General features: G+C 42.7%; 1 protein-coding gene across 1 annotated transcript; it reads right to left on the bottom strand.

Annotated features, from left to right (window-relative positions):
• Positions 1-44,016: 44,016 nt before the first annotated feature.
• Positions 44,017-211,568, bottom strand: LOC124796120 (piggyBac transposable element-derived protein 3-like). The gene is made up of 3 exons (XM_047260210.1): positions 211,054-211,568; positions 209,158-210,732; positions 44,017-44,165 (listed from the first exon to the last, which is right to left on the bottom strand). The coding sequence occupies exons 1-3, from the start codon at positions 211,181-211,183 to the stop codon at positions 44,017-44,019; spliced, it is 1,854 nt and encodes a 617-aa protein (XP_047116166.1). The 5' UTR covers positions 211,184-211,568.
• Between the last annotated feature and the right edge of the window lie 76,790 nt (positions 211,569-288,358).

Below are 288,358 nucleotides of genomic sequence, written 5' to 3' on the forward strand. Positions count from 1 at the left end.
TAATAAGTACAAGCTCAAATAGGAATAATGCAGGAGTGGGTTTACTAATGAATAAGAAGACTGGAATTCGGGTAAGCTACTATGAACAGCACAGCGAACGCATTATAGTAGACAAGAGAGACATAAAGCCCATGCCTACCACAGTAGTACAGGTTTACGTGTCAACTAGCTTCGCAGATGATGACGAGATTATTAAAGGAGACGAAAATTTAACTGCGTTGGGAGAATGGAATTCAATAGTTGGGAGAGAAAGAGAAAGAAAAATATTAGATGAATGTGGGCTGGGGGAAAAGGAATGAATGAGGAAGCTGCCTGGTAGAATATTGCTAGAGCATATTTTAATCATCAGTAACGATTTAAGAATCATAAAAGGAGGTTGCATAAGTGGAAGAGACCTGGAGGCACCAAAAGGTTTAAGATTGATTACATAATAGGTAGAAAGAAGTTAAAGAACCAGATTTTGAGCTTTAAGACATTTCCAGGGACAGGTGTGGACTGTGACCAAAATTTACTGTTCATGGATAGTAGATTAAAACTGAAAAAAGTGTAAAAATTAGGAAATTAAGGGAATGGGATCCAGATACGTTGGAAGAACCAGGGGTAGTTGTTAGCTTCAGAGGGTGGATTAGGCAATGGTTGACGAGAACAGGGGAAAGGAATACAGTAGAAGACGAATGGACAACTTAAACAGATGAAATAGTGAAGGCAGAAGAAGATCAAATAGGTAAACAGACAACGTCTGCCCGCATCTCGTGGTCGTGCGGTAGCGTTCTCGCATCCCATGCCCGGGTTCCCGGGTTCGATTCCCGGCGGGGTCAGGGATTTTCTCTGCCTCGTGATGGCTGGGTGTTGTGTGCTGTCCTTAGGTTAGTTAGGTTTAAGTAGTTCTAAGTTCTACGGGACTGATGACCATGGATGTTACGTCCCATAGTGCTCAGAGCCATTTGAACCATTTGAAAACGTCTAATAAAAATCCTAGGATAACACAAGACATTATGAGCGTGGGATTGCTATTCTATCAATCTGCGCAACGGATTAATCTGAGATGTACCCTTTACCCTGTGGCTCCTGCAAGATGCAATTTCCACCCCCACACTACTACAGAAGTGAGACAGACGCCCCTAACGTTCTAAAGAGAAATGCTGAAAAACTTTCAGCAATAAATATCTTCTGGAGTCGTCCGCTGTAAGGAAATGACACAAAAATTCACAAAATTTCTCACGTAACTAGAGGGATACTTTGGTACTGGAGTAGTGCTAGTTAGTGTAAGAAAAACATGAAACTAACGAAAATTATTATTTTATTTTGCTAAAATTCTGGGAAATCAGAATGGCACTTTTAGTTGTGAACATAACACATTATTTCCTGGTTCTTTTCGGAATGTGAAGTTCCCTCTCAAGTATAGAATTCGCTAAAGAAATTTCTATACAAAGTTTAGGATTGTTATTGACTTGGCAGAATGGCTGAGAGCCACGCCTACTCAATTTGAATAATTATCCGTTAGAATGTTGCTAGGTACGGTCGAGGCTGTCGCGTGTGAAATGCTGTGAAGTGTACTGTTGTGGAGGAAATATGGGGCTCGCAATAGCTGTAGCGCACAATACCATAAGCTGTGATGACTGCTGTCTGCGCCGCTCGTTGCCGACAAATAAGATAACTCTCGTTCTATCTAGATTGACCTTCGCCAATCAAACTCTCCCTATGCCTTGATGAAGTCAAGGACTCCTATTCGCCACTAGTCTAACTATTGGCATGGTACAACGGTCACATAACCAGTCCACCACGATGCCACTCAAAATTCGCTCCCAGGCGTTTAATTGTAACTCTGCCTGTTCACACCACACAATGGGTTGGCCAACACAGTGAGCAATGCTTAATCGCAATGACTCAATAGAGAGGTGCTCTCCCAGTGAAGTACTGAGGAGAGACTTGTTCTTCGCTCTTTGAGTACACGTACGAGTGCACACGCTCTCGTTACGTGTTCTCGCTCCCAGAGCGACAACGGAACAGCCCCTCTCCACGCCAGATGTGAAGGGGTAAATCTTTCGGTTTCTTCCATGACTCCTTCAGCTCAAGGCGTCAGAGATATCGTCTGCCAATCAGCATTGCTCTTCTAAAACAGGAGAATGACGTCTCGTTTAAGGCGACCAATCCGAAAATCTGTAGTATTGGCGTCTGGTGTTTGCTGTCTCCCCTGGCCGCTCCCACAAAATGTAGCGGAATTTGCTTTCAAGCCGAACACGGGGTCGTCCTTTCACTTGGGCAAACGCTATCTGCTCTACAGGCGGTCACCAGCTGACGTAGATGGGTTTGGACTGGCCTCCTGGCATGCGGTTGCCTCTCTCGAACTAAAAGCTCCTGTGACCGTCGTGTCTGGAATGTATGTGTGTATGCCAGCCTCGAGTATTTCAACCACGGTGCGCACTTGTGATTTATTAGTTATTTGCATATCGTTTACATGAATTCATACAACATTGACTTTATCTTACCGAGTTTGGGTTCGAATGAAGCGTCATGATGTGCGAAATATGATTGTGAGGGCGGAATATGTAAGCAATGAAGGTCAGGAGACCATGGCGTCTTACAACATATTAAATTTAATTGTTGAAAGGTGGAAATTGAAGAATGGAGCAATGAAGAAGGCGACAGTGAATACAATCGTTTAAGAAAGTGACTGACAGGAACTGCAAAATTGTTAATCAGGAATGGCTAAAGAAAACAAATAGAAGGATTTAGATGCATATCTCATTAGGGGAAAGATACATAACACCTACAGGAAAACTAAACAGACATTTGGTGAAAAGAGAAGCAGCTGTATTAACAAGAGCTCAGGTGCTACACCAGTCCTAAGCAAAGAAGGGGCAACTGCAAGGTGGAAGGAGTATCTAGAGTGTCTATGTAAGGGAGACGAAAGTGTAATCAATATTATAGAAAGAGAAGTGGACGACGATGAAGATGAGATGGGGGATGTAATACTGCAAGAAGAATTTGACAAAGATCTGAAAACCCTAAGTCGATACAAGGCCCTAGAGTATACTATATTGCACCAGAACTACTGATGGCCTTGGGAGAGCCAGCTATGACAAAACACTTTCTTCTGGTATGTAAGATGTATGAGACTGACAAATATTCTCATACTTAAAGAAGAACATAGTAGTTCCAACTCTAGAGAAAGCAGCTGCTGACAGGTGTGACAATCACCGAACCATCTGTTTAATACGTCATGGTTGCAAAATACTAACACGAATTCTTTACAAAACAATGGAAACACTCGTTGAAGCTGGGATCGGGGAAGGTCGGTTTGGATTAGAAATGAAAGAACACGCGAAGGAATCCTGACCCTACGACTTATCTTAGAAGATATGATAAAGAAAGACAAATCTGTATTTGTAGCATTTGTAAACTTATAGAAAGGTTTTGAAGATGCTGTTTGGAATACTCTCTTTGAAATTATGATGGTAGCAAGGGTAAAAAAGAGCAAGCAAAAGGATATTTACAACATATAGAGAAATCACATGGCAGTTATGAGAATCGAGGGGCATGAAAGGGAAGCAGGGTTTGTAGACAATCATCGATGTTATTCGATATGTACACTGAACAAGCAGTAAAGAAGACGAAAAAAATTTAGAGTAGTGAATAAATTTCAGGGAGAAGAAATATAAACTCTGAGGTTTGCTGACAACTTTGCAATTTTGACACAGACAACAAAGGATGTAGAAGAGCAATAGAACGGGTTGAACAGTGTCTTGAAAGGATGATGTGAGATGAACATCAACAAAAGCAAAACAATGATAATGGAATATAGTTAAATTATGCAGGTGACGCTAGTGTAATCAGATTAGGAAACTAGATACTTAAAGTAGTGGATCAGTTTTGCTATTTGAGCAGCAAATTAAGAGATGATGGCCGAAGCAGAGAGGATATAAAATGTAGACTGGCAATGGCAAGAAAAACTTTTCTGAAGACGAGATATTTTTTAACATCGAATATAGATTTTTAAGTGTTAGGAAGACTTTTCTAAAGGTATTTCTTGAGTGTAGTCATGTATGGAAGCGAAACATTGACGATAAACAGTTTAGATGAAAAGAGAATGGAAGCTTTTGAAATGAGATGCCACAGTAGAATGCTGAAGATTGGGGTGGTAGATCACATAACTAATGAGGAAGAACTGAAATCATTAGTGGAGCCAAGATATTTTTGGCACAACTTGACCAAAAGGAAGGCTCAGTTGACAGGTCACATTCTGAGACCTCATGAGGTCAAAAATTTTGCACTGGAGGGAAATATGAGATATAAGCATCGTATCGGGAGACCAAGAGATGAATGCAGTAAACAGATCCAGAAAGGTGTCGCTGCAGCAGTTTTTCAAAAATATAGAAGCCGGCATAGGACAGCGTAGCATGGGAAGCTGCATAAAACCAATATTCAGAATGAAGACCACGACATCAAGACGTATGTTTGCTATGAACTATCTATGACTAACTACTTCAAATAGAAACAGGGACGTAACGTAATCTGTGATAAGCTCTAGTTTTTTTCTGTTTACTTTATTTTTGGGTACGCCTTGTTACATCATCAGGCTGCAGTTCTGCTGCTCGTCTAAGTTGCACTATTTCTGGGAACCCAACGAGGTTGAGTTACCTAGAACGTTTTTTTATTTCCTCGTCAAGTTCCATAGGACCAAATTGAGGAGCAAATCTCCAAGGTCACTGAACGCGTCAGTACATGCAATACAACATAAAAGTAATAACAGATAAAAATAAATGTTCATGAACCTTAAATAAGGCAGTCAATAAGTTTAAGTAAACGCTATCAGTAAAACAATAAAAATAAATTTTTCAAGGAACTCCTCGACAGAATAGAAGGAGAGACCCGTGAGGAAACTCTTCAGTTTCGATTTGTATGCGCGTGGATTACTGCAACGATTTTTGAATACGAGTGGCGGCTTATTGAAAATGGATGCAACAGTATACTGCACCCCTTTTCGCACAAGAGTTGAGGAAGTCCAATCCAAATAGAGGTTTGATTTCTACCGGGTATTAACAGAGTGAAAGTTGCTTATTCTTGGGAATAAACTAATATTGATAACAAGAAACGGCAATAAGGAATATACGTATTGGGAGGCCAATGTCAAAATACCCAGTCTCGTGGACAGACGTCGACAAGAGGTTCGTGAACTAACACCACTTATTGCCCGAACCGCCCGTTTCTGGGCCAAAAACATCCGTTTACAATTGAAAGAGTTACCCAAAATATAATTCCATACTACAATAGCGAATGAAAATAAGCAAAGTAGACTAATTTTCGTGTCGAACGATCACTCACTTCTCATACCGTTCGAATAGCAAAAATGGCAGTATTAAGTCTTACAAAAAGATCCTGAACATGGGTTTTCCACGACAGATTACCGTCTAGCTGAACACTTAGAAATTTGAACTGTTCAATTTTACTAATCATATGCCCATTCTGTGAAATTAAAATGTCAGGTTTTGTTGAATTGTGTGTTAGAAGCTAAAAACTGAGTCTTACTGTTAGTTAATTTTCTACAAGCCATGAACTGAGGTCATGTACTGCATTATTTGAAACCGAGCCAATATTGCACACAACATCCTTTACTACCAAGCTAGTGTCATCAGCAACCAGAAATATTTTAGAGTTATCCGTAATCCCAGAGGGCATATCATTTATATAAATAAGGACCAGGAGTGTCCCCAACACTGATCCCTGGGGAACCCCCCCCCCCCTTTCACTTGACAGTACCCCATTCAGACCCCACATCACAGTCGTTATCAACATTGTGAATAATGACCATTTGCTGTCTGTTGCTAAAGTAAGAGGTGAACCAATTGTGAGCTACTCCCCTTATTCCATAATAGTCCAACTTCTGGAGCAATATTTTCTGATCAACACAATCAAATGCCTTAGTTAAATAAAAAAAATGTCAAGTGTTCGAAAACTTTTGTTTAACCCATCCAGTACTTCAGAAAGAAAAGAGAATAGAGCATTTTCAGTTGTTAAACGACTTCTAAAGCCGAACTGTACATTTGATAGTAAATCGTGTGATATAAATTAATCTATTATCCTTACATACATATCCTTTTCAATAACTTTTGATAACACTGATGGCATAGAAATAGGTCTAAAATTATTTACATTATCCCTCTCTCCGTTTTTATAGAGCGGCTTTACTACTGAGTACTTTAATCGCTCGGGAAACAGACCATTCCTAAAGGAAAAATTACAAATATGGCTAAATACAGGATTAACATGTGCAGCACAGTACTTTAATATCCTGCTAGACACTCCACAATAACTATGAGAGTCCTTAGGCTTCGTTGATTTAATTATTGACTCGATCTCCCTCTTGTCTGTATGACAAAGGAGTATTTCAGACATCAATCTCGGAAAGGCATTTGCCAAGAAAGTTATATTATTTCATGCAGAAACTAAGTTTTCATTTAATTCACCAGAAATGCTTAGAAAATGATTGTTAAGTACTGTATATACATCTGATTTATCAGTAACAGAAATATTTTTACTTCGGACTGACCTTATAGCGTCGACCTTGTGATGCTGACCAGGCACTTCCTTCACAACAGACCATATGGTTTTAATTTTATCCTGTGAATTAGCTATTCTATTTGCATACCACATACTCTTTCCCTTCCTGATAACATTTTTAAGCACCTTACAATACTGTTTGTAACAGGCTACTGTAACTTGATTGTGACTACTTTTTCTTTCAACAATCATTGAAAATAATGTTATAAATATAAAACAATATTCTCAATATCTTCCCACCATTGGTTTCTCAGGAGCTCTGTGTCTGACAACAAAACTGGATGTCACGTAAAGATCGAGCAAAACCTCCGACATGTCTCATAAATAAAAACCATAAATTTTGAGACCAGTTACATCTCGTTTTATACATATTTCAAAATATTTGGTTAAGGTTGAGCAACAAGAAATAACATTTTGCTCGAATTACATTACTAACATTAATGTTTCAAGAAGGTTTCAAAAGTCAACTTGCACATTCTCTGAAAATGTACTGGGGGGAGCTCGCAGATAAGAAATAACGCAGAAGCTCTACATAAAACACCCGGAGGGAGGAAAAAACTTATTTCAATGGAAGCCCTTGATGATAGTACAGATTTGGCACAAAATGGTCATTGGGGTTCAAAGGATCAGCCACAACTCAAATTCACACGATCCAATTAACCAGTCACACACCCACCCACCCACACACACACCCACCCACCCACCCACACACACACACACACACACACACACACACACACACACACTCACTCACTCACACACCGTAACGTCATTACCAACAATAGTAGTCATCCTCGCACACCACAAGCTTGTACTGCAATATGAATATCTTTTAGCACTTTCTTTCTTTTTCTTGCATTTCTTAATCTCACGAATTCCGTTCTGCAATAGAAATGTCTATAGTTCTCAAGAATTTTGTTGTTATACGTTCTTTGTAGGCCATGGTGTTTTGTGGTCATTAATACATTTTGTAGAGTGATTCATATATCTTGTTAACGTAGTTACACCTCTTGTTCTCTTTTCTCAGTACTTCAGTTGTAACTACGTTAGTACATCCTGCATACTTATTTTGTTGGTTCACTCTACACTGTTTTGTTTCCATCCATTCTATAAGCTCTAATAAAACACTTATGTCCACTGACACTAGGTTAGCCTACCATCATCCTACCTCAAATATAACAAACTGCCTTTCTGATGTGAAAGCAGCAACAATCAAATGGGATCAAATACTAGCACACTGGCCTACAAAGTAAACTAATGTTGTCGAATAATTAATACAGAACATCCACATTTTCGGACTTCTCACTTAGAAATATTAACTATTGATCGAATGTATGTAATAATGAATACGGCCTATCCTTAAACTAGAAGTTAAATCATAAAGTGTAAGACACTAATAAACAGATAAGACTCTGTTGTGAAAATACAGTTATCTCCACATTCATCGTTGTAATCGTAAGAGGTTTCGAAATATTGTACACAACGCCAATGATAATCGTAGTGCTTCTATTTGGAAATCTCTGGTTATAATATTTAAGTAGTATTGTCATTTGAACATCGCTCGTCAGAATACTTTGTGTTCTTCACTGAACTGCATATATTTCCACTTTTACTACAAATGTTTTGAATTTATTTCAAAACCAAACGTTACAGTAACTGCTTGAAGCCACGCAACCTCGTGGATGTGGCAAATATGGGAGATCTGAAAATTCACGACGTCAGGAATTATCTCTCGTTGACAGCGAGAGAGCAGCGTTGCAGTATACTAAATTTACTTATATTTTAAGAACCATTTATCTGTTCTCAAATGATGAGACTCAGTTGCAACTTTTATTTCCATTACGTTTATTGTTAGCTCAGACGACTCCGTTGAAATATAGAGTACAGCGTGTAACGGCGACATCAAAGATATTAAATTCTGAAGAGATTCTGATATATTAGGGAAATGAGACCGCAGGTGAGTGTCCTACAGGAGACATGGGGACAGCTATTCAGATCCTCATTACATTAAAAGGTTCCATCGGATTTAGCTCTCTTGCGGGTGAGTCTATATTTCGTTAGTATTCACGGCTGCGTGCTTATTTTCTGAGAAACGTCTCTCAGGTCTGGTCGTGTATAAATCCAATTATCTTAATAGTAAAGTACTGTAAGCGACATAAGTTTCCACCGCAGAGGTCCCCGTCGGGATATCAATACAACAAACTAACCAACTCTTGATTTTAGCAAGCGAAACGCGTTTAAGGCTGATATGGTGTAATTTGACAGTTTTCTGCGGTTCAGCGTCACATCAAAGCAGCAACGCATCTTTACTGAACAACGTTTTCCTTTCACAGTATATATTTGCAGCTGCAGGTCTTTGTTTGGAGAGAAAAGGAGATGTTACTTTAATCAGAGTGCTATAGCTGATAACGTAAACGATATCTTTTCATCATTATACAGCAAATATATCTGTGTGTCATCCTCCTCCCCCTCCTTTCTCATCTTGATACATCCTGTGCTATAGTGTACACCTTGAGTTTAGTTTGCTGATGTGATAACATTCCCGAGTAATATACACTACTGGTCATTAAAATTGCTACACCACGAAGATGACATACTACAGACGCGAAATTTAACTGACAGGAAGAAGATGCTGTGATATGCAAATGATTAGCGTTTCAGAGCATTCACACAAGGTTGGCGCCGGTGGCGACACTTATAAAGTGCTGACATGAGGAAAGTTTCCTACCGATTTCTCATACACAAACAGCAGTGACCGGTGTTGCCTGGGGAAACGTTGTTGTGATGCCTCGTGTAAGGAGGTGAAATGCGTACCATCACGTTTCCGACTTTGTGAAGGCAGGATTGTAGCCTATCGTGATTTCGGTTTATGGTATCGCGACATTCCTGCTCGTGTTGGTCGAGATTCAATGACTGTTAGTAGAATATGGAATCGGTGGGTTCAGGAGGGTAACTGGTTACACGTCTCGGTCACCTCTTAATCGCATTGACGGCACTTTGAACAGTGGACGTTACATTTCAGATGTGTTACGATCCGTGGCACTACCCTTCATTCGTTCCCTGCGAAACTCTACACTTCAGCAGGATAATGCACGACCTCATGTTGTAGATCCTGACGGGCCTTTCTGGATACAGAAAATGTCCGACTGCTGCCCTGGCCAGCACATTCTCCAGATCTCTCGCCAACTGAAAACGTCTGGTCAATGGTGGCCGAGGAGCTGGCTCGTCACAATACACCAGTCACTACTCTTGACCAACTGTGGTATCGTGTTGAAGCTGCATGGGCAGCTTTACCTGAAACGCCATCCAGCTCTGTTTGACTAAATGCCCAGGCGTATCAAGGCCGTTATTACGGCCAGAGGTGGTTGTTCTGGGTACTGATTTCTCAGGATCTATGCACCAAAATTGCGTGAAAATGTAATCACATGTCAGTTCTAGTATAATACATTTGTCCAATGAATACCCGTTTGTCATCTGCATTTCTTGTTGGTGTAGCGATTTTAATGGCCAGTAGTGTAGCAATGGATAAGTGCAAATAACTGTAGGTAAACTTCACAGTACGTAGCAAATGCAATTCACAACTGTCTGTTCACTTTTATGAGTTCACTAAATGACGTTCCTTGTCTAAGTGAATCGTAGGCGACGATCTATATCCAAGTGGGCGAGAGCTGCTCTTGTATCTTGCGATTAGGCCACTGTCCGTTGTCGTCCGGTCATTGGCGGATTGTACTCGTCCGGCAATTAGCCGAGGCGAAGTCGATATCTTCATCCTCAGCGCCGGCAGTGCCAATGGTGGAACTCGCGCGAGTGGCGAGACTCTATGGGACTGGCACCAGCTCGCATCTTTACGCCTTGGTGCGTTTGCTCTGGCTGTGCTTTGTTCGGACAACACAGCAACTTTCTTCTCCCCTCTCTCTGTCCATTAACTGCTCACCCCCCCTCTCAGTCCATCTCCTTCTCCCGCCCTATCTGTCTATCTATTCCTCCCCTCTCTCTCTGTCCATTCCTCTTCTTGCCTCTCTCTCTGTCAGTCTCATCCTTGCCTATCTATACCTGTACATCTCTCCCTTCCCAGTTCTCTCTCCATGTTACCGCCCCACCCTAACAGGAGGTTGCTGGTTCTTATCCCTACACTAGTTCACATAGTTATTACTGAGCAAGTAAGTGTGGTTACAGGAGCTTAAAAAAAGTTCCTTATACACGGCTTTGTTCATATACTCCTATGGTACATATATTTAACATATTTCATACATATTTGTGCACGTATTTCACCTCTACCTCTACTGATATTCGCATAGAGTACTCGTTCTCACGCAGCTCAGTGTTCATGACATTTCATCTCATGAACTACATGTCGTACAATGACGTACTTTTGTAGGTGCATTCAGTGGTGTATGTGTGTAGTCTGCGGAATACGTTTCAAGCAAGAAGTGGTGAAAGACGTTCGAAATTCTGAGAAAAATAGGCGTGTACCTGGTATGACGGGTATTATACAGTATGTACAAGAGCCAAGAGCAAACAATACGAGTGGAGAGCCAAGAGCGAAGTGCTCGGGTTAAAAAGGGTGTAAGATGCTGTAGTCTTTCGCCCCTACCGTTCAATCTTAAAATCGAAGTAGCAAGGATGGAAATAGAAGGAAGGTTCAAGATTGGGATTAAAATTCAAGATTAAGGAATATCAATGATAATACTGACGGATAACATTGCTATCCTCAGTGAATGCGAATAATATTTACACGATCTGCTGAATGGAATGGTCTAATGAGTACTCATTAATGACTGAGAGTAGTAAATCAGAGAAAGACGAAAGTGATGAGAAGTAGCAGAAATGAGAAGAGCGAGAAACTTAACATTAGCAGTGGTGACCACGAAGTAGAAAAATTCTCGGAATTTTGCTACATAGGCACCAAAATAACGCATGATGGACAGAACAAGGAGGACATAAAAAGGAGACTAGAAGTGGCATAAAGGGCATTCCTGGACAACAGAGGTCTACTTGTAACAAGCATAGGCCTCAATTTGATGAAGAAATTTCTCAGAATGTACGTTTCCAGCACAGCACTGAATGGTAAAGGAAAATGAAGTGTGGGAAAACCGGAAAAGAAGAGAATAGAAGCATTTGAGATATGTTGGTAGGGAAGAATGTTGTAAATTAGGTGGCCTGATAAGATAACGAATGAGGATGTTCTCAGCAGAATCTGTGAGGAGAGGAATATATGGAATACAGTGACAAGGAGAAGGGACAGGGTGATAGAACATCTGTTAAGGCACCAGAGAATAACTTCCATGGCACTAGAGGGAACGGTAGAGGGCAAAATCTGTAGGGGAAGAAAGAGACTGGGATACTTCCAGCAAGTAATTGAGGACATAGGCTGTAAGAGCTATTCTCAGACGAAAAAGTTGGCACAGGAGAGGAATGCGTGGTAGGCCACATGAACAGTCAGAAGACTGATGACTCCAAAAAGCAAGCAAAGAAGTTATAAATTTAAACGGCGTGCACGATGAGGCAGCTTTTTCACGAATCTCAATGTTTATGACGTCATGCCCCCAGAACCATGTTTCTTACGATGATATAACTGAGTACAAATATTCAAAGATATGTGTGAATGTTGTTTCCAAAGTGTATCGAGAATACGGTTAGTGGTAGTGAAGAAATAATTTAAAACGTCCTGACAAATGCGGCAGTTGTACTGCATGAATAGCAAAAATGCAGTAGGCGATGATCTGTCTTCCTTTCATCATTATGTTGGGATTGTCAGCAAAAGTTTCGTGAAAGTTTTAAATGATGCGTAACGCCTGTTGTCAGTCAGTAATTGCTTCCATTGTTAAAAATTGTATTGAGTAATGTCTGGTTATTCGAGTGTCATGAGCTACAGTGTTTCACAGAGATTCCTTCCAGACAGAAAGTAACTTGTGTACTAAATTTGGTTGAACTGGGTGCATTGATTTAGGAGGAGATGTGGATCGTACATACATACGTACATGCATACATACACATCTACATCCATTTTGGTGATATGTATGAACATGGATAAATATTTTCGTCTACTGACTATAAATTCTTCATCATTTAAGGTAGTTTATATCAGAAATGTAAATGAAGCTAAACTTTCCTCTGTGTAAAACGTGACTGTTTTAATTTCCCTGCATACTCGCGCTAAAGAGACTCGGACATCGAATCTTATCAAACGATAATATCACACATTACTATTTAATATTGCACTTTATCAAGTGTTAATTGCTGGTGTTAAAGCAGTTGTATTAGAAGAGCTTCACCGTTCTAAAACGTAAGCAGGGTGCTTCTGAGCAAATGCAGCAAACATACTCCACAAAAAATTAGTTACCGTCATAGTCAGCAGCTGTAGATTCGTTCCCCTAAGCTACAACATTATTGCACGTCCTAAACCCAATATTATATACAGAAAACAGAAGTTACATATCCCAACAATGCGTGTAAGTATACTACAGTATCGCTGCCAATGCTTTATGTGGATATCGATAGTGAGCGACTGTAAGGACTCGTGTCTTCATTTCCGTTATGCACGTATGATATAGTCTCAATGCCGAGCCTGCAGAGTGTATTTTATGGTAATTAGGTTGAAGTAATTACAATTCTTCCCACGGAAGATGTGTACCTCGTATGAGTGTTAACCATTCGTTATGGTAGTTATTGGAGAATGATAATTCCGCAAACGAGTGTGCGCCAAAAACAGTCAGTTGCGTCGGTGAGGTTACGGGGCAGGTGAAGTGTACTAGTAACACCCACGTAGTGATCGCTTTCGGAACAGTGCCACTCGTTCGTCAGAACTTATAACAGCCTGTCAGTAAAGTGGATTTCACGTGTTCGTGCTCTAGATATATGAACGGAGTGCTGAGTGATTGAGGTCTTTACTGTTGATTTCGCTACATTTCAACTAACTACGTGGCTGAAGTTTTTTTTTTTTTTCCTTTATTGTAAGTTTAATCACCTATACAGGCGGGCTGGCAGCAGCACATTACGCTGCTCTGCAGCCTTAAGTGGAAACAATAACATGACATAGAGGTGATACAGACAATACAAAAAACGGCGGGCAAAAAATGGAGATACAAAAAAACAATAAACATGAAGCCGTTCACGTTGGACGATAAAAACACTAACACTTGTGGACACGGCACACAAAACACGGAGAACGGCGATGGCACACGTGAACAGTGGAGTCGTAACTGCAAAAAACACAAAACGAAGCACACACACGAGATACTGATGTCGACGATCTCCGGCGCGCGAATGTTCACTATGCGTGTGCGAGTCCGGGGACCTGCCAAGAGAGGAGGAGGAGGAAGGGGAGTGGGAGAGCGAGAGGGGAGAGCAGAGATGCCACGGGCAGGGGAGAAAGGGGGGAGGGAGGAAGGGGGAGGGGAAGACCGGGGGAAGAGGGGTGGAGGGATGGGACGTGGGAAAAGGAAAGAGAAGGGAAGGGAAGAGAAGGGAGGGAGGGTGCCTAAAGGAAAGGACACCGGAAGTGGGGGGTGGGGCAGGGTCAAAGTTGATAGGAGGGGTAGATGGAGGGGAGGAGGACATCATCAGGGAGGGGGAGCTGGCGGAAGCCACCTAGGGAGAGGGTAGGGAGGGTGGAGAGATGGAGACCGGGTGGGACGCGCGAATACAGGCGCGGCAGCGGGCAGGGTGGGAGAGGATCGGGGAGACGAGCGGGTGAGGAGGATCGAGTTTGCGGGAGGTGTACAGGATCTGTATCCTTTCGAGGAAAAGGAGGAGATGGGGGAAGGGGATGAGATTGTACAGGATCTGCGTGGGGGAGGGGAGACGGATGCGATAGGCGAGGCGGAGAGCATGACGTTCAAGGATTTGGAGGGATTTATAAAAGGTAGGGGGGGGCGGAGATCCAAGCCAGATGGGCATAACAAAGGATAGGGCGGATGAGGGACTTATAGGTGTGGAGGATGGTGGTGGGGTCCAGACCCCACGTACGGCCAGAGAGGAGCTTGAGGAGACTGAGTCGGGAGCGTGCCTTGGCTTGGATTGTCCGGAGGTGGGGAGTCCAGGAGAGGCGACGGTCGAGGGTGACGCCAAGGTACTTAAGGGTGGGAGTGAGGGCGATAGGACGGCCATAGATGGTGAGATAGAAATCAAGGAGGCGGAAGGAAGGGGTGGTTTTGCCTACAATGATCGCCTGGGTTTTGGAGGGATTGACCTTGAGCAACCACTGGTTGCACCAAGCGGTGAACCAGTCAAGATGGGATTGGAGAAGGTGTTGGGAGCGCTGTAGGGTGGGAGCAAGGGCAAGGAAGGCGTAGTCATCGGCAAACTGGAGAAGGTGGACGAGGCTGACGGCGGCGGCATGTCCGCCGTGTACAAAAGGTACAGAAGGGGGGGGAGAGGACGGAGCCTTGGGGCACACCGGCAGAGGGGAAAAAGGTGTAGGAATCTGTGTTATGGATGGTGACATAGGAAGGACGGCGGGAGAGAAAGGAGCCGATCAGACGGACGTAGTTAATGGGAAGGGCGAAGGTTTGGAGCTTGAAGAGGAGACCGGAACGCCATACGCGGTCATATGCACGTTCGAGGTCCAGGGAGAGGAAGATTGCGGAGCGACGGGAATTAAGCCGCTCGGAAAGGAGATGAGTGAGGTGAAGGAGAAGGTCGTCGGAAGAGAAGGACGGCCGAAAGCCACACTGTGTAACGGGAAGGAGGCGGTGCTGGCGGAGATGCTGGTGGATGTGTCGGGTGAGAATAGAATCCAGGACCTTGCTGAAGACCGAGGTAAGGCTGATGGGATGGTAGGAGGAGACGGCGGACGGCGGTTTGCCAGGTTTAAGGAACATGAGGATACGGGAGGTTTTCCACAGGTCGGGGTAGTAACCGGTGGACAGGACTACATTGTAGAGCCTGGCCAGGGTGGAGAGGAAAGAGACAGGAGCTTCACGAAGGTGACGGTAGGTGACACGATCGTGACCAGGAGCGGTGTTGCGTTTTGTGCGGAGTGTAGCAATGAGATCCTGTGTAGTGATAGGGGCATTGAGTTCCGTGTGTGCAATGTTGTCCAAGTACTGGAAACCAGGAGCGAGGGAAGGGACAGAGGTGTCAGTTCGGTCGCGGACATCCGGGAAGTGGGAGTAATCGAACTGGGGATCATCGGGGATGGAAAATACATCGGAGAGGTAGGAGGCAAAGTGATTGGCCTTACTAAGGGTGTCAGGGAAAGGGTGATCATCATGGAGAAGAGGATAATAGGGGAAGGTTTAGTTCCAGTAAGGCGACGGAAGGCTGACCAGAACTTGGACGAGTTGATTGGTAGGGTAGCATTTAAACGGGTGCATGTCTGTCGCCAGTCCCGGCGTTTCTTAGCCGCGAGCAAATTACGAATGTGTCGCTGGAGTTGCCGGTGGCATCGTAGCGTGTCCGGGTCACGTGTGCGGAGGAAAATGACCGGTATATTTGAAACGGCAATAAAAACTAAACGAGCAGCGATAGAAACACACCGTTTGTTGCAATATGCTTGGGACAACAGTACATTTCCAGGCGGACAAACTTTCGAAATTACAGTAGTTACAATTTTCAACAACAGATGGCGCACAGTCTGTGGGTGCGCCATTCTGTACGTCGTCTTTCTGCTGTAAGCGTGTGCTGTTCACAACGTGCAAGTGTGCTGTGGACAACATGGTTTATTCCTTAGAACAGAGGATTTCTCTGGTGTTGGAATTCCACCGCCTAGAACACAGTGTTGTTGCAACAAGACGAAGTTTTCAACGGAGGTTTAATGTAACCAAAGGACCGAAAAGCGATACAATAAAGGATCTGTTTGAAAAATTTCAACGGCGTGGGAACGTGACGGATGAACGTGCTGGAAAGGTAGGGCGACCGCGTACAGCAACCACAGAGGGCAACGCGCAGCTAGTGCAGCAGGTGATCCAACAGCGGCCTCAGGTTTCCGTTCGCTGTGTTGCAGCTGTGGTCCAAATGATGCCAACGTCCACGTATCGTCTCATGCGCCGGAGTTTACACCTCTATCCATACAAAATTCAAACACGGCAACCCCTCAGCGCCGCTACCATTGCTGCACGAGAGACATTCGCTAACGATATAGTGCACAGGATTGATGACGGCGATATGCATGTGGGCAGCATTTGGTTTACTGACGAAGCTTATTTTTACCTGGACGGCTTCGTCAATAAACAGAACTGGCGCATATGGGGAACCGAAAAGCCCCATGTTGCAGTCCTAACGTCCCGGCATCCTCAAAAAGTACTGGTCTGGGCCGCCATTTCTTCCAAAGGAATCATTGGCCCATTTTTCAGATCCGAAACGATTACTGCATCACGCTATCTGGACATTCTTCGTGAATTTGTGGCGGTACAAACTGCCTTAGACGACACTGCGAACACCTCGTGGTTTATGCAAGATGGTGCCCGGCCACATCGCACGGCCGACGTCTTTAATTTCCTGAATGAATATTTCGATGATCGTGTGATTGCTTTGGGCTATCCGAAACATACAGGAGGCGGCGTGGATTGGCCTCCCTATTCGCCAGACATGAACCCCTGTGACTTCTTTCTGTGGGGACACTTGAAATACCAGGTGTACCGCCAGAATCCAGAAACAATTGAACAGCTGAAGCAGTACATCTCATCTGCATGTGAAGCCATTCCGCCAGACACGTTGTCAAACGTTTCGGGTAATTACATTCAGAGACTACGCCATATTATTGCTACGCATGGTGGATATGTGGAAAATATCGTACTATAGAGTTTCCCAGACCGCAGCGCCATCTGTTGTTGACAATTGTAACTACTGTAATTTCGAAAGTTTGTCTGCCTGAAAATGTACTGTTGTCCCAAGCATATTGCAACAAACGGTGTATTTCTATCGCTGCTCGTTTAGTTTTTATGGTCGTTTCAAATATACCGGTCATTTTTGAAACATCCTGTATGTAAACAGGCAGAATACGGCGCTGCGCTCAGTAACGCTTATATAAGACGCCAAGTTGTCAGATCGGTTACTGGTGCTACAATGGCAGGTTATCAAGATTTAAGTGAGTCTGAACGTGGTGTTATAGTCGGCGAACGAGCGACGGGATACAGCGTCTCCGAGGTAGCGATGAAGTGGGGAATTTACCGCACGACCATCTTACGAGTTTACCGTGATTATCATGAATCCGGTAAAACATCAGATCTGCGGGCAGAAAAAGATGCTGCAATAACGGTACCAACGACGACTGAAGAGAATCGTTCAACGTGACAGAAGTACAACCCTTCCGCAAATTGCAGCACATTTCAATGCTGGGCTATTAACAAGTGTCAGCGTGCAAACCATTCAGGGAAACATAACCGATATTGGCTTTCGGAGCCGAATACCCACTCGTGTACCCTCGATGACTGCACAACACAAATTCTGGTCCCGTCAACACCGACGCTGGACTGTTGATGACTGGAAGCATGTTCCTTGGTCGGACGAGTTTCGTTTCAAATTGTATCGAGCGGATGGATGTGTACGGGTGTGGGGACAAACACAGGACTCCATGGACCCTACATGTCAGCAGGAGACTGTTCAAGCAGGTGGAGGCTCTATAAGTGTGTGTGGCGTGTGCAATAGAAGTGATACGGGAGTCCTGATACGTCTAGACATGACTCTGACAGGTATCATGTCCATTAGCATTCTGTCTAATCATCTGTATCCATTCCTGTCCGTTGTGCATTTCGACGGCCTTGGGCAATTCCAGCAAGACAATGTGACACCCCACACGTCCAGAAATGCTACAGAGTGGCTCCAGGAACACTCCTTCAGATAGGCACAAAACTTCCCGATACGAACATCATTGAGCATATCTGGGATGCCTTGCAATGTGCTGTTCAGAAGAGATCTGGACCCAATCGTACTCTTTCGGATGTATGGACATTTCTGCAAGATTCGTGATGTGAGTCCCCTCCAGTCCTACTTCAGACATTAGTCGAGGCCATGCCACGTTGTGTTGCGGCACTTCTGCGTGGTCGTGGGGGCGCTACACGATATTAGGCAGGTGTACGAGTTTCTTCGGCTCTTCAGTGTATTAGGGTGAAGAGTGCAGCCCAAAATTTAATGTAAATGGTTAAAGGAATATATTTCGATCTTGTTCTCAATGTGTGTGTCTCCCCAACCTGTTAAATTACTAACATAACAGCGTTCCGCTTGTAGATGACAATGGGAGAAAACAGAAAGCCTCTGCAGGGAAACCAGGTACGTAGTGTATAGGCACGATGCCGTAAAACATCTAACACTAGTTCCGGCATTTACACTGAGGTGACAAATGTCATCGGATACACCCAAATACCGAGTGGGACAGCCTTTCAACCGGCTTAATGCTGCAACTCGTCGTGGTATGAACCCAACACGTCGCTGAAAGTCCCCTGAAGATATAGTCACCCATGCTCCCTCTATATCCGCCCAAAATCGCGGTGCAGGATTTTGTGCGCGAACTGACCTCTAGATTATGTCACGTGAATTGTTCGATAGGATTAATGTCCGGCGATCTGAGTGTCCGAACCATTCGCTCGGACTGTCCAGCATGTTCTTCACACCAATAGCGAACAATTATGGACCGGTTGCATGTCACATTGTCATTCACAAAAATTCCATTCTTGTTTGGGGACATGAAGTCCATGAACGGCTAAAAATGGTTTCCATGTAGCCGAACATAACCATTTCTAGCAATGATCGGTTTTGTGTTACCAGAGGACCCTGTCCATCCCGTGTAAAGATAGACCACACAATTATGGAGCCACCACTAGCTTGCCTGGAGCCTTGCTCACAACTTGCGTCCTTGGCTATATTTGGCCGCACTGTCCTAACAGATACGTTCGCCGTACCTCCCACACTAATTTCTGTGGCCATTTCACGCAGTACTGCTTGCCTATTAGAACTGACAACTCTACGCAAACGCCATCGGCCACCGTGTTGTCCGTTGTGAGAGAGATAATGCCTCAAATTTGGTATTATTGGCACACTTTTGACACTGCTGATCGCGGAATATTGAATTCCTTAACGGTTAACGAAACATGATGTCCGATGAGTCTGGTTTCAACTACCATTCCACGTTCAACGTGTGTTAATTCCAGTGGCGTGGCTATAATCACGTCGGAAAGCTTTTCTCATGACTCACCTCAGTAGAAATAGGTGGGGAGACGGGTGGTTACAGGAAGGGAATCAGTTCAGCTTATACGATCAATATTGCCAATTATAATAATAGTCAAAACCACATACAGAATAGAGCCAGGAAAAAAAAAAGAAGTACAAGGTGATTTTCATTTGGAAATATCCTCCTCTAATCCTATTTCGAAACTGATATCCATCATATTCCAGATGTTTGACAGAAACTATTAATAATGTTTTCATTACTTTGATTACTATCACGAGTTTCTTTCTTTCTTTCTGAAGCACTACAGATTGTTTAGAAATCGAGGCGAATGTGTTTTCCAGTACCCGTGAGATACGAACCAGGCTGTAATTCATAATCTTTACCCTGTTCTATAATACCATTTACGTTTTGCAAACAGTTCTTTGTAAAATATCCTATTTACTGGCAAGTTTTTCTTCTAATTTTTGAAACCCAGCGTCTATTAAATAGAGTGCTTGGTAATCAATTTGAACATCTTGTAAATTAGAAAGAAGAGGGTGGTACAAGTGTAGATTTTACTGTCGTGTATGTGTCGTTTCTTATAAGTCAGAACAATAATTCTTGTGGTTAAAACGTGAATAATTTTCTTCCTCTGTAGATTTTTCTACAAATAGTTTTTCACGTTCTTCTTTTATACGCTTGGGCCCAGATGTAACAGTTTTTACTGAATTACTCCCGAATCCTACGTAGTGCATTTGCTTCATTCATATACGGAAATACCTTTTAGGGGCCCATACTTCAGTGTCTAAAAACGGAATCATAACATAGCTTCGTTGTTCCTCCGTCTGTCTGTATGTCCGACTTTTGAAAACCATGTTTGTCAGTAACTACTAGATGTATCAAGTTGAAACTGATACTCGACAACTTAAGCATCGAAACCTATACGGTACATCTTGTTGACCTAGGTCATTTAAATATGGCAAAGATCGAGGTTTCACAGTACAACGAAAGGAAAAAGTCCTACAGTTGTTAAATTATATCTCATAAGAAGTTTCTTTTTTCATTAGAACTTACACTGCATTCATTGTCCCTGCCAACATAAGATGTAAGTTGTTATGTTTCAGTGAGTTTATAAAAAATATTATATTAAATCTTCTCTCACTGCAGATGAGAAATCAAGTCCCCTGCTCGCTTCTTCTTGTATATCCAGGCTAGCGTCAGTAGCTACTGTAGAAATTATGGTAAGGTCTTGGAATTCCCGCGACTGATATCGTGCCAGTATTTAAAACATTGTCGAGATTCTCGATTCCTGGGATGGATGAACTACGCGTGTGCGTTATTAAGTTTGTAAGGGCCCCCAGTTATTATTACTTCCTGAAAGCATTTTTATCTTCTTTAATATATATCTTTCCTCTACATTAATCCGTAATTATGGAAACATTTACACAAGTAATCGAGGTCTTGTACAAACTTAACTCTGTTCTTAGATTCTGTGTCTTGTGCCAACCTTCCTGATACAGTTTCTACATTAATTACGTTTGTGTTGTGTTCTTATTTACAGTTATTGCCACTCTCTAATTTTCATTTCACATTATAATATCCTTTACAAGAGTTTCTCGTTTACTTTTGTTTACTACCACGTACCTTATCTGTCTGTATTGCCATTTACTTGAAAGTTTTTATTTAACCAGGAACGTTAGAGGAACAAAGCACATACGTCTAACCAAGCATTCTACGTCTTTTACGTTACATACATTACGATAAACAAGTTATTAAGTACATCTTATACAGAATAATGCATAATGTATTTGGTTTATTAGAGTGTAGCTGGTAAAAAGACGTAGTTTACACTCTTTCAAGGGAAATACTGTAATATGCACAAATTAACTGAAGGTACATAACGCTATCACTGCTGTGAGTATGTATACTCGTCCTGCTATGCCGCGCCTTACTTCGGGTGTTGCGGATGTAAAGTATATATGCCCGCAGCTTGTGTTTCTTGCAGTGCTATGGACGTCTCAATGCGTCAACCTCTCACTACTACGGACGGATTACTTCAGTATTGCGGCGAATATAAAGCTTTTAAGTACCTCATTGAGTGCTATCATTTGCAAAAGACCTCGTGCCCATACCTTGAAGTGTTTACAGATTTGATGACTGTTATTACCACATAATTCGCTGTGCACAAGGTTGTGAATAGGCGCACTGCGCGTGACCCGACAAGCTTTCGGTTTCCAACAACTAGGGAATGAAATGAGATATCGTTCTGTTTTAAGTAAAATTATGATGTGTTATTTGCGTGTCAGTCACTGCAACGTATGAACCGAAATCAATCGTACTCAGAATTTACGCAAAGTATTCTACCTCTGCAAAATCTTTAAAATTTCGTGCAATGTTGTACTTGATCTGATGAAGCGCAGTGACTATGGCAAGTATTTATGACGGGTAACGAAAATAAATTCAGTTCATTATCGCGGAAGATATTTGACAATAAGATGTGCGAATACCAAATTATTTCACCAAGGAGTTTTCAAAAAATTGAATGACAAGCGTTTAATATCGGCCGGAACGCCGTGTCCCAGCACAGGAGCCAGTATTTGGCGAGGAGTAAGGCCGTAACAAAAGGAGAGTTAGTACGGAATGCAGGGAGCACATCTGTAGCAGCGATGGGCATGAGAGAGTGGGGCTGGAAGACAGAGAAAAGGATGAATGTGATTTCACACAATATATGAAGGTACGTGAAGAGAAAGTGGAGTGACTAGTGAAGGAAAGAAAAGAGTAAGGTGAATGGGAGATGATACGATGACTAGCTTTAACGAATGAAAGACTGAAAATTGGGGCTGCTTTATAATGGTGACAGACAGAAGAGTTTCAGTGTTCTGTAAAATTTAACAGGGCATTTAATTGAGCACAAAGTGCAGGGCAACTTGTTCCACAGGCTGACAGAAGTAACAGAAGTTTGAAAAGTTTTCATTTTACGAATGGGCACAGCTAGGGTACTAAATATGTGAGTCCTTGTGTTCCGATTGTTGTGATAGGATTGATATTTAATCTCTTATGGGAGGTAATGGGGTACTTCCCGACTGAGGAGCCGATAAAGCTGCCGTAGCGTACAGTAATCACGCAACTTGTCTGGCTAGAACAAACCTAACGGCATGTATGAAGCTGTAACACGGTCATATACAGCAGATGAATGTTGCATATGTAACGCACACGGCAGCAAGCGGAAGAGAGGAGTGCCCTTTCGTCTACCGGTCACGAAACAATGCTGCAGCCAAGTTTCCCTATTAGCTGATTCCTGTCAAAGATCGCACGACTCGTCGAGAAGCAACAGTTTCCACCAATATATTTACTATCGGAGTACGCAGGTAGGCGATTACTAATCTTTGAGGTAAAAAATCTCTTTTCATCGCGTTCTCGAATACACAGCTTGAGCGCTGTCTACAAATAAAACTTTTTCTTAAAAATTTTATCTTGTGATTCCAAAGGAACTATTAACTGTATAGTAGCTTATTACTATTACAGCTTGTACAATTTCTTTAAAAAAATATAGTCAGTTTCACTTTCAGTTGCAATTTCATTCAGCCAAGTGAATTTTCGGGTTGTTTTCGCCTAAAGGAATGTGCTATGCACAAACAGGTAGTTCCTTTAGACGAATTTCTCTTATTCCTGCAGTCGGGCGGAAAGTTCTTCCTCGAACAATCGTTCTTTAGTATAGGACTGATGTCGAATTAAATTCCATCAATTATCAGTTTTTACCACTCTTCTTTGTTTTCTTCTACCTTCCCATTGTCTTCTTTTACCTTCCCATCAGGATAGGAGTGTCTTAGTGTACTACGGAATGTCATTTGTATACGTTTAAACAGGGCCTTGTTAATCTTTGTGAGAAATCTTTGGCAACTAGAGGGTTATTTTTAATTTTGCCTCATTTATTGAAGTCCACAAGTGAATTTCCTCCCTTGTCTGTTCTTTTGCTGAAAAACATACTCTAATACTAAGGGCATTTCCATTAGCTCTTCAATTCTTAACTGTATTTTTAATAATCCTATTTTTGATATTATTTTACTCGAATAGCATAATCTTCAAGAATTTCAACAAATCATTGCCAGTAAATAGAAATGTGTGGGAACATTTTAGTTTCTAACGTAGAACCCTGCACTAAAACCTAGTCGCGGTTCAACCGATAGTACATCATAAATTTGTTTTAAGATATCGTTTCCAAAGGGGAGAATGAGTAAAGCGTTGTGTGTTTGTCCATATGTCAAACTTCATTTCCTTACACATTCTTCGAAGAAGAAATAAAATACGCCAAAGCTTAAGTGGTAACATACGTACTGCTGTGTACCCATTGATCAACTATATATGAAACAACGCAAACATGTCAATGCTCCATCGTAAGGCTGCGATTAAATGCCGAAGTACGAATTGCTCATTTAAACTTCTACCTATGACAGACCGTGAAGCATTTTTCAGGAAATAACTTGCCCAATATTATCAGAACAAACAAACCGTTAAAATGAAAATGAAACGTAATTGCGAAGTATGTTTGAAATAACAAAATGGTATTTATATTAAATAAATTCTTTGGAATAATAAAGAGAAATTACACGTATTTGTTTTCGAGTGAACTTCAAAGTAACACACTCAGAGATGGGGAATCTAAATAAATACGCTTGAAAGACCAACCGTAATGACGTTATTTCCACCCACACATTACAGCAGCTAGCCATACGCAGGTGTATAAAATCTATAATCGAGAGATGAGGGAATGGAGTCAATTTTAGCGAAGTGTCTGCACAGGAATCTATGAAAAGCGTGTTCTATCTCGCAAATACGAGTCGTGCGCGTTAACACATGATTTTGAACGACACGATATAAATTGATCTGAATTGGAGTCACCACAAACCACTTACACCGTTAACTTCAAAGCGAAGCCATAAGGTATGCGTCAGGTTAAACAAATTAAATCAGAACGGTGGGCACTGCATTCAATAAGATAGTGTCCATAGCACAAACAAGCCACAGGACAAAACAGATCGATGACTTTCTCCACGTATCTTAACTTGTAAATTGAGTGACTGCAGTCTATCTATGACGACGTCCACTGACGGCGCGAACGAAACGTTGTTAAGTAGTACTGTGCCAAGTCCACAGTCTTTTTAACCGGAGAAATTGTTTGTTTATGGCTAATCCATACTATCACACATGATGTGCTACCAGCGGAATGTTGCAGTCGCTAATAACGATGACTAATTTTCCTATGGTTAAAACACCGTACTGTGTTTTTTGCAATGGTAAGAGAGGCCAAAAACACGCCGCACCAACATTTTGTAGCAATAATAGTTGTGACGCAGGAACTAATGGATGTGGTATGTTGCTTGGGGTTTTATTGGCGTAGCTTCGTAAGCCAATGTAATTTCATTTATTAATAACTGCATAAAACAGAGCGCATGCAATATAAACAAAGACCAAAGAACTCAATGTTCCGAACAAAAAAATCAGTTTATTAATCAGAATAAATTCTCCAACAGCGACCAAGGAAATAAGCACTCAGAAAAACAAAGTAACACGTACAAAGCGTTACCGATAATGCCCTTACGACATGTCTTAATAGACTCAATCAACGGTACAATAAAAGAGTACAAGCCAATAAAATTTAACAACGGACTAGTACCTAGTGCAATGAACAGAATACTAACAAACCAGACGCTCTGACTTCATTCCGGCTACTTACAAGGGCAGGAATTAAGATACACAGATAACAACACACAGTTTTCATACTGAAATCGCAAAAATCGCAATTCTTTAGTGCTGCATACTGCTTTCCAAGGAAATTTAAAGGCTTGACTTATTACATATTATATCTCGATACAGAATGTTGATATGGAATACGTCTAACAAAGTAGGATTTGGGACAGTGTATCTCTAATACGATGCGAACTTCGTGGAATATATATATATATATATATATATATATATATATATATATATATATATATATAGGGTGTTTCAAAAATGACCGGTATATTTGAAACGGCAATAAAAACTAAACGAGCAGCGATAGAAATACACCGTTTGTTGCTATATGCGTGGCACAACAGTACATTTTCAGGCAGACAAACTTTCGAAATTACAGTAGTTACAATTTTCAACAACAGATGGCGCTGCGGTCTGGGAAACTCTATAGTACGGTATTTCCCACATATCCACCATGCGTAGCAATAATATGGCGTAGTCTCTGAATGAAATTACCCGAAACCCTAGACAACATGTCTGGCGGAATGGCTTCACATGCAGATGAGATGTACTGCTTCAGCTGTTCAATTGTTTCTGGATTCTGGCGGTACGCCTGGTCTTTCAAGGGTCCCCACAGAAAGAAGTGACAGGGGTTCATGTCGGGCGAATAGGGAGGCCAATCCACGCCGCCTCCTGTATGTTTCGGATAGCCCAAAGCAATCACACGATCATCGAAATATTCATTCAGGAAATTAAAGACGCCGGCCGTGCGATGTGGCCGGGCACCATCTTGCATAAACCACGAGGTGTTCGCAGTGTCGCCTAAGGCAGTTTGTGCCGCCACAAATTCACGAAGAATGTCTAGATAGCGTGATGCAGTAATCGTTTCGGATCTGAAAAATGGGCCAATGATCCCTTTCGAAGAAATAGCGGCCCAGACCAGTACTTTTTGAGGATGCAGGGACGATGGGACTGCAACATGGGGCTTTTCGGTTCCCCATATGCGCCAGTTCTGTTTATTGACGAAGCCGTCCAGGTAAAAATAAGCTTCGTCAGTAAACCACATGCTGCCCACATGCATATCGCCGTCATCAATCCTGTGCACTACATCGTTAGCGAATGTCTCTCGTGCAGCAATGGTAGCGGCGCTGAGGGGTTGCCGCATTTGAATTTTGTATGGATAGAGGTGTAAACTCTGGCGCATGAGACGATACGTGGACGTTGGCGTCATTTGGACCGCAGCTGCAACACGGCGAACGGAAACCCGAGGCCGCTGTTGGATCACCTGCTGCACTAGCTGCGCGTTGCCCTCTGTGGTTGCCGTACGCGGTCGACCTACCTTTCCAGCACGTTCATCCGTCACGTTCCCAGTCGTTTGAAATTTTTCAAACAGATCCTTTATTGTATCGCTTTTCGGTCCTTTGGTTACATTAAACCTCCGTTGAAAACTTCGTCTTGTTGCAACAACACTGTGTTCTAGGCGGTGGAATTCCTACACCAGAAAAATCCTCTGTTCTAAGGAATAAACCATGTTGTCTACAGCACACTTGCACGTTGTGAACAGCACACGCTTACAGCAGAAAGACGACGTACAGAATGGCGCACCGACAGACTGCGTTGTCTTCTATATCTTTCACATCACTTGCAGCGCCATCTGTTGTTGAAAATTGTAACTACTGTAATTTCGAAAGTTTGTCCGCCTGAAAATGTACTGTTGTCCCAAGCATATTGCAACAAACGGTGTAATTCTATCGCTGCTCGTTTAGTTTTTATTGCCGTTTCAAATATACCGGTCATTTTTGAAACACCCTGTATATATATATATATATATATATATATATATATATATAATAGGATATGTGGGAGCAGTACCAGTTAATGGGGCTTATTTCTTAAGTTATATGTACCAACAAGATCCACATCACCCAATCCACTACATGCACGACAGAGTGTAACCATCCTTATTAAGCGGATACAAGTGGGGATGGAGTAACAAACGCCATCATTCTCGGAAAATGCCCCAGGCACCCTGACTTTCAATTTATTGGTCAAAATGGTGATTTGACCTGTAGTGCTCCCATTCATGAATAGCATTAGACAGGGTGTTTCCCACCGGGATACGGATAGCCCACATATCGCTGTTGTAACCCAATATGTTCTAGACTGAGTTAACATGACCTGCTAGATCGCCACAGGCATATCCAATCGAGCAAATATGGGTCAACATCGCACGATGTCATCCACAACTAGCATTAACCGTTCCTGTATTTACCGAACAAGTGCAACAGGCGTGAACTCCATTCCACAAACTGACGTCAGGTATCTGTACAATACAATGCATGCACATTTGCAGGACTCCGGTTATTAATGAACCAGAATTTCACATTTGCAATGGCTTATGTCATGCTTAAATTAATCTTATATATGATACCTAAAGGAACATATTCCCGAAATGTCATTACTGTAAATTAAATATTCTTTGTCATTGCAATTTTTTTCGACAGTGTACGTTTCAAACTTCTCACTTAAACTTAACCCAGAAATGTAAGTTTCAGTAGTAGAAGTCACTTTCCCCATTTAATGTCGTATTCAATATTTCCAGATTCAGTGCCTTGCTTACATAACAATATCCCTTCAAAAAGAAGCTGTATTGAGGCTAAAACTCGAGAACAATGTTCAGGTTCTCGATTTACTTAAACATCAGTATCTCTTTAAAAAGTGTATTCTTAACATAAATAACATTTAAATTTATTTGTTGTGTCACGAAGTACCTCCACCCTATTCGGTAATGGGCGTTATGGAAAAGACGGGGTACTGCTAAGGTTAAGTGACGAAATATTTGAGCAGGCGCACACAAACATTTGTTGTCCATCATTCAAGGATGAAAAGCTGCGAAAAAATTTCTGGATTCTAACCCACTGAATTAAGTGAGGATCAAGGCAGATCCCACGAGACAATGTAGCTGTACATCAATAACAAGTGTCATTATCCATTGGCTTCAAGTTTGTGACGTAATGAAACTTCCATCCTTTTTTACGTCCTTGCTCGCACCACAATGAAGCAAACTCTCTGCCGACGTCATGATGTTACGTTCTTTGAAGATCGCTGAACCACAGAAAATTGTGTTCTCTACCTTGGAAATTCAAAAATCGTTACCAAATTTCAAATAAAATGTCTGTGGCTGCTCTGCCACGTACCTCTGCTGTAAAATACACTGTAAGACTCAAAATCGTTGAAAAAATGTTCAATTGTGTGTGAATTCCTAAGGGATCAAACTGCTGAATTCAACGGTCCCTAGACTTACACACTACTTAAACTAACTTATGCTAAGTACAACACACACACACACACACACACACACACACACACACACCTATGCCCGAGGGAGGACTCGATCCTCCGGTGGGAGGAGCCGCGAAATCCGTCAATCTGTCTCTAAGCTTGCGGCCACTTCGCGAGGCTTAATATTGTTTCTGAGCAACATGCGGGAGTAGATTATATTTAGTTGGTAAATACTGCTCTGTGGGCGCAGCCCTGCAATTTCAACAATGACGCATGTGTGACTGCGTATTTAGTTAGCAGATCATCTGTTTTGCTAATTTCACCTCAAAGTGTTCCTACCTTTAATCGTTACACTGTTGATAACCGCTCTCGAAATAATTTTCGGTTTGACACGCGAAACCTTAACAGTTGGTTTACAATTGCATCACAGTCCATAAAATGGGTGAACTTCACCATTTCCTTTCTACCTAAACTAAAACGGAAAATAACTTGGTGCACTGCTCAAAGAATTTATGGTATATTTCCGTTCTCTTACTGATATTGATTCAGACACTTAATTGTTCTCTGTATTGTCTGCATATCTTCCCGGAGTCTTCTGCGCTGATCCTGAAATAATTCCTCCGTCTTGTAATTATTAGTTCTCATGTTTCTTCTCTTCTTAAAAACTCTTCATTACTGTACCGTATCCTCTTCTGCATTGCATCACGATACATTGTCCCAGTGATCCTCCAAGCTTCTCCACTTTCCACCGGTACAGAAACTGGTCTGCCTTCCACTAAGATAATTAATGTTTCCACAAATTAACTTCGCACTCGCGTCTGTCCATCTAATTACACCAACATCCAATTACATCAACCCTTTTGTTCATCAACTGTTACATCTGCGCTGACAATTATTTACAACTTTTTACATTAACACAATACTGTTGTGTTCATTTCCATTATATTAACTATAAAACAGGAAAAGGAAAGGAAGTGAAAAGGAGAAGCATACGTATAAGATTGTAATGTATTCCCGGTATACGGTATATTAAATTAGTGATTACAGGAAAGGCTGCTAATGTGCCAGGTTATACTGTTCACTCAAGGCTAAAAAGCAGCTATCGAAATTTCTAACATTATCTGTTCATCACTGTGTTTCCTTCTAAAGAGTTTGTTACATCAGAAAACTGATTTCAGGGCCACCTGTTTGATTACTACCTAATGCAGGCTTGAAAGGGAATATTTCTCATTCGCATCCCTGATACCATTTCAAAAAGTCTGACATAGTATACGGATTTCTTTTCGTTATTTTCATCACATCTATGTTACGACTTTTCCATTTTGGTTTCTTAAACAAAAACCAACTTTTTTATTTTAATGCTATCAGCTTCGTCCGATGCAACCAATAACTGTAGTAAAAACGACACTATTAGCTGTATTTATTGCCTTTACTCGCATTCAGCAGGTTTCGGAGACGCAGCACAGCACCATCAGGCCCTTCTGTAGTTACGAGGGTCGTGTTGACACTAAGATCCATAATAATACCTTCATAAGAAGATTCTGAAACATCTATGTACGCTGTACTAAAGCTTTCTATCTCCAATGCTGTGCACGGTGGCAGTATATCAAGAAGTCGAGTTGATCTACTGGCACCGTCCACACCGCAGAAATAAGAAATCTTAGTTAAGCAGATGTCGAAGTTTAGGGTATCTACGAGATAGAGGGGCCTGACGATGATCTATTGTGTCTCCCAAACCTGTTGGCATGAATAACATTGGATACATTTTTGGGACCCCTCTGTGTTTAGACATCTGGAAGGTCTTGCTCACAAAGAAAACTACCTCTGTCACTCTCTGCGACAGCCTGCACAATCATTCACGGAGTACAGGTGTATCTCCTCTCTTATTTCCGGTAATGTGGTTCTATACGTACGTTGTATGTCATTTCCATACCCTAGTGTGCTAACCTCACGTAGTTGCATTTGCTCGGTATGCACGGTGGAGGTCAGCTGGCGCCACTGCGCTGGCGCCACTGCGCTGGCACCACTCTGCCGCTCGCACTGTGCACTGCGCCCTGCGGCGCGTCACGTCTGGTCCCTTTCCATTTTTTCCGGAGTCGCCCCTCCGCCGTCGCTGGCCGGCCGGACGCGGCAGTTTGCCGGCAGGTGCGGCGAGATAACGCCGGCCGGCGCGGCCGCCGCCGCAGTTTAGGCCGCGGGTCGGCGCGGCTGACGGTGCCTCAATGGGCGCAGCCACGCGTCCCCTGATGGGCCGAGATGTGCGGCGCGCCCACAATGGCGCAGCGGGCCGCCCGCCGCTCTTTCTCTGCCCGCCTGTCACTGCAGGCCTGCGGTGGGGCCTTGCGTACTGCCGCGCGCCGCCCTGAGCTCAGGCATTCATCATGCGTGCGTGTAGCTGTGGATTCCCAAGAAGGATGAACGATGAAATAACAACTAGCCGAAAACCACTCTGTTGCAACGCATAGATATTTTCCAGGTTTCTTTACAAATTCAGCTTTGACGCGTAGTAAAAGTTTGTTCCGCGTCGTATCTGGAAGCTCTCATTTATTCATCAAAGACTTATTCATAATGAAACCCATGCTACTATTTATTTCAGTAACTTCTTGTGGTATCTCGTATCGGAACCATGTCACTGGAGTTCTGCTGTTAATAATAGAACTACACTCCTGGAAATTGAAATAAGAACACCGTGAATTCATTGCCCCAGGAAGGGGAAACTTTATTGACACATTCCTGGGGTCAGATACATCACATGATCACACTGACAGAACCACAGGCACATAGACACAGGCAACAGAGCATGCACAATGTCGGCGCTAGTACAGTGTATATCCACCTTTCGCAGCAATGCAGGCTGCTATTCTCCCATGGAGACGATCGTAGAGATGCTGGATGTAGTCCTGTGGAACGGCTTTCCATGCCATTTCCACCTGGCGCCTCAGTTGGACCAGCGTTCGTGCTGGACGTGCAGACCGCGTGAGACGACGCTTCATCCAGTCCCAAACATGCTCAATGGGGGACAGATCCGGAGATCTTGCTGGCCAGGGTAGTTGACTTACACCTTCTAGAGCACGTTGGGTGGCACGGGATACATGCGGACGTGCATTGTCCTGTTGGAACAGCAAGTTCCCTTGCCGGTCTAGGAATGGTAGAACGATGGGTTCGATGACGGTTTGGATGTACCGTGCACTATTCAGTGTCCCCTCGACGATCACCAGTGGTGTACGGCCAGTGTAGGAGATCGCTCCCCACACCATGATGCCGGGTGTTGGCCCTGTGTGCCTCGGTCATATGCAGTCCTGATTGTGGCGCTCACCTGCACGGCGCCAAACACGCATACGACCATCATTGGCACCAAGGCAGAAGCGATTCTCATCGCTGAAGACGACACGTCTCCATTCGTCCCTCCATTCACGCCTGTCGCGACACCACTGGAGGCGGGCTGCACGATGTTGGGGCGTGAGCGGAAGACGGCCTAACGGTGTGCGGGACCGTAGCCCAGCTTCATGGAGACGGTTGCGAATGATCCTCGCCGATACCCCAGGAGCAACAGTGTCCCTAATTTGCTGGGAAGTGGCGGTGCGGTCCCCTACGGCACTGCGTAGGATCCTACGGTCTTGGCGTGCATCCGTGCGTCGCTGCGGTCCGGTCCCAGGTCGACGGGCACGTGCACCTTCCGCCGACCACTGGCGACAACATCGATGTACTGTGGAGACCTCACGCCCCACGTGTTGAGCAATTCGGCGGTACGTCCACCCGGCCTCCCGCATGCCCACTATACGCCCTCGCTCAAAGTCCGTCAACTGCACATACGGTTCACGTCCACGCTGTTGCGGCATGCTACCAGTGTTAAAGACTGCGATGGAGCTCCGTATGCCACGGCAAACTGGCTGACACTGACGGCGGCGGTGCACAAATGCTGCGCAGCTAGCGCCATTCGACGGCCAACACCGCGGTTCCTGGTGCGTCCGCTGTGCCGTGCGTGTGATCATTGCTTGTACAGCCCTCTCGCAGTGTCCGGAGCAAGTATGGTGGGTCTGACACACCGGTGTCAATGTGTTCTTTTTTCCATTTCCAGGAGTGTAGAAGTTTTCTTTAGATGCCTATAGCAGTCGCCCGGGATCTGTTGGATCCATGGTGCATGCCCGCTGAGCCTCAACTCTAGCGGCTCCGTTCAAGGAGCGCCCTTCGCCGCCACGGGGCAGAACAGCCAACAGCAGCCACTCAGTTCACTCGCACTTGCCGTCTCATCGCTACGACACTATCGTTTGTGCTTAGTATGGCGAGCCTCAGCCTAGTTTCTATTTTAAGAGCTGGACTCTTGTGCTGCATTATTTGTAATGAGTCTTGGAGAAATATACAAGTATATATATCTTCTGTTTGTTGTGTTAACTTGTTCGTAATCATTTCTGCTGATGTCCAGCTTTCCAACAGTGACGGTTTCCACACCACTCTTTAGGCCACCTCTACTTATTGTATGCACTCATTCACAGTACTTCTTACATCTAAAAGCAGTTTACAGCCTATACGAAATTCAGAAAGACCACCTGACCATTTTTGCTACTGTAGAATCCCCAGAACTACCAGGGCAACGACTTTGCTTCCGCCGTTTTTTTTTATCGAAATTCACGGGTTTGTTGTTAAAAATTCATAAAAACTTTATGATTCAAAGTATTGGCAACCGCTGGCCACTACTTTCTACCATTTTTCAGACAGTGTATGAATGCCAGTGTTGAAGAACTGGGTGTCTTTTGAGGAGATCGATGAATCGATCGAGTTATACATCTGTCCATATGACCAGAAGTGCTGATCAGCCAGCCTGTGTGCCACTGATCGAATGACCGAGTGAGGTGGCGCAGTGCTTGGCACACTGGACTCTCTTTCGGGAGGACGACGGTTCAATACCGTGTCCAACCATCCTGATTTAGGTTTTCCGTGATTTCCCCAGATCGCTCAAAGTAAATGACGGGATGGTTCCTTTGAAATGGCACAGCCGACTTCCTTCCTCATCCTTTCCTAATCCGACAGGATCGATGACCTTGCTGTTCGGTCTATTCCCCCAAACAATCCAACCCAACCCAACTAATCGAATCTCTGCTCCCTTAGTTGAGTGGTCAGGGCATCTGACTGCCATGCAAAATTGGTTCAAATGGCTCTGGCTTCAGTCTGGAACCGCGTGACCGCTACGGTCGCAGGTTCGATTCCTGCCTCGGGCATAGATGTGTGTGATGTCCTTAGGTTGGTTAGGTTTAAGTAGTTCTAACTTCTAGGGGACTGATGGCCACAGATGTTAAGTCCCATAGTGCTCAGAGCCATTTGAACCATTATTTTCTTATTGCGTGATACTTATTACCTACCGCCTGCATTACCACTTGCAGCTACTTCCAACTGTAGCAAAACGGCGGAAGCAAACCTTTACACCTGTATTCTAGAACCGCTAATGCATTCCAGTCACAGATGTGCAAAAAGAAAAGGCTGAAGCAGGCGCGCCTTCAGCAGCAGAAGGTTACAGAGAAATATAATTGATACAAGCCAAGAAAACACAATTCAACGGAAGGGTTTACTGGGATCAACTAATGACGTTGTTTGAATTGATCACAATGTAAGAAAACTGCATTATTGAACGTTAAGGATGGACCGCTGGAAAAAGGAAGAGAAAGTAGAACAAATCGAAAGCTTTGGTAACATGAATCTACACAGAGTCGCACGATGAACGTTTCTTAAACAAGTGAATAATTTCACAGTGTCACTTTGTAGCAGAGTTGATAGCAGACGCCTGTCGGAGTGGCCGAGGGATTCTAGGCGCAACAACCTGGAACCGCAAGACAACTACGGTCGCTCGTTCGAAACCTGCCCCGGGCATGGATGTGTGTGATGTCCTTGGGTTTAAGTAGTTCTAAGTTCTAGGAAACTGATGACCTCATAAGTTAAGTCCTATAGTGCTCAAAGCAATTGGAACAATCTTGTATCGCAGACTATCATATACTACGCTCTTTATGCACTCTGTCAATAATACCGAACTATAGTTTTCGTAGAGCGCATCTCCACTTGTTAGTACAAACAACCTTGTCGGAGGAACAGCCGCAATTGAGAATTATACCAGAGGTTGAAAATAAAGCTGCAATTGTAAGGTTCTTTTATTTTATTTAGGACATCACCGTTTTCGGGCTCCTGTACGTCGATCTTTAGGTGCCGTACGAATGTACGGCATACGCCTGTTTCCTATAGTGGGGTCTGCCAGGTCCATTCAGTTCATTTTACATAGCTGTAAAATGTCCTCTTTTAATATAAGTATGCATGTTTTTCATTCTGTATCCCATGAATATGACGCATTATTGTGCTGCGTCATTATATGTCGTCACTAATTTAAAATTTAGCTGTCAATCATGATGTAAAATTCGTCTGAGGTCTTATCTTACGTAAGCTCCGATTAGTTAGTTCGCCAGGTTAGCTGGGTAGTGACAAGTTTCCCTCTCGTGTAAGCGGGCCTGGGGTCGATTCCCGGCCGAGTTGGAGATTTTCTCCACTCGTGGACTGGGCGTTGTGTTGTCTTTTCGTCACTTTACCCTCATCACTGGCGCGCAAGTCGCCCAATGTGGTGTTGACTGAAATAAGACTTCCACTTGGCAGCCTAACTTCCCCGGAGGGGGCTTCCCTGCCAACGATGTCTTCCACTCATTTCCAATTTTTCTCGATCGGCTATCGACTTTAAGTTAGCATGATTTAAATTGACCCAACTTTTCATGTGTCCTTTTAATACTATCGCTACTAGCTGTTAACTGGCATAATAGCTTCTGACAGTGTGGACTGTTCCTGTTCAATGGTTCAAATGGTTCAAATGGCTCTGAGCACTATGGGACTCAACTTCTGAGGTCATCAGTCCCCTAGAACTTAGAACTAGTTAAATCTAACTAACCTAAGGACATCACACACATCCATGCCAGAGGCAGGATTCGAACCTGCGACCGTAGCGGTCTCGCGGTTACAGACTGTAGCGCCTAGAACCGCACGGCCACTCCGGCCGGCTTGTTCTGGTTCGCTACAACCCTTTTGGTCAGTAGCGAGATGCTTGTAAATAGGAGTGTCACATATGTTTGTTCTTATAACTGATAAATGTGGTGGATTATTCAACTTCTCCCCATATGTATCCCCAATAAATTAACAACTTACATGCCTCTTATGTAAACGGAAAAGTTTAATTGCGTTTTGTGGTTTACACATAAATTTTACCTCGCCAGCTTCCACACAGTTTTACCTGGACGCTTCAAGAAGTTAGTACTTTGCTGAATTTTTAGAAGAATTTTGTTCCGTCTTCCGATTCAAGCATCGTATCAAATTTGGTGAAAGTCCTTTAGAATTCTGTATTAGCAAATCTCAGTTTTTCGCAGTATTTTCAAAGTTGTCTACCAAAACTATCAGACAGTGTAGGAGATAGTCTCAAAGGGGAAAGGCAGATACACGTAATACATTCAGAAACATTGTCAAACATGATCGCTTTCGTGGTCCAGTTGTTATGGCGTGGGGAAGCAACATGTTGCTTGGGAGTACTGACATCAAAATCTTTGAACACTCAATACTTATTGATCGACGTTATAATGACAATATACTCCTTCCACATGCGAGTATATTCATGGGTGAATTCGGTCCTGACATCATTGTTATGGATGATATTTCGTGATCGAATCGAACTGCACAGCAGAAGGGGCTTGATAAAACTGCAATCTGAAGAACTGGCAGGCCCGGTTCGTTTGCCGGATATCGTCGCGTAGCAAGAGCTCCTCCATGTAGGCTGTTCGGTGTGGTGAAGCATGAAAGTGAAGTCAGGGCCAAATTCACCTCTGAAAAGACGGACATGGCGAATGAGTACAGTGTCACAATAACTTTGACCGTTTAGTGTACCGTAGTCAAGGATTTGTTGTAAGTACTCCCGTGCAACATTATGCCAACCAAGCCACTGTCACGTATTCTGTGGTGTGCCTCCCGTAAAGTGCCGACAGCCGTCCACTCGCGAGCCACAGTATCTTTTGCTATTCCACACTGCCAGCAGCTGACATTCGAGCCGGAACAAGAAATTGACCGGCGGGCCGTCAGAGAGCGATACTAGCAGCCACACCAAGCCAGCCACCGAGGCGCGCACCTGCCAGTGGCGCCTAGTCAGCCCCGCGATGGTGTAGTCACAGCCGCGCGATCAGGTGTTAAGAAAGCGCTGTGACCGTCACCGGCAGTTCATCCCACTGCTAATGACCGATGTCGCCACCGCTTCTGTCGCTCTGAATCACCTTCGCTGCCGTCGCCGCACTCCTTCGATGCTGTCCTTTTTGGGAAAGGTCTTGCTCGGCACGACGCTTTCGAGCTTGGAGCAGTGCTCACTGGTGACTACTGGACGTAGAATAACTTTCATACCCAATGGTGGACACGGACCTTAGCTTAGAGCAGAGGTGGAGCATATTACACACCACAGTAGAGACTTCGCCTGTTCCTTTTTCCCTTTCTTTCCCAAATTCTGTTTGAGTTTCCTGCTAGTGACTTACAAAATTTTGTTCTTTGTTCTTTGGAGATGGACACTTCAAGAAGAAGTTACTCTTCCGTTTAATATCTAGAAAATCTTTTTATGGTTTGATTCACGCATCAGAATGGTTCTTTGCAGAACACTTGCACCAGTTCCCAGAAAAAATATCCCAAGGAAATGGTCATATCAGTTCAACAAGGCTTTCTGTTCCTTGAAGCAGGCCCTCTCGAAGCCAAATTGTCTTGTCACCTATGATCATTCCTAGACACAGGTCCTAGCAGCGGACATCTCCGGTTATTGGACGGGGGAGGAGGCATTGCTGTCTAATATCATCAATGGTGAATACCGCTGAGCCGTGTATCGACTCATGCTACACCTTGTATTTAGATTGCATTGGTTTACCTTTTCTTCCCGTGACATGTTTGTTTGATATGTTGTCTGTCATTAAGCTGCTGCTTGGTTCTCTTTCCTCTCTGCTATCGATATCTGCGTTTTTGCTTCCGGGAAGCTGCTATGGAGGAAGTGAGATCTTTGACCGGTGGTAACTTCGTATGGTGGCGCGGAAGTAGAGGCGTGCGCTGGGAAATTTTGGTGGACACGGGAGGGAGTGTGGCTCGCCGGCACGGACCAGGCGTGGTCGGTTGTACCGAGTCGCCACGTGATGTATGTCGGTTGTGTGTAACGAGCGAGTCGAGTTGACGGAAGAGCTCCCCGCGGGTTGATTGTATACAGAATCGGCCCTCGAGTAGTAGCTGTTCATTTAACCTTCGTGGGACGTTAACAAGCTTCTTTAAGTCCTCCGTTTCAACACTGGAGTTTAAAAAGGAGATACCCCATGAAGGAGCGGTCACTACCCGTCACCGTTGCAGAGAAGACGTGAACTCCGGTGACAGAGCGTGTTGTCGCGTGACCTGGGCGTGTCAGGTACGCTGGCGACGCGTGCGCGGTCGGATGTGTGGATCCTTGCCATCGGCGGTCGTGTACTGCCTGTTCGAGCATAATTCCAAGTTAAATTAGTGGAAGGTTTAATCATTAAGTAATAAGTTTGTGTTGCCAGTGTCTCTTCTGCCTTGTGACCTCCAGCGGTCGGGTTTCCTGTCCCCGGCACCGGTGTAATTAAAGTCAGTGATCTTTCCTCCTAAAAATGGTTCAAATGGCTCTGAGCACTATGGGACTTAACATCTGTGGTCTTCAGTCCCCTACAACTTAGAACTACTTAAACCTAACTAACCTAAGTACATCACAAAAATGCATGCCCTAGGCAGGATTCGAACCTGCGACCGTAGCGGTCACGCGGTTCCAGACTGAAGCGCCTAGAACCGCATGGCCACACCGGCCGGCGATCTTTCCTCCTCCTCTCGTTACTGCCCGATAGGAGGTGTAGCTTGGGCAGTTTCATTGTTTCGCTATTCTGTCGTGTGTTATGAGTGAATTAATGCTTCTTGTTGGTTGATCATGTGGTCGCTCATTCAGGACTGTGTGGTGTAATGTTTCCTTGCACGAGGTTAGCTCTAATTCTGTCAGCAAGTTAAGCCATCTTATTACAAGTTTTCGCTGGCTAAAAGTCGGTGCAGTGACCAGCCTGAGAGTGGCAATTGCGTTTACGAGCGTATTTAAATTGGTCAGTGTTCTGCCTAGCCTGAGCATCCCTGAGTGGGTGATTTGTGGCCGCCTTACACGGGTCCGTCATGTCTGTTATGTTCTAATGATATTCCAGGACACTTTCGTTTAAAAACCTTTTTTTAAATTGCTCCATTTCTTTATCGCCATTAATCGTGTGTTTGCTGTGACCTTTGATTTTTTTCTGGCGGTGTTGGTAGCTTCACTACCTCACCGTACTTTATTAACAAAAATTTAGTAGTCTATTTACTAATGTTCTTTAAATTTAATTTAAGTGTTGTATTGTCATAAATTACTTGATTGCCATTAGCGGTGTTTTTTGAAAGGCTGTTATTGCTGTACTGCTAGCTTCTGTGTTTTTTTAAAAGAAATTTTAAACTGCTGTTTTGCTGTAAATGACTGGTTTGCCGTTTATAAAAGAAATTTTTAAATTGTTTCATTGCTGTAAATGACTTGACTGCCGTTAGCGGCGTGTTTTGAAAGGGTGCTTATTGCCGTTTAATTTTAAACCTCTCATCCCTCTTCTTTGGGATTGGCAGCAGTACCTACAGCATTGGCTTCATGCCTACACCCCAATGAGCCCTCTTGTTGTACATCTATTCCTATGACCTACGGTTGACTTCGTACACTCAACACACTACCATGCAATTTTTTCCCATCTACCCCTGGGTGTGGATTCTGCATTTGTCACTTATTCTATGTTTACACTTGGATAAATGGGCAGAAGGGGCTTTCATTGTTTGCCCTTGGAGTCCAACTTCGTGATGTGTCACATGTTTCAGGATGAAGTTCACAGCAAAGTCTTGGAGTGCATCGTTTACAGGTGGCCATAAAATCAGAAGCAGTCAACAAACATTCTGGACCACATGGTACGAGCTCTCCAAGGGGCCCTGCTGCTCCATGCAGCCCCATGCAGTTGGTCATCCTCAGCTCTCCACAAGAGGGCCCCTGACCTCTTACACGAGGGCCATAGGAAGATTCACGAAACAGCTGGCTTGGTATCAGACGTAATTTGGCGGGGGGAGTGGATGCAGCCATTTCTGCTATAGTCTCTGAACTAGAGTACACTCGGCGAATGGACTGATTTGCCACGCGTGTTATCCACTGGAGAGAAGTATTGCAGCACCTACAACCATCCAGCAGTTGTTAACTGCTGTGGTTGAGGAATGGAACGCCCCGTAACAAGAACTACTTAAAAGTCCTGTGCCCAGCATGAGAGCATGCTGTAGACCGTTATAGCACGCGTTGCCGTCCACAGTCATCACACGCCCTATTAAGAATCATGTCTCACCTTTTTTAATGTCTAGGAGAACATGATGAATCGCGGTGAATTCTGTGTAATTATTGTGTTAAACCTCTCCTATCTCCTCGTCTATAGTGTTCCCTGCCCCCTCCCCCTTACCTTCTGTAGTGTACTATACTGCATCAGTACTTTCTCTGAACGGTCAGGTTACTTGCCAGTGACACTTCATGCTACAGTTACTTCCGTCCTGAAATTTTGCACGCACATTCAGCACGTGATCGTTCCGAGTTTAGGCGTATGCTCTCGGTACCAAATCCTCAGGTGAAGAAGTAAATTTCAACCCTCTAGTCGGCGACCCTTATGCTCGGTATTATTATGTACTATCTGACGTAGTATGATGAAGAGATTCTTTATGGTTTCGGTATTTGCATTTGATACATGCATAACGTACTTTTCTTCCTTCATTAGTGAGCTTAGCTCCTCTCTAATAATATGTGAAATAATGTATATCCCACGTTTATTGCATTTTGTCTAATGGCAGACCTGATGACGGCTGGCGGTCAGAACGAACATCCATTTGAAGGAATTTTATTCCTTCAATACAGAAAACTGTTTTACGAGGACGTAATATTCGCAGACCACTATATAGATTTGCTGTCTTAGGCTACGTCGTATGGTTTACGGTGAACCTGAATTATCAGATGATTATTATAATTTCACTCCTCCAGATCTCCTAGTGTTGTTTCGTAATCGCTGTGCGTATTCGTCGTACCCAAACGTACTCATTTGTTCTTTCATAATAATTTGGGGTACATTCACTGCATTTGTGGCGATTACAGATGCCACTAATGGTCCATTAGGCTGCCTCTGAAGCAGTCCCAGCACACTCACCGAGATGCATTGTTGAGACGGCAGTTTCTCACCACTGTTCTACTTAATTTTTCAGCTGATTTCAGATCCTCATTCAACAAACAAATGTTGGTCCCATTCATTGGTGGTTGTCGAAGTCGCTGAACACATAACATAGGTTTACACAACACTGTATAGGAATTTGTGAGTTACTGCGCGACCACATGCACTCATATCACATAAAGCTCCCCTGCAAGACACACAAATCAAATTTCCAAATGAAAAACATATCATCAGTCAAATATGATATAGTAGCGATCTCTTGGCAGTGGGGCGAGGCGTTATTGTTATAGCAATATCGGTTGTTGACATACATCAAGATTTCCATCATCCCTGATTGGAAATTGTTTATCAGTCTGGGATCCTTGCCAGGTAGCACTGATGGAAGTGGTAGACAAGATCCAACGAAGAGCGGCGCGTTTAATCACGAGTTCGACTAGTGGGCGCGAACGTGTTTCAGAGATTGTCCACTCTAGTAACAGACGCTACAAGAGAACCACTGTGCATGACAGAGAGGTTTGCTATTTGATATTGCCGGAGCGTAATTTCCGGGAAGAGTCGAAAACATATCACTCCTCCCACATACATCTCCTGAAATGAGTAAGACGAAAAAATTGGAGATTTTCGAGCTAATACAGATACGTAGCGACAGTCATTCTCCCCCTGCGTCAACCGCAAGTAGAGCAGGTGAAAGTATCCTTTAAAATGAGGTACTACTAGTATAATCATTAAGTCAGATGGTGAAATATGCAGACCTGAGAAATTAGTATAATAATGAAATCAGACGGTAAATTATGCAAATCTTAGTAACTGAAGGATAACCACCGCATCGTATGTTTATTTAAGCATTTGCAAGTATCCTCTTAATTATAAAATGGAGATGAGTAATTAAGAAACACTTACTGTAAATATCTGGGGCCGTGAAAACCATGATAACCGGTCAATGAAACAAAATGACTGCGAGATAAAAATCTGTCTTTACAAAATTTGCGTACGCTACCTGACTCAGCGACAAAATAAGTTAACTGTTGGGCCAAAGAGTTGCGAATATTTTTTAGCTCAGAGAACAATTGCTGTACCAGAACTACTGTCACAATTACAGAACAAATTATCACCGAATAAAACGCATCCGACTTTATCTGTTAAATCTGTTTGAAATATAGCAATTTCATAAACTATTTCACACACACTAAACCTGAACTTACATTATTCTCATAAATGCACTCTCACAATCATTGTGCCTGATTCTGACTACGAACGACAATGATACCTAAAACTCATAGATTACCTGTGCGCAATGAACCACTTTTCTGCTCTGCAACCTTGTTTTTTTTTATTTTGTAAAATAATGATCTTTCTGTCAAAATTAATTTCCGCTCACATTACTCGCGACGTGCAATGCCAGACGGGGACAATACCAGTACTCAAAAATGTGAATCAGCATACAACTTGCAATGTGCAATGCGAGATGTGCAATGTGAGTGAGCACTCAAATAAAACCATGAATGTAAATTAAAAGACCGTACTAACCCCACCGGCAAAGAAATAACTTAATTGGATTGTGTATTAAACCGGGGACCTGGAAACGACGGAGAGGCTTCGTCCCGCCGTAGCCCTCAGTGGTTCACAACCCCACAACAGGCCACAACAGTCAATCCACCCCACCGCTGTCCCACACCGAACCCAGGGTTATTGTGCGGTTCGGTGACCAGTGGACCCACCCGGGAACATCTCATACCAGACGAGTGTAAACCAAGATGTTTGCATGGTAGAGTAATTATGGTGTACGCGTACGTGGAGACAGAGTCTTTATTCAGTTTAACTGAGGCGGAATAAAGGGAATAAGCCCGTATTCGGCAATGTAGATGGAAAAACTCTTAAAAAATCATCCACAGGCTGGCCAGCACACCGGACCTCGAGACTAATCCGCCGGGCGGATTCATGCCGGGTACCGGCACTCCTTCCCGCATGGCAAGCAGCGCCTTAGACCACGCGGCAAGCAGGGTCGGCTAGTAACTAAATTGATACTAAAATATTTAACTGAGCGTCATAAAGTCGTAGCAACAATATAACTTTATACACTTCTCACGCATGAACTGATTCGTAAAATGTCCCTGCAGTGAAAGACAGAACCTTCAGTATGGAAACCTTACAGGAAATGTAAACCGTAAGCACCATCATAACTTTCAGCTTACTAAATAATTACAAATATAACAAACCACGTTACCCTTTAATGTCACCTTTTTTTTCAGTCACACCATATTATAATCCTTCTGCTGTCCGACCCGGAACTAAGTGGCGAGCCCATACAGTTGGTGCAGTGGAAAAAGTTTCAGTCTGCCGCCGGCAGTGTTGCGAGGCGGTCACACGCCAGAGCGCTGCGGGGCAGGAGCGCACCGTGTGTTTGCGATTACTTCGGCCGCTGTACGTGCCGTTTTCCTTCTAGACCACCATGGCGCACAACTGTCGGAAGGAGACATTACGTTTCAACTTTTGTTCCGACTTCTTCCGACCCAAGGCCCTGGATGTAGACGATTTATTCGCGACGAAGTAAATTGGTATCCACTTGTCAATAGTTTTCTGTACCGTCTACGTCAAAATGATCAACGATGCGGCGTGCGACAAGGTGCTTCAAGATGCAAAACGTGGACTGCGCTTCTGCCATTCCGACGGCAACGTCGGACCCGTTACCGTCGATCACGCAGGTCTCGGCACACGAACGATAAGGATCTTCGAACTGCCGTTCGAACTACCTGCAGACGTCGTCATCGCGGCGCTCCGTCCCTATGGCAACGTTCTGGAACATGTTGCCGAACGATGCGTACAATTTCAAACCTAGCCCGTTTTAAACGGTGTCAGAGAGGTACGCATAAAGTTGCAGAAACACGTGCCTTCCTATCTACGCAGCGGAGGCTGCCGTGCCATTATAATGTACGACAGCCAACCTCGGACCTGTTCCGGCAGCGGGAAAGAAGGTCATCTACGGTCTGACTGCATTCAACGACGTGTCGCGCAGCTCCCGTTGTCGGAAACGTCCGTCACACCCATGATGACCGCCCTACCGGTCACTCATGCAGCGGCTCTTGCCACGTCTACAGTTTCGTCCAGACCGTCGCCCGGTCCTTCCGACCGGCACGTCCCACCGCCCCAGTCACCTACGGACGGTGCAGACGTCCCACCTGACAACCTTGCCGCCGAACAGGCTCCCGCACCGGACGCTGAGGAGAACAGTACTTATTCACAACACCTGTTTGACAATTTCATTATACCCACCGACGCCTTCTAACCAGGTCGACGCTCCTCCTTGCCGTCGTCCGACACTGAGGAACACGTGCGCAAACAACGCTCGCCACGTAGGCACAAACGCCGCCTCCATTCACCCACGGGCTCTCAAAGCGTCGCCACCCAAGACGAAGAAGACGACACCCAACCAGCCGACATTTCCACGCAGAGGTCGGCGGACAACATTCACGATGAACAAGACGTTTCGCAGGACGGGACTGCCATGGAGGTCACCATGCACAATGAAACGATCGTTGTGCAGGTTGAGACGGCTGTCTCCCCGCCGACAGCTACAGATTTGTCTCACCACGATGCAATTCGCATGGACATTGGGCAGACTCACTGCACAGGAGCACGGGCCGAAGACGTTGAGGAAGGTACGTTTGGGTAAAATTCATGTCAATACCCCCGGTTTTACCCATTATACAACACATTCTGCGAGCAGACTGGACCGGTTTTGTGTCTTTTGGCAACGAAGTCTCCCAAGCAGATCGATGGCCCCTTGCATTTTCGGACCATTGCGCCGTCATTTGCTCCCTGGCTTTGCCACCTCAGTCAGTATGGAGCAGCAGAGGTTACTGGAAGCTTAATACCTCACTCCTTAATGATCCACACTGCCGACAATGTATTGCCACTACATGGGCGTCTTGTGAAAGACGCCTCCCGCAGTACACATACACACACCATTGGTGGTTCAAATGTGCCAAACTTGCGATCAGAAAGGTCATCACGTAATGTGGCAAGGAAGCAGCAGCATGGCATCGAGACACCACAAATTTTCACCACGCCGTCCTCCGTGAGCTCGATGCGCTCCCTCCATCACCTGAAAACCATACGGCACGACAACGTACTAAAGCTCGTCTCCTCTCTATCTAACGTGCACGACTACATGGTGTCGTGGTGCGTTCCCGACGACAAGACCTCCTCCACGACGAAACCCCATCCACAATCCATGCCGCATCCGACCATAGTCGTCGACGTCGACTTTTCGTCCCCAACATCACGACCTCCGATGGTGTTCACCACACAACACAGGCGGCAGTGGTGTCTGCCTTTGCTGAACATTATCGCCAATTTTATGACGACGAACCGATGGCAACGCCAATTCCTGATGATCTCCGTCCTTCCCCTGATCGGACCCTCACCGTAGTGGAGTCAACGTCCATGATGTCTGCAATCACCGCCGAAGAGGTGGTAGATGCGATCAACAATGGGGCCAAGAACAAATCACCAGGACCAGATGGTCTCTCCGTGGAGTTTTACCAGGCGTTCACCACGTTAATGCTTCATCTCTGGACATAAATGATTCTTTACTCTGTCATTCCCAATTCCACCTGAATTCGGCACTGGCACTCTTCTACCTGTGCCTAAGCCAAAGGGAAAGTCTCAAGTCTCTCCATATCGCACCCTTACATTAATGAATGCAGACTATAAAATCTGTGCACGCCTCTTAGCAACGGGCATACGCACCGTCTTACCTGCGGACCTTTCACCGGAGCAGATTCACATTGTTCTGGGGCCACCTTACAAACAGCCGTAGGAGAATGCCGCGACGTCATCGCGCTGGCGGCAGTTAGTCGCCTTCGTGCACCACTAGTATCCATCGATATCACGAGTGCCTTAGATCGCGTTCGACACCTATTCCTCCTCATGGTGGCGACACGTATGGGGTTCCCATTGCTCTTCATCGATGCCATTAGCCGGTTACTACTTCCCGCAGTCTCGATAGTACAAGGCAATGGAAGGCTTGTAGGAACGATTGCTATGCGCCGCTCTGTGCGTCAATAATGCCCTATGTCTACTTTACTATATGCCATTGCACATGAGCCCCTCATCACTGGTCTTACCTCTAGACTGCAATGTCTCACTTAACGTGATTGCACAATTCACTGCAGGGCTTATGCGGACGACCTCCTCTTTCTCACTCGCTCCTCCACGGAACTCAATGACGCCATCCAATGGATGCACCAGTATGGACGTCTTTCTGCTAGCATTCAAAATGTCCGTAAATCGACTATGATGTACACTGGGTGCGGCCTATGGTGCCGACCCCATTCCCAGTCAGTACCACCCCTCATTACTTGGGCATGAGCTTCACACACCGCACAGTGGGCCGCCCGCGCTTACCGGCGGCTTTTGCAGTCGATCCGGCACCATGTCCGCGGTCAAGTGCACCGTAACTTAAACCAACTCCAACGTGTGTCCTATGTCAACATTTATGTCGCCCCTATACTGGGACACGTCGCCCAGATCCTCCCAATGTCGTTACTCCTTGGCCGCCGCATCCAATCAGCTTTTGGATATTTCGTGTCAGCAGGGGCACTTTTCAGAGTCCAGTACAACACTCTAACACTGCCCCCTGCAAAGTATTTTTATTTATCCGTAACCATTTTCCACGGAAAAATGAGAACATGGACTTTTTTCAATTACAGCACCAACTACCAAAAATCAAAACAAACGTTTAAGACAAAATGTACGTAGTTTTTTTATGTAGAATCTGATTTTGTAACAAAAATGAGCGTTCCCATTTAAAATTTAAAAGTTGCCTCCCACCCCACCCCCACGGGCCTGAGGTGGTGGGCTAATTTTAGCATCAGTAGATGTCCTCCTCGAAAATAATCAACTTTGGAGTCTATACGTTTTTTCGTGTGAAGCTTCTTTTTCGAGTTTTTCTGGTTTGTCAACTTAAAATTTACATCCTGTATAAGGGCCATGAAATTTACTGTTTTTAAATATCTTAACATGTGGTGTATCCCAACTGAAACGATTGGTTTAATTATTATATCACCTTCATACTTGGGATTTATAATTGTTCTGTCACGTAATTTGATTTGTTCCTCCACGTTTTTTAACACTCCCTCATATGATAACTTCGGAAAATTATGCTACAATGGAGGAAAGAAGTAATACTCCACTGGATTAAAGCCATTCAAGAAGTATCTTGGTCTCTTATATGTATTCCTAAAGTCTACTTTTTCTTTTTATTCAGTTTATAAATACGTAAGTTCAACCAACTATCCGATAGTTTGATATTCGTAGGCAAGTGCATTCCTTACTAATGAGATTATAAGCTTTCCTAGATATATTGTGATAAGTTGCGCTTGACACCAACTCAAATATCCTTCCAGTTCATATACCTGTACAGATATCACTTATCTCAAAGCTATAAGTTCACGCTGACTGATTTGAGATCAGAACACTCAGTACTATATCAAACTCCATCCACATTCCTAGTTGCATTACCAATTTCTTCCATATCAGCTTTGTTCCTCATCTTCTTTTATACTTTAAGGGGACCACACTCTGCTTATCTAACCCATGTTAATTTAGGCAAGTATTTGACCCATTTCTGAAAAAAACTATTTCATGCAGGACCTTAATATTTTTACTGTATGTTACATGATGCTAATAGAATCAACTGTACTAAAATCTACTTTATCCATTTTATAGTTTTTAAGAAATACTTTTTTAATTTATTAACAAAAAATATTGAGTTTTCCTGCAGAAAATATTTTATGTGAACTTCCTAATGGGGGAATATTAATGAATGTAGTACCAGAGGTGGCTTTTTAAAGTTATCCAGAGTCTCTGAAATTTCATTCATTTATCTATTATAGTTTCTGATGTAATGGGGCATATGTACTGAAAATTTTAGTTTGTGGGAAATTGACTTTAAAGAGAAAACTTTTGAAATTTGTTACTCACAGTTAATTGAAACTGTTCTGCTGCGTATGATGGCCCTTCTTTGGCCTCTAGCAGGTCTTCCAGCTTCTTGTTCACCTTCCTGGATGTTTGTCTTGCTTTCTTGGCCATATTAGATGCAGACCTGTCTTCATCGTCTATCCTCATTTCATCGTAATGTAGCAGCCCAGTGATCATATTTTCACCATAATTAATTCCCAGCTTTTTCAGTACCCAACACTTTCTAATATTACCACAATTGAATGTAGTAAGAGCATTATGAACTCCTAGTTTCCTTGTATGCCTGCTTACACATACAGTTTTCGAAGGCGGTTCCAAATTATGCTGCTGACACATTCATTTCGGTTCGTTGTCTCCCCAGGCAGACATTTCCTCAGAAGGTCAGGATGAGCCAAGCCTCCGAAAATAGGTTTAATTGCTGTAATAACAGCAGCAGGAAGAGAATGCTGGTGATAATAAGATTCTCCAGTTGCCTGAGCTCTATTGTATTTGCATCACGAATTTTCTCCTCATGGACACAATCCATGACATGGCTTATCATCAGTAGAGGACTTATGGAAGAATATGGCCCAAACATCTCTCTTCATTGCCTCCAGATTTTCTTTATTTCTCCTAATTGCCTGCCCATAGTATACCTGCAAGTTTTCTATTTCAGTTTTAGTTAACCAACCCTGTCTGGTCAAAAATTTTCCATCTTCAAATTTTTTTCCTCTCATATCTACAGTTAGTCTTCTCAGCGTTGTTCCCAAACGTTTGAGCATGGCCTACACATCCTATTTTGATAATAATGGCATCTCCATATGGCTTGGAGTTGGCCGTATTGTTGTATGCGTTACTGTCACCATCGCCCAAATATTTGGTGTACTGTACGTCTCTTGTTTCTATGGAGCGATGAAATATTTGTTGTACTCCATTAACTTCCATACCACCATTTGTTCCTCTAAAATTAGCCACACAGTTGTGCTCTTTATGTTCATTGACTTTATAACATTTGCAATATTTAGACGCTATCTCCACATCTATCACATTACCAGCGTCTACACTGGTGGCAGTCATTACTCCATTCAGAGAAGTATGTCCTCTTTTCTGCCAACTTCCATGAAATGCAATTGCAATATCCAAACATCCATCACTTTTTCCACTGATTTCCTAGCAGCCAGTTTCATGCTTTCCTCACTGACCTCACATACAGCTTTCTCTAATATTGCAGTCAGTTTTTCAAATTTATTTGGTGGGTAATGTAAGTTCATCACCGAACAAAATGTTCTCCCTGCAGCCATGCCCTTGCCAATGGATTGTAAGGCATAAACTAATTTAGTATTGATTTCATAAGGGCCACTTGCATCTGGTTTTGAAGACCTTACAAATGAAATCGCAGCTGAGCATTTAGTGCAAATCAAATCCAAAGCAATTGCTAAGCCTTTTCTCCCACTGGCACTCTCACAAATTTTCACACTCTGTAACTCACCACATTGTTCTACATTGTACAAATTTAGAAATTACATCTGATAATATTCTCAAATTTATGATAATGTTACTGTACCCCTTGTCACTTACAGTAAATTCGTTGTAAGTCTCTTGAAATGGTGAGAGCTTCTTTGATGATGCAATTGTTGAAGAATTACAATTGGAAACATCGTTGCCAGGCGACATAAACTCTTGTACAGAAAGGTTTCTAAACTTGTTTCCTCTAAATTGTCGTTTCTTGAAAATGCCTTTACGTTTCGTCATCTTCAATAAACACAATAAAACACACCTAAACAAGCACTGAAAATGTAAGTATAACAACTACTCGCAATCACACTTGAACAAAAGTAACCCCGTGTTTGAAGCCGTGTTGTTTACAAACAGCAGAAACAAAAGAATACCGACCGTTGCATTCCAAGGATAGCCAACTCACTCCGGAGTAAAAAATAAATCCCTAACGTGCCATGTAGGGGATATAAAGATCTAAAATATACGCAGAAAAGTGGGTGACAGGAAAGTGCGCATGGAAAATAGACACACGTGGCAGGAAAATGCTCTTTAAATGCTCGAAACAAATTTTTTTCCAGCAAAGTCTTTTTCAGAGTACTTAAATAAAACCTTAATCTATTGAAATATGATGAAAACCGAAAATCGATTTTTTTCAACCTGAACGATGGTGCTGGCCGCGGTGGCCGAGCGGTGAGGCGCTTCAGTCCAGAACCGCGCGACTGCTACGGTCGCAGGTTCCAATCCTGTCTCGTGGATGGATGTGTATGATGTCTTTAGGTTAGTTAGGTTTAAGTAGTTCTAAGTTCTAGGGGACTGATGACCTCAGATGTTAAGTCCCATAGTGCTCAGAGCCATTTGAACTATGGTGTGGTCCCCTTAAGACAGTTCGTCTCCGCCGCACAACTCGTCGATTTACTCCAAACATCTCTCTCTTTTCTTAGAATTTAATAATGGTATTGCATCGGCATCTCGTGATTTAATACATTATATTTAATTTTTACTAATACATGTTTTTGTTATTATTAGCCGTGCGGCATTATCCTGTAAAGAAAGCTGACTCACTAACATAACAGGTTTATTTCATCTATTGTACTTTAACGCGATTATACCGACTACGTATTTCGTTCCTTAATAGCCTGTTCTGCTGCTATTTTGTCTCAGTCTAGAGATTCGTACTTCTTCCTTCATAGTGTATACACAGTGAAATGTGATTTTCCTCTGCTTTCTACTAAACTACCACCGATAAATGCCACTTCGTCTCACTCTCCCTTAACTTTTCAGTTTTCTAGCTAATACAATATGAAGACATATAAACTGAGTAGGTGGTGGAAGAACTCTGTGGATGAGCGGTGTGAAAAAATATGTCGGAGCAATGAAACGTTTGCTAAAGCCAATGATTAATTTGTCACTGGAGGAGCAGTAGAGAGGACAACGAATAGTGGGACACAAAAACTGGATTATGCTGAATATATTATAGGGGACACAGGATAAATTGGCACAAGTTAGGTAAAGATGAACGATTGAATTAAACCAACTGCAAAACTAAACTTTTAAAGAAACAAAATTAAACACAGATGAAAACATACAATTAAAAAGTAAGTCAGGTTTCACTGTTGGAATTTCATAACGATGTTTCTTTCACAGGACGTTAAAGAATAATATAAGTTTCGAAAGGTAGCTGCACGTGAAAAACCACCTGCGAAGTAGTAAGTGTTGAAATCCAATTTATTCTGCAAGAAACTGTTGCCTCATAAATTCGGGAGCAATTCATTGTATTACGAACTACGATAGTTAGTAAGTATAGCTTACCTCACAACTTCAGGTAGGCAATATATGATAGTTAACCTTTCCACCCTTTATGAAATATGCCGTGTTTAGCTTCTGTACACCGGGATAATGAAAAGTCGACAAGGAAAAATAAATGGAACTACACCGATCCTTCTAAATTGAATTTCTCTTTTAATGAGATTGGAGCTTGTCGTCGACATTGACGTTTCGAAAAAGATAAAAAAAAGTGTCTGTTGGTAGATGGCCTGTTTCAAAATCATTTTGGCTGCCGCAGATGGTAATGTGCTTCAATGTGTGCACTGAGATGTTATTAGGCTGCGTTTCTCCTGCTTCCATTAGCGAGCTAACAGTCACAATTAAAACAGATGACACAATTTCACGCTTTATGATTCGAACGGTGGTTGAATCGCTGTTTGATTACAAATTAATCTCCCACAGTAGTGAATTATGTCCGGGTCACAGGTCAGAGCAAAGGGTAAAATAATTCTTTGACAGTAACAGCTTCATCTCTCTGATTTGAATGCTGTTTTCTGGCGTCACGGGGCCAAAGTGCTTTGCGAATACAGGTTAGCAACTGCTCTACGAGATTCATTATCAAATTAACACTACCAAAACTTATATTACGTTTCTGTTTCCTAAACTATTATATAAATATACAAATTTACCTACACATTTTTCAGTTGATCTAGTGTCAATACCTAAATGTTGAAGAATTAACCACAATTTATTTGCGAAATACAGAAAACTGATAAGACTGCAAAGATATTCTAAAACTTATTCGACGGAAACTTTAGTCTTCAATGCTTTTCAGAGTTAGATCACCGAAAGTATCAACGTATAACATTGTTTTCTTCGACAAAATGCCATCGTCACACTGTAAAATGCCCTTTAAAATTGAACGCTATAGTTTCTTGTGTTGAGTGAAATGAGTAATGTGTAAATATAGAAGAGAAATGACAGTCAAACACAAAGACAATAACTTGAACTCAGTGTAAGGCACTTGAGCGTAAAACTAGTGGAAACAAGAAATGTCAGTTAATACCTGCCGCTGCATGAAAGATAAAAATAATTATCACTGGATGTGGAATAATGGTAACAGTGTAATCCATCGTGAAAGCAAACCGAAGAAAAATAATTTTTTAAAAATCCTGCTACAGTCTGTACTAAAGTAAATGTAATCAGATTAATGGCTCCGAGACTGGGATTTGAAATGAGATCAGTATGAAACATCTTTTCAGTAAATAGGAAATTAATTCGCATTTGTCATCGTTGATGAGGGTGTATAAATTTCCAAATTGTTAAGATCTGTATACGGAAATTGCTGCTCTCCATCGTAATGAGGTTGCACCATGTGGACAGTGTTCATTTCTCACAGTCATCCAGAAGTCTTTATTAAAAAAAATTTTTAATTCATTCTTAAAGCCATGGCAGATAAATAAGCTAATAATAGGTTGTGAAATTTTGACCCTGAGGTCTGAACTGAGAACTGAAATTCTTTGTACCAATGCCCCATAAAACGCCTTATTTAAAATTAAAATTAACAAGTCGTAAGCAAATAGACAAATAGCCATGACATATAACTTTTCCTTTTCATTAATAGCTTCACATATAAAGATAACGTATGCCATAAAATAAAAATTTTTGTAATTATTTACGTGTAAATAAGGCTTTGTAGGTACCACTCTTGCATACCTTTTAACTTAGGAAATACATCTATAATTGCACTTAAAATACGGCTATGGTGGTTCTTTCTAACATTCACATTATTCAGCTCTGTAGGTACAAAACGATCAACCGATATTTTATCTTCACTTCGCTCGGTACGGATAAAAAAAATAGGATGTTCAGTCATGTATGCGGTTTGATTAATGAGTAAAGAAGTAAATTTTGATAAAATTTTCTCAGAATGCTACACAAAGTAGAAATAAATAAATTAGTTTTTCAGTATGCTGAGGAACAAAGACAATACATAAAAGACTTATGTAAAGTCATTCATATAAGAAATGGAATGCTATTGTGTAGTTCAGTGTCACTGTAAAGTTTCTCAGCTAGCATAGGTCCTCATGTTGATGTTTCATAGATTGCACTACCCCCAAGAAAAAGGAAATACAAAGGCAAATGAAAGGAAAACGATATGATACAATATTTTTCAATTCATAATGCCTAGACAACATGTGTGATTTTCATTGTTGCAGTTCAAAAATCTATAAACTTTTTAAATAACAGGAACAAATTGGTATGTGGGATATTCTTAACCAAACAGAGTCCATATAAAGGAAAGGTGTGCTCTGCTGTGATTTTCTAGAACTCCAACCGAGCTACCAAGCCGTTTGGCTACTACAATTCTTTGCATCGATAGGACGTACTGAGTGAAAGGTAACACAACTCAGAAAATAAAATGATTCTTTAATGCAACGGACTGAATGATATGAATAGAATGATCCTCGTAAATGAGTCCCAGGTGTTTGTTCATACCAGAAGCCTTAAATGTTCAATAATTCGAAAGAGGTTTCACATAACTACTACGTTGAAAGTCTTGGTTGAATTTAACCCCGATTTTGAAGAATCATTGCTTGTAAGCGTTGTTGATGAGTCAGAGGGCTGAATCCTACATTCAGCTTTTCTGCCAGCCGACACTCGTCAGCCATCATGTAATCGGCTGATCGTCAGAAAATAAAAATGTTACCTCACCTCCGCCATGCTCTGCTGTCAAAAAGTACACTTCTCTATGTCTCCAAGCCCTGACTACCGATGTCTGCATCTTCTTGCAGAATGTCCAAAGAAATTCCATGTTTTCTCTCTACTCTACGCAAAACAGTATTCTGCCAATAAGAAGGCTCCATTAACATTGGCCACAGCGATATTTGTTTGAAAACCGAGATCCCGTGCCCCACCTAGCAAATACTTTATAATCTATACAAATGGCTGCTTTCCTGTGTGTACAGTACGAAGAAAATTGAGCTTAAACCATCCACATCTCAGACAGTTTTCTATTAATCCAATGAGCTCTTTTCCCAAGTACAAGTGAAACTTCCCCTTAGAAAAATTACTGAATTACTGTGCTGGTAAACCTCTTACATTATTTGATTTTCAAACAGTTGAGCAGAACTGAACGTACTCAGACATTTCTCTCTTTATTTATTCTGATCGACACTAGACTGTCACAAAATATTTTTAGCGCAACGCAATCTGACTGTGAAAAATCCCTACAAAAGAATGGCCCTGACTAACTATAACCTATACCTTTCATGAATCACTTACCTCACAAAAATCTTCGTTACTCGAACTACTGCAATACAGCGAGCGCCAACACTGCTAGCTAAATAAATGATTATAACTACTGAAGGCACTAACTACCGATAGGCATAGTCAGCAAATGAAAGATTTTGATAGAGAACAAACAATGTATTTACCTTAATAATGTTCTAAAGTCATCATATATATATCAGTTCATGATATCGAGTATTACAAATTTACTCTTTCTGGCCGACACACGTCCAGATCGTCCGGTCTTAAAATTCTGCCACCTCTCTCCCCACATCCATCACTGCTGGCGGCTCACCTACAACTGCGCAAAGCTACGCGCTGTTAACAGCCAACTGCCCAACACTACAATAGCAAATCAGTGATTTTCATACAGAGCGCTACGTGACGTTACCAACACAAAAACCTAAACAGCCTACTTACACAAGCTTCAAGAGTTTTAAGGTACCAGTTACAGATATTCTTTTACATCCAATTGGCCTACTTCTCTCCTTGCAAGGGTAGAGTAGCTCTTAATCCACATGTAGTAAGAGGAGAAGAAAATGTTAACAATAGGCAGCCGTCAATCTTCCCACAAAGAAGGCAGGATTTAAAGTCTCGCTACCAGGCTGGTACATTCGTGTCCCTACGGAAGGCTGTAGTGACGAAACATTCTGCCCAGGTTGTTTGACCAGAGAAACCTACTTTTAAAACTAATTTATTCTGCACCTGCCGGACGCACGACACACTGGCGCTTTTTAGACAGGTAAGGGACCCTACAACACTTGGTCATGGCCGACGCAGTATTGACTGATCTCGTCACCCCCTCGTCGAGGTGGACAGTAGAGGGTCCTGCAACAGCTTACCTGATGGCCGTGTCATAATCCCTACACCCACCAGCCTACTTCTGAAGGCCTCAGGGGCTCCTCACCAGTGTGTTCCATTTGATTGTCCCTTGATCCTTGATCTTTGCTTGTTCCATACATACTAGGCGGCTAAATTTGCAGATAGTAACTATTAGTTCCTCATCAAGATATTTGTTCCCGATACCTGCTTCACTACATTATGCAGTAAGTTATTTGCATTCCTGATATTCTATTATTTTACAATCAGATTCTTTGAATACCGATCATATACCTTTTTGGAAGAAAACAATTTGGAGCTATGAGTAGATTATTCATCCTTTCCTCAAAACTTTGAACCGCACTCTGGGAGAAGAACTTTTGCAGGCAATCCTTTCGATACAAGGGTTCAACTTCTTTAAGTTAAAATTCAGTAGCACTACTGGCTAGATAGTTTAAATTAGTATATATGTAATGCCTACTCTTTCGATCAAAATATCCCATACTCTGAACACCATATGTGTTCTATAATAACTGGTATTTCCCCACTGTCTGACTGTTATCTTAATGGCATTGTTTCTTTCTCTCCCTTTCATTGCAGCCTGGTGGCATCTCAGGCACCGACTCAGGCGTTGACAGTCACAGTGGCTCTCGCTAGACTCTCATTGTCCGGGTTGTCTGCCATAAAGGCTGCTTCATTACATCATCAAAGCAGAGTACAAGTAGCCTCATATTTTCATCAAGTCAGATTTCAGGATTTAGTAGATGACCTTGATGTCCTGTGACTCCCTGTTTCACTATATACGCAGAAATTGATGTTTGATGGAGCAGCTGCTAAAGTGAATGTTAGTTTCTCGTGTAATCAAACTGAGTTCCAAGTTTCTTTCGTGTGGAAACTATGGTGGTAGACCCAAAATTATGACCAAGGCCCTAAATTAGATAGATACATAAAGACTAACTGGATGGAGTTTGCTCTAACATGGTAGGGACATTTAAGAACACTGTAATGTTAGAAATACGTAAGTGAACTATTCGGGTGCCTAGAACTGCTAGGAAGTGTTTCCACTTTCACTCTGCAGGCGTAGGAGATGTGTTTGCTTGTGCGGCTGCCTCCTGGCTGATGGGCTGCGGACGCTGAACAGCTGTTTCAGCAAAGCGACTCTGGTAACCCAAGTACCAAGGCTGACTGTGCTTGGCGAGATACGGTTAATGCACCAAATTGCGGAGATACACCACTCACGAATTCTACAGGGTGGTTTTCTTTTTTCTTTTTTTTTCAGCGTGTAGTACAAACTCTAGGAACTGATTGATTGTAGTATACGGAACAAAAAAGATTGTAAGAGGTCCATGATTAAGGAATTTGTTGCTAGCGCACTCGAGCAGATATAATTTCGATGGACTGCTCGCGCTGCCTGCGATATTTAAGGTATAAGAGAATCTCAGACCAGAGAGAAGTGTTGTATGCGGTAGGAACTATGTAGCAGTAGTTGCTAGTGAGCTGTCTGGTGTATCGTGTTGGCTGGGCCAGTCCTGGGGAGCGATGTCGGAGCCTGAGCGTTGTAGTATAAGGTAAAAGCAACCTCCCGCATATGTAGTATTGTTGTATCAAGTCCCATGCAAATGTTTAAAAAAATCTCTTAATAATGATCTTTCTCATAAAAAGTAACTTTTGACAATCATTCATTTTAATTTAAAGAATTTACTAATTTCTCCAATCCTTGGTCATCCCAATTATTGAAAAAGAAAAATCAGTTGTTTCTTTTATACATGACAAATGTATCTGCCAGCATTGCACTGAGCTGCACCAGAAAAATTTCTTATAGGAGCAGATATATACGCATTATCCGGCGACCTAATTGAGGTAAGATTTTTCAATTTATTCATAATGAACTTTCAGGGCCATGACGCAGCACTGCTGACGTCCAAAATTTACCAGTTTCAATTCACAATCAATTATTGAAAGGTTATAAGTGAGTCACAATTTAATTGAGAGTTTAGTCACATTACATTATTGGTAGGTTACAGAATTCATTTATCTGTTAGTAGGCTATGCAGAATAAATAAATATATTTTTTCTGTAGGGAAGTTATGGAAATTTTTTTTGTTGAGAGGTTACACTTGGCGACCCTGCCAGGATCGAATTTTTGTGAATTTCTGAGAAATATTCAGTTATATATCTGCTCTTATTTACTTAATGTTACGTGGAGTTTGCATCTAGCGCAACACATTTACTAACTTGTCATTCTTTCTTCCACAGATCATCGGCAATTTATTGCTCTTTGTTGTAATTGTATTTGCTCCATTTCTGCTTTGTTTTTGTTTGATTTTGTGCTTAGCTTTGATTTGTGAAAATGCCGCGAGAAACTGCTAACAGTACATCGCAATGTGCAATGAGTGAGAAAGCCAACTCGAATAATTTGACCGATAGTACTAGCGACACTCAGTGTCATAATGATAATCCTCTAACTACAGATAACCAGTGTGTACTGACCACGAGTTATGATTTTATTTCTGATGAAGTAAATACAAATTCAATCATGTCCTCACTAAATTTAACGACAATTGATGACGCGACACGTTCCGTTACAATGAACGCTGCCCAGTTTGACATGCCTGATTTGCAAAATTTACGTAGCGAACAGATAATTGTTTCTAACGAAGGTGAACAATGTACTCAAAATATGTCAGATTTATTTGATTCCAGTGTAGTGACCAACAGTGCAAATCCAATTGGCAAACCTTTTCAAGAATCAGAGAATGACCAAATGGTTACACAAAACGTGACAAATGCAGATACAACATCACACAGCACAGAGAATAGAGTAGCTAATATTGGCATGGATCAAGTTATGGCATTATTGCTACAACTTCATGAATCGAACAAACAACTTAATGAAAAAATCAAACAACAAATTAATGAAATAATGAAAATCTCAAACAACAACTTAATGAAAATCTCAAACAGTCGAATGAAAAACAAGACAACAATTACAAACAACTTAATGAAAATCTCAAACAGTCGAATGAAAAACAAGACAACAATTACAAACAACTTAATGAAAATCTCAAACAGGTTAATGAAAAACTTGACACCTCTACTGAACAGCTTGCTAAACAGATTACAGCCGTTGCCGAGCAATTTAACGAAACTAAAAAACAGTTACGTGAGGAAATTAAGGCTAGTGCTAGGAATAGTAGTGAAGAAATTAGATCCGTTGCACAAGAAATATGTAATACACATAGAGCCACAACAAAATTACTTAGAGATGAAATTAGTGCAGTTGCTAAACAATGTTCAGAAAACGCAACACAGTTACGCGACGAGTTTAAATTAATGTCAGCAGATCTTTCACGCACACTAGATGCGAAAGTAGACAAGAAATTCGAACAACAGAACAGCCAAATTGAAGAACGTTTTAATCACCACCTACAAAACAGTGAAATGCGTTATCGTAAATTTATACACGAACAGAATAAAGTAAAGAAACAAGTCATGGAAAGATTTACTGCACAGAGACAGGAAGATAAGCGTAAAATATTTACAAAGGCAAAAGCATACGTAGACAAAAATATTGCTACAGTATCAGACGAAATCTAACAGCTGAACACCGAATTGCATGATGAAATCTCCGATCTTAAAACAAAAACTGACACACACACAGTAGCCTTTCAGACAGTGACCAACAGACTTGAACAATTAGAAGTAATACAGAATCCTGATGCCATCAAAGCAGACGTTAAGAAATTGAACAAAACCACACGTAAAATACAAAAACAAATTAATGCTTGTGACACTAAAAACGACGACCACGTAAAAGCACTGACTGAAAAATTTGATGAATAGGTCAGTCGTATTGAGATTATCGAAAATAACGACGACACTAAATCAGACGATAAGTCACCAATTTCATTCAATCAAACACCCGAATTCCAAAACTTACAGCAGACAATCAGTGAGATAGGTTCATCCAATAATACATTACGTAGAAAATTGTCATCTTTACAGCAAGAAGTGACAGAGATGAAAAATGTTTCAGCCTCTAACACGGCACTGCATACGCCACATTCCGAACATTTCTCACACTCACACAGCCAGTATAATTTAGGTAATTTACAGAGAGTACGTGACTTAGATTCCGAACAGTCACAGACAAACAGATTATCATTCAATCCTGAACCTGTTCGGACGTACAGAGACGATAATTTTGATTACAAGCACTTTCTATCCATTAGGAAATTTAAGGTATTTTATAATGACAGAACACAGATTCGCCCTTTGGACTGCATACAACAATTTGCTTTTGAATTTTCACCGGCATTGCCTATAATGCAGAAACTAAAATTTATTTGCAGCGTGTAGGTGACCTCAGGGGATTCATTACACTTCAATGAATATGTGCCGTATCGGCACAGGGCCCCGAGCCGTAGTAGTGCTATTTCATCTTTAGTTTTCTGCACTGCTGCCTTCTCTTCTACTATCCTTTATATCTATTAAAACAGCTCTTCAACTATCGATCTATCTAGGATTGAGAAAGAGTAAAGAAAACCTGATATGACAAGTTTTACCGAAAGTGACAGTTTTCATTAGACACTCCAGAAATGAGAAGAACTACCAGCGCAGTTTTAATAAGTGACCAAATTTTAATCATCACTATTGTCAAAATTGTCAGTAACAGCAAACACATTTTGGCAACAATAGAGGCTTTACCGCACTACAGCAATAAAACCAGCCGGTTAGCATACCTAACCAACAATATAATGTGCAAGGTCAACCAAGCTTTAATGTTTCGCCGCCTACACGTATAGCGTCGGCTCTCCTAAATTTTAGTAACGCACAGAAACAAGGAAATCAGTACGTACAGAAAACACATCATTTCAACTCCTATCGGAATACGCCGTATAGTAATGACTATCATGACAGACGTAAAAGTAATGAGCACGGTTTTCAGCCTAACAGTCGGTCTTACCAGCAGCAGAATCATCCACAACAACAGATTATTATGAATGATCCAGACAGTCGGTATCATCCCGAACCTAATACGTCAGGAAGAAATAACAGAACAGTACAAATAGTCGAGATGCCACAGCATCCTCCCGCAAATAACAGGGCGTCAGAAAGAATTTGGCTAGATACAGTACAGACTGAATCTTCCAGCAACGTAAGCAATACTTTTGACACACAGACTCTTGTTCACGAAAATGTTATTACTTTTGACGACATCCGAGACATTCTTTTGCATGAAAAACCAGTTATTCAAAAAACCATTTCCCACCCAGTAATTGAAGTAAAGATTGGATCATCCACATTTTCAGCAGTAATCGATTCTGGATCACCTATGTCAGTTATAAATGAAGAAACCTTCAACGAATGTAACAAAGAGAATACTTATCCTACGTTACCATTAGGCAGAACTAAAGTAAAAGGAGCAGCATCTAGTAAAGGAGTAGATGTAAAGTTACAGACACACTTATCATTTTGTATGGCAAGTCATACCTTTCACTCAAATTTTTGGATTGTTCCCTTATTGACTAAAGACGTTGTTTTAGGTACGAATTTTCTGGTACAACATGACGCAATTATTGGCTTTCAAAATTCCTGTTCAATGTTAAAGGATGAGAATGTACAACTGGCATTAGAATTTCAGCACGCTTTATCTGCAAATGAACTGGCAATTAATAGAACAGAGGGCTTTTCTACATCGCTTAACAGGGACTGTCATTCCACATTGTTCACAGATACGTACGTACACAACCATAATACACCAGACGAAGCCGACTATGACGTTATGGAAATGATTTCTGATAAAGTAAAACAAAGCAGTGCAAATACAGACGACGAAAGTACTCAACTGCGCAATATTCTTTTACAGCAAGCTCCTGTTTTTGACAACATCCCTGGTACTATGTCTGGTTTTATGTATGAATTTCAAGTTAAACAGCATGACACATTTAAAGCCAAACATTATCCTATTCCGTATATCTACAGAGAACAAGAAAGTATTACAAGCTATGCTAGACCAACGAATTATTGAACCGGCAGTTAGTCCGTATATAAACCCGCTCCATATTGTTAAGAAAAAGGATGGCTCACTTCGCCTTGTACTTGATTCGCGTCATGTCAACGACATTATTATTAATGAAACAGATCGCCCACAGACACTAGAAGAACTTGTACAGAAATTTCATGGTACTGCTGTTTATTTCACATTAGATTTGAAATCGGGATTTTGGCAAATTCAGCTCCATCCGAACTGCAGAAAGTAAACAGCATTTCTCTGTTTTGGTGATTGTTATTAATTTTGCAAATTACCGTTCGGTCTAACAATTTCTTCAGCAGCATTTATTCGCGGTTTAAATACTATACTTCCGACAGAACTTAAAGACAGAATCACAACGTATGTAGATGACATTCTTATCGCAGAAGCTAACTAGTCTGAACACAATCTGATTCTTGAACAACTGTTGCAAACTTTTCGTGCACAAGGACTCACAGTTAGTCTTAGCAAATCGCACTTTGGCAAAACTTCCATAAAATTTCTTGGACACGTAATTTCAGCAGAAGGCATTGCGCCTGACCCGGAAAAAATTCAAGCTTTACGTGCCATAACCGTTCCAACGACTAAGAAACAACTACGCAGCTTTTTGGGATGAATTAATTTTTTTCCGCAAATTTATACATTACTCTGCTTTAGACACCCCTAGATTTTGTCAGTTGACGGGTAAAAACGCTATTTGGTCCTGGGATAGCCAAGCACAGTCTGATTTTGTCAATCTAAAACAAGCTTTGTTGAACGCACCACTTTTATCACACCCAGACCTTACCAGAAATTTTTCCATTGCCAACGACAGTTCTAACACAGCTTTAGGCGTACACATTTTTCAGGAAATTGAAGAAGACGGTAATATAGTAATTAAAAACATCGCCTTTGCACGTCGCATTCTGTCACCTGCTGAACGCAGTTATTCTGTCGCAGAACTTGAAACATTATGTGCTGTATGGGCATTTACGAGATTTTGGCATTTTCTTTATGGAAGACGTACAACCGTTTACACAGATCATACAGCTACATAGTTTTTACTTTCCGCAAAATTTACACACGACAGGTTAAGCAGATGGAAACTTTATTTACAGGAATTTAATTTTACAATTATTCACATTCCCGGTACACAAAGTATTGTAGCAGGCGCACTATCCCGTTCTCTCAGCAACAATCAGCAAGACATCGGATCCAACTTCTGCCAAGCAAATTCTAGCGTCATGTATATTCAACAAGTCGCATTTGAAAATTTCACTTCATCGTCATTACGAGACATAGCACAAGAGCAGAGCAAAGACAACGTGTGGAAAGAAATTAAACACATTTGGCAAGATAAGAATAATGTTACCTTTAGAAACCATTATACTGTACGCAATAATATTCTGTTTCGCCGCTCTCACCCTGACGGCAACAACTGGTTATTATGTATTCCTGACGAGCTTGTTAACAAATTAATTTCGTATACTCATTTAGGTTACGCACATTATGGAGCCAGAAAATCTTTTCTTACACTGAGACAAAACTGTTATTTTTCGAACATGGAGAAACGTGTTCGACGAGTTTTAGCGTCATGTAAAATCTGCCAGAAAGCTAAATCAGACACGACTTCACACATTCCTCCGTTACATCCCACTATACCCATTAAATTGAGACACATGGCCGCTGTAGACATTTTTGGTCCGATTCCCAGATCTAATAGAGGTTTTTGTTACATCTTTGTCGCTGTTGAACTCACTTCGAAATTTGTTACCTTTACTCCGTTACGCAAAGCTACTGCTAAATCTGTTTCGAATGCATTTGTAAAACATTTTCTATTTCATGTAGGGCATGTATTGAAAGTAATTTCCGACAATGGACCACAATTTCGATCTGCGATATGGACCCATATGTTACGAGCTAGAAACATTTCTCCGATCTATATATCCAAGTATCACGCTTCTTCGAACCCTTGTGAACGACTAATGAAAGAAATTGGTAAAAATGTAGAATATACTGCCATAAAAAACATATTGATTGGGACGCACACATACTCTCATTCCAGGATCTAATTAACTCCATACCAAATGAATCTACTATGCTATCTCTGACTGTTATACTGAAAAATGTTGAACCACCCAACAAAATTAAAGAATTAGTATCCTTTCCTACATCTCGTCGTCTACGCCACCATGAAATGATTGACATTGCGCTGAACAACATCAAACGTGCCGCAGAGCGCCGGAGGAGACAGCAAAAACAGGTTTGTACACGCCGTGACTTTCACATTGGACAGAAGATATTAGTACGCACGCATTATTTATCCAACAGAGGAAAGAGTAGATGCAGTAAATTTTTAACTTCTATATGCAAGTCCATATAGAATACGAATCATTCTAGACCCTAATGTAGTGCACGTCGAAACTTTAAGAACCAGAAAAAGCAAGGGCAATCACCATGTCCCCAACTTTTATTAAATGAACATACTGTATGATTTATCACACTGTAATGCCATTTGCTGATATTTATATGGGCACTTATGCAATTATATTTATGTGACTATGACTGTGCACATTTTCCATTTTTTTTGGTGTATGTATGATTGTTTTCCTATCGAAAGTAGAATTTTTGCCTGTGTGCACTATGAAATGTTTAAGATGTAACAAACAGCAGTTGACTTCGACATTTTGCCTTATGATATCTCAACATCTTTACTATTCTACATTTTTGCTACTACATTACGATACTGTGTATACATTTTTTGCACTTGAAAACTGTCTATGTTTTTGACGTAATACGTTTTCTGTCATGCTATGCTGTATGCTTAGTCGTATCACTAGAAACAAGTTTTTATTTAATGGGTATATGATTTAAATGCAAGATATTAATCCTTATTCATCATTTTCAGAAAGCAATAACGTGTAAAAGAAATAAATTAAACGAACTACAGTGGTCTACTATGAAATGGAAATTTTACCATCAGAATGAAAGAAAGAAAATGCAATACCGTGTCATGAAGAGTAAATGGATCAGAATTAACAAGCATTAACATGAATATACTGTACATACTGTATAATAGCAGTCTTAACAAATTATTTTTCTTTCAGAATACGAGGCGGTTGATGCAGGCTGTCAGAACTACACATGTTAATTTTAGTGATGAAATATGCTAGAAGTAGAAAACTCTATACTATGAATAGTTGTATGAAGTAAATGGTAATTTGAATAATGAATAATTAAGTGTCAATTTTTTGCAAATGATAATAAATTATGATGAATAGCTGTATGAAGAATATGGTAATATGAATAATGAAGTTTTTCTTTCCAGATGATGATAATGATGAAGTTCAGTATTTTCTGTTACTTAAGAGATGCTATGTAGTTATTTAAGTATTTGTTGCAATTCCTTTTGACAGTATGTCTTATGTCGCATAGTATAATGACTGAATGTTTTGGGAAAGACAGCTAGAGTACATACATATTAAGTACACGTTTCATTACCTGTTAATTTGAAGTTTGCTACATTTCAGCATATATATTTTTTCCTTCAGGTCAATAATCCATTTTGTATCTTTTCGAGGAGAAGCTTTTCATGATATTAATATGCTATAAGCACATAGTTATGAAACCTATTCTAATACTTGCATTTTTTTACCCAGTTACGTGTGTCATTCATGAAGTTATTAATCCTTATTTCCAGCAATTAGTCAAAAGTAAATATTTTCATGCCCCTAGCTATGCATTGCTATCACAAAAAATAAATTATTACTAGTCACAACCATTACCAGTATACAACTACATAATGCTACCAGTTTAAGATATATTTCAAGTCCTAAATATAATCCAAATTTTTCTGATGTATTGATTCCATTATGTCTATGTATCAGTGGACTACAGACATTGAGTAATAGTTACGTTTGAAATATGTCTTATGCCACTTGCACGATATCATATATAAATACTAACAGCCTGATGCTACACACAATAACTCTTGTTTTAAATGATGACTTCTGAGTAATACTGAATGATGTTTTGTAGTAATGCGTAAATGCTATGCCAATGATAACTGTAATGAGATGACGTGATGCAAATAATTACTGTAACGAGATGACGTATGATGACAATGATTACTGTAGTATGATGACTTATGCATAAATGCTATGCCAATAATTAACTCTTGTTTTGAATGATGACTTTTGAATAACGCATAAAAAATGCTTTGTAACTGGCCAGCGAGTGCCAATAATTACTTCAATGACATGAGTTCTAAATAATATTTTGTTATACCCTATAGATGAATGCCAATAATTATTTTAATGAGATGAATTATGAATAGTGTTTTGTAATACTTAATACTTGCTACATGTTTACTAACTGGCCAATGAATGCCACTGATTACTGCAACGAGATGACATATGCATAAATGAATGCCACTGCTTACTGTAATGAGATGACTTATGTGTAAATATTATGCCACTAATTACTGTAATAAGATGACTTATGAATACTGTTCTGTAATACTCCATACATAAATAGAAATGTTTAGTAACTACCCAATGAGTGCCAATAATTACTCAAATCGGTTGATACACTAGTGTAATTCTGAATTATGACTAGCATAAGACTTAATGTGTCCTTCACCTTCAGACCTAATTACCAGCAATTACTGCAATATCTGTTTGTCCTGTCCATCCTCATGATCATGGAGCACTATATTTGATTTGTGCACTAATTCTATGTTGATGTAAGAGTATGGATTCTACCAGAATGTGGTGTTGACATCCAACCGTCCACCACTGTGACCGAAGGAGATGTTATTATGGTCCTACCGCTTGATGTACCTAATGTACTACCAAAATGATAACATACAATATTAATACAACATATCAGTGTCTTGGCTACACTGATAAATACTTCAGGGAAGAGAACTTCAGATCGTCTCACTTGGCGTTGTGCTTCTGTAGAAAGATATGGACTTTCAGTGCAGCTACGTGCAACCCACTGTGCTACAACCATGATGCAATCCTTCCCATTCCTTTCCTAGTTCTTGTAAAAATGGTAAAAACTTATGCAGTGAGTGTGCACTTTATTTCATTTCGCAATATGTTTAATTTATTGTAAAATGGTAAAGAATTTTACAGTGCATGTGCACTTTATTTAATTTCTTAGTGTATTCAGTTCTTGTAAAAAAATGCTTAAGATTTATACAATGCTTGTGCACTTTGTCATTTGTTAATATATTTTGTACTCGTTGCGTAGTCATTTTGTCATTTCTTAATATGTTCCGTACACAATGCGTGTGCACTCAATTTCATTTCTTAATAAGTTCTGTACTAACATTATTTAAGGAATTTTACAGTGCGAGTGCACTTTATTTCACTCTCTGATATATTTAATTCATGTAAAAATACTAAAGACTTTTACAGTGCGTGTGCACTTTATGTCATTTGTTAATATATTTTGTACTCACTGCATATACATTTTGTCATGTTCTGAACTCAGTGCTTGTGCACTCTATTTCATTTTTTATTATGTTCCGCACTTATCAATAATATATATACACTGTGACTGTAGACTTAGTTAACTAAATAGATTATAGAAAAATTAGTTGCTCATGACAAGTCCAATTGACCCACCATCGCTGCCAAATTTTTGCCCCCCCCCCCCCGCCCCCCGCCCCAGTGGAGGGTTATGTAAGAGGTCCATGATTAAGGAATTTGTTGCTAGCGCACTCGAGTAGCAGATGTAATTTCGGTGGATTGCTCGCGCTGCCTGCGATATGTAAGGTATAAGAGAATCTCAGACCAGAGAGCAGTGTTCTATGCGGTAGGAACTGTGTAGTAGTAGTTGCTAGCGAGGTGTCTGGTGTATCGTGTTGGCTGGGCCAGTCCTGGGGAGCGATGGTGGAGCCTGGGCGTTGTAGTATAAGGTTAAAGCAGCCTGGCGCATATGTAGTATTGTTATGTCAAGTCCCACGAAAATGTTTTTAAAAAATCTCTTGATAATAATCTTTCTCATAAAAAGTAACTTTTGACAATCATTCATTTTAATTTAAGGAATTTACTAATTTCTCCAATCCTTGGTCATCCCGATTATTGAAAAAGAAAAATCAGTTGTTTCTTTTATACATGACAAATGTATCTGTCAGCATTGCACTGAGCTGCGCCAGAAAAATTTCTTATAGGAGCAGATATATACGCGTTATCCGGCGACCTAATTGAGGTAAGATTTTTTAATTTATTCATAATGAACTTTCAGGGCCATGACGCAACACTGCTGACGTCCAAAATTTACCAGTTTAAATTCACAGTCAATTATTGAAAGGTTATAAGTGAGTCGCAATTTAATTGAGAGGTTAGTCACATTGTATTGTTCGTAGGTTACGGAATTCATTTATCTGTTAGTAGGCTACGCAGAATGTGAATGATATAAATAACTATATTTTTTCTGTAGGGAGGTTACGGAATTTTTTTTTGTTGAGAGGTTACAAGGTCTAATGAACATATGTCCATAAATGCATGGTTTCCATGCTAGAGACCATTTCTTCAATCACACTTTGATACAGAGACTGGGGTATGATACGTACTATACCATGCAGCCCTCCTAGAGGGTGGTAATGATTCTCATACGTTATGCCCTAGCGCCATCTGCTGCCATATTGGTTGGTAATGTCGTGTCAGATTTAGTTCTCTTGCTGACTCACCTTGTATTGGAAACGATAGAACGTTGTACACAATGGTTCTATATTGGATTCGAGAGCTTACTTACATGATGTTTACTTACGGAAAGACAGACGGCAATGGGCGACGGGCAGCAATGTCGTTTCAAGAAACCTACCCTCCCGACAACAACCACAGCATTCAATGTCTGCAACAGTGTTTCGCCGTTTGTCTGAGACAGGGTCATTTCAAGAAGCAGGAAATCATGAAGGACCTACCTGAAATGTTCGGACACCAGACTTCGAGTGTCAGAATCAGGCAATGGTGCCGCCAATTCAGGGTAAGCCGGACGAGCGTGTGGAACATTCTCCATGACAATTGTTACTACCAATATCACTTACAGGCAGTGGAGGTTTTATTAGCGACAGACTCTCCACATTGGGAACAGTTGTATCACTGGTTTCTTCAGCTGGAAACCTCGATTCGGGAATTTGTGCCATCTTCCTATTCACAAATGTGGCCACGTTTCCTCGGAGTGGCATCTTTAACTTCCATAACAGTCATCTGTGGGATAGTATGTAGAACGCCCATGGTATGGTGACAGCGAATCATCAGCATTGGTGCAGCCGTAATACGTGAAGCGGGATAATTGGCTACCGTAGTTTGGACCATCTTCCTTCCACGTCGCCTAACAGGCCGGAACTATCGCTATTTACTGCGGGTGACTTTCCCTACCCTGCTGGAAGAAATGTCACTGATGAGTCGCAGAACTATGCAGATTCTACACGATGATGCTCCAGCCTACTTCACCATTAAGTCCGAACGCATATCAAACGTGTCCTAGATGGATTGGACGAGGGGGCCAAATGCATGACCTGCTCGGTCACCGGATCTCATCCTGTGCGATTTCTGGTTACTGGGTCACCTCAGGAAGCATCGTGTATGCAGAGCCCATTCCAGATGTGGAGACACTGCAGCAGAGTACTCATGCTGCCGTTGACATGGTGCCGGTGCAGCCTAGCCGATGTGATCGTGTGAGACAGAGCATGCCAAGGCGCGTACACGCATGCGTTGAGGCACATCTAAACCGTTTTCAACGCATACTGTAACTCTGGCTGCATGGTACAGCGCGTATTAGACCGCCATCTCTGTAACAATGTATGAGTCAGTAAAATGTATCTAGCTTAACCATGGAATTCCGGATATTAGTTCATTAGACCTTTTTTTCCGTATCCTCTCATCGATTAGTCACTATAGAAAACAGTAAACCTGTATAATAAATCACAGTTGAATTATAGAGAAAATCTGACTACATCTGCGATATCAAAAAATTGAGGTGTATCCAATGAAATAATAATAATTATTTCAATAACTTAAAAACTATAGAAGTAATGCATTACGATAACTAAATATTTTCTCAATGAAACCTTAGAAAAAGCAGTTTTTAAATGGTTGATTCGATTTCAACAAACGATATCTCAGATGATAGTGTTGCACTACAGCTGTCAGCCCTGAAGGCTACATTACCTTTATCTATTCCAATTACTGATGTACTACATTCTACATCTGTCTCATTATACAGGTGTTTGTCAGTAATTTGTATGTTATGGCTGCATTATTCATATAAAATCCACAGTACTTTAAGAAGAAGACAATCAAATGTGCTGGCTGACACTCCATTGAAAATATGTCAAAAGAGGCTTCTATTAACCAGACGTAATTATTGTTTAAAAATAGTTAACGACATTTGTTGTCATTTAACATGAGCACACTTGTGTAAGAACTCTAGCTTATTTATTGGTGAAAAACCTTCATTTTTACTGACTGTGAATGGTCTGAGGGTGATAAAATGTTTGCGACGCTTCTTTATTTAAATATTGTTATACTATATTAAATTAGCGTGGGAAGCAGTCAGGGTGAGTCAAAATCATGTCTGTTGAAGAGAGAAACAGTTTGAAAGTGGTGTGCTAAAGGTTGCGGTTCTGGACACTTTTAGTTGTAGCTGTAGGAAGGCAGACCTGTCTGTGGTAACCAGTGTTCCTCGGTCATAGATATCATAGATTCTAGGTAGTGATCGGCCGCTACAATACTTTTGCATGGACCCTAATTTTCGTGAGGTCCCAGTGTAATAAAGGGCAGAACGTTAAATTTCCACTTGCTGTAAGGAACTGAGAATCAACAGGATACGAGTTCCAGCTCATTGTCTCTCGTGTGTTACTGTTTTACTGAACTCTGAAGTATCGGAGCTGGTGAATGTTTCGTACATTGTGATTACTAAATGGTGTTCTCGCGCGCCTTGTATGGCCACATAGTTTGGGGATTCTTCTGCCATTCCCGCAAAATTCTCACTGTAACTTTAGCGCAGGTAATGAGGTTATCATTCTGTTTGTAGTATAACTGGCTGACGTAGGACCACTTCCCATTTATTTGAGATATACTTTCTTGAATAAACATTATTCAACAGAAATGTGTTGTATCAACTACATCAGTTTCAGACGTTAGAATAAAACCATTTCTTATTAATTATTCACTTACCGTTATTGAATATTTCTGTTTATTTTATCGATCCAAAATTCTAGCAAATTCATAGAATATTTGACGTCAAGATCACAGCTAAAAGTAATTATTTGCAGTGAATCAGGGACTGGGCATGAAAGCAGAAGTGAGCGGCTCGACCCTACGACATTATCGTGCTATTCTTTTAAAAAGAGCCGCGCACAGGCCAGCTACGTTACGTACGAGCTACATCACGTAAAATCGCAGGTAGTTTACTCGCATAGTATGCTGGTTAGGGAAGCTACTACTCAGTAGATTATCCTTAACGTAACGCTGCTACGTTACATGTAAGAACAAACGATGCTACCTCGTCTACTTAACCCTTCACTCTGTTAAAATATCCCTGGCTTCTTCAATTCCTGGTCTTCCGAAACCGTTCCGCAGTTCATTTGTGTCAAGTATGTTAGGTTTCTGCAGCCGACTATCCAATAACCCTAATTTCAGATGGATTGTAGCTCCTTAATTTTAATACATCAAAATCTCGATCGGGAATTAAACATGTGAATATTCGGACTGTTGTTGATGTGTCAGAATGCGCTATTTTGCGATCTGATATAAGATTCCACTGACTGAGAGTCCCGGTAATGCATTCCTGATATGAAAAGTCAACAGGTACTAAAAATTTGTTCCTCTCTTTCAAACAACGAAAAGGCAATATGTAGCCCAGTATGAAGTCCCCTACTGGAGATATTTACGGTATTCTCAGAAATTTCCTCTGGCTGCAGCGAATGTGTTGTTTGTTTGGATATGATTACTGCCAAACGGCCCACGTGAACCACTTAGTGGGGATGTAAATCAGGAAGAATATCGGAAGAAATAGTACTGCGTGCCTTATATGCAATTTCTGTGGCAGGTGACCGAGAGGATGCCAGCTTACGTCAACTATCTATATCACCCAAACGTTACAATCGCTGCGTCTGAAGGATTCCAGTAAGGGTTTGATCCAGTACCATTATCAGGACAGTTGAACCAAGATCATCGCTACCATTGACACGAAAATGTTCGCCCCTCAATGATTTTAGAAATTCCTTCTGCCTTATCTGATTTTGGGTATTCGAAAGATCTCCAAAATTCCGATTCTAATACTGGATCCCCTATCTCTTTCCTATCGACTCTTTCTGATTTCTTCATATTTCGAATGTACCCATTTCGCCTTAGCTTCCCTTTCATTTCATTCCTAAGTGACATGTGTTTCTGTATTCCTGAATTACCGTGAATATTATTGTAATTCCTTCTTCTGTTGCTTAACTTAAGTATTGCTTCCGTTAGCCACGATTTCTTCGCAGTTACCTTGCTTGTACCTACGTTTCTCTCATGAGCTTTTCCCTTTTTAGAGATGTCTATTCTCTTCAACTGCACTGCCAACCGAGCTATTCATTGTCACAGCATCTTCACCCTCAGGGAACTTCAAGCCTATCTCTTCATTATTTAGAACTTCCATATACCGCTTCTTTGCGCACTGATTCTTCCTGACTAGTCTCTTTAAACTTCAGCCTAGTCTTCATCATTACCAAATTGTGATCTGACTCTATATCTGCCCTTGGGTATGCATTACAATCGATCACATTTGGTTTCTGAATATCTGCCTAAACATGCTGTAATCGAGCCTAAATCTCCCTGTAACTCCTGGTCTCTCCCAAGTATGCCTCCCCCTCTTGTGATTCTCGAACAGCAATATATGGGACTACCAAGGGGGAGATGAATATGAGAAAAAGATTCAATAAACAGCGAATGTGAATCGTTCTACGAGTCAGGTCGAAGATTATCGGAAGTCTATAATGGTTGGGAAGCTACACAATCTGAAAAGGGAATCTCTAAGGCTCAATATAGATATTGGGGGGGGGGGGTATGTGAAGTTAAGTGGAAAGAAGAAAAGGATTGTAAATATTCTTCACGGGTTTGCCGCCGGATCACGTTGTGTAAATGCCACAATGTTTCTTCGGAGCAACTGTGGTTCAACCTTCCTCGTGGCTAGGTACGACTGACGGTATCCACACACCGGCGCCACGTTTTTAGAACACACGCGCGATGAATGCGCAACCGCGGAAATCGCGCATGCGCAGTGGTTTCCCATATTCAAACTCCCGCTGCCGAAAATCGCAGAGCTTCTTTCCCGCACGTGCGCTGTGCGCCGCAATTGTCAACAGTGCGGCCAGACGTTACTCCCCAACGGCCGCACTAGGCCAGTGTTATGACGGGCCTGTTATCGAAGAATCTTGATTTTCGAGTCGTGATGTAATATCAGCCAAAGCAGGGTTCCAGGCTGGGCTCAGTTGAAATCCCGTATCCTTTTTGATGACATTATCGTCTGTATGGATACGTATTGCTTTCTTAATGACGCAGTCCCAGAAAGATGATGCCGGGGATCAAACTTCCGTCTTTTCATAAATCATACGATGTCCTGTATTCAATCAGTATTTCACAATTGCCGACATTTCCGGCTGACAAAGGCGTGTATGATGCTGATGTTCATCGCAGCGTTCTTGTACTGTGCGACATGTCTGGCCTATGTACGCTGCCCCACACTGACAAGGAATCTTGTACACAACACCTTTCCTCAGTCCAGTCAATAGGTTTCTCAGTTTTTCAGATGGTTGAAAAACACTCTTAATTCCGTATCTGACGAGGACTCTTCCGATTCTTGACGACATGGCACCCAAATACGATAAGAAGGCCAAAGTGGTGGGTGTCTTCGTATCTTCATTCTGCTCCATAGATTGAACTCGTCTGGGCCTGAATGCCTTACGTATCTGTCTCTCAGAATATTCTTTTTGTCCGAACACAGTCTTCAAATGTAATTCACTCGACAGGCTCTCAGGATCAGAAACCACACGTGCTCTATGAACTAACGTACGTAATGCATTACCGCATTGTTCAGGATGATGGCAGCTTCTGGCCTGCAGATATATATCTGTATGCGTTCGCTTGCGATAGACGCTGTGTCCCCATGTTCCATCTGCTTTCCTTCGTACCAAGACATCAAGAAAAGGGAAAGTACCTTCTTTTTCCACTTCCGTTGTGAAGTTTATGTTCGGATGGAGCGAATTCAGATGCTGAAGAAACTTAGGTAGAGTATCAAGTCCATATGGCCACACCACAAATGTATCATTCACATACCGCAGAAAACAACAGTGCTTGAGAGTGGCTGACTGTAGTGCATTTTCTTCAAAGTCCTTCATAAAATAATTGGCCGCGACGCCGTCCACTTGTTCAAAATATTGGCCTTGAAATAAGAAGTATGTTGAAGTAAGCACGTGTTTGAATAATACTACTATGTGCTCCTCAAACTTGTTTCTAGTGAGCTATAAAGAGTCTTGCAAGAGCGCCTTTGTAAATAAAGACACAACATCGAAAATCACTAACAGATATGACGATTGCAATGTAAGGGTTTTCAGACGACCTGTGAAATCTTCAGAGTTTCGAATGTGATGGTCACACTTGCCTATGAGAGGTCCCAATAGTGATGTCAGGTATTTGGCAACAAAATAACCAGGTGCCTCTACGTTACTTACAATGGGACGGAGAGGTACACCATCCTTATGGATCTTGGGTAGGCCATACATAGAGTCTAGGAGGAACTGCAGCCTGTTGGCGCAAACCCTTAGCGACTTTCCTTGAAATCGAGCTCTTCCTGATGAGCTCTACAGTTTATCCATGAATCCTACCCGTTGCATCACTTTTTAATTTACTATATGCAGGATCGTCGAGCAGTTTGTATACCTTGCAGTTACATTCCGTGTGTGAGAGAAGCACAGTAGCATTTCCTTTGTCAGCAGGTAAGACGAATTTGAAGACAATATTCCCACAAATTGGTTATTCTGAGAGACAGATACATAATGCATTCAAACCCAGGCGAGTTCAATCTATGGAGCAGCATGAAGATACGAAGACACCCATCACTTTGGCCTTTTTGCCATATTTTGGTGCTGTGTCGTCAAGAATCGGAAGAGTCCTCGTCAGATACGGAATTAAGTGTGATTTTCAACTAACTTCAAGACTGAGAAACCTGTTGGGTTCGATTAAGGATGACCTTGCAATGAGGAAATGTGGTGTGTACAAGATTACTTGTCGGTGTGGGACAGCGTATACAGTGTGATCCATTGATAGTGACCGGGCCAAATATCTAACGAAATAAGCATCAAACGAAAAATCTACAAAGAACGAAACTCGTCTAGCTTGAAGGGGGAAACCAGATGGTGCTGTGGTTGGCCCACTAGTTGGCGCTGCCATAGATCAAATGGCTCTGAGCACTATGGGACTCAACTGCTGAGGTCATTAGTCCCCTAGAACTTAGACCTAGTTAAACCTAACTAACCTAAGGACATCACAAACATCCACGCCCGAGGCAGGATTCGAACCTGCGACAGTAGCGGTCTTGTGGTTCCAGACTGCAGCGCCTTTAACCGCACGGCCACTTCGGCCGGCTGCCATAGACCAAACGGGTATCAACTACGTTTTTTTTTTTTTAATGTGAACCCCCATTTTTATTACACGTTCGTGTAGTACGTAAAGAAATATGAATGTTTTAATTGGACCACTTTTTTCGCTTTGTGATAGATAGCGCTGTAATAGTCACAAACGAATAAGTACGTGGTATCACGTAACATTCCGCCATTGCGGACGGTATTTACTTCGTGATACATTACCCGTGTTAAAACGGACCGTTCGCCCTCCCATCTCCTGTGCCACTGGCACCTACACACTCCCCTCTTCCACCTCTCCCCCTTTTCTGCCCTTTTGGCTGGTACCCGGACTTGCACACGTATAGTGAACTTTCGCGCGCCGGAGATAATCGCCTAGTGTTTTTGTGTGTCGTCGTGTCTGTGTTCAAGTGTTCCAGTATTACTCGTATGTGCTCCAACGTTCGCGTGTACCATCTGTCATCTCGGTGCGTGTCCTCGTGTCTGAACATTTTTATTTTGGACTGTGCGCCCGTGAACGGCTTAGTGTGTTTTAATTTTGTATATCCATCCTGTCTGTTCTACGATTGCCTTCTTTTGTCTCATTCGTTTCATCTGTGGCCGAAGAGCGGCGTAATGTGCCGCTGCTGGCCTACCTGTATGAGGTGTGAAAATAACAACAAAGAAAGAAATGGACCGTTTACCAATTGCGGAAAGGGTCAATATGGTGTTGATGTATGCCTATTGTGATCAAAATGCCCAACGGGCGTGTGCTATGTATGCTGCTCGGTATCCTGGACGACATCATCCAAGTTTCCGGACCGTACGCCGGATAGTTACGTTATTTAAGGAAACAGGAAGTGTTCAGCCACATGTGAAACGTCAGCCACGACCTGCAACAAATGATGACGCCCAAGTAGGTGTTTTATCTGCTGTCGCGGCTAATCCGCACATTGCGCGAGAATCGGTGTTGAGAATGCTACATCAACATCGATTGCACCCGTACCACATTTCTATGCACCAAGAATTGCATGGCGATGACTTTTAGCGTCGTGTACAGTTCTACCACTGGGCACAAGAGAAATTACGGGACGATGACAGATGCTTTTCACGCGTTCTATTTAGCGATGATGCGTCATTCACCAACAGCGGTAACGTAAACCGGCATGATATGCACTATTGGGCAACGGAAAATCCACGATGACTGGGACAAGTGGAACATCAGCGACCTTGGGGGTTAATATATGGTGCGGTATTATGGGAGGAAGGATAATTGGCCCCCATTTTATCGATGGCAATCTAAATGTTGCAGTGTATGCTGATTCCCTACGTAATGATCTACCAATGTTACTACAAGATGTTTCACTGCATGACAGGATGGTGATGTACTTCCAACACGATGGATGTCCGACACATAACTCGCGTGCGGTTGAAGCGGTATTGAATAGCATAATTCATGACAGGTGGATTGGTCGTCGAAGCACCATACCATGTCCCGCACGTTCACCGGATCTGACGTCCCCAGATTTCTTTCTGTTGGGAGAGTTGAAGGATATTTGCTATCGTGATCCACGGACAACGAATGACAACATGCGTCAGCGCATTGTCAGTGCATGTGCGAACATTATGGAAGGGGAACTACTCGTTGCTGAGAGGAATGTCGTTACACGTATTGCGAAATGCATTGAGGTTGACGAACATCGTTTTGAGCATTTATCGCACTAATGTGGTATTTACAGGTAGTCACGCTGTAACAGCAAGCGTTCTCAGAATTGAAATTGATAAGTTCACATAAATACATGTTTCACAGTGGAACAAACGAAGTAAAATTTTCAAACGTACCTAAGTTCTGTATGTTTTTTTTTTAAACGTTCTTGTTACCAACTGTTCGTCTAAAATTGTGAGCCATATGTTTGTGACTATTACTGGGATATCTATCACTAAGTGAAAAAAAGGGGTCCAACTAAAACATTCATATTTCTTTACGTACTAAACGAATATGTAATAAAAATCGGTGTTCCTATTTAAAAAACGCAGTTGATACCCGTTTGACCTATGGCAGCGCCATCTAGCGGGCCAACCATAGCGCCATCTGGTTTCCCCCTTCAAGCCAGACAGGTTTCGTTCTTTGTAGTTTTTACGTTTGACGCTTATTTCGTGAGATATTGAGCCCGGTCACGATCAATGGACCACCCTGTATAGGCCAGACATGTCGCACAGCACGAGAACGCTGCGATGAACATCAGCGTCATACACGCCTGCGTCAACCGGAAATGTCGGCAATTGCGGAACACTACCTGAGCACAGGACATCGTATGAGTTATGAAAAGACGGAAGTTTTATCCCCGACATCATCTTTCTGGAACTGCGTCATTGTTGAAGCAAAACATATCCATACAGACGATAATGTCATCAAAAAGGATACGGGATTTCAAGTGAGCCCAGTCTGGAACCCTGCATTGGCTGCTGTTAAATCACGACTCGAAAATCAAGATCTCCGCTAACAGGCCCGTCATAACACTGGCCTAGAACGGCCGTTGGTGAGTAATGTCAGGCCGCAATGTTGACAAACATAGCATACAGCACACGCGCAGGAGAGCCGCTCTGCGATTTTCGGCCTCGGGAGGTTGAATATGGGAAATCACTGCGCATGCGCGATTTCCGCGGCTGCGCATTCTTCGTGGACGTGTTCTAAAGACGTGGCGTCGTTGTGCAGATACTGTCAGTTGTACCTAGCAACGAGCAAGGTTCAACCACCTGAAGATGTCGGACAGTTGCTCCGTAGAAATATTGAGGAATTTGCACAACGTGATCCAGCGGCAAACCCGTGAAGACTATTTACAACATATGCGCCGGGGAAACGTGAATAGTCACATGAAAAGGATTTCTGGTCACGTGAGTGTAGGGCAATACTAACTGCAGCAGAAAATGGTATATCTCGAGTACTATTCGTTATGAATAGAAAAGTAGGAAAGAGAGTGAGTTGCTGTGAACAGTTCAATGACTGGGCTATTCTCATCACAATTAACAGCAAACTAACTCCGATAACGACAGTTCAGTTATACACGCATCAGAAATTGCGGAGTGTATGACAGTCTGAAATACCGCTACTTACAGCCCTTATAAGTGTATAATCAGTCACAGTTGAATAATTCAGCAAATCCGAATACATCTGCGACCTCTGAAAATAGTTGCACATCCAATGAAACAATAACTTAAAACGAAAGAAGTCAATGTTTTCTAATAACTAAATATTTTCACAACGAACCTTAGAATAAACGCTTCGTGCGATTTTAACAAATTATACCTCGAGTGATAGCATTGTTCTATAGCTATCATCCCTCAGGGCTACATGTTTATAACTATTTCACGTATTGATTTATCACTTTTTACATCTTCTTCGTTACGCACAAGTTCAACCGAATATCGTATCCTCTACAATAACACAGAAACTTATACCTTATGGTTGCAGTCGATATAAAAAATCTCGGTACTCTAGGAAGTGGTCACTCTTATGTATTGTCTGGTACCACTGTTGAAAACAGTTACATTACCCTACACTCATCTGGCCAGAAATCATTCACTTCTTTTCATTTCAATTCACTAAGCCACAGCTATATGCATATTGAGACTTAGCATTTCCCTTTTCAGGTTTTCTAACTTCCCTACCATATTCAGGCTTCTGATGTTCCATGCAGTGACTCGTAGAACCACACAAATTCGTTGGTTACAGAATCTTTCTCTCGTGGTCACCTCCCTCCTGGCAGTTCACTTCCGGATACCCCAACAGGATACTAGTCTGGAATCTCTTTCAACGGAGAGACTATTGTGGCACTATTCAGTTACATGTCACATGACCGATGGATACACATTAAATATGTGTCTTTACTGAAGTGATTTTCATTGCATTCTGCAGTCTCACGGTGTTGATCATTACCGGTTTTTGCGCCTTTAATGACAGTTTCCCACCAAAAGTGCAAGACAGTGCCCTAAATCTCGGTTCGCCGTCTTTGACAAGACCGTTCTTAAACTGAAGGTGACTTTCTATGCCGGGGTCTTCGGCCGCCATTACTGATGATTTTTATTCAAAATTTAAGCTGTGGCTTGGTTCGAGCCCTATAACCCAAGACTCCTCACGTTGTCGAGAGGGCAAGGGTAACTTCCATCGAGGGCTGAAAAATCTATAGCCCCATTAAGATTCGATCCTACATAGTCTCCTTTTTGCAGGCACGCACTTTACAGCTTATTTCCATAAATGTAATTTACTCATTAGACAGTACTGTTAACTTAAACTGAAATAAACATAGTAAACATGAGTATTATAGTTTACATACAGGGAAAAAAAATCAGTTACAATATCCGTGTAAACAGGAATTACATTTTACGAAAAATAGCTTCAGGCTGGTGGAGGCAAGTGTTTAGGGGTTGAATATCGAGCTCTGGACACGATCTCTTCTCATCGTCATCGTCTACTATTTTTTTTTTTTTTTTAGTTATTCAAAAACAAATGCATTAGGGCAAAAGGAAGCAATACAGTGGAGAAACAGAGGGAAGAAAACAAAAGTACATTCACAGCAGCAGCTGTTGTCAAAACTATCCAACGCCTTTGTCTTTGTAAGGTAAGATTTAGCATGCTGGCAAAGATTTAAGCGAGTGACTGCGTGTGACATCGCTCTCTAAGTTTTTATATATTTTTAGATTTCAGATACATATTTTAACGGTTTTTGTGATATTGTTTACTATATAAGTGACTTATTAGTGGTTTCTTCGTTCACCTCTGCCTTTCTTGTGTTGTGACCTGATATTTGTGAGAGTTTCGTATCGAGCAGCTTAACTTCTTACCTGTGTTTACATTCCGCGCTGACCAGTTGTAACTGTAGTGGTGCATCGAAAGCTAAGCACTAATTAATTGTGTGTGTATAGTGGTTTTATTTAGGAACTCTTCAACCGGTGTTCTTGGTGTTTTCTGGTGAAATAATTTCAGAAGAATTTTTGGGAAATGTTTTCAGTTTTGTTACTGTGTCATTAGACGTTTAATTCTCTTTCTGTATTAGTCTTTTGTTATATACTCATTTGTTGTTGATTAATACTGTTAATAATAGTAGTTACTTCCCTTGTAGAGTAAGTCTGTGATTATTGTAGTCAGGTTTTTAACATCTTCTTATTGTAGTAGCGGAACTTAGATAAGTAGTTTTCTTGTTTCAATAAGTGTAAAATTTTACTATGAGTGAGAAGAGTGGGCTTTGCCGTAGGTTCGTGAGTAGTGGATTGCGGTATGAGACTTGTTCGAAGTATTTTCACTGGGAGGAATGCAGTGTGGAGGCCAGTGGGCATTCTGGTGAGATCATTTCCTGGAACTGCAGGTTATGTAGCAAGATTAATTTGATAGAGGAGCAGGAGCGTAAGATCTGTGCCCTTCAGGTGCAGTTGAAAAACGCACAGGAGGAGCTAGATAGGATGAGGAGGGAGAAGGAGATTGGGAAATGGGAGCTGGCTGTTGACAAGAGATCTGCTACAAGAAGAAGATTTTCAGATAGCTTTACTATTGGTGTTTGCAATAGATTGGCCCAACTGTCAGAGGTTAGTGGAGAGGAATCTCTAGTAGCTGTAGATGTAGGAAGTATGCAGCAGATCTCAGTAGTTACGGTGGCTAGGACAGTTGCAAAGTCGAAGAGGAAGAAGAAGGTTCTGCTGTTAGGTAGTTCTCATGGCAGAGGTGTAGGCCAGCAGTTGCAGGAAGTGTTAGGGAGTGAGTACCAGGTCACCAGCATTGTGAAGCCTAATGCAGGATTGGCTCAGGTGACTGTTAACATAGGGGGGTTATGTAGGGATTTTACTAGAGAGGATCAGGTAGTGATTGTGGGTGGGGCTGGTAATAGTATTGATCGGGATGGGGAATATGACATAGATGGTCACCTGGAAAAGATACCCACTCAGACTGGCACCACGAATGTGCATTTCGTGGAACTGTTTCAGCGTCATGATCGGCCTCATCTTAATACAGCCGTCAGGCGTAACAACATGAGACTTGGGGGTGCGCTGATGGCAGAAAGCATGGGTCACATTTCAGTGGTGTCGGTGGAGTCTGTTAGCAGGACGGGTTTCACTAGACATGGCCTGCACCTCAACAAGTATGGAAAGGGGAGGTTGGCAAAGCTTATAGGTGACAGCATAGGTGGGGGTGGTGGGATCACTCATGGGGAAATTCCTGCAGTAGTGGGTGTTAGAGCTGCACATTTTTTAGATTGAAGTCAGCTGACAGGTATTCCTGCTGAAGGGAAGTCTCTCTAACAAAGGAACCGCTTTTGAAAAAGCTTAGGTATCCGAGTAATAAGGAAATTAGTATATTTCATCAAAATATACAAGGTATTAGAGATAAAGTTAGTGAACTGCTTATACATGTTTGAAATTATTGTTATATCTGAACGCTTCTTAAATAAGGAGATAATTCAGAGGCTTCTTTACCAGGAAACAGGTTGGCTGGCAGCTTTTCTAGGAGCTCTTTACGGTGTGGGGGAGTAGCCATGTATGTGAAAAACGGCATCCCATTTGAGTCAATGATGTTTCAAAGCACTGCACTGAAAAGGTGTTTAAATATTGTGCAGGTGTGGTTAAATTTAATGGAGCTAAACTTCTAACTGTTGTTATTTATAGATCCCCATACTCCGACTTCACAGCATTTTTGCTAAAGCTATAGGAGGTTCTTGGTCCACTTTATAGGAAATACAAAAAGTTGGTTATATGTGGTGACTTCAACATTAATTGTATAAGTGATTGTGTAAGGAAAAGGATGCTGGTAGACCTCTTTAATTCATATAATATTATGCAAACCGTATTCTTTCCAACGAGAGTGCAAGGGAACAGTAGAACAACCATAAATATTTTTGTTCATTCCTCGTTACTAGACGGGCATTCTCTTAGCAATAAGGTGAATGGCCTTTCAGATCATGATGCACAAATTTTAACTCTAAAAGATTTTTGGGCTACAACACATGTTAAATATAGTTATCAACGGTTTAGGGAATCTGATCCAGTTGCTGTAGAGACCTTTGTAAACTTTATCAAGGTTGTGCAGAGTTTGGCAATTCCTTTGAGAGTTTATTGTAGTGCCTCTTTCCAGGAAATCCACAAAAATCACACCTTTTCTGTCCCAAAAGAGGTAACCACGTGGTTGGGGGCGCGGGTGGCCGAGTTTTGCGACGAGGGAGTTTCCGGGCTCGTCCATCGCTGCGATGAGTGCCATGGTTTGGATGGCAGCTATGTAGAGGAGTGGTGTTTGGGTGTGGCTTTCATCTGTGTATGGTGGAAAAGATTTCCAATACTTTGTTTATTTTTGGTTCTAAAACTTAGTGCGCTTGTGGATAGCCCTCGTACATAGATGATCTTGTGGATGACATCGGAAGTTCACTGAGGCTTTTTGCGGATGATGCTGCGGTATATCGTGAGGTTGTAACAATGGAAAATTGTACTGAAATACAGAAGGATCTGCTGCAAATTGACGCATGGTGCAGGGAATGGCAATTGAATCTCAATGTAGACAAGTGTAACGTGCTGCGAATACATAGAAAGAAAGATCCCTTATCATTTAGCTACAATATAGCAGGTCAGCAACTGGAAGCAGTTAATTCCATAAATTATCTGGGAGTACGCATTAGGAGTGATTTAAAATGGAATGTTCATATAAAGTTGATCGTCGGTAAACCAGATGCCAGACTGAGATTCATTGGAAGAATTCTAAGGAAATGAAGTCCGAAAACTAGGGAAGTAGGTTACGGTACGCTTGTTCGCGCACTGCTTGAATACTGCTCAGCAGTGTGGGATCCGTACCAGATAGGGTTGATAGAAGAGATAGAGAAGATCCAACGGAGAGCAGCGCGCTTCGTTACAGGATCATTTAGTAATGGCGAAAGCGTTACGGAGATGATGGATAAACTGCAGTGGAAGACACTGCAGGAGAGACGCTCAGTAGCTCGGTACAGGCTATTGTTGTTGAAGTTTCGAGAACATACCTTCACCGAGGAGTCAAGCAGTACATTGCTCCCTCCTACGTATATCTCGCGAAGAGACCATGAGGATAAAATCAGAGAGGTTAGAGCCCACACAGAGGCATACCGACAATCCTTCTTTCCGCGAACAATACGAGACTGGAATAGAAGGGAGAAACGATTGAGGTACTCAAGGTACCCTCCGCCACACACCGTCAGGTGGCTTGCGGAGTATGGATGTAGATTTAGATGTAGATGAAGATGTTTACAGTGCTGATACAGTAGATGATAAATATAACGCTTTTCTGAAGACTTTTCTCGTGCTCTTTGAAAGTTGCTTTCCGCTAGAACGTTAAAAACAGGGTACTAGCACAAACAGGCTGCCTGGGAGGCTGACTAGAGGGGTAAGAATATCTTGTAGAACAAAGAGGCAATTATATCAAAACGTTAGAAACAGGCAAAATCCAAATGCAGCAGCCCATCATAAACAGTATTGTAAGGTGCTTCAAAATATTATTAGGAAGGCAAAAAGTATGTGGTATGCAGATAGAATAGCTAAGTCTCAGGGTAAAATTAAAACCATATGGTCAGTCGTAAAGGAAGTGGCTGGTCTGCAGAGACTGATCGAGGATATAGAATCAGTGCATAGTGGGAATGTCCGTGTTACTGATAAGTCGCGTATATGTACAGTATTTAATAATCGCTTTCTGAATATAGCAGGTGATCTAAATAGAAACCTAGTCCCAACAGGGAATCACATAGCGCTCTTAGAAAAATGTGTTCCGAGACTGTTACCTGAAGTGCTTCTCCATGATACTGACAAGAGGGAGATTGAGTTAATAATTAAATCACTAAAGACCAAGAACTCTCATGGATATGACGGGGTATCTAGCAGAATACCGAAGTATTGCTCTATGTATGTTAGCCCAGTACTTAGCCGTATCTGTAACTTTCCCTTTAGGAGTGGTCGGTTTCCTGATCGATTAAAGTACTCAGTAGTGAAGCCACTTCATAAAAAGGGAGACAGGGATAATGTTGACAATTTTAGGCCTATTTCTATGCCATCGGTGTTTGCTAAAGTTATCGAGAAGGTTGTATATACAAGGTTACTGTAGGATTTAAATTCACAAAATTTGCTGTCAGACGTACAGTTTGGTTTTAGAAATGGTTTAACAACTGAAAATGCTATATTCTCTTTTCTCTGTGAGGTTACGGACGGATTAAATAAAAGGTTGCGAACGCTAGGTGTTTTCTTTGATTTAACGAAGGCTTTTGACTGTGTTGACCACAAAATACTACTGCAGAAGTTGGACTATTATCAAGTAAGGGGAGCGACTTACAATTGGTTCGCCTCTTACTTTAATAACAGAAAGCAGAAGGTAATTCTCCTCAATACTGAGAGTGGTAGTGATGTTAAGTCAGAATGGGGCACTGTTAAGTGGGGCGTTCCCCAAGGGTCGGTGCTGGGGCCACTGCGGTTTCTTATTTATAAAAATGATATGCCTTCTAGTATTACAGGTGATTCAAAAATATTTCTGTTTGCTGATGACACCAGCTTGGTAGTGAAGGATCTTGTGTGTAATATTGAATCAGTATCAAATATTGTAGTTCATGAAATAAGTTCGTGGCTTGTGGGAAATAATATGATGCTAAATCACAGTAAGACTCATTTTTTACAGTTTATAACTCACAATTCAACAAGAACCGATATTTTGATCAGACAGAATGGGCATATTATAAGCGAGACGGAACTGTTCAAGTTCCTAGGCGTTCGGATAGATAGTAAGCTGTTGTGGAAAGCCCACGTCCAGGATCTTGTTCAGAAACTAAATGCTGCTTTATTTACCATTAGAACAGTATCTGAAATAAGTGACAGCTCAATACGAAAAGAAGTCTACTTCGCATATTTTCATACACTTATGACGCATGGTATTATTTTTTGGGGTAATTCTTCTGATTCAAAAAGGGTATTTTTGGCTGAAAAACGGGCTGTTCGAGCTATATGTGGTGTAAGTTCGAGAACCTCTTGTCGACCTCCATTCAATAGTCTGGGAATTCTGACATTGCCCTCACAGTATATATTTTCTTTAATGTCGTTTGTTGTTAGCAATATTAGCCTGTTCCCAAGAGTTAGCAGCTTTCACTCAATTAATACTAGGCAGAAAAATAATCTGCATGTGGAATGCACTTCCTTGACTCTTGTGCAGAAAGGAGTACAGTATTCTGCTGCATCCATTTTCAATAGGCTACCACAAGAACTCAAAAATCTTAGCAGTAGCCCAAACTCTTTTAAGCCTATAGTGAAGAGTTTCCTCGTGGCTCACTCCTTCTATTCTGTCGAGGAGCTCATGGAAGAGCTAAAAATTTAAGCAAATTCCAGTGTTACGTTGTTGATTTTCTTTATTTAAACTTAAGACTTATCGCCGGCATATGTTTCTTTTATATATTTCATTTTGTCTGTTTCTACTATCTGGTTATAGTTCCATGTATTGACTCGTTCCATGACCGTGGGGACTTCTCCATATTTTGGTCCCACGGAACAATAAATAAGTAAATAAATAAATATATAAATTTGTCAAAATCTGGGCAATTATAAGCCGTTCACATAAACTGGCGAGAAGCTAGATAGTTACCACCCTCACAAGCAACGACAAATGTGTACAAGTGACAACCAATAATTTTGATAGTATTAACCTCTGTCCTCGGTAAAAAGGAGTAGCCGGACGCAGAATTTTATCAGTGGTAAATACAGTTTGAAAAGACGGAGTGAGAAAAGCCAGTTGTTCCTGAGCCAGGATCAGTTTGATAGGTGACCACGAAAATCAAGCAGGTGCTGCAGCACATCTAGAACGTAACCTACGGATACGACATAGACGCTCGTTTTCGAAATCTAATTGCTGACCACCCTTTACCATGAGGAGGCCGGTGCCATTGACAGAACAGTGAGGCTGATGTTGGTTCACAAAATTTTCCAGAATATTCGCGCTGATAATTGTTCAACGGGATTGGTGCAGGGGTTCCATTCCCGATGGGGTGACAAAAACTCAGTCGTGAGCGCTGGCCTCTTTAATGTGTCTGCCCCAAATAGCTCACGGCTACGTTGAATTCTATCATGAGTTTCAGCTTAAAATTCAGGCATCATGGTATATAAATCCTGAGTGACATGTCCACAAAATGTATGACAGATGCCTTCCTCTTAAGGCCGGTCGAAGTGGCCGTGCGGTTAAAGGCGCTGCAGTCTGGACCCGCAAGACCACTACGGTCACAGGTTCGAATCCTGCCTCGGGCATGGATGTTTGTGATGTCCTTAGGTTAGTTAGGTTTAACTAGTTCTAAGTTCTAGGGGACTAATGACCTCAGCAGTTGAGTCCCATAGTGCTCAGAGCCATTTGAACCAACCTTCCTCTTAATGTCCGAAAGGTCAGTCCCCCTAGGAAACATGGCTTCGTCACAAAACTATGCAGCAATTTGAAGATACGATACTTCCATCAAAAGCGAACGGACAACTGCTTCAGTTTCTCAACCATCATGGAGGGTAATGGGGAAAGGGGTGCGATGTAAAATGCCGTGCAGAGGTACGTACTCAAAATTCGTACCTTCTGAAGGAGGGTAAGAGAGAGTCGTTCATGTTTCAGTATTGTCCCTGGATTTTATCAGTAACCGATTTCCATTTGAGAGTCGCTATTTGGAGCGGAAACCGATCAATAAGAATTCCCACTAACGTATGTCGATCCGAAGCGGTGGCCCACGTGATTCCTGCTCCATCCAAACCCCATACGTTAAAAAGTTTACTTTTGCTCTCGTTAGGTGACGCTCACGAGACAGAGTAACAATCATAGAAAATTGTTTCAACACGGGTATCTCTGCGCGTCGACGGAGTAAAACTATCACATTATTAGCGTAAGAGCGAACAGTGGGTATCCTTCCAGGAAGCGTCCTACCCTGAAGCTGAGACGAAACCTTCCGAAGAAGGCGGGTCCAGGTACAAGACAAACAAAGACACCGAGAGCGGATTCCCATGTGGCACTCACAGACGGATGGTTATCAGGGTCATGTGCATAATTTCGAAAACACTTTACGAGGCTCAACAGTGAACCCGTTCATTTCCAGGATCCGAAGCAGATTTCACGATTTACACCATCGGGAGCCCTATTAAAATCCAACGATGCAAAAGCACAGCGGTAGCAATAGAAATTGCATCACGCTGTTCACTCACAGCGATAAGAACAGAGTGACCTTGAAGACAATTCTACACCAGCAAGGTATGCATTTTGTGGTTTTACCGCCCTCGTCACTGTCTAGTAAAGAAAATCAGTAGCCTCAGAGGACAAGAATTATCAACAGTTTTACGACCGATTTTTTTAGGTATCAACACAACTTTCTGCCCCTTAAATGGAATGGGCACAAGCTTCCCCCTTATCACAACGTTCAAAAAGGACATAAATGTATCGCTGTCGAGTGGCCAAAAACACAGATAAAACTTTTGGGAGCCCATCCATTCTAGGAGAATTGTGAGAAGGGAAATTAGCCATATTATCATACACGTGACCTGAGTGATTGGCGGCCAAAGGTTCGTTGTTCTGCTCGGGCATGAGAGGCTTACCTAGGGTCTCAATAGCCGAGTCGAAGTGAAAGGTGTTAGGTGTATCCATATCGTAAAGATCTACATAGTAACGATGTAAGGTGCGATCTACGTTAGCTTGCGCTGTCAGCTGACGGTCGTCAGTTACTCCAAGAGAAGTAATGCAACAGTGGCGACGCCGAGTTTGATGTCGAAACAGGCTCTTCCGCCACTAATGATTGTGGTTGGAAACGTACATGTACAATGTGTCGCCGCATAAACTACAACAACTTTTCTTTAGTACTTCGTCCATCTGCAATCCGCAGTGGGCGTACGATTCCAACCGAGACACAAGTCGCACGAAAGACAATAATAAAATTCATGATTTCTTCGAATATCGCTGGTCTCAGCTCCAAAAGAAGTGATCAAAGTTTGATGGAGCATCGATTTAGCCACGACAGTCCACCTTTCCATAGTGACTGAATACGTCCTCGTGTGTCGAAGACTACGCCCTCACGCATCGTGTACCATACCATTGAGAGAAGAATCTGCCGTGTGAGCGACATTTGACATCCATGAGGAACGGAATATTTTCATCAGTGATCAGTAACGCTCGCAGAGATAAAGCTGACTTCGTGAATGCGATCGATTATCCTATCCAGCAAGTCGATTTGGCCAATCTTGCTGCTAGACGTCGCAGTAAAATGCGTAAATTTGACCAACGTCGCATGTCTACACTGTCTAATATTTTTTAAAGTGTATCGACAGTATCGAATCGTTTAAACCCCGACAATAATTAAATGTGGGAGACTGATAAACAGAACGCAGTACACAGTTAAAATCATCACCCAACAGCAGACCCCGAGAACACCTCCACATAGAAAGGGTAACGTTCCATTATTTGACCGGAGCCAGTCGGTGCATGTAATATAACAAAGGTGAGGTCAAAAAGCCTACAGCCTAATAAATAAGGCAGTTCCCGTCGAAAATTGAGGCACCACATTAAGAACAGTTGGAAATTCTGGAAGTGGGGAAACTGGCAAACAAAACTTCTTGCAAGAGCACTATATCCACACCACACAGGACTCATACATAAAGTGATGAAGTGCAGCTTGGTGCTGCTGTAATACCACTCGTTTAACGTTTAGTGTCACGAATGTATATCCTTGAGCCATCAGTCAAAGGGAAAAATACAGAAAGAACAACACAGCTTCATGACCGTTCCACCAGTCGCCTGTCATATTCCGCCGCAATGTCCAATAAGAAATCTGCGAAATGGAGGGGGGGGGGGGGGGGGGGGGAGCGGTAAACAGTACTGGCCCCAATTGGATGTGACCCTTGGTTTCGCTGCACGTTCCGGCTCTACACGGTGTTTAGCCCAGCTGCGAATCGTCCTTGCAGCAAGCGGCGTCGGCGGATCTTACACCACTTCCATAGCAATCCTTGACATCCCAGGGTTGTAGAACTGCCCCAACGTGCAAGACATGCCAACTCCCTAATGGAGGGCAAACAGAGTGACACTGAGAGGAGGCAACTCTGGGATAACAATTTCCGCAAGTCATGATCCGCCGGGTTCGATTCTCGGCGGGGTCAGGGATTTTCTCTGCCTCGTGATGGCTGGGTGTTGTGTGCTGTCCTTAGGTTAGTTAGGTTTAAGTAGTTCTAAGTTCTAGGGGACTTATGACCACAGCAGCCATTTTCATGATCCGCATCGTCGATAGCAGACTGGTTGCGCTTGGTGCAGAGTCTGCGAACGAGACAACTCCGACAAGCACGCGCTCCAGGACGGCTCCGTAGGAACCACTCTTGCAGCAACAGGAATACCAGATGCTGCCTCCCCTATCGCCACCTCACCAGGCCTGTGTCGTACAATACTACAGGTTGGAGTGACAGACAGACACGGCTCAGAGGACGGTGGAACAGAAGTAGGGCCAACCAATTCATCACCATCCTGAGTGCGGCACTGCTTGTTATGAACCGCGAACGGTGCCATAGAAGCTGCAACAATAACGAGTTAGGCTTAGCTTGCGCCCGCATCTCGTGGTCGTGCGGTAGCGTTCTCGCTTCTCACGCCCGGGGTCCCGGGTTCGATTCCCGGCGGGGTCAGGGATTTTCTCTGCCTCGTGATGGCTGGGTGTTGTGTGCTGTCCTTAGGTTAGTTAAGTTTAAGTAGTTCTAAGTTCTAGGGGACTGATGACCATAGATGTTAAGTCCCATAGTGCTCAGAGCCATTTGAACCATTTTTTGCTTAGCTTGCGAAAGTGGAACAGCACCCGCAGTGATAGTGGAAACTGTTGATGATCACCAGAAACATGGAAAACATAGCCCCAAGTTTATTACCAAGGAGAACAAGGAGGGCAACCGGTTACTTACTGCGTTTTTCCAAGGATTGCCGTTTAACAAACACTCTCTCTGGGCAGTTGTTACGAAGATGGCCACTTTTATTGCACAGAAAAGACGTCCCCACCTGTACGATGTACGTAACATTAATACGATAGCCAAAAACTTGCTGATGAGGTGGAATGTTCTTTATGATTTGCATTCACACCGAACTTATGCCACTACGACAATGTAGCTTCCGTGGACATGGTTAATGTTCACGGCGAATACATCTCACGGCACCATACATCCCCTATCTCCGATGATAGGCCGTATATTCGAACATTAGTATAATCAATATCTGCATTCGCAAGCAACACCATACTGACCGAACCGTCTCTTTGCGTCTCGAATTATCAAATGAAAATCTCGTGCTGTCATTACGTGGAACACTCTTCTATGCCATGGGAAACAAGCAGGAGTGGACTACGCTGCTGTCAGACACACACACAATAAAGGGAAACCCGAGTCAACAACAGTGTTATACGCTCCAAGACACAAACACCATTGAAGCAATAAACTTTCAAACACTTGTGACGCTGAGGCGGTGCTGATGGTCATACAACCACCTGCTCTCGCGGCGCCCAAGTCGGAACGCCCTAGACTAGTGAGATACTCGATATTCGAGTACAACGTACAACAGAAAACGCTCATCCGCACACTTGGCAAGTCGATAGAAACAATCTGTAATGTTTAGAGACTGTCTTTGGTCACCATGACCCACCCATCTGTGGACGTATACAGACACCAACTCCATCTCTGTACCAATATCAAGGATATCAGGAATCAGATACAGTAATCGTGGGGCAACGTAGGCCTACCACAGGAGAGGATACAAGAACTGTGAGGGTCGAACAAAAAGCTCTTAAAGGTGTGGGGGGGAAAGGAGCGCAGCTCATGACGAGCAAATAGCCAATCTTCGTCTCGTATTTGAGAATGGGGGCATATAATGACTTGAGACCAACATTACACAAAGTTTTAAATCCTTACGAGTCATTTTCTCCCTGTTACCCCCAAGAAAATTATGAAAGGAGAAAATCTTTATCGCTTACTAAATTTTGTTGTTCACGCAGTTATACTGCCACACACGGCATGACGTTTTCATTTATTACTTCTTTATTATTGCCTCTATTTGCAACAGATTTTTGGACAGTATTCACGTATAACATCGATTATACTTGGAAAAAGTTATCATTGTACGATACATAGTTCGGTAAATATGGCGTCATAAACATTGAGATTTCTGAAAGATTATCACATGATGCATGGCGTTTTAATGTATTACTCATTTGCTACTGATTCTATTCGCAACGCATTTCAGAGACATAATCGACATTTACCCCTCGTTGCATCTGCAAAATTATATTATTTTACGGCACATAGTTCAGAGTATATGACGTCACAAACAATAATCTGCTTGAAAACGAAACTACAGGGAGATATTCGCTGGAGATACAGACGAAATACATGTACACATGTGTGTGAAATATATATGCCATGGGATAAACCACTCTTTCTGAACCCCTGGATCGATTTCAACCGATCTGGTACATACGTTACTTACTATACGGAATGAAATACTTTGATAGTGAGAACTGGCAACCTCCAACGGGAGCGTGGGTCCTAAAGTGGAGAGAGAATAGGGTAGACGGAGGTATACAGAGAGACTGGGGAGGAACAGGTGGACAGACATAGAGCCAGCAGGAGATGAACAAAGGTTGTGAATTGGAGGAGTTGAACAGAGAGAGGGGAAAGTAGGACACAAGATAATGGAAGACTATAGTAAATACATATGCATTCAACGCCAGTTAGTCAGTTAGTTGTTAATACGGAGTCGGATTTATTTATTAGAATCGATTTCTTCATCACTACAATATAGGTTGAAAACTGCTCTGAACGTGATTTACTTACTGTCTCCTCTCCTTCCACGTGTTTTACTCCTTTATGTCTGGTTCCGTAAGTGAAATCTCTACCATCGGTGCCCTCAATTGACAAACATAAACTTTAGTCTATGAGTATCGATAATTCCATGCAGACACTTCAGCTAATTGTTTCACGTAACCAACATCGATGCTGCCTAGCGTTCTTGCTACGAAACTATGTTAATATTCAGCGGCAGAGCAGAGGTTAATAGAGAGCAGGTATTGCATAATCCACGGGAGAGCGGCGGAATTGCGACTGCGGGGTTGCTGCCTGTGGAGTAGGCTACCAGCAGCACAGCTCTAAGGATTTCTGCTGGCCTGCGCCACCCACGTATTCCACATAGCTATTCGATATCCGCAGTGGCCTGACATCCACATAATTAAACGACTGACAACGGCGGGAAACCCACCGGCAGGTCAAGGTTTGTGGCGTTCACTCATCTTAATTAAGGACGCAGAGAGTTTCGCTACATTTGTGCAATATTGGTTACTCTGTGAGACAGATTGAAATGGTGACATGGTCACGGAAATGTAGCTGTCGCAATAATGTGGGACTGTGCTCCTATCACATTTGCAAATCCTGTAAGTAACTAATGACAGACTGAAGTCACTTCAACTCAACGAGTCGGACTTACTAGTAAGCTTCTATGTCGCCTCATTCTCGAGTAGAGCTCCTATCATGAATTCACTGTCACTCATCAGAACTCGAAGCCGATGTATAACAGTGCTATTTCATAAACCTATTGTTAACGCTTTTATTTATCAAACAGTGAATTTTTGTAACAAATTGAAGGTGCTGGCATGGGAAGATTTCTCTCGCCTCTGGTAGCAAATTATTTTGTGTCAGGCTTTGCTGAGAGGAAATTCAACATAATTTATACCGAAGGTCTCCTGGCGATATGTGGATCATACTATCGTAATGTGGCTGCAAGATGAAGAAGAAGTGTTACACTTATTGCAGCATCTGAATTCTATCCACTAGAATATCAGATTTAAGGTAGAAGTAGAGAGGGAAGGCTGTCAGCCATTTCAAGAAGTTTTGGTCAGTCGGAAAGTGGATGGCTCATTGGGACATTCCGTTTACCATAATTCCACACATACACACCTTTATTTTCTGGTGTCTAGGTACCACCATCTATGACCAGCTACGTGCTTCCTTCGAACGTTAGTACACCGGGAAAATGTTGTGTCTGATGAAGACAGCCTTGCAAAGGAGGTGGAACACATACAATTTGTATTAAAAGGTATTGGATATTCTCCACATCAGACCAGCACAGGTAGAAAGGTGACCACACACAAGTGCACAAGGCGGAGTGGTTCAAGAGCAGGGCGTTCCTCCCATATGCCGGCAATATGTCGTAGAAACTAGGCAAAATTTTAAGGAAACTTTATGTCAAAGTAATCATCCGCTCTTTTTTGGGAGGAGAGGGGCGGGGGGGGGGGGGGGGGGGGGCATGATGACATTGGTCGTCTGACTGATGTGGCTTACCGTGATTTTCTCTTCCGTGCCAACCTCTTCGCCTCAGAGTAGGATTTCCATGCATTGTCGTTAGTTATTTGTAAAATATACTCCATTATCTGTCTTCTCTACAGTTTTCGGTCTGTACAGCTTCCCCTAGTCCAAAGAAAGTTACTCCTGGATGTCTTGTCACATGTCTTGTCCTCCTGTCCCTTGCCGTGGTTATTAATTTCCTCAGCGATTCTGCGAAAGATAAAATTATTCTTCAGCTTATCTGTCGACCTACTTTTCAGCATCCTTTTGTAACGATTTAATTCCCAGCAACTCTGTATTCCAGAAGAACATTCGCAGCAGTTTCGTATTATAACGACTGTCACGAATTTAGTCAACTCAAGGTCATTTCAACGACCTAGAGCATTGCCAGTTAGTGGTGATTTCAAATGATGACAAAAAATTCAGAAAAAAAATCTAGAAATCTCTCTTTTAGTCTGGAATACGATACTATCCAAAACAAGCCAGCTGGTACGAAAAAAGAAACTAACGTTACAATAAATTTTTAAGAGAAATATTATTTACTTCAAACAATGGAAAAAGAACAAAACCATCGACATATTTGGACTGAAAATAGTATCTGAACATTCTCAAAGTTTATAGATGCATGTGTGACAGCTTTTAGCGAAAACATAAAAGTAATCTAAAGTAAAAAAAAAAAAATGTGGTGGACTGGCCCGACAGCCTATCCACTATGACTGGTAGCCGAAAGGAACGCGTTTAAGCTCACGCAGACTGGCGTGAGGTCTGGAACAGGACAATGTCTTGAGAATTACAAATAAAGTACGAAGATCTTGGAATACTTAACTTTAATCCATAATTGGAGAACGTCGCTCTTGTTGACACATCAATAATAATCTCAATATAAACTGGTAATGGCGCCTTGCTAGGTCGTAGCAAATGACGTAGCTGAAGGCTATGCTACCTATCGTCTCGGCAAATGAGAGCGTATTTGTCAGTGTAGCATCGCTAGCAAAGTCTGCTGTAGAACTGGGCCGAGTGCTAGTACGTCTCTCTAGACCTGCCGTGTGGTGGCGCTCGGTCTGCATTCACTGACAGTGGCGACACGCGGGTCCGACGTATACTAATGGAATACGGCCGATTTAAAGGCTACCACCTAGCAAGTGTGGTGTCTGGCGGTGACACCACATTCCTCCCCCGCAAATCGGCGTACGGTTGTGTTATAAGGCTTCCGCCCGCCGTGGGGAGGACCCCATGTTGACGTATGCGACGAGTTGGGGAGCCTAACAACAGGCGAGGCTGTGCCCCCCCACCCGGCCATTCGGTCCGAGGGGAGCTAGGAAACGCCTGAAAATCTAGTCCAGGGTGCACGCCAACATGCGGTGTATGCGCCCGCGTAAAGAGACAGGAGGGGCCGAAGATTCGACCTCCATCACGTCGGGGCACCCGACGGGAAAAGACGACATCTGGTCCGGAGCGGTCAAGAGGTCCATGTCGGAGGACAGCTGGTCACGGGAAGCGATCGGCGGCACGTGACCCAGGGAGGCGCTTGGCGGGTGCAGCGAAGCGTCCACTGCGGGCGTCGCCGGCGGGAGAACAGGCGGCGGCGGCGGCGGCGGCGGCGGCAGCGGCGCGTCGCCATGGGGCAAAATGGAAGGCAGCGTCGGTAACACCTGGGGATGAGGCGAGCCAGTAGATGGGTCCCCAGGGCGCTGACCGGACAGCACCGTCGCTGAGAGCAGACGGGGAGCGGCAGAACCCGTGCGACGATAGAGGCGCAGCTGATTGAGATGCCAACGCACCTCACCAGAGGCCCCCAGAACCAGATACATAGCGCGGCCGAGGCAGCGGAGAATGCGCCCTGCGAGCCAACGCCGTGAACCTCGATAGTTGCGATAGTATACAACGTCGCCTGGAGCAAAATCAGGTGGCTGCCGCTGCACAGGAACCTGATGCGGCGGATGGAGCAAAGACATCAAGGTTCGATGAGGAAGACCGTGGAGCAACTCAGCCGGCGAGCGACCATCTCGGGGCTGAGAGCGATACGAAGACAAAAAGAGCAACAACGCGTCCTCCCGAGAATGCGACTCTTTCAACTTCAATATCTGTGACTTGAAAGTCCGGATCAATTGTTCAGCGGCACCGTTTGACTGAGGCGAAAACGGCGCGGATGTCAGATGTTGAATACCATTGGCCTTGCAGAATGACGGAAATTCTGTGGACATGAATTGTGGGCCATTGTCGGAAACAATAGTCTGTGGAAGACCTTCAATGCAAAAGACAGCGGATAACGCTTGGAAGGTGGCATATGACGTCGTGGAAGACATCCTGACAACAAAAGGAAAATTACTGAATGAATCTACCACAACCAACCATCGAGCATTCCTGAATGGACCAGCAAAATTGATGTGTAAGCGTTACCAAGGGGAAGTGGCTTTCGGCCATGCAAAGAATTTCCGCGGCGGTGCGGATTGTTGTTCGGCACACGCCATGCAAGAAGAGCACATATTCGTAATCGCAGCATCGATTCCGAACCAAGAACAGTGCTGACGAGCAAGTTGTTTCGTTCGCACTATACCCCAATGTCCTTGGTGGAGAAGCCGTAAGACAGAGGACTGTAATGAACGTGGGACCACGACCCGGGACTGATCATTATCAGAACGCAACAGCAAAACACCACGTCGTACAAAAAGTTTCTCCTTGTGAGCAAAAAATCGGCGAACCAACGGATCCTCGATCCGTGACTTTGACAAGGGCCATTGAGTAGCAACAAAACGCAAAACGGTAGCAAGGACGGGGTCAGCAGCTATGGCTGTAGCCACACGACGAAAATCGATCGGAAACGATTCGACCACGTCATCGGTTTCCGAATCAATGAACATGCAAGCAAGTTCGGAAGAATCGAACGCTCTGTCCTCAGCAACAGGCAAACGGGACAATGCATCGGCGTTTCCGTGCTTAGCAGTGGACCGATACAAGAAATCGTAGCGGTACTGCGAGAGGAAAATAGACCAGCGAATGAATTTTTGCGCTGTACGTGGAGGTACAGGCTTGTTCGGATGAAAAAGCGATGTCAGAGGTTTGTGGTCTGTGATGATGGTAACGTGACGACCATACAAGAAATCATGAAACTTAGTAACACCAAATACGAGAGCCAAAGCTTCTTTCTCGATCTGTGAATAATTTCTTTGCGCAGACGAGAGCAATTTGGACGCAAAGGCAATAGGGCTATCATGCGAGCCATCTTTGTGCGCAAGCACAGCACCGATCCCGAAATCCGATGTATCCACCATCAACAAAAGGGGTTTCTGGGGATCGAATGGCGTTAGGCAAGTATTGGAAAGCAACGCCGATTTCAACTGGCGAAAGGCGCGTTCGCATTCCGTCGTCCAGACGAACGGAACACCTTTACGGCGTAAGCGATGAAGCGGAGCTGAAATGGAAGAGGCGTGGCGCACATATTTATGATAATAATTAATTTTTCCCAGCACACTCTGTAGCTGCTTCAAATTCTGCGGCGAAGGCAAGTCTTGTATGGCACGGAGGTGCTCGGGACTGATGTACGCCTTGGGCATAGATTACATGTCCCAGATAGGGTAAGTCACGAGCAAAAAACACACATGTGTCCTTCCGCAAGCGAAGACCATTTTGTCGCAAGACCTGAAATAATGTTCGGAGATTGGCTAAATGTTCTTCTTCCGTCATTCCGGAGATCACAATATCGTCCAGATAGTTTGCTGCAGTAGGGACCGACGCACAAACAGTTTGCAGATATTGCTGAAACATTGCAGGGGCGGACGCACACCCGAATGGCAGTCGTTTGAAGTGATACAAACCAAGATGCATGTTAACCACCAAAACGTGCTGGGATTCTGCGTCCACCGGTATTTGCAAGTACGCATCTGCTAGGTCCAATTTCGAAAAATATTTACCCGGGTACAGTTTGTCAAAAAGATTTTCCGGGTGGGGTAAAGGAAAAGTTGCACACACTAGTTGTGGATTTACTGTTGCCTTGAAGTCCACACAAAGTCTCAATTTTCCGGAAGGTTTTGGCAAAATGACTAAGGGTGATGCCCAGAGAGAAGCCTGCACACGTTCAATCACACCTTGTGATTCCAAATCGTCTAATGTTCTTGCGACCTCATCACGCAATGCGTGGGGAACATTGTGCGCTCTGTAAAATTTCGGTTGTGCGTTTACTTTCAGTTCCAAATGAGCTTCATAGTTCTTAGCGCAACCAAGGCCCGGTGGAAAAATGTCTGCAAATTCTTCACATAGACGAGAAACACTGGCTGAAGGCACAGTCTGGTTCACTGATAGGACCTGATTGACTATAGACAAGTTAAACAACTGAAATAAATCTAAACCAAACAAGTTCACTGCAGAAGAAGAACGAAGAACGTAAAATAACACAAGTTTTGTCTGTCCCTTGTATGTTGCAAGAAGGCTGCACTGTCCTAACACAGGGATGTCCTGACCGGAATAGCTAGTTAAATTAACATTTGTGGCACACAACGGAGGTGTGCCCAGTTGTTTGTACGTGTCTTTATTGATCAGTGAAACTGCAGCTCCGGTATCGAGCTGGAATGGGACCGCGTTGCCATGAATGTGTAAGTCTACAAAAAGTTTATTGTCCTGCTGACGACAAGATTGACTGTATCGTGCAACGTGAGCAGACACTGGTACAGAAGCACTTGTGACTTGACGCGATTTCCGGCGATGTCGACGCACACGATTTGTGGGACGAACACAGTCACTGTGAGAGAGAGTGGCACTGGGCGGAGTGGAATGCACTGCATGAATGTCCATAGGCGAAGGTTCATGAGCCTGAGTATTCTCGGTTCGATTCCGGCGCGAAGCAAAGGGCCTGGAATGGTTGTGAGTGTCCGATCTGAGCTTTTTCTGGCAAACACTCTGAACATGTCCTTTTTTATCACAGAAAAAGCAAATAGCTTGGCGTGACGGGCAATTCTCACACGAGTGTCTAGTAGCACACAGCAGGCATGATTTTAGCACTGCATTTGCTTGCTTGCGTGGCACACGTAGCGGAGAGCTCGGCGGCAGCTGCGCGGACGGGTGCGAGGGCTGTTTACTGTTCCGTGCAGCGCGCCCGGCGGGCCGGGTAACGTGACACACGGCTGGCGAAGTCTCAAACGATTCCTGAGCAAAGTCAAGTGTGTCTTGCCTATCCGATATGTCCATCACTTGTTGAAGGGAGGGATTGACTAGTTTCAAAATCTGTTATCTTATACGAACATCAGAAACGTTCTGTGCAATTGCATCACATACCATAGTATCTGAATAAGGGAGTCCACATTCACACTCAAAAGCACAATCCGTAGTAAGGCCTTGCAAAGTTGCAACCCACTCCCGATTAGTTTGACCGGCCGTACGTTTTGTACGAAAGAACGTATACCTTTTTCAACTACATAGACTGATTCCTTGAAATATGCATCTAATGCAGACAAAATTTCGTCGTAGGACAGAGTTCCTATGTCGCGTTGGGGAAATAAGTTCACTATCACTCGGTACGTCTGGACGCCTACACACGAAAGCAAAAACGGCTGCAGCTCAATACCTTGAATTCTGTAGGTGGCGAGATGGAATCCAAATTGACGTGACCACTCCGTCCAGCTTTCCAGTGCCGCATCAAAAGGACGAAAAGGTGGTGCAACAGTATGTTGTGGCTGCGGGAGCGGTAGAGCGGCGGCCGCCGCATCGTGTTGCATTGCACGTTGACCCTGGACGAGCTGTCCTAGGGCATCCAATAAGGTCTGCGCCTGCTGATTCTGCAAGCGATAAAATTCGGACAGTAAACCTGGAGATTGTGGCGAAGCCATGACACAAGTAATTTAAGCAAGTATAAAGAAGAAGACCGTTTTTACACTCGTCGCCAACTGTAGTGGACTGGCCCGACAACCAATCCACTATGACTAATAGCCGAAAGGCACGCGTTTAAGCTCACGCAGACTGGCGTGAGGTCTGGAACAGGACAATATCTTGAGAATTACAAATAAAGTACGAAGATCTTGGAATACTTAACTTTAATCCATAATTGGAGAACGTCGCTCTTGTTGATACATCAATAATAATCTCAATATAAACTGGTAATGGCGCCTTGCTAGGTCGTAGCAAATGACGTAGCTGAAGGCTATGCTAACTATCGTCTCGGCAAATGAGAGCGTATTTGTCAGTGTAGCATCGCTAGCAAAGTTTGCTGTACAACTGGGCCGAGTGCTAGTACGTCTCTCTAGACCTGCTGTGTGGTGGCGCTCGGTCTGCAATCACTGACAGTGACGACACGCGGGTCCGACGTATACTAATGGACCGCAGCCGATTTAAAGGCTACCACCTAGCAAGTGTGGTGTCTGGCGGTGACACCACAAAAAAAAAAAATGCCGTAAGAGGTATGAAAATGCTTCTGTCAAGAAAAATGTCACTGCTCATGAATTTGGGATCTGTTGGACCTCGCAGAAACTGCCAGAAAGGAAGCTGTCAATAAAACTACAAAATTAATTTTGGTAATGTCTGAGACATCATTGTGAATTTTATTTACGATAGACGACGTGAGCAAAAGAACGGGAATACTTGTGTGCCACCGCCAGTATTTTAATTGCTCACTTTGATAGGACCGGCAAAATTCTCTACCTCCAGAAAATGTATTAGCAGCCCGTGCTAACTGTTTGTCATTGTACCGGTCTCCCAGCTCACTAATATCCGCTGTACAAAAGTAGCTGTTGGTACATTCAGGCCTGTGTTTCCACTGAAGTCAAGCAAAATATATCTTTGCCTGTGGTTTTGTACAGCCCAAATTTTGTCGAAGTATACTACAAGACAATAGTCGACAGCACACAGGAATAGCAGTTCACAAAAAACTTCGTTCCTGCTGCTGCATTGTATCTGCATTCTATTAAATAGTTTGGTCCATCATTATACAAACCAATTAAGTGGGGAAGAGAAAGAACGAAGGTCACCGAAACAGAACATTCATTAAATCACGGAGATCACTCTGTGTATTTATTATCGTCAGATACTCTCTCCTGTCGTAGTTTCACAGTACAGTTCTACGCACTAACTTTTTGTCAGAATCGTAAATTCTGTTATTTCAGTTTTCATTTATACCCTTTGCTTGAGAACCAAAACACAGAGCCAGATTTCGCACCAACCCAGTTTAAGAACAGAAAAAAGTGAGAATAGAGCTTAATGATACAAATTACAGACTAAGAGAACTTTCAACTAGCAATGCAACGTCACAGTAGTCATCTGAGTAATCATGTTTCTTATCCGCTGGTTTTACGACCGCCCTCTAAAGACAGATGGATCGATATTTTGACAAGACATTAGGCAATAAGTTTGGCATAATATACACTTGTTATTATCACTCCGAAAAGACTAGTTCTTAAAGAAATGGCAAATAAAAGGAAATACGAAATATACTCTACGCGTTGAAGTGAAGGTCCAAACAGCCCAAAACAAACAATCCAATGAAACGAGTTCAATTTCACGTCGACAAAACTAACAGGACCGAAGGTTCTTGCCCGAGTGAACAAATATTAAAAGCAGAGAATATTAGAGTAACTGGTGCCCTTGATAAAAAAGTTCATGTCACGTGCAGAAAGTGACGAAAACATTACTGTTTTTAGAATTACAATTTGTGAGTATTGGCTCTTTCTCTAAAAATATCATGGAATGCTTTTTTCCGTGCATTAATGTTGTTGTATGTGCAAGTTTTCTTTTAGCTTTACAAGTATGTCTTACAAAGCAGTTCAGATTTATAGGATGATTTATAATGTCTTTCAAATATGATAGATAGTAAATAAATTATTAGAGTAATTTTATACATAATTTTTGTCATGGTATATTTTGGAGATAACAGGTTGGTAGGGAGGCCCGTAACGATTTTTATCAGACAACGATAATTTTTGTCTCTTTATTGGATGTAGTATCGAAGATGTCGAACACAGGACAGCGTTTTAGTGCCGTATGTTGGGGACTCAATGGATTGTACTTTGCTCGGATTCAAGAACGGTTTCGTCGACCTTAACGTACAGAAGTTCCAACGCAAACAACCATCAAGCACTTGCTTAACAAGTTCCAGGATATTTGGAATCTTTCTAACCTGAAACGGTCTTAGTCGTCGACGTCGCAGGAAACGTGGAGATCATATGACAGCCTGTCGATCAGAGTCTCAAGGTGTCAACATGTCGTCTCATCCGGGTACAAGGCTTTGCAAAATGCATTGTGTGGCGAACTTTGTGCTTCGTTACTGAGGATAAATGCTTATCACATCCAGTTTCTCCATAATTGGGAACCTGAGGACTATGCAGCACACATGACCATGTGCCATGACTTAATTGAGGCCATTCCTGGCAAGTCCTCACTGTCTTCGTGTAAACTGACTGGCCGTCCGCATATTTTACAACACACACATTCACCTAACACCCTTTTTAGGATGTGTATATCTATCAGAATATAACCTAACCTACCATTTACATCACTTTCGTTTTGAGAAAACTGTGTATCACAAAGTTTTATTTTATTCTTCGAAGTACTGACGGCTGTTTCTCTAGACACTGACGAGTTTGCATGTATTTCATTTTCTGTAACTTCACACGCTACCAGTTGAACACAATGTTTCTCTTTACTAGAAAATCTATTACCATGAAACCCACGTTTATTAAAAACACTTCGTTTTGGCGTCATACTTTACTTTTTGGGAGATTTACCAATCTATTCGTCACTTTTCCTCGGAACACGTTAGCACTTCTACATAGAACACTAGTTGATGCTACGAAACGTTACGATACTGATTTTGACAGTACTACCACTACAAACACATAATTTAACCTTCATAACCCAACAATCCACAGCATGCTATATAAAAATTACCGATTTTACACTCCTGGAAATTGAAATAAGAACACCGTGAATTCATTGTCCCAGGAAGGGGAAACTTTATTGACACATTCCTGGGGTCAGATACATCACATGATCACGCTGACAGAACCACAGGCACATAGACACAGGCAACAGAGCATGCACAATGTCGGCACTAATACAGTGTATATCCAGCTTTCGCAGCAATGCAGGCTGCTATTCTCCCATGGAGACGATCATAGAGATGCTGGATGTAGTCCTGTGGAACGGCTTGCCATGCCATTTCCACCTGGCGCCTCAGTTGGACCAGCGTTCGTGTTGGACGTGCAGACCGCGTGAGACGACGCTTCATCCAGTCCCTAACATGCTCAATGGGGGACAGATCCGGAGATCTTGCTGGCCAGGGTAGTTGACTTACACCTTCTAGAGCACGTTGGGTGGCACGGGATACATGCGGACGTGCATTGTCCTGTTGGAACAGCAAGTTACCTTGCCGGTCTAGGAATGGTAGAACGATGGGTTCGATGAAGGTTTGGATGTACCGTGCACTATTCAGTGTCCCCTCGACGATCACCAGTGGTGTACGGCCAGCGTAGGAGATCGCTCCCCACACCATGATGCCAGGTGTTGGCCCTGTTTGCCTCGGTCGTATGCAGTCCTGATTGTGGCGCTCACCTGCACGGCGCCAAACACGCATACGACCATCATTGGCACCAAGGCAGAAGCGACTCTCATCGCTGAAGACGACACGTCTCCATTCGTCCCTCCATTCACGCCTGTCGCGACACCACTGGAGGCGGGCTGCACGATGTTGGGTCGTGAGCGGAAGACGGCCTAACGGTGTGCGGGACCGTAGCCCAGCTTCATGGAGACGGTTGCGAATGGTCCTCGCCGATACCCCAGGAGCAACAGTGTCCCTAATTTGCTGGGAAGTGGCGGTGCGGTCCCCTACGGCACTGCGTAGGATCCTACGGTCTTGGCGTGCATCCGTGCGTCGCTGCGGTCCGGTCCCAGGTCGACGGGCACGTGCACCTTCCGCCGACCACTGGCGACAACATCGATGTACTGTGGAGACCTCACGCCCCACGTGTTGAGCAATTCGGCGGTACGTCCACCCAGCCTCCCGCATGCCCACTATACGCCCTCGCTCAAAGTCCGTCAACTGCACATACGGTTCACGTCCACGCTGTCGCGGCATGCTACCAGTGTTAAAGACTGCGATGGAGCCCCGTATGCCACGGCAAACTGGCTGGCACTGACGGCGGCGGTGCACAAATGCTGCGCAGCTAGCGCCATTCGACGGCCAACACCGCGGTTCCTGGTGTGTCCGCTGTGCCGTGCGTGTGATCATTGCTTGAACAGCCCTCTCGCAGTGTCCGGAGCAAGTATGGTGGGTCTGACACACCGGTGTCAATGTGTTCTTTTTTCCATTTCCAGGAGTGTATTAGATCTCGTGGTAATGTAGGTAAAAGTTTTAACATTTTCAACTGGTGTAGATTACATTTAAAAAAATAAAATAAAATACTTCCCATGTGGGTTTACAAATGACATATATATTGTTTTATTCAGAAAATTCGAACTTTTATATGTTGTTGTTGTTGTTGTGGTCTTCAGTCCTGAGACTGGTTTGATGCAGCTCTCCATGCTATTCTATCCTGTGCAAGCTTTTTCATCTCCCAGTACCTAAGGCAACCTACATCCTTCTGAATCTGCTTAGTGTATTCATCTCTTGGTCTCCCTCTACGATTTTTACTCTCCACGCAGCAATCCAATACTAAATTGGTGATCCCTTGATGCCTCATAACATGTCCTACCAACCGATCCCTTCTTCTGGTCAAGTTGTCCCACAAACTTCTCTTCTCCCTAATCCTATTCAATACTTCCTCATTAGTTATGTGATCTACCCATCTAATCTTCAGCATTATTCTGTTGCACCACATTTCGAAAGCTTCTATTCTCTTCTTGTCCAAACTATTTATCGTCCATGTTTCACTTCCATACATGGCTACACTCCATACAAATACTTTCAGAAATGATTTCCTGACACTTAAATCAATACTGGATGTTAACAAATTTCTCTTCTTCAGAAACGCTTTCCTTGCCATTGCCAGCCTACATTTTATATCTTCTCTACTTCGACCATCATCAGTTATTTTGCTCCCCAAATAGCAAAACTCCTTTACTACTTTAAGTGCCTCATTTCCTAATCTAATTCCCTCAGCATCACCCGACTTAATTAAACTACATTCCATTATCTTTGTTTTGCTTTTGTTGATGTTCATCTTATATCCTCCTTTCAAGACACTGTCCATTCCATTCAACTGCTCTTCCAAGTCCTTTGCTGTCTCTGACAGAATTACAATGTCATCGGCGAACCTCAAAGTTTTTATTTTCTTCTCTATGAATTTTAATACCTACTCCGAATTTTTTTTTGTTTCCTTTACTGCTTGCTCAATATACAGATTGAACAACATCGGGGAGAGGCTACAACCCTGTCTTACGCCCTTCCCAACCACTGCTTCCCTTTCATGTCCCTCGACTCTTATAACTGCCATCTGGTTTCTGTACAAATTGTAAATAGCCTTTCGCTCCCTGTATTTTACCCCTGCCACCTTTAGAATTTGAAAGAGAGTATTCCAGTCAACACTGTCAAAAGCTTTCTCTAAGTCTACAAATCCTAGAAACGTAGGTTTGCCTTTCCTTAATCTTTCTTCTAAGATAAGTCGTAAGGTCAGTATTGCCTCAAGTGTTCCAGTGTTTCTACGGAATCCAAACTGATCTTCCCCGAGGTTGGCTTCTACTAGTTTTTCCATTCGTCTGTAAAGAATTCGTGTTAGTGTTTTGCAGCTGTGACTTATTAAACTGATAGTTCGGTAATTTTCACATCTGTCAACACCTGCTTTCTTTGGGATTGGAATTATTATATTCTTCTTGAAGTCTGAGGGTATTTCACCTGTTTCATACATCTTGCTCACCAGATGGTAGAGTTTTGTCAGGACTGGCTCTCCCAAGGCCGTCAGTAGTTTCAATTGAATGTTGTCTACTCCGGGACCTTGTTTCGACTCAGGTCTTTCAGTGCTCTGTCAAACTCTTCTCGCAGTATCATATCTCCCATTTCATCTTCATCTACATCCTCTTCCATTTCCATAATATTGTCCTCAAGTGCATCGCCCTTGTATAGACCCTCTATATACTCCTTCCACCTTTCTGTTTTCCCTTCTTTGCTTAGAACTGGGTTTCCATCTGAGCTCTTGATATTCATACAAGTGGTTATCTTACCCCTAGTGAGATAGGCCTCTACATCCTTACATTTGTCCTCTAGCCATCCCTGCTTAGCCATTTTGCACTTCCTGTCGATCTCATTTTTGAGACGTTTGTATACCTTTTTGCCTGCTTCATTTACTGCGTTTTTGTATTTTCTCCTTTCATCAATTAAATTCAATATTGCTTCTGTTACCCAAGGATTTCTACTAGCCCTCGTCTTTTTACCTACTTGATCCTCTGCTGCCTTCGCTACTTCGTCCCTCAAAGCTACCCATTCTTCTTCTACTGTATTTCTTTCCCCCCATTCCTGTCAATTGTTCCCTTATGCTCTCCCTGAAACTCTGTACAACCTCTGGTTCTTTCAGTTTATCCAGGTCCCATCTCCTTAAATTCCCACCTTTTTGCAGTTTCTTCAGTTTTAATGTACAGTTCATAACCAATAGATTGTGGTCAGAGTCCACATCTGCCCCTGGAAATGTCTTACAATTTAAAACCTGGTTCCTAAATCTCTGTCTTACCATTATATAATCTATCTAATACCTTTTAGTATCTCCAGGGTTCTTCCATGTATACAACCTTCTTTCATGATTCTTAAACCAAGTGTTAGTTATGATTATGTTGTGCTCTGTGCAAAATTCTACAAGGCGGCTTCCTCTTTCATTTCTTAGCCCCAATCCATATTCACCTACTATGTTTCCTTCTCTCCCTTTTCCTACACCCATGACTATTAAATTTTCGTCTCCCTTCACAATCTGAATAATTTCTTTTATTTCATCACATATTTCTTCAATTTCTTCGTCATCTGCAGAGCTAGTTGGCATATAAACTTGTACTGCTGTAGTAGGTGTGGGCTTCGTATCTATCTTGGCCACAATAATGCGTTCACTATGCTGTTTGTAGTAGCTTACCCGCATTCCTATTTTTTTATTCATTATTGAACCTACTCCTGCAATACCCCTATTTGACTTTGTATTTATAACCCTGTATTCGCCTGACCAGAAGTCTTGTTCCTTCTGCCACCGAACTTCACTAATTCCCACTATATCTAACTTTAACCTATCCATTTCCCTTTTTAAATTTTCTAACCTACCTGTCCCATTAAGGGACCTGACACTCCACGCTCCGATCCGTAGAACGCCAGTTTTCATTCTCTTGATAACGACATCCTCTTGAGAAGTCCCTGCCTGGAGATCCGAATGGGGGACTATTTTACCTCCGGAATATTTTACCCAAGAGGACGCCATCATCATTTAATCATACAGTAAAGCTGCTTGCACTCGGGAAAAATTACGGCTGTAGTTTCCCCTTGCTTTCAGCCGTTCGCAGTACCAGCACAGCAAGGCCGATTTGGTTATTGTTACAAGGCCAGATCAGTCAATCATCCAGACTGTTGCCCTTGCAACTACTGAAAAGGCTACTGCCCCTCTTCAGGAACCACACGTTTGTTTGGCCTCTCAACAGATACCTCTCCGTTGTGGTTGCACCTACGGTACGACTATCTGTATAGCTGAGGCACGCAAGCCTCCCCACCAACGGCAAGGTCCATGGTTCATGGGGGTGGGGGGTGGGGGGGGGGAACTTTTATAATGAGATAAAAATCCGAAAATGTGGAAAAAAATTTTGCGTTCTGACTCCCCTTAAGTTCGGCGACATGCTGTGTCAGTAATGATGAAGTCAGCATATACACACACAACACACACACACACACACACACACACACACACACACAGGACAAGAAAATCCCTGACCTGGTTGGATGTCGTTCAAGGGGCCCCATGATCAGATGTCAGCAGCGCTAATCGTGAGACCAAGAGCTGCCGTCCATTGACGGTCACGGACACACGGATGACGAAAGCTGAAATTCGTGCAAAAGTATTTTCAGCACAAAAAAGGAACCATTCCTACAGGCAGAGTGTAGAGAGTTGACAAAGTTACGTGACAATGAAATCAAGGAAACGATGTGATCAGTTGAAACTTCCTCGCAGATTAAAACTGTGTTCCGAACCGAGACTCGAACTCTGACACAACTTTCGGTGTGTGGACGGGGCGTGAGTCGTGCTTGTGTACCTCAGTTGGTAGAACTCTTGCCCGCGAAAGGCAAAGGTCCCGAGTTCGAGTCTCGGTCCCTCATACAGTTTTAATCTGCCAGGAAGTTTCATATCAGCGCACACTCCGCTGTAGAGTGAAAATTTCATTCTAGATGTGGTCAGTTGTCTACTGATAAGTTTAGTGGAATCAAAATACCAGCAAAGTGTGCCTGGCAACTCGTAGACCGAAAGTTGTGTCAGACAGAATCTGTTTTGAACAAGTCAAAAATCATTGCGAAACTTGCCCGCACACCAGAAAGTGTGACTGCAGTTCAACAGAAAATACTTTAGGGTCCTACTAAATAAACCTGACGTCTGTCGCAGAAGCCCCGCTTATGACGTGCTTCGTGCGGATGAGTACTCCACCTGAACCTGCACATGCATCCCTGCTGACTGTCTTGTTCATGCTTTAGAACCATAAGAGGTTCTTCAGTACGTCCAGTCTCATGAATGGCTGGTCATAGGGATATCAATGGATGGTTTGGACATGGATCTGCTCTTTATGACTTCTGAAGCCTGGTTTCTCCTGTGTAGTTGTGCCACCTCACAGATTCGCTGATTCTTGGCTTTGGAGAATTCGCGTAACTTCCACGCAACATGACTGCATGATCACAAGGTTGGGGTTTGGTGTGCAGTGTCTGCACGTGATCCCATCTTCTTTCCTTAGACGCTGACTCCGGCGTGTTACATTGCCAACATTTTGAAACTGTTTGTTGCAGTTTAACGGAAGAGGAAAAGATCTTGAGTTACTTCCAACAGGGTGGAACAACTACCCATATAGCCTGCCGAACCATGCAGCACCATTTACACAGTCTTCACGCCTGACAGAGTTGTTGCCAGGGGTCAGTCTGGCCGTGGCCCCAGCTGCTATTACTTTGTGTGAGAATACATCAAGTCTAAGATACATCGCAACAACTATCATAGTCTTCAAGAACTGCAGCAAAACATTTCGGATGAGACTGCAGTAACTCCAGCAGTTCAACTTGCTCACGTCCGCGGTTCGTGGTCTTGCGGTAGCGTTCTCGCTTCCCGCGCACGGGTTCCCGGGTTCGATTCCTGGCGGGGTGAGGGATTTTCTCTGCCTCGAGATGACTGGTTGTTGTGTGTCTTTCATCATCTTTTCATCCTCATGCACTCGCAAGTCGCCGTAGTGGCGTTAAAGAACTTGTGGAGCGGCGGTCGAACCACCCCGCGAGGAGTCTCCCGGCCACCAATGCCATACGCACATTATTATTATTAACTTGCTGACCAGGGCAAAATAGTGCCAAGAGATGAAACGTGCTCACTTTCAACATCTGCTACAGTCAATTAGTACTGTAATTCCTTTCCTCTACTATGTTTCTTTGCACCCGGGACCACTTTTGTTTTGCCGGCCGCGGTGGTCTCGCGGTTCTAGGCGCGCAGTCCGGAACCGTGCGACTGCTACGGTCGCAGGTTCGAATCCTGCCTCGGGCATGGATGTGTGTGATGTCCTTAGGTTAGTTAGGTTTAAGTAGTCCTAAGTTCTAGGGGACTGATGACCACAGCAGTTGAGTCCCATAGTGCTCAGAGCCATTTGAACCATTTGAACCACTTTTGTTTGCTGCACCCTGTACATCTACAAAATGACATTCTGAGACTATGAGGCTGTGCTGTATACAGTTGGCTTTATATAATATTTGCTGAGTTCCACACTGGCGCAAACATCCACCTTTAACAAATTTTCGTCAGATCAGTTTGCGAGAATTAATGCCATTCAGGTAATTCGGCAGACGATACATGATTGTTGTATATCTCAGAAGTTCAAGATGAATAACATCACTAGGCAAAATTCGACTTTCATGATTCAACACTCTGTTCATAAATGATACATTATTACGACGTAAAATATTTGATGGTCCACTCTCTTCGAATGAGAATTTGTAATAAGGAAGATAAACAGTACAGTTCCCCCTTTATTCCCATCCTTCTTACGTATGCAGGGTGTGTCTTAGCTGCGAGCGAAGGTAACATTCCAAGAACATGGATACGCAAAACGTACCATTTGCGAGACGATTGCGAGTAAGGGGTTAAAGGTTGTCACAAACATCGGTGTGCAATGCAGTTTCTCCTAGTACAGATGTATGAGAAATGTAATATTTTCGATTAAGAACCAAGCAATTTGGGCACAACTGTTACCTATGACTTACATTAACAAGAAATACAATTCTACTTCAACACGTTACATGCTACGATTTACCGTATAGTTCCGCTTCTTTTATGTATACTTGCATCAGTCATAATAGTTTGAATGCACTCGTTTATGCAGCGACGTGCGAATCCCTTCGAACATCCCGAGATCATATCGTAATTGTTAAAAGGCTGTTCCAACCTCTTCTCGAGTTCTTCCACGGAATCAACGGAAGTAGTGTACATATCGTTTTTGTGATCACCCCGCCGGCCGCGGTGGCCGAGCGGTTCTAGGCACTTCAGTCCGAAACCGCGGGACTGCTACGGTTGCAGGTTCGAATCCTGCCTCGGGCTTGGATGTGTGTGATGTCCTTAGGTTAGTTATGTTAAAGTAGTTCTAAGTTTTACTGGACTGATGACCTCAGATGTAAAGTCCCATAGTGCTTAGAGCCATTTGAACCATCTGTGATCATCCCACACAGGAAAATCCAGACAGTTGAGGTCAGGTGCTTTTGGAGGCTACACTACTTGTCATGCTCAATCTATTTACCATGGTTCATTTCAATGGAATGTAGGATACCTTAAACCAACAGCGATACATGACTTTATCCTGTTAGTTTTCTTTCCGATCGTTTCAGTTTCTTACAGTGTGTTCACATTTACTTCCAACCGGCAGCCGACTGGTAGTAGAAGGCTACTCTTTTGCGCTGCAGAAAAGTAAATTTCCGTATACTTGAAGCTTGTGTAAGTTACATTTCCGCACGCTACAACAAAGGGCGTGTTAGACTCTTATACCGATGACCGTCATTAGTACACTCTTCTGAGTCAACGGATTATGCTGATACGCTGTTAAACGCCATAAGCAACGTTTAATGCCCAGTGAGTCAAACTCGTGTTAATAAAACTAGCGCGCCACCCTATTTTCCGACAGGAATCTTTAAGTGCTCACTACACTCACCAATCGCTAGAGTTATAAACCTTTCTTTGCCATCTTTCGCACTCTGGAGCCAATTCCGGGCAATGTAGGGAGCTACAGCTTCTGACAGACGGCCACAATCTGGATCTCAGCGAACTACCCCTACCCCAACAACAGAACTCTGCAGCCCCCAGCACCACGAGTATCCATGCCCGCGCTTCCGACGGTCTGCTATTACGGGGCAGCCGGCCAATCACACCCTAACTGCGCAATGCGGAACGCCAATTAAGCTATTATTGGTTAGTTACAGCCCGCAACATGACAGGCATACGCCGCCAGCGCATTACTCACCCTGTCAGGCGCGGGACTTCCGCGCCACTGTGCGCAGCGCTCCACACGGAACAGTTCTGGGCCCGGTAGCCGATCTGGTGCTGCAGCAGATCACGTCTTCAAGCCGGCCAAACACGGAAAAAAATAAAAATTCTTAGCTACGTTACTCTTATTTATATTAAAGAGCCCCACGCTTTTGCATGGAAGTGAAAGATGGACGATAAACAGTTCAGACAAGAAAAGAAGAGAAGCTTTTGAAATGTGGTGCTACAGATGAATGCTGAAGATCCGATGGGTAGATCACATAACTAACGGGAGATAGTGAATGCAACTGGGGAATTAAACAGACTTGTGGCATAGCCTAACAAGAAGAAGGGATCAGTTGGACGACACATTCTGAGACGTCAAGGGATCACCAGTTTAGTACTGGGCGGGAAGCCTGAGGGGAGGGTGTGGGGTAATAAATGGTTGAGGCAGACTAATATATGAATACAGTAAGTAGATTCAGAAGGAAGTGGTTGCAATAGTTCCTTGGAGATGAAGCGCCTTGCGCAGGATAGAGTAGCATGGAGAGCTGCATCTCCGAAATGAAGATCACAACAACAACTTTTAAGTTCACAGCCCCGTCAACATAATTATTTGCCTCAGGTTGTTAGGAGCCTAGAGTCGTACAAAAGAATAACAAATGCTAGATATGTTATGCAGTGTGCAGTTGTTTAGATAGTCCTGTTTGTCGCCTCAATAATTCTACAAACACCGTATTTGTATTCCTCGCTAGCTGGATTCGAACTGCAAGATGTGATGTGGCTTGCAACGCTGCTGTTGATACATGTTGCCTATTTACATCGGCATTACTTTACAGGTGTTGCTTACCCTAACATTATATTCTAAGTTATCGGTTGATTGGGAATGTCTTAATGGATTGACACACTATTTCCGCTCCTTGCTTGAACTAGTGCACTCGTCCCTGTTTCTGATCGGAATTTGAAAATAACTATAGTACTAATATGGTTCAGATGGCTCTGAGCACTATGGGACTTAACATCTGAGGCCATCAGTCCCCTAGAACTTAGAACTACTTAAACCTAACTAACCTAAGGACATCACACACATCCATGCCCGAGGCAGGATTCGAACCTGCAAGCGTAGCGGTCGCGCGGTTCCAGACTGTAGCGCGTAGAACCGCTCGGCCACCCCGGCCGGCTACAATACTAATAAGACTCCTCACTAATACAGTGTAGTAACTGCGGTAACTAAAAATTAAATACAAATCCGCGATCATTTTCAGTAATGAGGAAGAGAAGTATTATATATTTATAGATATCATGACTCTTTAATGAAACTGAAAGTCTGGCGCACCATCCATGAACAACGAAACTTTTAACAAGACAATGTTTCGTAGACTCGCAAAAGCGTCCAGGGTCTCAGTTGCATGAACCAGCATGGAAATACATTAAACTGAAGAAACTTCAATGAATATTGTTATGTATACTTCCTCTGCTTCCTAAAGTGGAGGAAACATTTACCTGCTGTTTCGGCTAAAGAGTCTTTCAGCCTTAGTTAATGATGAATATACCTGACTGACAAAGGATTCATTCAAAAGGAAATGCGACGCTCATCCGCTCAATAATAGAAAAGTAGCTTACACATGGGTAAAAGTTCTATAGAAATGTACAAGAAGATTTGTACTGAGGTACAGACTTCATTTTCAATAGGCTTCCACAAGCACTAACGAAATTTGAGTGGCAAAACTAAGATTTTAAAACATGATTGAGAAGTTTCTCTGTGGCAGCTTTCGTGACAACGATGTGTTTGGAGACTTAAAGTGGCAGGTCTTATATATTTTACATAATTATGTAAAAGATATCTGTGCTTAATAAATTTTACTGCCTCATTTCCAGTTTCTCAATTTTCTGTGTACAGAATTTGCATATTTCAATACCATTAAGGCGTTCGCAAATATTTTACCATAATGAGTGATTTGATAATAGCCTCAGGGAACATGGCTGAGCTCTATGCAGGAAGAAGACGAATTTATCCAAAAAGATTTGATATTACTTGCACTAACGTTCTGGCTTTGAAAGCCTCAAAATCATACATTTTACACCATATATTACGCCTGTAATTTACCGTGCATTAACAGTGCATACAGTAGGAAGTAAACAAGTGATAATGGAGGAACGGGGTATGACGAATAACCCACAATGATTTATGTTTCTTGAGAAGTGTATTGGTGACACTGAAAGCCACCCATTCCATCCTTTATAGTGATCATGAGCTCTCTACTGACCCTCGGATCAACCCAATATTAATCCCCTCGTGCAGACACCAGCTACTCACTGCTTCAGTACGATGGTCGCCTCACGCAAGCACACTTTGATTTGTCTGTATGCTGCATGGTTACTTTCAAGATGTCCGATCGAAACAGCTCAAAAGTTCATTGATCAAACGTATTGTCGCGCAAGGGATAAACTCCTTAGGATCTTATTAACACACGGTTGGCATACCAAAATATCTCAAATCTGGCGTCGTGAGAAGTGCACTAAATTAAAGATTAGATCTCCAGTTTTTTATCATTATAACTACCTTCCAGATTCATTAAAAATTTAAGGGCACTAGGGATCTGCGGTGAGTTGTGGGGTGCATTAATTATTCCCTACGTTGCTGGTTCATTACAACTTCTCACTGGGTCCTTTCCCTATTCCATTAACATTTAAATCATATTCTGTATCAGTTCGATGTTCAGTTGGCGTTATTTCCATTATTCCTGTTCAGCATTATTCCCATTTTTCCCTCTTCAGCTACAGTCGGATGATTATAATATCACGTTCGAAAGACGAAAGGGACGTCAAATTCAGAGTCCTTCACGATATGCACCATAGCAGAGCATTCAACAAATCATCTTATAATTGTCTGATGGAATAGAAATATCTTAGGCCCAGTAAGTCCCACTTGTCCTGCGATCGGTCCACTGATAATACCTGCGCTGGTGGTCACTCCTCAGCCGTTGTCGAGTTTGAGGTCGTCTCATGCTGTGGGAGGCAGTAAAAGACTGTCGAGGGGTCGATCAGAGAGCCTACCCATTTCGTCTGACAAACAGGTTTCAAGCGCTGTCTGTGGGTACTAAAGATCCTGTGTCAGATGCAGTAGCTTGCCCCGTTTTAGAGGAAGCCTCTACATCTGCAAGACCCGGAAATCACAGAGGGTGGTTTATAGGCAGTTGGGAGCTCCAACTTTAGGCGTGTAATGAGGCTCGTAAGGGGCAGGACAATAAAAGAGGGAAAATAATCCAGTGTGCACACTCTGTGCGCACCGGAGGGAATCATCGCAGTTGCGGAACGTGTCCATCCGGAAGTCATGAAGAGCAAATGGCGCACCCAACTGCAAGTGGGTACTAATAGCGTGTTCTGCTTTGGATCAGATAAACGATCTGCTTGGGAGATGAAAGTAGATGTCATAATCTTCAGCATCGTCGACAGACCTGATTTGCGTTTGGTGCAGCGTCGAGTACAGGATCTGAATCAGATGCTAAGGTGTTTCCTCAATTTGTGCCATAGAGTGGTGGGTTTTCAGGTTTCTTCTTAATAGATCTGGGACCCACTACACACAGGAAGCACCTACATAGGGCTGTGTGGGGTGGACAGGACTCATTTTTAAGGATAGAGGGTCTCGGAAAAGAAGAAAAATGGATTCAGTCTCAAAGGGTACAGGTAAAACACAAGACTATGGTTGACCTAGGAACCGTATATATTACAGTAGCAACTATTCGTATCTATGTTGGGAAGGAACCAGAGGTTCAGGTGCTCATCTCAGAGTAGCACACGCAGCCTACGTCCTCAGTTATTTGCTGGATCTACACCTCTGCAGTTTTTAACGCTTGCAGCTCCCTCCAGTGCCATGGAAGGTATTCGTTGCTGTGTTTGTGCATGTCCTATCATCTTCTCCCTCAGTTTTGATAGTCTTTTCCGTACATTTCCTTACTCGACTATTCTGCAGAGAACCACCACATTCATTACCTTATCAGTTCACCTAGTTTTCGACATTCTTACGTAGTACCGCAACTGAAATACTCCGATTCTCTTCTTTTCCTGTTTTCCCACACCCCATGTTTGCTACTTTACAATGCCGTGTTCCAAACATACGTTCTAGGGAATTTCTTCCTCGCATTAAGGCCTGTATTCGATACATGTAGACTTCTCTCGGCCAGAGATGCCCCTTTTCCATGTTTTTGTGAGCTTTTTGTGTCCTCCTCGCTCCGTCCATTGTGGATTACCTTGCTGCCTAGGTAACAGGATATCTTAATTTGGTGATTACCAGTCTTGATGTTAAGTTTCTCGGTGCTCTCATATCTGCTACATCTCATTATTTTCCTCTTTTATCTTCGATTTACTCTCAGTCCATATTCTGTACTCATTAGGCTATTATTCCCAATGAGCAGTTCCTGTAATTCTTCTTCACTTTCTCTGAGGGTTGCAATGTATTATCGAAACTTATCATTGATATCCTTTTACCCTGAATTTTAATTGCACTATCGAACCTCTTTTTTACTTCCGTCAATGCTTCTTGGATGGCTAGATTGAACAATAGGGACAGAATACTATATCTCTGTCTTACGCCGTGCACTCCGTTTTTGGTCTTCCATTGTTATAGTTCCCTTTTAGTTCTTGCACTTATTGTATAGCAGCCGTCTTTCACGACATATTATCCCAAGTTACCTCAGAATTTCGAACATCTAGAACGATATTACATTGACGAACGCTTTTTCCATGTCGACAAATTCTGCGTATGTGTCTTGATTTTTCTTCAGTCTTGGATAGTCAACTGCAACGTCAGATGTGCCTCTCTGGTGCCTTTACCTTTCCTAAAGCCAAATTCATCTTCAAGAAATAGATCCTCAATTTTCGTTTCCTTCCTTCTGTATGCAATTCTTGCCAGCAGCTTCGATGCAAGAGCTGGTAACGTGATTGTCGGCTCTTGTATTCTTCAGAATAGTTCGGACAATGTTTTTCCGAACGTCTGATGATATATCCCCAGTCTAATACAGTGTACACAGCAATATGGATAGAAGTTTCGTCGCCACTTTCCCGAATGATTTTAGAAATCCCGATCGAATGTTACCTACCCATTCTGGATTATTTGATCTTAAGTCTTCCAAAGCGATTTTAAATTCTGAATGTAATACTGGATCCCCTATCTCTTAGTTTCTGTTTCATCTTGTCTCATGTCATCAGACAAGACCTACCCCTCGTAAAGACCTTCAATGTACTGCTTCCACATATCCTCACTCTCCTCTGTATTTGCCAGTGCAATTCCTGTCGTATTCTTAATGTTTCTACTCTTCATTTCAATATCACCGAAGACTGTTTTGACCTTTCTGTAAGCTGAGTCATACCTTCCAAAAATCGTTCCAGTTTCGACTTCTTCACGCTTTAAATGTAGCCATTTCGCCTTAGCTTTATTGCGCTTGCTGTTTATGTCAATCGTAATTCTGTACTCCTGAAATTGCCTCAAAATTCTGTTGTCTCTGAGTTCTCCTCTGTTACCTTCCTGCTATTGATGTTACCCTACACTCATCTGACCAGACATCGTTGTCTTCTTTCCATTTCACATCACTGACTCTCACTGCATCTAACTTGATCCTTAGTATTTCCTTTTCCAGGTTTTCTGGCTTTACTATCACATTTCAACTTTTGGCATTCTACGCTCTGACTCGTAGAACGTTATCCTTTCCTTTGTTGTTCAGTCTTTTTCTCATAGACACCTCCACCTTAGCACTCCCCTCCGGAGATCCGAATGGCGACTAGTCCGAAATCTTTTGGTAATGGAGAGATCGTCATTACACTTTTTCGATTACAGGCCACATGTCCTGTAGATACACGATATGTGTCTTTAGTGCAATTTTGGCGATGCTACTTGTTTAAAGTTGGAGATAGGCATCAATCATTATGCGAAGTCGTATTAAATGCTTTCTCCAAATGTTATTTTGAGAAGTTATTTCAGGTGTCCACTCTAAGTATAACGGACTGCAAAAATATACCTTATCTCTTCGCAAGAAATAATCATGAGCAAATGGGAATGATCATGGCAGACAATGACATCAGTTACCAGAAGGTCGATGCTGCGAGACTGAGCACTCCAAGATAAAAGTTGACTAAAAATAAATACAAATTACATCTATTTAAAAGATCAGACAAAAATTAGCTTGATGCATTCCTAAGAAACGTACTAAGTTCTTTCCAAATTAAGTGTGAAAGCGTAGATGAGATGTGGCTTGTATAGTACCGAGAGATTTATACCAAATAAACTAATCAAAGACAGAACTGACCTCCCATGTCACACAAAGCAAATCAGAATACTGTTACAAAATTAATGAAAAATCATGCCAAATTTAAAACAACGCAAAATCACCAAGATTGGCAAAGTTTTACAAAAATTCGAAATTTGGCGTGAACTGCAGGGTGAGATACTGTGAACGGTTTCCCAGCGAATGTCTCTCTCAAAATACGGAGGGGAGCTCTATAGGGGCCGTATGTGAAGTACGTCAGCGGCAAGACACAATCAATTCCTTCGCTTCACGATAGCCATGAAAGTGTTACCGATGTGGGTGCTCCCTGCGGAGGTTCGAGTCCTCCCTCGGGCATGGATGTGTGTGTTTGTCCTTAAGATAATTTAGGTTAAGTAGTGTGTACGCTTACGGACTGATGACCTTAGCAGTTAAGTCCTATAAGATTTCACACACATTTGAACATTTTTTTGAAACCGATAGCTGTGCCACTAAAGCGAAGTTGCTAACTAAGGTTTCCGAAATTCTTTTACTAAAGAAGACGAAATAAATATTCCAGGACACGAATCTAGAACTGCTACCAATATGAGTAACTTAAAAGTAGATAACCTCGTAGTAGCAAACCAGCTTAAATCACTTAATAAAGGCCAGTTCTCCGATCCAGATTCTATACCAAATGATTCCTTACAGGGTCGCTGATATAATATCTCTGTTATTAACAACCATAACAACTACGTACAGCTGATGTCTCGAAGAAGTATCTAAAGACTGGAATGCTTTACAGGCTATACCAGTACGCAAGAAAGGAATGGGTGTACTCCGATGAATTACATACAGACCCGAAACACTGACGTCGTTTTGGCGCAGGATTTTTGAACGTAGACTGTATTCGAATATTATGAATCACACAGTCAACACGAATACAGATAATATTGTTATCGCAAAACGACTAGCTATCGACGACAAGCTATCGACAGGGGATCAAAAATTAATTCCACATTTCTAAATTTCCGTGAGATTTTTGACATCTACGTCTACATCTACATGGATACTTGCCGCGCGGAGTGGCCGTGCGGTTTCAGGCACCATGTCACGGATTGCGCGGTTCCTCCCGCCGGAGGTACGAGTCCTCCCTCGGGCGCGGGTGAGTGTCTTGTTCTTGGCATAAGTTAGTTTTAGTACCGTGTAAATCTAGGGAACGTTTACCTCAGCAGCTTGGTTCCTCATGAATTCACGCACACGCTGACACACACATGCACACACACACACACACACACACACACACACACACACACACACACACACATGGATACTCTGCAAATCACACTTAAGAACCTGGCAGCGGGCTCATCGAAACACCTTTACAATAATTCTATATTATTTCACTCTCGAACAGCCCGCGGAAAAAGCAAACACCTATATCTTTCCCTGCGAAGTCTGGTTTGCCCTATTTTACTGAAATTTCGTGAGAGGATTCCGTCGCAACGAAAAACGGCTTTGTTTTAATGATGGCCTCCCAAAGTGCTGTATCATTTCAGTGACACTCCCCCCCCCCCCCCCCTATTTCGTGTTAATACAAAAAGGGATTGCCCTTCTTTCAACTTTCTCGATGTACTCCGTTAATCCTATCTGACAAGAATTTCCACACCGAGCAGCAATACTCCAAAAGGAGAATAGGCAAGGGTAGTGTAGACAGTCTCTTTAGTAGATCTGTTACATTTTATAGCAGTTCTGCCAAGAACACACAGTCTCGGTTTCTTTTCCGATAACACGCAGTCTTTGGTTTTTCTCCCCTCAACATTTCCTACGTGTTCTTTCTTATTTAAGTTGTTCGTAATAGCAATTCCTAGGTATTCAGTTGAATTTGTGGCCCTTAGATTAGACTGATTTATCGTGTGACCGAAGTTTAACATATTCATTTTAGCAGACTATTTCAGTTATTTATGATCAATTTCACGCCATTTCGATATCTTTTCTAAACAGCTCTGCAATTTGTTTTGATCTTCTGATGAGTCGATCATCTGCAAACAATCTAACACGGATGCTCAAATTGTCTGCTCAATCTTTGTACAGATAAGGAGCAACAGAGGGCCTATAACAGTACAGTGATGAACGCCAGAAATCATATCATCATTCGATGACTGTCCGTCAGTTACTACGAACTATGACCTGTCTGACAGGAAATCACGAACCCAGTCACACAGCTGAGGCGATATTCCATAAGCACGCCATTTCGCTACATGTCGCTCTGTTGTAGAGTGTCAACTGCCTTTGGGAAATATAGAAATACGGAATAAATTTGAATCCCTTGCCATTAGCACTCAACGTGTTATGTGTAAAGAGCTAGTTCTGTTTCGCAAGAACGATGTTTTCTAACTCCGTGTTCACTGTGTGTCAATAGACCGTTCTCTTCCTGGTAATTAATAATATTCGAACACAACGTATGTTCCAAAATTTTGCTGCATATCGACGTTAATGATGTGAGCCTGTAAATTAGTAGATTACTCGTACTAACTTTCTTGAATATTGGTGTGAACTGAGCAACTTTCCAGTTGTTGGGTGCGATCGGTTGTACATGGTTGTTAAGTATGGAGCTAATGCATCAGCATATTCTGAAAGAAACATAACTGGTATACAGTCTGGACCAGACGACTTGTTTTTGTTAAGTGATTTAAGTTGCTTCACTACTCCGAGTATATCTCGTAAGTTACTCATGTTGGCAGCTGTTCTTGATTATTCTGGAATATTTACTTCGTCTCCCTTGGTAAGGAATTTCGAAAGGGTGTGTTTAGTAACTGTTTTCGCAGCACAGTCGTCGACAGTATTTCCATTGAAATCGCGCAGAGAAGGCATTGTCTGTCGTTTTCCGCTAGCGTACTCTACTTACGACCAGAATCTCTTCGGATTTCTACCAGGTTTCGAGATAAACCTTCGTTGTGGAAACTATTGTAAGTATCTAACATTGATGTCCGCACTAAATTTCGAGCTCGTATGAAAGATCGCCAGTCTTGAAGATTTTGCGTTCGTTTGAATATGTCATGCTTCCTCCGTTGTTCTTGCAACAGTGTTCTTACCAGTTTTGTGTACCAAGGGGGACAGCTCCGTCATTTCTTAATTTATTTGGTATAGATCTCTCAATTTCTGTCGATACTATTGCTCTACACTTACATTGATAATTTGTAAGGAGTGGAGGTTTTCTCTCAGGAAGGCGTTAAGTAAATTTTTATCTGTTTTTTTGAATAGGTATGTTTTTCGTTTATTCAGTAATCACTGTATCCGTTCTGACGCTCATTATTAGCTCAGGAGTATTTGTTCCTAAGAGGTCAATTTTTTTCGCCACCGTTTACTATTCGCATGGGCTGATGAGCTAACTGCTCGAAATAATTTTCAGAGAATGCGTTTAGCACAATTTCGGGTTACGTTTCATGCTTATCACCGGGGTTAAACATGTATTTTCGCCCATTTATCGAGGGTAAATTAACACTGGGCCAATTATCTTTGTATGGGTTGGTTACGTGTTTAAAATTAAACTCAATTTTTCTCTGAATCTGTCAGCAATTGTATCATCTGAGTTAGGGGTCGGTAAAGGGATCCAATTATTATTTTACTCCCGTTGCCAAGAATGACCTCTGTCCATACTAACTCACAGGAACTACCTGCTTCAATTTCGCTGCGAGATAAAGTTACTTCTAACTTCAATAATCGCCCCACTGCCAGCTGTGTTAAGCTTATCCTTTCGTTCCGTTACGATCTTCGCAAAAATTTCGTCTGAACTTATCTCCATATCTAGCTTTCAGTGAATATAACGACTTAAGCATCAGTGCTTTCAATTATCCCTTGGAGCTCTGGTAGTTTCTCAACACAGCTACGATAATTTACAACTGTTATAACGATGATTCCTGTATCTACTTTCTTCCTGTGTTCGACTTGCACAATTTGAGACTGAAGTCCTTTTTGTATTTCCCCGAGACACTTTAACCCAAAAAACCACATTGTCCACTCCACACAGCCCTTGCCACGCTTGTAGCTGCCACCTGCGTTTGGTGGACTCATGACCTATTCAGTGAACTCGAAATCCGACCACTCCATCGATTAAAACGGGAGATACATTATGCATATGTGCAACATAAGTTTTGTACCGTTACATGGAAGTTTGTAGCCAAATTTCGAACCTATCTTGCGTTGTGCATTAGCTATCAAAATCTGTGCCTAATGCGAGAGCCGTGAATGTAGAATTTGGAACAGAAAACAATATGTTTCACAGCTACTACAACATTAAAATCAAACATATGGAAATACGAAATATGCACCAAACGGAAGGGAACAACGAGGCGGAGGAACAGGTTTAAACGTACACTCTGTAGGTACACGAGTACATTAACATAGAATGATGAAATCAGTGGACCTACCTTCGTTCTTCGAAAATTAGTGGCTGTGAAACACCGTTCGCTATCGAAAGAAACGATGTGTACAATGAAAGCGCTTGTGGGTAAACAACTGCATAGATCTTTGAACTTACAATTTGGAGAAAGGGATGGACTGTTGATTATGATCATTAAAAAACTAATTAAACTATACAAAATCAGAAAACAATAATTGTAACAGCGATATGTGACAACACGTGGTGATTCATCTGCCCTTGCCACTGTCGTTTTATGAAACCAGCAAAGTTATAGCTGAACTTCATATACAACGCCCGAAATTTTCATATTCTCTCGCTCACTACGCGCAAACTTTTAATCCCAGAAAAAAAAATGAGCTGGACGATTTTCTACGAAATTTATTGTATTTAAATTGTTTTCTGGGCTAAGTTCCCGCTGGAGGCCGTAGTTTTCCTACAAAAGTGATCTTACCACGCACCTCCGCTCACACACTCATCCCTCACCAGTTGGGATTCCTACAAGGTTGCTCCTGGCACTCCCTCCTACCACCATAGCAAAAATTCCGACTACACGAACTATTCCCGATATTCAAAATTTTTTGGTCTCTATTGATTGGGCCATAACGTCGCCAACATTGTCGGCTTTTTCATAAACTTTATTTATTTAAACATCCTCGTGAGAATAATGAGCGAAACATGAATTTTGTAAACATTGTGCTATAGCGAATTACGTTGAAAATTCGATCCTATCTTAATCCTTACTAGTACAGTAGCTTCGTGGTCAGAAAGCTCGCGAGTACAACAGTGTCATTATTTATTTTAAAATCCACAAAACAGATAGGTAAAATTGACACAAACGTCCAAAAAGTCGTTGTGATAGTGGGGTGCATATGAAAGCCACTTTTGTACCTTTTTCTCAGATAACTGGAAAACTACGGCCTCTAGCGGAAACATATCCCTCTACAAAATTTAAATGCATTAAATTTTCTAAACAGTTATGTAGGACTTATAGTTTGCATGTAGTGAGAAAGAGAATACGAAAATCTCGCGTTTGTTTTATGAAGTCCAGCTATAAAAGAGTGGGTTGCATAAACGACAGCGGCAGGAGTAGCTGGATCGTGTAATACATCGGCGTAACAATTGGTAGTTGGTTAGTTCTTCCCTTCTTTAAATAATTGAAATCAACACTCATCTTTACTGCTGAATGACAATAATATGCCAATTAATCTGAAACCATGGACCCACACCATTAAGATCAAGGATCGTAAGCAAAGCCAGGTGTGCACTGAAATATAATTATTCTTCTGCCAATGAGTTTGTACAAATGTGTAAAATAATTAATTTCCTTAGTAAACAATAGCCACACTTTCTGGTCATATCTAATATCGAATTCGATAATGTTTTGTTGTATTACAAGACCTGTAACCGGGCGATGCAACGAGTATATTGCCGATCTTCAGGTTTATACATAGCGAACGAAACTGGAACCCTGCTACTACCTGGAACCCTGCTACTCAAGCGTACGCCATCTCCTTACACATCGTTGCACCCGGCACTTCACAGTCTGCATGTGTTCATCGATATGTTACTCTCTCACACTGCCAGCGTTTCTTTCAACCTCAGAGCATACATCTAAATATCAAAAGATTTTTATTTCAGAAGCATATTTTTAAGTTTATGTTTTTAGTAGGCTGTCAGTGTTGACATCCATTTTAGTTCACTCTTTTGCCTTGTTTTTTTGTCCTTTGCATGTCTTTAATACACCTTAACCTTTTAGAAACATCACATTACAATTACCACGTAAAAATTGGGATCTTTTCTAAGAGATACCGCAGCATGGTCCGTACTGTTTTCCTATATCTTTAAGAAGTAGCCATTCATTTACCGGCAAAGTCAATGAATCGCTTGATCTATGCCTATTCATAAAATCAGGTATCATGCTTCTGAGGCTGAACGGAGCGGGATTTATTTGCTTACTACTTGTTAGAGGCAGATTAGATGCACCGCCACAACCCCGTATTGTCGCTTTGTTGGTAACGTGCCCGGACGTAACCTTCTTCTGGAAGGTTTCTACGCCTATCGTTCGTTAACATACCAGTGCGACCTCCCACCATAAAATTGTGCACATGGAAACAGTCAGATGTTAAGCAATGACCATGCCAACAGTAAATTATCTTATCTGGGAGTACTGGCAATGGGTGAAAATTTCGTCCATTGTAATACTATAGCTGTAACTTCTAGACGCAAGGAGCCGGTATTGCGCCAGATGTGATCAGTGTTCTATAGCGAAGATAGTAAAAAGTGTAGAGTAATCTCGTCACTGGCCACATAAATGGATCAGACATTGCTAATGAATGGACAGTCACATTTTCGTCAGCACATTTCGAAGTCTGTAGAAAGACACGCTCTGACTCGTTATACAAATAATTACTAATGGTGTCACTGTGGCAGTAACGGCCAAAAGACAGGAAACTCTGAGAAGGAGGTGCTCTGAAATTGACGATAGGGCACAATTGCTCGAACAGAAACTGATCATAAAATCTGACGAACCTAAACGATACCAAAGACGCAATAATCTCAGACTGCTTAGGATTCCAGAGCAGCAGAGAGAATACAGTCAAATTAATGATCAATCTCGTACCGGAGAGGAGGTAGGTCCTGCAGATGACTCTGAATAACATAGACGGAATTAAAGGGTGGGGCATAAGGTGTCCGGATCTACAACTTAGACGCATAATAGTGAAGTTCATGTGGCACAGATTAAGATCTGAATGCTTGAGAGCGGAGAAGAAACTCGCGTAGCCAAGTCTGAAAATACCCGAGGATCCAGCATGTAAAAACTGATTTATAGAGCTTATCTGAGGGGACGCAGGACGTAGGTTTGAAACAAAATCCGTCTAAAATGCTTGCAGACTTAGTCGCTCACAAAAGACTTGTTAGTACGTAGTTAAGGAAATCACTTACAACCGGAATCCTAAACAGCACAAAAGTAACAATTTCCTTTTCCGCATGAAAATGGGTTTGTTCTTGACCATCACTTAAACCGAACTGAACACATTACTGAAGTCTTTAAGGTGTTAGTCGTTCATACACTACATGAATATAAAAAAATTATGTCTTTTGAGACTTAAAAGAATTAGTGGAGTCACTAATATTGACTATGATGATGCTATTCCCCAAGGACTTTTGCCCGCATCTCGTGGTCGTGCGGTAGCGTTCTCGCTTCCCACGCCCGGGTTCCCGGGTTCGATTCCCGGCGGGGTCAGGGATTTTCTCTGCCTCGTGATGGCTGGGTGTTGCGTGCTGTCCTTAGGTTAGTTAGGTTTAAGTAGTTCTAAGTTCTAGGGGACTTATGACCACAGCAGTTGAGTCCCATAGTGCTCAGAGCCATTTTTTGAACCCAAGGACTTTTGAACGAAAATTCAAGCTGGCTAAAACTGGCGATACATGCCTGTACGCAATACATTTGTGAAGTACGCTATTTAGACCAAATACTGACGACGAGCGATTATCATGGTTACGTGCCGATAAGCGTATAGACTATCGTACTCTATGTTTGCTCTACCGTCTTCTCAATCATTTCACTCCCTCTTATTTGGCTTTCTACTCTTACAGTGCCACCTGGATAGCACAGCAGAAATACTAGCACTTAATATAGTAAAGCCCTTTCTATACTACTGCGCAACAGTGCCATCGTCTTCAAAAATTTGTTGTATCAGGAACCCATTTTTAAGACAATATTTCGAAAAATCCCAGAGAATCTCCTTCCACACCTCGAAAGAAAGTTAATAGCTCACCTACTACAATAGCTAATCCACCGATATACTACAACACAACTCACTCTCGCGTCCGACACACGCATACACAAACTTTCCCTCCACCATGTTGGAAGATTCCTTTTTTTAAATTCTGTTCTTTTCTAACAGTTAGTGTCGCTGTTAACCTTATCCTCTTTCTTGATCCCTTCAATTCATATAATAACGTGTGCTCAACTGTGCTAAGGTAATATGCCATTTACTGTTATTGTTATTATTATTATTGGTGTCCCAATTTTTCATTAGTGTTAGAGTTAGTATCGAGTGTAGCCATGTATGGAAGTGAAACGTGGACGATAAATAGTTTAGACAAGAAGAGAATAGAAGCTTTCGAAATGTGGTGCTACAGAAGAATGCTGATGATTAGATGGGTAGATCACAAAACTAATGAGGAGGTATTGAATAGAACTGGGGAAAAGAGGAGCTTGTGGCACAACTTGACTAGAAGAAAGGATCGGTTGGTAGGACATGTTCTGAGACATCGAGGGATCACCAATTTAGTATTGGAGGGCAGCGTGGAGCGTAAAACTCGTAGAGGGACACCAAGAGATGAGTACACTAAGCAGATTCAGAAGGATGTAGGCTGCAGCAGGTACTGGGAGATGAAGAAGCTTGCACAGGATAGAGTAGCATGGAGAGCTGCATCAAACCAGTCTCAGGACTGAAGACCACAACAACAACAACAGTCAGTTATTATTATTATTATTATTATTATTATTATTATTATTATTAATATCATTTTATTGTTATTCCGGCGGATGTTTTCGTAATATCTTTGATATTTGTCGTTTCAAGTCAGAGGTAAGAGTGTGCACTAACGCCCTATTCTGGTCAGGCTAAACAGGCAGTAAATAATATTACGGTGAAACAGACAAAAGAAGACTTGCACAGCTGCTTTTTGAATACTGTCTAAAATAACAGTAATCCTAAATTCAGCAACTGTATGTTTTCTGTTTATAGCGTCAGATTGTACAACGAGGATCTCTACTCAAGTTCACAATTTTTGACTTGCGGCAAGGAAGATCATTAAACCATTAGAGCGAAAGTATAATTCATGAATCACATTTTTAGGTAACATGGTGCTAAAGTGCAAGATTACTCCGCATGAGGTCTGAGGAAGGCCTTTGTAATGCCATCTAAACATGAGTTTTGAGTTCATAGTTACAGTTTTTAATGCAATGACGCCATAAAACACCAAGAAGAATTTTAATCACCATCTCTGATAAACATCAACTCGTGAAACAGTACCCTCGACATTTTTTCCCAACACTTGCAACATGATATCAAGGAAAGTAGAACTGCTTATTACTAATAACTCTCGTATACACCTTGGTATGTGATAGTCATCAGAATGTTCATGGCTGCCATGAAACGTAATTATGACTTTGTGTCTTAACAACTAAGTATGTTAAGGTATAAATGGAAATAAATCCGAAAGATATAGACCGATAAACGTCAATATTATTGCTGAACACAAGAGTTGACGAGCCCACGTGGATACCTAAACATACAAGTTTCAGATTGATGACAAGCAATCAGAACATGATGTTCTCATCGCACAGTTCGGGACAAAGAAAAACCTATTTTATACCTCAAGAGTGTGTCACAAATTTGATTCTACAGGACGAAGGCAATGTACGGACCTATAATCAGCTTCTATTAATCTAAGCATGAGTAACATTGAGCTTGCGGGAAAGTAAGTGGCCCTATTGCTGCTAGGATAGTAACTGCCAGCAGGCGATACCAAACTGATTCTCCAAAGCTGTAAATCAGCTCCAACCGGGCAAGCATACTGAAATTGTCTCACCCACTTCTTTATTTGCTGTAGAATCTCCTAAACAGCTTAGAAAGACGCAGTGTCCCTTCCAGAGCACAGACCAGCTCCAAACACAGCACCAGAAACTAGCACCCAACCGAACCCAGAACAGAACGGATAGTCGATACGCTTTGAACAACGACGACCTCATTATCTGCAACCCGCGGACGTTTCCCATTGGTAGCACACTTATTCTCCAAAGCTACAAAATTACTTCAGTAACCATTCAAAGACGTTGTTGCAATGCTTATGTTTATTAATCAAAGCTGACTGTAGCGGATTCGCATAAAGTGTCACCATTTAGTATCAACAACATACCGTAACGGGAAGAAATGAAAGAGCCGAATGGATAGGCAACTTTCGACGCATACAATCTTCTTACTCCTCGATGCACAGCTATCCACCATCTTCACTTTTGCCTGTTAAAATATCAACCAGTTCCAAGTGTCATAGACCAAAAACTCTCCTTTGCTGTCACATCTGCATTTCACGTCATCTAAACTGGCTACCTGAGCAACATAGTCCATTGCATTCTCAAAAGCCTCGACACTTTTGTTCAAATCCCCTCTGAAAAATGCCCTTTACATAACCTTATACAATGTCGTGGTAAGAGTGCACCAATTTTTCCACAGTATCCGTTTTCTACCGACACATAAATCTTTACTCGCAGATATACTGTCCCAATACCAAGTTCATAAATTCATCCTCAACGAAACACTTCTTCAACCCTGTCAAACCATCTAAATTTTTATACGTTATAGATAGACCTAGCCTCACTGTTCCGGTTAGAGTCAATATCAGCAACAGAAAAAAACGTGTCTCGTTAGTAATATCTCCTGAGTAGGATTCTCGCAGAACAGTTCTCCTTTATCGATTTCATCCAAATTTTAAACGTAGCCTGCAACACTGATGTCTTCGACGTCATCATTTGATCCATTACTGGTTTCTCTCTTATTTACGAGGGTGTGCTGAGAAATTGTGCTTCCGATTTTTTATGTGAAAACTGCGAAAGCTTTTTAAGTGAAACAAACGCATTTAACATTGTGCATCTTTCTTTTTCAGGTCCACGTACTTGCAGCCTTCTGCCGCTAGAGGGCTGCGGACTATACTGTGTAACACGGCGATGTATATCAGCGTGCTGTAATCGAGTTTCGAATTCAAAGAGTACGACAGGTAAATTTTAATGTATTTCACACATATTAATTTATTCGTGTGAACATTTCTTTAATTTATTGATTTTGTAAAACAGTATACTTTCTTTTATCGCCATACTTCCTGACTCATTTGGATTTAAACAGAGTCAGAATATTTTACTCCTGTCCATTGAACTGGATTATAGACTGCAGATTATAGGCAGGAGGTTCCTGGGTTACTTTCGGGCAGTTAGCACAGAAAATTTTGAGGCTCTTATAAACTGCCGTGGTTTTTAAAAACGCATCAAAGCATACTAAATGCCTCTAAAACAGACAATATGTCATGAAGGAAGAACTAAAGTTTTAACCCACCGCTCCACAACTACACTACGAAGAAACTCCTCTCAATGGCTGAGAGTCACCCACGGTTTTACTGGTAAAGATCCTACACCTTATTAACAATTCCAGCACAGTAACTACCGTTTGCTTGAAAAAAATTCTCTGAAGTTCACAACATTTAAATTTTGCCTTTCAGGTAAATTTTCAACGCCTGAAGACGTTACTGGGATTAACAGATATCTTTACCCCATTCCCTGCTAATGGTCTTCGGTACCTAGACCACAGAACATCAACAGAAGCTAACATACCTATCAGAGCACAAGCCAGAAACTAATACTTCGTAAATAAAATAGACTAAACACTCATGTTTCTTAGAAATCCTTGAGATTCTCAACGATAGTGATAGTATCCTACACCCCCATAAACGCACAACAACCTGTCGATGCCACTTCCAGCACCCGACCCAACAGCCTCATCTCACTATTCATCGACGTCTGTGACTATAATACGGTGATTGATGACTGTGCTTATCTGTCTGTTTCCTCAGGTACTCTCGACCCTGAGAACTTCTAAGAGTATGAAAGGGTTTGACTGAGATGAGGAATTCCTCAGCAGGAACCAAAAATTTTCATCCTGTTAAGAGCCCAATGGTTTACGAGATTGTTCGTCTGGTCCTAAATAATGCTTAGTGCGTGGAAGTTAGAGTTCTTCCCTAAACGATGTCTTGAGTTTTATTTCCCTCATAGATTCCGTAAAATCCATAGAATAAACGTTTTGCTCAGATCTCTTGATTATATTTTCACTCAGGGAAATAAAATTTTCTGTTGATTAAACTTCAGTGCTTTAAGTAAAGTGAAATACCTTCACTAAAATATCTTCTAAACTGCCAATGAGAGACGAGAAAACTGCTGTAATACCCCTTAAATACATTCTCAACACTTCATAGGAAAGAAATTCGGTCAAATATCTCCATTGTCTATCGTCTAATGATCAGATTGTACAACATTAGCATTAACTGCATTAAGAATCGCATTCTGGCGCAGCAGAAAAGCATCGCCTCAATCAGCCACTTATATAAAATCAAGATTGTTCCATGATTTCGCAGCTTCAGTAACGTCCCTACTATCCGCTGTTGGCGCTGTGTACTCGGTCTAGCTGTACACAATAAAATGCAACTATCCGAACAGTAGGGAAACAGCGGGAGCTTAAAGAAAATACTGTTCCACATTTATGTATGCACAGAAGGATCACTGCACCGTGACAATTCTGCGGACGTCAGTCTCCATCAATTAATTAATGCACCGAACTTGTGGGCTAACTTCCTGCAGTGATTTGCACGGCAAAACGCTGCGTTTGGCTCATTAGCCAACTTGCTTCTCCGCATCAGTGCCTTCCTGCGCAGCTGCGGAGCTCAGCACTAATTCCCACATGCTCTCTCAGATCACAGTGGGATAAAGCTCCGGCAGTCACATAACTGCAGTGGTGCGCGTCGGAGACTGAGGAAGCCGACGTTGTCACAGGTGCACAGGAGTTGTGACAGTTCGTTGATTGCCTGCCTGCAGACCCGTACACAGTCAAGGAGTCCACGCATACACGTCATCGCTGGAATAGGCAGGGCTTGGGCGGAAATAGAAGTGAAAGAAGTGGAAGCTCCAGTCAGCCAAGTGTTTAGAAAACACAGCCTTTTTAGCGCATGCCTGTAGAGGCATGACCCATTTATGTTAGCGTAGTTTCCAGTGAGTGGTTAGTACGGAGGAAAGATTACAGAACAATAATCCGAGGAGCATGAGAGCGAGTCAGTACGCGAACACTTATTCATTTTAAAAAAAACATTGTTTACGCTGTAAAAGCATCGAAGTAATGCTCAATATACTGAATTTATTAATGTTTTCATAAAAGGAATGAAAACGAATTTTTCGTTTCGTAAAGGGACATCCTCCTCTAGCATTACTTTTCCACAACAGTAGTTGTCGATACCAGTACTATTTTTCGAATTGTCAATATTATCTCAGCTGCTCTTCTGAAAACTATCATATAATTTTATACACAGTATGTTATTTCAAGCTAAAGGTGATGAAAAGGAATTGCTTTATTTTCTATGTTGGAATCGATAAATAATGGCTCTGAATCTAGCGCAAAATTTATTTTCTTAGAAAAATTTCAAATTCAGAATTATTTGGCACACTTAAAATTTTTATTATTAACTAGGCAATCCAGTAGTCCATACTATGTTTCTTTCTGGATTCATTTATGAAATAATAATAGAAATGAATAGAAATTCATTTGTCAAGAAAAACTGTAAATCCTTTGGAATATCGTTACTACCCCAGATAGAGGTAGTAGTAAGCATGCCTCTGACGTGATCGGACGTATTTTTGTATTTTGTGTGAACAATGTAATCTCAGCTTAGTTAACGTGAAAATTTAAAAGACTGTATGATATACTAGAATGTGACAAAATATATTAACGTAGCAAGGAACATTCTGCTACAACAATCTTCAAATTTGAAACTTCCTGGCAGATTAAAACTGTTTGCCGGACCGAGACTCGAAATCGGAACCTTTACCCTTCGCCGGCAATGTGCTTGTCCATCTTTTTTTTTTTCTTTTGTTTTTTACATTAAACACAACAAAATATAACATATCCTGTTTTCTTCCCTTTTGTTTATTTTTTAAATAATCTATATTGAACAAACTAAAAGTACATAAATATTCACTATGCAAGAGTTCTTCAAGGTGCCATTTAAACATATACAAATGACTTAGTTAAACCAAAAATATTTAAAAAATCATTAAATACAACAAAATGTAACATATTCTGTCTTCTTCCTTTTTTTATTTGTTTTTTTTTTTTTTTTGGTCGATGCATGAGAACGTGGATAAGGATGTTGCATCATGTGACAGGTAGGCATGGCACACCCCAACTTTGAGGGGGGTCAAGGAAGACGCTGCGGAGATAACAGGCAAAAGTTCGTCGGTAAGATGGTTTTCGGGTGAGGGTGCTATGCGCGGTCACAACTTTGTACCAGAAGTCGAGGACTGTATGCGGACCACTCTGAAAGAGGTATTCTAAAGCCTGTCCTCGAAACCACATTAGGGTATGGTGCTTAGCAAGAGGGTAGTGAAATGTCTGGTCCAACAACAGGAAATCCGTGGTTACCGTCGTTGCCGGGGCACGGAGGTTAAAGCCCACGATTCGTTGGATGAGGAACCATACGTTTTGTTTGATGGTGTACGTAAGACGGTGTCTTCGAGCTGACAGTCAGGGCAGAGTGCGGAGGTAGCCAGTCCTATGCGATAAAGTCGACTATTAGTCGGGAATTTGCCATAGACTAAAACGTACCAGAGTGCAGACACAGACGACGGTAAAAAGGGTGAATGCACACAGCCCCAAACCGTTCGCCAGTTAATGTCAGGATGCTGTAGCACCATGGGGTTGCACGGGTTGGACAGCATAAATATACGATAATAATCTTTAGTACGGGGAGGACGGGTGACTGGAAGATCGGCCCGAACGTAGCTGAGGCCTATGAAACAATTGGCGACGTGGTACAATAACGGAGAAATAGGTGCCACATTGATCGGTAGATTGAGAGAAGCTGGTCGGAGGGTATCTAAGAGGCTGCGTTTCAAGGACAGGACCGGCCCCTGCCAGTGCCGCAACAGAGTGTGGACAAAGAGAGCAGAAGATCGTGCCACCTTTTGCAGGAGGCAGTGTTAGAGTGTTGTAGCGGACTTTGAAAAGTGCCCCTGCTGACACGAAATATCCAAAGGCTGATTGGATGCGCCGGCCAAGGAGTAACGGCATTGGGAAGATCTGAGCGACGTGTACCAGTTTAGAGGCGACATACATGTTGACATAGGACACACGTTGGAGTTGGTTTAAGTTACGGTGCACTTGACCGCGGACATGGTGCCGAATCGACTGCAAAAGCTGCCAGTAAGCCAGGGTTACTGTGCGGTGTTTGGAGCTTGTAAATTCGATACCCAAGTAACGAAGGGTGGTACTGAATGGGAGTGGGGTCGGCACCATAGCCGGGAGGCCGCGCCCAATGTGCATCATAGTCGATTTACGAACATTAAGAATGCTACCAGAAAGACGTCCATACTGGTGGATCCATTGGATGGCGTCATTGAGTTTCCTGGAGGAGCAGGTAAGAAAGAGGAGGTCGTCCGCATAAGCCCTACAGTGAAAGGTGTAGTCACGCAGAGTGAGACCCTGCAGTCTAGAGGTAAGACCAGTGATGAGGGGCTCAAGTGCAGTGGCATATAATAAAGTAGACATAGGGCATCCTTGACGCACAGAGCGGCGTATAGGAATCGGTCCTACAAGCCTCCCATGAACCTGTACCATCCAGACCGCGGGGAGTAGTAACCGGCGAATGGCATCGACAAAAAGTAATGGGAACCCCATATGTGTCGCCACCATGAGGAGGAATGGGTGTCGAACGCGATCAAAGGCACTCGTGAAATCGACGGATACCAGCGCTGCACGAAGGCGACAAACGGACGCCAGTGCGATGAGGTCACCGCATTCTACTAGGGCTGTTTGTAAGGTGGCCCCACAACCACGTGCAGTCTGCTCCGTGAAAGGACCGTCGGTAAGACGGTGCGTAAGCGCGCTGCTAAGAGGCGTGCATAGATTTTATAGTCTGCATTCAGTAGTGTAAGGGGGCGATATGCAGAGACATGAGACCCTCCCTTCGGCTTTGGCACAGGTAGAAGAATGCCAGTGACGAATTCAGGTGGAATTGGGAAGGACGGAGTAAAGAGTTCCTGAAGCATTTCCGTCCAACGAGGAAGCATTAACGTGGTGAACGCCCGGTAAAACTCCACTGGGAGACCATCTGGTCCTGGTGATTTGTTCATGGCCCCTTTGTTGATCGCATCTACCACCTCTTCTGCGGTGATTGCAGACATCATGGACGTTGACTCCACTACGGTGAGGGTCCGATCAGGGGAAGGACGGAGATCATCAGGAATTGGCGTTCCCATCGGTTCATCATCATAAAATTGGCGATAATGTTCAGCAAAGGCAGACACCACTGCCACCTGTGTTGTGTGGTGAACACCATCGGAGGTCGTGATGTTGGGGACGAAAAGTCGACGTCGACGACTATGGTCGGATGCGGCATGGATTGTGGATAGGGTTTCGTCGTGGAGGAGGTCTTGTCGTCGGGAACGCACCACAACACCATGCAGTCGTGCACGTTGGAGAGAGAGGAGACGAGCTTTAGCACGCTGTCGTTCCCTATGGGTGTCAGGTGATGGAGGGAGCGCATCGAACTCACGGAGGACAGCGTAGTGAAAATTTGTGGTGTCTCGATGTCATGCTGCTGCTTCCTTGCCGCATGAAGACCTTTCTGATCGCAGGTTTGGCACATTTGAGCCACCAGTGGAACGTGGAAGTGTACTGCGGGAGGCGTCTTTCACAAGACGCCCATGTAGTGGCAAAACATTCTCGGCAGTGTGGATCATTAAGGAGGGAGGTATTAAGCTTCCAGTAACCTCTGCTGCGCCACACTGAGGTGGCAGAGAAAGGGAGCAAATGACGGCGCAGTGGTCCGAAAATGCAAGGGGCTATTGTTCAGCTTGGGCGACTTCATTGCCAAGGTGGGCAGAGACATAAAACCCGTCCAGTCTGCTCGCAGAATGTGCTGTATAATGGGTGAAACCGGGGGTATTGCCATGAATTTTCTCCCAAACGTCCACTAGATGAAAATCTTCGATTAGGGTAAGCAGCGCCGGGCAAGGAGAATAACCAGGCATTTGGTCCTGCGGATGGAGGACGCAGTTGAAATCGCCTCCCATGATAAGGCGATCATAGCGTCCTGAAAACAGGGGCGCCACGTCATGTCCGAAGAAAGTGGACCGCTGCCGACAGTTCGTGGAGCCAGACGAAGCGTAGATATTGATGACGCGCGTGTCGAAGATGGTGACAGCCATGCCCCTTCCACAGGGAAAGATTGTGGTGTCCTTGAGTGGGATTCCTTCGCCTGATTGATCACATGTGGACGTGTATGAATCGTAGCCGTAGACTGGTGGTAGTGTGGCAACGCTTACTTCCTGAAGAAGGGCGACGTCGACGTCAGAGGCCCGAAGCATGTCACATAGGAGTTGCAGCTTGGGTGCAGTGCCGATCATGTTGATGTTCAGTGTGGCGAAACGTCTTGTTGATCGTGAAAGCTGTCCGCCGACCTCTGCGTGGAAATGTCGGCTGGTTGGGTGTCGTCTTTGTCGTCGCGGGTCGCGACGCTTTGAGAGCCCGTGGGTGAACGGCGACGGCGTTTGCGCCTACGTGGCGAGCGTTGTTTGCGCACGTGTTCCTCAGTGTCGGACGACGGCAAGGAGGAGCGTAGAACTGGTTCGAAGGCGTCGGTGGGTACAATGAAATTGTCAAACAGGTGTTGTAAAGAAGAACTGTTCTCCTCAGCGTCCGGTGTGGGAGCCTGTTCGGCGGCAAGGTTGTCAGGTGGGACGTCCGCACCGTCCATAGGTGACTGGGACGGTGGGACATGCCGATCGGAAGGACCGGGCGACGGACTGGACGAAACTGTATACGTGGCAAGAGCCGCTGCGTAAGTGACCGGTAGGGCGGTCATCGTGGGTGTGACGGACGCTTCCGACAACGGGAGCTGCGCGACAAGTTGTTGAATGCATTCAGACAGTAGATGACCTTGTTTCCCGTAGCCGGAACAGGTCCGAGGTTGGCCGTCGTACATTATAATGGCACGGCAGCCTCCGATACGTAGATAGGAAGGCACGTGTTTCTGCAACTCGATGCGGACCTGTCTAACACCGTTTAAAACGGGATAGGTTTGAAATTGTACGCATCGTTCGGCAACGTGTTCCAGAACGTTGCCATAGGGACGGAGCGCCTCGATGACGACGTCTGCAGGTAGTTCGAACGGCAGTTCGAAGATCCTTAACGTTCGTGTGCCGAGACCTGCGTGATCCACGGTAACGGGTCCTACGTTGCCGTCGGAATGACGGAAGCGCTGTCCACGTTTTGCCTCTTGAAGCACCTTGTCGCACGTCGCACCGTTGATCATTTTGACGTAGACGGTACTGCTAACTATGGACAAGTGGATATTAATTAGATCCGTTGGTGGTATTTTAACTTCATCGCGAATAAATCGTTCTACCTCTAGGGCCTTGGGTCGGGCGAAGTCGGAACAAAAGTTGAAACGTGATGTCTTTTTTTTTATTTGGCCTTTGAGTGTGTACTCAATTTAGCCATCGGCAACACATAGTGACAATGTACATATAATTGAATAAACAAATACAGAAATGCACATTTACAAGAATAAAAAGCTTAGCTGTTACAGTTTTGTACTTAATGTTTTAAAATTGAATTGAATTGAACTGGAAAATAATTAAAAGTGTCTTGGCTTAAATTCACACCAATTCTGAAATATCTTCATCAGCAAGACATATTTATAATGTACGTACACCATTAAAACCTACAGATTGTAACCAGTACTCTTGATGAAGTTAACTATCACTTTATGTAGACGAACGTCTTTAGTACACAAAAGAGAAGAAGCTGATTGAGGAAGATGGTAGCCCATACTCAGCAATGTCTTCAGAAAGACCAACTGTTCACGGTCAAATTTGGGGCACATAAATTAGATGTGGTTGACATCAGTTTCCGACTCAGGATCACACTCACATGCTGGTGAACTGTAAACTTTGATCCGATGGAGATGTTGTGGGAAAGAGGCATGATTGAAGCGGAGTCTTATGATGGTAGAAATCGTGGATTGGTCCAGATGTGTCCTCATGAACCACGGCTGCGAAGAGATCCGAGGTTGTTGCACTACGTAATAACCGCCTTTTGTCTGTTGAGAAGCGTTCCACATTTGCTGCCATTGTTGTCTTGCGTGATCCTTGACTTCACGTAAGTAGTCTGTATAAGGAAAGTGCAGATCCAGGACGGCGCCTAAGGTTGCCGCTTGTTTGGCTAATGCATCAACTTCATCATTATAGACGGTACCAGAGTGGGAAGGTACCCACAACAAATGGATCGTCCGGCCCGTGCGTTTGTTGCGAAAATATTCAGATATCACATCCAAAATATAACGGTTGGTTGTTTTGTTCCATCGACTGTACTGAATGTTTTTAAGAACGCTTTGCGAGTCAGATACTATCAATAACTTTGGGAAGGAAGTGCTAGAGACAAACTTAAGTGCTTCCAAAACTGCCACTGTCTCCGCCGTTAAAATAGAAGTGCTCGTAGGCAGTTTGAAGGTTTTGACGATCTGGATCTGAGGGCAGAAAAAAGCGCATCCTGTACACTCTTCTTCCGGAATTTTGGAGCCATCGGTATATACACAGAGAAAACCCGGCCATTGTGCTTGAACGAGACGATTGAAGCCAACGTTAACATTAGTACTGTCCAGCCAGGTCGTACTTAAATAATGGACTGGGATCTGGGAGCAGAGCGTTTGAAGATCATATTCAATAACAGGTAGATGCGCTGAACGCCGTATAGAATGTATGACAGGAGACCAAGTATCAAAGCTGGCACAAACGGCTGGTAATTTATTCCTTCTGTGGGATGCAATCCACAGAAGATAATTGCAGTCTCTACTTTGATAGACGGAACTGTCCATATTGGCCATGCCTTGAATGTAGAATTTGTCCGATAACATTTGGCGCCTAATGCTCAATGGCATCTCCCCTGCTTCTATTAAAAGGGCGTTGGTGGGCGTCGATCGCATGGCTCCAAGACAGGTACGAATGGCTCTATATTGAAGAGTATCTAATTTGGAGAGATGAATCTTTGACGCAGTGTGGTAGAATTGACAGCCATAGTCTAATCGAGATCGAATTATCCCTCGGTACATGGTGAGTAAAACACTCTGGTGCGCTCCCCACCAGACACGAGTGAGTGATTTGATTACATTTAAACCTTCTTCACACTTGGTAACGGAGGATCGGATGTGGGGCGCCCAGCTTAACCGAGAGTCAAAAATCATCCCCAGAAATCGAACGTGAGATTTTATTTGGAAGGTGTACTTGCCACAGGTAATGTGATCTTCAGTGCGAGCTGTCGTCGACTTGGAGAAGGGAACGACTGCTGATTTCTCAGCCGAGATCTCCAGCCCATTGATAGAGAGCCACTCATCGATGTGTGCGATGGTTGTGGTTAATGCCGTTTGGCCTGAAGATATGTAGCAGCAGTAGAATAAACACATATATCATCAGCATACTGTAGGATTTTTGTGGGGGGAGTAAGTATGCGTTCTAGGTCGTGCGTATTTAGAGTATACAGGAGAGGATTTAAAATTGCACCTTGCGGCAAGCCCTGGGAGACATGAAAAGGTCCGATCATGGTACCTTTGAAACGGACGTAGATCGTTCTTTGAGTAATCAGGGTACTGATACCGTAGATCATCCGTGAAGGAATTCCAAATCCTGCCAGCTTGTGCAAGAGTATCGGTATTTGTACGTGATCATATGCACCCTTAACGTCAAGAAAAGCTGCCACTACTGTCTCTTTCGTTTGAAAGGCTGACGTGATATCCATATTAATCAAAAACAGGTTATCCATGGTCCCTTTGCCTTTTCTGAAGCCGTATTGACTCCGAGGCAACAAATTACTTTTTTCAAGCCACCATTCTAGTCTCCTTTTTACCATTCGTTCCAGTGTTTTTGCAACACACGACGACAAGCAATAGGTCTATAATTAGTACCGACATTTGGATCTTTACCACTTTTGAGAATTGGAATTATTACTTGCGTCTTCCATGTTGATATGAGGTCTTTCTTCATCCAGTACTGATTAAAAATGTTCAAGAGAAAGTCTTTCGCTTCTATAGGCGGGTGTGCAAGCATAGAGTAGTGGATATGATCAATGCCAGGGCAACTGTCGCTCGATACTTTAATAGCTTCGTTGAGTTCTTCTTTAGAGAAAGGACGAAGGAGAACATGATAGCGGTCTTCTTCAGCAGGGAACCGATGGTTTAAAAATGGCACCGTGGGAGGAGCGATTGTATCTATGAATTCCTCTAACCAGGCCGTGATAGCGGGAGGGGAGGAAGACAGTCTTCTTGTTCTAAAAGCTTTTATTTTATGCCAGATGCTTGCCATACTGGTTTCATTATTTAGGGACAGGCAAAATTGTTTCCAACTATCCTTCTTGGTTTTCTTCAGGAATTTGTTAACTCGCGCATTCACTTTTTGCACAGCCAAGAAGTTGTCCAATGAAGGATTCTGACGATAGGTTTTCAAGGTGAGTCGTCGCTTCGCAGCTTCCCGAGAGCATTCAGAATTCCACCAAGGAGGAGAACGGTGCTTCATTACTGTAAACTCTTTTTTTCTTAGGGATGCTGATGCCAGCTGCGACGTTCATAGCATTGAGTAAAACTGGGTATGCATCTTCGTCCCGTAAGTATTTGCGAGTGCCCGCCGAACCGTTTCCTTATAAGAGGCCCAATTGGCTTCCTTGATTTTCCACGTACTATTACAGTAACAGATGTGCGTAGTATCGACGTTGATGTTAATGTGAGACTCTATTTGGAGACGATCGGATCCCATTCAATCCTTTTTAACGCAACAATTAGATATTTCAGTAAATCAGGGGGTGCAAAGAGTTACATCAACTGCGGAGGGTCTACGGAGAGGTGAAGTTATCATAGGAGGAGAGCCATCGTTGAGTATCACTAGGTTATTATCTTCGATAACGCTTATCAAGGTCCTGCCGTTCCTGTCTGTCACGTCTCCTCCCCACGCTACATGGTGGGCATTCACGTCTCCAGTTACGATAAAGGGAGGACGAAGCTGACTTATTAATTGTCTCCAGTCATCTTCCACGATACTGTGGTGGGGAGCATTATACAACGAGACAACTGTAAAGGTTTTGTGGGCAGTTCGTATCTCCACAGCAACTAATTCAAGGTTGGTGACAGGTACGTGTAACGGGTGTGGTCGATGCGGCAGCGAAGTTTTTACCAGTATAGCTACGCCGCCCCACCCATCGAGACGGTCTTCCCTAGATATAGAATAATTTTGAAAGCGAACAGTTCGCTCGAATTTGAACCAAGTTTCACATAACAGAACGATATCAGGCTGACTTACGAACAGTTCTTGTAGCAAGCTTTCTCTATTTGAATTAGCCGATCTCGCATTCCACTGCAATACTTTTAAAGCCGCCATAATTTAGGGAGAGAGAGATTGAAATATGCCAGTAACGAGGTGCCGGATATTGGAATTGTTCTTAGCACGAATTTGTCTCATGTTTTGCATGACAATATCAATCACATTTATTATCTTATCTATAAGTACAGCATGACATTGAGGCTGTCGTTGATTCGGCGCTTGTGCGGTAGCTAATCTGTGAGCAGCACGCTGGTATGGATTTTGGCTGATAGGAGTGAATGAATGTTGCATGGGATATAACAGGCTGCGGTACTGAGACCACTCACGAACGTTACTTTGGTCGTTTATTTGCGCCTGCCGCCGGGGAGCTCGGTAAGTGACGTGTGTCTGCTAGGGCACAGTTGCACACTGAGTTGCGTCCCCACTTCCGCGTTGATGACACTGCATGCTTGCGGCTGGCAGCGGCGGGAAGAGTTGTGGGTTTTGAAAGTCCGGAGAGCTCAAATTTGCTGGAGCAGGAATGATCGGAGCCGGCAAGTGATGTTGTTGAACCCCGGTGACGGATGCATAGGTTGGCATACGAGCAATAGACAGCGCATCCCTGAAGTCAATGTTGTTGAACGTAGCTAATTCTTGAGCTCGTCGCCGTATATGGTATTCCTTGCAGGAACGGTCCGTGGATGCGTGTTGTCCCCCGCAATGAGCGCAAATAGTGATAGGTGAGACACAGGATTCAACATTATGTGGACCACTACATTTCATGCATCTCATCTGAGATCGACATTGTTTGCTGATGTGCCCGTAACGAAGACAATTAAAGCACTACCTGACAGCTGGTACATAAAGGTCTACGGGACATCTTGTTCCGTGAATAGACACGGCTTCCGGTAAGGTTTGAGAGTCGAAGGTTAACAAACAAGTCTGCAATTTAACGATTTGGTCTTTACCATATCTTTTCGTAAACCTCCGAGTGCCTACAACAGGTAAGGGAGATTGTACGACTTCCAAAATCTCCGCTTCTTCAAGGTTGAAGTCTACGTTCCTGATTACTCCCAGCTTATGGACAACAAAGGAAGGAATGTAAGCTTCTATATATTTTGACTTTAATACCTCACTGGTAACTAGGAAATTAGCCTTGTCTGGGGTTTTCAGTTCCACCTTAGCTTTTGTTTTTTCTGCTGAAGAGATGTTAAGTATAGAATTCTTCACTTCTGGCAAGGAAACATGCAATAATTTCCCTAGTGCCATAGGGTGCAAGCGGCCTAAGTTTTTGTCCAAAGTTTCCATATAAACTACGAATGGTCCCCTATCTGTACGTTTGTAAAAGTTGAGAGACCTCGGAGTAGGTGCAGGTCCCACAGGAGGGGTGTTAGCCGGCCGAAGTGGCAGTGCGGTTAAAGGCGCTGCAGTCTGGAACCGCAAGACCGCTACGGTCGCAGGTTCGAATTCTGCCTCGGGTATGGATGTTTGTGATGTCATTAGGTTAGTTAGGTTTAACTAGTTCTAAGTTCTAGGGGACTAATGACCTCAGCAGTTGAGTCCCATAGTGCTCAGAGCCATTTGAACCATTTTTGAGGGGTGTTAGTTGCAGCATTTTGGTTAGGAGTGAGCCCAGAAGCAGTGGCTACAGGGGGGTCAGCTACATTTGAAACTTCAGTTACAGGTAAGAGTTGATTAGCGTCTGCTATGAAGGTTTTGGAATTTCTTAAATCCCGACTGACCTCACTTGGTCGCTTGTTTCTCGTAGCGGAGAATCTGGAGGACTCCTGTTCCGATAAATCCATATGCTCTTCTGCCGGCTGTATTCCTGATTCTCCCCGACCAACTGCTAACGAGTGGCTGATCAGAGCCGTCGTGTTGTCCAATGTAGTTCCTGGAGGAGCTGGTAAGGGTGCTGCATCTGGATGTAGCCGCTGGGCAGGTGGTTGTTGTTGACGTTGTCCCATAGGGGCGTCGACGTCACCACCCCCTTCTCCATACACCCCACCATACATGGCAGGGCTTGCCGTCACCGATAGTAATGTCAAGCGTTAATGTGCCTAACAGAAAACCGTACCAAAGGAAAGCTGTTACGCGCGTGCACTAGTAGGTAAACACAAGCGTCACACGGAAGAACGACCGCGTAGCACGTCTTAACACTTCCGCGTCTGCAAGCAAACTGAACGTAATGTCTTCTTCCGATAGTTGCGCGCCATGGTGGTCTAGAAGGGAAAACGGCACTTACAGCGGCCGAAGTAAACACAAACGCACCGTGCGCGCCTCGCCCGCAGCGCTCTGGCTCCTGACCGCCTCGCAGCACTGCCGGCGGCAGACTGTGTCCATCTAAGCTACACAAACACGACTCACGACCCGTCCTCACATCTTCAATTCTTCCAGTATCTCGTCTCCTACATTTTCAAATTTATTTAGATCAATTCAACCATGTGGACCTAAAACGTGAGAATCCCAGCTTCAAGAATCAGGACTCCTAGACATGATGAACAGGAGTCTACTCTACACGAGAAGCTAAGTAAATTAGAAAGTTTATTGTAATATTCGCTCAAATGTTTGATAAAATACTTTGCTTATTGTGGACAATAACTGGAATTAGGAAGGAGGGGTGAGATTACGGACAGATGCAAAAAGGCAATATCTGCAGGAGAATAAATGTATTCAGTTAATTGACTCGTTGGAGGACAAACAAATCTACAATTATATGAGGACATTTTTGAAGATGAAGGATTGCCATTCTGCATTATTAAAATAAGTTCCCACCCCCCCTGATACCCTGCTACCCCCGTACGTAACACAATCCGCTACTGCAAAAATGCTATATCCGTTTTTATTGTCAGGTAATGAAATTGATCACAATGCTTCAAAACTACTCTGCTTACTCCGGGGTAGAAAAAGAAATCAAGTCGACAGCAGAATATATAAAAATGCATTCCGCTGTACATTACCAGCTATCCTCGTCGTTATTTGTCAAGCGATATCTAACGTGCTTTTCTCTGTCAGACTGTACCGTAAGAGAGAACTATTTATGAATGCAAATCAAGCTGGTATTTCTGCAGGAACATTAAAACAACTATGTGATTATAAAAATGTGATATCTTTAGCGTGTGCAGTATTTCGAGAAAATTACTGAATCCTCTTTTTTCGCGATGAATGTCACCGCAGCACTCGTAAATAACCAAAAGTAAAATAATGAAAGTATCTAATTTTATGTATGACATGTGCATGTTCACCTTAAATCACTCCCTGCAAATTTATTTACAAACGCAAATGTCTCCTTACCCTTCCTTTTCATAGCTTCAATGAAAATGTTAATGAATACATTATATTTAGTATCATTTCGGTTTACTTACGATATGATTAACGTAAAAGTAGAAAACAGAAACACGTTTCCGTGTAGGGAATCGACACCAAGACCTTAGTTTTACCATTCTGCACCCGTCTTGATGTTTCAGCCGTTGCTTGCAGTTCAGGTTAACATAAGTAGCTCACGCCCGGCCCGACCAACACAAAAATGTATTTTTTGCTAACTACTTGGTCGTCTAGAGTTACCATTTCAGTCATTCTCATTTGTGATCAGTACCTGCATATACCAAAAATATATACATTATGGTGATGACGCAAGGCGGATACCGTTTGTGAGTCTTCCAGACTCTGTCAGTAAACAATTAAATGACTTGTGAGTTACTATTTTCTTATTTCTAGGGAATAGCTCGGAAATTTCTTGATCGATTAGAATAAAATCTAGAAGTTATATAACTCAAAGCCATAGGATAATTATCGCGACTTTTGAGACGTCTAAGCCTGTTATTTGTGTAGAGGTGAGTGTGTTAATTGGTTTGTTACAAGCACAACTGGGAAACGTCTGAAGTAATTTGACTCTTAACAGATGACGTGTGTGATTTATTACAAAATTCGGAAAATGAAGCTGTAGGTTTAAGACGTCATTATCTTATTTAAAAGTGAAACTAGAATGTGAAGGGTGCATTCTAGTTTCAATTTTGAATATGATAATTATGAAAAAATCATTGTTTCGACTGCATAGTTTTCGGGGTTCTTAAGTTGATTAGGGACAGAATGGACCCCAGGAGGGTTTATAGCAGAAGCAAGTGAGGTCATTTAAATGTGTAAATCTGGAACAAGAGCTCTTGGATCACACATGACATTTTACGTGAGGAAATGAACATTAGCACAACGAAATGATAGCCTTCCTAGGACGAAATAAATTTAATTCACCCATATCACCTGGTTAAATGGTATTATCTTTCAACAACGGAAGGTTACCACACAAATTAAAGAGTCAGATACTAACTTAAAGAGCACAGTGGTTGCCTTATAACACTGTAGATTTTTGTTGAACTTATACCGAATGGTTACGTGATCTACACAGCTGACTGAAGTGATGGCCACGCATTGTATATGTGACAGTGGGTAGTATCAAACCATCTCAACAAAATGCGTCAACGGGACAAGATCAAAGAAAATGGTATCATGTCTCAAGGTGCCCATGAGCACACGCTGAATAAAGTTGCAAAAGTGCTTGTGTGCCCAGAATGAAATAACATTGACAGCAATGTAAAACAGCGTAAAATCAGTGGTCATAAAATGATACAAACCGACAGGGGCCAGGGTGAGTGTCACGCATTGTCAGTGACTGTTGGTTTGAAACCCGACAGAAATCAAAATTTTTTGAAAGGGTTAGAGATTAGAAGTTAAATATATGTGAAATTTTTAACCAAATAGGCATCCTTACTGAAAAGATGTTGTTTCACATGCGAATGTTCAACTACAGCTGATCGATGTACTGTAGCAAATAACATGGTAACAAACCACAGATGTGTTTTGAAAAATACAAACAAAAGGACAGAAATAGCTAGTGGTGTTTCATTTGTTCTGTGTAAAATGGCACTAAAACATAATATACAAAGAAATTAACTCAAAACACAGAAATAACTTTAATATTTGCTGTAAATTTTCACTTCAGATGTGGAAGAGTATAATGAAAATAAGGAAAGTAGTAATACCTCCGAGCTAATAGAGCAGAAATATAAAGAGTATAATAGTGAATCCAGCGTAGTAAGCGAGTAGGGGCAGCCGTAATGTAATTTGTTAAATAAAAAGTTTTTTATGAAATGTCTTAAAAGCGCTGACCGCCATTTTCAGTATATGGTTAAAGCACGATGGCTAAAGGGACAGTCAGAAAGCCTTATGGAAAAATTTGTGCCCTGTGGTAGCCCATGGCGAAGGCAAATCTGATGAAAAGGAGGACGCCTTATGTGTGGCAACGTTGATTACACGGAAAAACTGACCAATTATTCTGCGAATGCACAGAAACTATTTGCATATAACATAATGATATTATTTCTGAGGTATGTTACTTTTAATGAATAGATCTTCTGTTGTACATCACTAAACCTGAGAGTCAGTTACTAAATTCAAGAAAGTATTATGTAATTTATTATACTGTATTTCATATCACACTAAAATTAAAGTCGCAATATCGTAATGAATACTTTCTTATTAATTCTGCAGGGTAGGTCACATAAAAGTGGCCCGGAGAAAAGAGTTCCAGGGTACAAAGATACACAGCAGAGGAAAAGAAATACATTATTAACCTGACTATAGCAGATGTTAAAAGTGATCACCGCCCCTTGGCACTTTTGGGCCCTCGTCAGGAAGTCGCCGAAGTCTGGTCGAAGATGGACTGGTGGAACTGCTTCAGTCTGATCCGAAATATTCTGTTGCAGTTCTTTAAGACTTGTTTTCCATTTCTGTTAACGGTGCCACAAATGGTTTCAAAATATTTGCAATGCAACGCTCCGAAGGCAGCGTCTGGTGAAAGAAGATGTGGCGAACAATGCTGGGTGCAGAAACTGCACACAAAACCCTAACAATCTGATCATGCAGTGGTGTTTCGTGGAAGTTATGGGGATTCTCTGCTGTCCAGAACCTGTGTTTCTATGATCTGACAGAACCTCTCAGGTGAAACCAGGCTTCGTCAGACACAATGAACATATCAGTATCCAATCCATTCATAGTTATCTCAGTGTACAGCCATTCACAAAACTGTAGGCGTTGAGAAAACCCGCTGGTTTTAATGCATGAACAAGAGATACTCGGTACAGATGCATGTGCAGGAACAGGTTGAGTAATAGGCACCAGGCCGGTATCTTGTGACGGGCGTCGGGTTGATTTGGTAGGAATCTGAAGCATTTTCTGGTGAACCGCAGCCACACTTTCTGGTGTGCCGGCACGTTTCGGAATGTTTGTAGACCAGTTCAAAACAGAGTCTGTATTACGCCATTTTCGGACTAAGTGTTGCATGGTACTCTTTAATGGTACTTTGACACCATTAAACTTCACAGCAAACAACCGACCACATCGTTTGCACGACTTTGTTCACACGAAACTTTCACAATGAACAGCCACTGCTCTACTCTGAATACCATTGCCCCTTTCCACTGCTCTATTCAGACTGACACAGCCCGCACTACACTCTTAAACTGGAGTGGATCACGTGGAGGGCATACAAGTCGTTCATGCGTCACGGGTTGTGTGTGGTAATATGCGTACATTCAAGTCCAAACACATCGTTTGCACTACTTTGTTCACACGAAACTTTCACAATGAACAGCCACTGCTCTACTCTGAATACCATTGCCCCTTTCCACTGCTCTATTCAGACTGACACAGCCCGCGCTCCACTCTTAAGCCAGAGTTGATCACTTGGAGGGCGCACAAGTCGTTCATGCGTCACGGGTTGTGTGTGGTAATATGCGTACATTCAAGTCCAATCACATCGTTTGCACGACTTTGTTCACACGAAACTTTCACAATGAACAGCCACTGCTCTACTCTGAATACCATTGCCCCTTTCCACTGCTCTATTCCGACTGAAACAGCCCGCGCTACACTCTTAAGCCGGAGCGGATCACTTGGAGGGTGTACAAGTCGTTTAGACGTCGAGGGTTTTGCTTGGTAATATGCGTACATTCAAGTCCAATCACATCGTTTGCGCGACTTTGTTCACACGAAACTTTCACAATGAACAGCCACTGCTCTACTTTGAATACCATTGCCCCTTTCCACTGCTCTATTCAGACTGACACAGCCCGCGCTACACTCCTAAACCGCAGTGGATCACGTGGAGGGCATACAAGTCGTTGGAGCGTCACACGTTGTGCGTGGTAATATGCGTACATTCAAGTCCAATCGTATCCTCCCGTCCAGGCCACATTTAAATTTGCCCACCCTGTATATCACCAACTCCTCCAAATTTTTATAGTATCTCTATTAATAACAACATTTAGTACTGGTATCAAGGTAACGGTCTTACAGACCCCTCTCATGAATTTTTCATATCCAGTCACTCATTCACTCATGCGTTCACGGTGTTAAAAGTTTTATAGGTGTCTATAATGTCAGGTATTGTCTGTATAGTGGTTGAAATAAATTCCCCTGTGCATATGAGCAAGGAAGAGCTTTCTCGTGTGATGAAACATGTAGTAATTACAGTTAGTGTCGGTTTATGCTTTTTCATTTATGAATCAACTATCTGCCACCACCTGGTGACTATAATGGATATTTCGATCACTACTTGCACTACCAACTGTTACAGAATTCATACAGCGGTTACTATCCACAGTTGATGATGAAAACTGCTTATGTAGCAATTGCTAAACGAATAAGCGAATGGAGACGCCAGCACCAGTGGGAAGCTGGAGCAGAGTGCTGGAGAACGTGCCCTGGCAGCCGTCCCTTCCACTGCAGGCGGTGAGCCGGGGCCCCCGCTGGCGGCGAGCATTTGTCTCTCGCGCCGTCGCGCCGGCCCGCGTGAAGTATGAAAATAAATGTAGCCGCGTAATTCTGAGTTACAGTTTTAACAGCCTGCGGCCCACAAACGTAATTTCGGAGCTCGCGAACTGCGAGGAAGATGAATTCGCCGCAGCGCTTCTGCTGGACGCCATCTATTTCTGAACTTTCTAGTGGCCTGGGCCTCCAGCAGATACCAGTATCGTTCTTTAATGTAGGCGTTCCCTACTGACCAGACGACAGTGACGCTTTAGTTAATTGCCAGGGCGTGTTCACGCACTATTTCTTCACTAAGGACGAAAACTGACAGCGACTTGTTCATAAAGTACTAATTTTTTCGAAGTGTGTCACAGTTAATTTTTGATTACGTACATCAATTTCTCACTTACAATTTAAAATGATATGAAATGTGTCCGTTACGTGGAATGCAGGGAAAAGATCCGTTACTGACTCAGAAGTGATACTGATAAATAAACTTCGTTTTTGTTGCTACATCAGATTAAATTCAAGAATTTAGTGTTACGTACGCAACACTAAGTTGTTGTATGAGTATGGGAAAATAATGTTAGAAATCCATCTAGCCAACCACCTAATTTGGACCTTGCAGGTATTAATCTGGTCTTCGAACACATCTATCCTGTCCATCACATGGCAGAAATTACACAAGCACTAGGTTTGAGATCTGCGTTATTCAGAAAGCTTCAGTCCTTCTTGACCGAAAGGAATGTTCCGACAAAACTTGGAATAATGTAATAATAATATAAATACCTGACTTTTTGGAGAGCGATCATTAATTCAGTATAGCTTCAGACGTGAAGTTTTTATTATTATCATGATCGCTTGTAGGTACCTAACAATGATGACGGCAATAAACATTTCGTATCTTTACATCAAAATGAAATGGTAAAATACCTATATCCTATTAGAGACAAGTTTCAGACTGGAAACATTGGCCTTGTCAAAGCCGAATGCTCGCAGTTTGTAGTGAGTACAAAGGTAAATGGGTAGATGGAAGTTCAGCATCAGCCCGGAGAGCTAGGTCAACGAAGCGGTAATCGGAAGAAGTGTTACGTCCTCGAGAAAGCTATCACACTGAAGTTGCAACAACACCTAAACAAAATATATGTAGGAGATTGTTCACTGGAGGTATTTTTGGCACAAAAGTAGCTATTAAACACACTAAAAGAAATGTTCGGTAATATCAAGTAGGCTTCGGCAACACTATAGTATCTGATAACACATAATCGAGTTAAGTCCAAAAATATGGTAAGGAACTTCAAACAGCAGTGAATAGTATTTGGAAAAAAAAGAAGAGGACCAGGAGAACTTGAAGAAGATAACGGTTACACAGTAAGACATGTGTCAACTGTCTCAGTCAAGTACTGAATATATTTTTAATGTGAAAAGTCGAAATGGGGTACAGTAACCATTCTCAAATTATTCTGAACAGCCTGAGATGTGACAGTGATGGGTCATTTCACAGTGAGGACTCATCGTACTATCCATTAATAATATGATAAATTAAAATAATGAAGGAGAAACAGTCCGCGACGATCATATGCAGACGTATTTAAATTTTATTAATGTAAGTTTGGTGAAAACAGCATTGTGATTCGAGTAGTAGGTCACGAAATATGTTTGTTTCAGTTAAGCACTGAAACTAGAATTCTTGGGGCTTCTTGAAGGCACGAAGCCACCATTGTCGCGCCCAAGGACGCGGTGGGTCGAGAGCGCTTTTACGGAAAGTTTCGGAAGGCCATCGTAAGGATGCAAACCAAAATTAAGATGCAACTTACAAGGGCAGGCACCATGGGCATCCAGCATACCGACAAATCCAAGGAGTGGAAGATGGTGAAAAGTAAAACGCTTTTCACAAAAATAAGAACGAAGGGGTAATTATTTCAGAGAGTGTTTTTAAGGAGCTTCCACTGGAGAAACCAATACTGCATACTAAAATGTTAATAGAGAAATGATGACACAGTGGGTTGTCTGATGTTACAGACGGCTAAAAAGCTATACGAAGGACCAACAAACCACTGCATTGATAAAACCTACCACGATCTGATTGACGGTTGACCTTCACTACATGGCAGTTCAAATTAGTTACATCATAAGCTTCGTATTCGATCATTTCATGTTAAATAAGTTAGGAAACATACAGCGGCGAAAGTAGTGCTTTTAATTAATGTTTCGAAGTTTATTTCTGTTCGTGACAGTATCATCAGACTATGACGGAAATACACTATTGGCCATTATGATTGCTACACCAAGAAGAAATGCAGATGAAAAACGGGTATGCATTGGACAAATATATTATACTAGAACTGACAGGTGATTACTTTTTCACGCAGTTTGGGTGCATGGATCCTGAGAAATCGGTACCCAGAACAACCACCTCTGGCCGTAATAACGGCCTTGATACGCCTGGGCATTGAGTCAAACAGAGCCTGGATGGCGTGTACAGGTACAGCTGCCCATGCAGCTTTAACACGATACCACAGTTCATCAAGAGTAGTGACTGGCGTATTGTGACGAGCCAGTTGCGCGCCACCATTGACCAGATGTTTTCAGTTGGTGAGAGATCTGGAGAATGTGCTGGCCAGAGCAGCTAGAACTCCACGTTTAAGTCCTGTTTTCTTTTTTTATTTTGTTTGGAATTATCAGTCTTCTAACTGGCTTGACGCGGCCTGTGGCAGAGTGGTTTCGCGACAGTAACATTCATGTAATGGACTAGCCTGCACAGAGTCTTGACCGGAATCCTACAGAACACCTTTGGGATGTTTTGGAACGCCGACTTCATGCCAGGCCTCACCGCACGACATCGATACCTCTCCTCACTGCAGCACTTCGTGAAGAATAGGCTGCCATTCCCCAAGAAACGCTCCACCGCCTGATTGAACGTATGTCTGCGAGAGTGGAAGCTGTCATCAGGGCTAAGGGTGGGCCAAGCCCATACTGAATTCCAGCATTAGCGATGGAAGACGTCACAAACTTCTAAGTCATTTTCAGCCAGGTATTCGGATATTTTGATCACATAGTGTATGCTTCTATCTAGGTACTAGAATTCCTGAAGCATAGGCTATCAGCTTCTCATTACTTCTCATTATTTTCGTCTTTCTTCGATTTCTCCATTTCACATTGTCGAAAGCTTTTCCCACGTCGATAAATCCTATTAATTTGTCTTGATTTTTCTTTACTTTTGCTTCCATTATCAACTCCAACAGCAGAATTTTGGGTCCCTGGTGCCCTAAGGTAAAGTTGATCTTATTCTAACACATCCCCAAATTTTTCCCGTTCGTCAGTACAATATTCTTGTCAGCAACTTGAACGTATGAGATGTTATGCTGATTGTACGATAATTCTCGGACTTGTCGGTTCTTGCAGTTTCAGAATTATATGGACGATAATTTTCAGAAAGTCAGATGGTATATAGCCAGACTCATACGTTCCACACACCAAGGTGAATAGTCGTTTTCTTGCCTTTTCCGCACATTATTTTAGAAATTCGAGTAGAATGTTATCTAACCCTTCTGCCATGTTTGACCTTAAGTCCTACAACGCACTTTTATATTCTGATAATAATACTGAATACCCTATATCTTCTACGTCAAATCCTGTTTCTCTTTCTATCACATTAGACAAATCTTTCAGTTCTTAGAGGTTTTCAGTATACTCTTTCCGCGTATCGGCTTCCTGGTCTGCTTTTAACAGTAGAATTTCCGTTGCACTCTAAAAGGTAACACCCTTGCTTTTAATTTTATTAAAGGGCGTTTTGACTTTTCCCAATGCTGATTCAGTTCTTCCGAGAACGATTTCTTTTTCATTATCTTCTCTTTTCTCATGTAGCCATTTGGTCTTAGCTTCCCTGCACTTCCTGTTAATTTAATTTCTCCGTGACTAGTATTTCAGTATTCCTCAATTTTCCTGAAGACTTTTGTACTGCCTTCTTTCACCGATCAAGTGAAGTATTCTTCTGTTACCCAATTGTTTCTTCGCAGCTACGTTCTTTGCACCTACATTTTTCTTTCCAACTTTTGTGACTTCCCTATTTAGAGATGTCGATTCCCCTTCAATAAAACTGCCTATTAGCTATTCCCTACTGCAGTATCTATAGCCCTAGGGAACCTCAAGCGTGTCATTTCATTCCTTAGTTCTTCCGTATCCCACTTGTTTGCGTATTCAGTCTTCCTGAATTATGTTTTGATTTCGGAATCTCTGCATGACCATGATGTAATCTAACAGAAATATTCCCGTACACCCGGCCTTTTGCAAGTATACCTTTTTCGTCTTGGGATCTTGAAAAGAGTATTCGCTAATACTAGCTGAAATTTATTTCAGAACTCAGTTTTTCTCCTCTCTCATTCATAGTACTAAGCCCATATTCTGCCATAAACCTTTCTGCTACTCCTTCCCCTACAACCGCATTCCAGTCCACTATGACTATTAGATTTCCATCTACCTTTATGTACAGCATTACCCGCTCAATATCCTCAAATACTTTATATATTTCTCTATCTTTAGCTTGCGACATCGGGATGTATACCAGATTTCTCGTTATTGGTTTTGGTTCGCTGCCGATTCTGATGAGAACAACCCTATCACTGAACAGTTCACAGTAACATACAGTCTGCCCTACCTTTACATTCATAACGAGTCCTACCTACTCCAGTAGTACCATTTTCGGCTGCTGTTTTTTTTTTTTTTAGTGTTATGTGGCGGTATCTAAATTCGGTAGGTCGGAACTTTTATGTTAGTCGGAATTAATTTAGGTCTCGCAAGGTCATTAAATCCTGATGGGTACAGCGTCGTGTTTGCTATCGAGGGACCCTTCCGTGATACGCATAACAGAGGACAGAATCACGACCTTGTGCGAATCATAGCCAAGTGGGTTTATACTGAATCTGCAAAACGTCTGTAACGTTATCTTATAGTGACCATGATGTAAATAGTACGTGTAGTGGATAGACTTTCGTATAATTTATTCATTAAATTAGCTAAGAAAAAGTTCCCCTTTATAAATGATGATGAGAAACGAGTCAGGTGAGTGTGTCAATGCAGTCCTAAAAATTGACAGCTACATTTATTTCCTTGAAACGTAACTCATAACTGGTTATGAGGTTGTACAAGTAACTAGGATGTATACTAATGCAAACAAATCCTGTAAATAGTCCTCACTTGATAGAGACTTTTGCAAGAACATAGAATAAACCACACTGTATGGAATCTAGTGTGCTTCTCAACTACGAGAAACAGGAGCAATGAGAACAAGTGAAACGTATAATATCGATAAACAAGTGGCTAACTGATAACAGTACCTTAATATCACCTAAGGAGCCTAAGTGGTTCTAAGGATGCCACAGCTGAAATACCTCAATTAGAATTTTGGACGCTTGGAAAATGAACTGAAACCGTACAGGCTGGAGTTTCGTATATTACCAAAAGTACAGTGTGAGACGGCGCGCTGATGAAGGTTGCTACTCTTGGTTGGCTCCACTTAGTGGAGATGGCCTCCGTCTTGGAGACCAATGGAAGCGCAAGTGTGAAAAAAGCTTTGCGTCTGTCTGGGTGGCCAGACAAATAAAACTCTGGATAAAATTACTCTGCTGCAAGGGCGACAAAGTGTGAAACTGGCTACTGCAGCGGCCAGTAACCAACTCTCCTTTTCTCTCCCGCCCGCGCCCAGAGAGCGACCGCTCGGTTTGTGCCAGAACTCGGACAATCGCCGCCTATTTTCACCAATTACGGTGTCAAAACAAATTCCTTTAGAGTCCCACTACAGTTGCCTGTCAACCTTGGCGCCAATACCCTTCTTTCCCGTCAATTCCCTTCGTCTGCAGTTCCCTGTAACCTGATGTTCCCTCCGCTTTCCGACCGTTGGCGGTGGTTGGCCTCCTCACAGCGTAAAAGGTCCCACTCACTTACAGTGTGAAATGAACAGGATTATGATGTGCATGCACCCTACTCCCAATCACTTACATAACTATACGCAGTATCCGATTACCTACTTTGCATAACACTGCAATACAGTAGTGAAATAACATTAATTTGCATGAATGCAAAATCAGATTTTAGAAATACAAGAAAGGGTGGTTCGATGACCATTAACAAGTGTTTGAAGAGACCAGCTGGCTTATCGTGTTGCAAGTGCTACCGAAGTTTTAGCATAAATGCTGTAAGTTCTGTATACCAACTTAACTGAACTTAACTGGAGAACACATACCCTGATAATGAATTGACAGTTTAGTTCCTTCCTTTTATAGTACACTTACCTATTTCCTTGTATATTGCTGTAATGCAAGTGGAGTGATGAGAGCACAGTGTAGCTGCAATTCCATTACGGGTATGGGAAGATAGGTTCAAGAGCTTCAGATTGTGTGACTCGACTTCAGAGACGCAGTATCTGAAGATAGATCTGACCCGAGATTAAATCCCGGCCACATATCAATCACCATATACTGTCATATGCAGATTTTTTTTCTATATTATGTTGTAAAACTGAGTATTTGGCTGGTTCTTCTTGTTGGTGTAAACAGATGTAATTGAAGTTTGCTCGAGGTAAGTTTTATTTTCATTAACCTAACGCTAATAAAACAGCTATATTGAATAACCGAGAAGACAACCACGTTTCAGACTGATCTTTCTTTTCAGCAGCTGTGAAACGGGACGCTGAATCTCATGGCACGATAGTTGTCTGATGACATTCGTCGTCCGACAGTTGCATGAATAATCATTGTTTAAGCTCACAATAGACTTGTGTCTAATATGTAAATCAAGGAGTAGTGTAATAGATACGGAATGAGATGGTAAATTTTACTAGAAGAAGCGCGAGGAAGATCAGTTTAAGATGACTACCCAATTTGTTAAGGTGAAGCAAAGTCAATTATGAAAACAAACGTTTCTGCAGGTAGGAACCAGTAGATTATGCACATCTGTCTGTTATAGTGGATGAGACACGAGTTCATCATATCACACTATAAACGAGGAAGCTGTCATTATTTTGGAAATCAATGTTCTGCAACCTGACAGGCCAAAAAAGTGTGCATATCGAATAGTTATCACTAGTATTTTCGAGGATACAAAAGATATTCCTGAGACAAATGATAACTGGAGACAAGCAAAGATGTTTGAAGGAAGCAGCAGAATAAATGAGAAGAACTAAAGTAGACTATCTGGTTGAAAGTATCCACACATCTATTGGTGGCCATTAATATGCGGAGGGTTCACGCTCGCCTTTATGACATCTTGAACTCTGATGGGACACTTTCACTGAGTTATCTGAATGTCTGTGGAGAAATCGCAAACCATTCATCCTCAAGACCCGAGGCCAGAGAGGGTAGTAATGCTGGACGCAGAGGTCTCTAGTGTAGTCGACGTTCTAGCCCATCCCAAAGATTTTCCATTGGGTTCGACTAGGGACCATGGGTAAGGCAGACCATTTCAGTAGTGTTACTGTCCACAATCAATAGCGTTAGAGGTACTGATATGACATGGGACTTTGTCACACTGATACAATTATTTATGATCTCCTATCTGTAACCACGAAAAACAATCCCATAAAGCAACATCAACTCGTCCGCACTCCGCTGTTGGCCCTACACATGACGGTAGATTACGTTCTCCATACATTCCTCAACGTGGCAACGACCTTGCTGCAGTGGATACACCGGTTCTCGTGAGACCACCGCAGTTAAGCGGAAACAGGCCGCCAAGTGCTGTTGCCATTTTTCGGGGTGCACTCAGCCTCGTGATGCCAATTGAGGAGGTACTCGACCGAATAGCACCGGCTTCGGTTAAGAATAACACCATAACGGCCAGGAGAGCGGTGTGCTGACCACATGCCCCTCCTATCCGTATCCTTCACTGCGGATGACGCGCCGGTCGGATGATCCCGATGGGCCACTTGTGGCCTGTAGACGGAGTGGTTATACATTCCTCAACACAAAATCTGACACCGGACTTCCATATGCTACAGCGTCATCACCCAAATCACTAGTTTGCAATTGCAAATGAAATGATACATTTTCAAAGACGTACAATCCCATTGACGCATGATTTTACGTATATAGAATGAAACAGTAAGGGAAAATGTGTACTGAGACCGCGGGTCTGCTGCTTATTAGGCATAAGCGCTAGCCACGAAATCACCGTGGAAAAGAGTGGTTTACACAACTGGATGGATTACCCTGGCACGCCACCATCCTCGATCATACACTGCTGGCCACCGTAAATGCAACACCAAGAAAGACAAGAGGTAGCACAACAAAATTTATTTTGTAGATAACATGTTGACCAAGTATCAAATGATTACGTTTACAGACGTCTGTGACATGTGGTTCCTGCCAGAATCAGTAGCCAGAGTAGCCGCCATTGTTGGGGATCACCGCTGCCACACGTCTCGGCATTGAGTCAAAGAGACGTTGGATGTGTTCCTGGGATACAGCAGCCCAAGCAGCTTCCACACGTTGCCAAAGATCATCTGGTGTGGCAGCTGGGGATGTAATCTGGGTCACTCGTTCAGCAACCATGGACCACATGTTTTCTATCGGTGAAAGATCCGGAGAGCGAGCCGGCCAGGGAAGCAATTCAATCTGGTTATTGACGAAGAACCTTTGGACAATGCGTTCCACGTGTGGTCAAGCATTATCCTGTTGAAATATGGCTGTGGCCGAGCCCTGAAGGTAAGGAAGGACAACTGGCTCCAGCACCTCGGATATGTAGCGCCGGCTATTTAAAGTACCGGCAATGCGTACTAGAGGCGTGTGAGAGTAATATCCAATACCGCCCCATACCATAATACCCGGTGCAAGACCAGTGTGGCGGTGCATAATGCAGCTGTCCAGCATCCTCTCTCCACGGTGTCTCCACACTCGAATCCGACCATCGTGGTGCTGCAGACAGAAGCGTGCCTCGTCAGTAAAGACAACGTCATTCCATTTTGCCGTCCACATCCGTCTGTCATCACACCATTGGCGACGGAGACGTCTGTGGTTCTGTGTCAATGGCAGACGAAGCAATGGACGTCTTGCGGACAGACTACTCTGCTGTAAACGGCGTCGCATGGTACGCGCAGACACTGGATGATGCGTTCCAGATGCACTGTGCTGTGCTATGGTTCGGGATGTCACGGAGCGATCCGTCACTGCCATGCGCACAATTTGCCTATCAGTACGTGCAGTGGTGCACCGAGGTGAATGCGATCGACCACGTCGGTCCGTCGTACCCTCCTGCATCCAACGGTCACATATCCGCATTACAGTTGTTTGGTTTCGTCCAACACGACTAGCGATTTCTCTGTATGATAATCCACAATCTCGGTAAGCCACTATCCTTCCTCTGTCGAACTCGGATACTTGATCAAACGATGTTCGCTGTTGTCTACGAGGCATAACTGATCGTCTTGTGAAACAACCACAAGGTAAACACACGTGCCGAACGTACACTCGTCGAAATCGCCAAGCCTTAAATGGCGCTATGAGGTGGCGCCAGAGGCGCGCGTGATGTGCGTCTGCGCTGAAATTCTAATCAGTTGCATATCTCATCGCTGCAAACCCATGGTGTTAATTTCACTTTATTCGGATGCTTCCGTCAGGGTGTTGCATTTACGGTGGCCAGCAGTGTAATTCTCACTACCGCACCAGTCTAGTTTAAATTCCCCCTTACAGACGAATAGAACTGCCGAAGCCCTCCATGTTATGGAATAGCACCTCAGGATCGAACGTAAATGGGATGTCCAGCCTGAAACTTAGGAGCAGGTACTTATACAAATGACATTGCCCGTTTTCAAAGACTCTATTGGTCTCGTACTGATATGATTTTGTGTATATAGACTGAAGCAGCGTGTGAAAATTGGTACCAATGCCAGGAATTGAACCCAAAGTGGCTTAGTGGCTAACGTATATGCCTAGTAAGCAGGAGACCTGGGTTTGATCCCGGCCTTGGCATAAATTTTCACTAACCGCTACACTGTATGTACATAGCTTCCAGTTATCCACTCTCAAGTGGCGTTGCTCCTTACACCATAACAAGCGTCGCTTAGCATTTAATACAGTAATATTGGGCTTATGAGAAGCTGCACGACCATTGTACTTTATTCTACGCACAGTCATTGCACTCTCTCCAACTTCTAACAGTATTTTGCAAACCACGAGTGATTTCTTCCATTGACTTCTTGCGAATTTTTTCACACCAGCTTCCTCAACGCTCCACAGTCCCTGTCCGTCAGTGCAACAGATCTGCCTGGTGTTGTTTTAGCTGTGATTGTTCCTTCACGTTCCCACATCCCAACCCCAACACCAACAGTCGATTTGGATTAATTAAATGTCCCGGATGGTTGGTTGATCACGTGACATCCATTGCCTCGTTCACTTTCGAAATCACGGAGCTCAAGTGACCTACGAATTCTGTAGTTACTGCTTTCCTACTGACAGCACAACATCCCGTAGCTCCTTTTACACTTCCTGGTCCATCTCTTGTGACATCTAGTGCTGAATTCCGCATTACGTAGGGATGTTCAGATACTTTTGACAACATAGTATACATGGAGGAGAAAACTCGATGTTCATGGAGGCGTTCTTTGACCATGGAAAACCTAACTGCTGCAGCGACCTCTAAAATTCAACGAATTTAACTGACATAGCTTGAAATATCTTTGTCTGGAGAACTACAGTGACGTGACAAAACCCATGGAATAGCGATAGTCACACACATAGATGGCGGTAGCAAAACGTACATCAAGCATAAAAGGCAGTGCATTCAGACGATTCATGTGAAAACGTCTATGGCGTTGTTATGGCGGCGTGACAAGAATTAACAGACTTTGTACGCGAAAGTTCAGGAAGAACAGGCATGGAACATTCAATTTCGAAAATCATTGGGAATTCACTGTTCCGAGACCCACAATGTCAAGAGCGAGCCGAGAATACTAAATTTGAGGCATTATCCCTTACTACAGACCATGCAATGGCCGATCACTTAACGACCAAGTTGGTTACAGTTGTCACTGCTGACAGACTCTGCGTGAAATAACCGCAGAAGTCAATGTGGGACGTACGACTAACGTATCTTTTAGGAGAGTGCGGCGAAATGGGCGTTAATGTGCTGATGACTGACGTGAGTGCCTTTGCTAACACGACGACATCCCCCGCCGCAACTTACCTGGACTTATCGGTTGGAACCTGGACGACTGGAAAACTGCGGCCTAATCATATCAATCCCGCTTTCAGTTGGTAAGATTCCAAATGGCTCTGAGCACTACCGCCAGGAAAAAGGAGGTCAGATACGATTTTAGTAGGTATCCCATGACTTTTGTCACATCAACGTGTACTGTTCGCTGGAAATCATATTGCAGGCACTTACAGGTATTCTAAATCGATATCTAAATTTAGAGACGATAACCGCTAACACGAAAACTAAAGCTAATTTTTTTAGCAGAGAGAAATGGATGATTTATTCACGCATTTGGCTCTCAGGACGAGGCCTTTTCTTCGGTTGGAGGTATGACGAAGGGTACAGAACGGAATAAGTCGTTTTCTTTTGAAAAAACGATCCTGGCGATAGTCTTCAGCGATTTATGGTCTTTTACACCAAAATAAAAAATATTTCTTAGCAATTTCAGAAATTTTGTCATCGGAGTTCAGGTCCACCTAGTATAATGTTTCATTTTTGCTTACGTCAGGTAAACGATATACAGCAAATTTTGAACTACGAAAGTCATTGTACACATACTCGACGACGTTCACGGAGCAAATAAATCTAGTCAAAACTCTCGTTAACATTTCGTGTACACATGGTGGTCCATTTATCGTGATCGGGCGAAATTTCTCACGAAATAAGCGGCAAACGAAAAATCTAGAAAGAACTAAACTTGTCTAGCTTGAAGGGGGAAACCAGATGGCGATATGGCTGGCTCGCGAGATGGCGCTGCCAAAGCTCAAACGGATATCAACTGCGTTTTTTTCTAAATAGGAATCCCAATTTTTTATTAAATATTCGTGTAGTACGTAAAGAAATATGAATGTTTTAGTTGGACACATTTTTTGCTTTGTGATAGATGGCGCTGTAATAGTCACAAACATATGGCTCACAATTTTAGACGAACAGTTAATAACAGGTAGTTTTTTTTAAATTAAAATACAGAACGTAGGTACGTTTGAACATTTTATTTCGGTTGTTCCTATGTGATACATGTACCTTTGTGAATTTATCATTTTTGAGAACGCATGCTGTTCCAGCGTGATTACCTGTAAATATCACATTAATACAATAAATGCTCAAAATGATGTGCGTCAGCCTAAATACATTTGGCAATACGTGTAACGAAATTCCTCTCAACAGTGAGTAGTACGCCTTCCGTAATGTTCGCATATGCATTGACAATGCGCTGACGCATGTTGTCAGGCGTTGTCGGCGGATCACGATACCAAATATCCTTCAACTTTCTCCACAGGAAGAAATCCGGGGACGTCAGATCCGGTGAACGTGAGGGCCATGGTATGGTGCTTCGACGACCAATCCACCTGTCATGAAATATGCTTTTCAATAGCGCTTCAACCACACTCGAGCTATGTGCCGGACATCCATCATGTTCGCAGTACATCGCCATTCTGTCATGCAGTGAAACATCTTGCAGTAACATCGGTAGAACATTAAGTAGAAAATCAGCCGACATTGCACCATTCACATTGTCATCGATAAAATGGGGGCCATTTATTCTTCCTCTCAAATATGCCGAACCATACATTAACCCGCCAAGGTCGCTGATATTCCACTTTTCGCAGCCATCGTGGATTTTCCGTTGCCCAATAGTGATGCAGTTGGTGAGTGGGGCTTCGTCGCTGAATAGAACGCGTGCAAAAAATCACTCATCGTCACGTAATTTCTCTTGTGCCCAGTGGCAGAACTGTATACGAGGTTCAGAGTCGTCGCCATGCAATTCCTAGTGCTTAGAAATACGGTACGGGTGCAATCGATGTAGATGTAGCATTCTCAACACCGACGTTTTTGAGATTTCCGATTCTAGCACAATTAGTCTGCTACTGATGTGCGGATTAGCCGCAACGGCAGCTAAAACACCTATTTGGGCATCATCATTCGCTGCAGGTCGTGGTTGACGTTTCACATGTGGCTGAACACTTCCTGTTTCCTTAAATAACGTAACTATCCGGCGAATGGTCCGGACACTTGGATGATGTCGTCCAGGATACCGAGCAGCATACATAACACACGGCCGTTGGGCATTTTGATCACAATAGCCATACATCAACACGATATCGACCTTTTATGTAATTGGTAAACGGTCCCTTTTACCACGGGTAATGTATCACGAAGCAAATACCGTCCGCAATGGCGGAATGTTACGTGATACCACGTACTTATACGTTTGTGACTATTACAGCGTCATCTTTCAGAAAGCGAAAAAAGTGGTCCAACTAAAACATTCATATTTCTCTACGTACTACACGAATATGTAATAAAAATGGATGTTCCTATTTTAAAAAACGCAGTTGATATCCGTTTGACCTGTGGCAACGCCATCTAGCGGGCCAACCATAGCGCCATCTGGTTTCCCCCTTCAAGTTAGACGAGTTTCGTTCTTTGTAGTTTTTTCGTTTGATGCTTATATCGTGAGATATTTGGCCCGGTCAGTATCAATGGACCACCCTGTATAGTAGTTTCGATAGGTACTTCTATACAGAAAATTAAGGGAAACTGTATTACAAATAGACACAGAAGACACACCTATGACCTTGTTCTTCCTCATTTTATCGTGGCTATGTCCCGTATCGCGATGGGGTGGACGAGGTTAGGGACGGATTTGGTACGGTTAGTTTAAAGGCGCAGTTCGCCGACGGCACCGGAGCTGTGTGTTTGTCTTCAGTGTGCTGCTGCCGTCCTTGTTCGTGGCTCGGAGAGTTTAATACTTGATGTCTCATTCAGCTAGGAAAAATACTTTGAAATTCAGTTTCTATGGAGATTCTGTTACATTAACTTCCTTTGAGGTTGAAAAGCACTTAAAAGAAGTCTGAAAATTACTTTTAGACGATACTGTTGGATTACATATGACGCTTGTCAACTTTTTTTTTTTTTTTTACTGGAGAATGCAGAGCTTTGTGGCTAAGTACTCGTGTGGTGTGGAGGTATTTTAAAATTCAATTATTGTGACGGCAATATTGGTGATGTTTGTGCTCCACATACCAGTTTTGGTGTCGGAATTGTCAGAATTTTTCAGTTGCCATTTCAAGTGCCTGCCGAATATATTAATGCTATCGTCTCGAATTATGGCGAAGTCTTCAGTAATATTGGCCGAGAAATAGTCCAGTGCCCGTAGCTTTCCTGTACTGAACGGCGTGAAACAATTGAAAGTTTATCTGCAACGACATATTCAGTCCTTCAGTAATGTATGAGGGCACAGAGCCATAGTTATCTACGATGAGCAACCCAGTACTTGCGTCGGTTGCAGTTGAACGGGTGACTTGCGCGCCCAATATATACACAAACGCGTGGTCTTGCTGCCTGCCGGCAAAGTAGTAAGACCCGCAGCTAAGACCACTTTACAGCTAACTTACACGGCGGCTGTCATTGGACAGAAACCATCCACCACGATTAAGGCAACTATTCCGAATGTCAGTGTCAGTGACAGAATCATTCTGATTAAGACCAGAGCTGTTGTAGAGGTGTCATTGAGCAGACTGCAACCGACAGAACCTGTGATGAAAGCACAAGTAGTTAATGTCCAAAAAACAATACTGCAGCGGCTGTCGCTGGACAGGAACCAATCGCTCCCATTGCGGCTACATCCGTGAATGACAGTGTTAGTGCAGTTGTCATCCCAAAGGAGAACACCGAGACATCCTTGGTGTCCTTGACAAAACCACAACTGATAGAACCTGTGACGACAGTTCCAACCTCCAACATCCCAGATAACTTTGACCAGGAAACTTGCAATGGACACTTAAGGGTCAACAACAAAAAGTCATTCCTCTAGAAAACACAATCAGCGAAGGCTTGCGCATCAAGGCCCTGAGCAAACTGCTCCATTAATGCGCTAAACAAGTAGCAAATAAAGGCCATGGAGGATCTGTGGATACGTCAAAAATCCACCAGCCGTAAATAAAGCCCCACCCTTGTTAAAGTGAGTGAAATTGCAAGTGCGGCCAATAACCATGATACACAACAGGCCCCTTGCGACTCTGTACAAAATTCATACAGTACTTTCACTCAAGGTAACTGGGCAGACGAACAACTCGAGAAGTGGTAAGTGAAACACAGGCACCCATCGACGAGGCAAACACTGACTCTACGAAGCATCTATTAGGTAGTAGAAGTGTGATGCTACAGTATCAGACTATGGGATGCGGTTAAATGTCAGACACATATTAAAATAATCCAAGCATGGCTGTAAGTGACGAGGCTCTCAAATCAACAATGCTCAAAAAATTATGACGCCGCTTCAAGTCTCCCGAACTATAATCTTGAATCTAAACAGTATTCGATGTTCACTGAAGTTGAAAGGCTTGGAAGATTTTTTTATGTGCCTCTGAGATCGACTTTTCCAGACATCCAAAAATAATAAAAGACATTGAATTAAATGACGTAAGAGGGTATAATGCTATTACTCGAGACATAGATGTTATGTAGGGACAGCGATATTAATGAATGAGGGGACTGTCATTAATACAACTGAAACCCTCCGTGATGGGAGAAGTATTGCTAGCATATTCCACAAATCGAGTATCATTAGTATGTACGTGGCTTCAGGAAGTAGGAATCAACGAAATAAAGCAGAGTTCTTCAAACGAAAAATTTATTCCCCGTTCGGTGTGCGCCATGACAATATAATAATAAGCGGGGGAAACTGTGTTCTAATTCTCAAAGTCTCCAGCTGTAACACGTCCTTAAAGTTGGGAAACATAGTGAAAGAATCTAGTGTGTCTGACTCGTGTGAGCTTCAAAATGGCGATGTGGCTGGCTTTACCGTTCTCACCAACACTTCAAGCCAGCCGACTGGATAGAATACACGCAGACCAAAGCGTGGCGTACAATCTTTACCGACCTTGCCACATATAACAACGCTAAATATGGAACTACAAAACACTCACCGTGGGCGGAAGTATTGGAAATTAAATGTCGTGCACTTGCAAGATGCTGCATGTTGCGAGTGATTTAGCAACACAGGGGAGGATTGCCAAAGGAAGTTTACTTTTTATGACTCTACTTTGACATGGTGGTTTCAATACACCATAGGCAATTTAAGAAAAATGTTAATCGAATATTTGAGCGAAAAGAGTTTTTTATCCTTAAAGAAATGGTTGAATTTTATTAGTATTGTCTGCGTGCTCTGTATAAACTAGATACATCAGCGAACGGGAACTACGTCCACATCAAGAAAATGAAATCAAATATTTCGGACCTGTAGCGCAAACTATTACAACAACAAAAGTTCTGTCGAAAAGGGAGGGCTCTCTTTTCGCGAAGAAACATCAGTTTTTCATGTTGCAGGCGAAAAGAAGATGGATCAAGGGACAACGTTAACAAAAGTTAAAATGAATGACGGTAAATTAAAGAAGGAATATACAGATATTTTGCCCTATTTATGTCCCGAAATGCTGTTCATAACACTCACGGGCCGAACTGGAACTGCTACTAAATCTTCAAGGGAAACTCACTATTACAGCATCTGACAGTATTACATACGAGACCGGTGAAGTTAATATATACGCTAGAATAGCAATCCGAAAAACAAGCGGCCTGTTCCAGATGGCATGTCGGCAGTTTTAACAGGCCTTCCAGAAACAACTGACACCTAAATTATTGTGAATACATGACGAACTTATGACTCCTGACTTTCATATCCGAAAATATTTCTTGGAAGCCACGGTCGTGCCTACCCAGAAAACCCACAAAATGTGCCTTCGAGATATCCCACCGCTTAACACTGGCGACAAAATAATGGCTCGCATTCTTGCACAAAGGCTCCAGAGATCCTTACATGGGGTCATTGAGCTTGTCAGCTGGTATAGGCAAAGACAGATCAGTCGTCCAGACCTAGTGTGAATATACAGACATTATTTTTACAGTAGACGTTCTCGAACAATGTCACTAGACTGTGAGAAGACTTTTAACATCGTTAACCAAAAGTACATTTTAGTGATCGCAATGGACTTCCTTTCAAGTTTATCTGTATGATATACAGAATACAGTTGAATGGGTCATCAAGAATTATGACCAGCGGCCAGTTATCGAGGAATTCTGAGTTCCTTAGTTCAGTGAGACAGGACTGCCCGATGTCGATGGCCATGTTTTGTACCGCTGCTGAACATCTGCACCTCACTCAGCAGTATAAGCTTCGTGGTGTACACGTACATGGCTGAAACACTGTCAGCAAGATATACGCCGAGTTTGTAGGTCTTATGGTAACAAACCAAAATGTCTTACTTTTCATGTGCAGATACTATCAGGTGTCAGGTGCAAGAACGAACGAGACTAAATCAAGGATAATGAATTTAGATCGAGGACTTCGCGCGAAAGACATCAGAGATGTAAGCGTTGTCTCCCACGTGCATAAGTGAGGCATCGTGTGTCGGTGCAACATACAGCACACCACTGATGCCAACTATAAGAAAATCTTAGCGAGTACCTGCAGAAGTCCTGTCGTATGGCACGAGGAAGCTGGACGAGCTTCTGAGAGTAAAATTTGCAAATACACACATAATATACAAATTTATATTGTGGCCCACTTGTTACCTACACGTAGAGATATAGAGAAATTCGACAGTCTCTCTCACCACTGCTGCAAATCGTGGACTGAGTACCATTGATGCCTATTTTAAATCCCAGTCTTCATAGTGTGTAACATCTTGAAGGTGTGGACAAAGTCACCCTGTAGTTTAATGGCGCATTGACTAAATGATATGACAACTGTTAATAAAAATCGAACCATAGACCTGCAGGACAGGTGTGCCACAACACGACTTGGCATGGACTCGACTAATGTCTGAGGTAGTACTGGAGGGAACTGACAGCATGAATCCTGCAAGGTTGTCAATAAATCCATCGTTGTGGCCGAGCGGTTCTAGGCTCTTCAGTCCAGAACCACGCGGCTGCTACGGTCGCAGGTTCGAATCCTGCCTCGGGAATGGTGTGATGTCCTTAGGTTAGTTAGGTTTAAGTAGTACTAAGTCTTGTGGACTGATGACCTCAGATATTAATTCCCATAGTGCTTGAAGCCATTAGAACCATTTGAATAAATCCATGAGAATACAAGGGGGTGGAGATCTCTTCTGAAGAGAGCGTTGCAAGGCGTCCCACATATGCTCAATTACGTTCAGGTCTGTGGAGTTTGGTAGCCAGCGGAAATGTTCAAACTCAGAAGAATGTTCCTGGAGCCACTCTGTAGCAATTTCGGACGTGTGGGGTGTAACATTGTCCTGCTGGAATTGCCCAAGTCCGTCGGAATGCACAATGGATGCAGGTGATCAGACAGGATGTTTACGTACATGTCACCTGTCAGAGTCGTATCTAGACGTATCAGGGGTCCCATATCACTCCAACTGCACATGCTCCACACCATTACAGAGCATCCAGCAGCTTGAACAGTCTCCTGCTGACAGTCATGGTCCATGGATTCTTGAGGGTGTCTCCATAACCGTATACGTCTAACCGCTCGATACCATTTCCTTCGAGACTCGACCGACCAGGCAGCATGTTTCCAGACATCAACAGTCCAACGTCAGCCTTGACGTGCCCAGGCGAGTCGAAAATCTTTGTGTCGAGCAGTCATCAAGGGTACACGAGTGGGCTTCTGGCTATGAAAGCTCATATCGGTGATGTTTGGTTGAACGGTTCGCACGCCGACACTTGTAGATGGCCCAGCATTAAAATCTGCAGCAGTTTACCTAAGACTTGCACTTGTAGTATTACATAGGCGTTGCCGACCGCAGCGCCGTATTCTGCCTATTCACGTATCTCTGTATTTGAACACGCATGCCTAAACCAGTTTCTTTGGCGCTTCAGTGTGTATTTATATATTTGGTGAATCAGCGAAAACTGGCACAGCAAATATTGCGGAAATGTAAAGTGCTACTGATGTGCGGGGTTCACAGAATCGATTGACGGTCACGTTCCGTATTGTTAGCCAATCGGTAGATTGTAATAATACTTCGCAAGTTTATTTTTTGTGCAAACAGACACTTTTTTAAATTGAACAACACCTATTGATATCAACAAAGTAAAAGTAGCTAATAGTAGGGTAAATTAGAATATCAGTGGTGTTTTCTGCAGCATTCTAATGGGAGTCGTTTACACGACATCGTATTTTGAAAAGTTCTACTCAGACACTTGTAGAATACTTTTGGTAGCACACACTAAAGAACAACACAAGTGCATACACTAGTTACGTGGGTTCTGACCAGCACCGAGAAAATCGAACAACTCAGATTGTATACAATATGACAACAGGCAGCGGCAACACACGCTTCCAGCCTGGTATGGAACAATTGCTGCACACGTGCGAAAATGTCCGAGAATGCTGCGTATCATCGGGTGTAGTAGGTTTGTCCTTGTAGACACCGTCTTTCAACTTTCCCCACAGAAAAAAGTCTGCAGGCGTCAAATCCGAGGGATTGGCAGGCCAAGGTACAGGTCCTCTGTGCTCAATCCAACGATTTCGAAACAATTCGTGATGACAGATGTGCAGAACTACAGACCTATATCTCTAACGTCGATCAGTTGTAGAATTTTGGAACACGTATTATGTTCGAGTGTAATGACTTTTCTGGAGACTAGAAATCTACTCTGTAGGAATCAGCATGGGTTTCGAAAAAGACGATCGTGTGAAACCCAGCTCGCGCTACTCGTCCACGAGACTCAGAGGGCCATAGACACGGGTTCACAGGTAGATGCCGTGTTTCTTGACTTCCGCAAGGCGATCGATACAGTTCCCCACAGTCGTTTAATGAACAAAGTAAGAACATATGGACTATCAGACCAATTGTGTGATTTGATTGAAGAGTTCCTAGATAACAGAACACAGCATGTTATTCTCAATGGAGAGAAGACTTCCAAAGTAAAAGTGATTTCGGGTGTGCCGCAAGGGAGTGTCGTAGGACCGTTGCTATTCACAATATACATAAATGACCTTGTGGTTCACTGAGGCATTTTGGGGATGATGCTGTGGTATATCGAGAGGTTGTAACGATGGAAAATTGTACTGAAATGCAGTAGGATCTGTAACGAATTGACGCATGGGGCAGGGAATGGCAATTGAATCTCAATGTAGACATGTGTAATGTGCTGCGAATACACAGAAAGAAAGATCCCTTATCATTTAGCTACAATATAGCAGGTCAGCAACTGGAAGCAGTTAATTCCATTAATTATCTGGGAGTACGCATTAGGAGTGATTTAAAATGGAATGATCATATAAAGATGATCGTCGGTAAAGCAGATGCCAGACTGAGATTCATTTGAAGAATCCTAATGAAATGCAATCCGAAAACAAAGGAAGTAGGTTACAGTACGCTTGTTCGCCCGCTGCTTGAATACTGATCAGCAGTGTGGGATCCGTACCAGATAGGGTTGATAGAAGAGATAGAGAAGATCCAACGGAGAGCAGCGCGCTTCGTTACGGAATCATTTAGTAATCGCGATACCGTTACGGAGATGATAGATAAACTCCAGTGGAAGACTCTGCAGGAGAGACGCTCAGTAGCTCGGTACGGGCTTTTGGTGAAGTTTCAAGAACATACCTTCACCGATGAGTCAAGCAGTATGTTGCTCCCTCCTACATATATCTCGCGAAGAGACCATGAGGATAAAATCAGAGAGATTAGAGCCCACACAGAGGCATACCGACAATCGTGCTTTCCACGAACAATACGAGACTTGAGTAGAAGGGAGAACCGATAGAGGTACTCAAGGTACCCTCCGCCACACACCGTCAGGTGCCTTGCGGAGTACGGATGTAGGTGTAGATGTAGATGTAGACATCTTGTAGTACTTCATGCACTATGGGCTGTACAGCCATTATGTTCATACCACGGGTTCCTCCTAATCTCCAGAGGAACGAGTTCTAGCGTCTGTGGAAGAGGGTCTCTTAGGAGGCTGCGATAGTTGTGCGCGTACACCCCTTGGACTCCGACGTTCCACCTGACGAAGCCAACAGGGATTATCAAGAGACCAATAGTACATGTCTTGGTGGTTTACCTGGAAATGATTGGTAAATACGGCTTTATCACCAAGCAAAATACATGATACATCTGGAATATCCTGTCTTAACTCTCATGTACAGAAGTTAATACGATTCGCATAATAGTTTCCATGCAACTCCTAATGGAGAGAGTTGTGATAGGGATTTAACCTCTGTCGATGGAGAATGCGTGGGATATTTCCGTGACTCAGGCCACTTTCTCGTGCAGATCAATTGAAACAGCAGCAAAACATTAATTTAACCCTCTTCAGTAGTCCCTTGTTTCCTTAAATTACGTGTCTAGGTGTTACACTACAACTTTAATATAATTTGGTGGAAGAGACTGATATATAATTGTCGAGGTGGTTGACGTCTGTTTGTTTACAGTTACGTTATCTGGTTGGTGGGATGGTCAAATGAGTACTTAATGTGGACTAAAAGTAAACCGGAAAATGACAAAGGCAATGACATATAACAAAAATAAGAATAGTGAGAAACTTACACGGAAACCGCTGATTACGAAGCAGATAAAGTTAAGTAATTCTGCTACTTTATAATGAAAATAGACATTATTTTGGCGAAGAAATTTCGGAGAATCTACATTTGCGGCACAGCAATGTATGGTAGTGAAACATAGCCAGTCGGAATACCAGAACGAAAAGTAACGAAAGCTTTTGATGTTAAGTGATAATGTTGAAAATTAGGTGATCTGATAAGGTAACGAATGAGTACGTTCTCCGCTGAAGATGGGACAGAATGATACGATATGTGTTGAAAAATCAGGGGATAACCATGGTGGTACTAGTGACAGCTGTAGAGACTAAAAACTGTTGGGGAAGACAGAAATTTGAATACTTCCAACAAATATTTGAGGACGAAGAGTGCCAGTACTACTCTGAAATTAAGAGGTTATTTCAGGACTGGAACTCGTGTTGGACTGCCACAACCTAGTCAGAAGTCTGATAACACACCTTGATATCTCTCAGGAGGGAATATGTGTACCACAGCTGTCTCCGTGTAGTGTTATTCACATGAAAGTGAGCGCTAGTTTTCTAAATGTTTGCGAATTGTGTAACTGAGGTGGCACTTGGGTACCTGCCCGGTGTTCACTTGGTGTGAGAAATCATTTAAAAACAACATCCAGGCTTGCCAGTCACACCTACTCTCGTCGTTAATCCACCAGCGGATTTGACCCAGGGCTGACGCAGCTCCCCGTCCTGGAACCGGGCCCTAAAACACTCGTTATTGACATACTACACAAATTCATTGATAAATTACGTAAAATTTAAAAATGGCACTATGGTATTTATTTTGGTCTAGGCTGTTCTTAGTATGTAGAGGGTTATCACACGTAAGATATGTTGTTGTGGTCTTCAGTCCAGAGACTGGTTTGATGCAGCCGTCCATTCTACTTTATCCTGCGCAAGTTTCTTGATCTCCAAGTAACTATTGCAACCTACATCCTTCTGAATCTGATTAATGTATTCATCTCTTTGTCTCCATCTACGATTTTTACCCACATCGCTGAACTACGGTACTATATTGGTGGTTCCTTGATGTCTCAGAACATGTCCTATCAATCGGTCCCTTCTTCTTATCAAGTTCTGCCACAAATTTTTCTTCTCCCCAATTCTGTTCAATACCTCCTCATTAGTTATGTGATCTATCCATCTAACCTTCAACATTGTTCTGTAGCACCACATTTCGAAAGCTTCTATTCTCTTCTTCTCTGAACAAGTTATTGCCCATGTTTCACTTCCATATATGGCTACACTCCATACAAATATTTTCAGGAAAGGCCTCCTGACTCTTAAATCTATACCCGATAATAACAAATTTCACTTCTTCAAAAACGCTTTCCTAGCAGTTGCCAGTCTACATTTTACATCCTCTCTACTTCGACCATCATCAGTTATTTTGCTCCCCAAATACCAAAAGTCATCTACTACTTTATGTGTCTCATTTCCTAATCTAATACACTCAGCATCACCTGATTTAATTAGACTACATTCCTTTATCCTCGTTTTGCTTTTGTTGATTTTGATCTTATATCCTTCCTTCAAGACACTGTACATTTCGTTCAACAGCTCTTCAAGGTCCTTTACTGTCTCTGACAGAACCACAATGTCATCGGCAAACCTAAAATTTTTTATTTCTTCTCCATGGATTTTAATTCCTACTCCAAAAATTTCCTTTTGTATCCTTTACTGCTTGCTCAATATACAGATTGAATAACATGGGGGATAGGTTACAACTAAGTCTCACTTCCTTCCCAACCACTGTTTCCCTTTCATGTCCCTCGATTCTTATAACTGCCATCTGGTTTCTGTATTAATTATAAATAGCCTTTCTCTCCCAGTATTTGATCACTGCCATCTCCAGAATTTGAAAGGGAGTATTCCGATCAACATTGCCAAAAGCCGACTCTGTCTACAAATGCTAGAAACGTAGGTTTGCCTTTCCTTAATCTATCTTCTAAGATAATTCGCAGGGTCAGTATTGCCTCACTAGTTCCAGCATTTCTATGGAATCCAAACTAATTCTCTACCGGTTTTTCCATTCGCCTGTAAAGAATTCGTGTCAGTATTTTGCAGCTCTGACTTATTAAACTGATGGTTCGGTAATTTTCACACCTGTTAACACCTGCTTTCTTTGGGATTGGAATTATTATATTCTTCTGGAAGTCTCAGGGTATTTCGACCGTCTCATACATCTTGCTCACAAGATGGTACAGTTTTGTCAGGGTTGTCCCTCTCAAGGCTATCAACAGTTCTAATGGAATGCTGTCTACTCCTGCGGCCTTGTTTCGACTTAGGTCTTTCAGTGCTCTGTCAAACTCTTCGTGCAGTATCATATCTCCCATTTAATCTTCATCTAAGTTCTCTTCCATTTCCATAAGCTCGCCCTCAAGTACATAGCCTCTGTATAGACTTTCGATATACTCCTTCCACCTTGCTGCTTTCCCTTCTTTGCTTAGAACTGGTTCTCCATCTCAGCTCTTCATATTCATACTGATGGTTCTCTTTTCTCCAATGGTCTCTTTAATTTTCCTGCAGGCAGTATCTATCTTACCTAGCGACATATGCCTCTACACACCTAAATTTGTCCTTTAGCCATCGATGCTTAGCCACTTTGCACTTCCTATCGATCTCATTTTTCAGGCGTTTTTGTTCCTTTTTGCCTACTTCAGTAAACTTACCTACCGGCATTATTATGTTAGTTAACTTGGAAACACAAATACCCATGATGAGGAGTAATACCGTTCTTTCTTAATTTACTTATTGTGGCTATTCCAGACTGGAATTAACAATAGAAATTGTTACCTGAATTTGACTATAAAGTGCTTTATTATTAAATACTATGAGATCACCGAGTACATTTAAGGACTAGGTATTCAGTCACTACATTTGCTACAACAGATGACCTGACTAGGGTCATGTTCACCTTTTACTTCGTGAGGGAGAAGTGTCTTCCAGAAAACCATTTCAAAACAAATACATGAAACTGAAAAGCTGTAGTTGGCTGTAAAGGTCAGATTTTTATTCGTGACTATGTTCATTTAAGCATAAACGCAAATATAAAAATATGTAACTATGATACTGACGGTTTAAGAATTTTTTGAATGATTGTCGCATTTCATACCGAAAAATTCGAAAGATGACTAATGCGAAGCATGTAACATTGACACATAACGTCGTAAGGGCGGATATTTACACGAAGGTCTGTAGATATCGCATGCTGATATAGAATGCGAGAACAGAAGAAGCTGTGAAGTCAGTTTAGTGGGCTATGAATAATGGCTACGCAAAGTACTTCACCTAATGATTGGTGGCGCTGTGGAACGTAATGAATTCCCTTGACTCAAAAGTGGTCGGAACATGAAGAACATGTGTAACGTATTTCAAAGAGTGAGTACATTTTGGTTAATGTGTTTTAAGTCAAAGCCGTTGCTATGTTCATTCCATGTGTAATAAAACAGAAGCAAAAAATCAAAAGGAAGGTGATGATTTTATTATGTAGATACTGATTAAGGCGAATACCTTCCGGATCCCAGCATCTCCACATACTGTCCTCTTTCAGCTTCTCCTACTGAGCTGGGTCGATATGTCACGCAGCTTCTATCTCTACTGATAGCTACTCACAGCAAAGTAGACTAATAATTTACATTTGTGGATGTAAAAAATACTGCCGGTTGCTATATGGCTCGTTAATAGTCTTTATACAGGGTGTTAGAAAAAGGTACGGCCAAACTTTCAGGAAACATTCCTCACACACAAAGAAAGAAAATATGTTATGTGGACATGTGTCCGGAAACGCTTACTTTCCATGTTAGAACTCATTTTATTACTTTTCTTCAAACCACATTAATCATGGAATGGGAACAAACAGCAATAGAACGTACCAGCGTGACTTCAAACACTTTGTTACAGGAAATGTTCAAAATGTCCTCCGTTAGCGAGGATACATGCATCCACCCTCCGTCGCACGGAATCCCTGATGCGCTGATGCAGCCCTGGAGAATGGCGTATTGTATCACAGCCGACCACAATATGAGCACGAAGAGTCTCTACATTTGGTACCGGGGTTGCGTAGACAAGAGCTTTCAAATGCCCCCATAAATGAAAGTCAAGAGGGTTGAGGTCAGGAGAGCGTGGAGGCCATGGAATTGGTCCGCCCCTACCAATCCATTGGTCACCGAATCTGTTGTTGAGAAGCGTACGAACATTTCGACTGAAATGTGCAGGAGCTCCATCGTCCCTGAACCACATGTTGTATCGTACTTGTAAAGGCACATGTTCTAGCAGCACAGGTAGAGTATCCCGAATGAAATCATGATAACGTGCTCCATTGAGCGTAGGTGGAAGAACATCGGGCCCAATCAAGACATTACCAACAATGCCTGCCCAAACGTTCACAGAAAATCTGTTGTTGACGTGACTGCACAATTTCGTGCGGATTGTCGTCATCCCATACATGTTGATTGCGAAAATTTACAATTTGATCACATTGGAATGAAGCCACATCCCCAAAGAGAACATTTGCACTGAAATGAGGATTGACACATTGTTGGATGAACCATTCGCATGAGTGTACCCGTGGAGACCAATCAGCTGCTGATAGTGCCTGCACACGCTGTACATGGTACGGAAACCACTGGTTCTCCCGTAGCACTCTCCATACAGTGACGTGGTGAACGTTACCTTGTACAGCAGCAACTTCTCTGACGCTGACATTAGGGTTATCGTCAACTGCACGAAGAATTGCCCCGTCCATTGCACGTGTCCTCGTCGTTCTAGGTCTTCCCCAGTCGCGAGTCATAGGCTAGAATGTTCCGTGCTCCCTAAGACGCCGATCAATTGCTTCGAACATCTTCCTGTCGGGACACCTTCTATCTGGAAATCTGTCCCGATACAAACGTACCGCGCCACGGCTATTGCCCCGTGCTAATCCATACATCAAATGGGCATCTGCCAACTCCGCATTTGTAAACATTGCACTGACTGCAAAACCACGTTCGTGATGAACACTAACCTGTTGATGCTACGTACTGATGTGCTTGATGCCAGTACTGTAGAGCAATGAGTCGCATGTCAACACAAGCACCGAAGTCAACATTACCTTCCTTCAATTGGGCCAACTGGCCGGGAATCGAGGAAGTACAGTACATACCGACGAAACTAAAATGAGCTCTAACATGGAAATTAAGTGTTTCCGGACACATGTCCACATAACATCTTTTCTGCATTTGTGTGTGAGGAATGTTTCCTGAACGTTTGGTCGTACCTTTTTGTAACACCCTGTATATGCAGTAAATGATAGTCTCTTACGGTATTCTGTACTACCTATAATACATTCCTTCATTACTCTACCCTATGTTACACATGTCGAATATAAATATGAATTGTTATGCATTGTGGTTATGCATTGTACAGCATTTCGAAATTAAGTATCAACTGGAATGTGGAATTCAAAAGGCAGACTGCTAGTGCTCACCGTCAGTGTGCTTGTGAGCACTCAGGCAGATTTTCAGCCCCCTCTCAATGTTCGCGGAGAAGGGCTTTTTGTCTGGGCTTCTATTGAGACGCAGTCGCCTTCATATCTCGGTTAAGGGGAAGTGAATTTCCGTCGGTAATTTTTGTATGGTGCAGACGCATTGGGCAGGGCACTCTTGATATTAAAGCTTCAAAAAGTCCTACGCTCATAATACTCTCCACTTTTATAATTGAAGCAACGATATTCACTGCGTTAAGAGGAAATACCGGCGAATTTTAATCCCACGCGCGGCTCCGAGGCGAGTGAAAATTTAACGTCTGCTGCATTATTTGTGACTTCAGGCTCAAGGAGATTAAAGAATAGCTGATGTGATGCTAGACCAGTTTAGCAGGCGGCGCCTATAGACCACCTGACAGACATTTTGCTCTCCATTATACTTATTACAATTTTCTTACACTGAGGAGATTCGAAATCAGTGGTTTTGACACATGTATGGAACTATGCTCTTAATGAAACACTCTAATTAGTTTAGATCTTGCAGAGATTAATAATGACAGTAGTACATCCGTCGGGAAAGATATTTTCAAATTTACATTAATCTAGCTCCAAGAACATAACGAAACATGTTTAATTTTCACTGTTATAAACTATTACCATTTCTAGGAAATGTTTCTATATAGTTCTCTAGTTGAAACGACGTTGAAGAATAAAATAAAAAATTCGAGGTTGCTCTGCACTCTTTCTAGAGCCCTTTTTCTAATACTCGTTTTCTAAACAGATTTACCTTTACAACTCTATTATCTGTGGTTACTAGATAGATTTCGAAACCAGTGTTAGTTTGTTACGCATTGTCAGTCATATCTGTAAAAGCGCAGCAGAATTATTAATAGACCTGAACTTCTTGTAGTTGCGTAGTGCCCTTTGCATTTCATAGTTAAAATTTGGCTGCTGGTTACGTAAATCTTGCTGTTCCTTAGAACACCAGCCACTTTTATTGCTGTAACACTATGATGATGGATCGAGCCCATCGGCGTATGTGATTTCAGAATTGAAGGCTGAGAAATCGAACGCAGTCAAATGACAGCCTCAGGTATTTACCGAATTATTCGAGTCCCGTCAGTCAACTGTAGTAGCACAGGTGTACCGGTTCTGGAGACAGGATAATGTTAATAGCCAACCAGCACTCTAAGCTAAGGGGTAACTGTACAGTTGTTGTTGTTGTGGTCTTCAGTCCTGAGACTGGTTTCATGAAAAGCTGTATGCCCTCGGGAAACATTAGGGCTGTAATTTCCCCTTGCTTTCAGCCGTTCGCAGTACCAGCACAGCAAGGCCGTTTTGGTTGGCGTTACAAGACCAGATCAGTCAATCATCCAGACTGTTGCCCCTGCAACTGCTGAAAAGCCTGCTGCCCCTCTTCAGGAACCACACGTTTGTCTGGCCTCTCAACAGATTCCCCTCCGTTGTGGTTGCACCTACGGTACGGTCATCTGTATCGCTGAGGCACGCAAGCCTCCCCACCAACGGCAAGGTCCATGGTTCATGAGAGGACTGTACAGTAGTATCACAAATAGAAAGATGCTGCGATGAACAAAGGCCCTCCATGCCCTCAGACGTGACAGGGCACTTATCCCCAGTTGTCCTAATTACAGAATGGCAGCAGGAAATTCAAGTAACAGTGTAGCTAGGCTGTTTGTGGCACAGTCTGCATTATTGCTTGGTTCCTGAACTCCACCTCGCAACTCCACATATGACATTAAGTGTTGTTGTTCGAGTCCCCCCTCCCTCCCATCCTTCTGATGTACGCCAATTTCCCTGCGTATTACATGACGTAAAGTTTGAAAAAATTAGTGCAAAATTCAAACTTTTTGCGGGAAATTAAAAAAAAATATCTGTATATAAAGTAATACAGTTCAAGATGGCAGACCTTAAGTGTAAAATGTGAAACCCAAGATGTTCCATTGTTCTGTAGGTTGAAAATCCATGTTCGCTAATCAGCTATACTGGTGCAGCTCAATGGTATCATAACCAAGATGGAGGACCAGGGATATTGCCACAGCTCTATTAGATAAAAATGGCAATCCAAGATGGCTGGACAGGGTCATTGGCTCAGCTCTACGACATCAGAATCCACGATGGTACACACTGCACTGTTGTCTGATTCCCTACTGACTGGTGCAGCTGGCGTGCTTGCCAGGTATTATTCCCTTTGTTTGAAATGATAGTACCGTAGCCCTAAGTTTAAGAGTTTCTTCTGCCTTCGAAAGTTACATATTAACAATTACAAACCTAGTTTTGGAGCTGACTTGCACTAAGTTTAAAACCATATGCTGTATAGTAGGAATACAAGAGGAACAATTTTGTTTGTATTTAAACAGATACCATAGAAATGTATTGCATTCTGCACAATCAGGATGGTGCACTGGTTAATTCATCATGCCACCACCATGCAGGTACCATAGTATCGTAAGTATCAAGGGGTGAAAATCGTGGGAGGGCAGTCTCCCTTCTTCCCACAGTCGTTACGTGTGGTTCACTACTATCGAAGTGATAGGACCAACAATAGTTGAAAATGCATCAAATGTTAAGTCTCTCACATCTGACATTCCAGCAATTGAAAATCTAAGTTTCATCTCACACAAAATTTATTTTAGTGTCTTTGAGATTGCACCTACTTGGAGAATAAAGTCTGCCTCTAGGTGTAGTTTTCTCCTTTCACATGTATGATACTGTTGAGTCCTGCCCACTCGTCTCCAGTAGGGTGCCTACGCGATGCTGCGTTCTCACAATGCTATACAATAACTCAACCAAATAACATTAGTAGTTTGATTTCCGGAAATCAAATTGAAAATGCTTAACTTTAATACAGCAAATGTCGCTAGCGCGCTGCGGTCACAGATCCGAATCCGGCCTCGGGCATGGATGTGTGAGATGTCTTAGGTTAGTTAGGTTTAAGTAGTTCTAAGTTCTAGGGGACTGATGAACTCAGATGTTAAGTCCCATAGTGCTCAGTGCCATTTGAGCCATTTGTCGCTAGCGAGAGGCGACATGAAAGCAATACGGTTCTTCTTGTACACAGAGTCCAAGGAAATAATTGGTACTGACAGCGTAGCACTAATCACGTTGCAGACTCGGGCCGATCTGAGCGGCCGAGGCTAGCTGGATGGTCGTTTATATGCACTTGTTGCAGTGGGCGCACCTGGCGCAGCGCTGTTCAATTCCGCGCCCCATTGGCTGCCGTTTCCTCACAGCCTTCTCCGCTCTTGCGTTCCGCCTCTTCGTTCCGCTGTTTGTAGCTACGCCAGAACATTCCTCCCCTCCTCCTCCCCCTCGCCCCCACCATTACCAAAGCGACGGACCGTCCTGTATGCAGTGCGTTAACAGCGGGGGATAGAGGAAGGTGCACGCTGCGCTCTGTCGGAAAAACGACCAGAGGGGTACGTGTCCACCCCCTGCTGCCATCAAACAGATGAAGAACGGTGCGGCTCCTGAGGTGCGGGCGGGTGCAGCTTCATGGATAGGACGAAAGGAGGCAGAAGGGGCAAAAGCTCCATCTCCGTCGGGTCGTCCCGCGGTGTCGTGATGATACCTTCCGGTGGCTGCTGCGGCCACGCTGTCCTCTGGACCCGTGAATCTAGGGGAAGAGAGTGAAAGATCATCGCGTACGTGACAGAGGCGAAGTTATAATTGCGTAGGCTTCCGCGGCCAGAGTCAGTCGACATAAAAGTTTCCTGGGTTTGTTACCGCGTTATAATGTAAAAACTACTGCTGCTATAGAAAAGCCAACGTTTCGGCCACGATTTCAGCGGCCTTCTTCTGGGTCTAATGGTGCGTTCTAGCGATGCAGTATCCTTTATATTTTGTTGTTAGTGTTCATTGCGCATGCCATTACGTCATAATTTTATAAGGTAGTTAGTTTATTGGTCACTTAAGGAAGAAGAGAGGGAACTTTATTTTAATAGGTTATTGCGGTGGAGGGAGAACGTGACCTCTGTTGTCTTTTGGCTCTTGTGTTATTATTGGTCACCGTCGAATGAGAAGTTGGCTGCTGTTTACCAACTGCTGGACGTCGGCCGCGCAGCGGCAGTTACTCGCCGGTAGTGTTCGTGCCTCGTGTTGACAGTGCGGTCTGTTGGGCTCTGATTGCTGGCAGCCAAGATGGGGCCAGCCTGAGTCCATCCTCCCTGTTCATGTTGTTCGGGTGTTTAAGTATTTCGATGGACTCTCTGATTTTGCGTTTCGTCATAATTGGCTGCTTGGCCAACACACAGGCTTCGCTGAATTTTATTTCTTTTCCGCAGTCATGGTGATGTTCCGCCACTGCGGATTTGTTGTGTTGCCCTAGACGAATATAACGCTCGTACTCCCGAATGCGCGTTGCTATTGGCCTACCAGTCTCGCCGATGTATGCCTCTCCACATTCGCATTCCACCTTGTAAACGCCTGCCGTGTGTAATGTATCCACCTTGTCCTTGGTGGAGCCTAGCAGGTCCTGGATCCTACGACCACAATAGAAGACAGGCTTCATCCCAACGCGGCGAAGGTGTTTGCCTATTCGGTCAGTAACGTTTTTCGCATAGGGTAAGCGTACTGTTGGCTCCAGTTTGTCTATTTCCTGCTTATCTTTCTTGCTTGTGTTCGTCGACAAGGCTGTGTTTATCGACTTATGACTGTAGCCATTATGACGCGGTACCAAACCCAGAGAGGCGAAGTTGATTTTGATGGTCGCGCTGCAAACCATCCGCACGTGAAACAAGAAACATGCAAGCGCCGACGGACGATCTCGCCTCGTGCCCACCGTCCCGTGCCTCTAGAAACCGTGTACAAGAAAATATGATGCGACGCGAAGCGAAATTGCGCCCTTCCTGCGGCGCCGGATTGTAAGGAGGGTGGAGCAGGTGGAGCAGTGTCCCATGGCGGCGGCCGTGGTGCAATTCCTCCAGCGATAGTCCATCACGTGGGTGCGAACGATACGAGGCGAGCAACAGTTGCAATGCTTGATCCCTGGTGTGTGCGAAGCGAAGTTTGGCCATCTACTGCTTGAAGGTTCTCACAAAACTTTCCGCTTCGCCGTTTGACTATGGATGGAACGGTGCACTAGTTAGATGCAGTATGCCATTGCGTTCACAAAATGTTTGAAACTCATTTGACTTTAACTGAGACCGTTGTCTGACACCATTCCTTCAGGTAAATCTTCTAGGCAAGAAATTGATGACAGCAGCTGAATTGTGCTACGTGACGTTGTCGAATTTATTTGTACAGCAAAAGGAAACTTGCTATATGGTTCAAATGGCTCTAAGCACTATGGGACGTAACATCTGAGGTCATCAGTCCCCTAGACTTGACACTACCTAAACCTTCGCACACAGCCATGCCCGAGTCAGGGTTCGAACCTGAGAGCGTAGCAGCAGTGCGATTCCGGACTGAAGCGCCTTGCTATATGAGTCAACCACAACTAACCAGTGAGTGTTCCAAAGGGGTTCCGCAAAGTCTATGCTCACACGTTGCCATGGCGATTGCGACTTAGGCCAAACAGACAACTTTTGTGGCGGACGGGATCGATCTTCCGCACAAGCGTGACACTGTGGCGTCATCTGTCCTACTAGGGCGTCCATACACTGCCAAGTACAATGCCAGCGTGTTAACTGATTCGTACGAACAATCCCCAGTGCCCTTGATGAATTATCTGCAACACTTCATTTTGCAGAACTTTAGGAATTAATATTCAATCTGTATATTGAGCAAGCAGTAAAGGAAACAAAAGAAAAATTCGGAGTAGGTATTAAAATCCATGGAGAAGAAATAAAAATGTTGAGGTTCGCCGATGACATTGTAATTCTGTCAGAGACAGCAAAGGACTTGGAAGAGCAGTTGAACAGATTGGATGTTGTCTTGAAGGGAGGATATAAGATGAACATCAACAAAAGCAAAACGAGGATAATGGAATGTAATCTAATTAAGTCGGGTGATGCTGAGGGTATTAGATTAGGAAATGAGACACTTAAAGTAGTAAAGGAGTTTTGCTATTTGGGGAGCAAAATTACTGATGATGGTCGAAGCAGAGAGGATATCAAATGTAGACTGGCAATGGCAAGGAAAGCGTTTCTGAAGAAGAGAAATTTGTTAACATCGAGTATAGATTTAAGTGTCAGGAAGTCATTTCTGAAAGTATTTGTATGCAGTGTAGCCATGTATGGAAGTGAAACATGGACGGTAAATAGTTTGGACAAGAAGAGAATAGAAGCTTTCGAAATGTGGTGCTACAGAAGAATGCTGAAGATTAGATGGGTAGATCACATAACTAATGAGGAAGTATTGAATAGGATTGGGGAGAAGTGAAGTTTGTGGCACAACTTGACCAGAAGAAGGGATCGGTTGGTAGGACATGTTCTGAGACATCAAGGAATCACCAATTTAGTATTGGAGGTCAGCGTGGAGGGTAAAAATCGTAGGGGGAGACCAAGAGATGAATACACTAAGCAGATTCAGAAGGATGTAGGTTGCAGTAGGTACTGGGAGATGAAGAAGCTTGCACAGGATAGAGTAGCATGGAGAGCTGCATCAAACCAGTCTCAGAACTGAAGACCACAACAACAACACCGAGCGCGGTGGCGCAGTGGTTAGACACTGGACTCGTATTCGGGTGGACGACGGTTCAATCCCGCGTCCGGCCATCCTGATTTAGGTTTTCCGTGATTTCCCTAAATCGCTACAGGCAAATGCCGGGATGGTTCCTTTCAAAGGGCACGGCCGAATTCCTTCCCCATCCTTCCCTAATCCGATGAGACCAATGACCTCGCTGTCTGGTCTCCTTCCCCGAAACAACCAACCAACCAACCAACAACAACAATAGGAATTAATACACGTGACTCTCAATTGTCATTCTGAACAAGAATCACACCATTTTGTACAGCGAGGCTATGCCGGCGTGCAAAGTATTTGTATGCTATTAAAGGAGTGAGGCCAAGATGTGCGAAAATATATGAGGAAAATGTTCAAAACTGCATCAGCTTCCGTGGCCTGTGAGATTAGCTTATAGTTCAACGGAAAGGTTTGAAGCAATAGAGACTCTTGAGCATCGATGTGACAACAATATGCAGCAGAAGCGTCAAAGTCTGTTTCAGGATCAGTCGGAATACGTGAATGTGCGTCCGCATTACCATGTTGAGCCGTCGGACGATACGCAATCTCGAACTGGTATGGACACAGCAACAAAGCCCATCATTGCCATTTTTGGGTAGTTCGTACTCGAACGGGTTTCATCGGATGAAACAAAAACTGCAAAACTTGTGATCTGGCCGTGCAAACAGTGGTGAAATTTGGTGACACCATACACTGTAGCTAATGCCTCCTTTCCAATTTGTGAATAGTTGCACAGAACTTTGGTTAACACTTTTTATGCGAAAGCAATTAATCTGCCTTTATGACCAATCCTGTACGAAAGCACTGCATCGATTCCGTATGAGGAAGTGTCAACTTGCAAAACAACAGGTGTTTCACGATCAAAGTGAACTAAACATCGATCCGTGAGCAGTGCATCTTTAAGTTTTTAAAAACTACTTAACACTCATCTGTCCAAACAAAGTGGACATTCTTGCGACGCAAGCGATGAAATGGAGCTGTGATTTGTTGTACATTCGGTATGAACGGAGTATAATAGTTCATTTTTCTCAAACTGACTACAATTCTGTGATATCACTAGGAACTGACAAGTCGAGTATGGATAACAAATCCGTCTGAAGAGGATGTACACATTGCTTGTTTATGACATGACCAAGACACTGCAACTCAGGTTTAATAAAAATCACACTTGTCCAGTCTACACTTTAGTCCTGCATCAGATAACACACAAAACAAATCACGTCGATTTGCTAAACGTTCTTCAGGTGTACGACCTGGTACTACAATACTGTCCAAATAGTTTGAACAGTTTGGCACTTGTACAGTCAGCTGTTCCAAATACCATTGAAAAATGGCGGGAGCGGAAGCACTGCGAAAAGGCAGACGCAAATATTTAAACAAGCTCAAGTAAGTATTCACTACACACACTTTGTGAGATTCTTCATAGAGCGTTATTTGAAGATATGGTTCGCGAAAATCAAATTTTGAAAAGTACCGTTCAGCGACTAGGTTGTCCATAAGATCCTCTGGGCGTGGCAGTGGATAAGTGTCGATGACAGTTTGCAGGTTGACTGTAGACTAGAAGTCAACACAGAGGCGAATGTGACTGGAAGGTTTGGGGAGCAAAACCAGTGGGCTTGCCCATTGGCTAGCTTGTATGGGCGTAATAACTCCGCTATCTTGCAATTCTTTAAGTCCCGCAGTGACTTTGTCCCGTAATGCGTTGGGTACAGTTCTGGCCCTACAAAATTTCGGCTGAGCATTGTCTTTCAGCGTAATACGTGCAAAATTTTGAGCTTTGCCTGAACCTTCAGAAAAGAGTTCCTGGAATTCTTTAAGCAAGCTAGCCACACTGTCTTTTGTATTGACTGCAGACGCTGAAAACACATTGTCCTGAATGTTAAAACCAAACAAATAAAGTCCAAATATGTTCTCACTCTCGCGTGGTTGTAGCAATGTAAATGTCACTGTTCGCGTATGCAAGGGATACATGGCAGGCAATGTACATGTTCCAAGAACGGGAATGTCTTGTCCATTATACGCCATCAGGTGCGTGCTAGTTTTAGAGAGGTGTGGAGAGCCTAACAGTTCATAATTGTGACCATTTAGCAATGTGACAGATCACCCGTGTCCAACTGAAGTTTCACACGCTCCCCACAGATACGTAAATAAGCAAAAAGTTCGTATTACTGACGTATCACTGACGAAACAGCACGCTTGCTAGTTGCAGAATAGAAATATAAAGCATTAATGACGTGGGCCTTATGCCGGAAGTCTTGTGAGTGTGCTGAATTCTGATGTTTGTCCCGCTGCAAACAAACGGATTGGACACGTCCTTTCCTTCCACAAGCGTAACATTGAGCTTGTCTAGACGGACAGTCTTGGCGTTTATGCCGTCTATAACAGAGAGGGCAAGACTTAATTCTGTTCGCCTGTGTAGCAGCCCGTTTAGCGAATTTTGTAGGCGGCGTGGAAGGTTGTTTACCCAGCGTGGCTAGCGCACACCGCCGGTGCGGAAAGGAGCGGTAACTACAAAAGGACTAAACCAGACAAACAGCTAGCTGCTCAAATGTATGTCCCGACAAGGCAACGGAATAGTACTGTTCTAGTATTTTCACTGCCTACTGAAATGATGGATTGGACTGTTTCAAAATTTGTTATCTGGTTTTGACATCAGGCACTTTGTACACGATCGCATCACGCAACATAATGTCTCAATATAAAGCGTCGCAAGCACTTTTAAATTTGCATTTTCTTGTCTTATCCAGAAAATATATTACCCACTCGTGATATGTTGGTTCTGAGCGTTTTTTGCAATTGAAGAATTGATACCTAGCTGCTACTACATTCACTTGTTGGTCATAATAGTCTGTTAGAGAGGCGATTACCTGGTCGCAATTCACTAGGAGTGGCGTTAGTAAAAATATTTGTATGAGGCTTCTTACCGTTGATTATAGATAGGGATGTCTGACATTTTGGGCGATGATATGCGCCTGAACCTGGGCCAACCACTTGAGCCATTCCTCGTCTTGTTCACTAAGCTTTCAAATGGGTTGTATAGCAGCTGCAGGAGGCGGCCTTTGATCGGTCTGGAGCGCAGCGTTGGCCAGCGGCTGCTGCACCTTATTGAGAAGAGTAGATATCAGGGTGGTCTGAAACTGAAACCACTGCATTAGCTGTGTGGCATCTAAGGCTTGCGTCTGCGGTGCCCGAACAAGGGGCGGGACTGGTGAGTTGGCCATATTAGAGGCCACAAATGCAAAAAATTTATACAAGGCAAACGACAAAATCAAATAAATGCTCTGTAACTCCCACCTGAAAACACTAACTAGCAAAAACGACGAGAAACTGTTAAAGCAAAGCGAGCGCCACTGAAAAGTAAAGGCAAGAGAGAATTAGTCCAGAACGCCATCGCCCAAAACACATAAAACAGAAATCCATGGCCGGCAGGTACGTAGGTCGAGATGGGATCTTGCCCACTGTGATAAACCTTTTGCTTTTCTTTCATGTTTTCGTCTTCTTTAAAGGCAAAGAGAAAAGATCAAGCGGTAGCCCATCATATTGCCCATGCCTACCGTCAGGTATTTTTGATTTTCAGTTGTTAAAAAACAGGGGAGATTTTTTTGTACCAGTAGTTGGAAGGAAGGATTCGCGTTCAGCTAGTGAACGAGTGAGAAGCACGCCATTTTTAGCGAGTAATTGTAGACCGGCATTTTGGGGTCGCTATGAATAAGTGAGGAGAATGTATTTCATATGTGCACCGTTTAGAAAAATACAGTATTGTTTTATTAACAGAAAGGTCGTGTGAGTTGTTATTTCAAATAGTACGATAATTACAAATACTGAAGCCCACCTGTGTACTTTGGAAAATTACGAAGATCCGATAAGCTTAATGGGAACACGGTCAAGACTTCAAAGGTGAACACGGCGACCAAACGCAGCATTATAAAGAATGGTAAGCACAAATCTACAGCGGAGAAAGAAACTACTTCGCCCTGCAAAATAATATGAACTAATACGAACTTATTTCCAGGCATAGCTCAGCTTATTGTGCTTGTCATTCATGCCAAAAAATTAATCTCATTAATTCAATACATTTTAAAAAGCCACGCATTTCAACATTTTATTATCATCTATTCCATTATTTTATTATATTATAACACTCGTCCCTAATAGGATGCCTATGGGATGCAACGTTCTTGCAAAGCTATACAATAACTCAAACAAATAACATTAGTAGTTTTATTTTCGGAAACCAAATTGATAATATTTAACTTTAAATAATAGGTTTAACATCAGAAGAGGCACCAATGTTAGCACTGAATAGGGGATCATGGAGGAACTGTATAAGGGGGGCTATGCTCCAGACTGAACGCTGAAAGGCATAATCAGTCTTAAATGATGATGATGATGATGATGATAACTTTACTACAGCAAATGTCGCTAGCGAGAGATGACATGAAAACAATACTGTTCTTGCTATACATAGAGTCTAAGGAAACACTTGATACGGATAACGACAATCGGACAGCGTAGCACTAATCACGTTGCAGACTTGGGCCAACCTGAGCGGCCGAGGTTAGCAGGGGCGTCTTTTATATGCTTCTGTTGCAGGGGACGCGCCTGGCGCGGGGCGATCTAATTCCGCGCACCATTGGCCGACGTTTCTACATAACGTTCTCTTCTTTTGCGTTCGCCTCATCGTTCGGCGTTTGTGGTTACACTAGAACCGATATAGTACACGTATGAAGCATGTTGGAAAACTACCTCAGTGAAGTCACTGTTTTGATAGATGATACAGTGTACCTATCTATGAGTGTAAACTCATTGCCTGTCCCCAACTATATCAAGCAGGCTGACGTCTCTTTCTTTGTATCACTTTGCCCCCGGGTCATTAGCGCTGCAATGCCCATGAAGTGCAGTAACTGTAGTAGCAGTAGTTGCAGCAACAGTGGTAGCAAATAGCCAAGTCTCAATGACAGTGATATCAGCACAACGCACCCAGTGATGAATGGGGTTAATGAGACATTCTTAACCCTTTAGCTTCTATAACAGTGTGTACACGTCCTGCTCCACCGTTCCCCAGGTGTTCTGCGTGTATACCCGAGCCGCTAGGATTTTCCTACAGTACTATGGACGTCTGAATGCATCCTGAGCCGCCGAACTCTCACTCATGCTGAAGAGATACCGCCATATTTCGGTGAACAAAAAAGTTCACAATTTTTATCGTACAATATATGTGCTACATTTCGTGCTATCATTTACAGAAAATCTCGATTCAATATCTAGAATTGTTTATGAAAAAAATGGCTCTGAGCACTATGGGACTCAACTGCTGTGGTCATAAGTCCCCTAGAACTTAGAACTACTTAAACCTAACTAAGGACATCACACACATCCATGCCCGAGGCAGGATTCGAACCTGCGACATTAGCGGTCGTGCGGTTTATGAAATATGACGATTGTTATGACCATATCATTTGAGATATACAAGGATATGAATGGGTGCATCGCGCGCTAGAGTGCATTGGAAATAGAACCCAATAACTCGTGAACGAAATGAGATACATTATTACCTTGAATTTTAATGAAATTTCTATATCCTATCCATATTTCAGTTACTGCAGTGCCTGAACTAGAATCAGTCACGAGCACATTTTGTGCAGTGTGTTCATAACTCTGTAAAATGTATAAAATATCTCGCTGTTTTACTTAAGTTGATACAGCAGAGTAACTGTGACATATAACGAAACGAATTTCAGACCTTTATTAAAGGAAGATATCAGCCTGGTATACGTGCAAAAATAATTTCTTTTTGCGTAATATTGTTCTTAAAAACGGATGTAAGTATTTCGTAGCAGAAGGCACGTCTGCAAGGACAGAACTCAGCTCGTCGTGCCCGACCGTCCGTCGACAATATCAAACCCAATAACTCGATAACGAAATGAGATGTGTTACAGATCACAATTTTAAATAAATGTTTGATATCTTATCTACATTTCATTCCCCATAATATATGAGGTAAAATCAACTGTACGCAAAGTTTACGCAATGTGTTATTACCTCTGTGAACTCTTTAAAATTTCGTGTAATATTTTACGAAATTTGATGCAGCACAGTAAGTATGACGGATACCGAAAACCAATTCAGTTCTTCATCGAACCAAGCTACCACACTACGAAACATGCGAAAATAAAATTCTTTCAACTAAATTTTTTTTCGGAGAATCTGATGATAAAAATTTTATATTGGCCAGAACGCCATCTCTCAGCACAGGCAATGTCTTACTTATTTGATGCAGCACATTAAGTATGAAGAGATAATGAACCGAAATTCAGTTCTTCCTCGAGTGAAAGTGTCAGACTAAGATACGCAAAAATCAAATTTTCTTCATCTACTAACTTTAGTCGCCTCAGCACGAAATGTAAAGGGCTGGTTTGTAGCAGTCGAAGGGTTAATGGATAAAGTCTCTGCTTCTGAAATGTGGGGCTGTCTAGGTTTTGTCCATGGAGACTTCCTGTATAATTGTCAACTGTACACACACACATTCACACAAACACACACACACACACACACACACACACACACACACATATATATATATATATATATATATATATATATATATATATATATATATATATATATCACACATATATATACCTTCTCCTCCCATCTCCCCCATCTCTGTGTCCACCGCTTCCTCTTTCCGTCCATCCACCTCCTCCACTCACCTCTATCTGTCTATCTCCTCCTACTCTCTCAGTCTCATCATATCCTCTTCCCACTCTCTTTGTCCATTTCTTGGACCACCTCCCCACTTGCCGTCTGCACCATTCACCTGTGACATGCATCTCCCTCTCCTCTCCCATCTCTTTCCATTTCCTCTTCCCCTCTCTCTGTCTGAACCTATCCCCAGCCATGCTGATGAGCCTGTGGAGCACCTGCTGTATAGTTTAATAACACTTCTCTCACATCATTCCTGTCAGGCAGGTCCAGCCACACATCAGGGCTTGAAGAACATCATTTAGTCCTTCAGGCCAGCAATGAAAGCAGGTCGATATAGCAGGGCAACACTACTCCAACACAAAATGTCTGCCATGCTGCCAGCCTACGTGTTGTGGCCAGGAAAACCGTTCCTTGCCTCTGACATGTAGGCTGCCCTGCATAGCAAGTTGATTTGCAAAGCCAATAATGTTCCTACACTACATTCCTGTTGTACTGACAGCCTATATGCCAGGAGCCAGCATAATACGTTTTTTGCAATATCTCTGTTCCTTTTGGAGTTATGGTGTTCTATAGTGCTGATAGTCTTGTAGCCTGATGATTCCGTATCAGATTTGGTTGAAATCGAACCAGAGGTGTGTTGCCTAAACAGGCTTATTAATTCTCCAGCTTGAGATATGCATCGTCACAGATTTGGGATTGGGAACTTTGCAGTTTTAACAGTGATCATTTATCAGGCAGCAGCAATCTTCCTCCATGTTCTGATGGTGCAGATAGAGATGTTCAGGTATGCTACATAGCGATCAGAAATGTACCTGGGTACAACACATTGCTTACCAATATCTGCAATGCAGTAGTGTATATAGGTCCAATCATTTTCCTTAACAGGTGCCTACCAGCTTTAGAAAAATGATTTATCCAACATGTTACATGGTTTGTAGTACTCCAAAAATTAAGAGCAGTGTTATGATATGATATGAGTTTACTAAAACCACCTAAAATCACAACACACCATATTATACAAAAGCAGGTGAGACATTATGGGAAACCTCAATGAGTGGGTTTAGACCTTCACTGTGAAACTAACACATGACGAGGTTACAGCATTCCAAGCTGCAGATATAGGAAAGCTCTGGTATGGTCGTGTATTTGGATGTTCATGTTCATAAGTCGATCCAGTGTGGACAGAAACTGAGATAGTATGTAATATGCAAAATAGTGACAAAGTTTTGCATGATCACATCTAGCTGGTGAGAATAAAATTAAACAAAATCCTTAGTGAACGTATAAATACCAAGTGGGAGGTACTTCAGAGGAATTAGAAACATGATGTTATTGAATTTTCCATGAGCTTTCAGGATATCATTATTTTTGAAAGTTATAATCCCCATACACCTACTCACATAGCCCCACAGAGCCTGAAGTAATGTAGGTAAGATAATGATACTGTCGGATGTAAAACCCTTATGTAAGTAAGTCAGACAATGATGTTGCTACATATAAAGAAATGGACTCCTTTACCTTTCAACTCTTCCTGGTAAAAACCTGAAAATGAACATTTGTTGTTGATCTCCCAGGGTGAGAATACACCTTGATCATAAGAATGTCCAACATATTTTCTCACAAATCAGTACAGTTGATCACAAATGGCATTTTGGTATTAGAGTTTGAAGTTGTTTGCAGCGAATAACCAATTAAGACAGCGCATGCTGGATTGGTCTACCCTGGACTTAGTAAATGTAGCATTGGTTACTGATAGTGATAAGAAGAGATTGAAAAACCAGCTAACCAGCTGTAAACAAACGTTTATAAGCCCTTGACATAGGATTCGATATTATTGAAAATATATCCTTCAGAAATAGTGGGCCTTGTCACATCACTTGACGGTACTTTACATAAGGCCCACTATTTCTGAAGAAGATATCTTTACATTTTTTTTTTTTTTTGCTTATACTCTAATAACTTTAGAAATTCTGTTGGGAAGTCATCTGCACCTAATGCCTTATTTGATCTGAAGCATTAAACGGCTCCTTTAAAAATCCGACTGTATGCTGTATTAAACTCCAAATTAAACTATGTTTTCAAACACACAAATCAAATGATGTTTTCAAATATTCAAATTTAACGATGTTTCCAAATATACACTTTCACCTGGATCCCAAGCACATCGTATGAATTAATATTCACAAAATATTGTCCATATCTTTGGTAATATGACACTGATACCATTTCTAAAATCCATTATGTAATCAAAACAACTCCTGTGGTATGAGATACTTCACACAAAGTTTTACAGCCGTTTTAAATTTCGTAAGAGATAGATTTTTTTATTTTACTAAGCTGCCAGAACGATAGGTGGAAGGGACACACGATTAAAATATTGTTGCAGTCACATTTGTATATACTACCACTGATTTAATACGTAAGTGACAGTGTCTTTTGTATTAAAGGTATTATGAATTAAAATACTACGGGCGGCCAGGTAGCTTACTCCCACTATGAAATACCCAGTATTAATTAGTTTCTGTGCCCCTATACGTGCAAGCAGGTGGGCAGAAGCAGGTCCATAAATATATTTCAGGAGATTCCAGCATAGATTAGGATGTGACGATATTGCGGTATGTCGTGTGAGTTAACATTCATATATTTTTGCGACTGTCTGCCAAAATTACCTCCGTACCAGTGAAACAACATGGCCAAAGTTTCTTATTATGGATCATGTGAGTTGTGATTACTGTCAACTGTCTTTACTAATAAACCACATAATCGTAATTAGTGTTTCCACTTTTTCGTGATTACATAAAGCATAGTGCTTTTAGTACAACTGAAATCAAGGACCAGTCTCCTGGAATGCAGTGCCGACAATATAAATGACTGTTGTAATCAATGTGATCTTTAATCGATTCCAGAGAATGTTTTGCTTCCGTTACATGATGTATCACTCATCATTAGGTGGTAAGCATTGAGCGACGAAAGCATGAAGAGATGAGACACAGATCATCTGGCCAGAATACAGTTAGGACGGTCAGTCAAATGTCATGGTTGGGAGACCGACCTGTTTACTGTGCTCTGCTCGATTATTGGTTTATGGATGGCTCTGGATAGGGTGGCACGGAAGTGTCCCCTAATGGTTGCTGCAAATAGCAATTGAGGTCAAGCATTGTGTATGGATACATAGGTAACGACAGCTATGGTGGCAACGCGATGTCACAGGTTACGGTCCCTTCCTCAACAGCAATGACTCTTACTAGGCTGACACTAAGAGCTTTTGTTATACGTTACTTTCATCTGTGTGTTGACTTCGTTTAAGAATATGTTTTCGTATGACCTGTTGTTTTTAAGGTTTGTTTAAATTATCTTTAACAGTTTAGATATTAAAATCATGTTATGAGGTGCTGTGTTTTATTATAAGATACTACCTATTAATTTCTTCAACTTCGAGTCATCAGCTCATCAGTTCCAGGCGGTGATCCTTTGTGATACTGCTAGTGTTTGACTTCTTAAAAGCAAGTTACCAGCTGTATCCAGAGTGTTCATGTTACCGCAGGTGACCAATGTCGGCAAAATATTACGACTAGGGTCATGTTGTGCTCTTCTCTTGTAACAGATAGTAACTCGTGAACGAAATGAGATATCCTTCTGCACTCAATTTTAAGTGAAGTTTCGTTATCTTATCTACAGTTAATGTGCTTCACTGTCTGAGCTAAAATCAACCATACGCACAGTTTACACAATACTTTTCCTCCTCAGCATACTCTTCAAAATTTTGTGCAGTGTTTTACTTACTTTGATGTAGTGCTATAAGTATGATGGATAAAGGAATGGAATTAAGTTCCTCATCGAGGGAAGATATCAACCTTTAAGATGTGCAAAAATCAAAGTTTCCACACAACAGGCAGTCTTAAACACAAGAGAAAGGACAAGTTTCATTCCAAGTCAAAATTCTTTATTACAATAGCTATACACTTCCTAAAGAGCATTAATTAAAATGATCAAACAATGATTTTAACAAATGGTAGCATGCAAGGAGGCACATGTATTTAATGACAAATAATCGATTTTTTTCACCTAGATGTGGAACTAATTCGTCTGTAGCAGTGAGAGGTCTGTGGCTCAGGACGGATAAAGATGCCCATAGCTCTGTAGGAAAACTCAAGCGGCATGCGTATACACGTCCGCCGTACATAAGGAACAGCGCAGCAGGACGTGATAACACGACCACATCAGTGAAAAATGTTAAAAAGTTATTCAGCGCTAACTATCCCTATTAGTAGTTAGTGCCTTCCATAGTTTGAATCTTTTATTTAGCTGGCAGTAGTGGCGCTCGCTGTATTGCAGTAGCTTGAGCAGCGAAGATTTTTGTGAGGTAAGTGATTTGTGAAAGGTATAGTTTAATGTTAGTCAGGGCCATTCTTTTGTAGGGAATTTTGAAAGTCAGATTGCGTTGCGCTAACAAAATATTGTGTGTCAGTTTAAGCACAGTCATGTATAATTCTTCAAAGGGGACGTTTCAAAATTATTTGTGCACAATATGAAAAGTGGTTTCTCAACTAATTCGGGAATTAGCCTAAACAACGTAGAATTCGAACTGACGTGGTGAATGTGCCTTACTATAGCGAATACAGAGTGACCATGAAGGAATTCTGCAAAAGTCACATGAAGAAAGAAAGCCTACTAAGACCAATGTTTCGGTGTTCCAATAGACATTACCAACCTTAGAACGCATTCAACTGGAAGGCTACTCAATTAATAGAAAATTGTCTCTATTGTATGGAAATTAGACATGGGGTTGACACAGCACAACTGGGTGAGTTTAGTTTCAAGCAATATACACCACGACGGGTTTAATCAGAATAGGAATCCCTCATAAATTGCACAGGATACTACCACTAATAATTTTAGAAGCAATGTAAATGGGAGAGGGCAGTTGCTTAATTAGGTTAATACTAGTATGTTTGCAACAGCAGATGAAATAAATATTAATGAGTCCTGGACAAGACCATATAATCTAACATAAATTTGGGGGCAAGCAATACTGTATTATCAAATTTAAAGAAAGAGAATCTGCATTGCTTGACAAACAGACATTTGGTACAACAGACCGCCCTTCTGTTTTCAAATGTGACCGTGACATTGAGAAGTTACTATTTATAATATTGGTGAATAATAATATGCTAGCTTACTCAAATGATTGCTGGGAATGGTTAACGAAAGTTTGCACATCTCACCAAAGAAGAGGCTCATTACCAACCATCTAAGAAGTCAATAGGAAAATGAAATAAATTGCTTAGAAATAACCGGTGTTGATGAAAAACTTCATGAATCATCTGCAAAGTTGAACATAATGTAAAAAAAAAAGAAGAGTACTTACTTAGCAGTAACAGAAAATTTTCAGAACAGTCAAAGTAATCTAGAGCCTAAGGTCACACTGAACGATCTTCTAGATGAGCATCCAAAAGTAATGACAATAGATTAATCTGACAGTTCCATTACAAATATAAAAGTAGGTGCTTGGGAAATAAGGTGTTTATTGTACACTGAAAGATCTGTACCGGTTCTCGCAGAAATTTTGCGAGATGTGTTTAAACATCTTGATAGTTATTGGATTACTGTGCGGCAATGAATGTCTCGCTATATTGTGCAGGAAACAAATCAGTTTTTACCTAGCTTTATTAGGTACTCTGGCATCCAATCTCGTGAACTTAGACGATATTTTTTCGTATTCTCAAGATGTGTTATGTATTTCACTGTAAGAATCTAGAACAGCTTGCAATTGAGTTCTTATACGTGACATTTCTCGTGCTGCTCCAACGGCTTACTTTTAACGTCAAACAATTTGTGGTACTGGATGTGCAGCTGGATTAATAAGATCTGCGCCTGTCATGTTAAAGGTTATGAATTCGAAACCCGTCGATTACTTGATACCTTTATATTTAAATTGCATCGAAGTAATCCATTGCTGCGGTTTAAATGACTGATATTTATCGTTTTTGTCAATTACTTGTTTGATGAATAATTGCAAATTAGTGTAGTTGTATAGTACTTAGTAAATCATTCCAGGAATCATAAATGTAAATTCATTCTTTATGGACCTGTAAGTCATGCAGAACACTACGAACCAAAAAGTTAGCAAAAACGAGCATTGATGAGTTTATAAATCGTGTCACTGAAAAAATGGAAGTCGAGCAGACCACGGCTCATGATCCCTTTGATGAACTTAGTGAAACAATGAGTAATGATTTGAAAACTAAGGAGCTCAGGACCGAGATTGAACCTTCAATAAAGCAAAATGCACAGATAGCAGCAGCACCAAAAGTATGTGATGTAATCGTATGAAGTAAAACAAATGTTCTTAGTCGTGTTCTTTCGTTAAAGCGGACAAAAAGGTCATGTGTTCTTTCGTTAAAGCGGACAAAAAGGTCATCTGACACGTAAGAGATCGCCAACAGTACATGCTTATTTGCAAGGTCAACACTTCAAAAATGGGCGAAGGAATTAAAATCAGACCAGGTACCGTTGAAGATATGCTATCCTCATTAGAGGCTAAGCTAAATGCTTTTACTACCCTAGCTGGACTAGCAACTTATCATTTGTCGAAACGAATGTTGATGTCCTCATGGCACACGATTCGTCGAAGGACGTAGTAGTTGGTCCACATTACAGCGTTCTGGTCTGCGTGATCTGGTAAGCAGTGGAAGCAACCACTTTATTTTGACTTCGACACTATTTTTACTAGTGGTTTGCTTCAGAGTATCATTGCGAGACTTGAGAGCTCGGGAATAAATATTGTAGTTGTGGCAGATATACAAGCGGAACAAATATACAGATTTTGAAGGAATTGTGTGTCGATACAGATAAAACATATTTCGTAAACCCAGGAGACGATATCAGCAATGCACTGGTTTTTTTCCATGTACCACATCTGTTAAAGTCATTGAGAAACAATTTCATTACGCTACTTGAAGGATCCAAAATAATTGCAGCAGCTACACAAGATTTCTTAAACACAAAAAGTGACGTAACGATAACACACTGCACCAACGAAGCGCATTTAAATGTAACAGGACGAGCGCACAAATATTTTCACGACGAACAGCTTAACCTTCAAGTATGTTGCTCACAGAAATATTTAAAGTAACTTTATTGACCTCTTTAATGAAATCTTTGACGTCTTCCGAAAGATAAATGTTCACGTGGATTTGGAATGAATCACATAATTGAGGAGAATACACTAGAGACATTGCTAGACATTTGTTTGTCAATGGTTTTAGGTGACAGAGGCAGATTTTTGCCATTAAAGTAGGTTTCATCATGTCAGATTCTCTCTTTGATCTTTTCTAAAGCCTACATACTATCTCCCAGATAAAATCAAGATTGCTTGGAAACATTTTTTCTTGGGTAGAAAGATTAGGTACATTTTATAACAAACCTACGCCGTTTGAAGTATGTAATAGGGTGCGTCTCCTTAAACTGACGGGTATTGAAAGTGATATTTTTTTTCTGGTAACATTCCGGTTATCGAAGAAGTAAATGCAGAATCTTCTCAGTGTTGCGGCGACTCAGATTCTGTGCTACTAAGTTTCATTACCACTGAGTCCTGTGTTGTTGAATCGCCAGTAGCAGAAATCCCAAAAGTTGTGAACATCGAAGAAAATTTGTTAACAGGTTCGATAACAGTGTGCGATGACTCGGTAATCTCGGATATTCTTCCAGATGCGGGTAAATAGATCGCAGGCCATATTGCATTCATTGATAAAACTTTGGGTTTTCCAGCAACAACAAGGGTATTTGAAAAAGGATGGGCTGGTTTTCATGGAAATGGATTGTGCAAACAAGAAGTACAGTCTCTGTGCTCTATTTTGAATCAAAATTTTCCTGAAGTTCATTACACACTTATTGCACTTCTTGATAGAAGAAGAATATTTACAAGGATCAAGTCTCTATGGGACAGGCTACTTTAAAATGTGCTTCTTTATCAAACGAGTGAGCTATTTTTCATCTTAATTGTCATTTATTTAGTCCTAACGTGTAACACAAGTCTCATGTCACTTAACCTAATTTGTCCAACTTGTATTAAACCAACCGAAAGTAAAATGAGCTAGACAGGCACCACAGCGTATGTGGTGTGGGACATCTACCCTGTGATCGCAGTACTGCGCTGCACTTGCCACCCTCACAGTGACGTCAGACGGCTGCAGCCAATAGCGAGCCTTGTGGCCGGAATGCTCCCGCTCCCCCCGCTGTTCCAGCTACGAACATGAACGTTAACATTAACAAAAATATCATGATACTTGGGTTAAGGAGTAAAATGACTGCCACAGTTACACTTCGTTGATTAAATAGCTGCAAATCAATTACTCAGCTGTGGAAACTATTTAACAATATTGGCAGACTTCGTTAAGGATAAAATCAGCTATAATGACACAGTTGTAAGGAAGAGCATTTCTGCACAGGAACGTGTTACAGTTAGTCTCAGATTTTTAGTAACGGGTCACTTCGCTTTCTAGTATAATACCTAAGACATACAAGTAATTCGCATTTGGCCTAAGGCCATCAAGGAAAACAGTTAAAAGTGTTAGTTATTGTATTAATATAGTGGTTATTGTATTCATATTTTTTTTAGCAATGCTGAAACTTACATCGAAGAAAATTCACACAGAAATCCAAATAAATTTTAGTAACATCACAGCTTATAAACAAGTAAAAAGCCTAGAACATTATGATATTGGTCGTAAAATTTGTTAAGAGAAGTGGTGCCTCGACCTGGAACAGAAGTGTGAGAGCCTGCAGATGTAGAAGAAGTCGAAGTAGAAAGAGGTGTTGATGCGTGGAACGGTGCTGCTAACAGTATGGCGTTATTCATTTTGTGGTCACGCTATCTCTGGTACCGCGAGCCGCGGAATTTGAATTCGAGCCAGATGTCATGGAGGTCGAACACCCCTAGAGGTCTGTGCACCTTCGCGCCCTAAGCCGTAGCGGTGTGCGCCTCGTGGCCCGCTTTTGGTGTGAAGGCGCCACAGTGGAACATGTGGTCCCAGCGGCCAATAGCGGCACCCCCGATCATGTATTTAAGCGCCGGCCTCTCACTTAGCCAGGCGATCATCATAGGCCGCACCATCCGCTCCTTCCGCCTCCATTATTTCTACCTCTCCATTTATGGCCGTCCTATCCACCTCACCCACAAATACCTTGGCCTCACACGACCGCCACCTCACCATGACCCCCCATCTGTTTACCATCCAAAACAAAGCTCACAACGGCCTCCGCCTTCTGAAACTCCTGTCCGGCGGGACGTGGGGTCTGCATTCTTCCACCATAATCCACACCTACAAATCCTTGATCCGCCCCATCCTCTGTTATGACAGCATAGCTTGGATTTCCGCCCCTCCCCGGTTTTATAAAGCTCTCCAAATCCTCGGACGCCATGCGCTCCGCCTCGCCCTCGGCATCCACCTTTCGTCCCCACGCGCATCCTCTACAACCTCCTTCTGTTTTTCCTTGAACACATCCGCACACTATATATTGTCCGCCGCCTTGATCCCACTCACCCCCTGGTGTTTCCTTTCCTCTTCGCCCCCCAACCAGTTGCCATGCCTTTACAGTTGTGTCCCACCATCTCTCCATCTCCACAGCCTCCATCTCCTTTCCCAACGCAACTTCCACAATCTACCCCTCCGGGATGACGAGCTCCGCACTGACATCTACCGTTCCTACCAACTTTAACCCCATCTTCGTGCCTCATCCCCAGGGCTCCCTCTCCTCCCCCTGCCTCCTCCTTAGCGGCTTCCCCTTCCTACTCCCCCTACCTCTCTTGTACCCCCTTTCATTGTCTCTGCACTCCCTCCTGCCCTGTGTTCCCTCCTCATCTGCCACCCCACGTGTCTCCTGCCTCTTTGTGTACCCGCTGACGCCCCTACTCTCTTCATCCCGCTACTTCCCCTGCTGCTCCTTGCTCTCTCCTCTTTTCCCATCCTCTCTGATCTTTCCCTCGGCAGGTCCCACCTGGCAGTTCTATTCTTCACCGTGTGTGCTACAAGTGGGTTTTAAGTGTGTTGTTCTGGAGTGTTTTAATACTGTGGCCGACTTTTAACCTGTGCATGTCCATTCAGAGTCTTCTCCGTGTTTTAAGAATGGCCAACTGTGTTTTTTAACTTTCTGGTGAATTTTTTAACAGTCCCCTATGAACGTCTCTATGTCAGGCTATTTTTAACCTCCATTTTCTCCCATTACTCTGTTTTATGTTCCCCTTTTTTATCGCCTTATGTATGTAACATTTTGTTCTTATTTTAGTTGTCATGTCACTCGGCTGAAGAGCGGCGGATTGTGCCGCTGACAGCCCTCCCCTGCCCATATGGGGCAGGGGGAATGAAATCACAATAAAAAAAAAGCCCAGCCAGTCAGTCTAATCTTGCATGCGTCTCTGGACACGTCGCCTCGCCTTAGACAGCGTATTTATTCTGTGTATGAGTGGACGTAGATGTCTAGTTAGGTTTTTCTTGTGACTCTGTTGTTTCGATCTTGTTGTTGTTCGTAAGGTCCTTCGTTGGTCGTGTCCGTCCTCTCCCATTTGTGTTGTCATTCGCAGGCCACTCTGTGGGTATCACCGCCCTTCCAGTCACGTCAACCCCGCGACCGTTCCGGTCGCAGTTACAACACTATCCAGCCTGTGTAGTCAACATTTTCGACAACATCTGACGGCTACTGATAACTAGCAAATAAAACAAAAGTCGTAGTCCCACAAAGTTAGCACTTAAATGTAAATGTAATCGAGAGACAAGCCACAACACTTACGGTCACAAACTTTCTTCTCTAATTTTCTAATTGAGCATCATTAGCGTCCAATTTTTTTCTTTTTTCCAAGGAAATCAATATTCGGTTGGGGGAAAAGTAGATTCCAAAACGCAATCAATTTATCACAAACTTCTGTCTTTAAATTCTTATTTATATAGGTTTTGGATCACGCTTTCAACGAGTTCTGATGCTCCTTGTACATATTTCTAAGTTCTGTGTAAAATTCTTTGATCTGGAAACGGGAATACCTCATGATCATGTGGCATACTGTAAGTCACTAATAAGAATCTGCGAAAGAGTACACAACAGTCCCGTCGCATAATGTATACGACAGACTAAAGAATCAGGGAGAGAACTGGCAAAAATATGGGTGACAACGCCACGCACCTGACGTTTTCGTCTAAATGCGCTGGCATGCTGAGGTATGAGTCGCATTTAACCGGTGAGTTAACAGCACGTCTGCATGCTTACTTTAGAGTGTGTTCACACTACCATGCTTGTGCGCGGATCTGCGTGGCTCGTCTTAAATGTCGTAGTTTGGAGTGGCTGTGTGAGGGTCTCTATTGAGCCTGCTCCGAGTAGGGAAGCTGACGGCGATGTTTCTTTCACGCCGGAAGAGAGATCCAGTGGTCTGTTTGCGTGGTCGAACTCGCAGCCTTCTGGAGGCGGGCCCGCCACCGTGTTCTATCATTTGTACTAAACCCCCATGCTACCCTCCTTCACAGATTATGCTGGATGGCTGGCAAAAATTCACCAGGATGAACTCCCGAAATCCATCCATATTGAGCAACTAAGCCGCGAGTTTCTCGCACAATACTAGAACCTGTCAGACAACAGAGAGTGCGGCACGGCAGTAACTGATGATCGAGTCCGCGTACTGTCTGAGTGGGGGAACACTGAGGGGACCCCATAAGGACGCACGACGCACGCGGAAGAACTCATAGCTACCATCTACCACCATCTACCAACTTATGCCACAGAGGACCAGGATGGAGCTTCTTAATTGTACTGATCGTTACGCATGTGAGCCACGCCTGACGAGTTCTGGGAAGAAGAAACAGACGTCTTGCCATCAATGCAGAGCAGAAACGGGATGGTGGTAGGGGTCGAAATTCTGGAAGTCGTAATGAATGTCGCCCCGCGCGATCTAACAACACGCAGTACGGGGAAGGTAGTGGAAGTCGTTATCAGCAAAATAACATTGACAGAAATGGCATGTCTGAAGCTTAGGTCTAATTACTGGCGGCACACTCAGGCCCAAACAGAGAAGAAAGACACTCCTCAGAAGGAAACAGTACTTGTAACAGAACTTAGCTCAGGAAATTAGTGGCCACGAGTAGATTGTTTTCGTGAGGTGAGAAAGCTTGCTGGCACCGCTGTTCCCACCAACACAGTAAGTAGTTTTTATCCGTAACTCAGTTCGAAGAAATAATTAATAAACTAGATGATACTTCAGAGTATTCCCCAGTGGATTTGGTTTCACGGGAGCCATTAGTGAGGCCAGTCAGAGCTGCAGCAAAACCTCCACTTCCACCGGAGGAAGGTTTAGAAGTCAAAGTAGCTCCTGCGTTGTGTAGAATCAGAAGGCAGGAGGTGGTTCGAGAGGAAAGGCGTGACCGTACTACCAAGACGCCGAAAGTTAAGGAAGGTAACCTTATTCTGATTCACAACCACCTGCGATCAGACTCAGTAAAGATGAAAATGTCTAAGTTTCACTTATACTATGACGGTCCGTCTAAAGTGAAGATTGTATTCGGTGACAACACACGCGTCATAGTACACCCTACAACTTACGCAGAAAAATGAACGCAAAATACAACTAACATTAGACCCTTATCCCTTAAGTTGTTCTCAGCTGCTAGATATTTCAATATTTCGCATATTTAATTTACAATCAGAGGGAAGGCAACTCCTGAGTAATTCAGGGAAATGTCGTTTTTAACTTTTTTCGTAATAGGGATCCTGTGGGTGCAGTGCATACGGCAAGGTTAATGAAGATTTTATTCGAGCGTAAATAGTATTTTATTACTTACTTGTATGTGCACATGGCCTGAGAACGGGTAATGTCAGTCTGAAAACCTACATGGGAATAGGTAGAGTGTACTGTCAGTGACGGGTTTTCAACTCCGGTGAAGGATGATTGAATGTCAGAGAGAAACAAGAAAGTCGGTGGTGCGGGCTTGTGTTCCCGCGGGGGGAGATCACAAACGAGAGCAAAGATAGATCTAAGAGTGTCACTCTTGTGACAGGGCACACTGGGCGTAAACTGTGCACCAGAAGCCGCTGCACCCAAACGACACACTCCCACACACTTGCACACACGCGTCCACACCCACACTCTGTCACTGCGCCTACCATAGAAGAGAAACCTCTTGTAAAATGGAGTAAAATTCGATTGATTTCTCAAGACCGGGAACGTAAAAATGCACGGAATAAGAGAGGCATATTGCGATCAACTTTTTTTGTGTTTTAGATAGTGAATTTTAATCAGTGTGTAAAGTAAATGACGAGGGATCACAAAAAATGAGGACAAACAGACGTGTTAAGCTGCATGAGAACAGGGCCATTTTAAATAAAAGCAAAGAAAGAAAAAAGGACTCAGCCATACATTTGAACGGAGTAATACACAACGCAATCTAACTACGGATGTTCCGTGAGCTACTGCCGGTTTCCCTTCGCCTAGTCGTTCAGCAACGCACGACATTCGGCGCAGGAAACCCTTGAGAGAGTCTAAAAAATGGCTCTAAGCACTATGGTGCTTAACATCTGAGGTCAGCAGTACCCTAGACTTAGAACTACTTAAGCCTAACTAACCTAAAGACATCACACACATCCATGCCCGAGGCAGGATTCGAAACTGCGAGTGTAGCAGCCACGTGGCTCCAGACGGAAGCGCCTAGAACCGCTCGGCCACAACGGCCGGCTGAGAGTATCTGCGCCAGTACACTGATAGTGGAGAAACATACCTCCGTAGTAAATTCTGGAAACGAGGTGAGGGAATGCTTTAAAATATTGTTGAGTAGTTATGCATGATGAACTGTGTGGAAAGAAAAGGGAACACGAAAGGAATCAATATTTGTCTTATGTCAGCTTAGCAAACGCTCCAGTTTAGAGTAGTGGTGCCACTCGACCGGTGTGGTATCCATACGAATGACGGCCGTTTCGATTTCTTTCAGAATGTATTGTCGTCTAAAACGCAAATTGAGCCATGACATGTTTTTCTCGAGTGTTAAGTGTTAAGATGTTTGGTTTAACCTGAGAGTCCGAGAATGTCCACTCGTAGGAGAGCCAATACGACTGTTTCGCCAGCCAATTCTGTGGTAGACTCCCTTTCGGTTTCGTGAATTTGCATCTCTGACTGCATTGGCGCGGCCACAGAAGGGCCAGATTGACAGCAGCTGGTTGAGTAGACGAATTGCTCGGGATCCCAGGTAAAACCAGCAAAGAACCGGTCGTCACAGCATGGTTCTGCCAGGGCATCCATCACTCATCGGAGCTAACCCCCCCCCCCCCCCCGCCCCTCTACCAACCACTTTTTCTCCAATGCTGCAGGTTGGAGCTTTACTATTCATGAAGTTTCAACAAAAGCTGCGCTGAAGGTCAAAGATATAGAAAGATATAGCATTGCTGCAGCAGGAGTTCCTGCCTCAAATGTAACAGTACACATGTGGTATTCGTCGGAAAATGGCGGTGAGCCAGAGAGGCAACATCAAGTTTCGTCGATCCTCCATAGTTTGTGGGTGACACTTCGTCGAATTCTACGCGAATACAGAAAGGCAGGTTCCCAGTACCCTGCTACGATAACGCTCCAGTCCACATAGCGAGGACCGTGCGCAAGTTTTTGGCCAGCTAACGGATCACAGCCCGTGATCACCCGCGGTATTCGCCGGATTTGGACGCAGACGATTCGTGGTTGTTCCCTATATTAACGATGGCAATGAATGGACAATATTACGATGCAATTAAGGATATACAAGAAAGTTATACCGCAGTACTAAATGCAGGTGCCAAAGAAAAAAATGTACTACAGTCGCTGTTTCAAAACACATTTAATACAATTTCAGGAGGAGACTATTTCGAATAAATACATTGATTTAGCGAAGATAATCCATAAATTTTATTTTTCACAGTCACAGTTGTGTGTACATAGGGCAGTTCGCCGATGTCACAAGGAAGTGACTGGGGCTGGGGAGGGTGGAATCAATCAACTGGGAATAACATCTATCTTTGCTTGCGTTATTTTATATGTAGAGCGAGTGGTATTTTTTTCCGACCATTTTTTGACTTTTCAATCATTGTATACGTAGGGCAATCGGCCGATGTCAGAGGGGTGGTGAGAGGGGGACAGGAAGAAGGTTAAATCAGCTGACACTAGCTGAGAGCCTAGTATCCTTTATTGCCTAGATCACAAATTTTGCTATACAGATAACCAGTTTCAACAAGATCAGTGGCCATTTTCAGATCCATCATCCCAGAACTCGCAATATATCAGGCATTGTAAAGAGTACTGAGCACTCTAACGTAGTGCAAACAAAAGGCCCAGAACCCTGTGTGTATAATGATCTTACACTTTCAGAGATAACCAATGAAACTTTAATGTAGAAGAATGTAAGTTAGTGCAGACGGGTCGGAATAACAAACCCGTAATTTTTTAATACGGCATTAGTAGTGTGGTGCTTGGCAGAGTCACGTCCATTAAATATCTAAGTGCAACGATGCAAAGCGATTCGAAATGGAAAGTGGACATAAGGATTGTAATAGGGAAGACGAATGCTCATTTTACTGTGGGAACTTTGAGAAAAATTTGTGACATGTGTAAACTCGCTCCGAGCAGGTTTCGGAAGGCCCGTCGGTATCGACCGACCGCCGTGTCATCCTTAGCCAATAGGCTCGCTCGATGCGGAAATGGAGGGACGTGTGGTCAGCACACCGCTCTGCCAGCCGTTGTCAGTTTTCGTGACTGGATTCGCTACTTCTGATACAAGTAGCTCATCATCTGCCCTCACAAGGGTCTGAATGCACTCCGCTTGCAAACAGCGCTTGGCAGACACGGACTGTCAAACATTCAGGTGCTAAAGTGGTAGCCAATCCCGACAGCGCTTAACTTTAGTGATCTGACGGGAACCGGTGTCACCACTATCGCAAGACCGTTAGCTTCATGTGTAAAGGGGTCCTTTTATAGGTCACTAGTGCTACCCAATGTTTAGTATTGCTCGGATGTTTGATATCCACAACAAATCCGTTTAAAGGAAGACATGGAACTAATTCGGAGGCGGGTTGCTAGAACTGTTAGCAGTAGGATCGAAAAATACACAAGTATTACGGGATACTTCGTAAACTGAAATGGAATCTGTAGAAAGAAGAGAACTTTCTGTTCGAGGAACAGCCGGCCGCTGTGGCCGAGCGGTTCTAAGTTTTTCAGTCCGGAACCGCGCTGCTGATACGGTCACAGGTTCGAATCCTGCCTCGGGCATGGATGTGTGTGCTGTCCTTAGGCTAGTTATGTTTAAGTGGTTCTAAGTCTAAGGGACTGATGTCCTCAGATGTTAAGTCCCATAGTGCTTAGAGCCATTGTTCGAGGAACACTACCTAGAAAAAAAAGTACATTTCGCGTAAGCACCACGAATAAAGTTAAGAAAAATTACTGCTCGGACCGAGGCTTATTGATATTAGCTGTTCCGTTGCTCTATTTGCGAGCTGGGTGGGAAAGGAACAGACAAGTAGTGTTACAAGGTACACTCCGTACACTCCGCCCCGCACTGTACAGTACATGTATGTAGATGTAGAGGTAGATATCAGCATCTGCGATATTCAATAAAAAGTGTCAATCCGACGTCAGTCTCATTGAAAATATTTTCGGAGCCGGCTTTATTTTGAACACCCCGTACAACTGTCTTCAATCAATGAGAATAAAAAGAAAAATGACGCAGTAAGATGATATGAAGATAAAATGTGCCGTCACTTGAGTTAAACCATCATAGAGAGGAGGTCAGCATTTACGAACGACCCACACATCAGCTCAGCTATGATCAAACAGTACCGAGTAATTTTACGAGCTCCGGCCTCGGTGGTAAGTTGCAGCACTCTGGCCAGTTGGCCCTGCTCAAACACGGTAGCTGAAAGGCGTATGCAAATACATCCGCCATCTAGCACGGGGCCTTCCCATCACCGTCCGGCCAGGTCGTCAGCCATCCAGCCGATCATTGTATCCGCCTTGCGGTGCTCGCAACGCCGGTTGTTTGCTGGCCAAACAGCGATCGCAGCTCCGTCCAGTGGCGTGTGTGGTCCGCAGTTTAAACAGGCCCGCCTAAGAGATTGCCTGCCCCAGGGGTCCTGCTGTTTGCCTCCTACGTGCTGCATTTACATCCAAAACGATGCGCCGAGCGGCGGGCAACTCACGGCCAAGTGCGCGTCTTCGGCGGCGCGAGTGCGCTGTGTGCTGCTCTATAGCTCCGGGGTAGCCGGCAGAGAGATTGACCTGCGTCGAGTCCGCAATAGCAACTACGTCGGCGCGTTCAGTTTCCAGCATCCTTACTTCCTCCTCTTTGGGCTGCTGCATATATAACTAGACGACTATAAGCAGAGGTTAGTTGACAAGTCTCCACTGATCTAGATAGGGTGTAATATTCAGGACAAGCTTCCAGTGACTTCAAAGGGACTGATATTCAGGGAGGGTAAAACAGAACGCTCGGGAACTATTTCAAGCGTCTTTTGATAGGCAGCCCAACAGGTTCTGATCATTGTTGTTCAGGTAGCTTTTTAATGTGCATCAAAAACTTTCGAAGCCACTCTTACTTATCCAGCCATGTGCTAATAAAGGCCACGGAGAATACACTACGCCGCACGAGATTAGCCGAGCGGTCTATGGCGCTGCAGTCATGGACTGTGCGGCTGATCCTGGCAGAGGTTCGAGTCCTCCCTTGGGCATAGGTGTGTGTGTTTGTCCTTAGGATAATTTAGATTAAGTAGTCTGTAAGTTTGGGCACTGATGACCTTAGCAGTTAAGTCCCATAAGATTTCACACAAACACACACACACAATACACTATATAACTTACACATACATGAGCGCATTGACGGTGATAGTGCCGATTTCGTAGTACCAAGTGAGCTCTGTCGGTATTCTTGGTGAACGGAATTTGGCGCATTCGGACGTCATAGCGCGATTTTCTGCATACTGTGAGAGGACTATTTCGCCCCGTATAAACTTTCAGTAGAAAATAGACATAAAAGAGAGGCAAAGTAACAACACGGTAATTTCACATGATACAAGTATCTTTATTCAAATAAAATTTATTCATTCCATTGTGGTAGGTGATACAGCAAGTAGTTTCATTAACTTCAGAACAAAAAGGCAGTCTTCATTCTTAATTTATTTAACATCAATGACGTGTTTCTCCCTTTATGGTTTTTTTTCTTCATTGTGATTTCATTCCCCTGCCACATATGGGCAGCGGAGGGCTGTCAGCGGCACAATCCACCGCTCTTCAGCCGAGTGACATGGCAACTAAAAATAAAATCTTACATATATAACGGCGTAAAAAGTGGAATATAGAGTAAGGGAAGAAAATGGAGGTAAAAATACACTGACATTGAGACGTTCATGGGGGTAATTAAAAAAGTTACCAGAAAGTTAAAACACAGTTGGCGATTCTTAAAACACAAAGAAGACACTGAATGCACATTTACAGGTTAAAAGTCGGTCACAGTATTAAAAACACTCCAGAACAACACACTTAAAACCCACTTGGACCACACACGATGAAGAATAGAACTGACAGGTCGGACCTGCCGAGGGAAAGGTCAGACTGGACGGAAGATGAGGGGAGAGCAAGGGGCAGCAAGGGAGGCGGCCGGATGAAGTGAGTAGAGGTACACTAAGAGGCAGGAGACTGGTGAGGCAGGAGATGAAGAGGGAAGACAAGGCAGGAGGGAGTGCAGAAACACTGAAAGGGAGCACAAGAGAGGCTAGTCGTATTCAAGAGTTTTATTACAAAATAAGAAATCTCTTCAGTATATACAATCCCTAAGTCGCAGGTCTTGAAGTGCCTGATATTGATGCTGCTGTAGAAGTGTACGCGACTAATATGCGCGGTGCTTATGTCGTCTTCGCCTAGAGGTCGCTGGTGTCGCGTTATCGTCCTGGAGTGGGGTTGGTTAACGTGCAATTGGTTGATGTCTTGTCACAGTCCTCTCCGCTCCATCGTTCCCGACTGGCGTTCTGCCGCTTGACCTTACGCCGTAACGCAATCAGTTGGGATCAAATAGACGAAGGGGCATGGTCCCGTCTGGTACTACCACACAGGTAAAACGCACTAATGGTAAAAGAAACGTACGTAGAGGTGCTGGACAGGTAACGCATCCGTCATACAGCCATATAAAATGGAAAATGGAAGCAACAGTAGCCAGATATGATGCATGAATTACATACCCAGCAACTTTTACGTAGGATTCTACTATTTTTGACCCACGTAGTAGTACAAGATGAAACCGTACCCCTCTCCCTACTTGTTCATCTCTGATTAGTTTTTGGTTTTTATAGGCAATGTGATGATGCCCCGAAAGGGTGAAAAACTTCACTGATATTAGTTTCGCAACGAAGACCGTTGTTGTTCTGATACGAGAGATTCATAACTGTCTTCGTTGCGAAGCTGTTTAATATCACTGACGCGTTTCACTCTTGAGGAAACATCAGATTCATTCGGTACTGCGTAATTGTGCCTCCCATTTAGTACAGAGGGTAGAGCGGTCGTAACGGGCTGTTGGTTATGACGCCCATCGATCATTTTACCAGTTGTTTTTGGTGTCGTTGTCACATATGGAGCTATATCCTTGGAGCTGGCGTTTTCGAATACGAACATTATGTAACTGATAGAGCCAACAGTGTAAATGTTTTCAGCATATTTTGGTTGTGCTTTTGGAACAACAGAGTAAAGGTGAACTATTAAAAGTTCTTATAGGGGATCACGTAGCGAGTAATGTTCCGTAGTCGACTGTTTGTGTGTGAATCACGACTTGGGGAAACAAAACTTTTCCCTTGCATTACTCAGTCCAACATAGCCAATAGTGAATGGCGTAAGATTCTAATTGCACCGTTTTCCTGGCGGTAATAGACCAGATTTTTCCAGGTGTCCATCGACGTTGTCGGTTATAATAACACACTGGAAGTGTGAAACACGTAGCTCATCACTATATCGAGATGATAATGAAACTATTAACAGAGTTTGGTAACGGCCTGTGGAGTATACAACCTTACAGGCTGCTAATGTACGACTCACTCACGACATACCTAGTCACAATGAAGTCCACCAACAACTGAATCCTCGTGCATTACTGCAGCGTTTTTAATGGCTATAAGCCCCATACTCCTGTTTCGCTGTATTTTTCGATGTCAGTCTTGTTGCTACTTAAAATATATTTCTTTAGCCAGCACGAAACTGTTAGTGACTTAATGTCCTACATGTTCGGTAGAGGTAGCGATAACGGGCGTGTGAAGTACCGAAAGACAACTCAGTATTTATTAACTAAGAACATCACATTCCCGTATTCGAAACCACATAACTTCTTGCCAAAATGTGCTCTTATAACAGCTGCAAACGTTTACTGTGGAGTTATATTAAAAACGTAGGCCATAGCTCGTTGCCCATGACCGTTTCTAAGTAACTTACAGGTACACATTTTTTCGATAAGTTACTCCGAGCTCAGAGGTAAACTTATGCATCCCTGCCAGTGGAAAAGCTTAAAATACTTTTCATAAAGTAATTAACATGAACTGCATTACATAATCTATCAAATCTTCAGAAAATCCCACATGTAATTCCGTTAACTCAATTGTTTGAAATGAGATGTTAACCCTCTATTGCACAAGAACAGTAAAACTAAGAATTTTCAAATAACAACTTTGGATTTATACTTCATAGTGCCCATGAATGAAAAATAGATGATGATAAACTTTCTAGTATATATATTTTGGAAAATATCACTCTGTATGTTCAAATATACACTGCGCAAATACGGATGTAATGAGTACGTTTATATTAGTTCGTATAAGGTACTAAATTTTTGGAGAACACAGTTCAAAATTTATGGTACATCCACAAATTAAGACTTTAAATTAAATTTTATTCAAAAAACAAAAATAAAAAACATTATAAAAGTTGGGTATACATCAGTTAGCAAAATGTCACTACTATGCAGTTACATATTTCCAGAATTTATACATTGTGAAAATTGTAGAAACAATTTCTATCTGGTACAAAACACAAATAGGTGTTACATTTGGTACACATTATTTTTGTTATTTTTTGACATTTATTATATTTACATCTGGCAGATTTTTCACAGTAGTTAGGCCAGTGATCGATTCTGTCCTTCCTGATGTCAGCATTTGCTGTATTTGGCTGCCTTCTCTTTTTGGTGCCACTGCCTGGTGAGCTATCCAGCGACTGTCTCTTGGATGGTTTTCCTGACCAGCATAAGGATTCAGCAATATCAAGCTTGAAATCAAACAAAGCCATCTGGGTTTTCTCTTCAATACTATCTTCATGACAGGCTCTCTTATAAAGTAGCCAAGCAACAACACAACTCATGTCCAATAAATGGAAGAACAGTCTCATGTAATATTTCTTTGACCTGATTTTCGTTCTGTACAGAGCTAATAAGGAGTCAATAGTGTCAACACCTCCCATAAACTTGTTGTACTCCTTCACAATCTTTGGGCATTTTATTTGGATACGTTGCTTTGTTTTTTTGTCATATCTTGCAACCTGGCTTTCTGGGTGAGTACCTGAAAAGGTGCCTAGAAGGCTGACACACCTGTTGTCTTGCCATTTCACAAGAATCAGGTCATATCCAGAAACAGATGCAGTGGATTCAACAGATGTGCCTCTTCCCTGCTTTTTCATTTCAGCATCAGAAGGCATCTTATTGTTTCTCACTCTATTCAATTGTACTGTTCCCAGACTGTGAATACCACATTTTACCAGCTCAACTTGAAGCTCTGGACTGCAGAACCAGTTATCATAGAACAGTTTATGATTTTTGTACTTTGGTATTCTTTCAGCCAATCTGAGAACTACATTTCCACTGGCGTTTACATTAGGAAGATGACTGGGTTGATTGACAGGTCCAGAATAGACTTCGAAATCATAAATAATACCACTGGCACCTGCTATGCAATATATTTTGTAGCCCCACTTTTTTGGTTTCTTGGGATTATACTGTTTCAAGCTACTGTGACCTTTGAATGGCACAATTTGTTCGTCCACTGCAAGGTGTTCTTCAATTGGTATTTTTGATAAATTTTTTCGCAGCATGTCGCTTACCATTCTAACCTTGAACAGTCTGTCAGGTGCAGAATGTTGCTGAGTATTGTCAGCAAAATGTAAATATCTCTTTATTTGTTCCCATCTGCGTAGTGTCATTACATCAGACACTTGTTTCACACCACATTTCTTGTTCCAGTATCTTCTGTTCCCAGGTATAGCAATCAGTGACATGTAGAATGCAATACCAATAAATTGTTCAATTTCGGTAGAGGTAACACTGAAGGTGTTGGCCACATCACACTGCTTCGAATACAGATTCGTTTGTTGACATATGTAGTCAATGATACTTGAGTCAAAAATCTTTTTGAAGTACGTTAGTGGTGAAAATACTTCTGTAGATGGTGGAATTTCTCCAGTCCAAACAGGAGAAGGAAATACAGATTTTACCGTGTTCCTCTTCCAAAGAAGGTTCAATTTCGGCACATTACAACGAGATGGAGATTGTGCCTGAGGAAGATTATCACCAACTTCAGGTTCAACTATCTGCTCTGTGTTTGAAACACAAGGCACTCCCACTTCATCTGGCTCATCACAGTTTTCTTCGCTGCTGCTACTGTCACCTGATTGTGAGCCTGAAAAGTAGAGTGTGAATTACTTGTCATCAGAAACTGAACAAGAGATGGTGCTGGGAAACTATATAAAGCTGACTAGGCTACAATGCTGGTCTAAGTCACAGTCACAATTTTTTAGATAAAAAGCATGAAACACATTTGGGACAACAACAATTGATATATTGTCACGAGAAAAAGAACACACATGAAAAGAACTGTAAAGAGTTGTATATTAGAGCAAGTAAAAGTTGCCACTGTAGCGAAAATCCAATCAACTTCTTATACTGATGTAACTCTTTACATGATTTTTTTATGAAAATTGCTAGTCAATTTCTAACTCACCTGTAAGTCGTTCAGGAACGTAGGTTTTATCCAGATCACTGTCATCACTGTCCAAACAGTCCTCGTCACTGCTTTCTGGAGGAATGTAGCTTCTCCCTTGTCTTTTTCGGTAAAATAAACGGGTATCCATGTTTCCTTCACGAATTGTCCACTTTTACCTTTACTGCACACTGTTCATTCAGATACACACACACAAAAGTTTGAATAAAAAGCAAAGAAACAATTATTTCGAAAGAAACAATACGTTTATAGCTTTTGTAGATTCTTCCAATAGAAACACGACGAAAGAAAAGCTCAAAAGACACGTCACTCATGAATAAATAAATACAAACAATCGCACGCCCGGAGACCCACAGCCTTCTAGACATACCAACAGTTCTGCAAACTTTTACTCAACTGCCGTAAGCAGATGCTGCCATCTGACGTGATACACGAAAAATACAGATGTACATCTGAGTATACAGTGCACGTCAGTGGCACAGTTACATTATATGAGCCAGTACAGAGTTCTGAAAATATGTATATTTAAATATACACAGTGCAATAGAGGGTTAATAAAAATACTTAACGTAACTGTTTACAAAACTTGCTGTCCAACTCTGTAGTTCTTGCCCATTCTACAAGCTTACAGGGAGGCAATATACCACGCACTCACGACATACATAGTGACCAGTAATTCAGTGCATCACTGCTGCCAGTACGGAGCGGCGCCGCGTACGAGCACAATTCGAAGCTCCATTTACTAACAACAAAAAAACCAACCGCGGGTCAATTAGACAAATCCAAGTTCGAGAACTGAGAAGTAGGGACACTCCAGAAATGCAGCGCACGGTTAAGATGTCATATGTACATGCACATGTACATCCAAAGACTAATCTGCAATTGACAGATATATTTATTTAATTGTACAGCTAGGGCCCCCCGTCGGGCAGACCGTTCGCCGGGTGCCGATCGTTCGATTTGACGCCACTTCGACGACCCGAAGTCGATGAGGATCATAGGATGAGGATGAGGACAGCACAACACCCAGTCCCTGGGAGGAGAAAATTCCCCGACCCAGCCGGGAATCGAACCCGGGCCCCGAGGACTGACAATCGGCCACACTGACCATTCAGCTACCGGGGGCGGACATTGACAGGTAAAAGCCTTGGAGAAAGTTCATTGAAATACCTTCGAGCTACTTCTCTATCGTTCCACTCTCAAAATCTTACCGTGCGAGCTCAGATATCTCTTATTTTATTACAATGATCACTTATCCTTATGTAACTTGGCACCAAATAAAATATTTTCAGATTCGGAAGAGAAAGCTGGTGATTGAAATTTCTTGAAGAGGTAATGCCGCAACTAAAAACGTCTTTGTTCTAATGGTTGCCACCCCAATTTGTGATTCATATCCATGGTACTCTCTCCCCTGTTTTGTTGATAGTACAATAAAAATTTCAGTACTTTGAACTTTTTCGATGTCGTCTATCAGTCCCATCTGATGCAAGTTCCACTCTGCCCAGCAGTACTCCGGGAGAGGATGAACAGGCATAGTGCAGTCAGTCTGTTTAGAAGACATGTTACATATTTAAACTGTTCTGCGTAAATCACAGTCTTTGGTTATTTTTCCCCACATTACCTATGTGATCGTTCCTATCAAAGTTATCCGTAATTTGCACTCTCCGAGTATGTAATTGAAATCTCACACTTCAGATTTGTGGGACTTATCGTATAACCGAAATTTAGCGGATTCCTTTTAGTACTTATGTGGATGATTTCACGATTTTCATTGACATTTTATTGTTTAGAGTCAATTGTCACTCCATTTTGCAATTGGTTTTGATCATCTGATGTGTCTACTGTAGTCCATGACTTTTGTCACCTCAGTGTATGTACTTGCGGCTGAAATCTGCCTTTCTGTCTTCATTTTAAAACAGAGCTGCCTACCAGCACTGCCATAGCCTTGTGACAGACTTCACTAACTTCGCTCCAGTTTATGTTAAACAATGGAGAGAGACAGTTCGGTACCAGGACGACGTAGTGTATTGTAATATGCAGTTCTGTGTGGCTTGTGTGGGAAATTTCTATTGTGTTACCCCGTTTTCTCCTGAGAAAAAGCACATCCTCGTTCGTCACGTTGGCAGCAGCATCGAGTCACCCGTCCAAATTAAGTTTGGGAATATAGACAGTACAGGAGAGAGAACTTGAATGTAATATCCATTCGCTTCCTATCTCGCGTCTCGTCCTGACTGGTGGTCACTTGCTGTACTTGGAAAATTAAAGTGTCACTAAGGCCATAGCGCAATCCATCTCCTGAGTAACTCCCAGTTAAATAATTCCATTATGCCTCTCGTACCCTCAACTCTTTGTATTTCATATTTGTCTCATTTATCTCCAATTTGCGAGCTGTGTGGATAAGGAAATGTTATTCTATTTTGTTACTGTCGTCTTCGAATAAAATGCAAGTCCCGCTGTGTTTAGCATCAGCTTTACTTCAGTTTACTCCATTTTTAAGAGCATTTTTCTGTGCCATGTTGTTGCCAATTACTCACTGGACTGCCACAAATAAAGGTTCTGTACCTGCAGCCTTGATCTACATTTCGAGGTCCCAGGTTTCATACAACCTTCGCATGGTTAGGCAAACTTCAGATAATAAATATAACCAGCAGAATTTTTAGGATGTTGCTTCAATGCGACAAGATAACGTCACGTGCAGAAACTAAGCATTAGATTCAAATATTCGAGAAATGCGGAGATAGTGACATACAAACTGACGAGCCTTATTTTGAGCATATTCTTCTCAGTTGTGTCATGGCTTCCATGATGAGACATTTTCATACGTTCCATCCAATTTATGCATAGCCATAGCAAATTATCCGTTTTGTTTCGTTGGTTGTAGTCCTATATAACTTGCTGCACTTTATGAAAGGCGCTTAATATTTTATTGCAAAGCGGGGCACCGTAACTGGCCGGTTAATTTTCATGGCGGGCGTTTTTCCGGGATATACTCAGAAACAAATATGTAATTTTCAGTGCATTGTAATTATTAAAGAAATGTAGGTAGGTGGGAGATATAGATTAGGAATTGGATGGTAGACCGCTTAAGGTAGAAGGAAGGACAGAAGGAAGGAAGACTGGCTTTTACGTTCCGTCGACATCGAGGTCATTAAAGTGAAACGTCCCCTTTGAACAATTTATACACGACTGTGCTTAAACTGACACACAATATTTTGTTAGCGCAACGCAATCTGACTTTCAAAATTCCCTACAAAAGAATGGCCCTGACTAACATTAAACTATACTTTTCACAAATCACTTACCTCACAAAAATCTTCGCTGCTCAAGCTACTGCAATACAGCGAGCGCCACTACTGCCAGCTAAATAAAAGATTCAAACTATGGAAGGCACTAACTACTGATAGGGATAGTTAGCAAATGAAAGATATTAATAGAGAACAAACAATGTATTTACCTTGATATCATCATATATAAATATAGCAGTTCATGACAAATTTCAAAACTCCGCCATCTCTCTCCCCACATCCACCACTGCTGGCGGCTCACCTCCAACTGTGCAACGCTACGCGCTGTTCACAGCCAGCTGCCTAACACCACAATGGCGAGTATTACAACAATGCAAAGCAGACACAGACTGCACACAGCACAGCCAGTGATTTTCATACAGAGGTGGCGTTACCAATAAAAAAAACCTAAACAGCCTACTTACATAGAGAAAACATAAACAGCCTACTTACATAGCCCCGAGAAAACGTAAACAGCCTACTTACAAAAGAAGGAACACAAGCTCGGATAATGTCAAGGATGGGGAAGGAAATCAGACACGCCCTTCGAAGGGAAACATCCCGTAATTTGCCTCGAGCAATTGAGGTAAATCACGGAAAACCTGCCGGCCGTTGTGGCCGAGTGGTTCTAGGCCCTAGAGTCTGGAACCGCGCGACCGCTACGGTCGCAGGTTCGAATCCTGCCTCGGGCATGGATGTGTGTGATGTCCTTAGGTTAGTTAGGTTTAAGTAGTTCTAAGTTCAAGGGGACTGATGACCTCAGATGTTAAGTCCCATAGTGCTCAAAGCCATTTGAACCACTTTTGAAACGAAAACCTAAAGCTGGATGGCGACCTCGCTCGGTGCGTAAGGCAGCTCTGTTAGATATTCAAACAGGTTTTGAAAACAGAAACACCTACCTACTGGAAACTGGGTACATGATGATTATGATGATGACGATTATTAAGATATACACGTATTAATGTGGACTGTAACCAAGTCAGAGATCAGCAATGATCTAAGGATACTATAAAACTGTACAAAGCTCGAAGGCAATTGAATTTGTTTGGGATGCATCGAAGTCAGAAGAGGCGAAACAATATGGTAATATCTACGAGAAAAAGAATTTTGTTGTTAGCATAGACGTCCGATCAAGTCTCGCAGGGCACAAACAAGTGTTCCAGATCCACCTTTAGTTTCCGTTGCTGTTGCTGGACCCGGCACGTGGTCCGCTTTTTATACGCTGCGTCCTCTGTTTGTGTGACGGGCATGTTCCGTTCCGATTGAGTACCTGTTGGGGGACAGGCAACTAACACGGGACTTCATGAAGTCTGCAACAGCGAGCCGGGCAGTGTGCCAGCGCCCCGCCACCGACGCGCCTGCAGCGCTCGGGCCATCGGCACGCCCACTGTGCGCAGTAAACAATGTGCCGACACGAACCTAATTTCGCCGATAACCCCCGCGCCCGCTTTTAGAGCACGGCGCGGCGCCGCCCGTATCACTCACACCGCGCGGGTATTTTTGTTCCGCGCTCCGTAATTAGTTGCGCGCAGGGTTCGCAGCGACCTGTTAAAAAGCGCAGCCGGCGGCGCTGGCGACGACCGCCGGCCAGTGTTTTACTGCACTGACGCTGCATTAAATCCAGCCAGTGGTGGGGGGAGGAGGGCCCGCAGTTCTATTGGGAACGGGTGTGAGCGGAGCGCTTGTACAGTGCCGCACCATTCAACAGCGGGTCCCAACTCCGCTGCGTTTAGCTGCGTCCGTAGAGTGCAACCTCTCACTTGAAGCCACCTGGTATTGTGGTATTACAAAGAGTAGTTGCGTATAACGCTGAAGACCACTATGAGTGCAACTAATGAATTTGCGGAGATATGTTAGGGCATGGAAGCTTTCGCTGACTACACGGAATACACTTCTTTACTTTCAGTGTCTGCTCCTCTCTGCTTAAACATCGCCCATAATAAAATTTATGTTTCAAAACGCTTTAGAAAGAGGACCACTGCTCGGAATGACGTTAGATTTCAACAGCGTATGAGTGGCGCAGGGAAAACCGTCATCCCTAGACACGAGGAAAAAAGGGGAGAGAGAGATATATATATATAATTGACATATAGATGTAAGGGCCATAATATGCACAACAGACGCACTGCACACGGCCATGCCACAATTTGCGTCCGGCACGCTCTCATGACTATCTCCATGAAGGATTGCTGCGGGTAAAAGTCTTTTACAAAAACGATGACTGTGCACCAGTAGCATTGCAGAAATACTGGACACTCAAGGGTCTGAGAAAATTTATTGGTCCTACGTATGGTAACGGTCTGGAGAAAATGATTACAGAATTCGAAAACACAAGTTCTTTTGAAAAGCTGTGGCAGAGGGAGGAAAGTAGTTGATCCGACGCCAGTCGAAGATATTGCCGCATAATTGCGGATGGGTTTGAGCGGTGGTGTGCAAACACACAGTGCTCGGAGGACTGCCCAGAAGTTAGACACGCCTGCCAGCACGGTGCATAAAATCGTACGAAACATCCTACACTGTTGTGCACGCAAAATCACACATGTTCAGGTGTTGGTTCCTGCTGACCTACCAGCATGACTGACGTTCACTCTGGAATTACTTGTTCGCATGCAAGCGGACAATGATTGATTATGGAAGATTCTGTTGATAGACCAAGCCCATTTCCATGGACATGTCAATAAGCATAGAGTGCAGAATATGAGAAAAGGATAACCAGCATGCGACATCAACTGATACCACTTCATTCTGCAAAGGTGACTGTGTGGTGTGGGTTGACATCACCGTTTATCGTAGGACTGTTACCTGTATCGCCACTGTGAAATGTTATGAGAGTCCTTTGGGCTAGAGATGGTCAGTCCTCTCCTGCACTGATTTAAAAAGAGATCATTCTACGGAGTGGGCCATGGGTGATTCGGAAGAATTGAATTCAATTTCATCTGATTTCAAAATGCTTAAGGAAACGTTTCCAAAGCTATAAAACATGTGTTATAAACAATTTGCACCTAAGGGTATCCATAGATTATTAATAAATGAAGCTTTTCTCATCCCTGAAAACAACAGAATAGAAAAAAGCTCCTATTTCTTTCACTCTATTGGCCGTTTGGCCATACCCATCCAGCCATCTCTGTAGTAATGCAAATTATGACGATCGAAAAGGAATGACAACAGCCACTTCCTGAGTGGAAGAAAAATCTTTGACCCACCAGGAATTTAATGTGGGCCCTTCCACTTGGCTATCAACTGTGGTGACCACACAACTGCTTAGGCGAAGGGGGTGAACTTACTTCATTAGATCGGTACATTAATGCAGAAAACACTTCCACCATCATGTTTCTGCTCTTGATTTGAAGAGAATGTCTCAAATTTCAGAAACCCAATAAACGTTTACATACCTTTAAGTGAACTATTATGTGTTATCCTTTGACTTAGCATCACACTCTGAGTGAGCTGTCAGTGATCTGTAAGCTGCAGTCTTCAGCCAAGACACAGTTGGAGCATATTACTCAGCACTCCCCACCACCCTCACCGATCTGACCATAAGCCGTCTCACTAGCTCACTGCTCCCCACTACTCTCAGGGATCAGATTTCAAGGTGCTCACTAGTTTACTGCTCACCAGCATTGCTCACCTCCATTCTTACACATCGGATTCCAAGGTAGCTCACTGCACCCCACCGCCCTACCTGAGCTAACATGGCGCAGCTCACACAGCGACGTGAGGCGTCACTCTGTCCTCTGCCCTCTTGGCACAGTTATGAAGTTTGCAACTCGCTTACTTAACTGAGTACGTCTCTATCATAAAAATAATGGCATATATGACACATAAGTATTTTAACACGCATGATAGTCCATGTATGCAGGTTGTCTCAGGAGGAATGGTCAGTTTTCAGGGATGAGAGGAATGATCATTTTAATGGTTTCTGAGATGGAACACACTTATAATTACTTTTGTACGTTTTTCTAGAATAACGCGAAATCCGCGGCCTTAGCGAAAACGTGTTGCAGTACAAAACTAAACAAAATTAAATTTCCTATAAAAATGTCCTTTCATATTTTCTCTAGATCTTACAGTTTACGTGATGAGAGCGAGAAAGTAAGGAAAATCCTGCATGTTGCACATGCACTGACGTGAAGATGGCGTTTGTAACCTAATTTGAGGTAGTGTTCCACTTTAATAGACCTCGTGCCCTATATCAAATTATTCACCTCAACTTTGTCTACACTGTGTGATGTATTATAGACGACGACAATGCACTGAATAGCAAAGAAAATAAATAACAATATACATTAAATTTGTCCTGTCCTAGTAATCATTCAGAATAGTGCGTATGTCAACATGTAGTTTTTGCAACAAATGATCGTTCCTGTCATATCCCTAAATACTGACCGTTCATCCTGCGACAGTGTTTAATTTTTTATTTATTCATTTAACCTGAACAGACTTTCCTGCGTGGAGCCGTACACGCACATTAACCTGGTCCAGGATGCTCAGAGCCCCCTTCTCGAAGTGCACTTGGGTAACTCTCAGCAGGCGCGTCCACACCAAGGGGTGGGCCTGACTTCCGAGCTGATGGAAAACTTCTGCTGCGGACCCAGTACTGCTTGGTATAACGCGGCACCCATGCCCAGGGTAACGGGTGAAGACAACGGCAAGGAAGGAAAAGAATATTGACTTCGGTACGACGGACTTGGCGTAAGTGGCACCCCATTCCCAGAGGAACCCAAAGGAGGCACAGACAGAGTCGATGAGCCCAGAACGGCAATCGTCTAGTGGAAGAAAACCAGGATTCAAAATCACCTGGTCCTCCAACTCAGAAGTTTAGGCGTTGGACCTGCACTCTACCCTAGCAAATGAAATCACCATCAAAACCTCCCAATTTAGCCTCGGAACGGAATGGATGAAAACGAGGACGACAACAGGCACGGAAAATGGCAATGAGAACTGCAACATGGAATATACATGGAATTTTGCAGAGAAACGTGAAGTCTTTAAAGAAATAAAGCGCCTTGACGTCCACGTAGTGGCCCTAACAGAAACCAAAGCGAATAGGCATGGTACAGAAGAGACAAATGATTACATTTGCATTTATAGTGGCATACCAAAGGAACAACGAGCCCAGAGTGGAGTTGCCATTACCATCAAGAAACATCTCAAGAAATACCTAACCAGCTGGGAATACATCAGTGATATTATTCTGCAAGTACAGATGAAAATAAAGGGCCATTCTGGGGTGATTATTGTGGTCTATCCACCAAACGACGACGATGATGTTGCGAAGAAAGACTTATTCTACACCTGATTGACAAGCGCTCTAGAAAATATAGGGAATCGCAAAAAGCACTTTACTAGGAGACCGAAATGCCGGAGCAGAATGTAAAGCTAATGACAACATAGTGGGACAATATGGTGAACACACCATAAATAATAATGCTGAAAGATTGATAGAATTGTGCATGCAAAATGACTTAAAGTGACTTAAGAATTCTGAATGGATGGTTCAAGCATAAGGACATATACAAATACACATGGATGAAACCAAGCGTTAACCTCAAGTATTTTATAGATTATGTCATAATAAAGCAAACAACAAAACTAACAGTACGAGACGTAAGGGCTATGAAAGGTGCAGAGTGTGAATCAGACAATTTTTTGCTAATGTCCAATATATTACTCAAGTTTATCAAAGACACAGAAATTCAAGTTGAGACCGAGTCAGTGAAAACCAAAAATAATCAGTATAATTAACAAAGCCTTCTACCCGTTTCTTCTACCAGCAAAGGCCAGCAGAAAAACTTGCTGCCGTTGAAGAAACATCTGCAGATGAGATGAATGAGACGGTTAAAGAAGCCATTCATTACGTATCTTATAAAGCACTGGGAAAACAAGAAATCCAAAAGAGTAATAGAATATGTGATGAGTCGTGGAAGCACTCGGTACAAGAGAAGGTAGAAAGTAAGAAGAAAGCTTATAATAAATGGTTGAACTCAAGATGAGACAATGATTGGCGGGAATACAGAGAGCAGAGAAAAGATGCACAGAAAACCATAATTAATGCAGAAAACGAAGCCTGACAGAAAACCGGTGAAGAGATATAAAAAGTATGGGGAATACACGAGCGTATAAAGCCTGGAAGGTATTAAAAACAGTGAAAACACAGAATAAAGATAAAACAGATATGAATCTCATTAGCATGCAGGAATGGGTAAAACACTATCAAGGGCTACTAACTGAGAACAGAGCGACATACACATAGAACCCACCGGACATTGAAATCAGTAATGATAATATACCACCGATAACCTCGAAGGAAGCCCCAAATGCAATTAATGCCATGAAAAACTGAAAGTCGCCGGGTCCAGGATTAATTTATATAGAACTGGTGTAAGCAGCACCTTTAAAACTCTTTGAGATATTGACAGTTATTTTTAATAAATGCCTTAGAGGTGTCGAAGCCCCAAATGAGTGGAAAAAAATAAAAATTACATCAATTTTTAAGAAGGGCATCAGGAGATACTGTACAAACTATCGTGATATTAGTGTGATGCCATGCATGGCGAGAGTCTGTGGCTGTATCCTAAAGAAGAGGATAGAAGAAGAAATAACCGAATCTGATGAACAAAATGGATTCAGATCTGGTCGCTCCTGTATTTACCCTCAAAAACCTAGTGGAGAGGCCTTACAATCCACCTTGTCTTTGTAGACCTCCACAAAGCTTCAGAGAACAAGCTATGGACAAGTCTAATTGACAATGGTGTGTCACCGAGTTATGTGAAAGCTGTCAGACTCCTACCGAGATCTAGACCAATGGTAAAAATGAGAAATAAACTATCTCAAGAGTTTGAGGCGACAAAGCGACAACGCCAGGGATGCACACACGCCCCTACATTCTTTAAGATCTACCTCGAGGAGGTACTAAAATCCTGGAAAAGGAAATGCGGAGGAATGGTTATCCTTATAGAAGATTTTGTTCACTCCATTTTTTGCTGATACCAAGTGTTAGTAGCTGGAGATGAGGAAGATGCAAATTACGTGCTCCGCAAATTAAAAGAAGAATATGAAAAATGGAGTCTTGTCATAAACGTATCTAAAACAGAATATCTGAAAGTGGGATAAAATGCTGTTAACGACTTACAACCTGTGCTGATATTGTAAAAGAGTGTCATAATCTTAAATACCTGGGAGTGACACAGTTGTCCAATGGTAGAAATATGGATGATATAAACAATAAAGTTGGCCAGGGCAAGCCAGCCATAAAACCATCGTATTCTCTGGAACAAAAACGTAATGCACACAACAAAACATACCATCTACCACACAATTATTAAAAATATCACAACATATGCTGCAGATGTGTGGGGACTAAGAGGCAGAGAGATCGCCTGCTGGCTGTCGAGATGGATTTATGGAGACTAGAGTTGTGAATATTCCAGGCTTGATGATATTAGAAGTTATAGTATCAGAGAGGTTATGAATGTCGAAATCGCAATTCTAGACTACATAGAAAGGAAGTGATTACTCTGGTATGGTCACTTATAGCATATGGAAGACACAAGATGGCTAAAACGTGTATGGCATTGGACTCCACATCAAAGAAGAAAGCGCGGTAGACCTGCGAGATGCTGGAAAGACGACGTCAAAAAAGCAATGGTGGCGAGAGGTCTTAGTGAAGGAGACTGGAATGACCCTGAACGATGGAGATTGGGATGCGAGAGGCGGCGGCAGCTGTAGAATCCTCACTCATACAATAAAAAATAAAATAATCCTGAACAAATTAATGTCTTCAGGACTCCTCTTACACCAGATTAGGGTTTAATATGTGTGGTGTGCGTACTGTAAGACCTTCGGTACACGCACCATCAGATTATCTGACTTGTCGCTCCACCGAAGTAGGCGAGTGTCAGCAATATGTCTCGTGGTCTTATCGTGGCGTGTTTATCTTCTACCGTTAGGTCAGATGATAGAAATGCCACTTGAACGCTTAGAGTAGCAGATTGACGGTGACCAGCTTTAAACAGAACTTTATTAATTTTCACACACATTTATTAAAATAATAACAACATAAAATTACTTAACTTGATTCTGGATGCTATTTACAATTGACAATCTGAAGTTCCTTTGCTCTTGGTGCGTTAACCTAATTCTCACATATCTCTGATACTTGACAATGTGTCTATAAATTTATCTTCATGGCTATGTACAGGAATATGATAATCTTATTAGGCGCAGACTGAAACTTGACTACAGACTAATGCAGACTAATGCAGAGTGACTAATCGGAGGTCTGCACACTCGTTATAACACCTCGAGCGTTCAGGTATCACTGCGCGAGTGTGATCCGCGAGGAGAAAAAGTTCTACATTAGCAGCAATCTCATTGGCTGCGTTACATATTAGTACGGGGATCGGCGGAAGCAGAATTAGGTCCGTCTCTAAGACAGCGCCATCTCGTAGTGCGGAGACGGTCGAGCGCTGCGCCTGCGCTGTTGTGCTTAGCTGGGCGCGCTCTAGTGGGAAAGTTGTGTACGCGCTGACTACGCGGAACTATGTACACAACATCCCTCCCCTCCGGGGGAAGAAAAAAAGCTTTTGAAGTTTGCTTGAAAAGCCATTTTTTTCTGCTTCCTAGCTTTCCGGCGTGCGTGTGTTTGTGGTGCACACATGTTGCTCCCCGTGGCATTTGCCCACGGTCCGCTAGGAAAATCCACTCAAAACCGACGGAACAGGGAACCGGAGAAGCAAAAATTTTGTTACATAATTGCATTTCAACATCGGTCATAGCCTAAATCTAATTTTTCTTCGACATCCATCTTCTCTGGGGATGTCGGCTGTGGACGGCTGGTGTAGTCGGCTGCCCCTGAAGGTACTGCGGCGGCGCCGGTGGCTACGTTGGCGGCGGCGGCGTCGGCTGCCGGTGACGGCGTCTGGAGTCCTGCGAGCTGCTCGGGGTTGACATCTCCTTATGAGTCTGCAAAAGGAAACAGCCTAGGAGTTCTGCCTATATGTGACTGCTGCCTTTGCTGTCGTAGTTGATTAGTATGGCGAATAACTATGCCGCTTTGCGTTCTTATTCTATACATGACATTTCCAATGCATTCTACAATGATTCCTTGCGTCCAAGTACGCTTTCCTCGACTGTAGACAGTTACGAGGACTTTGTCGTTTACGTTGAATCGTCGCCCTTACGACTTTCGTTGATCATTTTCTGGATGCATTGTGGGTTTTAGGATAGACATCAAAGTCCTGTGTTGTCGCCCATGCAGTTTTTCTGCTGGGGACTGTGCCTTGTGCGGAGTAGCTCTGTATTGTGACAGAAAAATTAATAAGTAAGTCTCTTTGTTGTACTGTTGCACCAACTTCGTTCGCACGAATCGCTCGGCGAGTCCATTAGCCTCAGGGTGAAATGGTGCCGTCCTGTAATGTGCAATTCCGTTCATCTGACAGAATAACTGGAATTCTTGCGACGTAAATTGCGTGCCGTTATCGGTCACTGTGGTTTGAGGCAATCCTTCAACGGAAAAGATCTTCGACAACGCTTGAATTGTTGTCGCTGAAGAAGTTTTACGCATTTGTAGTACAAAAGGGAATTTTGAAAATGCATCAATGACACTTAACCAAGAAGTGCCAAGAAAAGGACCTGCATAGACAATATGCAATCTTGACCAAGGTTCTGTAGCCTTTGGCCACGGAAAATATTGTTTTGGCGGATCTGATTGGTGCGTCTGACATAATTTACAGTTAGAAAGCATTGTTTCAATATCTTTATCAATGTTCTTCCAGTATCAATGTTCTCTGGCCATGCGTTTCGTGCGTACTATGCCCCAATGACATTGGTGTAACATTTATAACACTTTATTCCTGAGAGCTTTGGGTATAACTACTCTTGTTTTTCCCGTTTCACTGTGAACTAATATGACACCTTTGTACACTGTGAGAGCATGTCTCACGTTCCAATAAGATTTCACTTCTGACTGAGCTAACATGTTCTTATCGGTTGGCCATTTCGTAAGAATATACTGCTTTATCTTTGATAACACTGGATCTTTGGGCACTAACTTAGCTATTAAGGTGGCACTGACGGGGAAATTTTCCACGGCGTCCTCACTGATTACGTCTACCTGAAAACATACGTCGTCTGATTTGTCAAAATGTTCACCTTGACCCGCCGGTAGACGTGAAAGTACATCGGCGTTGGCATGTTTTGCCCTAGATATATATAAGATCTCGTAGTTGTAATTAGCCAGTAGCAATGCCCAACGTCGGAAACGCTGTGCTGTCTTAGTGGATACACTATTATGTGGTCCGAACATTGTCACCAATGGATTATGGTCTGTGAGCAGAATAAATTTTCGTCCGCATATGTAGTCATGAAACTTCTTCACGGCAAAGATAATTGCTAGTGCCTCTTTTTTAGAGAGTTAGTCATGAATATGATGTTGTGAGCTAATATTCCAGGCACAGATTTCTTTGATTGTGGATTTAGTGGCAAATAAAGGTATGAGAGTGTGACTATAGGCTGCATTGTGGGTAGTTGCAAGCTGGAATACTGTTACATTTGAAGAAGAAACTACACACTTGAATTTCACAGACAGGGGTCAAAACATTTATGTCATTGTTACTGGCATTATTTACATATTCTTAAGTGGAATGTAATTTGGAAGGTCAGTTTTGAAATAGGGTACCTCGCCTACGTAAAAAGATCTGTGGAGGACGCAGATAAGGCAAATTTCGTTTCTGAATTTGCCATTTACGAAAATATATTCGAATAGTTTGTCTTCATTACTGTTGGATGTGAGTAACATGTTCGGTAACAAGTCAAAGCGTTTGTATGCTGCTACTGCACCTTCTCATATCTTACTTCAGTGGTGTCTTATAACAGTAGAGTTTATGTATACGGAACTAGAGGGCATGCTTGCCTTGTGTCAGGTGTCGAAGTTTGATAGAAGAAAGGCAAGGATATCGATATTCTGAAATATACTAAAGAGTTCGTTGAAGTGAGCTGAATGTGATGGCCAATATGTTCTACAATAACAATACAAAGACATTGGTAGAACCAGTGGCTCAAATGGCTCTGAGCACTATGGGACGTAACTACTGAGATCATCAGTCCCCCAGATCTTAGAACTACTTAAACCTAACTAACCTAAGGACATCACACACATCCATGCCCGAGGCAGGATTCGAACCTGCGACCGTAGCGGTCACGCGGTCCCAGACTGTAGCGCCTAGAACCAGTGGCTGCATGCGTAAACAAGTTCATTGCTCCTAAAGCACAGGCTTTAATTTATATCGCTATATTCCAGCTTTCATGAGCAACGATATCCTGTTACCTCTGGTTCACACGCTTTTTAGCTTTCAGTAGTGAGATCCTTGTGTACTGTCAGACTTGTCTTCGCTAGTTTCTGAATCACTATGACTGCTTCAGACCTTTTGGTACATGATACAAACTTCACGACTGTGGGACTGTGCGTCTAGGTTTCGCAGATTACAATTTTATGTGTAATACTTTATAACTTCTGATTATGCATTTTGCTGTATGTATATTTGTTCACACTATAAGATTATACTATTTAAAATGTCAGTGTTAATAAGGAATATTTTAATTTTTCCAGAGTTCCTGTCGGTGCTCCATAACAATATGTCAACCAAATTGCCTTTATGTAGATGAACTGCGAGCGGTATACGGTACTGTTGTACCAAAATGGAAGAAAAAGGAAAATGTCGCTACTGTCAGCATATAGTTCGCACGGCTTCTGGCTCAATGTCAAACCTCAAGATACATCGAAAATCGAAATATCCTGCACTACCTCTGGAACGACTTTCGGCAGGAAGCCGATCTAGATCGCATTCAATCGATGCAGAGATTCGAGAAATCTTTTCTTGTGAACCGACCTCACTGACGTGTGAGTCCACATCTGGTGAAGGTATCCGCGTGGTAGCCGACTAGCCCAGTTTGAGATGATTTCTGCAGTGTCTCTGTGTTCTAATTGCAAACATTCTAAAAGGTATGACTTAACTTTACTATTCTCATCTATGAAAAGTACAATGAGTGCATAGAAACTATTGTTATTTACATTCCTCAACACATGATTTTTAAGGCAGACTGCCGTGGTAAATGTCAAACTCTCTAATGCCTAGTTTGTACCATGAGTTATTTGATAAAATTAAAAAAGAACTAGTCATCACTATGGCAGTCTGCCTTACCCTTATGTCTTGACGAGTGTAAGTAACGTTTTTTTCTGTGCACTGACTGCACATTTCATAGATTAGAAGAGTGAGCTAAGGTCATACCTGTTAGAATGCTCACAATTCGAAGACAGAGACACTGCACAAATCATCTCAGACTGGGCAAGTCTGTTATCGCCAATACAATATCAAAAATACAAAATTATTATTCCTCATGCTCTTTCAAAATAGAACCAAATCAGATAGAAATATACGTTTAATGACCTGAACTCAAAAGGCAGTGGGTCTTACTTTAACTTACTCTCTTGAGTGAGTTGTGAGTGATGAATCATGAAAAAGAACTAGTTCATTCGTGTGAGTGACCAGTACTGATACGATCTCTGAGAAGACCAGTTTTACCCATCGCTACATGAGCACCATCGTCATTTCAATCCTTCAGTAGCGCACATCTGTCGGTAGGATCATTCTTATGCAAGATGGCGCTCCTCTGCACATTGTACAGCGACTGAAGCGCCTGCTGCAGATCCGTTTCGGGAATGCTAGATTTATCAGCCGTAATTCCATACAGCGTAGCTGTTTGATGTCAATCCATGTGATTTCTGCTTGTGAGGTTACCTGAAAGATGTTTTGTTCAGTGCTCCAATTACGAACGCAGCTGATTTGAACCCACGCATTGCGTAATGCAATCTGCATGTGACCGACTTGACACTCCTATCTCATGTGAAACATGTTGTTTCTCAATTTCATCTTGTGGCAAGGACAGCATACTGTACTAGCGGAATTAAAGCTCAGTTAGTCGAGCATTAGCCCGCGAAAGACAAAAGTCCCGACTTCGAATCTCGGTCCGGCACACAGTTTTAATCTGCCTGGAAATTTCATATCAGCACATACTCCACTGCAGAGTGAAAATTTCATTTTGTTAATATCCCCCAAGCTGTGGCAAAGCCATGTGTCCGCAATATCCTTTCTTCCAGGAGTGCTAGATCTGCAAGTTTCGCAGGAGACCTTCTGCGAAGTTTGGGAGGTAGGAGACGAGGTAGTGTCGGAACTAAACCTACGAGGAGGGGTCGTTAGTCGTGCTTTTGCAACTCAGTTGGTACAGCAATTGCCGGCAAAGGCAAAATTCCCGAGTTAAGAGTCTCGGTCAGGCACACAGTTTTCATCTGGCAGTAAGTTTGATATCAGCACACACTCTGCTGTAGAGTGAAAATTTCATAATGTACACATCTTCCACCAATCTCACGACTTTAGGAAGTGATGTCATTTCGCTTTACACTCAGTGTTTGGCCCCTGGACAGTTAAAAACACATATCATTTATCTTTTTAATATGATACCTGACCTCAGGACAACTAAGAACCGATATTTCCCATCCGACATGGAACGGCCTTGCAGGTGGATGAGCTTATCTGACTAACAATGCCACAGATGTTCACTGCCGAACTTGTGCAGTTATGTATATTGAACAGTATGGGTGTTTAATGTGCAACTATAACCATAGTCGTCGTAGTGCGAGTCATTTGTTGCCGACCCCATTTTGTTATCGTGCTTAGAGAATGTTTTTGTGCATCACCATTCCCCTTGCGTAAGTAATATGCCGTTCAAAACTGACGTCAATGTAAGCAGTGATTCCGTTTCCGCAGCAATCAGAGCCTGGATCTTTAAATACAAACTCTCTGTGTATTGGTGTGCAAAACATAATGATAAACGTAACTTTCGCTTGATGTGTCACTGCCCTCTAATATAGCATAGGAAGAACTCTTATACTGTAGCGTAGTTTACAGGGTAATACGTGTGGTGTCACCGCCAGACACCACACTTGCTAGGTGGTAACCTTTAAATCGGCCGCGGTCCATTAGTACATGTCGGACCCGCGTGTCGCCACTTTCAGTGATAGCAGACCGAGCGCCACCACACGGCAGGTCTAGAGAGACGTACTAGCACTCGCCCCAGTTGTACGGACGACGTAGCTAGCGATACACACTGACGAAGCCTCGCTCATTTGCAGAGCAGATAGTTAGAATAGCCTTCAGCTAAGTCAATGGCTACGACCTAGCAAGGCGCCATTAGCAGTATGTTGTCTGAAATTATAGAGTCTCACTTGTATCGTATGAAGCATGTCTCATCAAGAACGATGTATACAAAGGATGGATTAAAGTTAAGTATTCCAGAAGCTACGTACTTTTCTTTATAGCATTCATTACGTATCCTGTTTCAGACCTCACTCCATCCTTCGTGAGTTAGCGCGCGCATCTTGGCCGCCTCTTTCAATTAGTGTGCTTAGTGTTGGCAAGTCTGCCGACACTACAATACGCAACGACAACAAGAGAAATGACACTTTTATTCAGTGACAACAATGACACTGATGTCACCACGATTCATGATGGTCAAATGGTCATTGCAAGGCGGCACATGGTTGTCGATAGCGAGTACCATCACTGCAGAGGGCAATGCAAGTTTGCATCATGCACTAGACTAACCATTATGTTGGTTAGGAATCCTTATAGTAGAGCCGTCCATGCCTCCAAGAGTGTGGTTGACAACTGCCGGATTAAAAGAACTGCGCCGCAGCACGCAGCGTTATTCGCTCTGCGAACGTTGCGGAGTGCATAAGCTTAGCTCTGGGTCTCGCCGGGTGTTGGCTTGCTACGTTCACTTTGTGTTAACGTGCGTCAGCAATGCCTTTGCGACGAGCGTATCGTCGTCGCTGGCGGCGCAGTGCTCCCGTCTATAAGACACTTAGAGCAATAGGGATTGATTTGACTGGATAGTTTAACAACCAGCAGCTTATGGGTGGCCCTAATGTATTGCACGTGCAGCAATACACCTGACCAACGCATCCCACAAGTGTTCGATGCGATCTATACTACTGGCCGTTAAAATTGCTACAACAAGAAGAAACGCAGGTGATAAACGGGTATTCATTGGACAAATATAGTATACTAAAACTGACATGTGATTACATTTTCACGCAATATGGGTGCATAGATCCTGAGAAATCAGTACCCAGAACAAACTTGATACGCCTAAGCATTGAGTCAAACAGAGATTGGGTGGCGTGTACAGGTACAGCAGCCCATGCAGCTTCAACATAACACCACAGTTTATCAAGAGTAGTGACTGCCCTATTGTGACGAGCCAGTTGCTCAGCCACCACTGACCAGATGTTTTCAATGGGTGAGAGATCTGGAGAATGTGCTGGCCAGGGCAGCAGTCGAACATTTTTTGTATCCAGAACACCCGTAAAGGATATGCAACATGCGGTCCTGCATTATCCTGCTGAAATGTAGGGTTTCGCAGGGATCGAATGAAGGGTAGAGCCAAGGATCGTAACACATCTGAAATGTAACGTCCACTGTTCAAAGTACAGTCAGTGTGAACAAAAGGTGACCGAGACGTGTAACCAATGGCATCCCATACCATCACGCCAGGTGACACGCCAGTACGGCGATGACGAATACACGCTTCCAATAAGTGTTAACCGCGATGTTGCCAACACGGATGCGACCACCATGATGCTGTAAACAGAACCTGGATTCATCCGAAAAAATGACGTTTTGCCATTCGGGCACCCAGGTTCGTTGTTGATTACACCATCGCAGGAGCTCCTGTCTGTGATGCAGCGTCAAGGGTAACCGCAGCCATGGTCTCCGAGATGATTGTCCATGCTGCTGCAAACGTCGTCTAACTGTTCGTGCAGATGGTTCTTGTCTTGTAAACGTCCCCATCTGTTGACTCAGGGATCGAGACGTGGCTGCACGATTTGTTACAGCCATGAGGATAAGATGCCTGTCATCTCGACTGCTAGTGATACGAGGCCGTTGGGATCCAGCACGGCGTTCCGTATTACCCTCCTGAACCCACCGATTCCATATTCTGCTAACAGTCATTGCATCTCGACCAACGCGAGCAGCAGTGTCGTGATTCGATACACCGCAATCGCGATAGGCTACAATCTGACCTTTATCAAAGTCGGAAACGTGATGGTATGCATTTCTCCTCCTTACACGAGGCATCACAACAACGTTTCACTAGGCTACGGCGGTCAACTGCTGTTTGTGTATGAGAAATCGGTTGGAAACTTTAAAAAAACTGAACACTTTTCACATAACAAAATCGGAGTAACTACTTTTCAACAGGACCTCGTATGTGCTATAAATAACCTAAATCACTTAACATACTGTAGCAGTCTGTATGCTGTTGCTGCAGTCTGTTCTTGTCAAGCGTTCGTAGGAACTCGTCGTCGGTCTCATCAGATTACGGAAGGGTGGGCTTGGAGGTCGGCTGCGCCCTTTCAAAGGAACAACCCCGGCATCTGCGTGGTACAAGTAACGAGGATCGGCGTCTGAGATTTTGTACCGTTGCACATGCTCTTTGGAAACTTCCATTGTTGTCGAAGAGCTCATATTTCATAAGCACTTCTAGTTTTCGCAGGCTGATTCATTAGAACTAACAAAGTTGCTGTAAACATGTTGGTAGATTTTCGTTGAGGCTCAAGAGACGCCATTCTGCATCCCGAGACAATGTTTCATGGTGTGTTATGAGTGTGACTCTCGTTCTGTTATTCATTCTTTTGTGTAATGTGGTTATTATGAATGCCCAGGAAGATTATCACTTTAGTGAAACCTCGTACTGTCAGTTCGAATGATGCTTGCACTCTGTTAATTGAGCAAAAACACTAGTTACTATTTCTGTACGGGTTGAGACTTCAGCAAAGAACGCAAAAATCTGGTTAGCCATAGTTACGTCAAGAGTTAACATTTTGAAATGAAGTTCTTGAATGAAGACCATGAGAGTGTGCTGCTGTATTCAAAGAGCTCACTAATGACAGAAAATTGATATCGTGTTTTATGATGTATAAATTATTGGATCTAACGGCCAAAACGGGTTGAATTACTAACATTTGTTCAACAAGTTTATCCATGAAAATGATCCGACCGGCCGTAAGATAAATTCGAACCAGTAATAATGAGGCTTACCATACGTCTGGAATTAGTCCGAAAAGTCCTGATATTTTTAGTGCTCTTCGCGTAATGCCAGGGATTGCAGAAATGTCTGTGGTTGACAAAATATTTGACTTGCGAGGACTTTTTTAAAATTTTGGACCTCTATTTCGGACGTCGAGTTTTTATACAGCCTCTTTGCGCCTGACTCATCCCATCGTGGAGCAAAGCTGGCGTCTATGAGGAGACGTGGTTATCGGTTGTGCCATAACTTTCTTTAACCTGGCAACACTGGAGGGCAGTGGGTTTATTTGTTTTCGAGTGTGAAGTTACTTGTCTACAGGTTTTCCATTACTTGATAATTACTAATTTTTTCGTCTCATTGTTTAGCAACGGGCAAAAGAATGTGCTTATTTAACCTTAATCTGAAACGGGAGTAAAAACTTTTGAAATTGAGGCGTCTAGTATCAAAACTAATCGAGTCACTGAATGTAGAGACACAACAATGGTTAAAAACGTTTTCCTTTCATAGTTACTTTCTTAATAGTTTAATATTTGCGTGTCATTGCTTCATGATACCTGATAATGGACACATATTTTTGTTAGTTTTAAGTTTTGACTTGTCCGTTTACGTTGCAGTTCTATACAATTTTACTCTTGTTCTATGAAACTGGGCTCCTTAAAATTCCAAAATCTTGAGAAAACACAATGTCTTTGAAATAAAGTGACATTGCAATTATATTTCCTTATAACAGTAAAAAACAACATTTCAACAAATAATGGATAATAACGAGTCATGAAGAACACCAGAAGACTGAGGAGAATACGAACTAGGATTTCTCTTAGTAAAAGTTTCTAGTTCACTTACATCTTGAACACAATAAAAGGGAATGATCTATAAAGAATTAAGTATGTTCACAGTTACTCAACAAGTTTGTTGTTTTAAATTTCCAGTTTTATCTCGTTTGGATTTGAATTTCACGAATGTCACGTGAAGCACTGACGCAAACTTCGGGGATTATGTTGGAATACTCGTCACCAGTTCAGGCCGTGTCACTAGCTAATATTATTGTTCTATAAAGATGTAATGACCGAATATCTTCCCATGTTAAGCCAAAATATTACTGTTGCAGATTCTTATGTCTTTTGTTTTAGAAACAAGAAGAACAATGCACTCTAATCACTGTGCTAGGAACAATACACACGTTACACTACACAATGACATCAAACTACAAGCGTACAGGGAACAGCATTGCTTAAACAGAATTGCTTTCTCATCAGTTACAGTAAGAACCCAACGAATATGGAAATTAGTGCAAAATACTGGTGTTGCCAAAAAAATGCTGATATTCTGAATTAAAAAGTTGTTCATTATAAGGAGTTATTTTGCCTACTCAAATGATCACATTTTTCCGTAAGCTAACGACACCAGATTTCGCGCAAACGGGATGAGGCGTGAATATTGATTCAATTGCACGAGCAAGAATCTAGTGATCTATAGTATGAAAACATGATTGATTTTGATGCATGTTCATGTTTTATCTGATAATGATATACACACATACATATATATATATATATATATATATATATATATATATATATATATATATATATATTTACTTAAGATTGAACTCATTTTCGTAAATCTTGTCTTGGTTGGGTTTGATACTCGCCATCTAAACTGTTTGATGAGAGTAATAATAAATGAGATTACTGCACGCTCTGTGATGGAGAATATGATGTCGCACATTAAACAAAAATTGATACAAAATACAATGTGGAAACCATTGTTGATAATTCTTCCGGGTTATATGGCCGTGGTCCATGGAATTCGTCTATTCATAACGTTTCGTCCAATGCTACGTTGGACATCCTCAGAGGTATGGCTGGTCCTGTTGAGTCCTGCCGACAGGACTCAACAGGACCAGCCATACCTCTGAGGATGTCCAACGTAGTATTGGACGAAACGTTAGGAATAGAACCATTCCATGGACCACGGCCATATAACCCGGAAGAATTATCAACAACAGTACCACCTGGTCGTGAAATACAAGTTCTATTAATACTATTGCTTCACCAAAACTAATAGATTTTTGAAATCCTGTGGGAATAGCAGATATGAAGTCTGCTGCCACAGAGGCAGCTTTTAAAGCGGCAAACGACTAGTATTTCATATTGCAGTATTTCTAAAACAGTTTGTGTTGTCTGTACGTGGGACGAGTGGTATAGTTGAGAGAAACTTTTTTCAATTATCAGTAATACTTGTTCTTCAAAAAGCGACAGGTTTTCAGTATCTAAACATCTGATGAAAATTTGAATTATTTCAGGACTTCCTTGTAATGAATTTACCTGATGTAATTAAAGCAAACAAACCATTACCAAAAAACGTCATGTCTAGTGAAAAATCAAACAATATTAATAAAGTATAATTTTTCAGTAAGTTATTTAGACTGTTCAGTAATTTAAAAAAATATGACCTCAGTTGGTTGCAACAAATACGATCATATGCCCCGCTTTGGACACTGTGTAACACTTATATCGATTAGAAGTTGGTTTATGTTATGTTAATGTTTATCTGCAATTACGGAGTGTGTATTCTTTGTTGTTTAAAGTCTTTGATTTGAGACAGGAAAGTTAGTGTTTTGTAATGTATATATCAAAAAAGCTAAATTATTAGTTATAAGGATAAATTATTATAATATGTGTATGTTTATAAAAAGAAAAGTTTATTGAAAGTTGTTTCATGCTTAGGACACTGGTATTTATAATATATGAAATATGTAGGGAAGTCCCTCGCAACGAAAGTTGCATGGTGCGATGTAAAAGGTGGTTTTGGCGGTCGAACAAAGCGTCTCGTTGGTGTGAACGGTACACTGTATGTGACCAGCCATGGCACGGTACACTTCAACGGTGCTAAAAGAGGCAATTGGAAGCTGCTTTACAATAGATTTGCCTAGGATGTCGATCTGGTAATTACTTAGTATTCTCGACAAAAAGGAATGGCTCTAATATAGTGAAAATCCGGCGCCACGAAGAGATTTTATAGAGCATTCGAACATCAAGAGCCGTGAGAACAATTAGCTGCCATGTAGCTTGCCACCAGTCTTCGCCACTGCTTCACTAACTTCATATATTCAGTAATGTATATGAGCAATGACCACTTAATTTGAGTGTGGTTTGAATAATAATCACAAAACAAATCTGTGTCCAGAACCATATTTTATATCCTGATGACGAACCTATGCAGGGTGCTCACCTAAGTGCTACTAAAACCGAGTATCCTGATTTAAATGAAGAATTATTTCATTCAAGTGTTTTCAAATGATTTTTTACCTAATGTAAAAGGAGTTGTAAAAGTTGAAGTTAAACCACGTACGGGAAGGTAGATAGGATTTTTCTAAAGTATCCTTAGTTTATCACGAAGTATATTTTTGTAGGAATACAGTGCTAGATTGTGTAAATATTACTGTCTCAAATACCTGGTTCACAGGCAATAAAAAGAAAAATAAGTTAATCTCATTTTCAAAAATAGTGTCGTTCTGATTTCTTTCATGAACGGCTCCATTTTGAAGTTAATTAAGCCCATTGTTGTGTTTTATTGGCCCACAAAGTAAATTATGAACAACTCCAAGTGAAGTGTATGCCTATCTTTTTGGAATAGTCTTTTTTTACTGTAATAATCAGAGAGAGAGTTGACTAGAGAAACTGTACTAGTTTATCGATCACCATTATATTCTCAACTTATTAGAACAAAATCGAACTATTATTGTTGCTAAGGAAAACTGATGTCTGTAGATGAGCTTAAACAGTATATTTATGAGATTATTTATCTTTACTAATTTTTTTATGTCAGTTAAGACAAAAGCCCCTCATGACCAAATGTAGTTGAGCGCTCCATGCAGTGACATTTTAGTATATAAGTAAGTAATACTTTTGAGTGTAGCTGTCATTAGTTGGGTTGTTTGGGGAAGAAACCAAACAGCGAAGTCATCGGTCTCATCGGATTAGGGAAGGATGGGGAAGGAAGTCGGCCGTGCCCTTTCAAAGGAACCATCCTAGCATTTGCCTGGAGCGATTTAGGGAAATCACCTGTCATTAGTATTAGCTTGGTGCAAAATTACTACTTATAATTTACTGACTTGTGCGTTATTGGTAACTGTTGCTACACACATTTGAGAGTGCACTATATGCCTTTGTATATTGTTTGCTATTCAAAGGGAAATCACGACGAAAGTAACTTCAATAACCAATATTCCATTTTCTTAAACGTATATTTACAAATATAATCTGTCTCATGGGGCTGACGACAGTTCATTTTTTTCATTCACTTATGATTTTATCACTTCCATTAACTCCGAAGGCTAAAGTCCGTGTAGCTTTTTTCTGTTGATTTCACCAAATTCCAAATTATAGTCCAATACCCTTGCCCATCAAACACATGCGCGGCCAATCTTAAAAACCCTCCTACATGGTAACATTAGCTTGTTTCCCGGCAAGTTAGTTTTATAACGCCCCTCCAAAACAATAGCAAGCCTAACAATAATTCGAGCATTATTTTCCTCGCCGTTTTCGTTTGTAGCTGCAACTCAACCTGACCTGCAAATCGTTTAATTCCACGTCGTAAATCTGTATTCTCACTCCAGCTGTAATTTGGGCACTCAACACAGTCAGCGCATTCAAGTCAAGTGGTGATAGCTCAGAGCCGATTGTTCAGCGGGCCACCGAAAACGAATTTCAGTGCCGTGTGTGAGTGTGAGTGTGTGTGTGTGTGTGTGTGTGGCACACACGTGAAACAAAAAGCCTTTCACCTGCACCCAACACCGCATACACATTGTTACAGTCCCGTCGGCTTCCGCACCATGACTGTCGGGATCCGAATGAATAATGCAGTGGCTTTTGTTCAAGTGGCGCTGAATTTGCATTGTTCGCTGTTCTCTTTCCTGCAAGGCTGTTGTTTCTGCTGAAGCATCAGAAAGAGTAGACAGTTTCCTGGGTAATATATCTATTTTATCGCACTTTACTACAGGGGAGAGAAAGGCAGGCAGACAAACACTCCAGTTTTTCTTTTTGTTGATTCGGAAGCTTCTTACCCCGCAACGTTATTTCGTATTCTTGATAAAAAATTTCTGTTCACGCTGTGATTCGTCAACAAAGCTGTAGGTAATACTTAATGCAAAACCTGTTTTCTGTGGGATGTTCTTCTTTGTGTATGTAATTTGGGATTTCCACCGAAATATTTCAGTTCAGGCAATGTAGGCTTGTGGAGTAGCTCCATAGGGTGCATATTTTCATAGATTTACGTAGAACTAAAAAAGACGAAGAGGCAGTAATGTTACGCAGGGATGACGATCGTACACTTCAATGTGACTACAGTTGCAAGTAAATGATGCGAAAATACGATGATAATGCTGTTTTAGCTACACAAAAATTTTCCAGATAATCACAGATTCAAAATACCATTGTGGGCTTTACGGTTCCAAAACCGTTGCCAAAAAGTGACGAGTGAGCAAAACTTTGTCCTTGTGGGGAGATGATACGTAAGTTTTGTGAAGCCGCGAAAATCATTCGCAACTTGTCAGGAACTTTCTCTTGACTGGAGAGAAAACTTTCGTTTGAGGATGTTAGTTTACGTGCAATACTAAGGGCAGATGTTTCACGCATTTGTCAGTAATCTCTGATATTTTTGGTACAAACACACTTGCATACACACACTTTTTCTTTACTTTTTGTGTAGTGTCATCGTTTATAGTAACTGATATTGCTGACACAATGAACGTACACTGAGGTTCTTTCTACATTAGCAAAACTGAAAGTACATGCCTATAAATTTCATTATTAATATTTAGAGTGGCAAAAAAGAGGGACGTTATGTAATATTATTTCCGTAATGCAGTTTGTTATCAGATGAAAAGAATTACAGGTATGTGAGCACCTGGGGAAAGGCTACTCATAGTAGACTCAAGAAGTGAGTGGTTGGGGGTGGGGGGAAAAGAGCGCTATTTCTTACTAAACGAATCTCAATGTTATTGAAAACCTATGTTCATAACTAAACATACTAACAGTTTACAATAGGTATAAGTCACCTACCATGTAGGTAGCGGGGAAAGATTAGAACGATTTTGAAAGTGATTGCCAACAGCTGTTACGTGGTTTTTAAAATGCTAAACACGCAGCTGTTCAGTCGTTTTTTTTTTATTAAAACTACTGGTTTCCATTTGTATCATTCAAAAATGGTTCAAATGGCTCTGAGCACTATGGGACTTAACATCTGTAGTCATCAGTCCCCTAGAACGTAGAACTACTTAAACTTAACTAACCTAAGGAGATCACACACATCCATGCCCGAGGCAGGATTCGAACCGGCGACAGTAGCGGTCACGAGATTCCAGGCTGAAGCGCCTAGAACAGCACGGCCATTTCGTATCATTATCATCATCATCATCACGATATCTATTTACACTAAAATAAAGCATCAAACAGCTACAAATGCAAAAAGTCCAATCAGTGACACATATGTGGTATAAATTAAGATCTGCGTAAGGAAGTACTGTATTTGTTATATGACATAGCTTTACGTTTATTTCATGTACCCACATGCTCCTTATGTGATATGAGTACCTACATCCTATTCCATAGTACACATGTTCACACTGTTGGTTCTGAGGTTACTATTTTTCCTTTTCATTTTACTATCGAATTGACTTTCAGTTTCATAATACAGTTATTATTCTGATGTCATTTCAACAGTGAATGTTATGTGTAGCATATAATAACTTTCAGCGCCGAATGCATCATGCAACGTTGGTTATATCTTTGTTTTGGTTTGTTCTTCCCAACAAACATGTATCTATGGATACTTAGCTGATTTACACTTAGCTGATGATGAGTTATAACTGTGATTTCGAAATAAACACACTATCAATTGTTGCAGGTAAAGGACTTCCTATAGCCAAGATAACAAAATAGCTATTTACTTTCGACAACCGCTTACGACAGCCTTAATAGTCTTCTACTGGTCTTCAATATTTTTTGTTACAAACGGCGTTCATTGTGAGTAGGAACCTCGTGCCAAGCTGCCATGTTAGTGGATAAAATGTAGCACATTATTGCACATTATCGAAGGATTGCTTGAAATTATACGTTTACAGTCAAAAAGCACCTTGTGCACATGACAATGTCCATATACGTAGCGCTCACAGATGATTGGTAAGTCTTAAAATACACAATGTATATTTTATCCACTGGTGCGACAACTTGCATGGGGTTACAACATACAATTAACTGTTATCTAAAACAAATTTTTTTGAAGACCAGAAGATGGCAGCCAAGTCTATCAAAAACCGTTGTCGAAAATACGAGTAAATAAATGTTTATGCGATCTAGGCTACAGGAAGTTTTTTACCAACTAAATCAAATCGCTCCTCATTTCTCAGCATGATAAATTCCAGGCTTGTGTAAGTATATTTGTTTGCTTGTGTGTATTTGTGCCACATCAGATGGAGTTGTAATTATATAGATCGCGAACTTGATACAATATGCTATGCTATGTGGTTAATATTTGTCCGGTTGTCGGTATTATTTATGGTACCAAGGTGTACTTGGTCGGACTTGACGCATTTCTACTTATTTCAAGCATTTTTCATGTACACGGGAATCGTGATGTTGGTGTAAACCGAAACCAGTAGTTATAATACTAACAACTGAACAACTGCGTTCCACGCATTAAAAAAAGGGAGAGAAAATGTGTAACATTTGTGCATATTGTTTTGCGATCAGGAAGGTAGCATACACATACATGTAGATACGAATACTTTTCGTATTCACATTTTTCTAGATTTTGTCTTTGGCTAATAACACACCACAAATTAATCGCTAGTAGACGATACAAATCTACAAGTAGACAGCCCTTAGACATTTCTTTTGTTTCGTAGCAGCAAGAGTAGTGGCTAACGACGACCTAGTTTTGAGATTTCACAGCAAGGGCCAGCGGCTACATTTCGACTGGGTAGGACCATGCTGAAGTGCTAATTATTAAACTTGGACAAGTGACATTTGAAGAGGGGGACGAATTTTACTGTCTCGAAAAGATCCAATAGAGAAGGAAGACGCAAGGAACAGGTACCAGCGAGAATTGTAAAATCTAAAAGTGCGTGCTGCATGAACCAACAATTACTAAAGATATAAATCGTGAGAACATAACAAGATTCGTGAAAAGCTAAATCTGGAGGTCAAGTTAGAACTCCTGTGAAACGTGGTCAATGGGGAAGACATATGAAATGCCTTTGCATAATCGTTCGACGGAAAGATAACACCTATCAGGTGGACTGATGGAGTAAAGAAAAAATACGTGAAGAAAGTCTAATAAACAACGTGAGAAAACTAAGCGACAGTGTGGTCTGGAACATATTATGACATAAGTCGTTGACGAAACAAGTGGTCAAAGGGATGGACTACGAAGGGATCACAGGGGCAGGCTAGTTATTAGTAGAACGGGCAAATTGTCGAAGATGTGTGTAGAGAAATTTTATTCTACTGGAGAGATTAGCTAGCAAGCGCTTGGAATAAAATGCTGCGTCAAACCGTGAGGGAGATGGCCATCCTCTCGGTATCACTACTGTTCACATCCATTCAAAATGCTTGGCGAACCGAGGCAGCAGCGAAAATAATACACTTACGTCTCTCAGTCTAGGTTACTACTTTAGCCGCCAAATCATCGAGGACTAGATTTCGGTTTGTCACTATATTCTCGGATATAGAAGCAAAGTAATTAAAAGAAACATGTGGTTTCGCCACCTTCCCCTCCGCCAATAGAGCTGAAGTCCCAACCATATTCGACACGGAAGCCTCTGAGAGAACTTAGAGGCACGATTGTGTGGTCCTAACCGGCTGTCCTATGGAGTAAATACAGAATATTCTACCTACTGACAAGGTTACGGTACACTGATAAGATTAATTTGCACACTTCGGCTCATTCTACACACTCTGAGTTTCTGCTACACTGGGCTATCAAAGTAAGAACATCCCAATTATTCTCCTAGCATGGTAACCACTGACCCCTTTCTCTTTCCGCGGATGAAGAAACCATTGCGCGGCACTAAAAAAAAATGGCTCTGAGCAAAATGGGACTTAACCTCTGAGGTCATCAGTCCCCTAGAACTTAGAACTACTTAAACCTAACTAACCTAAGGACATCACACACATCCATGGCCGAGGTAGGATTCGAACCTGCGACCGTAGCGGTCGCGCGGTTCCAGAATGTAGCGGCTAGAGCCGTTCGGCCACCCCGGCCGGCCGCGGTACTCACTTTCGCTGTTACGGAGAGGTTATTTTCGAATTGGAACATATGCTGAACAACTAAGACGTGGACTTCCAGACACTAGATACGCACGAAGTCATCCATCGTCTGCATCTACGTTTACGTCTATGTTACTACTTAGATATTCACATTTCAATGCTTCACAGAGCGTTCATCCAATCACCTTCAGCCTATGTCTCTGTCGTTCCACTCTCTCTCAAACAGCACGCTGGAAATACAAACACTTAAGTTTTTATGTGCTACATTTTGTTTATCTTATTTTATTACAATGATCATAACGCCAGCGCAGGCGGACGTCAAAATAATAGTTTCTCATTTGGAGGAGGAAGTTGGTAAGCGGAATTTCGTGGGAGGATCTACCTGACACTGGTCCCACACCGCGCAGAAATACCTCGGAAGAGGACGTACAGTCATTGTGTAGCCAGAGTCTTCAGGTGACCTGCTGCATCTTCGAAGTGCTCTACCAATAAAACACAGTCTCTGGTTGCCTTTCTCCAAGACCTTATCTGTGTGATAGTTTCAGTTTCAGTTGTTCGTAACTGTTATCCCTAACAAGGGAACCTCTCCATCGCACCCCCCTCAGATTTAGTTGTAAGTTGGCACAGTGGATAGGCCTTGAAAAACTGAACACAGATCAATCGAGAAAACAGGAAGAAGTTGTGTGGAACTATGAAAAATATAAGCAAAATATACAAACTGAGTAGTGCATGCGCAAGATAAGCAACATCTAGGACACTGGCAGTCAAGGAGCGCCGTGGTCCCGTGGTTAGCGAGAGCAGCTACGGAATGAAAGGTCCTAGGTTCAAGTATTCCCTCGAGTGAAAAGTTAATTTTTCATTTTCAGTTGATGTGACAAACTCTTATGTTTTCATCACTTTTTTGGAAGTGATTATCACATCCACAAGAAAACCTAAATCGGGCATGGTAGAAGAATCTTTTTACCCATTCGCGAAGTGTATAAGTTAGGAGGGTCGACAACATATTCCTGTCATGTGACGCACATGCCGTCACCAGTGTCGTATAGAATACATCAGACGTGTTTTCCTGTGGAGGAATCGGTTGACCTATGACCTTGCGATCAAATGTTTTCGGTTCCCATTGGAGAGGCACGTCCTTTCGTCTACTAATCACACGGTTTTGCGGTGCGGTTGCAAAACACAGACACTAAACTTATTGCAGTGAACAGAGACGTCAATGAACGAACGGACAGATCATAACTTTCCGAAAATAAAGAAAGTAAAATTTTCAGTTGAGGGAAGACTTGAACCAAGTACCCCTCGCTCCGCAGCTACTCACGCTAACTACGGGACCACGGCGCTCCTGCGCTTACATTCTCCTTGATGTTGCCTATTTTGCACATGGACTACTCAGTTTGTATATTTTACTAATTTTTTTCACGGTTCCACACAACTTCTTCCTGTTTTCTCGATTGATCTGTGTTCAGTTTTTCAAGCCCTATCCACTGTGCCAACTTACAACTAAATCTGAGGGGGGTGCGATGGGGAGGTTCCCTTGTAAGTATTTAGTTAAATTGATAGCTTCTAGGTTCGTGTGATTTATACTGTAACAAAAATTTAACGGTATCTTTTTAGTGCTTATGTTGATGCCATCACACTTTTCATTATTTGGCGTCAAGTGACACTTTTCGCACCTTACAGTTATCTTGTGTATATCATTTTGCAACCGGTTTTCATCTTATGATGACTTTACTAGAAGATAAGTAATATCATTTACAAACAATCTAATACGGCTGCACATTTTGTCTCTTAAATCATATTGGCAGATTAGGAACAGAATAAGGGCTATGACATTCAGTTTTACCATATGACTGAGCTGTGGCCGGCTCGCGTTGATGCCTTGTTCTTTGGCGTTTGTCACTATCGAGTGGCGCCTCATTTCTCCATGAGTTACTGCCATAAAGAGTTTCTGACTTGCCTCCATCAGTGGTAGCAGCAATACTTATCGATACCAGTACTGATGTACGATCTTTGGTGTCACTGCTATATTTCAGTGTGTGGTGTGTGTGGCAGTCAATCGGTTGGGACAGAGCATGGAGGAAGTCTCAGCAGAGCACGGTCCGTCCAGGTCCGCTGGTGACGTGCACGCGCGGTCGGGTTGTGAGGCGCTAGCTGCAAGAACTTCAAAGTTCATCATCCACCGAACCTGAAGACTGAAGCTGAATGATCAGTTATCCTGTTATGGAACCTCAACTGCTGTGACAGCTCTTCGTTCATTGCCGCTTGTTGCTTTCTGGACCATTCCCACAAGCAGCAACGTATGGTGTGTTGGATTCGGCGAAATTTTGCAGCCGTCTTCCTATGAGGTGTTTAGCTATTGAATTGGTTCATACTTATTAGTGAAGTGCACCAGCGGTATCTTCTGCCTTGTGGTCGTTAACGTTTCTGTTACCTGCTCTGGTCATTAGTGTAGTTTTCTGGCAGTGTGTTTTTCCTCGCCGTGCTGATGCTGATTGACACAGCGTGTAATTCGACAGCCTTTGGTGTTGTTCATATTTTTTAGTGGTTACTGAGTCTTGACTGTACTTAGAAGCCAATTTTGATGACGTAGTGCTGCTGGTATCTTCGTCCTCGCTGATTTTTCTGTTGTGCTGTTGGTCGGGCGGAAGGGTATTGATTAGGTTGTTGGTCGGTCCTTCAGCCGGCCCTGGGTCGGGTTTCCATCCGATTATTTCGTATTACGCTTGACTACCAGTCTCACCAAACCTTATGTTAGAGTTACCTCCTTGGGCCAACCCTTGGAGCACTTCGGAGCACCACTGTTCTGTTGTTTTAGATTGTGATTTTCTTTTAGTCTCAAGTGCTGTGCGAGGCCTTTACCCATCGATTAGTTTAGTTTGTTTTAATGTTAAGATAAAGCCTTCAGCTGTCTTAAATTAAAACTTTGAGGATCCTTGCTTAAACTAAATTTTAAAAGAATGGTATTTTGCCCATTGGAAATCCTTATTAATAGCCAGGAATTAAGCCTTGAGTTGTTCTGTATTCAGTATGTGGCCTTCAGCCAAACCTTACGTGAAATATCTTAAGGTAAGGCCTTCAGTCATTTTATATTAAAATTTGTAAAATCACTTGTTTAAAACTTGGAAGATATTTTTCTCTATCTTAAATTCTAGTTATCCAGGCCTTAAGCTTTGAGTTGTTCTATGTTCAGTATGTGGCCTTGAGCCTAACTTTACATGAAATATTTTAAGATAAGGCCATGAGCCGTCTTAAATTAAAATTGGAAAAGTCACTTGTTTAAACCATTTTATAATTAACTTCTCTATCTGAAATTCTTGTTATCCAGGCATTAAGCCCTCAGTTCTTCTATCTCCAGTGTGTGGCATTCAGCCGAGTTCCATTTAATATTTTGTAACTAAGGCCTTCAGCCGTGCGTATTCCTTAAGGCAATTTTAATAACTTGTGTTCCGGCCTTCAGCCGTATTGTTTTTGAATGCTTTTAAAAGCATGTGTGATTAAGTGTTTTAGGAAAATAAAGTTTGTATGTTTTGTGCTATTGACTGTAACTGATTTTGGCCCCTTTTCACACCTTTAAACTGATCCACTCTGACCTGCTAAACCAGATTTCAGTGACTTTCTGTCTGTTACCACGAATTGTTACCTTCCTGAGAGAAATCACGAATCCAGTGGAGCAATTGAGACGATGCTTCATAGATACGCTGTTTGAGGAGAAGTCGCTTTTCAGAATCGGTGTCAAAATCGTTCAGGAAATACATAAATATGAAATTAGCTGGAGACAGGCTGTCGATAACACTCATTATTGCTTATGTAGGACGATATTTTCTGAATTCTTCCTGAAAATGTATCAATAGACTGTTTTCTTCGAACTAATTCACAATATCCAAACGCAGTATATGTTCCAAATCCTACTGCAAGTAAGTCAGAGGATTACTTCTGTTTCCTTCCTTATTTCCTGGCATGGATCTTTTGTCGAGGGAACGGCTATATATGATTGCTAATTAAGAAGATGCTATATCAGCATATTCGGAAAGGAGCTAAATTTGTAGGAAATCAGAGTCGAAGAACAAACCTTCATTAGTTGCTGGGCTACACAAAGATTATCTATCTCTAAGTGGCTCATATTGGCAGCTGTTTTTAATTTGAATTCTGGAATATTATCTTCGTCTTCTTTCGTGAAAATATTTCGAAAAATCATGTTCAGTAATTCCGCTCCAACAGCACCAATGACAGTGCTGTCAGTAACATTACTATTTCCCTCGTGTAATAAATGTACTGACTTACTTTACTGGCTTACTTTACATACTATCAATATCTCTTTCTGCCAGATTTCAACGTAGAGTTTCGTTGTGGAAACGACTATTGAAAGCATCTCGCATGTAATTCCGAACCCAATTACGAGGTTCTGTAAAACGTCGCAGATCATGGAGATTTAGCGTTCTTTTAAATCTGGCACGCTTTTTTGCAGTTATTATTGGTTTTCCCGCTTTAAGCTTACTACAATTTAAGTAAAGAGAATTGTACACCAGATGCGTTTCACTTTTATTTATAAAGCGTCTTCCGTGGTTATTCTGCAAATCGGTTACACACGTTTCTTCATCTTTAGTTGTTTTAGGTTAAAAATGTCGTTTTGTTTATAAAGTTGTAGTACAAATTAATAATGGTGTTTCCGCCTCTTGTTCACATAGTCTCCGACCATGGCTTCTTTCCTCTTGGTTAGCGGCGGTTTATGTCGAAAGACCTCGTTTCACATATACACTCGGCCGTTGTTTACGCTTCACCTCGCTTCTGTAAATCGAACTGAAGTTATGTGGGTTCACACTCAGCACAGTATTTAAAAGGTGAGGGAAGGTAGAAGATAGGTGTATGTGAAGTGCGTTGTGTGAGTTACAGCAAATCAGTAAAAATGTCTTGAATGTTCGGCTGAGATGTGATTGGAGATTTCGGGGCGATGGCGAGTTGTGGTTCTATCTCCCTCTCTCTCTTTCCTTTTCATTCTTGGGACGGGGGGGGGGGGGGGGAGGTGATGGTGGCCCTTATAGAAAAGAACCTTTTATGAGATGGTACTCTTATCTTCTTTCTCTGGATCGATGTTCTGACCGGTTTTGTGTAACGTTGGGTACCTGTTCCGCCTCTTAGTGATTTTTTTATACATGTCTCAACTGCTGTCAGTACTATTTCTCTGTGTTTACGCCACGTCTAGTCCATGAGTAGGTTTGAAAGAATGAAAGCTATCTCTTAGAAGGGCGCCAAACGAATGTGTATCTCCTTTTTGAAATAGATATGTTAACTGTTTATTTCTGACAGGTTTGAAGGTTTCCGTATTCAGCCTGCTACAACGACCATATGGTCACTATATTTTCCGTAAGTCCATCCTTATACAAATGGTTGCGGGGCCTCGGCTGTTCAGCACAAAATGTCGAATCAAAACACCTTCAGAACTCTAAATTTCCAGTTATTACTTTATATGAGCAACCACTGAACACTCGGCAAGTGATGATCGAAGAGACTCCGGTGTCAAAAATCTACCGTTACCAGTCACTGGATGCTGGCCCTTGTCTTGACTGGTCAAGCGTGGAGAGTCTGACGTCGGTCGGGGGGCATGACGATGGCGTAATGACGCGCTGAACCTGGATGCTCAAATAGAATAATAACTGGACATTTAGACGGATTAAGGTGTTTGATTTGACATTTTATATGATCACTAGTACCTGTATACATCATGATGATCCTTATTTGCTCAGAATTATTTGTCGCCAAGCGATCAAATATGTGACCGCAACTATTTCCACTTCGAGTGGGCTTATGCACCAAGTGCTCAGAATAACTTTCGCAGAATGAATTTAGTGCAATTTCGAACTATGTTTTATGCCCACCACCGATTTTCAGCATATATTACGGGAAAAAGCATCGCAATGAAGGACGTACATATCTTCCTGGGTTAACAGCAAGTTATCTGGTCGTGGTTGGATAGCTTGTTGTCATAGTTGAATCTTTAGGTCTACCTCTTGTTGGCTGGCCCATGTGGCTAAGCAGTTCTAGGCGCTTCAGTCTGGAACCGCGCGACCGCTACGGTCGCAGGTTCGATTACTGCCTCGGGGATGGATGTGTGATGTCCTTAGGTTAGTTAGGCTTAAGTAGTTCTAACTTCTAGGGGACTGATGACCTTAGATGTTAAGTCCCATAGTGCTCAAAGCCATTTGAACCATTTTGAATCTACCGCTTGTCGACACTTCTGCTGTTGTGGTGTTCGGTCGGAAAACTGGCTCGAAGCAGCTCTGTATGCCAGGCTGACTGGAATAAATCTTCTTTTGACCACTGAAACCTAAATCTGTTTGAACCTCCTCATTGTACGAGTATTCATCCTTTGCTCTCCTTCTACAGTCAGGCCCCTCCCCCATTCTCGCACAATCACACAACCACACAAACAAACGTGCACACACACACACACACACACACACACACACACACACACACACGCACACACACACACACACACACACACACACACACACACACACACACACACACACACACGATTTCCTCAGCTACTACGCTAACGATTCCTTGATGCCTTAGTATGCGCCCTATCAATAGATTCGATGCCATCCTTTATTCTAGCTGTGCCATAAATATATTTCTCCTATATTCAGTTCACTACTTATTCATTAGTTACTTCCCTACTACCAAATCTTCAATTTTATGCTGTAGCACCAAACTTCTGAAACTTCTCTTCATGTCAGCAATACTTATCGTTTAGGTCTGACTTTCGTACAACGCTGCACTACCAACAAATACCTTATTCTTGAACTCTATGGACATTATAAATTCGCCCCAGAGGCGCTTACTGGGTGTAACAACGAAGACCATTATGTGTTTACGCTTTAAACTTTAACAAAAACTTTCAGGATAGCAGAACATGGGACTTCGACACAGGCTTTAAAATAGAAATTGGCCATCAGCAAATCGACGAGCATAAATAATCGTCCAGAAGAGCAATCGTACACAAACGCAAAGCAAATAAAAGAGCGGAAACACATGGATTAATCAAGGCACGATAACTGGCTTCAGCTGGGCCCACGCCTCGAACGGTTGCTCTATTCATAATGGATTCTAAAACAAACATAAAGATAATATATTAGATTTATCTGCCATATAAAAGTCAAAAAGCACACGGGCAAGCATGACAGAGCATATGGTGGTATATATTCGAGACCGTTTAACCAGCAAGTAACTCGGATTAACAGAGTGGAATTTACACACCAACTAATTTACAAAGCTACTTTTACTCTTAACCGACAGTGAAAAAGAGTAAAGATACGTAAACCAGAAGAGCACACGCACCATTACTGCAGATAAAGGTAAATTTTTCTATATGGAATTTAATTGACAACAGATCTTAAAGATACTTAAACCTATGAACTACACACAGCAATGGTGCAGGTAAAGAAAAATCTTTGGAGATCCAGGTTTAAATAACATGCCTGTGAACGCCTGAGAAAATGCTAACAATTTTCAGAAAGTTTACATGGCTATAACTAAAATCCATTTACTCTTAGTAGGATGAAAACTGCAGGACAATAGGAGGGTTTCTTGCTGAACATTTTGATACACAGTTCATCATATTAGTTCTCATACAGATGTTATTACAATTTCTTCTAAAGATCTATAAATTATACGTTCCGTATAATGGTCAGTGTTTGCAGTTTATACATTGACTAAATGTCTCTCTTAGATGCTTGAAAATTTAAGTAGCTATTGACACCATGTCCATCTAAGATGTAGATTAGAATCACGTCATTTCAGTCTTCAATTTTTATTCTAGGAATATTTACATCTGATAGACTTAACTTTCGTTTTCTATAATTAATCTGTATACATTTTTCTTTCTGTTGTTAGTACGTTAACGCCTGTAGGCTACTTTCTTCCAAACAGTATCTACGATTTCCTAAAAAATTTAAACCTCTAGCTCAAGATTTTTTAAGCATAAAATAAACATGTGAGTAGCTTTAAGTACCGGAGAAATAAATTGAAATTATATGTGATTTGTTGCGCATCGCTATTATTCCCAGTACATTCAAGACGCATAATGTTCTTGGTTTACATGTTTTTCATGTATCTCTTTCTTTTATTGTTTCTACTTTTTATTCTGACGCCTTCAGTTGTCTCGAGGACCCGTTTTTTCATGTTCGGCTACTCTCATGGAATCAGTTCCAGCAGTGATCGTCTTATACTGAGCTCTGAATATATTCATAACAACGCTAGAACTATAAATCAGTACTAAACCACATTTTTGAAGGCATAATATCTTTCAAGAATCACAAAATACCAAAAACTCAAACTGCAGAAAAGTACGTAAGCAAAACAACGCTCTAAAACCAAAAATATTAGAGAAAACATAAGAGCGACGCAATACATCTCTTCTAACGGGGCTGCCTTCTCAAGAAAGAGTTGTATAATACGAGTATATCTTTCTGGAACTGGGTCTAATGACAACATCTGACGTCTGAAAGCAGCGGAAACGTTGGTGTGGCCACACACCGAGAGATCTTAAGTTGGCTTTTAAATTCCTTCCTCACGTCCAGTTCAATTATTTTAACTACAATTTTGTTCAATAGCTCTGAGCTTTTATTTAAGATGAAAATCAAAATATCGATTTTTTGAAGCAGATTCACAAGCAAGCGACGTCAACAGACGTAGAAAATTGTTTAAAGATGTCCAAATCTGGAAAACAGACCCACTATTAATGCAGGTAAGAACAGATCATTCTAAATCTGCAACAAACAGAACAAGGTAAGATGGAAGCCCTCTTATAATAGAGTAAATTTGTAACTCGGTAACGTCTTTGTAACTGGGATGCTGACCCACGGTAAGGCCTTCGAACAATTCAATGCCAAGCGGTGCAAACTATATCAGCTTACAACAAGATCATCAATGGAAATTCAGTAGGAGGAACGCAGGGGTTTCAAGAACCACAGCGGATATTTTACCGTACGCAACAAATGGTGCTCACCCTTATTGCTGCATCAGGCCTAAGAAAATTAAGGGCAGTAAACGTGACCACGTCCACAAACGATGGTAACAGGAAACAGGCCTAGTCGAACTCCGGAGTTCGGTCTGATACATCACGGGCTGATGGAACCACCCACTCTGCTAGAGTCGTAGGCCATTCCAGGGCGGGGTGCTACCTGCAGAGAAGCCAGAGGAACTCAAAGACAGTCGACCAGATGTGAACGCACGTGCTACTCAGTTTCTTATTTCCTGACCCAGTTGCCAAATTCATCTAATAATTTTAATGTAATTCTGTTCCTTCAGCATCAACAAATTTAATTCGACTACATTCCATTACCCATGTTTTACTTTTGTTAAGATTTATTTTATAACATCTTTCTAAGTCACTGTCCATGCCGTTTTACTGCTCTCACAAGTCTTTTGCCGTCTATGAGAGATTTAAAATGTCATCAGCGAACCTAAATGTTTTTATTTCTCTTCCCTGCCCCTTAATTTCCTTTCCAAATAATTCTTTGTTCTTCTGTGCTACTTGCTCATTGTACAGACTGAATGACGTCAGTTATACGTTACAACTCTCTCACTCTCTCCAACCACTGCTTCCATTTAATACCCCATTACAGCTGCAGTCAGGTTTCTGCACAAGTTGAAAATAACATTTCGCTTCTGGTGTTTTATTCCCACTACCTTCAGAATTACAAACAAAGTATTTCAATAAACACTGTCACAGACTTCTTGTAAATCTACAAGTGCAATGGACGGAGGTTTCCTTTTTTTTTTTTAACTTATCTTCGAAGATAAGTTATGGTGTCAGTATAGCCTCACTTGCTCCTAACCTACCCAGAACTCAAACGGATAACGTTTTGCTTCCTGGGTTTTACCTTTCGATTTACGAAGTGTGTATTCCGTTGAATATTGTATACAGTTTGCTCTAAATGTAGAAATGTTATAAACATAGGTTTACCTTTTTTTAACTTACCTCGCGAGGTAAATCACAGGGGAAGTACAGCCTGGTATGAACCTACATTTCTCTGAAATGGAAAAATGATAACTTTTTCCTTCCCTGCTACTCTCAGAATTCCAGTAAACTTTCTGAAAAGCTTTCTCTTAATTTAAAAAATGCTCTGCAAAGAATAGTTGCAAGGTCAGTATAGCCTCACCTATTACTACATTTCCTGGAACTCAAACAAATCGTCCCCAAAGTCGGTTTCTACCAGTGGCTCCATTCTACCTTATATAATTCATCTATGTAAGCGTGAACAGGCCGGAATGGCCGTGCGGTTCTAGGCGCTACAGTCTGGAGCCGATCGACCGCTACGGTCGCAGGTTCGAATCCTGCCTCAGGCATGGATGTGTGTGATGTCCTTAGGTTAGTTAGGTTTAATTAGTTCTAAGTTCTAGGCGACTGATGACCTCAGAAGTTATGTCGCATAGTGCTCAGAGCCATAAGCGTGGACATGTCTTATGAAAATGTTCTCACATGAAATCGTCAGCCTTCTTCGGAATTGCTGTATTCTTCTGTGGATCTAAGGGTAACCGCCCGCTGATATGTTGCCTATATTTTGAATTTTAGAAACTGTAACTGCTAAAATGGGCATAGAGCAAGATGCCTGTAGAGTGGTAGCACCAGATCCTCGGATAAGCATCATTCGCAGAACAAAAAAAAATTATTTAAGTGTTCCTTCAATGGGCATGACAAACAATGGCAACACATTTAAAAGCTGGCAGATGTCGAAAAAATTAGATTTAAGAGTGATGCAATAGTGGGGAGGTCTCAAACCTAGTACCATTTAAAAATACTGGATGCGGCATACTACAGGATCTGGCCAGATGCCGCAGTGACTGTTACTTCTAAAACACGAAATAGAAGTACACTTATAAGTAACCAGTTCACAAAGCGAACGCCTCTTTTACGTTCTCCAAAATTACCGATTTCACTGTCCTAGCTAGAAATATTTAGAGCAATTATTCAAGGTACCAATAAATAATTTAAGCTACACGAATAAAACACACAAGCAGAAACAACAATTATTATGAAAATTACTCTAAAAATGCTTGTTGATTGGTGAAGACATCTAGTAGCCGTTTTTGGATATTTTTCTCCACATTCACAACATGTTTATCGCCCAGTCCATCGTCTGGTGACCTGGCAGTAATTAGAGCTTGAGATCATAAACACTTCCTATAACACAAATGCAAGTATACACAATTGCAAGTTTCAAAAACGTGAAAAAACAGTAAAAAATCTAAATTTCACAACAGCCCAAATACACCATATGATCAAATGCGTTCGGACACCCCAAAAAACATACATTTTTCATATTGGGTGCATTGTGCTGCCACCTACTGTCAGGTACTCCATATCAGAGACCCCAGTAGTCATTATACATTGTGAGAGAGCAGAACGGGGCGCTCCTCGGAACTCACGGACTTCGAACGTGGTCAGGTTACTGGATGTCGCTTGTGTCATACGTCTGTACGCGAGATTCCCACACTCCTAAACATCCAGCATTACCGATGAAGGTCGCCAGCAACTTGTAATTCATTTCAGCCAGGTGTCCGGATACTTTAGATCATATAGTGTATATACATACTGAACGCAATTACGTATGCTGAAGAAACAGTTATAAATGCCGTACGTCAATAAATGGGTACGATATAACAGATGCAGTAACATTTCACTTGCACAGACAGAAACAAAATGACCAGTGCCAAAGCGGCAGGTAAAGCGCACCGTGGCCGATAATGGTCACCTTGTGGTAGCCCAGAGTCATTTGGCGGAACCACCAGTATCATACGTAAGAATTACAATCACGAACAAGTTACATTGGAAAGAAAACTTGGAAAATGTTGTGGGAACGGCGAACCAAAGACTGAGTTTCATTGGCTGAGCACTTAGAAGATGCTACAGATCTACTTTCGTGACTGCCCACACTATGCTTGTCCGTGATCATTTAGATCACTGTTACTGCGCGGTGTAGGACTCTTCCCAGATAGCATTAACGGAATACATCTAGAAAATTCAAAGAAGAGCACTATGTTTTGTATTATCGAGAAAGAGGGGAGAGAGCGTCACTGACATGACATATGACATGCAGTGGACTTCAGTAAAACAAAGGCGTGTTTCGTTGTGGCGGTATCTTCCAAGAAAATTTCAGTCACCAACTCTCTCCTCAGAAAGCGAAAATATTGTGTTGACGCCGACTTGCATAGGAAGAAAGATCATCATAACAAAACAAAGAAAGTCAGAGCTCTCACGGAAAGATACAAGTTTTCGTTTTTTCCCTGCACTGTTCGAGATTGCAATAATAGGGAATTATTGTGCAGGTGGTTCGATGAACCTTCTGTCAGGCACATAAGTGTGATTTGCGGAGTGTTCATGTAGCTGTAGATGTAGATCAGGAAATTTAATATACGTTATATATCAAGATTACTAATAATGACATTAAAACATGTAAGGTATGACACCAACTATGACATATGTGTAGCGCATTAAAAAATGAATTCAAAATTGCGGGAAACGTCACCGAACATCTGGTGTCATAAACAATGGCCGCAAAGAGCCCACGATTGTTACTTCCAATTGCATTTCAAGAAATTATCAACAACAAGAAAAAAAACAATGCCTTGTTCGACAGATCTGGACATTAAGTAATCGGTTATGGAAGCGTCGTCTGTGGACGAAAATCTATAGGTCATTTAAAATATCCAAATCAACACCTTTATTATAATAATGAAGACTCTGTAAATTGTTTGAGATGTCACGAAGCTGACGGCACTGACATAAATTAGCCCGTAGTGCGCTAACACAGCTTGTATAACCGTGCGTCGCGTTTGGCACTCCCTCCCGGTCTGTCCTATATAAGACTTGTCACGAGCTCGACACTTAATCTCATAGAACCCCCCTTAGTTACAAAACTTATAAATAGCTTGCTCCATATTATGTTGGAGGACCTTCTCCCATTTCACAATAGCATTATAATTATCATTACATTATGCTTTTAAAACTGATACTTGATTTTCAGAGAAGGTGGGCCACCATACGTCATAGCAGCATATCTGTCTCCTTCGTTCTTTACTCCGGTCCTTCGTGAATTTATGACAGAAGTTTTGCATCCATTTTCCTAATATTACTTTCTTTGAATCATTTTTCAACCCATATCTGAATAATGGTACGGCCGGTAGAGCGGTGTGCTGACCACGTGCCTCTCCATATCTGCATCCAGTGACGCCTGTGGGCTGAGGAACACGGCGGCCGTCCGGTACCGTTGGGCCTTCATGGCCTGTTCGATCAAAGTTTAGCTTTTTATCTGAATAGTGATGGCTATTTCTCAATCAGTGGCCCCTGGTCAGCTGCAAATTTTAGTACATTGTGGAACACTGAAAGAAAAAGTGCTTTCTTCTGCGGTAGGATGGATTCGAATTCGCAGCAATAATGATATCTGTTGTTGTCGGCTTACAGAAAACCTCAGATTCTAAAAACTGGCCATTCCTACTCATCGGTAAACCCAAACTATTAAGAGAACCCTCACATTCAAACTCAATACTGAAATTTAAATTTTGATGTAAAGTGTTAACAAATTGTTGTATCCTCACCACCTCGTCCTTAGTTCCTTTGAAAACGGGAAATATATCGTCAACATAACGTTTGTAGAATACAATTTCATTAAGTAGCTCATTCTGCTTCACGAACAGCTCGCGCTCCAGGCTACTTACAAAAATCTCAGAAAAAACGCTTGAGAACATTGCCAAGCCGACATTTTGGCGAAATTATACGTCAATTAAATTATAAATACATAAAAAAGTAAATGGATTATTAAGCCAATAAGTTCATTAATCAACGAGAACTCTGTTATATTATGCAAAATGAGATTACTCCGAACCAACTCTAGAGTTTCCGTAATACGAACACTGGTGTATAGATTAGTGATATCCAAGGAGGACAAAATACAGCCACTCGATAGCCTAAGGTCATTAACGTAATGAATAAATTCATAACTATGTTTCAGCCATGCACAGTGTGGAATGTATATAGTTCTTTAACTTTAATTTGATAGAAGCTACTGATGGAATAGTTTGGAGTTCGACAGGAGCTAACCATCGGGCGGTTGGATTTTTATTTTTTATGTAACTTGACCAGTGACGTTAAAACAGGCATTTTAGATTTCATTACGAGCACACTGTTCTTCTCTCTTTTGGTTTTACGCAAATTTTTGTAATTATGATTTCATCGCAGTTATCAATTTAGAAAGCGGATTTCTAGGAAATTTGTGCTAAGGTGTTATGGGATCAAACTGCTGAGGTCATCGGTCCCTAAGCTTACACACTATTTAATTTAACTTAAATTATCTTACATTAAGGACGACACACACACCCTTATCCGAGGGAGGACTCAAACCTCCGACGGGGGGAGCCGCACGGACCACGATAAGACGCCTAAGACCACGCCCCTACCCCGCGCGGCGCGGATTTCTACAACCTCCAGAATATCATAATCATTACAGAATTTCAGAGTTTTACTAATCTAACGACTGTCATTATTTAACACTAGGGAGCTGTTCTTGTCCGCCTTAGGACCAATCGCATTCGCTGTGCAAGGTTAAACCAGAAGTACCACACAAACTATTCTCCCAACCTACCCCGGGACACAAACTTATTAATGAACAAAATGGCTCTGAGCACTATGCGACTTAACTTCTGAGGTCATCAGTCGGCTAGAACTTAGAAGTAATTAAACCTAACTAACCTAAGGACATCACACACATCCATGCCCGAGGCAGGATTCGAACCTGCGACCGTAGCGGTCACGCGGTTCCAGACTGAAGCGCCTTTAACCGCACGGCCACACCGGCCGGCTATTAATGAACAGTTTCAGTTATAAGACGAAACATTTAATTCCAACTTGTAATGGCAACAGAGAAGTAACGGGCGGAAACCGTTTAACATGAAAAGTTATCCACTGCTTTCAAGCCTGCGACAAGTAATAACTACCAAGTAACAGCCGACTGCACGTAACAGAAAAAAGACTTGGCAAATGATGCTGAACAAATTGAACAAGGCGAAGTTCTGAAACGTGCTCACCGAGTTTAGCTCTCTCTGTTGAACAGGGGCTGATCAAGTATCCAATGATGCACCAGTCTTCCTCTGACAGCCTTCCGCAACACAGCGACTTCTTCGCCCGATGTACAGCTGTCCTACTTCGCCTCCTGCTCGCACGCTCACGTAGCTCCCCACAATCCCGTGGACTTGGCCACGTCGTCCTCTGAAGGCTTCCGAACAGCCTGTCCGCTTGGAGTGGAGATAGCGCTATTGCTGACAGGCGCTACTTTACCTCTTGAATGGCAGACCAAGACTCTAGTTTGCGATCCCTCTACGTCTGTAAAATGCTCTGGTCTAAACATGCATGCCCCCTGTGGCGCCACGTCCGATGCCGATGCTTAGTAAGAGCCATAGAGCCTAACCAATTACAATAACAATAGGAGCTGACATACCCAATTACGTCTAGTGCGGTTCTACGATTTTCAGGCTTACACTAGACTTAGGTGACAATTGTCATGCGATATCTCCAAAAATCGTGTCGGACCTGACGTTTGCCGGGCAGTCCCCTGCAGAAATACTGAGCCATGCACCTTCTGCTGCCGTGCGTAATTCCGAAAGTTTTACCGGTGCAAGATTTTCTGCACGAACTGACCTTTCGATATGGCCCGTTCTTTGGGAACATAAAATCCAGGAATGGCTGCATATCGTCTCGAGTTACCCAGACATAACCATTTCTTGTCAATGATCAGAGCAGTTGCGCCAAAGGATCCAGTCCATTCCATGCATACACAACCCAAACCGTAATGGAGCCACCGCCAGCTTGTATAGTGCCTCATTGACAAATTGTGTGCATGGCTTTGTAGGGACTGTGTCACACACCATTAGCTTTTACCAACAGAAAACGGGATTCATGTGGCCAGTCGCACTTTTGAAGTCGTCTAGGGTCGAACCGCTACGTTCACTGGCCGATAAGAGGCCCTTTTAGCAAAGGCATTTCAGTCAGTCGTCTGCTGCCACAGGCCATTAATGCCGAATTTCGCCGCACTGTACTAACGGATACGTTCGTCGCAAGTCCCACAGTGATTTCTGAGATTATTTCACGCAATGTGGTTTTCTGTTGTCACTGACAACTTTAAGCAAACGCTGCTGCTCTCTGTCGTTCAGAGAAAGCTGTCTGCCGCTTCGTTGTTCGTGGTGAGTGATAATGTCTAAAATTCGATAGTCTCGGCAGAATTTTGACACTGTGGATCTCGGAATATTGAAATCCCAAACGATTGCACGAATGGATTATCCCAAGAGTCTAGCTCCACCTACCATGTAGTTTCAAAGTCTGTTAGTCCCCGTCGCACGGCCATAATATTGGCGGAAACCATTTCACATGAATCACCTGAGTACAAAAGACAACTGCTTCAATGTACCGCCCCTTTGCACCTCTTGTATGAGACAGTACCACCATCTGTATGTATGCATATCGATATCGCATGGCTTGTCAAGTCAGTGTAGAATTATAAATTCTATAGTCATGGGCTATCTCTAAATCTACAAATGTTAGAAACGTATTTGGCCTTTGCTTTACTTATCTCGTAAGATACGTCGTAGGGTAATATATACTGGTATGGTCGTACGTTTCTCATAAACACTAAATGATAACTTTTTGCTCCTTGTATTTTCCGCTACTACATTCAATATTAACAAAACAATTCCCAGTTAACATTCTCAAAAGCTTAGAATAAATCTCCAGATGCTTTAACCATACGTTCGCCTTTCGTCTTCTCATCTGTTAAGTAGATCCTAGGGTCAGGAGAGCATCACGTGTTCCCACATTTCCCCGCATTCCAGATAGCGTTTGATTCTCTGTGTCTTACCCGGTTGCTAGCTTCTGAATTACAGTCTCTTAAAGTAATCTTCCTCGAAATGTCCAAATGTTGTGAGCATAGGACTGCCTCTGTTCTACTTACCTATTAAGATAAGTTATAGAATCAGTATATTTTTGTGTGTTCCTTCATTTGTCAGGAAATGAAACAAATAAATTTTCGCTCCTTGTCTTTTACCCCTGCTACCCTCAGAATTACAATGCATTCCAGAAATCGCTCTCAAACGTCTCCTCTCTAAACATACAAGCGTTATGAGCGTATATTTACTTCACTTCTATGTAACTGTTAAGCTAAGATGTAGAGTCAGCGTAGCTCGCGCTTTTCTACATTTCGTCGGAAGTCAAACAGGTCTTCCCTAATAACCGCTTCCTCCATTTTCTTCACTCTTCTTTAAATTATTCTTGTCTGTATTTTGCGACAATGTCTTATTAGACTATAGTTCGCAAAATTAGTATTATATATTAATACCTTCAGTTGCTGACGAGCGATGATATATATCAACGGGGACGGGTGAAAATTTGTGCTCCGAATGGGCCTCGAACCCGGGATCTGCTGCTTACAGGGCAGACGCTCTATCCCTCTGAGCCACCGAAGGCACAGAGGACAGTGCGACTGCAGGGACTGTCTCGTGCAAGCCTCCCGCGAGACCCATATTCTCAGCTTATATGTCCACACACTACATTCGTAGTGTACCTGCGCAACACACTCATTACTCGTGGAAGAGATGTCCGAAAGAACAGACACCATATCCATACAAGTGTATAGTTCTCTAATTGTGACGACTGTCAGCACTAACTTGTAAGAGAATGATTACAGTATTGTTTGGAACTGCGGGTAGCGGGTCGTAGATGTGTTCCCTATACTATCAATTTTAAAAGTATGTTTCTCGAATGAGAGTTTCACTCTGCAGCCGAGTGTACGCTGATATGAAACTTCCTGGCAGATTGAAACTGTGTGCCGGACCGAGACTCGAAATCGGGACCTTTGCCTTTCGCGGGCAAGTGCTCTACCGACTGAGCTACCCAAGCATGACTCACGCCCCGTCCTCACAGCTTTACTTGTGCCACTATCTCGTCTCCTACCTCCCAAACTTTACAGAAGCTCTCCTGCGAACCCTGCAGAACTAGCACTCCTGAAAGAAAGACAAAGGTCCCGAGTTCGAGTCTCGGTCCGTAACATAGTTTTAATCTGCCAGGAAGTTTCATATCAGCGTCACTCCGCTGCAGAGTGAAAATCTCATTCTGGAAACATCCCCCAGGCTGTGGCTAAGCGGTGTCTCCGCAATATCCTTTCTTTCAAGAGTGCTAGTTCTGCAGGGTTGGCAGGAGAGCTTCTGTAAAGTTTGGAAGGTAGGAGACGAGATACTGGCAGAAGTAAAGCTGTGCGGACGGGGCGTGAGTCATGCTTGGGTAGCCCGGTGGTAGGGCACTTGCCCGCGAAAGGCAAAGGTCCCGAGTTCGAATCTCGGTCCGGCACACAGTTTTAATCTGCCAGGAAGTTTCAGTATGTTTCTTTTCAACACAATATTGAACATTAAGTTCTTATTGGCCTGATTTTCTGGAAGCTCCCGAGACGCACGGTTAGACGACCATCGCAAGTTCTTTCAATTGGACGCTATTTCAGTGAGTTGAGCATCCTTTTCTACCACAGTTGTCCAACCCGTAATCGAAAACCTGAAGTCCTACTTGGAGTCAAAACCACGTGTCTCTGCTAGCGAGGTGAAGGCGAGCGTGAAGATAGACTGAAAAATTCCGATATCTGAGTAAGGGTCAGCCCCGTAGCTTTAAGATTTCCAGGGTCACACTATACCTCTAGGCCACAAAGCCCAACCCTGCGATATTGAGAACCGTCGTTTAAGGCACAACGCTATGTACACCGAAAATTAAATCGATACCACCCGAATGTCCACTGTCTTGAGCACAGCGCCCACCACTTTTCAAGGTAGAGCTTTCCAGTACGTGGAGAATTCAGGTATCACGGTTCTTTTACGCCCTCTCCTGAACTGGAGGTCCTGTTGGTGCGCTAGTGGGTATCCGCCGCCGGCCGTCGCCCCCCGGAGCGGCTGCGAGAAGCCAATACACGGCCGCGCAGTCTGCGCAGAACCCGCCGGCGCCAGTGGCGGGGCGCAGAGAGGTTTATAGGGGCGAGCGCCGCTCAGGGCCCGGTAATACATCTCCACGTAAATCCGGCGGAGCTGCTGCGAGGAGAGCGGGGATAAGTGCCGTGACGTGCCCAATGGTCCGGAATAAGTGTCCCGCTCTCCGTTCTGGCTGGCTGCAGACGCAGAGCAGTCGCGGCGGAATCAGCAGCGGCCGGTGGCGGCGGCCAAGCCGCGATTGGCGAATAGTCGCCGGTGGTCTGTTGTCGCCATCAGGCGCGTGCGAGATTTCTGTAAGCCTCCTTTCCATCCACCTCAGAGGCGGTACTCTGCCTCTGTCTGACGACGCTTCCCACACCATACACAGTTACCAATGAGGCTGTCAAAAACATGTGCGACAGTCGTCGAACCTCAGGTAGCGATATGGTGCAGGAGATTATCACCGTTAACAGAATTATTATTTAAATAAAAATAAATTGTTCACCTAACACGTTTTCGAAGTAGACTAAAAAGTACAAAATAATTTCTTCTAGCCACATTCAAATTCCTGACCCCATACAGTCTTAAAAATGTGTGAGTCAGAATCTTCTAACAGCTATGAAAACAATTTGGAAAATTCGGGTTGCTTGTAACAGGTAATAGTAAGGAAGTGAACTACTCATGCATCTATTACATGTAGCTTGTGCCTGAGGTTTTTTGGAGCTGTTAAAACGTTACAATCATAAGGAAGCTGTAGGGGGTAATGAGAAATGACTTAATATTTTCGGCCCATTTTATAGACGTCGAGTATAAAGATATTTTTATTAAAGCTACTATTTTCTCAACTAAACCAACACTGTTTTTAGCCTTGTTTCACAATTTATTATTAATGTTATTCCACAACCTAGGTTTTGGGTTTTAAGCCCATTTTCAAGTACATTACTGATTCCCAAAGACGATAAAACACAGATAAACATAATGACAAGGCAAAGATAGTCTCAGCTTCTTAGGTATCGATCCATATAGCTTAATACACACCCACATCAATGACTATTTCTTTTTCTAACAACGGGCAAACCCAATTTAATTATTCACCTCTTTTAGATGAGATCACCACCCCAGCATAGAAACAAAACTTGTAACCCCAGTCCATTGTAGTTAAAAATATCTTAGCTGATGCATAATCGTAGTCCGGTCATTGTAGTATAATTGGTGAGTGTGCAATAATGGATGCAATTTCTTAAGAAAATGGTTATTGATGTAGGTGTACATTAAGCTATGGGTCGATACCTAAGATGCTGAGATTATCTTTGCATTGTCATCAGGTTTATTTGTGTATTATCATCTTTGGGAATCAGTAATATACTTGAAAACGGCTTACAACTCGAAACTTAGGTTGTGCAATAACATTAATAATAAATTGTGGCCGGCCGCGGTGGTGAAGCGGTTCTACGAGCTTCAGTCCGGAACCACGCGAGTGCTACAATCGCAGGTTAGAATCCTGCCTCGGGAATGGATGTGTGTGATGTGCTTAGGTTAGTTAGCTTCAACTAGTTCTCAGTGTACGAGACTGATGACCTCAGATTTTAAGTCCCATAGTGCTCAGAGCCATTTGAACCATTTGAATAAATTGTTAAACAAGGCTAAAACCAGTGTCGGTTTAGTTAATTAACAATTTTTCACCTAAAACCCACCGCCGATTGGATTAAAATAATATTTTCTCCTTTCTAATCTTGTGTGTGTGACATCTTTCAGTGAGTTGTAAACACATTTATGAGATTACAAGGGAGACTTATCTCAAAGTTAATTCCAGAGTCATTTCACATGCTAATATTTGAAACGAAACACTGCTACGTCTACCTGTTAATAATATATCCATTTCTTTAAGTGTTATTTTCCTAAAAATTAAAATAAAGAATCAAGCAAAATAAATTTTCTTGTAACCTTCATGAGATATTTATTTCAATACTGTTTAAACACGTAGCATCACCCTTGTGTATCGCACCCATCTCCCCCTACCGCCATCTCTGTGCATCCCCACCTCTTCCTCTTCTCTTTGTCCATATATTCCTCCTCCCCCAATATTTCTCCATCATCTCCTAGCCATATCTGTCTGACACCTCTTTCACCTCTCTCTAATCCTCCTCACCCCCCTCCCCTTTCAGTCATTCATTCCTTTCTGTTTATTCAACTATTCCTTACCCTTTCCCTGTTCATCCGTTACCATTCGCATATATACTGCCTGAAACACCTTCTGAGACTACCCACACAATTTACTGATCGAGCAGCGCAGTCCACATGTTGGGTGTCACCAAATTCTTCACAGCTCCCCCTAGCAATATCTATCCAACAATCAGACTAGAAACAACTTAAAATAGCGTTGTGATCGGCTTCTTTGTTTAAAATTTCAAGTCTCTAGCTCATCGGAAAGTTAGTTTGAAATCAAATGCGAAATTTGTACCGCAGGTATAGACGAACAATGAAAGCGAGTCCACAAAAAATAGTAAAAAGAGAGCCAGTGTCGTGGATGAAGGCCACAATCTTTCCACGGTATCTAATTCTGTTTACAGGAAGCTCTCTTTAGCTATCGCCTCCTACTTATCTTTCATTTGTCCTGAATGTCTTTCCCAGTTCCTAGTAGAAAGCTGCGAAATACACTCCTGGAAATGGAAAAAAGAATACATTGACACCGGTGTGTCAGACCCACCATACTTGCTCCGGACACTGCGAGAGGGCTGTACAAGCAATGATCACATGCACGGCACAGCGGACACACCAGGAACCGCGGTGTTGGCCGTCGAATGGCGCTAGCTGCGCAGCATTTGTGCACCGCCGCCGTCAGTGTCAGCCAGTTTGCCGTGGCATACGGAGCTCCATCGCAGTCTTTAACACTGGTAGCATGCCGCGACAGCGTGGACGTGAACCGTATGTGCAGTTGACGGCCTTTGAGCGAGGGCGTATAGTGGGCATGCGGGAGGCTGGGTGGACGTACCGCCGAATTGCTCAACACGTGGGGCGTGAGGTCTCCACAGTACATCGATGTTGTCACCAGTGGTCGGCGGAAGGTGCACGTGCCCGTCGACCTGGGACCGGACCGCAGCGACGCACAGATGCACGCCAAGACCGTAGGATCCTACGCAGTGCCGCAGGGGACCGCACCGCCACTTCCCAGCAAATTAGGGACACTGTTGCTCCTGGGGTATCGGCGAGGACCATTCGCAACCGTCTCCATGAAGCTGGGCTACGGTCCCGCACACCGATAGGCCGTCTTCCGCTCACGCCCCAACATCGTGCAGCCCGCCTCCAGTGGTGTCGCGACAGGCGTGAATGGAGGGACGAATGGAGACGTGTCGTCTTCAGCGATGAGAGTCGCTTCTGCCTTGGTGCCAATGATGGTCGTATGCGTGTTTGGCGCCGTGCAGGTGAGCGCCACAATCAGGACTGCATACGACCGAGGCACACAGGGCCAACACCCGGCATCATGGTGTGGGGAGCGATCTCCTACACTGGCCGTACACCACTGGTGATCGTCGAGGGGACACTGAATAGTGCACGGTACATCCAAACCGTCATCGAACCCATCGTTCTACCATTCCTAGACCGGCAAGGGAACTTGCTGTTCCAACAGGACAATGCACGTCCGCATGTATCCCGTGCCACCCAACGTGCTCTAGAAGGTGTAAGTCAACTACCCTGGCCAGCAAGATCTCCGGATCTGTCCCCCATTGAGCATGTTTGGGACTGGATGAAGCGTCGTCTCACGCGGTCTGCACGTCCAGCACGAACGCTGGTCCAACTGAGGCGCCAGGTGGAAATGGCATGGCAAGCCGTTCCACAGGACTACATCCAGCATCTCTACGATCGTCTCCATGGGAGAATAGCAGCCTTCATTGCTGCGAAAGGTGGATATACACTGTACTAATGCCGACATTGTGCATGCTCTGTTGCCTGTGTCTATGTGCCTGTGGTTCTGTCAGTGTGATCATGTGATGTATCTGACCCCAGGAATGTGTCAATAAAGTTTCCCCTTCCTGGGACAATGAATTCACGGTGTTCTTATTTCAATTTCCAGGAGTGTATTTAACGAGCCGTTGAATCGCTATGGGAAGGGTAGGACAGGCACTGTAGGAAAGGGAGTGTTTACTACAGTCGATCATACTGCTTCTATAAGGGTCGAAACTGAGTCTGACAATAAAGTTACCTACCCAGCAGTAACTGACCTAGGTGGACTAAGGTTAATCGTCGGATATTTTCCTCGGACACCCAACTCCACCGTAACAGTTGTAGAATCGCTCAAAGGAAGAGTACACCTAATTGATCCGAAGAACACAGACGACTCAATATTAGTTGGAGAGATGCTTAACCTATCGAGTATAGACGTGCAGGTGGCAGGACAAAAATGTGCAGGTGGCCCGGACATACAGTCTTATTAAATAGTTCTGAAAACGTTTTCCGAAAAATGCCTTGATCAGTTGTTTTAAAAATCAACACGCAGCTGAAACATTTAGACGTTGTAACTACAAACACGCGTGACCTTAGCGACAGTGGTTCAAATGGTTCGAATGGCTCTGAGCACTATGGAGACGTAACGTCTAAGGTCATCAGTCCCCTAGAACTTAGAACTACTTAAACCTAACTAACCTAAGGACGTCACACACATTCATGCCGGAAGCAGGATTCGAACCTGCGACCGTAGCGGTCGCGCGGTTCCAGACTGTAGCGCCTAGAAACGCTCGGCCACCCTGGCCGGCTCAGCGACAGTGTCAGAACAGAAACAGCGATTAGTGATCATTACGTCATCATAGTGAGGATGGATGCTGAAGTTGAGAAATTTGTTAAGAATGCTAGAAACTTTTTATACTGCAAAAAGCAGAGATGCAGTTATTAGCTATCGTCGTATTTAGACAATGCATTGGCATTAGTGGCATAGGGATTCGTGATCATTACGTCATCATAGTGAGGATGGTTGGTGAAGTTGAGAAATTTGTTAAGAATGCTAGAAACCTTTTATACTGCAAACAGCAGAGATGCAGTTATTAGCTATCGTCGTATTTAGACAATGCATTGGCATTAGTGGCATAGGGATTAGTGATCATTACGTCATCATAGTGAGGATGGTTGGTGAAGTTGAGAAATTTGTTAAGAATGCTAGAAACTTTTTATACTGCAAACAGCAGAGATGCAGTTATTAGCTATCGTCGTATTTAGACAGTGCATTGGCATCAATAAGTTCCAATGTGATGGACACACACAAATTTTGGACAGTGCTGTAGCTGACTGTGAACCGTGCTCTGGGAAAGTACGTGTTGTACAAGTGTGTTAAGTATGGTATAGACCCACCGTTGGTCACTAACATTATTTGGAAATTTCTGAGGTAATGGAGATTGTTGCGGCATCGGTTCACAAGTGAACGTGGAAATGTTTACAGGCAAGAATTAGTAGAATCTCGAGCTTCTATGAAACTGTCAATGCGTGAAGCAAACAGAAACTTTTTAAAGTTTCTAATCTTGGTTTGGATTTAATGAATGTAGTACGCATTCTGGTTTTTTCATTCGATGTGTAGTTGTTCACATTTTTACACTGGACTTTTCCTAACAGAAGTCTTTAATAGACGGTATGTTAGACCACAACGGTTCTGCGTACTTACAGTGTGATATTTGGTTTTTAGTAGCATCGTCATTGCTAGTAGTATTTGTGAGAAGTATTTGAGGCAGTCGGTCTTTGGTACAGCTCAGAATGTGAGGATTTTCTGGTAATGCTGTCGCTGCCCTGCTCGCTTGCGCATAATTCGTGATGTGTTTGAAAATGTGGAGTTTTTATTAGAATTTAAATTTACTGTTTCGGCATAGTTAGTGCGATTGCGACGAGATCAAATAAAATTATCATTTCATCATAGCTTTCATTCAGACACAGAAATTCACCATGTCTTTACCATTCTATCAACTAATTTTATGAAAGAGCAACATTATTGCAAGAAGAAGTAATTTTTATAAAGATGGTTGTAATTTTTAAAAGCTAGACTTGTTGTTCACTGTATAGTTTGTACTTAGAAATATTTGGTATTTTAATAATGAGATGCTGCATTACACCCCGCGGAACACAATGGCTGAAACTGAATTATAATTTGCTTAATGTAGTTGTACGTCTTTGCATTACACAACAAAAAGTTTTCTTTCCATTGTAGCTGGTTTGCTGCTGCGCTGTATTTTAATGTTCATTACTTTAGAGCAGTACAGAAATTCCGTTGCCACAGGTAAGCCATGAAAATTTATTGGGGCCAATTTGACATCAGTTAGGAAATAATAAACCCATCCACAGTTAATCACTGCATTTCAAAAGTAATGTTAGGTTCAGATGAGGTAAAGTTTACGTCAGATTAAATTTTTTTGTGAGACAGATTTATTCTTATAACGCAGAGTTACAATTGTTTGGAATTTTCCTTAGTGAGTTTGCGTACGTAAAATGACAGAGCGCATCCACAGATACATATTAGTAATTTATTCATTCTGAACTCGTTTTGTAATTTTACGTATGTATTTATTCTGTTAGTTTTGAGTGTTGGAGCTCCAAATTGCGTATTGTTATGTCACGCATTGAAGCACTGTTCGCTCTAATATGCAATACAGAATTTCATACGACACCTCATTTACTATACAGTTTTGCGTCTCCTGATGCTTTGCTAAAAGTTAATTAAAATACAGTCAGGATTTGGCAACTGCTTTTATCAGATAACTTAATTTAATCATAAAGCTTGGTTTATTCAGCGTCACAACAAAGACACACACCAGTTATAAGGAACAGGAAACCTGCTCACTTCAGTTTTAGATCACAACATTCAAACTTTTTTAACCCAAAAACATTACAAGTTTACCGCCATAAGTTAGCGAAACATTTGGCCGAGAAACAAAGAAATTTTGATTCTACGTAAAATCACCAAGTCATTTGTCGATCAGTCTCGTCTGGCAGTAGAAAGCTGAGATTTTAAAATTAGCATTTGATTAATCATTGATGCAGGAGGATCGTACAGACGTAGCACCGTTCGGCTATCGCACAGACTATCGTTGTCAGTGTTGGTTTGCTATCGAATGTGGTGACAACAATCCTATCACTGAACTATTCACAGCGGCTTGCTATCTGCCCTACTAACTTATCCATATCGAATCCTACACGCGTTGTATCTTCTTTTCCTACTGTTGATATTACCCTATTTTCGCCTGACGAGAAATCGTTTTCTTCTGCTCGTTTTACTACATACAGACAGAGCCACAGTATTTTACTTTTCGGATTTTCTAGCTTTACTACTACGTTGAAGCTTCTCAAAGCTACAAATCGTAGAATTGTACTCCGTCTTTGGTAACTCCTTATTTTTCTCATGGTCACCTCCCACTTGGACGTCCCCTACCGGAGATCAGAATGGGGACGAGTCCGGAATCGGATAGATCTATCTACATCTACATGACTACTCTGCAATTCACATTTAAGTGCTTGGCAGAGGGTTCATCGAACCACAATCATACTATCTCTCTACCATTCCACTCCCGAACAGCGCGCGGGAAAAACGAACACCTAAACCTTTCTGTTCGAGCTCTGATTTCTCTTATTTTATTTTGATGATCGTTCCTACCTATGTAAGTTGGGCTCATCAAAATATTTTCACATTCGGAAGAGAAATTTGGTGACTGAAATCTCGTAAATAGATCTCGCCGCGACGAAAAACGTCTTTGCTTTAATGACTTCCATCCCAACTCGCATATCATATCTCCCACACTCTCCCCCCTATTACGTGATAATATAAAACGAGCCGCCCTTTTTTGCACCCTTTCGATGTCCTCCGTCTATCCTACCTGGTAAGGATCCCACACCGCGCAGCAATATTCTAACAGAGGACGAACGAGTGTAGTGTAAGCTGTCTGTTTAGTGGACTTGTTGCATCTTCTAAGTGTCCTGCCAATGAAACGCAACCTTTTGCTCGCCTTCCCCACAATATTATCTATGTGGTCTTTCCAACTGAAGTTGTTCCTAATTTTAACACCCAGGTACTTAGTTGAATTGACAGCCCTGAGAATTGTACTATTTATCGAGTTATCGAATTCCAACGGATTTGTTTTGGAACTCATGTGGATCACCACACACTTTTCGTTATTTAGCGTCAACTGCCACCTGCCAAACCATACAGCAATCTTTTCTAAATCGCTTTGCAACTGATACTGGTCTTCGGATGACCTTACTAGACGGTAAATTACAGCATCATCTGCGAACAACCTAAGAGAACTGCTCAGATTGTCACCCAGGTCATTTATATAGATCAGGAACAGCAGAGGTCCCAGGACACGTCCCTGGGGAACACCTGATATCACTTTAGTTTTACTCGATGATTTGCCGTCTATTACTACGAACTGCGACCTTCCTGACAGGAAATTACGAATCCAGTCGCACAACTGAGACTATACCCCATAGGCCCGCAGCTTGATTAGAAGTCGCTTGTGAGGAACGGTGTCAAAAGCTTTCCGGAAATCTAGAAATACGGAATGAACTTGAGATCCTCTGTCGATAGCGGCCATTACTTCGTGCGAATAAAGAGCTAGCTGCGTTGCACAAGAACGATGTTTTCTGAAACCATCCTGATTGCGTATCAATAGATCGTTGCCTTCGAGGTGATTCATAATGTTTGAATACAGTATATGCTCTAAAACCCTACTGCAAACCGACGTCAATGATATAGGTCTGTAGTTCGATGGATTACTCCTACTACCCTTCTTAAACACTGGTGTGACCTGCGCAATTTTCCATTCTGTAGGTACAGATCTATCGGTGAGCGAGCGGTTGTATATGATTGCTAAGTAGGGAGCTATTGTATCAGCGTAATCTGAAAGGAACCTAATCGGTATACAATCTGGACCTGAAGACTTGCCCGTATCAAGCGATTTGAGTTGCTTCGCAAGCCCTAAGGTTTCTACTTCTCGGAAACTCATGCTAGCAGCTGTTCGTGTTTCAAAATTTGGAATATTCCATTCGTCTTCCCTGGTGAAGGAATTTCGGAAAACCGCGTTCAGTAACTCCGCTTTAGTGGCACAGTCGTCGGTAACAGTACCAGCGGCACTGCGCAGCGAAGGTATTGAATGCGTCTTGCCGCTTGTGTACTTTACATACAACCAGAATTTCTTCGAAATAATTACTATTTAAAACAGTCTTGATCACGATTTATTTAACAAGGTGACCTGTTTCGACCACTACTGTGGTCATCTTCAGACCATTGAGTAGGAACCTCTATCTGTTGGAGAATCACTAGTGAATCACTAGTAATTCTTCAACAGAAAGAGGTCCCTACTCAATGGTCTGAAGATGACCACAGTAGTGGTCGAAACCGGTCACCTTGTTAAATAAATCGTGATCAAGACTGTTTTTAATAGTAATTATTTATAAGACATTGATCACTGCTGTTCCCGTAATGCATTCAAAAGTAATAGAATTTCTTCGGATTTTCTATCAAATTTCGAGACAATGTTTCGTTGTGGTACCTATTAAAGGCATATTGCATTGAAGTCCGTGCCAAATTTCACGCGTCTGTAAATTTTAGCCAATCTTCGGGATTTCGCGTTATAAGTTTTCAGTTACAGGCCACATGTCCTGTGGATGGGTATTATTTGTCTCTAATGCAGTAATTTCCATTACTTTCTGCATCCTCATGCCCTTCATTATTGGTATTCTTCCACCTCTTAGGGTCATTTTTCCACCCCGACGGCAAGAGGATGTTCTGAACGTGTATCCGTTGATCCGTACTCTTTTACAAATCCATTGGTAGAAAAAGGGTAGGTGCTTATGCATGTGTCATTCGGCTGTCTTTGCTTATGATTGTTTGTTAAAATTTCAGCAATTTCTAGGTTAGAACCCTGGGCAGAAGACCTAGTTGATTTGTGGACATTTTCTTTCATAGTGATATTTCTTACTTTCTAACATAGTATATGTTCTAAAATTGTGCAGTAAACCAATTAGATTCGAAAAATTGGTAGAGGTGGACCTCGAGGAAGCTTAGTTTGGATTACGGAGAAACGTAGGAACACGAGAGGCAATACTGACAATACGACTTCTTTTAGAATATACGTTAAGGAAAGGCAAACCTACGTTTATACCATTTTTAGACTGAGAGAAAGATTTCGACAACGATGCTTAGAACACTTGTAAGTAGGCTGTTTAGGTTTTTATGTTGGTAACGCCACGTAGCGCTCTGTATGAAAATCACTGACTACTCTGTGTGAAGTCTGTGGCTGGTTGGCATTGTTGGAATAGTCACTATTGTAGTGTTTGGCAGTTTGATGTGAATAGCGCGTAGCGTTGTGCAGTTGGAGGTGATCCGCCAGCACTGGTGGATGTGGGGAGAGAGATGGCAGAATTTTGAGAGCGAACGATCTGGACGTGTGTCCATCAGGAAGAGTAAATTTGTAATACTGTATATCATGAACTGATATATATGACTTTTGAATATTATTAAGGTAAATACATTGTTTGTTCTCTGTCAAAATCTTTCATTTGCTAACTATGCCTATCAGTAGTTAGTGCCTTCAGTAGTTAGAATCTTTTATTTAGCTGGCAGTATTGGCGCTTGCTGTATTGCAGTAGTTCGAGTAACGAAGATTTTTGTGAGGTAAGTGATTCGAGAAAGGTATAGGTTAATGTTATTCTTCTTTTGTAGGGATTATTGAAAGTCAGGTTGCGTTGCGCTAAAAATATTGTGTGTCAGTTTAGTGTTGATCAGAATAAGTAAAGAGAGAAATGTCTGGGTACGTTCAGTTTTGCTCAGCTGTTTGAAAATCAAACAACATAGAGGTTTATCAGCACAGTAAATCATAAATTTTTCAAAGGGGATGTTTCACACTCTCTTTGAGATTCTGAAGGTACCAGGGGTAAAATACAGGAGACGAAAGGGTATCTAAAACTTGAACAGAAACCAAATGGCAATTATAACAGTCGGTGAGCATGAAAGGCAATCAGTGCTCTAGAAGGGAGTCAGACAGGTAGCTGCAAGCTGGGTAAGGCAACCACACACAATTATAAGCAGTCTCACCTCAATCTGGTCGTTTAAGCTGAATAGTCTCAATCTTTTTAGAGTAATATAGTTCTATATTTTCACTTAATTTCCATATTTTCTTAAGAAGTCGTCGTAGATACTTATTTCGTGAATTATTTTCAGGAGGAATTTTTATATGAGATAATGTAATTAAGTGTGTACAAACATACAGGTATTTTGTGTTTTCTAATTGAGCCGTGCGTGGCTCACGTTCGTGCCATCTTTATTTAACATGTTGTTTTTACCATACGGTCGCCTCATCATTTTAATTTCAGTTGCTGGTGTCACTGAATTACTGTCTAGCCTGACCGTGAGTGGCAGCAGCAGCGCGTATCGATATTTGCCCGGCCCTATTATCTTTTCTGACAGGCTATTACTTCCCGGTCGTGAGGTGTCGTGGAGAGGGAGATCGCACCTGGCGGTCGTTGAGTTGGAACGCGGCCGAGGTGCTGTCGGGACTTAGCCAGCAGTCGAGGACGGAGCGCTAGGGAGGCGCGGACTGCCAGTACTGGCCGACCGCTCGCGACGCAGGATGAACTGTCCGACGGACGGAGATAGCAGCGGGATCGACCGTTGGTCGGTTGTTCTGTTGGTCGCCTCTTTGGGCGACGTGTGTTTGGCCTTTTGATCGTTTCTGGGCCACGCCACTGAGTCATCTTGCTGGACGTGGCTCGGTTAATTCTTGTGCGGAGACGTCGTGGCCAATCGGCAAGAGATACCTGTGCATGATTGGGTCTGAGCCAGTGTGCCCGAATAGTCAAGACTCGCCCGACCGTTGCTTTCACACGTGGTTCGAGTGGCAACGACCTTGGTTGGTTGTTGGTCGGTCGTCTGGTCAGACGACATGTGTTTTGTCACCGACCGTCTTTATGTTTTGTGTGTGTGTCATCCGGTGACTTGTTCTAGTTGTGCATCAGTGATTCATTATATGAGTGTTAGAGTTTCTTTTGTGGCATTATTCTGTGCAACACTGTATACTCTGTGTCAGTTCGATTGAGCAATGTTTTAAATTAATGCTATCTGCGTACTGCAGTAGCCAGTTGGTCGGCTGTGACAGAGCAGCGAGTGAGTGTTTTGTTACCAAATAGATACTGTCCGCCACGGCGTGTAGTTCCACAACCGTTGCGGTGTTCATGTATGTCAGTAGTTATTGTGCCTTGGCTTATTAACAAACCAATATTTGAAGACGAGTGTTACTGGTCTCTTCGCCTCGCTGGCATTTTAGTTGTAGTGTTTCTGGTCTGGTGACCGAAATCAGGTAGTTGGTTGGTTCGTCGGCTGTTGGTCGGGTTGCCTTCCGATTTAGATATTGTTGGTCAGGCTGAATGTCTTGCCTAAACGTGCGTTAGAGTTGCAGTTCCGAGCCAACCCTTGGAAACTTCTGAGCACCGTGCCGTGTCTGTTACATAGTAACTTCCCAGTTTGAATTTTAGAATTTTGGTTAATGTATGGCCTTCAGCCGTGTTTTAATATATCCTGAATTAATGTTCTTGTCTTGCCGTTAAGGCAAAAGAATGTGATGCTTTTGTTTGCCTAAAATGTTTTAAGATAAGTCCTTCTGCCTTTTGATTGAAACTTTTCTTATCGCTTAATATGCGGCCTCCAGCCAAGCTCCATTAAAATTAGATTGTTAAGGGATTCAGCCTGTAGAGATTGAAAATTTACTAAATGTTTTAGGGTGTAACCTCCAGAAGAATCTTGTATGTCAATTTCTTGCTTAGGCCTTGCGTCTTGGCTTTTGAGTGTGGCCTTCAGCCGATCTAAAGTTAATCAAAGGAGATCGATTAAAATCTGAAGTGTTTTGCATTCTGGTGTAATGTTGTGGGTTGATAAATAAAGTTGAGTGCAACTGACAGGAACTGATTTTGGCCCTTTCCACAACCTAATCCGGTCCGTCCTGCCAAGCAGGCATTTCACTAACTTTGTTATGGTCAAAACTAGATCATAATTTAAAATGGACGAAGAGAAAGTGTTAGATGTTCAGGATATTGGTGAAAATACGAGTGTGAAGGAGATAGCAGCATTGTATCAACAGGAAACAAATCCTATGGCTCAAATCTAAGAACTACTAAGACTACTGTCAGTATCGGTAATGACTACGTCAGGTGTGGTACAAGCAGTATCACAAGAGCAGAAAGACATGTCACAGAAGCAAATTGATATGTCATTCGTGGTGCAAACAGTATCACGAAAGTTAGAGACTTGTGTCAAAAGCAAACAGACATGTCTTATGCAATTCAGGCATTAGTTAGTCAGCAACAACAAATCTCAAATGAGATAACCGAGTTGGGAGATGCGCAAACGCAGTTTCCTTTGGAAATCAAAAGGATTACCGAAGAAATGAGAAACATGAAATCGAAGCAGGAGGAAGTAGAAACTTCCGTTGTGGAATTAACAGAAACTGTGACTATCACATCTTCTGGATGTGATCAATTGATACGAGAGAATTTCAGTAAACATCAACAGGATTTCTCAAATAAATTAGGTGAATGGCCATCCGCTAAGAAAAACCAGGTGATTCTATGTGTAGATGCAAGTATAAAAGAAGTGGTAAGCAAATTGCCTATTGACAGCTTACCAACTGCAGAAAATATTAAAGATGACATTAAAGAGGTAAAAGAACAATTATGGGTGAATTTTAACTGATGGAAGGACAAAATTGTCTATTCTGTTGAAAATATGTCCAGGGGTATGGAACAGATGTGAGGGTGAGTAAAAGACTGTAGAAACGATCTGCGTTAAGTAGAACGAGCGCAGGGATCAAGCAATGAATCATGTTATGGTAACAGACATGCTTCGCCGGAGGGAAATATAAATTACAACGGAATGCATACAGAGCCGCAAGCTAATAATGTGTACACTGGAATGCTAATGGAGGAAAAATTGTAGAAACGTAGGCATGGAATGAAGCGCAAAAGATCAGCTACGTTTCAGGCTATATTAAAGGTGATGGTGCGCAATGGGCCACGGATATGATAGATACATGCGAAATGTACGAGGAATTTCTTGCTAAGTGTTACTGGTCACGGGGTGTGCAAGAACGATAAAGAAAAGGTGTCTTTAGTCCGGAGCCGTTTTGTGTAAAAACAGGAAGTCTACGGCGATACATTGAGAAGTACTTAAATAAAGCAAGAAAGTATTTAAACAAAGCTGAACCTATAATGCATAAGGGTATTCTGCGGAATTTGAAAGCGGAACTTCGGACTGAAACGAGAGGGAAGTTAATACACGCATCGGAGGAGATTTTAGAAGAATTCATGCCAGTCTTGGACTCCATTGATTTGATCCAAGAAGATATTAAGGCAAGACCAGACAGACACAGTCGAATAATGCTTATGGCAGCTGAGCGAGCAATCAGCTGATTGAGGAGACAAATGCAAATCGCGCTCCGCCGCACTGCAATAATTACAACCAACATCGTAATCCGCGTAGCTTAATGGAAACAATTTCAGATACGTGAAAAACAGACTCGATCGACACGACAGAAAGTACAATCCAGATTACAATGTGAACTCGAATTCTACGAACTGGCAAAACAATAATAGGCAGACGCAATCTTCTGTGCCGGTTGATAATGACTGGAGGCAACGAACACCAATTATTACAGAAGTGAGAGAGGGTGCGGTTCATGAAAATGAATCGCGGTCGGAAAATTAATTTCGACCAAATCGTGCCCCGGAGGAGTCGTTGAGGTGAGGTATAGGAACTATGAGCGGAATGTAAATATGATGACATACAACGAAGGAAGATTAATAGAAGAGGAGCTTTGTGCTAACACAACTAAATGTATGGAGGAATACTCAACGTAACCCATTTCTGCAATGAAAGTTGAAATAGAGGGTATTCCAGTAATGGTACTTTTGGATACGGGCGCATCATCAACATCATTGAGTTTATTTAATAAAATAATGAAGAATAACCCGTTCACACTTTTCCTGCGCAACACTGTGAAACACTAGGAGCGTTTGGCACGCGATCACAGTCTGTGAAGACACAGACGATGCTAAAATCTGATCCAGGAAATGCACCGATAAGTAGTGGATAAATTAATAGTCGACTGTGTTCTGGGATTAGAAACTGTCCGGGAGAAGGACGCAAAATTAGACTTCTTTACCGGGAAAGTAAATTTTAGGATCGACGGAGAACTAGCCCGGGTAGATTTGCTAAGGAAAGAAGAAAAACGTGGAAGATACTGCAGAGGGACGGAATTGCAATTGATAATGAAAGAGCGCCATCAATGCAAAACAAGTTTGATTCGAGTCATCGAAGTAGTAGAAATATCCTAGCAGATAAAACAGAAGTTGAGCGAGCCAGAGCACCTTAAGCATTAACATAGGACACAATCGTCTATCCTATTAAGCAAGTAGCCCGGGTAGATTTGCTAAGGAAAGAAGAAAAACGTGGAAGATACTGCAGAGGGACGGAATTGCAATTGATAATGAAAGAGCGCCATCAATGCAAAACAAGTTTGATTCGAGTCATCGAAGTAGTAGAAATATCCTAGCAGATAAAACAGAAGTTGAGCGAGCCAGAGCACCTTAAGCATTGACATAGGACACAATCGTCTATCCTATTAAGCAAGTATATGAGAGTGTTTGAAGAACAACTCGGTATCACTAAGGGTTAGACATGTCATTTGAATGTCAAGCCTCACAGAACATGGTGCCATAGTTTCTCTCCCATTCCTTGGAAATAACGCAATGCAGTGGAGCACGAAACACAGAGGATGTTGGATTGGAATCTAACCGAATCTTCAAACAGACCTTCCTGAGACCAGAAATATAAACGGATTATATCCTAATCACGATTTTGAAAGTTTCGTTCCTGAGGGAATGAAGAAATATAAGAAAAGGAAGATATTTTTTCTAATAGTAATATAAGTAAGTTTTTCATAATTTCAGATAAGATTATGATGGGTTGACAGGATTCCATAAGAGATTAATTATAATGATTATGTAAATATATATGTTTTCTTTCAGAAACGTGATTTTGTATATTCTTAAGGAAAACTAATTATGACGTCTTTTAATTTCAGTAAAAAATCCAGTTATATTGGATACCTGTTTCAGTTTTCATGTAATTGTTAGTAATAGGTACACGGGAATATTCATTTTAAAGGCATAAGGTACAAAATAAATTATGAACACATGCTGGTGCATTGTCATAAAAAGAAAGAAGTGATGAGACACAAGAGTGGTTATCTGTTTGCTAGTAAGCAAAGTTATACTCAAGTGCGCTATATTCGAAAACGATTTTGTGCTCCATTGAGGAAAAATGTGAAGTCATGAAAAAGAATTGTCACTGGAGTTCACCAAGCACAACGGGTGTGGCGAAACATTACCGGAATATTGAGCAATAAAATGTATATTACTTCTTCCGAATCACTAAATTGAGACCAGTAGCGTGAGAATGAAGAGCATATGTACTAACCCGTTCTCTCACAACGCTTTCCCATCAGTAATGATTAGCATTGATACTTGTTCTGGGGTATGTTACACGTTCACACATCACTGCCCTGTGAATGGCCCTATGAGGGTATGATCCAGCCGTTCTCCTACCTGAGGATCAACTTTGTTCTTGACCATCCCTGCAATCCCACACACACTAGCAAGGGGGTCATTCACTGTCTCTACACACATCTGTCCTGCAACTTCCATCAGACGTCGCTACCAAGACATCTTCATACTAACGAGACTCCACCAATGCAAGAGCACCCTGTGTAAAGACAATGTCAGATCTGTTATTTAAACATTTAATTAATTTTTGTAAATTACTGAGTGGAACATAAGGTTAAATCAACCCTGTTCCGGGTTTTCCATGGTTTCCCTCTGGCACCCTTGCCTGAATGGGAAGGCCATTCCGATCGAAAGCCCATGGCCACATGAGCCGTTTACAGAGTTACTTAAACGGCTGTTCCAAAACATTTAACCTTGAGAGAAGCAGCGAGTGATTATGAGAACTACACAAACTTCATAAGCGGCAGAACTTGTCACCAGCCGCCAGCATTTTCCACTCAGTAATATCGTAGGAAACAGTTTTGGCCCCGTATTGTCTTGTAAAAAAATAGGCGCCCAAATACGGGCATTGTAAACGATCGTTAATGGCGAAAACCTTGGCCCCGTATTGTTCTTCAAAGAAAGTATGCGGCTAAAAACGGGCATTGTAAATGATCGTTAATGGCGAAAGGTATAGAGACAGGTGCGGCGAATTGTTAATGCCGAGAGTAGCATAAACTGTCTGCGAGAATTGGACGTTTCGTGCTACGGACGCATCTCTCAGGAATAAGTAATCAAAGATATGTATTGGAGGACTCGGTGTGAAGCGATTACAGAGACTGGACGTGTTTTATGTTGGAGAGATTTTGCTATTGTTGTGATACGCTATTAAGCAGCTGGTGTTATGGTGTGGTCGTGTTTTTCTTGGAGGTGCCTTGCACTCCTTGTTGTTTTGCGTGGAACTAATACAGCACAGCCGGCCAGAGTGGCCGAGCGGTTCTAGGCGCTACAGTCTGGAACAGCGCGACCCCTACCGTCGCAGGTTCGAATCCTGCCTCGGGCATGGGTGTGTGTGATGTGCTTAGCTTAGTTACGTTTAAGTAGTTCTAAGTTCTAGGGGACTGATGACCTCCGACGGTAAGTCCCATAGTGGTCAGAGCCATTTGAACCATTTTTGAACCACCCTCTCAACAGTGATCCTCACACACTTGTGAGAAAATGTGCATCGAAGTTCTACAGATACGTCGGCGCCACACAGGGATTTCTCCCGCTGATGTCGAAGTCGATCGCAAATCTATGCGAGATTATGTTGGAGCGATGGAGATGGATTAAACAAAATAAATAAATAAAAAGGACAAAAGGTGTGAAGTTTGAAAAGTTCGAATCTCGGTACGACACATAGTTTAAATCTGGCAAAAAGTTCCTGTTTAGCTTTCTTACTGGTTTTATATTTCAGAGTTCTATGAATTTTTCCACACACACTACGTTTAAACTTCCAAAGCTATTCTCGGTATCATGATCTATACCTGTGAATATTTCACATCCAAGATAGTGAAAGGAGGACACTTACTCAAATATTTTGCCATTTATCTCAGTTTTATTTTAATAACTATGATATTGGTACTGATACCATCTGTTCGATAGTTTAATAGCATTATAAATAATAACCTAGTACCAGGATTGGAAGATTCTTATTATATTGCTGAAAGTAACAGCCTTTCCCAACACTTTCAATAAGAAATTATGTGTTTGCATATATGCGATTGCAGTCTTTCTCGGCGTATTCCACTGATGAATTCTTCTCGGGTTATTAAGCGAGTGGTGGCGTCGTCTTGTCGCTTCTGGCGAAATATCGGGATGCTGCTGCTGCTCTCGTCTGTTGCGTTCCCCTCTTTGGGGAAGTGTCAGGGGAAGTTTGTAGCCTTTCGGCTTTTACTCCCCGGTGTACGTTTGTGTGTGATTATTTCTGTAGTTTTTTGGTGTCTCTGAAATGTGATGATTGTTTTGTTTGTGTCTGGTACTTGCCTGAGGTTGGCGAGATGATTGGTGTTATATGGGAAGGAGCAGGATTAGGGACTGGATATTGGGATTTTCTCTTCAACTTAACCGTCGAAGATCGTTATGGGGCGCTTGTGCTTGTCGCGGGACATACCATACCGACCTAGGGAGTGGATGAGGGCGTTTCCTGATCTGGAAGAACCCTCATAGAAAGCCCTTGCCAGATCTCTCAGAAGTGCGATTTCAGCTGCGGCATACAGATCATCTATGGGGAATCCAAGAGGTAAATACAATGCCCTCCTGAGGACGCGGTCCTGCAGCCTCTGGAGTTTGTCCAGGTGCTGTTTTGCCGCATATCCCCAGACAGGGCACGCATATTCCATGACTGGCCGGATCAGGGCATGCTACACGTTTACTGCTACTGGGCAGGGAAGGGAGCTGGTTGAGTTCAGGATTGGGTATAGGATGGACATTCTGGCGCAGACCTTCCTGTGGACCTCATCTATGTCGGGTTTCCACGTAAGACGATAGTCCAAGGTTACGCCGAGGTACTTGGTGGTTCTGCGCCAGGGGAGTTGGGTTCCGTTTAGGTGAAGTTCGAGGGGGGGGGGGGGGGGGGAATGTTGAAGAGGTTCGCGGCTTCCGAGCCTGCGGGTAATCAGCATAGCTTGCGTCTTTTCGGAGTTGATGGTGATACGCCAGCGATGGGCCCAAGTTTCTGTGTCGTCTAAAACCCTTTGTAGCCTACGGATGACCAGGTCCTTGTTCGCATTTCTCGTGTAGACGGCTGTGTCGTCTGCGTACTATGTAGTGTGCCACCAGGGAGGCCGTTGGTGTGTCCGCAGTGTACCGACTGTACAAAACGGGCCCCAGGACCGATCCCTGTGGCACCTCAGCACGAATACGCCTTTTGGTGCAGGTGGCAGTTTCTACTTTGACGGAGAAAGTTCTATTCTTGAGATAGCTTTTCATCAGCTTAACTATACTCCCGGGGAACCCTTGTGTGTACAACTCGTAGAGTAGCCCTCTACGCCATAATGAATCAAAGGCTTTGGCTACGTCAAGCAGCACTATTCTGCAGTAGCCTCTGTGGTTGAAGCCCTCTGTCCCTACTTTAACCAATCTCATGACCTGTTGTGGAGCAGAGTGGTTCTGCCAGAACCCGAATTGGAAATCCGACAGAAGTTGCTCTCTGGTAATATGTTCTTGTATGGGTCTTAGCAGAAGGCGCCCATAGATCTTGCTGAGAGTTGGGAAGAGGCTAATCGGCCTGTAGTGCTGCGGGAGTAGAGGGTCTTTCCCTGGTTTGTGTATCGCGACCACTTCATGTTTTGAGCAAGCTGGGAACTCGCGTAATCGAGTAATCTCGTTGAGGACGTTCGCGAGGTGTGTGATCGCTGTGGGTGGGAGATTTTTGACTAACTGATTAGTGACACCGTCGTGCCCTGGCGCCTTTTTTGTAGGGAGGGACTTAATTACTCTTGCCACTTCCGCGATGGCAAAAAGTATGGGTTAGTCCTCTGGGTCCTCCTCGGCATTGAGGAAGACAGCCAGTTGACGGCTGACTACTTCTTCTTGCTCTTCATCCGGGGGTTCTGCCGCTTGGAACTGCTTCTCGAAGGAGTCGGCGAGGGCGTTGGCCTACTCAGCTTGGCTGCAGCCCAGACCCCGCTCGCCATGCTGTGAGGCGGTTTTGCCATTGCTGGTTTCCGTGCTCATTGGGCGCTACCTTTGTTTCTCTTTGTAGACGACTGAGCAGCCTCCTGGTGGGATGATTCCTGGTGATCTTCCACTGTTTTGCCACACTGTTCTTATGTAGAATTTTATGTTGCAAGTGTTCCGGGAGCTGTATTTGCGGCGGTGTACCATCCCTTCGCGGAGGGGTGGCCTCTTCCGCTGCCTGCTAGATGGTGCCTGTTAAGTCTTGTAGCACTTGTTCTACTGTTTCGGCAGTAGGTGGCGGAGCGCGAGCGATATCAGAGGCGACAGTTTCTTGGTGTCGCTCCTGGGCTGTACGTTTGTAAGACGTCTGGTACCGTGGGAGTGCTACCCATTCTCCGACATTGACCTCTAGGATCACTGGGTTGTGGTCGGAGGACATTCTATTGATTGTCCCTGCGGCCACAAACCCTGCTATGTCTAACATGTCGGCCCTTCCTCCATTTTTTGGAAAATATGTGGGCTGGACTGGACCCCATGTTTCGAATTAGTGGATATGCGCTAGTTATTGCAGTTTGGCGCCTGCTCTGGAGGTTACTCTAGAATTCCAGCCAGGGTGTTAGGCATTGAAGTCGCGCCCTATTATGAGTTTGCCTTCAATTTGCCCTAGAGCAGGCTCATCCATCTGGTCTTGTGGGGGTCTGTAAATTGCAACAATTGTTAGGGGTCCGGTGGCCGTGGTTACTTCCACCGCGACTGTTTCGATTTTGTTGGTAGCTCGTAAGAATACCAGGTGTGGGGGATTCCCCTTTTTATGTATATGGCCACTCCTCCGCCTTGGGTTGGCCTGTCTTTACGGTAGCTAACGTAGTTGGGGCTGTCGCTTTTATTCTCAGTTTTAGTTGGGTTTCCCCCATCACGCATATGTCGATGGAGAACTCCTTCATGAGTTCTCTGAACTCGACCTCTTGATTAACAATGCCGTCTCCGTTAAAGACACACATTGTCAGGCCTAGGATGTTGGGTCGTCTGTCCATGATGGGGTTTTGAAACTACTGAGGAAGTTGCAGAGGGGAGCGACTGCTCGACTGCTGCCTGAAGGGCAACGAGGATCTGTGTGTTCTGCCTCTGGGCCTCTCTAAATTCCTTTATCATTTCCATGACGACGTTCATGGTCTGCACCATAATGCCTAACACCTGATCCAAGGGTGTGGGCTGCATGTGTAGTTCCCTAGAGCTTTCTCTGTCATGGTGGACCTGGTCGTTGTTGCTGTGTGTTTCCCGGTGTTGTTCTTGTGATGGCTTCTTTTGTTGTGGTGATGGGGCTACGTTTCCATGGCTTCTCGAAGGAGGGACCACTTCCGCATATGTTGCCGTTGGTGTGTCCGGTCTTCGTTTTACCCAGGTCTTGTCTTTGTGTGATGTTGTGTTTTGTTTCCTTGTGTATCTGGTTGGGTTGGTGGTGTTTTGTTTGCGTGTGTGTGGGGGGGGGGGGGGGCGGCCTTTGCGCCCTTTGCCTGCTGTGTGTGTCGTTTGTGGTCTTCACAACCTTGGTAACCCGATGTGTGGTTTTTGCCACACAGTGCGCACCTTATTTGTGGGTCCATGTGTTCCAGTGTACATGTCCTTGTGTCGTGGGCCTCGGCGCACTTTCTGCGTCTTCCTGGCATGGTGCAGTGTGCAGCGACACGTGAAGCACTGCACCGTCTTGTTTTCGCTGCGCAGTGGCAGTGGTCACAGGGACAGCCAGGATCATCTATATTTCCTCTCTCAGGGCGACGACAGGTGCTGTTGGGGGCGCAGTTTCCTCACAGGTTGATGGAGTTGTTGGAGTGGGGGTGGTGGAGTGTTTCTTTCCCTTGGTGTGCTTCTCCTTCCTGCTCTTTCTTGCACGCCGCTGTTTGGATGAGGTGGGGGGGGGGGGGGGATTTGAGGAACTGAGATCTTGATGCTGTGTTCTGCATATCTATATAGCTGCTTGGCAATCGTCCGCTTCTGTAGGCCGGCCAATCACATTCCTCCGGAAGGGGGCACAGCGACGGGGGGGGGGGGGGTTGAGTGAGTGGGAGGGGCCCAGCGTCGAGCCCCGGTGGCTATCCAATCTGTCTGTGGAGGCCGCTGCCTTCGGATCGGAGCGTACCTGACGTATTTTGTCAATTGTGTGATTTCACACTGCACTGAGCTGAAAACCGCTATACCTGTTGAAACGTCCTCTTTGAACAATTATACAAGACTGTGCTTAAACTGACATACAATATTTTTAGCGCAACGCAATCTGACTTTCAAAAATCCCTGCAAAAGAATGGCCCTGAGTAACATTAAACTATACCTTTCAGAAATCACTTACCTCACAAAAATCTTCATTAGTCGAGCTACTGCAGTACAGCGAGCGCCACTACTGCCAGCTAAATAAAAGATTCAAACTACGGAAGGCACTAACTACTGATAGGGATGGTTAGCAAATGAAAGATATTAATAGAGAACAAACAATGTATTTACCTTAGTATCATCAAAAGTCATAATATATATAGCAGTTCATGACAAATTACAAAACTCCGCCATCTCTCTCCCCACATCCACCACTGCTGGCGGCTCACCTCCAACTGCGCAACGCTACGCGCTGTTCACATCCAGCTGCCGCTGCCCAACACTACAATGGCAGACAACAATGCAAACTAGACACAGACTGCACACAGCACAGCCAGTGATTTTCATACAGAGGTGGCGTTACCAATAAAAAAACCTAAACAGCCTACTTACACTGTTTACTAAATTGTTGTGCAGACGTATCTCCACTGCCTCTTTGAAGATCGAGTCCCAGAAATCGCCGGCGCTGCAGAGTTTCTTAGTTTTTTCGAATTCGAAGGTGTATCCCTCGATAATGTTATGTTCAGCTACTGCAGACTCGTTTGTCTGTCATAGTCGTACGTTCCTGGGAGATACATCGTTGTGTCTGCCGGATATTACCGTCAGAAATTCGCACTCAATACTGTAAATGTCCAGCGTCTGCAACCGCAGCTGGTCTTTGGTTGAGCCAAGTATATCTTTGAGTTGTGTGCAGTATTTCATAGGAGTAACACAATACTATGAATATTAAGAACGAAGCGATTCATGTGTTGATATTTTACTGTAGTTGGCTCATGTAAACATAGACTAATCCCCGTATCTGATGCTATATTCATGATGATGAGCCGTTTTAGGTTTCTGGTAGGGTTTTTGGTCACCCATTTAAACTCTACTCAAGTTTATTGATGAATGCGTGACACTATTGGCATATTTCACACTATGTCGTGATTAACTCCTATCCTCATGAAATGCTTAAAACACGAATCTGTTGTTACATTTCGATGCTGTCAGTACTGATACTATCTTTAAAATATTATCGATATACCTATATAATTTTTAGTTCTGGTATCTATCCAGATTTTTTTTTTTCGAATGTGTCGTTTGTCCCACGTCCCGTAATACAACTTACCATTTGATGTTCCTCGGAAGGAACTACTTGATTATGATATTATAAGGCGTAATGTCAAAAAGTTGATTTCTGCAGAAATATCCGGCGCTATGTGCGAGACATCTTTAAGCTTTTATTACGTCGAGAAAGCCTAAAATAACAAAGGGCTACGCTTTATTAAAGTAGGGCCTTGTAGATACCAGTAAAAGGAAACGCGCAAACAGGGTGAAAAGAAAATGTCGCTACATATCGCGACAAGTCTCTTTTGGGGAAAGCGCACTGCGAGGAATTAACCAGCAGCCAGGAAAATACAAACGCGGTTCTAGTTTATCGGAAGACAAAGCGTAGCGGGCGGTTGGCTTGTTCCGCAAATTAGAGATGTCTCACAGAGATAGGCCGCGTCCTCGTTGCAATTAAATTTGTGTTTTGGCCGCTGCGTTCCCGCTCTAATTTATTCGAGATCAGTCAGCCAGAAATCCGAGATAACGAGAAACTGTGCAGATGAACTAATTAATTTCCTTCGGAGGGATAAATCGTTATATATTTCTTCGTGATAGTGTACCAAGTGTGTGGCGTTAGATAAAGGAAATCACGCCAGTTAATCAGCTAATAGTGTCTATTCATCTGACAAAAGAAGCCCATTCTACACTTCTCCATCTTTCTCTTCTGATTAACGACACCGGTCGTGCATTTGACAGAGATGCGTCGTTCAAGTGTCAACTGCCAAATTGCGCACCTTAATTTTACATACTCGCGCAGAAATTCTCTTTTTAAAGGAACTGCGTAACAGACAGGTCGAACAGTTTATCGTGTGTAAAGAGGTAGACTGTTAGGACAAGTTTCTCAATTCCTTAGTGATCAGCACGTGTGTTATTGACAGTTTACTGGAGTGTAACTAACGTAACGCGGTTGGTTGTCACATGTGCATGAAATCCACTTCACGCATAGTCCTGGAATGTGTCATGCTGAGACATGATCTAGACAACGCTTTTGAAGAGAGCGATGTAGTTGACATTTTGAAACAAAAATTCTATGTGTTGGACGTTCTCCTCCCAGGTACTCTCAGACATGTATTGTTGTGCTGAGGGTAGCTCATGCTGCACACACTAACTTACCTTGGTCCTCTTGATCTACTAAGAAGATCTTGTAATCAGGTCATCAGATCGAGTGCAGCATATTGATTTTTTGCTCAAGGAATAACAGATACTTACCATAAATTACAACATTGGTGCTCAGTTGTGGGAAGTCGTTTGCTATCTATTGTTTATCAGTAGACACATAGATTGGTAAATTTTATGAGCAATGAAAAGGACTTAACCCATATGTAGCGATTTGTTATGTTTCTTTTATTTCACACACCTTTGTTTTAGTGAAGTAGAACCATCAGAATACCTGTTTGATGAGTTAGACTGTTGGCTTCTCCCAGACCTCAGCGTCCAATATTACCTTTTCTGGTTTCGGCGCTTGGGGGAGAGACGGCTGCCACGTCCACACAGATATTCAGTTCGGTATCATCAGTGGAGTTCAAACCATGAGAAAGGCCGATGATTGGACGCTCCCTATAATGGAGTCCACTCATAGGTGTACAAATACTTTTGATCAGATAGTGTATTTTGCATAGAAAGAAATCCTCTACATAGTTTGATACCCGACGGACATGAAGCTGATTTCTTACCACGAGGATTTCTTGCTTTCATTGGTGACTACTTTATATCATTTCCTGTTATACACTCATGCTCATAAATAAAGGATAATTGCAGAATGTGGTGCCACACAACGTGGCACTACACAAAACAGGCGCCAATAGCATAGGCACATATGGAACACTCACGACACAGGTCTGTAAGTCCACGGTATTGGTGGTAGTTTAAGAAAACAGTCCCGAATCACATGTGTTACAAAACGCCACGGTTTCCTGTGCATGTACCCCGACATCAGTATGGGATATGATTACCATGCACACGTACACAGGCCGCACAACGGGGTGGTCGAGCAGCTTTTGGGGTATCGCCTCCCATTCTTGCACCAGTAACTGTCGGAGTTCCTGAAGTGTCGTAGGGGTTTGAAGACGTGCAGCGATACGTCGACAGAGAGCATCCGACACGTGCTCGATGGGGTTTAGGTCTGGAGAACAAGCAGGCCACTCCATTCACCTGATATCTTCGGTTCCAAGGCACTCCTCCACGATGGCAGCTCGGTGGGTCCGTGCGTCATCATTTATCAGGATCAGGAACGTGGGACCCACTGTTCCCCTGAAAAGGCGGACATACTGGTGCAAAATCACGTTCCGATACACCTGACCTGTTACAGTCCCTCTGTCAAGGACATGCAGGGGTGTGCGTGCACCCATCATAATACCACCACACACCATCAAACCACGACCCCCATAAAGGTCCATTTCAAGGACATTAACGGGTTCGTTTCTGGTTCACGCCAGATGAAAACCCGGCGAGAATCACTGTTCAGACTATACCTGGACTCATCCGTGAACATAACCTGGGACCACTGTTCAAATGACCATGTACTGTGTTCTTGACACCAGGCTTTACGGGCTCCCCTGTAACCAGGGATCAGTGGAATGCACCTTGCGGGTCTCCAGGCGAATACACCATGTCTGTTCCGTCGTCTGTAGACTGTGTGTCTGGAGACAACTGTTCCAGTGGCTGCAATAAGGTCCCGAGCAAGGCTACCTGCAGTACTCTGTGGCCGTCTGCGGGCACTGATGGTGAGTTATCGGTCTTCTTGTGGTGTTGTGCACGGTGGACGTCCCGTTCTGTAGCGCCTGGACACGTTACCTGTCTACTAGAATCGTTGCCATAATCTTGGGATCACACTTTGTGGCACACGTAGGACCCGTGCTACGACCTGCTGCGTGTGACCAGCCTCCATTCACCCTAGTATTCTGCCCCTCAGAACGTAATCAATATGTGTTCTTTGAGCCATTTTCAACACACAGTCACCATTAGCACGTCTGAAAATGTGTGCACACCTACTCGCTGCACCGTCCTCTGACATGCACCAACACAACTCTGCGTATGTGGACTGCAGCCAGAGCCACCATGCGACGACCGCAGGTCAAATGCACCGCATGGTCTTAACCCGAGGTGATTTAAACGCGCAAACCACCCACCAAAGCGTTGTTTCACCATGTATCAGCATTATCTTTAATTTATGAGCATGAGTGTATGTCGTTTTGGAAGCTGGTGCGCGTTCCGCGAATGAGCTAAACACTCCTCGATCCATTAAGGGAACGGTGTCGATGTTGCACATAATACAGTAAATGATACAGTCACGGCGCTATCGAGAACCGGATTGCCAATTATAGACTATATGTTATGATGAAAAACTAACAACAGCGCGACAGCTGAAAAGTTTGTAGTAAAGTGCTCCGCAGAGGTGACTCAATTCCATCACTCAGACCGATTTTTGTTCCACGTTAGTACTGATGTAAGACAGATAGTTAGTGTCCCTCGGAATTGAAATTTATCTGCTGTTGATATGACAATTTGTGCGTAGCTTCTTGGTGGCAAAAGACTGCACCCTATGACATTTATTTTACTAAACTGCTGAAACAGTCATCCGATCACCTATATCAAGACCGAGCGAGGTGGCGCAGTGGTTAGCACACTGGACTCGCATTCGGGAGGACGACGGTTCAATCCCGTGTCCGGCCATCCTGATTTAGGTTTTCCGTGATTTCCCTAAATCGTTTCAGGCGAATGCCGAGATGGTTCCTTTGAAAGGGCACGGCCGATTTCCTTCCCAATCCTTCCCCAACCCGAGCTTGCGCTCCGTCTCTAATGACCTCGTTGTCGACGGGACGTTAAACACCCACCACCACCACCACCACCTATATCAAGTTGCAGGTTGCGTATCTAAGGCCAAACAAGGCAAAAGAATTGCGTACCAGTTTTTGGTGTATTTGGCGACCTTATTTCATAACTTATAATGCTGTCATAATCTTCTCATTAAGAGGTACAATTTTACGTTAGTGATTTAACTCGGTAAGTCGAGCACTGAAGTTAGAAACTGTGTACACATCAGTCAAAACATTATGACCACTGCCCACTGCGGCGCTGGACTCCCCTTGGTGCCGTTGCGGGCCCGTGACGAGGTAAATAAAGTATACAAGCGGATCAAATACGCACAAGGGGCCAACATAGCGAAAAAATTGGCTGTAGAAGGCGGACGCATTGAGATAAGCGATTTTGACAAAGGGCAGATTATTATAAAGCATAACCTATGGACGAGTATCTCAAAACTGGCGAACCTGGTCGAATGTTCAAGTGCTACAGTCGTGAGCATCTACGAAAAGAGATGGAAGGACAGAGAAACTAGCATTAGGTGCTAAATGATTGTTCGACGTCCAGTTCACAGAACGTGGAGCTCGAAGGCTTGTCTCCTTTGTGGAATAAGATTATGATCTGGGGCATCTTTGTCAAAAGAGCACAATGCTGGTGTACACACACATGATTTGGAGCACACCGTTCATTGCATGTTGTACAACAGGGAGCTCCACAGTAGATCATCTCTACGTGTCCACAAGTTGACCCAACGAAATCGTCACTTACTATCGCAGAGAACACGGGACGGTTGGGATTCGACCGTCGGTCAATGGAAACGTGCCGCCTCTTGGCGTGAATGAGGTTTTTGCTACACTAGGTCGCTGGACGTCTCCATAAACGCCGTCGTCGAGGTGAACGTCGGCCCGACACGTGCAGCGCGCCGGGGACGCAGGCTGGTGGGAGCAGTATTATGCTATGGGAGACATTCCCTTACGCTTGCATGGGATCTGTGGTATTAATGGGAGACACGCTGACACCTGTGAATTAACTGTATCCCTTCATGTTTGATGTCTTCTCCGACGGCGATGTCATCATTCAGCAGTATAAAAATGACTCTGAGCACTATGGGACTTAACATCTTAGGTCATC

The sequence above is a fragment of the Schistocerca piceifrons genome, chromosome 4 (genome assembly GCF_021461385.2).
Source record: "Schistocerca piceifrons isolate TAMUIC-IGC-003096 chromosome 4, iqSchPice1.1, whole genome shotgun sequence".
NCBI lineage: Eukaryota > Metazoa > Arthropoda > Insecta > Orthoptera > Acrididae > Schistocerca > Schistocerca piceifrons.

Bases quoted from the DNA above. Each gene is read 5' to 3' on its own strand.
- LOC124796120 (XM_047260210.1), bottom strand. From the start codon at position 211,183: ATGGATACCCGTTTATTTTACCGAAAAAGACAAGGGAGAAGCTACATT. The intron at 210,733-211,053 runs GTGAGTTAGAAA...TCTACTTTTCAG, and splicing joins CGTTCCTGAACGACTTACAG to GCTCACAATCAGGTGACAGT. The intron at 44,166-209,157 runs GTAAATATAATA...TGTTCTCCTCAG, and splicing joins CTGTGAAAAATCTGCCAGAT to CGTCCGGTGCGGGAGCCTGT.